At 41.5% G+C, this 248,689-nt stretch overlaps 2 protein-coding genes and 1 non-coding gene across 12 annotated transcripts; 2 read left to right on the top strand and 1 right to left on the bottom strand.

Annotated features, from left to right (window-relative positions):
- The first annotated feature begins 49,361 nt into the window (after positions 1-49,361).
- On the top strand, positions 49,362-121,994 carry kn (EBF transcription factor knot). Of its 9 annotated transcripts, none has more exons than XR_010824185.1 (15): positions 49,362-50,491; positions 55,948-56,101; positions 59,627-59,690; positions 63,717-63,772; positions 69,857-69,930; positions 70,584-70,652; positions 111,376-111,457; positions 113,059-113,191; positions 113,394-113,435; positions 116,799-116,953; positions 117,052-117,178; positions 117,344-117,640; positions 117,913-118,155; positions 118,931-119,182; positions 119,660-119,798. XR_010824185.1 is itself a non-coding variant. In XM_066742701.1 (14 exons), exons 1-14 carry the CDS (start codon positions 50,421-50,423, stop codon positions 119,770-119,772), a joined length of 1,680 nt encoding a protein of 559 aa, XP_066598798.1. In that variant the 5' UTR covers positions 49,362-50,420; the 3' UTR covers positions 119,773-121,994. The 9 variants fall into 9 exon arrangements, 4 of the variants coding, with proteins under 4 accessions (XP_066598798.1, XP_066598802.1, XP_066598801.1 ...); XR_010824186.1 differs by having other exon boundaries at positions 118,931-119,186; positions 119,660-119,759; XR_010824187.1 differs by having other exon boundaries at positions 119,646-119,717.
- A 2,308-nt stretch (positions 121,995-124,302) lies between these two features.
- TRNAL-UAA (transfer RNA leucine (anticodon UAA)) lies at positions 124,303-124,386 on the top strand. The gene has a single exon. It is a non-coding gene; the product is annotated as a tRNA-Leu (tRNA).
- Positions 124,387-140,998: 16,612 nt separating this feature from the next.
- Positions 140,999-241,886, bottom strand: ths (thisbe). Of its 2 annotated transcripts, none has more exons than XM_066742522.1 (5): positions 241,382-241,886; positions 157,233-157,278; positions 154,305-154,437; positions 146,639-146,745; positions 140,999-146,523 (listed from the first exon to the last, which is right to left on the bottom strand). In XM_066742522.1, exons 1-5 carry the CDS (start codon positions 241,393-241,395, stop codon positions 146,074-146,076), a joined length of 750 nt encoding a protein of 249 aa, XP_066598619.1. In that variant the 5' UTR covers positions 241,396-241,886; the 3' UTR covers positions 140,999-146,073. The 2 variants fall into 2 exon arrangements, with proteins under 2 accessions (XP_066598619.1, XP_066598617.1); XM_066742520.1 differs by lacking the exon at positions 241,382-241,886 and adding an exon at positions 189,762-191,542.
- Positions 241,887-248,689: the final 6,803 nt, after the last annotated feature.

The raw sequence follows: 248,689 nt of genomic DNA, 5'->3' as shown, positions 1-248,689 counted from the left end.
TGCAAATAACTTTATCATACAGTATATCGTAGCGCAAAAATGTTACAAAGCGTTTATTATATTTGTTTGAAAATTGTCATATAGCATATAAGCTGGCATCTGACTTAGGAACAATACGTCGCAGGTCCTGGTAGCCGGACGGAATACGTCACTCGTAATATAACATGATTGCATCGTGTACGTTTAGTTGTGCGATTAATATGCTGCTTGACGCATGCATTACGCATTTGCGAAATGAACACGCTTTCCTCATAGGTGAATATAGTATTCTGCTCCACATGCCTATATCTATATTTACTATGTATACGTTGAACAGGGGGTAGAATGATGGTGCTCGATCTCGTGTAACTAATCAAGCGGCTGTCGAGCGAAATCGCTCGTTCGCGCAATTCTCACTGCTATTTCACTCCATCGCGAACTGAACATTAATTTATGTACTCCATACCAAATTTTATATATACTTATATTTCTGCTTCAAGTACCCTTTCTACTTCGATAGATACATGGAAAATTTTAAACTTGTAATTTTTCTTTTATTTTGAATAATAAATGAAAAGAAAATACTAATTAATTAGTATAGCTAATATCAAACGTTACTGCTATACACGTGTCTAAATAATAATTTTTCTATGAATCTTTTTAATTAGTTATTTGTACGAAGAGGAAAGGTAAGAATTTTCGAATTTGATTTGAAAAAGTTTTATTGCTCACGGCAATACATATATCTGGCGCTTAAACGTATGTGTTTTCGATCACGGTTTGCTCGAACCATCGGAAAAAGGCATAAATTTAAAAGCCCGATAGGATTTTTTCGCGCGTTCGCGAACGACGTGATCTACGCGCTCGATTACGCTGTGCAGCCGTAATTTTTTCCTCAAATAATAAAATATTCGTCCGAAAATAAAGTGTAGCGTAAAATGCATTGTTGCGATAAAATATTGGAACGATTGGAATCCTAGGCGAAAAAACTATAATTATTTGGGATTTTTAACATAAATCGTGCGTAAAAATCTTGAAACGTATTTCGTTAATGAGGCGAAAATTGAGACTGCTTTATTAAGCCGAGCGAAGTTGCCCCGATTAAGTTACTACTCAACCCCTCGAGCGGCCACCAAAGTCACCCTTCGCTGCTAATTTTATTTATTACGCAATTTAAAAATCGATGCGACGATACGAACCGATAAACGAACCGCATATAATTCCTTCCATTCCAATGTGTTTTTGCTCTTCTGAAAATTGAATAAATTCGTCATTTAATACACGTATCATATTATTCAGTTAACTCTATACCAATTGCAGTTATATACAAGAGAGTAGAGAACCGAATTTATAATATATATATAAATGTTTATATTATCGCAATCCGTAAATTAAGTTCAATTAATACTGCATGCAATGTGCAAACTTGTCGAGATGAGAATGATCGTCAATGAAAAAGACCTGATTTCGCATAACAAGTCGCTAACTACGGGAGCATAACAAGAGAGCGCGCTAACCGAGTTAATCTAACCTGATTAACCGAAGACTAAGGGCTTACTTGACTCGAGGGGCGAATGCGGGAAGGGGCGGTAAATAGCTACGCTGTCAGCCTTCTCATTTTTAATTAATTAACGGTCAATTTGCACGCGAAACGTGCTGTCGGAATTTCAACGCAAGTTCGCTCGGCGTGCTTTGCGAAAAAAAATCTGGCGAATACAGGGGAGAGCGCAAATAACGAAGACGGATATCCTAATCAGCAATCAAGTGTGCCAATAATGTCAAACGATAACTCAGGGAGCTGTCAACTTCCAATTAATTTATTTTTTCGGATTAAACTTTTATCATCAAAATATAATAATGTCAAATTGTCTATACCTTTAATGTTAAATTGGAAAAAATTACTGCTAAATTTCGAAGGTATTTACTTACATATACATGTATACTATCCCCTAAATTTTAGGTATATACTCGGTAGGGAGCGATTATAGTTGGGTTTGGACGATTGGATTTTAAAAATATGATAGACCTATTAATAACGTATGTCGAGCACGTTGGATAAACTCTGTGAAAGTTATGAAGCGTTACTACGATGGGCAGCAAAGATGGCAGAGAAGATTGGATCCTCGATTTAGTGAGCAGTTAGCAGATAGTGCGAGCTTGGATTACGGAATTAGCCGAAACACTAACGTCATCCGCAGCACGTTCTGGGAGTACACGATCCCCTCAAGTGCTACCATCCTCGTACGTCCTGACAGGCCATGGACCAAGGCATACGATTTTACCGGCCACTTGCCTCCTAATTAGTCAATCTCAATTTCAAACACTACAATTTTCCCCTCAAGATTCCAACAATCACACTCTTGTTACGAGTCAAATCTTATTAATTTTAACAATTTTTAAGCATAGAAAAACAAGAAGTATTTTTAGTCAGATATTATAATTAGAAATTACAATTTTAGCCAATAACGTATACCAAAATATTCTTTCTTTCTTAAATTATTCGAGTTGAGCTTTCAAGTATCATTCGAGGCTTATTTCCTGTCTACAAAATATTGTACTGTGAAAGAGCTAATCTTTCAGAAATCAAAAGAACTATTCTGAATATATTTAAGAAGTCGAGTGACGGAAAGGGAAGGATTGTTAAATTTAAACCAAATAGGATTAGAATGGAAAAAGGTTAAAAGTAAAAAGTAGGTCAGATAATTTTTTCGTAAGCGCCAGTTATGAGTGGTAGCCGTAACAATACACACGTAGAGATATCCATGTGGGCTTTCGAGATACACAGGGCTACTACGTCAGGGTAATAAAACATTTCGCGTGCGAGGGTATAATTGTCGGGGTCGGGCCCATGCGCGGTTTATACGCTTCTGCTTCTGGTGCTGGTGCTGGCTATAGTACATACTGGTGTTGATGTTGGTGTGTCAAGGGATGCTTCGGTGTGCGTAGTCTAGGTTTAGGGGCCCCGGGAGGGCACCGCGCCCCCTTTTTCATCCTGTAGTTATTTATCGCCCTGTTTCCCGCTTTCTCTACCTACCCCTCCCACCCACCCCCCATCTCCCTCTTTCAATCGTACTCTCTATCTCACCTGCTATCCCACACATTGTGCCAATTTTCTCTTTCTTCGTCCAATAGTCATCTACCAACCTCTGTTTCTCTCTCTCTCTCTCTCTCTCTCTCTCTCTCTGCTTCTACTTCTCGCACAAACGCCGAGTGCCTATACATATTATCCTCTCGTTTCACCACGCTCTTTCTCTATATTATTTCATTCGTTTTACTCATAGACTCGTCAGTAACGTCGCTCACTTGTTTTTCAAACTGTTCTCCGCCTGGCAATTTTCATCGCAATTTACTAGACTCGAAATCAAGACAGCAGCATGAACAGACTCGTTTTTGTCGTGTTCCATGAGGCTCGGCCAGCATCTCTGCTTCGCTACCCCTCGTATACCTTTTATTCATCAACTTTAATGCGAGTTCTAACGTAGTTTTGCGCTTGGACGGTCTGCTCCTCGATTCAAGCGTATAAAGGGAAAAGCAAGGGTATAGCACCGAAAAACACTGCAGCTTTTCAAGCCCCTTCAATAATATATGGAGCATTTTTCATCCCCATGATTTTATCGTAGAGAAGAATGCAGGAGTTTGTTGATGTGATTTGGTCGTGGGTCGTCCTGACGTTAATTGGCACACGTTCGAGGGACGTTTGTTCGCCAATGGAGACTATTTTCATTAACGTTAAACGTTATGCATGGAGATCGGTAATTTTCCGGTTAATCGGACGAATAGCGATACATAGAGTCATAGATTAATGGCATGGCATGGCAAATGACCAAAGTCTCCTCGGATCTCGTTAAAAGGCACAGGGGTCTAGCGTTTCGCTAGTCGCGAAGCTGAATAGAACGAAACAGAACGTTCGAGACAGGAAACTGACAGAAGCTGTAGGTATCGAGGGGAAACGCGCTCAGCAGCGGCAATACCCTGTTGGGAGGGTCTGGTATTCCTGCAACGTAAGTGACACATTGACGGGAGCTGACCGCTGGTTGGCAGCACTGACCGTCTCCCCAGAGTGGCTAGTTACCGCATGATTGGCCCTCCATTACCATATAACGTGCACGCTAATGTGCGTGCGGTCCTCTACGAGCCTTCCACGTTCCAGCACCTTCGGGTCAGCCCCAACACTGGATTTCCACGTCGAAAAGATTTCCGAAACGCTTGGAAGACGCTTCGAGCTTTCCTCCCCTGGGAACCACCACCGCCGATCCCTCCCATTCGCGCTCCACTTGGAATACAGTCGATTCGGCAATTCTCCAGCATCGACTTTGGAATGACGATTATCACCCGAACCGCTGCTTCCTTTACTCTCTTACGAATCAAAAAAAAAAAGAAAAATTACAAAAAAAAACAGTTATATCGCCTAACTCGCGGAGAATAATACTTAATAAACCACGTAAAAAATCAAGAAAGACGAAAAAAAATGGGGGAAAATTAGTGTTTGTTGTGGGAAAAGATGAGAGAGGAGGATTTTTACACAGTGTGAGACGAGAGAAGAAGGTTGTATGAACGAGGTCATGCCGAGGTTTCAAGGGTTTTTGCAGCCTTATCATCCGACGACCCTTGGCCAGGAATGATTCGACGAAGAGAACAACCCTGGCAGCGGTTAGATGGATAGAGGCGATGCGAGCGTACGTAGACATGTGAGGGTGCACTCGCTTAATTACACCGGGGGCCTCGTGGGATGTCGGAGGCTGGAGCGACCTTACTTCTCTCTCTCTCTCTCTCACTCTCTCTCTCCTCCCTCCCCCTCCCCTTCACTAACCTTCCACCATGATCCCGCCTTCCATATACCTTATAGCTATACTATATAGCTCTGTATCTATATCGTTCTTCTCTCTCCGTTCTGTAGCAATCTTCTCTTTCCTTCGCTTTTCGCATCTGCAATGTACCAGTAACGTACCATACCCTTCTCAGACATACGTATGTATCGCATCTCCGCGGTGAGATTTCCAAAGCGGTGCGGCGCGCGTATCTAAGCCGGAGCTGCGGCCTCCTGGGAACGTCGTGGCCGGTTGCAGTCGAATGCACTGTCTGCATCGCTGACGAAGAAGGAGCCCCTCAGCTACCGAACCGCAGCTCTTAATAGTGTCGGAGTAATCCCCGTATCCCTCTCCCCCAACCCATCCCTCCTGTCACTCCACCCCCTCAAATCTAAGCGTATGAGTACCTGCCATTTATATATCGACAAAAATATCTCATCCATGCTGACAGATTCGACAAATCACTTTTAAAACTCGTCCATTTATTCTTCGTTTGTTTTGCACGGAAAAAAATGTTATCTAATAAATTTGAATCGAAAGACAAGCAGTCATGCTTCCTGTAATTATTATTACCGTGGATAGGAGATAAAATTTGCGTGTTAATGCGAAGTTTGTAATAGAGGAAATAGAGGTGCTGGAGAACAGTAAGTTTGGGTGTGAATGCCATCTGACTCGAAACACCTGGACGTGTCGACAAACAAGGACTTCCCTTCGGAGTTTTAGGTAATAAAAAAACCCTCGTTAGAGAACAACCGAATTAACGTCAGTAGCCTAGCTCTCTCTCTCTCTCTCTCTCTCTCTCTCGTAGGTTTTGTATTAAAAGAAAATAGTAATAATTTTTCTTAAGTAGATTGGCATAATTAAATAGTCAATGAGTAGGGAGTAAATTGAGTTGGTCACCCGAGTTTCTTCTTCCATCGAGCGAGGGTTATTCGTCATTGCTGCCTCTGTTAGTAGGAGTTTCGTAGCAGCATGGTCTAATCTCGAGGCCATAAATAAGATAACAATTTTTCATCCCACCCTACGTGACCTCGTGGGAGGGGCGCGGTCATGAGACGAAGGCGAGAAAGAAGAGTCAGGAGAAGGATGTCGGTAAGACGAAAGAGCATTGGTGAGTAAGAAAAGGATAGTCGAAGCAGAGAGAAAACGGGAAAGTTTGTAGCCCTCGTTACTGGATATCGAGTTCCAATTAGATGACGATCGCATTTCTAGTCACTGGTAGATCTTTTTGCCTGAGTTTCAGACCGAAGGACTTACCTTACCTCCTTACTATACCTCCTCCCCGGAGTAAATCAAACTGATACTAATTTTCGACGTTTTGGGAATTATCTGATTCAGAGATCGTTATATTACATACCTAATCTGATTTGCAATCATTTATATTGCTCTTTCTTATATATGCAGCGTCAGGATATTTATCCCTATTCACACCGATTTACTTGAATTTCATTATTTCACTAATCTCAACTTTTATATATTCAAATTATTTCAAATAAATCACAAGCAGTCGAACAACTGGTAAGAATTAATTAAATAAATAGATTTAAAACATGAAAGTAAGGTACTTTATCCGAAATGCGATGGCTACGAACTAAGTCACGCAAACCACATTAGACCGATTATAGTAGGCCTAATCCTCTATTCAAATGGGTACTAACGGTGTGAGAACCTTTAAGCGTTATCTCTGATTAGGATAAGGGCTGCTATACGAAAGTTACCACGCACGAAAATCTGCCGTACGCTGTCCTTAGAAAGTCGTTTTAAACAAATCGGGGTATATAATTAACATTTTATGCACGATTGTTCAAATTGTTTCACGTAAAAAATAAATAACCAAATTTTTTTTTAATACCAAGTTTGCGATGCCTTTGGAGAGAATTTGAAAGCCACGGTATGCATGGGTACTGCTTGACACCGAGAGAAAGAAGATTCTGACGTTAGTATTGAGAAAAGTGCACTAGAAGGCAAGCAGGAGGGTGGAAGTTAGGAGAAAAGGGGTAAGACGATAGGAGAGGTAAAGGGTGGAGGGTTGCAGGATGGAGACGTAGGTGGAGGATGCACTCCAATGGGTCTCGCGACAAAGAGCAAGATCAGTGTGACTCTCAGCAATCCCCTGGGCCCTGGGTAAGGTTCCCACATGTGGTTCTCACCTTCTGCACGGCGCAGCATGCTCGCGACTGCCAATCCGAAACGTGTCTGCCCCGAGAGAGCCTGGACTCGCTCCTAGAGTCTTTCTATTCTCGTTCCTTCTACTCTTCTATCCCCTTTCTTCGCGATACACCTGCATAAGGATACTAGGAATAATCGATGAACCATTTCCCACCTCTCTCCGAGCCAATAAAATTTTATTTTAAGAATTCATATATACATATATATATGCTTTTGCCCAAATATGTCCAAAATAACCAATTTTCTAAAAATTATTGCACACAGATGTATAAAATAGGAGCAAGCTGTTTACTCGGTTTTCACAATGTGAATGAAATAATAAGGAGTAAGTGAAAAAGCAGAAAAGCACGAGGTACGAAGGAAAGTAGTGATATTTGGATAGTTGTCATAAGAGACGACACATTGGTGCATGGTGGCTTTCTTGCGCAGAAGTCTGCAGAAGCTAGTATTGACAGTCACTGGGGGCTGGAATAAGTGGTGCTCTCGGTGGCTGACTTCGGCCGACGGGGGTGCGACTGAGGAGAGTTTACGTCGACAGCGCACGGTAAACCCCCGGAATTGTAGCTCCCCTTGCGCCTCCAGAGACCCAGGGTCGGGTATTGAAAATTACATCTTACTCTGGTGTGAGCCACCCGCTTGCACCCCTCCGAATCAACCTACTACCCCTGCGCTATACCCTTTATAACCTACACCCCCCCCCCTCTTCTAACCCTTGGACGACCGTCGTCCCGATGCGTTTGTAATCGGCCAGCATCGAAAACGATGCGAGTTCACGTGCGATACACATTTCCTTTTTCGTTGTAGTATAACCGTCTCGTCTGCTATCGCTCTCCGTCGCTTCCTGTGTGCTTTCAATATCGAGTCCACCAACGGAAGCATCCTACACCGACTCGTCAATTTGAGCAGCGTTCGTACTCCATTCGTCATGGAACGATCGATTCTCTTTTTGTCAATTTTTTTCATAATACAAAAGTTACTACACCTAAATTATATTAAATAGCTATAAAATATTTAATAAAACTGTCGTGATGTTAGAACTGTGAGCTCCAGCGTAAGAGTCGTATCTAGAGTCAGTTTGACAAATAATAAACTATTTCTGTAAATCTATTTTTTTTTTACTGGTATCACTTTGTCTTCGTGTAAATAGCATGTTTCTCTTAAATTTGATTCATGCCGCTGGTATAATCAAGGAGCAGGATATGTTGCATGTGTAAGATATTCATTGACGCATATGAAATAGGATAATATAAGGTAAAATCATTGCTTATTTTATTAATAGCAGCAAAAATTCAACGTTACTTTTAGCCTGATGCAGGAGAATAATATCAGGGAATAATGGGTAAGACCGATGCAAGAGAATGCGAGATTGTGCCAGGTCGTTCAAAAGTAGAAGCGAATAACACCTGGGAATTCAGTGAGAGAGGAAATACCTATGTCTCAGCATCGAATCCGGTCATACATGCATAATTCTTGCTACATTTCGTGCCACGAAATTCAAAGTCATGCGTGTGAGGACATCAAAGGTGATGCATACGTGCACCAAATAAAACTTCAACCTCGTTAAAGTGGTATAAGAAACATAAGGAATATGAAAGAAAAACGTATTTAAAATTTGGAGTAGTGTACTATATAATATATAACAGTGTGATGGAATATAACAGTTATTTTTATTACGTAACTGACGAAAAGCCAATTTACGAATGCTTAGTAATGACAAACAGAGTTATTAATGAGAATCGTGCAATAAGAAAGGATGATGAAGAATGAAAGAGTGAATGGTATTGCGGCGAAGGGATCGAAAATATTGAGAAGCGAGGAATGTGAGAGTCGTTTGGAGAAGACGTCAGGGTGGAAGAGGAACGTCGAGGATGACTAGGATGGGCAAGAACGATTCAGCAGGAGGACCGAAGTAAGGGAAAAGTATAAACATTTAAACAAGTTTAAGGCCCGAACTTTTTTCTCGTCGAAGGAAAGTGAACGGAAGATCCTGACATTTCCCAGACTTCAATATTTGTTAAACTCACCTCTTCGCGGAATGCCATCAGCCAGCAGCCCCATCCTTCTCCAATCCCATTTTCCTTCCTTATAACGCATAAACTCTTCGATATATACTATATAGAAGCGTACACGCGTGACATATAGATTTTATATACGATTACCTTTGCCGAATGTATCACTTCCTATTTCTGTTTCAATAAACCTAAGTGATTTCCCAACCATATTTTCATGTATACTGAAATTTGGCAAACTCGTGTCAGTGTTCCCCTGGCTCCCATTTTATAACAATTGAAATTAATGTTTTCATTTCGCGTTGCATACAGCACATTAGCCTCATTTATTTATCACACCCAATTATTTCATTCTACTCTTTCGCTTCTTTGAAATTCTCTTTTTACTTTCGTATCTTGAAAAGCTAGATTCGATCAACCCGTTGTATAATAGACTTCCAATTATAAACGCTATCCAAGCAAATGAGATATGATTAACGTAATAAGCCATTATAGAGAATGTATTACTCGGTATTCGGTTTAAAAGGTAAACGTTGTAAATGTCATACATTTCTAAGCTCCATTTATGGGCGTGGTTGCACGCAATATCGTGCTAGTCATATATGTAACATTAGCCATAATATCTCATAGTGATATAATTATCAAAGAGTGAGAATGCAGGTAACTCCTATATTTTATTATATACATATAATATACGATAAGCTACAGGTTACGAACTTTGATCCATCTGCCTCATCGATTCTCTATAACGCGTCGTATAAGATATCAATATAAGGAAAGCATTCACACGCGAAGCGGAGATTGCCAAAAGCAAAAGAAAATACCATGGCAGCAGGCAGAATGCGAAAATAATACTATGGTTAATACGGTGGTGCTGAGATTAAGTTTTATCGTGTTCGCTTCAGGCTGACAAACGTTACTCCTAGCGCATGACGAAGAGTGGCGAGTGAGCCGGTATAACTGGAACAGTCTAAAAGTGGCTGGAATCCATCCACGAAGTCCGAAGTGAGCGAGCGAGAGGGTCGTAGAGTTGGTAATTGGCAATATGAGTGGCTGGATCCTGCAGGATGTCGGGTCAGTCGCGCGCCCATGGGAGCACCCCCTTTTCTGGGGTGGAGGCTGCCGACCATTCCCCCTTACCCCCTTTCACCCTCACCAACCAACCAAGCCGGGGAACCAGGAATCAAATTGAGTTTCATACTCGGAGGGACTCTCACGTTCTCTACTGCCCGTAAGCATTCTACATTCGTGCAAGCTGTAGTGATTTTAGCTCTGCCTAACTCCTGCCTATACTTATCATTATCCATAATCGTTTTTAATCATTATTATCCGTTACTATAATAATTTCTATAATTTCAAATCTATTCTCCGTGTAACATCATGCAGCCCAGGGACAATCGATATTGATTTAATTTTTAGACTTTTATATAAATCTCACCTATACATACGAGCTAACATACGAAAAGTCTTATTGAGTCAACTCAACAACGTGCTGATAACAGTATAGAATTATCTATAACTCGTTCTCCTTTCATTTCAGTGTTACAGAGATACGAGGCTTTTAAACGGAAAGTGTACGCGTCACATTGATATTTTCCTCTCCGAAGGCACAACGGTAACGAGTAACACGCTTCGCTATGATTTAAAGAGATACGGGCGTATGAAATAAAGCAAAAGAAAGCGAGAGATAAATTTCATTGTGATTGTTGATAGTCTGCTTTCGTCGGTATTGTGGGCAAATAAACTGAAATGGCGGGTGGTAGTTGTCAAGAAGGGTGCAGCGAGTGTACGAAGTTGAGAGCGTTGGAAGGAGGAGAAGAAGGATGAGGAGATTGAGGTGAAAGAGGGGTAGGAGGTGGAGGGGGAGGGGGAGGGTGGTGGTGGTTATGCGGCGTCTGGACCAGGGATAATAGGAAGCTGCCCGGGTATCTCTGCTAATCACGTTAAGTCCGGCAGACCGCTTTGTGCCCCGCGATCGAGCCACCGAAATTCCCAAGTCCGAAACTCACGAGCAACACAGAACGCAATCCTGCCAGTTTCTCCTCATTCCATTCTCTTGTTCACCGCATCGGCATCGTCGCGCGAACCACTCTATACATATATACATATATATACAGCAAAACTGAAATTCGACCCTCTACCTCTCACACCCTTTCGTTCTCGAAGACCGCTATATATAAACATCTCTTGCTATGCAGTCAAAATTTACCGACTCCTATACTGGTGTCGAGTGACAAACTTCATACATGTAAAAATTATTGAATCAATGAGAAGGCTATTTTTTTATAGAATTTGTGAAGTTGGTATATGTATGCATGCTATATATAGAAGCAAATGCTGAAGGATTTTTCTGATATTGGTTTGAACGAAGTCCGAGGAAAAACCAGCAGGTAAAATTCATATGATTTGCTGGGATGCATGGAATGATGAACGATACGAGAAATCCATCCTACAAGGTCTAGCTCTAGTGAGCGTGTCATCACTTCAGACGGGCTTTCCGACTTGTGAATCTCATTAAAATCATTGGTGCGTGCTTTTCGGTTTCCGTCGTTCGTGTCGGGCGAACGACGACTCTATTAAGATGACCATGTCCCCGTGATATTGCTCAGACGTGGAGTCCTACCATCGCACTCTACTCCTTCCCTTTCTCTCCTCGTTGACCAATAACCTAGCTCCTTTTCGTTATATATCAGACAATTTTTGGAATTATACGTATCTTTGTATATTTATATAGTGGTTGTTTCTACAAAGCAAGGCAATATCTCGAATTATTAGTGTCAAAAATTCCGAACGCTTATGGATAAAATTTTTCGACTTTGCGAAGCTTGCTATTAAAATATATACAAGATTTGACATGAAATATTGATTCATTCTAAATCCTCAATGTATATATCCGTTTTATTCTTTCATTCTCCCTCGCATCGGAGAAACACCTTGCAAACGTCCCCAGCGCCTTAAATTGAGTGGAGTAGAGTTTTGTTCGAAGACTATCTCGTCAGTTAACTTGTTCCGTCTTCGCTCACTCTTAATCTTTTCTGATTTTACGCAAGGTAAATTTGAATAATGTCTTTTATCTACAGACGCCCCTCTTGTTATCCAAGCCGTAGACGAGGAAGCACGTGTGCGTATTTATCGTAAATATTCCAAGTGGTTTAACCCCCGCGGGAATCCGTATCGTCGTCGCGAACCAGCGCCGTAAAGAACATGACTCGCCAAAGTTTTTGATACGTTTACAGCAGGAACATGCGATTAAAAAGTTTGCGGGAAATTTTCTTTCGGCGCGCGCCAAGTGAATGCTGGAAATTGCCTGTACAAATATTTCATCATATTCGCGAGGATTAATATTTCTTCGACAGTTTTTCGTCGTTTCAGGTATTCTTTGTTGGCCTATAGCGGTGTACTGCTTTATACGTTATTGTATCAAGAAGTCAAATGGTAGAAGGGAAAAGCGAATGGATTGGTGTAATACGAGAGAGACTATGTGTAGTCGTTCTTCGACTTACCAAGAACCGCTTAGGTGCCCATCTTTTTTCCACCGGGTCGATTAAACTCTTTCGCGGTCGACGTAGGATTGGGCGTGGGTAATTTGTAGAAGAAGAACCGACAAAAAGGGTTGGTACTAAGGGGATGAGGATAATGCGACCCCTGAGATGTAGACCGCAGAGTGATCTACGGTAGCCTATCACAACCTCTGTGCACTTATACTGGTATTGGACCGTTCACTATGGTCAGTTCGCTGGCTTTCAGAAAGGAAGAAACACTGTGACTTTACTTAAGCTTACCTTTCACGAATTTCGTGAACTCACGAAATACCAGAGATAGCTATAATTTTTTGAGCAAAGCTTTTCAACATGAAACATATACATATATAACAGCATCGATCTTACATGTATACGATAGACTTTTAAACTATTTTATATGAAATTAATGCAAACTGATGCTATAAATAGCTTTCTAAATACATTATGGTTTATCCAATTCAGTGGCGCTAGCAAGTGGGAAATAAAAAAGTCAAATTTCCATGGAGTGTTGAAATTAACCCACCGCGAAAAGTATGCAAATTCGGGCAAAAACCGAATCGACGCACTCTGTGTTCGTTCATTCATCTGCACCGTTTTACATCCGACCAGCCAGCCACCCCAACCTCGTTACATCCCTGGCTCTGCTGGACCGCCAGACCGAAAACTCATTAACGAATGCAAACGAGGTAACGTTGTGGACAAATTTAATAAAATCGTGCACGCGCAATTAGTTTCACCGGGAGTAAACACGTTCGGGTGCACCTGACGGCCCACCGCGCGTAAAATTCCACAACTTCTCACCCTATTGCTAAATATTATACACAATTACATTCCCAAAGTTTTTCTACCTGTTCATCCTCCATTTGCCGCAAGATCTTCTTCACTTAAAAATTTATTCATCAACATTATGGTATGCGTAAAATGGTTCTCCATAAACACCATGATTAAAAGATAAAGTCGAAAAAGAGGAACAAACAAATAGAGGATCAATATTTAAACGAGCAGAAGTAAGGAATGGGGAGGAGATTGAAATAAATAATTAAGAAGATCATTGCATACGAATTATAACAATTCACCCTAAGGAACGGTTTGAGTTATACGAGTTTCTTATAGGCTGTACATTTTGTATGCGCGCCAATGTTCACCAACCCCTAAGATTATTTTCATCCCCTTCTGACACCTCCTACAAGAGAAAACCTTTGGACGTTGATTTATATATAAATATACAAAGAGAGAAAAAATCTAATTTCCTGGATGCGGTCAGTGTTTGACGAATGTTGCACTCTCTCTCTTAAAACTCCAATGCACATAATACGTCGTATCATAAGCTTTTCAATGAGAAAGAAAAACCGCCCTAAAATTTCAAGAGACCGTAAAAAAGATTTCCACGAAGAGCTTTATTTTCCTCGGCTCGTATTAAAATTATTCTCATATTTTTTAAAATGATTGAATAAAGCTTGGAGTAATATCGATCGTAATAATGAAACGAGTAAAGTAAGAGTTATGTTCCTTTTCCGGGAATTATTTAAAAGATGAGAAAGAGAGGAGGAGAGAGAAAAGATAGGTAGAGCGTAGACGCGAAGTAAGTTTTACGCGCGTCTTCTTTTTCACCAAGATACACCACGGCTCATCCCATGCGTTGGTGCTGCAAATTGAATCTTCCCGGACGACAGGCTGCTTCATTATTTAGCAGCGGCTTCCGTAGGCTATTTGCAAAATTATTGTTACGGAATTGGGACGAGGGCAAGGGCGATGGCGAGGGCGAGGACGAGAACAAGGGTGAGGGCGAAGGAAGTGCGCCGGTTACTTCGAGGTCGGTAAAGAAGCAAATTCACGTTCTTTCCTTTCTCCCCCCTCCCTCCATTTACTTTATCTCGTAAAGAACTAAAACATACGTTTGGCTTGGAACTGTGCAATTCTTTCTTTCGACTTGCACCAACCTTACGAGAATCGTCTCGGAAAAGTATATTCTTATGAAAGATTCAGGAAATTATTTCTACTTGACAAAAACAGTAAACATATCCGGAGGATAAAAGTTTTCGATGAAATGCATGTATATACATGTACAATAAATGTATATACTTATATCGACAACCAAAGTTAAGAGTCCCATCGGTAGATTTTCCACTGGCAGCGCGCGTTACAGATTTGATTGTATGTGCAGGCGACTTTTCATATAAATGTTTCGTCCGAGAGACGAATCGTCAGATTCAAGTGGTCTGAGAAGAATCGGGCAGTGAGGATGAGGGAGCCGATGGAGGAGAATAGAACCGATGATATATTTTGCCATTGCCTGGTCACGGAGAGGATAGTGGTAAAACAGGGGGTACGTGGGGTGGAAGCAGGAGAGATGGAGTAGGAAAAAGCTGGTAGCTTTGAGCGTTGTCGAGCCTGTCGACCGGAGAGGAATAAAACATTGCGGCACGCCCCCCGCGAGACATTGGCGGATGATTTGTGAGTGGAAACAATAAGCGCCCCTTGCAATATTCATCACGATGCCCCACGTGTTCGTCTTCGTCTTCGTCTTCCTTGGACTTCGGCATGTCCGATTCTGGCAGCGCACGTTTATTCGAGAGAAAGGGGAAAAGAGAGAGAGAGAGAGGAAGAGACGAGCGAAAGGTGGAAGAAGAGAGGAGGATGAAGAAGAAGGAGAAAAAGAAGAGCGACTAGCCTGCCACCACCCTATTTTACTCCTTACCACCCCCTGCCACCCCTCAGCAGCCATCATCCCCGGCTGAAGCCGATGTCCGGCTAAAAGTTTGATGGGTTACCGCGGGCTCTGGGGAAAATGGTCGCAAGGCGCATTGCTAGGCACCTCGCGTGGCCCCGTCGCACGACCTGAAGGATTTTGGGATTCTATCAAACTGGACAATGCAATAATGCGCGGACCTGCCGCGCCTCTGCCACCAGCCGCTTCTAGACTACAGTTGCCAGCGTGAAAAATAGGCGTGCCGCCACCTTTCCCTCGGGAACATATGCGGAACGAACGCGTAATGTCTTACGATTCCCATTCTGATCGAACCCACCACTTTTTCCTCGCAGCAACTCCTATATATACAGAAAAGAAAACAATATCCTGATTGAAGCAAAGATTACTTCGAGCCTGTACGATTATTATTCGTTCGATATCGAACAGAGCTTGTGCGAATTTTCAATAAATCTTGCAAATAATCTGTGTGATGCATATATATATATATATATATATAGATGCTGTACGTAAATGCTATCGATTACCAATGTTAATATAAATTCTGATAGTATATATACGTATTCGTCTGTTGGACGTACGTGTAAACGGAAGCTGTCTCTATATGTAAGTACTTTCGCAAGAACAAGGCACTCTTGCATTGAGAGCCCATGGGGCTAGCCATATACTGGTTCTTCCATTCTGAGTTCGCGGGAACGAACCGCCGTACAAATACGCCTCGACCACGGGCAAATAGGGATCTTAGATACTCCAGGACATTTTAAATTGGCCATTATACTATTTAACCTGAGGGACCGTCGGCGCATACCGAACCTCCGAGAAGGTCACGTAGAGGGAAGACCTCAGCCGCGCTACTTCAGTTGCACACATGTGACTTTCCATTCAAACCAGAGCAAACAGCGTTAACAGTATTTACCTACGCTGATCCCCACTGATCTAATGTTTCTTCTCGTTCGTTTTACGCTACCGAAACCTTGACGCGCACCTAAAAACACTTCGACTTTTACTTCAAACTCTCTACTTACCTCGCAGCTTGCACTTTCTTCGCCACAATCCAGCGCAATAATTATTAATCCAATTCAGTCCCATTGGACGCAATTTTCTACAAACGTATTTTACCGCAAGAGATCCTCGTTGATTTTGGCAAATCCACCGAGAGTTCGATCCAATTTTCAAAGAGAATTTATAATTATCCTTTGCGGACTTGGCCGAACCTTTCCGAACCCTTTGATGCATGTAGTGGCCTGGTCTCTCTCCTCCTGACGTTGCGCATTACATTCTTACGACCTTTGCTCGCCGATTAGATATATCTATATACTATATAGTTATTGCACGTGTGCACCAGTTAGGTATATATATATATATATGCTAAATTCTGATCTTAATAATTTAAAAGACTTGTTTCTCGAGTACTGGATTAATGAAGTTTTTAAACGCGTAGCTTGACAGTGGTACATATGGTTTTATGAATTTTAACGAGAGCCGGCAATGGAGGAAATTGGACGGAGAGTATCATGCACCTAGGGCAAACAAAAGACAATGAGTCGAGATTTTTAATCAAGTCTCCTGCTCCCTGCAGCGGAATTAAGTCAAATTATGCCGCGCAGGGCCTAGTCCCCGCTTGGATTTACAATTCATGCAGTCTTTTCAGAATCTCCATTGTCCATGGCTATGCCATAAGAGAAGAGCTTGATAACGAGCGCGTGATCATACGTCGTTCAAACTTACTTCCCGGATCCTCTTAATTATTCCAATGGGGCAATTTTAAGTATATACGCGCAGTCTCCAAAGCTGCTTCCACCATCTTTTTGATTTACACTTTTGAATAGCTAATTATGTGCCTCATCGGGGCCCCATTAGACCATAAGGCTTTTAGTCGGAGCTATTTGTTACTTTATGTAAATTGGCCAACTATTAACACCCAGTGTGTGGTACAGCTATATAAATAATAAAATTCATTTCTATACAATATATTAATCGGAGAGATTTTAATGGATAAAATAATATTGTCCTATAGAGACAGAGCTGCGCCAGTATTTCTGGAGTAAAGCTGCTCTCCTCTTTTTCTATAGGAAACTTGCGAGAAAACTCGAAAATTCTGATTGAATGGAACGGTTATTGTGACCGATTCGACTGATACGTAGAGTTTTTCAGATAAACTGCAAACATAAATATCTCGAAAACGCCGAGAAGAAAAGAGCAAAGAAGAGTTAGCGAGCCAGCTTTCATGGGAGCGAGAAATAAAAATGACTCTGTCGCTTCCCATATTAAGTGTAGGCAGCTACCGTCCAGGACACCCATGGGGCTCCGAGAGCGGAGTCGCAGCGACGTATTTAAATAAAACATTGGATCGCACTGCAATTCACCCCTTACCCTATCTCCTTTCGCTGTCCCCTCCCCCTTCCATCTAGCGCAGATAAACAAATTAAGCTGCAGTGGACGTGACACGTACGCTACAGGCTCGATTTCACCGTTTAACAAACGCCCCAGTCCTCGCAGCTTCCGACACTCGATTTAATCTTCGAGTTACCGCTCCAACTTATCATGCGCAAAGTACAATTTCATTTATCTTACTCTTTCACTCTCGTGTCTTCCTCGACCCTGCTCGGTCTGTACACACGCTAGATACATATTAACAAAAATTGTTTTATCCTTTGTACATATGACAATTAACGTGTTCCGTTCAGGTTAGCCAAAGTGCAGCATTGTCGGTAAAAGGTAGTTCCTGGAATGTACGTGGATCGAAAAGTAACTGGAAAGAGGCGTGTTACGGAAAACGCCATGCTCGAAAGAACGAAAGGGCAGGGTGGTAGTAACGGTAAACGAAAAATAGTCGGCACGAAACGCCATTCGCAACGACAAAGAAGCCGCTCGATGCGTCTTTGTGGTCTCTCGGGATGAAGCAAAACGATTAATCAGTTGTTGGCAAGGCGAACGATCATGTCCCAAGAGTAAGGGGAAAGGTGGTGGTGTATACGTATAATGTTCCTCCTCTTGCTTTCTGCGTTCAGTGGTTTTTGGCCAATGTGAGGCGTAACGCGTGAAAACCGCCGATTTTCCCGTGGAAACCCGTGCGTGTGGCCCGCGATGACTCGACGAGCCGTCCAAATATTTGACTTCCAAAGATTCCCATCGGTCCCCGAAGGAGCACCAAACCGGACTCTGCTACACTGCAGGTACAGTGTACACGCCTGCTCATGGTAATTCTCTGGAGTCTCGGGCACAAGTACACTGGTTTCTTCTTAAATCCTTTTACACCTGGTTTATACCATTTCTCAGAGTTTTTCATTCAATTCGCATTGTTAGATATTTCACCAGCAATTTTAGTATATTTTTCTATATTTTCGTATTATTTACCATTCAACTCTTACACAGAAAATGTTCTTCTTCCTCGTTTTGTTAAAAATTTATATTCCTCGTCTTTTTCATTCTGAACGCAATATTGAATCGGAGCACATAATTTTTTATTATATATGTTGAACATATAAGGAAAAACTGTTGGTTGTTACTGTAGATAAACGAGTGCGAGTAATGTTAGTGTGAAAGTGCAAAGTATGGTAGGCATATATAGATGCGCAGTTGTGTTAAAGGAAGGCGCGAGATGCTGAGATTTACGCGGGTTTTACATTCCTTGCTACGACTGAAACGATCCATCATTTACCCATGTCCGACTCACGAAAGTATCATCCCCTATCCGACGGTAATCCCGCAGCGTCCCGTATCTCCAACCTACCGCCAAACTTCAGTGAAAAACTCAAGTTTTTTTTATACCTCCTTCAAATACATATAGGTGCTCATCTCTCACACGCTTCTCCAAAAACTTGGCGCTTCCTTTTCCTTTCACGCACATTTTCATTGCATTTACCCTTATCCCTTATCTCTTATACTTCTTTCGAATCAATAATTTAATATCCCAAAAATCACAGCCTATATATTTATTGATCTATATCCTCAACTTCATACTATTGGTCCAGTAATCGTCAATCTGAGAAGAGAAACGCGATTATTATTGGTATGTCTATTTTTATTTTTCCTTTTCATCGAATATTTTATGCTAATATATAATATATTAAAATAGTAGCTACCTAAGAATACCTGTTTGAAAAATAAGGTTTAAATAGTAAATTGAGCAATTTGTTCAACTAAAGCGGTGATTAAAAGTTTATGCAAGAGATTTCGATCTATAATTATCGGTTTTGCTCTAGAGACCTAAATTGGTTGGCCTCCCCGAAAGCGGTAAGATCCCCTAAAGCCAACTGGGTCCCCGAGGCGGGCACGAGCCTCGAGAACTACGGAGTTTCATGCAGCAGCACCAAAAGCCACGATGAATATTTCTCTGGTTTTGCGAATTATCATACAAAATGAGATTGCTAATGCATTATTGATAAAGCGCCGTTCGACCGATGCAGCGGCTTCTCAAACTTACGCTTCAAGCCGTGAAACGCGATTCTTCTTATCCACTTGAAATATCAAGAATGCGTACCGTAATTTTACTTACCAAACACACCCACGTACACTAAAATACAAACATATATACTCCATCAACATGTGCAGCAATCTAGAATTGGTAAGGGAGATTCATCTATTAAATGAGACAAATGGCAAAGTATTTCGACCAGTTGAATAATTTTGCCATGTTGTTTTTTAGGGATGAAAGTTTTCCAGAGAGTTTCTAGATACGAAAGGGGGTGAATCCTTCGATGGGATCAGCGGAGTCATATATAGATGTGCGAATGCTCCAACGTCATTTGTCCACCATGCATCCTGCATTCTGCACCCCAAATAATCACGAATGCTCTCTTTCTCTCGACGCGTCAAGCTCCACGAACAAATTGCAGTCCGATTCTCCAGGGAATCGTTCAACTTATGACCAAGCCTGACGACTTTTCGACTGCTGTAATTATCGCTTCGTCTCGCGTCTCGTCTCGGCCCGAAAGGACCGAACCCCGATGATATTGCCAAGTTAAAGGTATACACGCGCGTCCCTATTACATTAAACTGCGCCTCTGTAAAAGCTCATACCGACGATCCGATTGATTTACAAAGCGAGGAATTATGGTTTGTTTGCCAAAGTCTCGTGCAATCGGCGATTAATAGCGGAGCATTGCAGCAACGCGTCAGAAAAATTAGTTTACCAAGCGATAAATGAAATCTCCCGATTCGAACGTGTACGCCAGCTGAAAATCGTGTTTCAGTTGCCATCGTTTGTACAATGAGACAGCTCTATCTTCGTCCTTGGATTAATGGCGGCGAGCGTAAAATAGAAATATCTCTCTCTCTCTCTCCCTCTCTCTCTCTCTCTATATATATATATATTTAGAATATTATAGATACGTAGAGATAGTGTACACATGGTATTTGCGCTATGGTCGTTGGCTAAGAGAATGTATAGGAGAGGAGAAAGAGGGGTGTAAAACGGAAGATGGTTGGATGGGTGCGGCCTAGTGGTTGCAACCGCGACGAGTTTCGCGCAGTTCGCGCCGATCCTCGCTCGTCTTGCAAGTGCAAGGGGGTGGAGAGCGAATGGGTGCCGTAGAATAGAGAGAGCGCTAGGCTGTACTAGGTTTCCAAAGGTATACCTGCTATATAGGTGGAATATTGCCAGGAAAGGCGCACGGTGGTTGCGCGCACGGCCACCAGGGGCGTGTCCGGTGCCGCCTTCGCAGCTGGCACCCCCGCGAAAACCAACCAACCCCTGCTACTTCCACCCACACAACCTACCCCTATCCACCTATGCACCTTAACTCTTAATTTGCAGAGAACTCGTTCTTAATTGTGGACCACGGCTCTTGCCTGCCCTGCCCTACCCTGCCCCTTCTATACTATATCTGCTCACCAGAGTCGACGACAGTTTCTCTCCTCAAACTCGCTCGTTCGCTCTCTCTCTCTCTCTCTCTCTCTTTCTTCTTACTTTCCTTCGAAAAATTCACTTATTTTCCAGACCCCCTCCTTCATATACAGACACTTTTATAATCTTCCCGGGCAATCTCACTCTGGCTCACCGTCTCAAATTAATCTTCCATTGGCTTGAGTCGATCGAAACAACAAAATTTCTCTATATCGTTATAGGAGTTTTATACAACCTTTTTTCCTTAATCGAGATTTATAGGTTTAGTCTTTAAATAACCTAAATCTATGAGAGCAAATAAAAAATGCTTCGTATGCCGTTTATTCGTTGTACGAAGAAAACTTTCTTTGATATAGAATGTCTAGACAGTTCGAGTAATTATCATGGTATGGATTGATTGATGAAAATTATGTTATTAAATGCGTTTGTTTCAATCTCCAGGATAAATATTATACTGTACTCATAATCAATGTGTGTTTGTATGATCAATTTATATTTAACGTTCAACTGTCGAACTATCCAGGGGAATTCCTGTGGGCCTCCATTATTGTCGCTCAGTTGAACCTGAAATAGGACAAGCGTCACTCGATTGGTGGCCATTCCATGATACTGCCAGCTCTGCTACGTCTGCACGAGAGAGGTAAGCCACTATTTTAGTCATGAAATGCACTCAGGCCACGTCTCATATGGCAATTTTGAAGAATCTCAGTAATAATGCTGATCCGGCTTGGGGGAATTGGATCAATAATACGTCTATTTTTCAATCCTTCCTAAATATTTAACTAGGTAGGTAGTTTTCTATTCAGCGTGGAAAAATATTTGCAGTAATAATCGTCTTAAGAATGTATTCAGACAGTCTGAACGAACCAGCTAGATTATTGCTACACATTTTCATGCTGATGAAGAAATATCTTTCACTGCATTAGGAATGAGCAGTGAAAATGACAATCGCTTCTTGAGAAAGTTATCCACTACGCCACAAGTACCATAGAAAAATAGGCTCGTATATTATTTAGGGTCGTCTCGCGTGATACGTCGACAAGGTGAGAGAGCCAACATCGCACAGTCTTCCATCTATCCATCTGCATATGCTTTGAAGCGCAAAGTGCGCAAAGAAAATATACGCCGTCGTAGGTACAGGAATCCGATTTCTATACGCCTTCTAATGGTACAGTTTTACATAGGGAAGCAGAAGAATCTCAAAGTAAACTAAAAAGTTTCCCTTGACATTTCTTTTATATATACATAATAAAAAATAAAACCAAAACTCCTTTGAAGGATAAAAAAGTGTCTCGTTCTCTTATATATTGCCTGATATTTATATTACTAATACCACTATGTTAGCATGATATATAATTCTACGGTGTGTATAATATATCATTCGATTTTTATATTTGCTTTTTATTTATACGACTACAATTAAATCGCGAAAATGTTTTCAAGTACGGAGTTCCGAAGTAAAATTTCTAGTTTTTGACGTAAAGGTTATAATTGGATTTGCGGTGGAATTGAGCCAAACAATGTGTTATTATTCGTTATTAATATAAAATTGGAAATGAGGGATAAAATGACCAGCGAGATGATCGTGGTAAAAATGGTTTCTTCATATATTAACGTCTGTCACCTTCCTGATGGCAATCAATCAATTTCAGTGGCATGAAATTAATGATTGATTGGTAGAAGCCTGTATTATTCTGTTCTATCTCCTCACTCGACATCATTGAGTTATCTGAGAAATTAGGTGGCGATGCTCGCAGCTTCCATTTTCTTGAGAAAAGCGAAATGTTATAAGGGCTACTCTGTAGGATTAATAGGATAGCGAGACCAATCAAAGTCTGCCGGAAGTGAGAAGGCAAAGCGGTTAACCCCGCGTAATAGAGGTCAGCTCCTTCGGGGCTCAACTCGGACTTTGGAAACTGGTCTACCCTTACAAAGAGTCTGCTCTAACTTGGAACTGTCGTAGTGTGGACTGTCACTTTGATTTCTCCAGAAGCAATTTAATCATTCTAGAGTAAGAACGATTGCCTATATATATATATATATAGTATAGATATAATATAACAATATCTTGAAGAAATTTACTAATTTGAAAAGTCGTGTATTATCGTGTACCGAGAAGCCTTAAATTTCTCGCAGCTATCTCTTCGATTCTACTTTATAGTTCTTGGTGTAAAAGTTTGATCTATTATTTCTTTAGTTCGAAGTAATAACTTTTATCATAAAAGTACTGCATCGCTCCATTCTGCCTCAGTGTTAAGCGCAAGAATTGGAAACCCGTGGATAAAAACAAAAGGACTATAAAATTTGAAGTTGTAAAAATATTTTTATACCATGTATCGTATATGTAAAAAAATTATACGAAAAAGGCGTGGTATCATAATGTTTTCAGATTTTGAATACGGAACGTGCACGAAAGCTTTAATGATTTATGGAAAATGCGATCAAGCGAGTATAATCTCGTATGCGGGACCATCGAGTAAGAAGCTGCTCCCTCAGGGCTGAGAATTTTGGATGGAAAGCATGGGGAGGGGGCAGGGGGTTGGGTCTAAGAGCCCTTTTCAGTTGTTTCAGAATAATTATATGGCGTGAAAAATGTTAAAAACTTATGAGGAGAAAGAAGTTAATAAATGCAAAGCGAGGAGATAAAGGATATAAAACGTTTAGTTAAGAAAAGAAGATCATTGGGGATATGGAAAGAGGTTTAAAAGTGTTTGCAAAGGTGAAGTTGCATGGGCTGGAGAAGTGATTTAAGAGGGGAGTTGGAAACGTGCAAAGAGGGTTTAATGATTTAGGAAAGTGCGATCGAGCGAGCGTGATCCGATGCGGGCCAAGAGTCGAGGGATTCGTCGATCCCGCGGGACGGTGAAATTTGGAGGAGAACAGCACGAAAAGGGGTATGGTCGAACTGGCACGAGCTGCTAATGTAACTTCCAAGCTGCAGGTATCGCAGCACATGGCTCCTTCGCGAAACATCCCGGAATAGTCGAATTTTCACGTGCGCTTATAGTCACTCTTGCCAACTCTATTTATCAAATGTACATTTAATTTTTTTCTGCGCAAAGTCATACATCATCCTCCGGGCGTGATCCGTTTGGTATGGGCTTTGCTTCCGTGTGAACGTGGCAGGATTACCAGCCAAGAAATTCAACGAGAAAATTTCACCGAAAATAAGCGTCTTTCCTATACGGCCGTTGCCTTCGGAGAATTGCCATTGATAGATTGAATTGGTAGTCACTTGGCATGACTGTAGCATTAACGTATAAGCAGTATGCTGCAGTTTTATAATGGATTAAATACCAAAATTTCTTATCTCTTTCCTCCCTCCCCCTTCACTCTCTCTCTCTCTCTCTCTCTCTCTGTTTTATTAAAGATCGTTGGACGCGTAATGACAGGTCCGGCACGATACTGAAAATTTTTTAAATTTGAATTTTTCATATTGGAGTTTTCTTCTCATATCAGATTCCACTTATTTACGAAATCTGTAAGGATGCGATTCTCAACCATAGCTATATAAAAAGATTGAAATACGTTATTCTCATTTATCCTTTCCAAAGTAGCATCAGTTTCACTTTACACTACTGTCATCATTTTTTGGTTCTCCAAACTTGACTCTATCCTTGAAAACAAATAATAATATTATTACAATATCGTCATTATTTTATCTTGCTAATATCGTAGGCGAACTAACATTAATACACTATTTTAGTATATTTTATTCCAAAAGAATGTAAGAATATAGATGTTGTGTTGAAGCTTATCGTTGACATTATGAAAGATTTTTTGAATATCGAATTGCATATTTGTGTATAATATTAAAAATCAAAAGGAAGGTAGGAAGAAGCAAGTACGTAAAGAAGGAAGGAAGGAAGGAAGGAAGGAAGGAAGGAAGGAAGGAAAGGAAGGTTGCGACTGACAGAAGCCACGGTGGCTGCGGCTCAGCCCCGAGAAATTATGGCTCTTGTCACGGCTGTTCATTTGTAGATGGAGTTTTTGCTCCCCGAGGAGGCTGCCCCAATCACGAGCCGCGGAAATTGCACCCCCTCCCCCTCCCCCACTACCGTTCCCCCGCTACATCCCCTTCACGTTTTCCACTTCGCCTTCCCATTCCCCGCGCAAAGCTCGAGAACACCCCTCGCCCTCATCCTCCTCCACTTCAACCCGCATCTATATATATATATATACTTCTGCATCCCACCACTACACGGCCATCTCTTCTCCTCGTCCTCACTCCTCACCCCATAACCTGGCCGATTCAACTTGCGCCTTATCGCTGTGGATCTATCGACGCTCCGCGCGGTCTTCTCCGGATGATTTATCGAAAATTGGAAAGCCATGATGATTGTCGATCGTCACCCCTTCAACCGACGAACACGCTCGAACGAATTGTGCCGAGGGCCACAACCAACACCCCGATGCGATGCTACCACACACGTGTATTTAACGTGACGTACTGCCTATCCGATCCACTCTATACCTCCACCAAAATACCCTCGCAAGCTTTTTATTTCATCATCGCGAATCGACGCAGTATACCTCGTATTCCCGCTCCAAATTTAATAAGTTCCTCAAGTATGCTTCAACGGAAGCTGCTTCCGTAATTGCGATATGATGTATTTGTTAGAAAAACCAGCGCTTCATTTTCGTCAACATCAGAGAGCGGTTTCTTACACATAATCAATGTCGAAAATACGAGCTTTCGGAGTCGAGGAGGGGGAAGTGTGAATCCATCACGATGCAGTAACGAAGGCATCAGCTGATGACACATTTTAATATCTTAAAACCAACGAAGAGCAGTAGCATCAGCAGCAAGCTTTCACTTGCTCCCCTTGTCCCCCGTCCATCCGGCGTTCACCAGTCTCTGTCACAGCAACAAAAGAGCGCCTCATGCATTATCCTCTGGTTTTCCAGCTTTCGTCGAAGCCCAAGAAAGAAAGCCCGATGTTCTCCACTCTCGCAGCTGCAAAAAGGGGGTGAGAGGAGCAAGAGGCGACAAGCCAAGTCCCCAGGTGCCAGGAGAGCTATGATTAAGCCCGCATTTTAATCAAAGGCCCGAAGTGAAAAGTCTTGTAGCATTCCGATGATAGGATTTCCCTTTTGATAAATCAAATCGCTTCTTACCCGTCTTTACGCTATAATATTATATTTCTTATCCATATACACTATATATAGCATACCTTCATCACTCGAGCTACTCGAAGCAAGTGCCATCGCTTTTCCCTTTCTACCGTGCTGTGTCTATATATAGTAGCTTATTCCTATATACACCGATCGCTCTCGAAGCATTTGACACTTGGAAGAAAAAATCTACGATTTAAGGATGTAACATATTCATCGTGAATATAACATTAACAAATGAATGCTTCGCTTGTTAGGGTATAGAGGAGAATCAAAGGAATTACTGCAGCGTTGCTGCCGTAAAAATTGTATGTGGAAAATGCAAGCTCCCTCGACGCTGGCTCTCATCCGCAGCAGCGGAAGGTTGAAGCCAGCGAACGGCACTTTCTCATTTCTAACATCTCGAACTCTCGGCAACAAGGTTATACCTGGCGATATGAAAACAAATTTCACGAAGTAAATTATTATAGCGGACGGCAGGCGGCGTGCGTTCGTGGCTTTACGAGTCCCAGCATTCTCGTATAGTCCCGTTAGTCCCGCGTTAGCTCCTCCGGATCCTGTCGTTGGATCCTCCCTGAGCAGGAGGACTCCGCGTCTGCAGGCGCAAGACGCGTCGTCGTTTCCCATACATTATGCAAGGACTAATGCTGTTTTTATTCAACGACACTGGCGCCATTCGCAGCACGCTAACCCCCCGAGCATCCGCCTGCTTTACGGTGATATAATTTAATTTTTCAGATTTAAAGACTCCGACCCATCCAGCACTGCGACGACCCTCCCACAAAGCTCTAAAAGATTCTCGCACACCTTTCGCTTACTATATAGTATATATACTTTATCCTACTTACACTCTTCAAAATCTTTCAAATATCATTTGATAAAATCTAAAACGAGCTATTTTCAAATTGTTAGAATAAATTATTGATTAGTCTATTTTTTCGTACTGATTTTTCTGTTTGTCTCCGTACTCTTGGAGAGAGCCTTTACTTTTAGAAATCCGCGTCAAGCTGGTTCTAAAGGGATTGAAATTGAAAATTTGAATGACACTGTGCACTTTCTTCGGAGGACGTACGTCAGGAAGAGATATGCAGGAACATGGGGAACGAAAGCAGGATCCGGAAGAGAGATGAGAAGAGTGCTGAGAGGAATGAGGAGGGGGAGGGGGAGGGAGAGAGAGAGAGAGAGAGTGAGGGGCTGCAGGGAGAGGAGAGGAAAAAGGGAGCGAAAGAAGCTGCATTCTCAGAGGGGACATAGCGTGTATGATATTTTATTCTTGGTGCTGAACCTCCGACCTCTTCCAGATCTTCCCACTCCAGCTGGTTCCGTTCTCACCGCACCACCGTAAGTAGCGCCGGCAAACGGAGCTAGAGGCCTGGTCTGATGGATTTCACGACTCCGTAGGGTCTCCTCAATCCAGACTCCTCTTCCCTCACTTCTGACCTTACGGTCGCCCGCGTGTCCTTCATGCGTTTCTACACACGTCTTTACATATAGCTACATTAACTCCCCTCCCCCTTTATTACCCCTGTCCAACACCACACATTTCACTTTTCTAGTCGCCTTCTAATATATATGTCCTACGTAACGAAACCATCGAAATATTCCATTTCCCCTTTATTCACATTTTCATGAATTTACGATGAATGCTGCTCAAAAGTATTAGCTCCAAAAAGTCATCAAATTATTGATAAAGGAAAAAAGTTCAAGGTTAGATTTTTTTTGTGCAATGTGTACTCAAACTCTTTGGAAAGCTTAAAGATATGCGTTTAGTGAATAAAATGTGGTACATAAACGCGAAATGACGAAGCGCGAAAGAAAAATGATGGGGATGTGCGAAGGAAGGCGTAAAACCTTCCTTGGCGACAAATCCATTGGTCGTATTCCATGGAATTTTCAATTATCGGTTAAATAAAATATGATAGGACCGGGAACACATTGGTAACGGGAAGCTTGGCGGTACGATATGACGTAAAACCACCCTTCGACGTTTCCGACTGAATTGTGCATGCCTCAGAAGCACTCTTACGATCGCTCCCTCATCTCGAGGAAAAAGCGGGCATACGACTCGTAAAATTACCGGGTCGCGATAAACGCAGAATGAGAGTGCGAAATGACCGTATTAAATTCCAATAAATTCGCACTTGTAGCTATGACTTTTAAAGTATAAAATGTTTTTCATCCTGAGTTATGTACTATGACAACTATACGTATATACATATACGAGAGAGGGTGCATGTGGGTAGGGTATATTAACCGTTTCAAAAATAAGCAGAATCCAATGGAGGTAGCGTAGATTTATTTGTTGGAAAAAGTTTGAGGAAACTGGGGAAAGCATCGGCGCGAGATTCGCGGACGGAAGAGATGGGGTAGCTGGGGAGACGAAGAGTGGTGCTCGTATATTATCATCCCCGTCTCAAGTATGCGTCTCTAGACGTCGTTATTTCTCATTCGGCGGACCGGTCAGGTGGGCGACGTTGAAGTTTTTAATATTCCCCGTAAACAGGCGGCATCTACCTCTGGGACGAAGTTTGAATTAGCAGAGACATATTCATACGAGGAGTTTGCATCGAGGGTCGCTCCTCGGAGGGCACTCCGTCATCTCACTGCTTCTCGCTCGCTTCGTCTCTGCGCCTGTTCCCCGCGTCTCTACGCTGTCCCATGGACGCCCTCGGGGAAAGCCGGTCATTAATTAAGTCTTTTTGCAGACTGACCCGCACAAGTGGCAACGAAAGCTTAAAAAGCCTCGCGACCTCTAACCCAACCACCCACCTACTACCCTTTACCGTCTCCTATACCTTCTCATCTCGTCCCCCGTCCTACACTCCACATTATTAACCAGACCATATTTGTTTTTTCCTTTTCACCATTTTTCCACCATAATTTCTTCCCTCTTCAGAAATCTCGAAATTCTTCAAATTTTTACTTCTATACGAAACACGCTACTGATTACTTTTACACTGGAATTTTGTTATTAAGTTTTATTAGGCTCCACTAATTCTTTTTACTAAAAAAAAGAAATAACCCTGCTTCTAGCTTTCTCTAATTAACTTATTACAATAGGAACGGCAAAAGATGTTGGGTGATTTCTATTCATGGGTTTAATGAACAATTTGTTCTTCAACTGGCGTTAGGGAGCTAAAACTTTTGAAGAGATGTGTATATCAGTCTGCCATCGTAGAATGGCCGCGAATAGATCTCCTCGGCACATGTTAGCTGCAAATTGTTAAGGGATAGGGAATTCCATGTACACTGGCATGACATTGGTGCCGAGCAGAATCTCCAGGCTCTAATGTACCTACGTCGTTTACTCACGTATGCAAATAAGTTCTGGACCAGTTCAGCGGACCTTGATGAGCACTGTGAAATACGAATATGCGAAGATTACAAGAGAGTTAAGAAAATAAATCTATTGGGAATAATTAAAATTATTTTCTTCGGTGATGGAAAAAAATCAACGAGAAAGATTCAAATATATTTCTATAAATCTGACCATTTATCAAAGATTAAAATATCGTGGCAGTACATTTTCGCTCAAACTTACACATTTTATGGAAGGTGTAAACTGGGAAATTACCCAGTGGGAATATGAAATAAATTATTTGAATGTTTTTTCGACTAACGATCGAACAATTGGCAAAGTGTGGTCGAAAAGTGCGAAAAGGACGGAACTCTCGCGATGAGATAGCTTTTCTCTCCGTCTCTCTCTCTCTCTATCTCTCTTTTACGATCATACAAGCAACATATACATACACCATGCATACACCCCCTCCCCCCTCTCCCTCTCTTTCTCTCACTCGCGCTATCACCACGATCCAAACGAAACAAACAATATGTTAGCAACCCTCGACGATATTTCGAATTTGAATTTAAATAACTTGGCAGGATCGGCTCGGGGACTCTGGGACTACGCACGAACGTTCCTTCTCTCGTCGCTCTTTCTACTTGTTTCTCTCTTCTACCCAAATGCTGCCCTGTCCCCTCCCTCAGCCCCTCAATCACCAAACACCTTTTTCACCTTTCTCTCTCCTTCAGCTGCGGCCTTCTTCAGCTTTGTTACTTGCCGCGACAAGTGCGGAGGTACCAATCGTACAGTAAATAGTTATATTCTCGAATCTCTCCCCTTCCCCTCCCACTCCTCATTCTGATTCACCCTCTCTCCCCTCCGAAAGTCGCATGATCAAGCCGAGGCTGGGGACTTTGCTGGCGATCGTTTGTTAATTTTTAATTGATCTAACATTTAGAAAATCGAGGAACGTAGTCCGCGCGAGATTTCCCCAGGTGATCAGGTCACAGGCTTGCGGTGTCCGCAGAGGCTGTGATAGTATTGAAAAATATCGTTGGGTCGTCGAAATGTTTGTGCTCTTTTGCCTTTTCACTGTTCCACCGTTACTACGACTCCTCTATCGTTTTCTGTCCGACCGAGCCGAGGCTTGATTAAAGTTTACTCCCCGTACGTCGACAAACACTCGCCCCCTGCCAAGTAATTCCGTCGTTCGATTCGCGCTCTCCTCATCGTAACTAGACGACCACAAAGCACCAAGCTGAACAAAGCCTAGTAATAATGCAGCTTCTGCAGCGGGAAGATAGTTTTTTTCTTACTGTGTAGTGCACGGTAGCATCGATCAATGATAATTGGATGTTTCATGACTGACGGGAAGCATGATTTAAACAAAGCCCGCCTATACGAGGCGTTCGTGACGAGCTAATTAATTGGAATATGCTCCGGCTCCAATTAACCGCGCGTTGACAAGGTTTACTGGACGGAAGCAATGGCATTCCAGGGCTTCTGCATTATTTTGCGACTGGCTAGATGGATTCGTCTTTCAAAGCGGATAGCCTTGAGTAAGGACTATCCGAGTAGGCCGGTGCTAGCGTGAACGTTAATATTTGAGAATCCGGTTACCGCGTGCTTAATATGCAAGGGTTAATATGAAGGCGCCCCCCAGGAGTCGTAAGGTGGTGACACACGTATATGCTGACTACGTCCACATGACCCTTTACTCGCGCGAGCAAGCTTGGCCCAACGCTCGCTGCATATTTCATATTTATATTAACCTGATTAAGACACGTTGGCTCGCGGCTTAATTCAGATATGTGGACTTTGTTTCTGAACTGCCATTCATTTTAATGGAATTTGTAATTAAATGAACTATATGCTATACTTCCCTCTCGTTTTACCTTCCACCCCAACCCCCCCCCCCCTCCCCCTCCTTCTCTCTCTCTCTCTCTATCTATCTACCTCACGTTCACCAGCTCCACTCCGTTATATTCTTATCCCTATATCTTTCCGTTGCGCGTGCGCCTGTCTCACCCTCCCTCACGCCCTGCTCCATTTTCTCACACTCCCCTATATCTTCGTTCCATTTTTTCCCTGTCATTGTGTCAATTTCCAACTTGCCCACGTCCCATCCAAACGTTTATCATTAAATAACCAAAGGAAATTTTCCAAGAGAGAAAAAAAAAACAGAAAATTTATCCGGAAAGAATAATTGTCATCCACGTATAGAATAAGAGTAAACGGGAGTGAATTTCAGGAGCTGCGATTCTCCCGGCAGAAACTGGTATTCTTTGCACGCGCATTAAACTCGTTTACGGCAAATCACGCTCGGTCTTGTGGCTCATCCCGCCTTCTGATATTTAACGAGTGTCGTTCATAATGGATTCCGTTTGCCGCGTACAGTATACCGAAGTTGCTTGACGTGCGCGAGTGCGCGCGCTTCGTGAATATTGCAGGCAGGAGTGCGCGCAGTATTATTCGGTTACGAGGCGTGATTAGCGTCTCCGTCAACTCGCATCAAACTTTCCCGATTAATCAAGCCCATGCTGGCCTGTGCTATGGCATCACCCCCCTCCCCCTCTACTCCACCTCTCCTCTTCGAGGCCCAACCCCTTCGCGGTAGTGACGATGCCACCGTAATGTAAACTAATTAAACCGGAGGCCAGGCACTAATGTGTCCATTATGTAGTCCTGCCCTCAGCCTCGCACCGGACCCTAGCCTCGACCCACCTTCTACGCTTCTCACCGCCACCACCGAACCCGTCCTTCTCTCTGTACCAGTACTCCTCCCCCTTTCACCCTTTCTCTATCTCTCTCCGAGCTCTCCTTCGTATCCCGCGGCGTCTCAGTATCCCTAATCTACCATCAACCGCAACTCAACAGAAATACTCGCTGACTTCGAATTCCGAGCGATACACATTGTTGCCTTACCCCTTCAACGTGGCACGTATACCTGTGCAACAAAGAGGTATACCAGTTTATTCTTGTGCTACTAAGTTCGTTTACGAGAGTGGAACAGAGATCACATTCGGCATATTTATTCTCAATTTATGTAAATAAATTTTACTAGTACAGTTTAAATGGAGCAGAGAAAATTTGATCTAGAAAATAAAGCGGGAGAACAATGAACCTCGTTAGAACATTCGGTATTATTGTGTAGATATTTTTCTTACCCCTAGAATGAAAAAAATGTTCAAAGTATGACGGTGGACCCCATACACTAGCTAGATCGACGAGGGGGTCAGGACTATCAATTATTAACACTTCCATCTGTTGGTATATCTTGCAGGAGCCTTCCCTCCCCACTTCTACACAATGAGCCACTACATCATATTACACGGTGCACTGACCCTTCTGCCAAGTGCAAAGTGCACTATCTACCTTCTGTATTATATATAAACATTGCATAAGTTATTTAAATAATTTATCCTAAAAATATGGAGAAAACAGATTTTTTTCAAATTTTACCAAGGTCAATAGGTATTATCCCAAGAATTCGTAAAAATACAATTTTGTGCCGATGAGCTGTACGTTGTATGAGTTATAAGGGCTGAGAATAAGGGAGAGGGAAGAGAACAAGTGTATAGACGCGATACATCCAGTGTAAAGTTTTATTGGCAAATACTTTATGGAACGATTCGCTGGGAAAATTAAGCTCTGTGGAGCCATCGTTTTGCAGTCGCCACTTAGAAGTGTTCTATATACGCTGGAGAATGCACCATGGCGTTTTAATCAAGTGCTGTAGCATATTGCGCCTTGGGCTAAACGCGACTCAGTGCCATCCACTCGGCAGGGAGTCCTTTTACAAATTGGTACTAGTCATGGGCCCCCTGTAGCTATGTCAACGATACGTCCGAACTCTCTGAATACGCTACCAATGAATTTGGCACTCGAATATATTGCTTTACTACTAGCCTTTGGAAAGATTCGAAAAAGGGGTGGAGCCAGCTTTACTATTTTTTCTATACGAATAGAAATCTCCTACAATCGGACCAGCCTCAAAATATTGCTTCTCCTATTTCGTCGTGGAGCGACTCGAGTAAAATACAAGAGTTCCACCAGAGGATAATCGTCGACGACTAAAATTTTACTTAAAAGAGTCGTTTAACGCTATTGTTTGAGGTAAATTTGATAAAAATGCAATAGGATGAATAATCGATTTATCCTTGAGGAATCCATGGTCTTTCGATCTACGTTATTCCATTAAGGCCATTTAGCGAATCCAAAGCGAAGTTAGGAAATCGATAGGTTCGCTCATAATATGAATGAAAGGTCGTTATATTTTTACGCGCCAACTGTCGCATCGCAGCAGGTTGTGTTTATAGGCGTAAAACAATTTTCAGCATAGAAAATCACGCGACATAGTTTCGTATTATAGCATAACGGCGTGCTATTCAGCAGACTTCAAGGGGCTAGTGTAGCATTCGTTACGGGAGTATTCATAAACCATCATAACTTTGCTCGCGTGGGCTGTAGGGCTATGTCCCCTTACTTAGCGAAAGTACGTTTAGCGACCTTTCCCTGCAACTGAATGATTGGGATTCAATGGTACTTTTGATGGACCATCAATAACTTTGGACAATTAGGCAAATCCAAGACTCACAGTGATAATTTACAAACATACTTCAAACAATTTTCATGTGTGCCAATGCATGATTTACCTGGCTACTGTTGGGAATGTGCAATTTTAAATGCATTGTGAAACTTCTTTATTAAAGTTCTTTGATTTACCCCGAAAGCATACTTCATAATTAGTATAAATAATTTAATTACAGATACTGGGCTCCGTGTGCCATTACTTTCGTGCTTGCAACTTGCTGATTTATAAATACACGACATCCGTTTTTCCCAAAGGGACCCTTGATCTTTGAATTAACGATTCGGTTAAACGCTAAACAGAACAAAGGAGCGAGAGCTTGCGTGCACAAAGGCAAAATAATATTTGTTTATTAAATTAGTTTAATTAATTACATTTCGTTATCAATTGTTCTATATAGAATTCATATTTTACGTTGAGCACAAAATGAGGAATTACTATTTTAAAGAATAGTAAAAAAAAAAGGAGATAAGGTAAAACAGTTCTCATTGTTCATACAAGTTTACATAAATAGATTAGACTTTGACCTTTCATAAACATTATCAAGAATCCATTTCATCCCGTTTATAAGCGTATAAAGGGGCTTTAAAGGCTATTCATGTTTTCGTAGGTCGTAATACGCTAACGTGCATCTACTTCGCCACTAACCTTAATCAAGTAGGAAGCTGAAATGTCCACTATATACATTTCTACGAGCTCTGCAATATCGGCGAAAGTTTATGATTATCAAATTTAAATGGGGAGCAACAAAAATTTCATCACCAAATATCAGATTAACGAAAGTTTTTCCCTACCAATTTGTATATAGGTATATATGTATATATATATATATATATATATATATGGAGCCTAAAATTTCCGTGATTTTGGGATCGTTAAGAACAGTATATGTATATCCCAGAAGTGATGTGGACAAGAATAATAAAACTCTGCATCTGATGCGAAGTACGTGCAGGAGGAGCAAACATCGGTGAAACTGCGTTGGCCACTATCCACCTCCTATACACGTCTCGAACGATAGTTTGCCAGAGATACGGACGAGTCCTTCAGGGCTCGCAAACCCAACGCAGGCCACAGTGCCCACGGGAGAAACCTCCAGAACTATAGTCGAACAGGAACGCGGGAACTTCCAAATCCGCGAACTGCAACTACCGCAGTTAGCCAGGCCCCGTTGTTTTTGATAAGGATATTAATAAAGTTTAACGTCCATGGCGTACCGTGACTACTGGAATGATCCTAGTACAAAAGGTCACCATTGCGTCGAAAGTAAAAGCCAAGTTTGTAAAGTAAAAATAAGCCAACGTCCAAATGTATTTAATTGTTCCGCATTTATTGATGCAGGTAGACATCTATATATAAGTACAAAATTTCGGTCATCGTTTTAAAGAACCACGGTGGAACCTGGTTATAATTGATTGATAATTGCCGTTATCCGGTAAGAATTTGATGCAATTAGTGTATAATGTTGAGGAGAACGTAGACTTCGGTAACATGGAAGTAGCGTATCAGCTTAAATCGCGGTAATCCTTCGGAGTACCACGGTGTTCCGTCGCGTTTCAGCGATAGAAGGAAGGATCGTCGGTGCTCTTTGGGGAGAGGTTCTCTCTCTCTCTCTCTCTCTCTCTCTCTCTCTCATTCCTTCGTCCAAACCCCACCCCCATTCGTCCCATCGTCAACTACCCCCTCCGCCTTCCCTTCGTCTCTTCATCTCTTCTTATCCCGCAGCAGTAGCTGATCTCGCATCACTGTCCCACGGGTTGTACAGCTTTCAGCAGAGTCGGCAACAGGAGTTCTTGAAGTCGCGACGAAGGCACGGAGGCAGCTAGTGGCCCCCACAGGGGCTGTGCACTGACTTTCGCCCCTATCTACCCTAAACCTCGCTTTGGAAGCTCCTCTTCACCCTCGCAGGAACAGATCGCATCACCAGCCCCGTTCCAAAGTCACCGCTACGTGGACTTTCTTCCACAAGACTTACCTTACCCATTTCCCAACTATTCGTCCAGCACCGTATCATTTACAGCCAACAACATCCACATGCATGCACACATACAATGTCACCACTGTTTCTCCATTTGCAACTCTCACACCCTTTTATACATATTATAATTCTCTCGGAGAGAAGCTTCCCCTTTTCGATCGAAAAATATCTTTGCGTGCTCGTTTTTACACCTTGACTTGTATATGTATATTTTCTTACCTCGTTCATGATGGATCGAGATAAGTTTAAAAACGAAGGTGGGAAGCGGGAAATCTTGAAAGCTCGATTGACATGTAGCGGCGAAGACCTCCCGCTTCCTACTTTCAAACGGAATACTATCAATGTCGATTTGACTTTCTCCTAGGCACGTAGAGCGAAACGAAACAAAGATACCGCTGGGAATGCGAGAGCCATCGGTAGAACCGACTCCACCTCGTAAAAGTCGGCCGTCGCTTTAATTGGCGAAATATGCTAAGAGTCCGGATCGCGATGAGATTTATTCCTACTCTCTCCCACGATCACGAAGACGTGCTTGGAAATTTATCAGAGCCCAAGAGACCACTACAGGAGAGATGCATCACCATTCAACACCGCATGTATCGCTCCGACTGATGCTCGCCAAGCTAAGATTCCTGCTACGCAATAAAATGGGACTTGAGAAATAATACTACCATTCACTACTGCTGCTAGTACTACCAATCCCAAGAAGAAACTTCAATTAACAATATGCAAATTTCTGAAAACCATGCATTTATCGTCCCTTCAATTACATTTAATCGGAAATATAGTTTCGAACATTGTAGACTTTGCCATCTGATTAATTGGAAAATGAATCTACTATTTAATCATTTATGCAATTAATCTGAAATCTCTGTAATATTTTTACAACAGAAATAAACCTTTTTTCCAAGAATAAATTTGTAGAGATTTTGCTGCAAATATATATATATATATATATATATATTTTAATGCTGCTAAACTTTGAGAGGTTAATCCATCAGGACGAAAAAGAAAATTGCCGTGAAAAGGTAGGAGGGCACGTTGCACGAGTCCCTGTATGTACGATTCGTTCCAGTGGCAAACGCGTTTCTTTCTCCGAGAGATGTGAAAGAAAACTGGTTGTAGAACTGTGACAAGCAAACGTTTGTAAATCGACTTTTGCACGGTCGTAAAGGTATTAAGACGCATGATGTGCAAGCATTGTGGGCACAATAACTCGACATTACTTGGCTGTTTGTAGCACCCTGTATACCGTTACCAGATTTATGAGATTCCGGCAGCGCCTCTCTGCGGGTAGGAAAGCAGCAACCACTGTGTCTTCAAACGGACCAGCTTTTCTTCCCAGTGACGGGTTTATGTCTTCCAATTGACTCCGACCTCCTCCAACAAAATTTGTCCAGCCGGAGAGAAACCAGAAATGGGCGGACTCGGCAGACGCGGGCGGAGTCCCAGAACGTTCAACGAAGGATAATCCTCCGAATAGAGGATCATCCAATTACGGCGCAGGTGACCTGAGCGTCATTTGTATTCATTTTGCCTCCGTCTTACCTCCTCATTGCAAGCAATTCAGCACCGTCATGCCAAATCCTTTCGCTCTCTTCCTTCATCTACCTTGTAATCCCCGTACTCTTCCCCGCTGCTACTCTCTCATCCCCTCCATCCCTCGCTAAGAAACCGATTATCGGCGTCAGGGTTAAACAAAGATTTAGCGAGGGCTTGACACGGGATTTCCCCCGGATTAGCCAGTCCACGCGGTTATCAAACAATTAATTTGCTACCGAGAGCTAGTGCTTCATCATCATTTCAGTCAACCCCATAATGTTTGGTTAAAAAATTATACCTATACCATGTAGGTATATACTATAAACTGTAGAGAAAGGAGAACGCATTAAAATCTTTTTGAAACTATCATACGTGTGTGAATGATATTTGTAATGGATAAGGCACATATGATCAAGTCTTCATGGCTCGTTGGCCGCTGAAGTATAAGAGCTCAAAGCACGCTTATAATGGATAGTGCATGCACTTGTCCGAACTGCTGTGGTCTAAAATCTGACGCTCCCTCTGATACATCGATGGCACCCCCGATGGCATCAATGCTCTTCTTGCCATTTCAAAAGCTGTATCTCTCTTCTCTTTATCATAGGGGAGAGGGAGGTTGACGGCGTGTCTGTGGGGGTAGAAATGGAGAATGTAGAGAGGTGAGGAGGGGGAGGGGGGTAATGGGAAGATGAGAAGAGAAGAAGAGAGAATGATAGAAAGTTTGAGCGATCGCTAGAGGGACGGACTCGCGATAGGACAGTCACATCTGTTTGCAATTGAAACAAGTGGTTGGGTTCTCTCAATTTTATACCTAGGTTTTACGGTCACTGTCGAAAATGCTGCTTCAATGACTCTTGAAATTTGATTAAGATTCGGACGATACGTTCTCCGTAATCTTCGATCATCTAAACAATAAATTTGACGAATGAATTTTGTCGAAATAAAGTACAATTTGAAAGTTTGCTCGCATCTATATAAGACTATGCAGATAAAACGAAATAATAATCGCGGTGTAACTGTATGAGAACATATATTTTGCTGAAAAGCAGCTACATCTTGAAACATTAAATTATATTGCTGGTGTATAAACGGGATGAAATAGTCACCTTACGTACCATAGAAACAAAGGATCAACCGTGTATAGTGGTCCGAGGTCATTCAGTTTACGGTTAAATGTCGACGAGGTTACCTATAGGGGTAAACAGAGATGATGTTTCAATAAGAGGTAGCAGTTAGGTGTCTCTAACGTGCATTTTGGTCAGCGACTATTGTCATATTCATATCTGAACGAGCGGTGTACGTATGAATATTGGGTCTACCTTTCTATTCTCCAGACTTTCCATACAAGCAAGATCATTGTCACTTTTATCATAGCTACTTATGGTTATGGTAAATATCTCGTTTTGCAGTGTGCATAACCTGGGTATCTTAATCGTAAGGAGGTAAGGAGGTAAAGCTAAAATGATACAAGAGTCATTACCATAAATTATAAACTACATTGACTTGGCGCCCATTGTATAGCAAACGGAGAACAGGTGCTGATGATCTGGCTGATCTTGTTAGCAGTGGGTACCTTGCGTAAATCATGGCAAGAGGCTTGGTAGGTTCCAACTGGAGAGCTATGCGGTAAGAGGGGTGCTATGGTGTGCACAGGAGAATGGGGTAAAGAGCCTTTGTGCCCTGTTATGGGGTAGACACGTCGAGACGCCTCGTTGGTCATCAAAGGACGATCCGCTCTCTCCGTCTCTCTATCTCTCTTTCCCCTCTCCTCCACTCTCTTCCTCTCAATCTGTCATAGCGGTCGCGAAACCATGGGGCTCTCACTGTACCTCCCTTATTTCTGTTTATAGACACCAATGCAGCTACCAGTCCATAATCCAAACAGAGGGTGCTACACTCACTCACCGTAACCATCCACCATGTGTTCAACCTTCGATAGATACCTACAGCTATATCTCAAAGCATATCCTATTGATTTATCTAATTTCTTACTTGCCTCTTGGGAATTTTAATATATATCAGAAACGAAAAGTGATATGATAAAATCAACAATAATATTATGTATATTTTGTTTATTACTGCAATAGTTATCATTATATAATCTCATTTCTCTTAGCACAGTATAATATTGTGCAACTACTCGAAAATAATCATTCTTGACATTTCTAATCCGGAACCGAAGGGAACTGTATCGATAATCCTAACGAAAACGTATCCCAATGATTAACCGATGTGCTTACAACTACCGATGTATACAAGGTATGTCATGTTTCGACGCAAATCCCTTGTAAAATGTCTCAGGTTACTCAGGGCTTCCTGAAGTCAATGAGAATGATTCACGTGTCTATAACTGTAAGCAGCCGACGCCACATCAATATAATATATAGATTTCATGTAATTATATCAAATTGTAGTATTGGTTTGGCATTAGTAGCATCTTATATGTATATAATAAATAGATAACGAGTTTTGCAATTCAACAAAATATCAATAAGTTATAAATCATTTTGTCTCGCAGAACGTCCCGATGCCATTTGGCGTTTCGAGACACATCTGTACTCGCGCGTTGCATCGATTGCGCAAGAAGAATTTTCTCCCGTACCCCTTTTTCTATCCCCCTAGCAGTCAGGAGTGACTTCAGTCCTCGGTCACGACACTAATTCACGCTCGGTGACACGTCGTTGCCTTCGTAACAAGTTCTATTGTGCGAAGCAACTCGATCAGAGATCCATTTGGAGTCAGCGGGACGATCTATGCCCAAAATGGCACCTGGTCAAAGAATGTTCACTGAGCAATTTCTGCAATTCGTATGGCACGCGATCATGTCTGGTTTGTTTGCCAACAGCAGCTCGGTTCAATTTCGCGCCGGCCTCTTCAGCGGCTCGCCGCTGAATCGATTCGAATCAAACGCTTCAATTATTTTTATCACAATAATAATATTCTCTCCATTTCCATTCTTCCCGATATTTTGCATAATCCTAAAAATGATCGAGCGTTTCACCGGGAAATAGAAGCTCTTCGCTAATCAACCAAATTTGAAGATATTAATTAAAAGGTTGAATAAGCCAAAAGTCATTGCACTGTAAAGGTTTTTCTCTTCTGTGTGTGTTTCCTGCTTCCCATTCGACAATCACAGCTCGCAGATATAATTGGACGCGTTTGGTCTGTGAACAGTTATAGGCGCAAACATTAGTGTGGGCGATCCCCTTGCGTCAATGTTGTCACGATTTAACGTATTTGTATCCGGTTGTGGAATACAAACAAACGGTTTATTATTGCAGGAGCGCGCCACGTCTCGCTCATTTGGCTCTTTTTCTCTCCTTCCCACCCATGTAGTTCTTTCGGTCTATCTGTCTCTCTCGGCTCTCGTATCTTCACCACATTTTCAGCGTTCTTCCTCCTCCGCAGCCAGGCCATGCAGTTTGCCTGCAAATGTATCATATCGCACTGGCCCCCAGGGCTGCATTACAAGCCCGATCATAGTCCGTTTCCGGCTATATTAATACGACTGTAAAAATGCAACCTCTATTTCGCAACTCGGCCGAACTAAACCGTTCCCCTAATTCCATTTGCGAGCAGAGAGGTCGAGGGGGATAGAGGAGGGAGGGGGGGGGGGGGGGTACCTGTGCAGAGGCCGTCAGTTTGCTACGCGGCTACTGCCGTACTCGTACGTAGGTAACCTGCGTATGTACCGCGCACGAACATACTCTCAACTCGCGCTTTACTCGCTGTAACCACGAAGAAGAATTACACGCGTGCCTGCGTGCGCGCACGTGCGATCTTCCGCACACGCATTTCACACCTCACACCTGTATTTGCTGCACTTTTTTCCCACAATCCTCCGTGGACTACCTCCGCTTTTGGTCACCGCCACCGGCTCGTGCCTCGCTTTTCCCTCTTTAGGGGTTATTACACAAAACTGTTTAATGCCGACAAACACTTGATTGCACTTTTTTGCACCATCAGAGAAGCCCCGTAACTTGCTAGAAATCATTTATATGAAACTCTTCCCTATAAATATTTAAAGCGCAATCTTTTCAGACGTATAAGCTCTCTTAACATTGTTTAGCCATTAGAATTTATTTGCATAAACGGAAATCTAATGCATATACATGTACAGTGTATAACGACGTTTGGGAAGTTTGCGCGTGAATTTATTGTTAATTATTTTCTTTGTAGCCCAGATCGTTTTCGTGACTGGGGATGTATAGTCTGGCGAATGAGTAACCGGGGACCACCGAGTGATAATAAAACCTGAACAATCAAGCAGCATGTGTAAGACAGGAAAGGGGCGGCAATAGGACTGCAAGATGGCTGTACGCGTTTGGCAGAGACCATAGCAGGAGGAGAAAAGCGAGAAGCAAGCAAGCAAGCCAGGAAAGAAGGAAAGAAGGCAGGAAGGAAGGAAAGATGTTCTGCTGGATAACTGTACGGGGCAAAGGCGATAAAAAGCAACCTTTACGGCGTGTCGAAATTACTACTATCCGTCGACGAACCACGAAAAAACCTGCGCTTCACCTCCACTCTCCTCTTATTCCACCTTCACCCTTATTCCTACGTGTATAATTGTGCCAGCGCTGAGATTGTCTCGTTACATTTCCGTTAGCGCAAATGTATCTCACCTTCTTATCTTCTTCACGATTCCTTCTCACTGAATTACACTTCAGGATAATCAACATGATACAATTACCCTGTTCCGATAAAATGTCTGTAAATATATACTTTTCTTAGGAAAAAGAGCTAGTTTCACCAACGAGACCAAAATATACAATTGTTCCTCCCTCGTCTATTGGATTTGACTTAAAAATTATTACCAGGTTTTCATCAAAAAGACGATTAAAATATTCCTCGTGTAACAATGGACTCTGTGTGTATTCGGTAGGAAAACAACGAGGATAGAGAGTTTTGGATTAAGCGAGTCGTGAAGCAAACAATGGATATTGCACGCAATGTGTCGTTGCTGGGTCCAGCAGCAGTCCTGTTCAAACACGCTAATGTGCGAAATACACACATCTCGCCTTGGCTAATATTGCGAGAATCCACCGTACAAAGCGACTGACGCATCCTTCTTCCCGAAACGCCACTTTGATTTGCTATTGCAGCCAAATATTTCGTAGACAAAAGTAATTGGTATTTATAAGGTTGTATCAATTTTTTTGTTATTAAAACAAATTGATTGACTTCGTAATTTACCCTTATTTTTATTCATCTGTATTTCAATGCAGAGTTCAAATAAATTTGCACTGTAGTTTGGAATTTGCAAAATTAAATTTTCATTTATTGAAAAATACACGAGCCAAAGTTTCGATAACCTCATTGTTAGTTCGCAAATACAAACGTAATTATCGAATCAATAAAATAATTGGATGGGTGTTATTAACGTTTGGGATTTCGACTTTAAAGCCATTTATGATTATACGTGTGGTCAGTTTCAGATTTTCATTCGAACAAGTGCATATAGTAAGACCGAGTTTCTCTTTATATTTATACTGTAATGAGAAAAATCTTAAAAACAATAAGAAATGATTCTATAGTTTTACTTGCGTGTGAAAGAAATAAATTATTTTTTAAGACCGTGTTCTGCACACAGCTTACTACTGAAGTCAAGGACAGGGTTAAGTAATATTATAATACTGTTATAATAACGACCGATGATTTAGAATGTAAAGCAAAAGGTGTGGTTTTGGTTAGGTCTTAATGAGATCATCAACTATGACGGTTCGGGCAATTATAGGAAAATACGCTAATATTATTGGCTCGCGCCTGCACAGAATACGGGCTGGCTGACCCTTTGCTGCTCATCGGTCCATGCGTCGATGTAGCGGAGCGTTCAAAAATAGGTAATGCATGCGTTATTAGCATTGGCAGTTTTTAGTATTAATTAGCTGGGAGTGTACAACGCGGCATTATTAAAGCTGATAAAATATACTGGCCGAATGACAAAGCTCTCAAAATTAAACGCGTGCTTAACGCTATCGTACAGCTCATTCATTTTTAATTACTTTTCTGTTTGTCTCGTAATCCTATTTCGACCATATTGCTAAAAATACAGATATAATTATAATGATTCATGAGCAAAGAAATTGTTAGTGATTTTTGATTATTAATTTTTCACGAATAGAAGCCGCGTGTTATTTATATGTAAATATATACTATATATAGTTTGTATAAGAGGACAAGAGAGTCGACGCCACAGCAGGAGATAAAATTTAGAATCGATATTGCTGCAGGAAGAGCCTAGCTGGGTAGACTCTGACGTCATCGTTCGTCCAGAAGTTTATGCAAAGGGTTGGCAGGACACTGAGAGTTGGCGTCCAGTTGGTGCCTCCATAGAAGAACAAGATTGCGTCCTCCCTCGAGATTTCTCGAAGGAGACCGCAATCCAATGGATACACGTCTCTTCGTCGACATAGAAAGCCTCTTCCCCTTCGTCTCACTCAGCACAGTTGCGTATACTCTTACAAGCGCATATATGTATACCTCCTATATACTCTATCCGTATTTCGTATAGCAGGCAAACGCACAAATGCGAAGAGTCCACGCGATGCACGCGAGCCGTACGTCTATCGGCATTAATCGTTGATCTGCTAATTCGGTTAGCTCATTTAGTTGATTCAACAGTCACGTGTTGCGAGTACTCTTACTCACTTTTCAATTATTAATACCCAGACTGATTAGTTACACGACTGAAATGTCTCGGAGCTCCGTTCCTCTTTTAATCAATTATGCAAGTGTATATATATATATATATATATATATATATAAGCTTTGGAAAAACAGCAATCTTTTTAACGATAACAATCTTGCAATGTGTCATAATGGATATTGAGCAGGCTTATTTCGATTTTAGAAAAAAGAGTATTTGCTTTTACGATTGACGCAAAATAAGTTAGGTCTTTTTGCGGGATTGAAGTTGTGTTGGATGTTGGTACGGTGTGCTGGAAGGTTCTCGAGGGGGTCCCTATGCCAGTTTCTATGGTCTGCACAAGCTTCGCTATTGCCATCCTCTTCGCGAGAATCATCCTATCGCTTCTTCCGAAACGATCTCTCGGGCAGAATACATCGTTACACTTTGGCTAACTGACCGAATACCCCGTGTCCATTCCCAAAACGATCGACTAACGACCCACAGCATGAACATTGCCGAGCCCCAATGATCCTTCCATGACGCTACTGGTAATTTGTCTCATCGCCGTTACTCGGATAATTCCATCGTCCTCACGATTATTGCCAATCTTCGTTCGTCCTTCGACTTGCAGCTTTCCTTCCTCTTAAATTGTTTGGAATAATTTTTTCGTTAAATTCCTGCAAACACCGGGTAAATGCGTTACAGTGATATAAAGCCTGGTCTCTAGTCTTCGATAAATGACAAATTTTTTCCAAATGGGGGACCCAAAGCTATGCCATTAGATACACACATCTATGTCCGTCCAAGGAAGGGAAACGTGAACAGCAACGAATCGAGTGACCACCCAGGCTTATCATTAATTCAGAAAAACGTAGATCCCTGGATATAGAAATAATTTCGTATATGGGAACAGACGGGTCCTCTCGATCTACATGGATGGGGTCGGACGCACGTAACTTTGACGGTTTTCTCAAATAAATCACAAAAATAATATCTTCGAGATATTCCTCGCGTGAATCTATCAGAGTTTTGCTATATTAGTAATATAGATGAATTTGGTTCAATTATCGTGCCTTATATACATTATAATTTACGAACACCATTTTTTCTGAAAGACTTGATGTTCATGGATATGGCAGAGTGTGCACTATATTGATGTTTAGGTTTAAGACGCGCGTAGAAGACTATAAAGTTATAAACTTTAAAAAGTTATAGGATTTGATATCATCGTCTGCTCTTCTTATTTGTGTTGGTTCCTCATATGTGTGTATGTATATATGTAAGTAAGGTAAGCAGAGGGGCCAATTCAGAGAGGAATACGCAAGGGCTAATGACGTAGACGCAAGCATCGAGATCGACAACCTGTTGTATATGGTGTTTTTGAGAGAAGCGCGCAGAAGAGAGCAGGGTTATTGAGCTAATAAATAGGTCCTGCCAGTGGCGCATCTGCGTAGAAAAAGCTTCGCCCCGAAAAACTTGAGCGCCCCTCAGGGGGCACGCGCCCCTGCACCCCCGCGCTCACCCCTCTCACAAGCGGGGCTTGTATTATCATTATAATTCCACGTCGATGCGCTGATCAGCTGTATTGTCATACCAAATGCTGAATTCTACTGCTGCGGCTCAACCTAGACGATACAATACAATACACTGCGGCTTCTATATTTAATGCAACTTTTTCGCCATTCGGAAATTCGAGCTTTTCATTCTCGTATCAAATTTCGCAGTAGCAGTATATGTATATCTAACTAAATTTTGCTTCACCCTGAATCCATCGAAAGAACTTGGGAGCTATTTAGAAACATATGATAATGTCTTTTGTTGAAAAATTATTATATTATTAAAGGTCTCTAAAGTAAATGAGTAATATACTACATTTTTGTAGAGATTCTAGTGATTTTCCTTTTTCTAGGCGGTAAAGATATATTTTTTTCTTTAAAACAATACAAAGTCTGAAAGTCGAACAAAAATATTGGTTTTTGTATTCTTGACTATTTTCATAACGCAACATTATATTGTTTATGGTTTCATGTATGTAGCACAAGTTTTAAATTTAGATACAAAATACAGTATATAGGACAAAAATTGAAACAAGAGAAAACACCTTTATGAGTTGACGAAGCTTAATAATTTGTTTTATGCTCTCTTTTGCAGATAATTGAATAATTAGCAAAAATGCAATGCTTAATTTATTCAGTGATTCGTACGAATTTATGGCCACAAGTACTTTGATGTTTTTACAACTTCTCGATTTAACGATTGAAAAAAAAATAATCACCGGGCAACTCGAAAGACACTGGGCGCAAGTGCAAACAAACTTGGTCATGTAGGATTGTGGACACTTCTATTCTCCCTGCACATGTTCCGAATTCGTGAACGACAGGGCCATGCCACCCCATCCAAATATCGCATATGTCAGGTCCTCTCTCGACAGAACCCTCTTCCACCATATACCGCGTAATGTTACGGAGCTACGATAGCATACCTACTAGACTCTGCTTCTACTTCTAAAATAGTGTAGTATTAGTGCAAGAAAAATGTACCTATTCTTATTATACTACTTGCAATGCCTTTACTTTGAATTTACGATTATATTTAAATGGATCACAAGTTTGACCTGTTCGTTTAAACAGATAAAATTATAAAGCGTATCAAAACCCTTCGAAATAACATTTATAAGTTACTTGATCGATGAAGAACCTACACAGTAAGTTTTGATAAAAGAACAGAGAGAGCTCGAGTAACCCTTGTTGACAATTTTATCCGCAAATGCGGTACCTAAGCCGGCATATATGTAAGGTAAAATTTTAGGGATAGCAGAACAAATACGAAAAGCTAGCTGAGGATATTATCATAGCAAGCTAATAGGCTTTGAGTGTTTCCGTACACCACAGTGGGGTAGTCGGCAAACGTCCAGCTGCGATAGTATCGAAGTGAGATTCGCGACCCTTTCAATCCAATTGTAATTGGATTTATTCGAATGCTCATTTGACGTTATTGGGACAATTTGGTAAGTCGACACTGCTTTTTATAGAATTAGTGAAATAATTCAAAGATGCAGGAATACAATTTCACATAATTTTCACAAAAAATCATCAAAAGTCACTCAAATTTAAATGAAAGTATGATCTCGGAATAATGTCAATTCGATTTTTTTCATCTAGAACCTTAGCCCCCTCCCCTTTATTATCCTTTAATATCAGCAACCATTATCCGACGATTCGAATGGTAAAATAATTATATCTTTAGTAGACTTTCATTTTTAATTGCATTCCTCGTGCCATTATGTAGAAATATTGAAACTTTGCAAAATAGGTAAAAGTAATTGTTTATTATACATGAAATTTAATTGAATTTCAAGAACACCTTATTTACGCCACTTCCTGCGAATGACTTTAATAGGAATAAGAATAGTTTATAATAGTTTGAATTATCGAATAAGATATAGTTTGAAGTGGGTAGTGAGAAGTGAGGATGAAAAGGTTTTTGCTCCATTTCCGCACGGTCTGGTCTCTGGTATAGCAGAGACCCGCGTCATTGCCATAAGGTGGCAATGTTACAGACCGTTGGGCAGCCAAGAGAGATCTCATGAATCACTGCTCAGCAAGAGCCGAGGTTAAAAAAAAGAAGAGAGGGATGGAAACCGGTTTGGCACGCGCACATCACGAACTGACTAAAATGCCAGCAGTCTCTCATTAAACGTCATTATATCCTCCCATGTGACAAACGTCAAATGCACAACCGTTGCTTTTATAGATCGCTACATATTTTAAAACTGGCAATATTGCATCTCCTGTCATTTTCAATCAGTGGTCTACTTCCAAACAAATAAATAGAATTTTATCGCGAGCATTCAAATTTATATAGTACTATACAGATATATGAGAGATTTTGTTTTAAGCAATGCAGAGTTACCTGTTTTTTATGCAAAATAAGTCGACAGGATGAAGTTTCAAGTTAGATATCAGGAATGTTTACGAATGCAAAACGACCGAAGAAGCAGATCGAAAATGGTTGGGGTGGAAAGAAGGAGAAGAGGCAGCAAATTACCCGGCACAGAACACATTATCTCCACTTGATAGACCTCATACCCTTAAAGCAGCTACCTCTGCAGCGATTCTCCGGTGGAAATTCTTCGCCCAGAGTTTTCGAGTGGCGTGCAGCTTGATCGGCAGCATCTCCACTTGACTGAGAAACGCTGCCTTACCCTCTCTTCTTTTCATCCTAAATTCACGATTGCTACTAGCCCCTCTGTCACATAAATTTATTCAAACAAATTCTATAATTACTTTTTCAGGCGCAGCGCCATTTTACTTAAGATTTATGCTCTTGCCCTCTTCTCTTTGCACTGCTCCACTCGTTTTAATTGTCGGAGAACAGGAATTTTCTTGAAAATTATCACAAATACAAATATATATAATTTTATTTATTTTTCAAGCTCGCGCTGTTTTTACGTATGCTTGTATCAAAGTTATTCAAAGAAGACTTTAAATTTGAATATGGTTTGATAATAAAAAATTTGTATCACTATATAAGTTAGGCGGTGAATTTATCGTTTCTGTGCCAAAAATTTTCAAGTGCGTTTCGCAGGTAACTAGAATAAGTGACGCTCCGTGTACGTGTTGAGGTCTACCTGTTCAATCCTAAAAGGACCAAGAAGCTTTTGGAGCGCACTAGAAAAATTCTTATATTTACCACATTATCTCTTCGTTCATCATCGCTTAATTAGAATATTTATCATCAGAAAATAGAAAAAGCTAGCTTAGAAAAAATCCGAATAAAAATGTTAAAAAATTATATTTCTCGTCCCTCTTAATTACAATATCGTAAATTTCATAAAAAATAATTGAGATACGTGAAGAAAGGAATAGAATAACGTAGAGACGCAGTATCGAATAAGAGCTATATAATTACCGAATGGAAAAAGAATCGAGTTACGTTTTCGAGAAGGTTCGAGAGGAGCGTGACATCGCATGTGAGGCGAAGCGTTGGACGGCTGGCGCCGGAATGATAGCCTCCGAGCGTTGCCGGCGCGGCGCCACCGTGTCCGGCGTTGCGATGGGCGTCGTTAAGCGGGAAATGGAAGAGATCCGATTGGTGGAATAGGTGCATTTTGATTGGCGATGGTGAACGGAGGCTCGTCCGGTTTGCTGGCGTTGGCCGTTGCGCGTGGTGCGCGCGTAGAGTTGGCCGCACCCACCATGGGGGCACCGCGCCCATCCTGGGCACGGGTCGACCCCGTGGGACCCGCTGGCGCGCCGCTCACGCCGGCCCTGACACATTCGACAAGCGGCGCCGTAACGGGAAGCAACGCGCGGCTGGGGACCTCGAAGGACCTCTCTCCCGGTCACGAGACGCCTAGACGCCTCGTGCCTCGTGCCTCGTGCGACCACTTGGAGCACCACCACCATTATACTCACCACGCACTACCATTCTGCTCTCCATATTCCCTCTACCGCACTACTGCAAATCTTCGTGTCTCTCCATCAACATCGCTCCATCAATCTCCGATCGGTTTCGACTAGTGCGATCGCTCTGTGTGTGTGACTGTGATAACGGACAACCATCTCATCATCATCATCATCTTCCCTCCGCTCCGAGGATCGTGCGACCATCTTCCAAATGTGTCCGAGACTCCGAGCTCTCCGCCCGGGCCAGTTTCAAATTTGACAGTCGATCGGAGCGCCATCGGTGAAACTCGGCCACGTGCCACAATCGAGACTAACTCTCTCTCTCCCTCTCCCTCTGTATAGCGTTTCGTATCTTCCTTGAGACTCCGTGCATGTGAGAATCGTGGCGAAAGTGACAGATTTCTTGGGGTGATTAATGTTCGTATTCGAGAAGGACTTTTGCGGTAGCGGATCGAAGTTGGCGGATTGGTCGCTTTGACTGATAACGCTGATAAAAGCGACGGATCGGTGGGTTTGCTCGTAAGAGCGGAGGAGAGTTTTCGCGAAGGGTGGCCAATAGAAGGAGGAAGCCTGTTGCCCCAGGAGAGTCCTTACGGCCTCACCACGCGGTCCGACGAGTGGAGCGTCCTGTCCAGCTCCACTATCGTGGGAGCTGGGGGGTCGCCATGGCCGCTGGGCTTGGGGGCCGGTGGTGGTACCGGCGCCAATACCGGCGCCGGAAGTCCGGTAGACCTCGAAGGTCACTGGGGACGGAAGCTCTATGGAGCGAGTGTACCACCACCCCCACCTCCTCATCATCACCCGAGGGCACCTTTGGTCTTCGCACCCCAAGATATGAGGCAGATACTCAAAGAGGAGCCCGTCCCACGTGCCTGGCCACAACCTGCCATTGCTGACAACGGAACGTAAGTACCAATGACGTCTCTTATCGTTGACATGCAACCATTCCATCTTCTATATTCCTTGTATTCGATTGAAAATTCCCCCTCCCCCACATGCTTGATTGTCGTCCTCCGCCTTCATGGAAACGGGGAAGATTTGGTACGAGCATAATGGTAGAACGCAGTATTACATTCTGTAGTATCTGTAGCGCACTATATACTGTATATATATATAGAAAGAAATAAGGTTTTAGAAAAGATTTTATAAAAGTCTTGAGAGAAGATAATAATAAAGTAACAAGGCAGAAAATTATATATGAAAATCGAGAATACTAATATTACTTGGAGTTTTTAACTCTTGCAATTTTAACAATATGGATGAGACGTAGTTGGAACATGATCGAGGTTTCAGAACGATAAAAGGTGCTTTATCGTTGACTCGCTTAAAGGATTTGCATGACGTGCGAACTAGGGAAGTACAGATATAGATTGTAGCGCATACACGGTGGATAAGGAGGATTCTCGGAGGTAAACCACGCGCTTTAAGCCGTCCTCCTCGTTAATCCAATAGCGTGGATACCTCGAATAATCTCACCCAGTAGCAATTCACAACGTTAGCGAAGCATGGTAGAGGAAAGAGAGCTAACGGACGCGAATGGAGCGAAATTACCGCGTGAAAAAGATTAAATGTCAGCCTGAACGATGCGGGAGAATATACTATCGTTGCGGTTAAACGCCAACGGTACATCATTCGTTGAATCGTCGATGAGACAAGTTTACCCCGTCGTCGTTTAATCTTCGTACAGCGAGACGCCGGAAATTAAATATCACGGCGGTAGAAAAAATTGGAGAATTTGTCAGAAGCCGGTGTAATTTTATTCCCAATAGAAAAAACGTTCGGATGCTCGGGCGGATAGCGTCTTCCCGAGCTATTAAGAAGCAACTTGTTCAGCTGAAAACGCGCAGCACGTCGAGAGAGAATTCGCTTTGAGAAAAGTTTCGTTGAGCCCTGAAGAGCGCTTGTAACGTGGTCGCTTCTTCGCGTGAAACTGTTTTAAAACTCCCGAGAAGCGGACATAAACTCTGGCGCTTTTTAAAAACCCCTAAAAAAAGTTAGCCGTCTAATGAAGCACTAAAGCAGCATGCTCGTAGGAAGGGGGAGGGGGTGTCGTGCGCGCGGAGAATGGAAAGCGATGACTGCACTCTCGCATTTGGCCCGTCTCGAAGCAAACTGTAGAATTATATGGGAAAGCGTTTTACACTTTTGTCTATATATACCTATATATATATATACATATATGATAATATTAAAACGCGAAAAATCCTTGTATTTCATAGGATAGCAAAGCGAATGTTTTAAACCTGCAATAGAGGTTCGAAATAACGCGTAGGAGTAGGAAATTACATTCGGATATATAACAAATTGCTCATTATCTCGGGCTACATTATGAATCATGCTGGGCGCGCGAGCGTAAATAGACTACGCTTCTGTTTCCGCTAACTCGTAATAACTAACGCTCGCCGGTGGTACGCATTAACTGCGGATTTATTGTAATTCTCTGCGATTGCTTTATCCGCGAATTCGTATCTGTACACCCCACGTGCTGTGCTATATTACAGGAAAATTTCGTCTATAATACACGATGTGCAAATAGCATTGGTCGTTCCAGTTCAATAAAATATGTACATGTGTATATATATTATATATAAATATATATATATATATATATATATACGCGTGTGTCATACCTAAACAATTGGCAAAGTTTATTATTGCGCTGGATCTTTCATGCCATAATTCGAGGTTCTGAGCGGTCGGTTTGTTTCTCGATTTGCTCTGTATGCAGGGAGAGTGCGAGCGATGCGTCTTTATCGATCAATCGGGTGCCCTGCAAATCAGTTGAAATAGTCGATTTAGACGAAGCGGAAGAAAGATTGGGCGCTTTCAAATGGCCGCAGGCTCGATTTCCAGCTGTATCGGATATGGCGTTTGCCGTGCGCGATTTGGTGTTATCTCTCACGGAAAGTGTTGCTGGCAAATTGTACGTACGGTTAGCGCGAATGGCTTTGGTAATTATCACCTCCACCTCGGTGCCACACAGTCAAATGACACACGCTCCCGAGTACACCGGATTATACGCAAGTATATCCCAGCATCGATTATTTGCCGAAAACGCCAGATAATACGCGTCACGCTCCGAATTACCGGGAAATTTTCATTTTGCCCGCAAAATCCGTTCTGCAATAACAATAACTGTCCCCTATCTGCTCCCTATACTTCACAATATCAGCAATAACACTTTTGCTTCGGAAACAAACGTGTTTCGTAATTTCAGCAAGCACAAAATATCTAACCACCAGTATTTATCGTTGTGAGAATGCCAGTAAAAGTTTTGACAATTACGATTCTTCCACTTTTTATTCAGTCTTTTATAATTCGATGCATACAAGTATAGGGATTCGCGCGTTTTCGAGTGTGATTTTGTATTTTCCACGTACGTGCGGGCTATATAGTCGCGCAGAGTGCGTTGGAAGTATGAAATGACGCGAAAAATAGCCGCTTAATAGAGGAATATTGGCTGAAAGTACTCTCTGTCCGGGTGATTATAATTATTCCTGGCTGCTAAATTGGCCTTTCTGGACACCGTGCGAGCGCTCCACACTACGCCACATCTCTTTAAACCCCAACACCACTGAATTGCAGGATACCCTATATACTCGACGCACAGCGCTATTCGAGCCGCTAAAAATTTAACCGAGGAGGCAAATTGGCCAGATTTTCAACTTTCCGTTGATAAGATTGAAGCTGTGCGGTTAACGCGGGTTCTACCTACTAAAGTAATATATACTTTAATCCAACAAAATGATTATTAATGAAATTTTACATTGATTAAGAGGAGAGGGGGCAAGGACTAGATATTCGACGCGTTTCCGCAACGGAAAGCAAGTTTGAGGGAAGCAAATTTGAGGAGAGTGAAGCGAGGAAGCTGTAGGGATGATTTCTGGGGAAAATTGGAGGCTCGTTGCAATATTGTAACGGCGTAGAAGCAAGCGGTCGAATACGGCTACGCAGTGTTGTATAGGAATTGGTGCATGGCAAACGGGGCAAAATAATCGGACGTCGAGAGTTATGGGGCGCGAACCGGCGGCCGGTTAATCAGCCACCGATAATTATCGACACGAGCAGTACATCACTCCCCCTCCCTCCCGCGCAGCCAACCCCCTCATTGCCCGGCCCCGCTCTATCCATATAGCCATCCACCAGAGTCCCACGTCCCTCGAAACTGTCGCTTATCCTATTCTATTCCTCCTATCCTACTATTCCTCTCTCGTTGTCTCGTTGTTTCAAGCGTTGTTGCCAGAGCAGTACAGGTACCAGTGTGCACCGCCAGCGGCCTTGTCCCATCGTCCGCCGCCGTGACAAACGCACCGCCGATACCATCATTTATTTCGCAAATGTGCTGCAAAACTGCCGCTATTCATTTTCGGAGCAGCCGATTCAGTTTTCCGCTCCGAGTGTCCTGCACCCAGACTCGCATTCACCCCCTCCCCACATGTGCATCTATATATATATATAGCTTTTTCGCCGAGTCTACTCTTCATCATACGATTTTCGCCTGTCCAATTCAACTGCTTTCTTTTTACATTGAAAATCCCTTTTACACCACTTTTAACGCTACTCCGACCAATCATTTTCATCGATCATTAATACGACTTTTTAAGCAGTGTTAATATAATAATCCTGCAAGTATTTACATTCTGCTTAACCATGGCATTGGACTTTTATTATCGGAATATATCATACATTTGTCACGTAGTATATAAGCGTGAAATATTATCGTGCATATAGATAGTACTCATAAAACTGCGTTAACTGCGTACTTTTAATCATTCGAACGACAACGCGCACGCGGTTACGCGGAACGTACAGTTCGAAAATTCTGTAAATTATTATGATGACAAGACGCGTTAGATGTAGCGTGTAAAGCGAGCAGTGGGAGTGCATGAGTGTATATATCCACTATTTGATAATGTGCCAACGCTAGCATCATTTATTTCACAAACGTGTCGTGTAACTGTCGCTATCCATTTCCGAGTCAGCCGATTGAGTTTTCCGCTTCGAGAGTTGACCCAGGTACCCGCGACGGTTTTATCGTTACCGCCATTCCACGATAATCTGATTTCTCAGTGGAGATTTTCAAACGTTTCCTATATTACGCTCAGTGTCCTCCCTTCTCCTGCGCCAGATAGCACGGTTAATTGAAATATTACAACACAATGCAGCAAAATAAATAAATATATATATGTGTGTGGCATACGAAATAAAATGTATGATAATCGAAGCGTCGGCCACCGAAGACAATCGCGGCAACGAATCAGGATAAACAGTGATGGACATGTAGAGGTCAGACTGAAAATCGAGTGATATGGACTAATCAGTCGAAGGCTGAACGCCAAAGACGATAAACACGACATTCTTCTTTAAGATTCGTTCTCAAAATAATAAATTTTCTTGGAAAATATTGTCATTTTACTCTTCCAAACCTATAGAGTATTCTATAATGATTAGGAAAGCGTATATATCGACGACCAATGTTGTATACGATTGATGCAGAGGAATTTTAGGGAATTTGCTGTTTGGGCTGTCAGAGAACTTTGGCCTGACTTTGTACCCCATGAACAATATTTAACTTTGTTGCAGCAGGAAGTTGGTAGGAAAAGCAACTTCGTTACGATTCTCGGTACGCGGAACTTTGATGTTAGCGTTGCGGAAGGGAGAGAGGGGTTAGGTGGGGACGGCAAGTTTTCGAATAGGCAAAAGAAGGTGGACGTTGCTGCTGAAGTCCGATCGAGATAGAGTGATGTTTTACGGATGAATCCTGTGTTTGTGGCACAGCGCGCGCAGAATCGAGCTCGACTGAACTGAAGTGAGAAAGAGGAAGATAAGAGTAGGGGCAGGAGGAGGAGGAGGAGGAGGAGGAGGAAGAAGAAGAAGAAGAAGAAGAGGAAGAAGAAGAAGAAGAGGGGAGGGACTTTTGTACCATTACTCAAAGATGGCATTGGAGTCCGGCGGCCTAATCTCGGCACATGAGACCTTAATGGGATTTTAAGGCGTCGAGGCCACCTGCGCGCTTCCCCAGCATCCACGGCCGACCTCGTTTGTCTTTCCTCCTCTCCACCTCGACCATTCTTATTGCATTCAAGGACGAGTCGGGTGGGCATACTCTTCGCCTACCCTATACCGTTCCAACGGCTAGCCGTACTTAATCTCACCATTTAGCATCAAACCTACCATCCACAGCCAACTTATGCTTTGTCCACGACGAATCATTAGAATCTTTCATTCGTGCTCTTTGCATAAGACCAATAATCTATCTCATTTTTTCCGTATTTATCATATACTGCGATAATTGTGCACCGTACGACCACATGCTTGGTATTTCTACTTTAACCTGATATGTGTTTCTCTCTGATTACAGGGTTGGCGTTGGCAGGGCACACTTTGAGAAGCAGCCACCGAGTAATTTAAGGAAAAGCAATTTTTTCCATTTTGTAATCGCTCTCTACGATAGACATGGTCAACCTATCGAAATCGAGAGAACGTCCTTCATGGGTTTCGTCGAGAAGGATCAAGTGAGAATCTTTTATATCAAATTTTAATAGAATTAAAAAATTTTTACACGAATCAATTTTTATTCAATGGAATATCGTATCGGTCTGCATCGAAGGAAAATCTTTTTTTACGGGATATTGGTACAGCGTTTGGTAATCGGAGGGAATAAAAAGAAAGTAAAAATTAACGTGGTGTCGAGTGGCAAGTTCGGGCTCTCATTGGTCCCTCGACGTTTTCGGCTATCCAGAGTCCCGGAGGACATTCGGGGAAAAAGGAGAGAGTAAAGGGCTCTTTATAAAACACACACACATACGCACACACACACCTATACAAAATCAGGGAACATCGCGCGAGTTCGCTTATCTCAATAATTGCCGTTTCCATCGGTTCTATGTCAAATATTAAACGGTTCTGGTTGTTGCACGAATACATATCGATGGACTCGATTCGGCTACGGGTTTTCCAGCAATTAACCGGACAGGTGAAAATCCATTGGCCAGCCGAGAAACGAAGGCGAACGGAACGTGGAGAAGCGTCGGTGAGGAAGGTCACGCGAGGCGAACTGCCCTAAATAATTAAGGCCACCCCTCCTGTCTACGTCTGCTTTTTATCATACAAGTATCATTCGTTAATTCATTTTAAAGCTGAACATTTTTCACTTTTGATTATCGTTGATGGAAAGATATTTTCCATCAACCAAAAATATGAAAAAAGTTACATCATTTTTTACTAGCAGAATTATTATTTCGCGTCCCCGAAAGAATACTGTGGAACGGGACGCGATTATCAGCACGTTTATCGTTATAGAGCTCCACTTTCTATTGGTCAATTAGTACAGCTGTTTAAGGAAACTCTATATAGCATCCACTTGATGCAGCGCGAGCGCTACACTTGCGCAAGAGAAATCGCTTCATGTATAGGTATATAAGCTACAAACAAACTGTTGGATTACAGTATATGAAGCGTACATTGCATGCTACATGCACATGACAAATAAAATATTCCTCTCGAGGCAATTATTCGAAAAGACTCTTAAACTCGTTCTTTTCGCGACACTTGCTCTCCTAGTATGGAATAGCAGCAGCTAATTAGAATGAACTTATGTAGCTGGGCGTAATTGGTATACAACATAGTATAAAGTGATTTTGATAATATATCTACTCGAAGGTAATGCATGAAAATGTAAGTGGCAAGAGTAGTGCATTACGTGTTTCTATGCTGTCAGACTTGTATATATATGTGTGTGTGTGTGTATATATGCAGCTACACATTGTGATGGGCATTGATATGTACGTGTCGACAAGTGGTAAATGGTTACGCGGGTCGAGGTAGCAAATCGACACTCGATCGATCGAACGGTACGATCGAAAGTATATGGATGCAGGATGGAAATCTGCAAGTACGGTATATATACCTATCGGTGGAGAACGATCCTTAAGGTCCGTGCGCATATAAATTATCGGAACGTAATCCCGTCCGTAACCTCTGGAATTCCTGCTTCGCCCTCCAGTTCAGTCGCTATATCGACGTTGTACTGTCGGAAATCTCTCCCTCTCTTCCACCGTCCAACCAGCCTACGCCCCAGTGTAACGAGGTACATCCCCTAATAAATCTATCCGCCATAAATCGCAGACTAATTCGACCGGTAGAGTGGACTGAGTGGAGCAGCACGGTCGTCAAAGAGGGATGAGTACCAATCGAAGAATTGTCCTTTGGTTATATATACATAACTCATCGCGAGAATCATCGGCTCGTATTGCCAATCGATCCTTATCAACTCTAGTACCTATTACATGCAAAGAAAATAAAATTTACTTTCTTAGGATTTGCATGGTTCGATCTTGCACAGTGTTTTTATTCTAAATTTAAATTAAGCACGGTACCAATGCTACCGAGGTTTGCCTTGTTCATCCTCGAAATTGGTCAACTCGGTCCAACCTCAAGTGTAGGTGCATAATTCACGTGACCGGACATTCGCATCGCGTGGCTTCCCTATTAATTAGGGTCATGCACCGCGGATATACATCAGCCTCGCGCCGAGTACCGTCCGTACCCCTGTGCATGCCACCTTGTCTCGACCCGAGGTCAGACATTTACATACTTTCGGGAGATTCAATTATTTTAACTGGACACGCGTTGGTCGGTGTTAAAGCGCTAAAAAGTTTACTTAACACGCTTCAACTTTCACATACATCATTCTAATCGAGCATATCGGAGAGTATTTACGTTCCACAGTGCACTTTTTACAAATTTTTACCTTTTAACCGCAATTTCATAATTTCCTCCAATTGATGACTCTTTGCCTTTTTTAGCCAAAACTATTGGCTATAAAACCGAGAGTTCATTTGAACTCTCAATTCTTGATTGGATTGTATATACTCTCCTCTGCTTTTATTCATTCGGCGCACAATCGACTTTTTCTTCTCGTTTAATTAAAAAGTGTATATAGCAAACGGATAAGAAATCGGCTAGACCACGCATATACCTGATTAATTTCGCTCGTGCGCCACTGAATTTCGAGATTAATAGCTCTAGTGATCCAGGGAGTACTAATGGTTAGGACGATGAAAAACTTTCAATCACGGCTTTTATCATCTTTCTTCATTTCGCGTATTATTAAACAAAAAATAATTCTTCCTTATAATTCCTTCGTAAGAATTGAAATACTTGGATAACCATTGTCATCTAATTTTTTCTATATATACGTAAATAATATACACATAGAAGCAGTAGAATTAAAAAAAGCAATATCTTCAATAAATATAATAAATTGTAGTACCTATGTAAATATGTCCAAGATGTTTCTTGAAATAACTGCATATATAGTGTCTGACTTTTTATTATTTGACTTTAGTACTCAGTATTTTATATTTCGTTTAATTTAATATATTAAATACACTGATCGAGATTATAGCGAGGAGGAAATGACATTTAACGTGAACAGTAAAAGTTATTAAATTAAAAGAGTGAAAAATTAGTGTTTAAAGATTTCATTAAACGTGCATGAGAGTAAACCTATAATCAAATAATTCGAATCCTACACGCCGCAGTTATAAAAAAATGTTTGTAGATAATGCTCGCACAGACGTTTCATTAAGATAATGAAGCATCTGAAATCTGATCGGGCACATCGCTGCAGTTTATTGTGAAAGTGGCCAAAAGGTATAGGAGTGCAAGCGGGGGTTGGCTCGCGTTTTTCTTTAGGGTTTGATATTTGTGAATGCATTACCGCGGATGGCATATGGTGTGCCATGCACGCATGACTCGTCGACGGGGTCGGTCGAATGATAATTATGCATCGCATGCCACGCAATGCGTAATGGCGCGGCTCTTACAGGCGCATCAAGAAATTAATAATTAGCGTGAGGTGGGGCACACAGTACCAAGTGTTACGTCACGATGCACTTAATTAAAATGGAGAAACCTATTAGATTCGTGGGGTTGTATCGTAAGACACATTATCCTTGTTAACATATACATGCACATATATATATACTTATTAATAAAATATGTCTCAATAAACTTACGCTTATGTTATGTTTCAGGAGTCGGAGGGACCGAAAACGAATAATGGTATCCAATACAGTCTGCATCTGTTATATTCCAATGGTGAGTAAGAGAATGTTTTTCAAATTAGATGTCTCTCTCTCTCTCTCTCTCTCTCTCTCTATAACTATTCCAGTAATAGACAATTAGAAACCATATGCTAGACAGCAAAACTGGTTTTCTGCAGTAGATACGAACGCATCTAATGTATGTATGTCGATAGCAATTATTGTTGCGTTGACTATTTGAATTTTTTAAAAGCTCATAATTTCGTTGATATAAAAAAGTGTGTTGTAGTATGGAAGGGGGTGTTGTAGTCTGATGAGATAAGAACGAAGTAATGACGTAAGAAAAAGTTAAAGATTCGTACGAAACGAGAGGAAGAGAAAAACGTGACGCGATGCATTTGAAGAGGCGCCCGTGCAGGGAGCAGATCTCGCCACGATCTGCAAACGCGTTTTCTTGGTGGCCCAAAGTGCGTAACAGCCCCATCCGAAGCGTCGATGACGGGTCATCAACATTCCTCGTGGACACCCAGTCTCTTAGGAGCGTGCTAAAAAGCTCAGGAACTTTTCGAGGTCCGACCGCAACAGAGACATATTTTATGTCACTGACTGATCACGCAGGGACAAAAAATGGCAACAGCTACCTCGTAAATAAGCATATAGCATATCGCATATACTCGTAAATATTTGCGTAAATCTGATCTCGAGTGTGCATGTAGAGGCTGTGAATATTTTCGAGCCAATTAAGTGTCACTGTATAGACACTGCTTGTCGATTTGTAAAATATGAGTGAGTATCTAATGGGGTGATTTGGTTTGCTACACTAGCAGAAAGAAACGCAGGTTACTTGAAGATATTTCAAAGGTGGTCCATGATTCGAAAGACTCTTTCTTAATAAGAAGCATATTATTTTCAAGTGAAGAGGCGCTATCCATGGGGCTCCCTCATATTGGTGGTTAGTTTTTTGCCCCACAGGATTCGACTCGGTTGCTTCCTGTCTTTACTCCCTTTTCTTTTCTCCGCCGAACGAATCTTTTCTTCGCATTTCTTACTCTTTCCCTCTCAGCCACGATCAGGTCAAACCAATATCCCCATCCTCTTCTTGCTGCTTACTTTGCAAAGCTCGCATCTTTTTCCTTCTTCTCACTCTCGCCTCTCTGCATCATTCCTCACCTTACGTTCTTCTTTCCACCAGACGATCGCAGTAATGCAGGATTTCTTGTTGATATACTGTTCGGAACCGATCAATCAATGCGATATTTTTGCGTTGGCAGGACTCACTGAAAAGCCGCTCGGCCATCTATGGACAATAAAACGTGTTGCCAACTTCGCGAGCAAGAAGCAACTAACTGCTGCAAACAGAGAAATAATGGCATTTACGTCTAGGATTCGTAATTTCGAGTTTTACTGTAGTCGTTTTAACGATACCAATAGATATAAATCGAGTAAAGTGGAATAAAATAACGTGTTTTCCATTTACCGTAAGATAATGATTCTTGTCTATGTATAAACAAGCACGAATAAAGAAACAAGTACAATTAACGATTTTTTAATTAATACTGCAATGAAACGCTTCGACAAGGGGAGGAAAAAGTGAACGAGTTGCGGAGGGTCAAAAGTTATTATCGACGAATATACGATTATGGTCGAAGACTAGTCGAAATTGAAGCTTGCTACACCGGTTATCTCCTTGCAGTCTTTCAGCGTTGGACTGATTTATGCGAGCGAGCAAGAGGGGGATCGATTCCTTTCGGCTTTATAAAAGTTTCATGCAGGAAACGAATCATTGGCAGTGCGCAGTTCCCATATACTCTACCCAAGACAAATTGGTGCGAACGATTTGGCGAACGTGCGTAATTCGCTACCGGGTCGTATATACGTAGCGTACTCGAGCGTGAGTGTGGACATGGCCGGTCAGGTGTCTCCGCGCACGTTCTGGCGTCACCGATCACTCCATGGAGCAATAAATCTATAATTAAATAATAAATAAGGAGCGTTGCGCAGCGTCCGAGTGACTGGCGATGGTTCGCCATATCGGGTCTTACTCCTTTTTGTCATCGTTCGTCTCTCAGCAGCCGCTCTTCCTCCTTCCACCTCGTTCCTCAGCTCTTCTTCCCCCCCCCTTCCCCTTCCCCCTACTCTCTCTCTCTCTCTCTCTCTCTCTCCTCCTTACTCGTGACTCGATCGCCCCTTTTTTATTAACTTCGTTTTAGCAGTCCTCCCTTCCTATTGCAACAAAAGACCATGCTTAGCCCAAGTTTTCCTATGTGTGCATGTATGTATATGTGTGTGTGTCTGTATGTGAGAGAGAGAGAGAGAGAGAGAGAGAGAGAGAGGTGAACGGAAGAGAGCAGATTGTAGACAAGAAAAAGAGAGACGAGACGAGACGAGACAAGGATACTGAAGCTGCTCGTAATAAAAGTAAGCTCGATTAAGGAACGCTGATTCGCGTTATAGAAATGTGAGGCGGTGTCCGCTTTTTCGAGGTCTCACTCTTGGTCCTTAAACTCGGTCGCCTAGTTATGCTAATCAAAAAGATGGCTTGGCAGTTGGCACGACACAGAGCGCTCAGCGACGGAACGTCCACGGTATGGCGTTTCCTCTTCTTACGCTCAAGCATCTCGGCCCTGGCACGCGATTCGAGTTCTTACCCAACTTCTTGCTCCCTGCTCGCCTTTTAACGGCGACCCTCGATGTACGCGGATAAATAACGCGGAATGTCGCTTTCTGACTTACTATATAGGGCTAAATTCTTCGCATTCAATGCGAGTCATTTATTTAAAATTGCTCACTCTTTTCGTCCGTTCTGCTTACCAATTCTTTTATCTTTTCTCTCATTCCAGTACTTCTTCCTTCCGCACGTGGATCAATGTTGTTGCGAAACGCAATAACGTCGTGATAGTTGATCCACTCAAGTATATATACAGTATTATATGTACATGTATATATATATATATATATATACTCTCGGCTCCAGTATCCATCCTTATGTGAACTCGCGTTGAGATTTATATATTTTTATGAAAACATTTATCAAGTGAGTTCTTTGCGTTTGATTAAATATCTAATGATTCGTTATCGGGAATATCAATAAAGGTATACATCTATACGTAGGGGAAAAAGTTTATTCGGTGGCCAGAAGTGAAACTCGTTCGGTGGATATTTGTCTAGAGCAATTTAACAAGCCAGTGTGCCAAGTTGGTAAGTTCGCATCCTGATAAATCCGAGCAGCTTCAATTAGCAGTTTTGCAATAGCGCACCGTATCCATGCCGTATAAGCGAGTGGATTCATTTCGATCGGTACGTGCTTTGCAGTTTTAATTAGTGGACATGTCAGATCGGAGAGCAAGGATGGTCTTTGCCGTACACTCATCCAGTTGTCAGAACTCGTAAACTTGCTGCGCGTTTGCAAATCCTAGCATATACCGACGTGTTCGGTCCTAGTCGTGCAATGTCCGAGTGTGCGCAGGATAAACTGGCCCTCCAATAACTTCCGGTAAGCCGCGACAGTTTCTCGAGGTAATTTGTGAGTTAGTTTCGAGGGAAGTATCGTAATCCGCAGCAGCGTTATGCCACGCGAGTGTGTCTACCAGCCCCTACCTATACCTACCCGGCTGTGGCAGTCTTATGTCCGGATTACTCGGCTTACCGGACATGCGAGGCCGGAAGCCATAGGATGTCCATCCGAAATACTCCCTAGGATTACACTGGGACACTCCCACTGCCGGAGAAAAAACCTGTCCACGTAAACTTATATTCGATACTCACCGTCTCATCAATCCAAATATATGGCCGGATCTGTAGAGGATAGATATCGCGACAGAAAGTTTATCCTACTTTCAAATACTAATAGATACTAAATTGTGGTGTCAAAAACTCAAATAATGTATATAGGATTAGTGATCATTTTTAACGACGTTGGAGAATGCTCAAAGTCGATCAAATTTGTAGAATGTATACGTAGCCTACGAATGATTGTATTGTTTATGTAAATGGAGCAAGCTTTTACCTTAGTCAATTAGATAGAGACCCAAAAGAATCTGCTTCAACACTGCTCTAAATCCAATATTTTTCCATGTTTCAGGTGTGAGGCAGGTGCAGGATATCTACGTCAGGCTCATAGACTCCGCGACAAAGCAGGTGAGAACTTCTATTTACTGTTTAACTTTGCTTTTGACATTCTCTTGCGCTCTACGCATTACGTCGCTCCAGAAGTTAATTGCTCTAATAATTTCGTGTTTTCTCGCTCGTTAACGTCCGGACTATGCTTGAAAAATTATCCAATACCCAATTTTTTGTGAGATCGTGAATTCGTCTTTGAAACTTTTTCACTCGATACAAACTGATCGTATTTTCATTGTTTTAATTATTTTAAATAGAGAATATATATATATGTGTTATGAATGTGTTGCTGTTTTATTTTTCTTTCAATTACGTAATGGATTTGGCAAAGTAGAGACGAGGGTTGGTAAAATCGTCACAGTGTCGTATGCAAGCGAATTCGTAGGGGCGTTATCATCCGAAGTACAAGCACTTAATTTTCCGGGGGGTTGGTTCCTAGCCCTCCGGGAAAGCGGCACTGCGCGGCTGTCCCATCCCGTTATCTGCGCCACGTGGCGAGTCCTGCGCGTCGCCCGCGAACCACGTGTTTCCTACCTCGTACACGCAGGACCGTAGATCCTGCCACTGAGATAGGCTACAAAGAAGGATCATAACCTTCGAGCAAACGCAAATACGCCAACTGATCACCGACCGGGATAAGAGCTTTATACATTTGAGAGGGGCTCCCCTTTTCAGCTTCGATACTCCTTATTTCTCTCCACAAAAGCATCCGACCACTATTCTCACCTACGGCCTCCTTTGTCAAATGACCAACTTTCCATCAGGAATTATAGCCTTTACACGATCCCAATTCCCTTATTCCTCCAAAAATTATTTTCCACGTTGGATTGTTATATTTGTGTGTACAATATTGTAGAAATTCAAATATCCAATTTATATATATAGGTAAAGAATTAAATTTGCGCCTATATAGGAAAAGAGAATCATTTAGGACCAAAGAAACGAAACTACTTTCTTAAATTATTTTGTATCGCATCGCGAAGTCGGGCTTCTCGTAAGTGCCTATAGGTAAACGTACCATTTTAGCAGATTAAATCATCTTGGGGTCGGTCGGTTGCGGTGGTAAGAAGGAGAGGACTGCAAGTAGGAATATAGTCAAAGCGACCTGGGGAAACAGAGCTGATGTTAGTTTTAGCTGATTAAATTACTAAGTCGTGATGTCTTGCTCCGGCAGCGACCAGTCCTCACCAGTACTCGATTCACCGTTCATTCCTTTTATTAATCGGATCTTATACTTTCAGTCGTCGTTACGGCTTTCTACGGGACTGAAAAAAATCAATTCCAACATTTAAACAAATAATCCCTTTCCGACTTTATAAAATAACTTCATAAAAATTGGAGTCAGTGATTTATGTAATAATAATAGTACATATAGTAATTGTATGATAAAAATGTGCAACGACAATCAAAGTATATAAGCAAAAATTGCTAGGATACGATGAGTCAATTACGAATAGAGAAAAGGTTACTGATAAAAGATTATATACATATATATGGTACTATGTCGTAATAATAAATCAGAAGGTATATAATGTATAGATAATAGCATAATAGGACAATACTTGATAAAATGAAAATTTTACGTCATGAAAATATGAAGTCTACTATTTCACGAGGGAGTTTCTTGGGTAGAGGTTGGTTGGTGGATCGCGACTCGGAAATGCGCCCACCTTTACCAAGACCGAATTAGGTGGTCGGTTATAAATCCGCAATAATTGGCTACGCGGCTCCGACTCGGAGCTCGGAATCGAAACCCTTGAGCAGTCAGGCCATCTCTTTCTGTACCACCCCTATCAGCCACCACCCTACTCCCCTCCGCCCCCTAAGCTTTTCCTCAATTTCTTCGCTTCCCAGTAAGTTTGTGTATAGCGCACTCCCACCCCGAGTTGGTTCGAGAGTTGCGAGAGGCAAAAAGGAAGAAGAGAAGAGGAACTGCGTTGGACCGGCCAAGTTCCCTGTTGAAATTCCCGGAAAAATACGAGCCGTTTGCAGAGAAAGAGAAGAGTTTTTTTTTCGCCTAACACCGCACGTTATAAAACGTTCCAAGAGGAACTTCCGGCGAAGAAGAAGCCCGTCGTCTCCTACGCGTAGGGCCCGAACGCGCGTTTTTTCGCGGTATTAAAAATGCTAAATGGTAATTAGTTCCGGGGATAAAAAGAACATTTACCGTGCCGAGTATGGAGGAAGCGCAGAACCGCGCGGAGCCGTTATTTTAAATGAATGAACAACAGGAAATTGTATCTAACCCCTTTAAACCCCCATTCTCATCCGCCCAGTAGCGTGGAAGCGTCCGTTCGTCAGTATCTTTTTCTCTCCTCTCGTGGCTCTCGTTGCTTTTATCCCCTGGTTTTCCTAAATGAAATGGTTTTAAAATAAACGTGCTGTGATTTAGATCAGAGTTATTATCCTCGGTTAAAGCCTGAATTATTTTAAGCACGCGACAACATATCATAATGAATTCTAAGGGCTTTTTTTTCTAAACCAAAAAAAAATCATATTTTCCATATTACAAGAGAATCCTCGCGCTTTGTAAAATTGTTTACTATCAATTCGAGAGGGTACTGTCTTTAGTGGATGAGAAATTTTCAAAGTTTTTATGCACTATCCGTATTCGAAACGAATCGGCATATAGTGGGAAGGGCGAAAGGGCGAAAGGGTCCACAGTTAATACTGAAATATGAGTATTTAACCATAGATTAAGGAAATAATAAGCTGGAGATAAGTTAATCCCCGATAGATAAGGAAAGAAAAGGAAAGAGTGTGGCAACCCCAAGGATGGTGCGGGAGATGCAAGGGCGAGGGTGACCCTGTGTATGTGTGCATGTATTGGCTGGCGTGTACACTAGAAACGGGGGGGGGGGGGGGGCGGGGGTCGCTCGGCTCGTCGATACTACCCGATTCCCAAGGGACTTTTGGAATCGATTCGGGATGGAAATCATTACGGCAGATTTGAATGACTATCTACGAATTTATCTGCGCCCTTCTGCTGGTGCAACTATACGATCTTTCTCTACGCGAGAAGCACGATGATTTTATCATTCTTGGTAGAAGGCGACCCATCTTCATACCCAGCACTCTACAATTCTCCTTATATCGTTTGCACGATATTACAAATGCTCGCAAAATAAACTGCTGGAACAATAACTCTAACGTCACTACAAGGACAAAATTCTCAAAAAGAAAACGTTAATTTCAAATTTAAACGTTAGAAATCGAGTAGGTGCAATCGTCTATTGTTTTATTTAAAAGAAATGAAAAAAGAAATAGGCGTGATTATTGGATTGGAAGGTGAATTTTTATCAGCGATTCTGAAAGAACCACGCTATTAGTCGTTAGTTGAAAATTCCCGTGGGAATTGGGTGGTAGTTGGGACCTGGATGTTTCCAGTGGGACCTGTAGGAGACGAGAGAGGAAAGGCCCCTCGGGGCTGATGCTGACTGGTCGTACTCTTAGGACGTACGCCGTGTCTGCTGATGTCGCTGGTGCGCCACTGGTACACTTCCACCCTTTGCGCCACTTTCTTCGCCATTCCCCTCCACCCTCCATCTTCAATACCCCCAGGATGCCATCCCAATTCGATGGCCGCAAGAGCAATGTCCCGGAGGAGCTCTATTCGAAACCAGGAATCTACAGTCTACACTGGGTTGAACCCAGGCCAAGGGACACTCTTCGTCTATTCGCTAATTGAGTTCAAGTCCCTTCTGGGACTGCTTCTTCCGTGCATGGTTGACCTTGAACTACTTTAGAATGTAACACTATCTCGCAAGACACTCACTCCAATGTTTAACATGCATATTGATGCTTCCCGATTCCGCCTTACCGTATACATATATTTACGGGAAAATTATATTTTTACATTTATTATATATAAAAGAGCACACAATAATTGGACGTACACACGCGATATAGAGATATTTAGGAAATAGTTTAGCCTAATTTAAAGCTCATACAATTTCAGGGATGATAATAGCGGTTTTACCGCCTACCATATGTATGCTTACTTTACTGTGAAGTATGTAAAAGTAATTGTACGTAAGTACGGAAAGTATATATAGGGAGCATAAATAAGAGATCAGCTAGAGCGTATAATAGTCGTTGAACAAATAATATTGCATGACCCGACGAGTGCGATATCCGACTATCAATATACCTATCCAACCGTCCTTACGTGTTTAACTGGTGATTATTGCGCACAGCCCTTTATACATCTATACCTATGAAAGAACGACGGAACATTCTGCAATTTCCTTTGATTACATGGAACCAGTTTACACACTTTCAACATACACATCTCAACAAATACGTATCCATGTGACAATTATGCTAATAGACGCGCATAATTGTTCGTATAAACATGCGCACTTCTATAGAAAATTCGTTTCTCCGCGATAAAGGGATGATGCTTATCCAACTAATTAACGCAATTTTTCTTGAAAACGTAGAAAATTGCAGCTCGACCGATGAAGGAACATTATGGAGGAAGAGTATAGAGGAGTATATTGAAAAAAGTCATTATAGTTTAATCGTCGTCAGGTATATCTACGTATCACTTGTAACATTTTATTGAAATCTTAATTAAGCGGAATGACTCGAGAGAAATAAGAGTATTTTCTTAAATATATGATTAGATAAGGTTGGTGTGTAAAAAAAGAGGGAAAGTTAATCGGTTAAGTGTAAGGAAACGCGATTGTTATCTATTAACGTGTTTTAATAGAAAGGTAGAGAGCATTTGTGCTAATTATTCATGAAACAAATGAGATTGCATGTTTTTCAACTATTAAGACACTTGACGGCTTAGACGCACGTAACCTTCGAACCGTCTCTGATGTTCGTACGTATACATATAGTCTCCGTGTATTCTGTTGGCCACGGATAGCGGAGCAGGGGTTGTCTAACCTCTTTAACTTTCTCCCGTTTATATACTATATGTACTATTTTTCTACCTCCGCTATCGTCATGTTTCAGCTCCTTTTTACCGATTGATCGTAGATCGATTCACCTCCGAGGCCGCTTCGTTTACGCCCTCAATTCGGTTATTTCAATTGCATAAATATTCGATACTGTTTTCGAAATCGCACCTATACATCGGGACGAAATGCATTTGATATCGTTATCATTGGTGCACACAGTCCCGCTCCTCCGTTGAGCCCGCAATACCTCGACGAATTCCCTGGAACACTGTATTTCAAACTATTTACATTTTATCGCTCCTTCGCGAACTCGGCCAACTTCGATCGTTACGCTTTATACGAATGTGCAATACAATGCGGAATTGTTCGTAAATCATGGATGAAAAATTACAACGACACACTATTACGGTTTGCGATCTTTACATTTATCAGTTTTTCTTTCCTCGCTTTGGAAAGATTGCAATTATTCATCGATGTTTCTGTTTTATTTGCCCTATTTGTACAGCTCAATAAACGTTTCTCTAGTGGAATACATATATATTTTTTATTCAAATAAAGTCCTCGTTATTTCAATGAATTTTACTCGGTGGAGTAGAATAATTAGAGGGATGGAATAAAAAAATACGCTCGAGTCTCTTATTATTATAATTCGAGTACTCGGTTTTAATCCATTGGACAAATTGGAGAACATTCAGCGAATTAATATTTCATGCTATATCTTGAACGATTTTCACAATGAGAGAGGATAACAGATTCTATTCCCAAGTGTTTTCTAGAGCCTCCTACATAAGTGAGAGCGTACAGTAGCTGTCTACGCTCTTTGTTATTCTGCGGCTAATCCGCGGCGCGCTCCCTTCTCCATAAATACACGAATGCAGGGCAGCGATGTGTTGTCATTAAATAAAAATCAATCGGAAGGTCGTGAAGGAGGCTTAGCGGATTTGCTTGTACCGCCCATGGATTAGTAGCCTTGCTCCCGGGGAGACTTGCATACTCCCTATATACCTACTCGCAACTTTCTGCACGACACGAAACAACTTTTTCGCATCTTGTCTTTTTGTAGTATTATCAGCTAAATCGACACATGCAACAGCCAAATGCATTTTCAATGACTTCTTTCGAATTTATCAGTATGATCGATTTGCACAGACAGCAACCCTTATAATTCGCCTTTTTATATCTTCTTTTTCAGGCCATCATGTACGAAGGTCAAGATAAGAACCCTGAAATGTGCCGAGTTCTCTTGACCCACGAAGTCATGTGCAGGTACGTTCATTGATTATTTAAATCGGGGACAATTATATACACTCTACTCAACTAATTATACATCTACGCCTTGAACCATTCAAGTTTCACGTAGACACGTTAAATTCATAATTGAGGCAAAATTATCGCGCGGACTATAGGTTAATATATATTAAAAAAAAGGGGGTCTTTGACGCAGGTAAAGTTTTTTTAGCGGTGTAAGATCTTTTTATGGCAATCCGCGATGATGGACAGTGACTTTTACGATCACGGTATGACCGAACGAGCAATATTTTGCCAACGAGTAAGGTGCACGGATATAGATGTATAGTACATTTATATAAAGTGTAAGCCACAAACTTGGCAGGAGTCTATTCACTCTATGCAAGCAAGCAAGCAGACTTGTAGTATATGTAGCTATACATAGTAAGCTGTAAACGTAACGAGGCATACGAAAGTGCAATCATCCTACGGGGGCAGCTGACTCATTGGCCCATGGGACTTTGCTTCCCCCGAAATCCCATGGGTACCAATACTTTTCTCTCTAGAAGCTTTTGATTCTCATCCATTCACATCTTTCCACTAACAAACCCCTGGCCCGCGAGCAATCAAAAATATTATGAATAAAAGAAAAAGATGTAAAATTAAACCATTCCTCCGTATATGTTTTTCAGCCGGTGTTGCGACAAGAAGAGCTGCGGTAACAGAAATGAAACGCCCAGTGATCCAGTTATCATCGATCGGTAAGTCCTAATAATTTTTTCACCCGACAAAGCGACTCGCACTGCGCAGCGACGTTATATCGCTTATGCTATTTCGAGACTCGAGCAATAACTGGCAAATAAGTCTGGTAGCATCATTGGCACAGTTTTATTGGATTGTCCGCTTGAAAGAATAATAAAAGAGATTCGAGCCGCGGGATGTTTTCTCTTACCACTCTGCCACTTTTTAGTATCACACCGGGTAAGGAGAGGCCTCGCACGTACGACGAAATGACGTATAAAGACAAAAGGCTAGATTTCGTAGGAGAGTCGGCGACGAGTCTAGAATCACGTTGTCAAACCTCGGTTACGAGCTGTAAAATAAGGGTTGGGCTGGGTGGAATGTTGTTCGGTTGTGTGTGGAGATAGCAGCTTTTGAGAGGCGCAGCGCGCTCCACCTCGGCTGTCTCTGACTCGCCACCGTCGGGAATCTACGATCCTAGGATATTTAGGCTTGCAAAATACATTTTGTGGAAGGTGGTTTGGGTATGAAGGAGTTGAGAATGGTGGAAGGAAAAGCTCGCACAGCTAGAAGAGTACTCGAATACGGTGCAGTACAGGCGCTCTGCCTGCCCTTCGACCGACGCTGTTATACATATATATATATATATATATATAGACGCGAGAAACGGGAGCGTGGTCTGTGTCCTTCCAAGGACACCTACTCCTCCTCCTCTCCCTCTCCACATCGCCGAACTCACCTTCTGCTTCTCTCGCCAGCTTGTACATGTATATGTATCCCTCTATCTCATTTACTCCCACCTCCCTCTCTCACACACAGATACTCTCCATTTTGCTCGCTCTTTCTTACGCTCTCTGCATGTTGGCTAAGGTAGTGGAGCAGCAGGGAGAGTCTCGTATCTGAATAGGCTATAGAGTGTCCTGAGATAGGAACGGTAGGAAGGAAGAGGTTTCCCGCGGGACCCAGGCCGAGATAGTCTTCAGGAGGACATCTTGTGCTCAGGGGTGCTCAACACCGGCTTCGATACCTCGACATCTCGAAATCTTCATCCACACATCCGAGGGATACACGCTACTCCCCGAGACAAGTAAAGCCCCGTAGGCTCGCACGTAACTATTTTTCTCAGCTCCACAGGAAGCTTTCTGTCTACTGGATTTAACAAGTCGTCTTTTATCCACCCATTTCTTACCCCCCCCCCCCCCCTGTACATTGCTTTCACCAAATTTCATTTACCTCCTTCGCAACAATCTGTTTCTATCGATCTTACATTATGAAATCAGCATAAATTAAAACTGTCGTTTTACGAGTCCTTTTGTGCTCTGCCTTTTCCGGGAAGAGTCAATTTTTGCATCGCATAAATTTCAGATCAAAGAGAAATTCAGTGACATGTGAATGTTAGCAAGATTACGTATCCTGGCTTCATCTGGTCGGCGATATAAAAATTAATCAGGAGAATGCATGTCAGCGCACGTCGTGCACGCGTCTATATGCATATAACGTAACAAATACGACGTAATTTAAGTGCAGTACGTACGCTCTGGTATGATCGCGTGTCTCAACCAACTCCCTTCGATATAGGCATATTTTGTTTCTCAAATAAATCTTTGGGCAATAATTATATATATAGGATAGATGATCACAGAGATAATTTCTCATGTAAAATGTGTATAATATATATGTCATTATTGATCTTTTACAAAAGCGGTGTAGCTAATAGATTTTCGGTCTCGTAGAAAACCACAATGGAGAGAGCAGAGGGTTTCAATGCTGCGTTGATTGAGGTGGCCCTAGTCGATTGTGACATGCTCACTCAGCTGTGCAGAAAGTACAACGCGACTTCCATCAATTGCGTATATCTCCTGAAAAAAAAAGAGGAGTAAACAATACCTCACCCGCGTACCCTGGCCATTTCAGTTCTGTCCTTCCTACAATGGATATCAGTGTGAATATTTTTGACAAATGTAAATATAACAGCTTTTTTTATCAGTATAAAATAATCTAGTTGAAATACAAGAAAAATCATTTTTTTCATATATATGTATATCTACCAAAGAAACTTTCGTGCAATTTTCAAAAATAATCTTTAACTTTGACGCTAAAAGCATTTTATTTTTATGTCAGTGAGATGAACTCTATATAATATATATACACATGTAACGCTGTCCTTATGGATTTATCCATTCGATTTGAGAGCTACTCGCTTTACATATAAATTGCATAAAAATTTAACGTGTCATTTTAAGAACGATAAAAATGGAATCTTCCATCATTCGTATGGAAGATGACAAATAGTAAATCGAGCATGATCAACGTAGCTGCGGACTCGAGAACGACGAGGCTGACGAGAATAGTCCTAGAGAAGCTGGGTATTACACTGAACTCGAAAACCAATTAACATGCATAATTAAAATGGTATTGTCGTAGTCGGACATCGCCGTTGGCTTTCTCCATTGCTGACGAATCCCGCGAGACTAATAGCATTCCATAATTACGAAAATCCACCCCTTCATCCTCTTTTCACCGTCCGATATCCCTCCCCTATTATTTATTTTCTCCCTTTTTCGCGTCATTTCGTGAAAACTTGGACGGATCCTCTTGACAAAAAATAAACTGCATTGTTAAAGAAATGCCCGGTAGATCACCGATGCTGCAACGGCCGCAAGCTTGTTTTTGGTAAGTGGCTTCGATAGCAGAAGAAAAAATGGTGAAGAAATCGGACAAGTGGATGACACTTAAAGCCATTCAATGTGGGGGAGTTCCACTTCCGGAAATGCCACAGCCAATAACGGTTGGACAGCTCGTTCGGTGGCACGATTGGTTAACTTTATTTTGCTCGTTGGACGAACCCTTAATTTCGGGGCATCGATCATAGTCCTCGTGCACCCTCGGTCACAGCCCTCGTTCTCTCTCTCTCTCTCTCTCTCTCTCTCTCTCTCTCTCTCTCCACTCTCCACTCTCCACTCTCAATCCCTCAGCACCGTGACGAGCCTGCGATGTTCCCTCCGTCAATTTGACGGATTCCATTTCGAGTCTCGCGCGACGATCGTTTTATTCAACCTTGCGCACTCTTGCATAGACGTTCTCAATGGTCCTGCTTTGTTATTTTCCTTTTTATTGAAAAATCGACTGCTCGTACAAACAAATCCAATAAAGCGCACTACCAAAACTTCAATCTCACGCAGCACTGTTGGACATCGAGCTGAAGCATTCATTAATAATTTTTGGATAGATTATGAGAGAAATGGCGGGTCACGTTGTTTCCTTTTCATCGAGTCCAGACGCGTAACAATCAATCGTTACACCTTAATTGATTGCGATTGCTGAAGGGTGCTCGATCGGATTGTCAATCAGCGGCGCTTGTGGCGTTAATGCATGCAAATCTGTCCGATTCGAAGCACGTTGTCATACGCCATGTCAGTTGTCACTCCCATAACTGCAGATTTTCAAAGCAAGACGTTTCTTTGTATATATACACATGCACGAGGGTGAACAATGGAAATGACACAAATATCTTTACTCGTCTCAAAATGAAGAAACTACATTGGCAAAGAACATTGAATGCTGAAAAGTCTGGCGAATGCATGCAACGTATTAGATAAATAGCATCGTCGTCGCAGTGACTGATAATCACCGTAAAATATTGACCGGTGACGCTTGTGCTGGTATAGGCGGACCAAAAAAAGAAAATGCTATATATATATATATATATATATATACACCTAAAAATGAGAGCACATGCAGAATGTTCCGTATAGTCTAATCAAGTTTAAGTGCGGCCAATGAGCAACACATGTTACATTACGGTACGTTAATGATAGCAAGCGTGACAAGTACATATGCGTGTGTGGCTTGGTGCGACGGTACTTTCGATGAAGATGATCGGATCGATCGGCCGAGATAGCCATGGATAATGACAGGTCTCGGCTACCCGCTCTTAGATGACACAGATCGATAACGAAAACTTATTAACTTGATGACGTACTTAATGCATATTGAAGCGTTTCTCCATTGACGACAGACCATTCTTATAAGACGTCGTGAAAAGAAGAATTCTTCTGGAGTAGGAAACAATATTATTGATATGGTAATACTGACCACACAAACCATCGTTTGATTTTTCTCCCTCAAAAACGAATAGTCTCGCTGCATGAATAAACACGAGAAGCATCTATTTTCGACCAAAGCACTCTATCTTAGCGTGCTTTGAAAAGAAATCCTTTAATTAGGATAAAACTATTTCCACTTTTCTTTGTTTCGCTGAAAGACGAGAAACACACACGCTTCTGTTGGATTAGTCAGCATTTTTCCGCTTGCGAAGCACTATTTTCTGACAAGACTATTAGGGAAATCAAAACATACTCAGTGGAAGCACCAGTCCTCCTCGTATGCGGAGCATATGGGACCTTGCTGGACTTGGGGTATCACACCCTCTCTCTCTCGACATACCCCTAAAATAAATGGACGGGTGTGCGCGTGCATGCCACACTATGTCGGTACAGAAACGGGAGCGACTGATCGTTCAAGCGTGAGATCGTTAGACAAATAACCACATATTTGCGTAGCTAATTATTTTTTCGTTCCACCAATCATGAAGCGAATGAGTATACGAAAAAAAATATAATATCGAAGTTTATATATACATATACACAGGAGTAAACGGAAGGCAATGACAAAGTGCGATCGGAAAAGAATATTGACAAAATCCTGGCGAACTTCGGTAAAGGAGCGAATGCTCCGATTCTTAAAATGGACGAGCAACCTCGTAAATTCCTCCAATTAGATGGATGACTAAAAAATTTGCGAGATATTTATTCGCATGGCACCGCCTCTTTAAGCCAAATCGGGAAACGATACCTAAAATACTCGTTTAGCTTTTGAGATGCATTCGGAATGTATATCGAATATTATCAAAAAAAGGCCTATTTCTGCCTATTAATGGAAGACTTATGTTAAACTAGCTCTGACAATCCATTATGTATGTATTGTCGGAATCGGGTCTCAAACTATACTGAACAGACCATTTCATTCGTTTTTCCCCAAGAGTCCTGACAGTTATACGTGCATTTGTACCCTTCGAGCGCGCGTCACAACAATCCATAACGAGCTTCAAAAACGAGCTTTAGAATTATCGGTCGCAATAACTGCAGCGAAGCGACCGAGAGTTATATAAGAAAGGATATAGCATAGGTGGATGGAGAAGGAGAAGGAGGGAGCGCTGAAAATGTAGCGACAACTAAATAGGAGTGCAGATAGAAATCTTTGAAAATGTAGAGAAATCTCATTGTATCGGAGGAGTGAGTTAAAGATATCTAGCCATACAGTGTCGCTGGAAGTTGAGAGTTTGCAAGAAGTAGTCCGAAACAGGTGGACCTCATTGGGGCATCGTGTGCACGAAAACTAGCAAGTGTATCCGGTCTGGTGGAAGATCGTAAGAGGAGCCTAGCCCGATTCGAAAAAGTACCCAAGAGTCTCGTAGCATCGTGGAATCTTAGCGGTGTTCCAGGCTTTGGCTAGATTCCCTTACGGTTATTTCGCCTGCCGAGAATTACCCCGATAGGAGTATCCTTATTTTCGAAGAATATCTTAACAGCTTACCGCCGCGCAACGGCTGCTTCCCATTCCCAATGTCTGTGCAGAGAAAAGGGCCAAAAGGTACGGAGCAGAGAGAAATTTAAGAAAGGAGTGTTTGAATGAAAGTTCGAAGAGAGCAGGACCAAGTGATACAGTCGTGAAACGAGAGGAAAAGTCTAGGAGCTCTCTTCTGTCCTTTGGATCTCTCGCGTTGCATTTCCTTTACCACCCTTCCCCTCGCCCCACCCTCGCACCATCTCACCTCCCTCCTATCTCTCTTTTTCCTTCGTTCCCTGCTTTCCATCCCGTTATCCCGCACCTTCCCTCTCGTTCCTCCATCCACTCTTTGCTACCAGAGGAAGAGAACCCAATAGGGAGAACCGATCAACTTAATGCATATTGATGCGCGCCGAGCTAAGTGAGTGAAAAATCGCCATCGATCTACTTCCTGGATATAGTGGAGCTTTCCCCCTTCCACTTCAATCCTTACGTCTGCCTCGTTTGCTCTATCACTATATTTCTCTTTCGCGCGCGCATTTTCCACCTTCGTCTACCTTTTCGCACAGACCATCGTCATATTTGTGTTTCTTACAGACTTCCTTATTATACCTTCCCTAAGCTGATTTTCTTCCCTCAAAGTACTTTCGCGGAATAATTTGATGCTTTTGATTTAAATTCAGCCCGAGATAATACTCTATTGCTCTCCCAAAGCATCCAATTAGTAGATCTATGGAATTATCCAATTGTCTACCAATGAGTCCGTTGGAAAGCACGAAGGATTTTACAAGATTCGAAACGAAGAGCTTGAATTATTTTCAATATCGGTACAGGGAAAAGAGAATCAAGGGAATAAAGTATCTGCGCGTATTTTGGCAGAGAAATCGATAGTTGCGTCGTTCGATAGGAAATTTGGAAAGAACGGAAGAGGGGAAAATTGGATGGAGCTAAATTGTTTGGAATCACTTAGCATAATGGCAAAGGTTTTCAGCTGATTGTGGGGGTCAAAATGTGGCACGCGTCTTGACGACGATGATTGCGGATTGCGAGTTCCTCCGGTACTTGCGGCGGAGCGTGTATATGCGTGTAAAAATCCGAGGATGCTGTTTCTAGGCAGGATTTGCGGGGGTCTCGGGTCCCAAGTCCCCGGTTCCTGATCCCGGGCCGCAGAACAGATGCCAAGCGTCACGGCTCGCCGATGCCTGGAAGGGTGCCTCTAGATTGAGACACGGTGGATGACTCTAAATGGCATTCGGCCCCACCCCTCTCACTAGCTTTTCTCTTTCTCTCTTTACCAAATCGATCTTCTCTTTTTTTTACTCCATGTTCTCCATTATCTTCTCTATTATCCTTGCGACACAGAGGCACATCTCTCTTTCCTTCTCGCAACTACAATGTCTTGTCATTGTGCTGGTACACTTTCATTATCCAAAACTCTTCTTAAATCTCGTCCATCCTATATAGCATATACATCTTTGAAAAACTCTCCTCGTTTACACGGAAGGATCTCCCTTCGATCGTTACTTCAATTCGCCAAATATATTCAGCCTTATATACCGACCATTACATAGATATATAAATTCTGTAATTTGATCAGCACAATTTGGAGCATCGTAATCGATCGAGTAATTTTAGCGACGCACGTGAATGACACATGTCGATTGTAGGAACTGAGCATAATTAATCGGCTCGGCTGAATCCTATTAGTGAAAAGGAAGACGAGCAAACAGATTCGCATACGGGATTCACGTGCAATCGAATGACAATATCGAGAAGAGGTTTGGTGGCGGTACGCACGATAGGGAGCAGCCAAGAGCGACCAGCGGTGGTCCGTATGTCAGATCGTTCGCACAAAAGGAGTGTGCAATTCTCGAGTGGCCTCGCGTTTGCGTGTGTGTTTTTTTGAACACGCGCGAGAGTGGATGAGTGACGGCGTAGAGCGGGCTCCACTCAAAACAGGTGGTTAGTAGCGAGCAGCGTAAAACCGTGCCGTGAAGGGACCCCACTGTGTGTCAAAATTGGTAGGGGGCCACTTGAAGAGTCGCGTGGCCAACTCAATTACTTTCTAGGGTTCGGAACTGTCTCCGTGCACCAATGCCATGCACCCACTCATCCAAAACATTTATGCACTTAACAAGCGTGTTATTTTCAATCCAGCCTCTTCTTCTCTTAGTACGATCTGTTCCGAATTCCACTATAATCGACGATTGTCAACGATCTTTAATGTGAAACGTTCGATATTTCAACAGTTTGATCGCGAAGTCGTGTAAATTAATCATTAGTTTCAAAGAGAAACAATTCAAGTGTAATCAGATTGATTTCGAAGACTCTGCGATAAGAAAGGGGAATGGGTATAAGGTTAGAGTATTTTGAAAATCTCGGCATTAATCAACGCGAAGTTTTGCGATACCAAGAGGTTGAAAGCACAGGCTGTAACAAAGCTTATCAGTTTATTAATGTGGTCGTAAACGCTCTTGGTTATATATACACGAATCTGTGAATTCCCTGTAATCATTCGTTAGGCAAAAAAAGAGGGGGGAGGACGTTAAGTTTGGAGGGATCAGAATACATACAGCGCTGAAAAACGAGACTATATCAGACTATATGGTCTACGACCGAAAGCCTGCACGGTAGAGTTACGTACTTCCAAAGAGAAATTCGAAAGTTCTTCAGAGACGCTGGAGACCCTCGGTGATTGACAAGTTGGAATCCGCGCGTAGGTTCGATTAGCTGTAATTCCATGCAGAAAAACGGTATAGCGTTATAACGAGGAATCCGCAGAAAGCGGGCTGTTGGGGGAAATTTTAGCCGGAAATCAAGGCGAGGTTAGTCAAGGACTGTAAGACTACTATGGCGTGAAGTAAAGAATCGAAGGTAGTATACCTCATGGGACGCGGCAAACGTGTCGATTGACATCTCGGAATTCGCAGCTACGGTTATCGGGAACGCGCAGACGTCTTCTCACGCATCAGACCACCAAACCGACCGAACCTCCCATCTATCACTGTAAACGTGCGACGCACAAATGCACGCTGTGTGCATAGAAATGCCTTATCAGCCTGTGCCCACAATCAGGCATAACTGAGGAGGCATGCATACAAGTGTCGCTTGATTACACCAGCCCTATACACTAACGCACATTGTTAATTACCGCGCAGTAATTCTGCACCGTAAAATTGATCAAACCAATTTATTTCACTACTATACATATAGTCCAAATTATTTCGGCACGATTTTCAGCCTTCTTCTCAAATATGTAAATATTACACAGGGTAAATTTATCAATACCATTCTTTTCGCAATTTCAATATAAATAATATTTGGATTAAAATTAAATATACATAGAGTGTTAATGATAAGTAGTATATAAATCTTCCTATTCGCACTTGAAAGCCTGTATTTTTATAGGGTATATATACAAGTATAGTGCGTGGAAAGTAGAGGAGACAAATAGTTGGCATAGTTTAACGCCTTGGAGTTATTCATCGAATCACTGCAAGGTTGGCAAGCTACCCCAGCCTCTACTCTCTCTCCCTCCCACCTCTTTCAAGTTAGTTTCTGGCTCGAGGAGAGCACTCGTCGGTCAGAATTCCGTCGTACCGAGAACCAGGAGGCTGGCACATAAGCAGGTCGGCAGGTTTAGGAAAAACGGGAAGTCCTCGCGCACCTGTCAATCAGCCGTCCACGGTTTTGCGCCACCTGGTTAATGATGATCCACTGCTCTATCTCAGCGGGATCGAGCACCTCCTCACTGGCCGAACATTCTTTCATGAAAATGGCACAGCCATTTCTCCTAAGTCTCAAAAACAACCGAGATTCACACACATGGATAGTATAACTATTATAAGAATCCGCTCAGCGACAGATTTGTTTTCTTTCACGGGATTCAAAGGCAATTCCGCTTTTCTTAAATATAATATACTATATATATAACGCGTAATTTGTGGATTTTTCAGATGGAATATTGCAAAAACTATATCCAAAGGTATAATAAATTGAAATTAGCTTTTGACAGAAGGTTGGTGGTATTTTATAGTAGAAAATAAATATTTGATGATAGTGGGGTAAAATGGGAAGACGCGTGTGGTGAAATTATTGTAGGTGGATGTGCGCTACCGAAAGGGACGATCGATGCGTTGAGATTTATGCGATTGATTCGAACGGAGCAGAGTGACAGTACAAGGAAGCGCTCTTAGTCCTGGTGTCTTCACTCCCTTGGGAGTACATCCCCCTCGAAACGCCGGTGTCCGAAGGATCTCTATAAATTTGCATGTAGAATACTCGCGGAGGTTCTCACGACGAAGGACCGCCTTGCCTTACCTCGCCTCGCCTCACCTTGCTTGTCGTATCTGTCGACGCGAGTTTCACGGTCCATCCCAGAAGTGCTTGCGTCTCCTAATTTCATTTTGAGAATAGCCAGAAGCCGGCGTAGACGCATCTTGCATGAAATTTGAGTATGATAGGTAGTATCCTACTCTCTGCCTCTAATAATACCACGTGACAACTATAAATTACATTTACCTATATATTAATCCTTTATTTCACAAAAATAAAGCTTTGAATAATTTCGATTCGAGTATTTATTCTTTTCACGATCCGCCAATTAATTTGAGGTATAAGAGATGGAAGAGGATATGCTATATATTTTGAAACAAGAGGATACGAACGTTTACATAATGTATTCTGCGATGGAAACGTACGAACGGAAATTCACGTGGGGCCTTATTGAAAGACAAGTCAATCGAGTAGTGTCCGGTATGGTGTTTCGGTAGCTGTTAGCATTGTTATCGGAACATAGCTTGTGGCTTTTGCACATACCAAGACTTAAAGGGAAAGAGTGGAGAGTTGGAAGAAGAAAATGTAACAAGGTTATAGAAAGAAGAGGGGACCAATTGAACGTATGGAGTAGCGAGAGAGAGAGAGAGAGAGAGAGAGAGATGCAAAGGATAAAGGAACTGCGTGGACAGTTTCGCAAACAAAGCCTCATGAATATATTTGCCTCCATCAATGGCCCGTCAGTCGAACAGTAATACTGTTTCGCTATTGGGAAAGAGCACGTGAATATTTCTGCGAATCTAAACAAGTCAATGAAAGCTCTTTTACATTTTGGTCCAGTTTTCTTATCAGTTAATTTCCTCGAAAATTTTGATACAATTTTACAAATGCAAAATACTTCGGAGATGGAAAAGCTAAATTTAAATAAAGTTATACTCTATTTGGAATAATATTTAAAATATTAAAAAATTATATTTTAGAATAAAACGTGAGACCTATAATCTCGAATCTTACAGCACGAATCACTGCTTCCTTGGTATCAGTGGATCAGGCTCATGTATCCTCTCAGGTACATATTGGACCAACCACTGGGCCGCTGGGCCACATTCGCGCTCTTCTAGACTAGCAGACTTTGGCTCCGTGGGGGTGGACAAGTCAGGCTGACCGGTTGCTATGGCGACCATATGGATTGATCCGAGCAAATATCATCTCCGAAGACGCCCGAAAGAATCGCCGGATTTCTGAGAATGGCTCCGACGCTGGTCCCTCCCCTCTCCTTCCCTCAACCTGCTCGCTCTCACTCACACGAATGTTCTCCTGCAGATCACAAGGGTGGAAAGCTAAATCAACGTAGCCGTTTTCATTGTGTCCACCACCAATCGTTACCCGCAAAAATGCGACATATTCATCGATCCGTTATGCCTATATATATATATATATATATAATCGCAGAAAAGCCCCTAAACAGCACGAGTCGCAATTAAAATTTGCTCCGCCAAATGGCATCAATCGAGATTTCCCGAGTTACTCTCGCACAGCCATATATACTCGAATCATATGAGCAATGTTCGAGTCTGGTCTCAGCTTTAGCAGTGCTTAATGATCTGAAATACCAGAAAGCTAAAAAGCTTCGCAAGAACACACATATTACACATATATGGTAGTTATGATAAGCAGGTTTTTGCCAGGCCATAATTCAGTGGCATCGATTAACGTTCGCGCGGAAACTTGCTCCGGTATACGCTTAGGTTTCGATCAGATAGGATCGGGACTCTCGCAGACCGGGGTCGATAATAAGTTTGCGTGGACAGGGACTAGTGTAGTAAATAATGTAACCTTGTAGAATGCTAGAATGCTAGCTAGCAAGTTAATAGCCGGTGAGTCCCAGGATGAAGCGAGGACGGTACACGTGGAGGAAGACAAAGTTGATGAGTGATTCAGTACGCGTCGCGAACCGATCTCACTCTCCATTGCCTTCCACCCTGTACACTCGCTCCACTCCTTCCTTCCTTCCTTCCTTCCTTCATCCTTCCTTTCGATACGAGGGTTCTCAACAACAACGAGCGGGTTGCCCGAATGAAACCAGGATAACGCCTTGCCAGACATCCCGCGGAGGACCACCCACGGGGTTACGTTCCATATAAAGCTTCCGTCCGTCATTCGCAATTCTGCCATTTGCCGTACACCATCCGCCGTTGACCGTTCGCCACTCGTATTATTGTCAAACCAAGCCGCTCTCTCTCTCTCTCTCTCTCTCTCTCTCTCTCTCTCTCTCTCTCTCTCTCTCTCTCTCCCTCCCTCCCTCTTCCCTCACGCGCTCTTCTTCCACTCTGATATCGACAACGCCAGCACCAGCGTCGGCATTCCCCCATTTAAAACTTCTTTCCACCAACTTCTTCTTTACCCTCCCACCCCCCTTTTTCTTCTTCCTCTTCTTCTAGGGCCCTACATACTCCTCAACCTCTTATTCCTTTCTTCCACCGTACTCTCTCTCTCTCTCCCTATAGTCTGCCGATTTTTGTGGATACTCCAATCTCACTCACTCCAACTAAAGTCCATTTTAAGGTAACTTCGCTCTTGTTCCCCATTTCTTTGTGCCGTGAGAATTATAAATTAAGCTATTAAATGTGTGTTGGACGTTTCTTGCTGGGACCGGCAGGTTTTCACGGAGATTTCAGGGCCGTTGTATCTTCGTGCGTTTGAGAGTGTACATGTGTGCGTGGTTGCAATCCTTATCGGGACCATTTAAGGTCGATAAACAAGTAACTCGTCTTTCATGGGGCAGTTTTGTATACAGAGGATACTTCGACGTAGGGGATCGACACCTGGATTTCCATTTATCTACTTTTTGCCACGAAGCAAAGGACATTCGCGCCTGTGGTCGCTCCAGAGATCGTAAAGTATTTGCTGTGCTTCGTTGGTGGTACTAATTAAACTTTTCACCGTGGGAGAGACTCAATTATACCAAGCAGCAGCTGCTGCTTGTCTTCTCACCTCACCTCATTTTCATTTATTATGTATTTCCTTTTTTTCACTAATACTTTTTAATAAATTCGATTTAAATAATGACAAAGAACAATCGCGTATAGATAAAAACTGATATACTATATATTTTAAAGGGGGTAAATTTCATTGATTATCTATATTATTTTTTCTGGTGACTGTATAATCATTAAACCTTTATAGAGGACGATCCAGGTACAAGAGGGACTCGTTGAACGTAGTCGGGGCTTCGTTACAAAGTACAAATCGACTGATGGAGTATGCCTATCGGTAAGCCATTACCGTGTTTCTCGTAAAGGAGGGAGAGAAAGGGGGGAAGGAAGGAAGAAACTAGGGAGGGGTAGGACTTATTTTCCTGAAAGGTCCAAGTCGTTCCAAGGACTTAACTCTCCCGACTTGAATTCGCCAGGCCTCCTGGCGGTAGCGGTGGTCGGCCTGAGGACGGTAACTTCCGGTTAAGTCAAATACGGCGTAAAGTCGCGCGAACTTCGGACTTGGCAAGTCCCAATGAGGCGTGTAATGCCATTAAAGAGAATCTTATTATGCGACGGTGCCCTAACACGTCTCCGTCTGGGGCCTTCGAATCGCCTTCGCTTCGCTGCAACAAGTACCCCCCACCCCCTCCCCCTGCTGTAATTAAGTCCCGATTAACCCTCCGCTCACTATACTTACCAAATAATCCAACCGACTTATTACTTCGAAGCTTCCAAACTCAATGTCTAATATTTTCTTAAAATTAAACCAGTCCTCTGTAGTTTCATTAAGGATTTTTTCAGGATTGAAGGACAAGTGCGAAAAAATGAACAAAATAATAAGGGACGGAGTTAAAGCAATAGAGCGTTAGAAACGCAATCTCCTTGTTCCGCCGGGTCAAACTTGCGAAGCGAGGGTAAAGGGTGATTCCATGATTAATGCTACAAACAACGATATAACTAACACACCGTCCACCCCCGAGTGGTGCTACTCGCCTCGAGGCATACCCTGCAACTGCTCGGCTAAAGTAGCTCAACTCGACACAGCGTTACCCACCCGCGCACCGAGTCTACTATACCGCAAGAACTTTTCTTCCCGCGCTCTCTGCTTCCTGCTCCGTAATACTTGGCGTCAAGCGTTACTCCAATCCCTATCCTTTCGACTTTTCACTCGCAAAATCCATCCAATTCATTCTCACCTTTTTATCAAGCTTTAATTGCTCGACTTTCCTTGGTCGCTCTGCATCCACCTGGCTTATAGCGGTAAAACGCTTGCGATTTCCCAAAACCCGGCAGTAAATCACGACAAACTCGAAAATAACTTCGCAGTAACTCATCCGCGCCTGGTGTGTATACCCCATCCCTAACACGCTACTGCCTGGTGAGAAATTAAAATAAATCAAACTTATCTGTTGCTCGAGCCACTTGCCGGTGATCTGGTGGCTGTGTACGGGTCTAAATAGTGGTCGATAGAGCCCGTCCTTGTGCAGATACTTCCTTTGGTATCTGTCATAGCTGTCCTACCGTTATTAAATAACGGTCTGTACCGTGACTTGGCGGCCTTCGACTACCCAGGGACCTCCGCTTTCCAAATCCCTTGCTAGCTTTATCATATTGCTAACATATATATATATATACTTTAATATAATACCTATTATTATTCTTGAAAAATATATCTGCATCCTATATAGCTGTCTATACGTACATGATTGTCGTCATGAGAATGTCGAGTATTATCATTATATAATCGTGTTATTTTCAATTTGATCCTTACGACCGAATCACCTATTTTATACTCTTTGCTGTACATATGTCATGAAATCCTTATCTGTAAGGTGTTTGTGGAAGAAGAAACGGCGACTTATCCACCGGCGTGGTAGCTCGGTATATTTAGGCACCCCGTGAATAAATACGGTTAGTGGCCAGCCGAGCCCAAGGCCCCTTAGATCCCTTTGACCGGGATGGGGCGTCGCAGGGTGGTAGCTGGTAAGTGCCTGGGGCGACCATCTGTGCCCGTCTGCGCCTATGCAGCCACGTGGATTGCACTATCATTTATGCGGCATTTGTTGTAGCTGCACGCATACATTACTGCTAATGTGCCTCTGTTCAACGCAACTATACCTTCCACCAGATACTCGTGCCTCCTTCGCTATTATACTGGATACGCACTCAGCGCCTCCAACCGGCATAAATATATATATATACGTATATGACTCTGACATTGTCACTCGTTATGCTAATCGCAACTCCAGATTACACCATATTTCCATCATGGAAAGAAAATGCCAAATCGATAACTTTATAGTCTCCTTTTTCCATCAATCAAGAATATAAGTACCATCAAACGATGTATATGTATAGATGTAGCATATTGCATTTATTCTTATCGCGTCATTATTATTTTTAGAAAAATATATAGATGTATGTATATATATATATATATATATAGTTAACGGAAGAAAGTTGGATGGATAAAATTTTATAAAGCTTTTTCCATTACCTCGGTATATGGTACGATTGGTATCTATAGAGTAGCAGGCCGTAAGTTAGGTGGACACCGATCGTGACTAATTAAACACCCCTAGGAGAGATATCGATCGGTCTCCGTGGGCGCTTCTGGAGAAAACAATGGCGCGCGTCGGAAGAATCGCGGCCGATCTTGCAGACCGATAAGGCATGGAGAGGAGCTAGGCCAGCAGTGAGAAGTACGCCAGATAATTTCGCAACGCTCGTTACGATGGCTCTACATTTTATTTATCGCTAATGCGTCTCGTCGTCCCGTGTCGAATGCTCACTCGTTTGGTTGCTTGCCCATAGCCAGATACGAGCTTCGAGCAACGAGCTACGAGCTTGGCCTGGTAGCGATAATGCTTTGAACGGCGTGTGCGAGGGGGGCGTATACCCTTGAGTGTCAAGTTACACCACTACATGGCCTGCCTGCCTGACACTACAATCGTCCTGTCACCCCCCGCTGTGCCCCTCCACTCAGCCCAACTCTCCCGACCACTGCTATGCTATCTCCTGCACCCCGATTCTACCAGTTCTAGATTTTCGCCTGATAAACGATCAAAAATTTTCTTTTCCCAAAAATTTCTCTATCCTCGTCAATTACCACTAATCTCACTTGCATGCAATTTTATATATTAAATTTGTAGATATTTTCTTATCAACAGTTTTCATTATGTAAAATTATAGAAAAATGTAGCTATACCTATACGGTCACTGATCGATATCTCTTTCCTCTGCTTCAAATTATTTGTCTGTCATTAATTTCTCGTGTGTCATCAAATCTTCTACTCTCAACACTGGGAACATCACTGACAGTAGTAGAACCCCTATTTCGAAGACCCTTCTTTTTTCCAGTGGAAATTGCCAATTTTATCGATAATACCTATCTCGTAATTTGATAGAGATATAATGCAAATGCAGTTAATTGTTCCTTCCTAGCTAAAGGCGAAGGGTCGGGGATGTACCCGCTCAGTCCCTTTGTTACTAGCCGAATAACGGCATGCAGGATATCTTATTCCAAGATAAAATTTCCTTTTCCATGCGGTATCGTCGCTCGATGAAGCTTATACCATTGACAGCCAAGCCAACCACGTATTTTTCAACAGATGGCTCGGGGATTTATCAGTCTCATTGTTCTTGTTTATCCCATTATAAAATTAATAGAGGAGCTTGGTCATGTATAATGGAAAAATCCATTAAATTCATAAAGAAACGGATATTAGCTGGAATAACTAGTTGGAAAAGTAAGCAACGAAAAGATCCGATTCGTCTAATGAAAAATGCATATTCTTTAAAAAACTTGTGCCGTATAGTATATCATAATTGACTCGTTCCGACAAACTAGTCGCTGCTCTCTATTTACCGCTTATATCACCAGTTGTTTTCTTATTACATGAAAAAAGGCTTTTGCTATAATAAAACCTCCAGATTTTTCTTATTATATTGGCAATCATTAACAAATGGTAATTATAGATTTTCATCTACAGCCAGTCATTGGTATTCTGTGTGTACAAGAATAGATTTTCGTAGCAACGATATATTTCCAGTAGAATCCTTTTCAACTACGAAATGACCAATATTTCAAGTAATCGTTTACCTTTAAAGGTCTGATGTTCCAATTAGCATGTTAATCGTAAAGTCTGTCGGAGTTTTTGGTCATGGCAAGCGAGACCTCACGAGTACATAGAAGAGGCGAGAACGACTCAATGCAGCGATGGCTACTATGGTTGGCTTAGTTGGCTAGCTCGTGTTTGGTTGTTGCATGTAGTACAAGCCACGATACCGAGATAAGAAGCTAATTGCGCGCGACCACTCATTCTCGCCACACCCGTGTAAACGAACGTGCGAGTCGCGTGACGCGCACGCTTTCACAAGCCCACCACATCCTTCTACACTATTATATTTATGTTGTGTGCGTATATGTATGATGCTTACTCCTCTTTCTCATTACGCACTGTCCACGAAATTCAGCTCGCAATATTTTAATTCGCTGGATAGACGGAAAATTATAAAATCCATCTGGCCTCACACGAACAATTTTAATTAACTTTCAACACAGATTTGCTCTTCGTTATATTCTGTCTTGGTCTGCGAGGTTCCTTGGCACTTCATCGAGTTAGCTTGAAATGGTCGTACAAACTTAAAAGGAACCGTTTAATTATATAATTAATAGAAAGGAACGTCGATGCACGTCGCAGCTAGGACGATGATGATTTTTGGAAAAGACTTTGCGCAAAGGGGATTTTTTCCAAACGGAAACTTCATCAGCGGTATCCGATTCCAGCCGGCAATCGTTTCGGCAGAGCTCTCGGAACATTCGATTCCGTATCGCGTTAGCGACGGCGCAAATCTAATAGAGTGCCTGAAGCATCAAATGTCACTGCTAGTTGTGGAGGGGACGTAGTATTGTAGTTTTTGATTGGCTAATCCACCCTAATCTAATCGAGCTCTCCCTGGTTCCACAGCCACTCTGTAACCTTCCTACTACTACACTTCATCGTTCGGACGGACGGGCTGAGATTCGATTACGCGCTACGATCTTATGATTACCCTTTCATAAGCTCGTTTATAAAGACTAAAAAAATAACTTTAACTTTTAAGCTTTTCCAAATTGCGATGTTCAGCAGCCATTGAATAATGGGCCTGCTTACAGATATAATCCATTAACTTGGGCAACAAAAATATAGCAAATTACATCTGACAGTTTAGCTCGAGTCAGATTTACGAAGTCCCCAATTCACCGGGGAGTTATTATAAATGTCTGCTTCATTTTCTCCCAGTCTTTAAAGTCCACGTTAAATCAATATAAATATATAAGCCAAGGACTGTATACGGGACATGACGCGCACTGTTCAGTCACTAACTCACTAAAAGACTGCTTTTCAACCAATCAATCAACTGGTAGTGATGAGCAGCATCCATAATACTCGCGTCGAAAAAATAACGCAGAAACCATACGTGCATGAAAACCGGTTTCTCTTGCATGAAATCTTTCGGTCGAAACTGTGTGGTTTTCGCGATAGCTCAAGCTCGCAGAAATATAAGACAATAATAATGTACAAAACTCCCTCGCTGTTTCCAAACGTCAGAATAATGGGTTTATGGTTTGCAAGTGTTTAATTTGTAAGTTTTTGAGAGTGCTAAAAAGGGAAAGCGTGGTGGAATAGTTGGTGAAACGGAGGGGGAGGGGAGTGGAGTATATGGAAGAAAAATGTGGTGGAGGCTCGAATAGAGACATTCGACACACCCTATAAGAAGGAGATATCCGGGTATGGCGGTGCATGCGAGGGTGCATACATTGTATCGGGCTTCCCCTTACGGCTACGACGCCAATGTAACACCCCCAAGAGCCAATAATACCGCTGGTACTAGCAAGCTATACTACGATGGCTTATTATTTTCGTACGGCTCATCGAACCCAGTGTGCCGCTATCAATTACAGGACATTCCGCGTCGTCCCCTTCGAAGACTTAGAAGGATCAGCCTAACCAGAATCCCATCTGCTAAACTTTGCGTTACTTCCATTTGCGGAACGCGCGCGCGTTAATCGCTGAATTCGCCGTGGATGGAAGAAGGGTATAAGCTGATCGACTAACGTGCTAAACGCAACGCACGTATCATTTGAGCCGCAATGACCACACAGAAGCACCATTCAAGACAATCACCCCATCAAAGTACGTGTAATGGAAGGAAAGGATTAATGTCGCAATAATACACAAATGTCAACGAGAGTTTAATTGGATACGCTTCCAATATCTTAAAAACATCTGGCGGACGTCTTTGCTTTTTGCCACAGACAGATTTGCACTTGTAAACTATACCTTTGCCCAGTCATTCGAAGAGAGTTCAAGAATTAAAGATGATACTTGACAACATGTTGATAAGAATTTCGATTGCCTTGATGAAATATTTACTAGTCACTGGATTCCAGGGCCATGGGACAGTAGACCTGGCACGATTAGAATATTGAATAAACATGAATGTTGAAGAGGAGAAAGGGGGAGATGAGGAAGAAGAAGCAGGAGGAGGAGAAGGGAAAAACGATGAGAAGAAGTCGAAGAAGTAGTAGTATTGGTATAAAGAGCAGCAGAGTATGGGGGAATGAGTAAAGCGATCATAAAATACCGTTCAGTAGATATTCGACGCACATCTATATATATATATATATATATATATATCCATAGATAGCCATATGAAAACTGACTGACTGATTGTGAGAGGAAAAGGACGAATTCGGGCGTTTATATGTAAATCGAAATAACATTATCCGTTGCTCTTGTGGCGGACCAAAAAAGGTTATCAAGCGGAAGAAGAGAGGCGGAGAGCGTACAAGAGAGCGAAATTCAGGGGCGGATAAAGCACATTTCGCCTATCACCCTTGTCGCCTAGGGCGACTGCACGTCGCAGAGCAAACGCGGCTCCTACGACATATGGCCACGTTTGCTGCTCTTACCTATATTTTTCCTATGCCATATGATCGTGAATATAAGCCCACATCTTTCCTCATTATTCCAATAAAAACTTTATACCAGTGCTCAGTAGTGTTGACACACTCTAGTCTTGATTTTAAACAGTGAATACTCCTATTCATTTTTAAAAACTTGCAAAGTGCTGTTGCAGTGAGGGGTGGAGTTTTCATATCTATAGGTATAGAATACTTTCAAAGTTAATATACAATACAATAATTATCATTGGTTGAATTTGTATGAAGAAGCAGGAGAAGGATTTTAAATGTTTTAACAAAAAGTAAATTAAGTACACGTCTTTACTCAACTGTTATTATGCAATAATTAAATACCAATAACGATCAGTCGTTTAAAGTCAATCGAAGTAAAAGATAAATTGTTAAAGAGATAAGAGATCGCACGAGTAATTGCAATAATAGACACAATAATTTGTAATAGCGATTATAGAGCAATCACTCGTTCCGTGTGTGATGTATGTATACTGGATAGAGTCTCCCTCTACCCAACAAATAAATAATTTGGTGTAACACCTATGTAGAGTGGGGATAATGAGAGGAGAGGACAGTCGTCGGGAGGGCCTTAAGGAATAAAGACCGTATCCAAGTAGAATGTGTTCTTCTTTATATAATGCTAATCAGGATTCTGGGAAAATGTATCGAAGCCACTAAAGAGGGATCTTATACGTAATAATATAAGTTGCAGTAAAGTAGCAAACGCGAGCGTCTAGCGCGCAAGCGAAAGTGGCTTCTTCGACGAAAGGACCCTTCCATCGAGTGGTCCTTCGCGGAAGGAATCCTGATCGTAGGAAAGGACGTGTCATAACGCAGAACAGTCTGTGTGTGGCCGGGCAATGGACGCTGAGGTGAGCTCCGGCTCGCTAAGTTGTCACTCGTTGCGAGCGACTCCTTTTTGCTGAACGGGAACCAACGGGAGAGGCTCAGAAGCCTCTCGCAGATATCTTACACCCCCCGCCCTCCTCCGGCTCTCTCCTCTCTCCACCGCCTTACCACCTTAAACCTCAACAACCTCGCTTCTCTGGACCGTCTCTACATCTTCGGACTTCAAGTTTTTCTTGCGACAGTACGCAACAACCAACCAGCTCTTGATCTAACAGCTCGTCTCATCCTTTTCTCATCCGTATCTCCATTATATTCCCCTCTTTCCTTCATTATTCCACATCGTATTACATTATTCTTTATTTGACGTTCCCCTTATTCACCATAGAGTTTGTGTATATAAACTGTTGATTTCCTCTCGATTCACCAATTCGAAACCTTTAAACCAATAATAGACAACGGACTTTAATTCTTACAATCTTTATATATATATATATATATATACCCTCCCTCTTTGTCTTTCCTTACAACTTTTCTTCTCTTCTTCTTGCTCCTCTCTTTATATCGTCTGGTGTTCACTCTGTCCCCGACTTCCTTTCGTCGTTCTTTCCTTCGATAGAGCTCTAAAAGCTAACTCTGTGATCTCAGACTGTGGATCGATCGATCTAATGAGGGTAATTCCTGCATCAATTGCCGAGAATCGAATGCTACAACCGGTGCCTAACTGGTAGCTTTCGGATTATTGACTGACTGGCTACCGACGGTAAATCATTCTTAATTAAACGATAGATATTTAATTAGGAAGCCTTGGATTGAGTTAGTTATGAGGCATTTAACCATCGCCGTTATCGCAGTGGGCGATTCGGACCTGGCATCTGGCAAAGATCTGTTCACTCGCTGCCAGAACACTTTTCATCCGGGATGTAAAGGAAATAAGAGAGAGTGAGAGAGGTATTAAGAGTGGTATGAATAATTGTAAAGGAGAGGAGAAGAAGTGACGAAAAAAGTAAGTGATCAATGAGGCGATTTGAAGTGACGAAAGATAGCAGTACACTGAAAATTGTTTTGCCACTTCCAGTCGAAACAAATTTAAAAATTTTATACGTTTTCGTCAACTGTTAAAATAGCACGCATTGAGTGATAGTTCTTGTTATTAAATGTGCACTCGTAAAAAATGACTGCTTTCAATGAAAGAAACAAATTAGGTATTAGGAAAGCAAGCTTTTTTTCAGTGTAGATGGAGGCGTTGATCCATACACTCCGATGACAGCTGAAAATTGATGATACCAAGGCATATGTTTGGATCAGCTTTCCGTGTAATGTTGAAAGACCGCAGAAGCCTTGAGATTTTCTCGCTTCCTAGGTCGCCACGTGACTTTGGATCCTCTCGTGTTTTCACACCGGATATATAAAACACTTAACGGCTAATTTCCTCGCAAGTGTCGAGATTTACGCACACACAGGCCACTCGAGGTATCTTTACAATTCTTGGGAAAAAAAGAAGAGGGAGAAAGGCAATGAAAGAAGAAGAAGGTTTTGACGGGTGTTTGACAAATGCAGCTTCTCGCCTAGCCAGGGTCAGCGGGTCAGGCAAACGCCAGGCGCCCGGCCACTCGTCCCCGTGATCTGCTTTTCGTTCCGCTCTCAAAAGCTGTTTCCTTTTAAAAGAAAACCGTACGCTACGTACTCGTTTCCTTTAACGAATGAACCGGATTATCTCCATCCCTCTCTGCTTCACCCAATTACCCTATTCTTCTAACCCATTAAACATTCACTGTACATGTATATACTCCCGTTTCTTCACGCATATTCCTCCACACACATTTTCTATCGGAGCTTCGGAATTTTCTCTTATATAACCCTTATTACAGGGTCTCTTCCATCCTTGTCGCTGATACGTGGGATAAACCTTCTTGGCCCACTTCCTCTTCTCGTTGGATCTCCTCGACTCGCCTGCAGTCCCTCTCCATCCCTTCCTGTCTTGCCATGCTTCTCGACTTACAAATTATGCCGGCAATTAACGACAAGCTCCGCAGGCTTGCTTGTACATACGGGGGCCTTCCAAAGCGAACACCGCTATGCTATACATAAGAGATCCTTCGCAGTCCGCTTGTCTAGAAGGAAATAACATACCTTGCCGATCCGCGTTTTGAAGGAGAAACGATTTTTTTCGAAAGTAACCGGCTGCCCTTTAAGCGAGTCTGCTCGTTCGCTCCGTTCACGTCTCGGCTCGACTCGACTCGACTCGGTAAAGTCGCGATGCGATGCGAGGCGAGGCGATGCTCTTTCTCTACCTCCCTCGAATGGTATCTCATGGAAAATGGAAAAGTACGATTGTGTCTCGAAAATTACAGCGCGTCTCAGAGTAAAATGGCTTGGCAAAAAACCGCGCAAACCTTGCCGAGACTATCGTCGAAATTCAAGTACTGAATTACGTAGTAGGTTAGGTTTATGCACGAACACCTTGTACTTTCTTTTCCCAAAACTACGTCAATTACCAACAGCAATTTCATTTACATAAATTCAATTCCATTTCTTTTTCATTCCTCTGGCATATCCTATAGTAAAGTGTATGGAACGTTGTTGTTTTATTTTGCAAATATCGATCGTATAAATTTTTCGTCTCTTATAGAAACTGAATAATTTCTCAATGATAATTTCAACATCATTTTCTACAAGGCGCTGCGGAATGATTATCAACGAGGTGCGAAGAAATTGGTTATCGTATTTTTGGCGAAAGGCACGAAGCCAGCAATGACGGGGCGAAAATTTAGAGATACCAGACGAGAGATTCGTGCCAGTTTCATGCACACGCAAACATGCACACACTTAAACACACGCTTCTCCCAGTCAACCTATCGTGCTCGCTCGAACATTCAATTAACCGACGAGTTTTACGGTGGCTGTAAATACGTCGATGTTTTCGCATCGTTTCCTTTCAAAGATCGCCGTATATACGAACATTCCAAACTTGAACACACTGCACGAAGATCCATAATAATTGCTATTTTTCAATCGCTCCTCCACCTATTCTACCTTTAATCGATTTTTATAGACGAATTAACAATTCAATGCGATTCTCATTTGTCAACACACGACTTTGTATTACTTCGGAGAAAGTTGTACCATTGTAGAAGTTTAGTTGGGAAAGAAACAGGCAAGAATCGCACACGCTATCTATTTTCATCTGGAACTAAGAAGATCCGGAGCTGGGGGACAAAACTCAGAAAACTGCTTCGGCGCAGCGTGTACTATCGAAAATAGGCATCGTGCAAAACTAACTTTGTCTACGCTCCTATTGTTACATATATGTATATATATCGAGCCACCAGCTTGACCTTGGGGGAAATAAGAAAGCAGAGGAAAATCATTTTAAGTGAGCGCGTATAATCATAGCACAAATATATATATATATATATATATATATATATATATATATGTACGTGTATTTCGTAAGCGGACGTTGAGGAGTAGGAGAGAGAGAGAGAGAGAGAAAAGAAGGAAGAGGACGGTAGAGAGATAAAATACGAAGTTACTATTTCCTTTTATACGAAACACTTGAAGCTTTACCTTCACCCTGACGGCGCGAATATTAAAGTCCCCATATCTGCAAGGTGGATCGTGTCATAGAAGGCCTTGCGCGAGTCAAGCTAAGCGGCATTTTACCTAGAGTATTACATTTATTTAATATTATTTACGGCAGGCTTTACGACGCCAATGATACGTATACGGAGTCTATCCAATATCAAATATAACGTCGTAACCCGGGATAGGGGGGAGGGAGAGTAGCGGAGGCAATAAATGTACGGGAAACGGCTCCTTCCGATCGAGCGAGGCACCCTTACGTACAAACCTGTACGGTCCCACCAATATAGCTACCAATCGAACGCCACCACTACCACATCTACACACCAGTCCTCGAAAAAGGAATCAGCCCAAACCTTTTCCATCTCTGGTGTGCTTCTTGTCTACTAAACTTCCTATTCTTTCCTTTTCTCCACCTCTTCCTCCTCTTCCTCCCTTCCACACATCTTCCCTCATAGATTTCTCTCTCCTATCCTTTCTCCGAGCAGCATAGCAAAACGAGCCGATTATTCAATTCGGAAACTTTTTGCATAAATTTTAGTCTTCGAGACTGGCGAGCCGTAACGGCGTAACCCTCCCCTTTATATAGCAACGAGCGTTTGCACAATGACACTATTCTTTTTCACGGTTCTCCTCCAATTAATATAGGATTTTATAGATCCCTAATTTTATGATTTCGTTAGATGCGATTTTACGAAAATTCGAGGAAAATTTGCTTGAGAGAAGAGCAGGTGTAACAATAGCTATACTGAAAATTTCAAGGTAAAACGAAAGAAAGAGAGAGGGAGAAGGTTTAGAAAAACAGGAGGATCACGTATATGCAGCATCCATGTAAATCCAACTACCCGAATCGTATGGAATTCAATTCGAGTCTCCCGTCTGCTGGCGAAGGACAAAGAGAGGGCGGTAAGAAGGGGAGAAGAAAGAAGGAACGAACTGAAATGGCTAAATAGAAAACGCAAACGACATCCGACTTTATGGCCACTCACTCGTTTTCCAGAGTCGCGTCTCTTCTTTTCTCTTTATTCTTGCTAGTACGATTCTAGCTGACTGTCTCGCAGCTACAAACAGCAGTCAGTTATTTCTCTTGAAATTATAATACATATTTTTATTTTTATCCAATGATTCGTGTTTCGTACGTATGACGAATATAATATATAAATACGTATATCATTTTATATATAGAGAGAAAGGAGAATTCCTCAAACTAGACCACGATCCTTGCTTCGAGACGCAAAGACTATATAAAATAATCGCGATATGGAAAAGTAAATTAATTTCTGGTAGGAGGATTGAGCAGGCGGAATACAGCGATGGTGGTGGTGTTGGTGGCTGAGGGGAATGAAGAAATTGAGAACAAAAGCAGGCTCTCGGCTCTTGCTTGGTGGGATAACGGCTTTGGGCGTACGAGATATATAAGCCCGCGTAGCCATCTCCCGACCCTTCCCCTCCCATTGAATATTTTATGCAGACAATTCGCCGGTGCAGTTATTTCATGTTGGCTTCTCGAAAAAGATTTCGCATTCGTGGCACGTTTCACGCTCGCTCTCGATGCCTCGATTGTCGGTCACGGCAATCGTATATCTACCAAGTTCTTGCAAGAGTGGAGTAGCATCGATGAAAATACGCTGGTTTTCTTCGAGAGAACGGGCAGTCTTCTCTCGCATCTGCCAGCCAGTTCAATGCTACCAGGAACAGATTCTACGATTTCCCCATCCTCCCTAACTTCCCCATATACATTTTCATAACAACGTATACGAACGCGTCATCCAGAGATTCCGCCATATTTTTCCTAATACACTTGTTACCTTTATTGAAAACTTAATTGCTATCAGTTTTACCATCTTATGGCGCGGCTCTGTACCGTCGTAAAACAATGAGGCAGTTTTTGCCCAATAGTCAGCTATAACTGTGGAATGTCGTAGGATTGAAAAAAGGGTTGAAAGTCCTGTCACGTTCTCGAGCGTACTCGCGCTCGGTACGTCAATTGTCGATCTTAGGCTGCGGAAGCGGATGAAAACCCCGACAGCGAGCACTGTGGAAACTAGTCATTTTTCTTACGAGAAAGATTCTAGAAAGAGAAACGGATTGCAAGCACCATTAAGGGTGATGTTGCACGTCGTGGCAGCCAGTATTCAGCCGGCGATAACGACAGATACCGAAGAGGTAGTAAAACGTTAAGTGGCTCCGGGAAACGGTACATTGTTGCTCGCCATGTATATGGTATACATATAAGTGCATACATATACTACCAGGTATACCTGCATGTGCACGCGCCTGTATATATTATACATATATATGTATATATTATTTGCTTAAGTCGCGCGTTCCGAGGGGGGCAGGTACACACGCGCGCTCGCGCTTCTCTAATATATCGGCCAAAATGTGACTGTGCGATGTGAGATACGTGCGGCGCAACACCTACACACCTTTTAGCAATGTATACTGCAGCATCAAAAGTTCATTTTTACACGCGTTGCGTTAAATACCTTTGGTAAAAAAAGTACAGTTCTCTCGAGCGAATCAAATTTATTTCAGTCATGTTACATAATCCAGTTAGATTTGTTTAACGAAGAATTATGTTCACTCTTCTTCAAGTTCCTTCATTTTCATCTTTCTGGCCTGGTTTTGGCATGTGATCCCCGATTCAGCAATAATCTACCGAGGGTTTCGGAGAAAATCGTCGCGAGACTTTTGTCTGTATATATATATATATATATTGCTCGTTGCTTAAGTACCTCGACCAGTCGCTCTGCTATATAGTGTACAGTATACATATACATATAGTAAGCCAGCAAGCAAGCAAAGCAAGTAAGGTAGAAAGCTAGGTAGCAGACAGGAAGACAAGGAGGCAAGTGCTATAATGCCACGTTGTGCACGTGGTGTTATCGCTGAACCAGCGGCGATACACCACTACAAATACGTGTGTATACCTATAGAGTTGCTTGGTAAAACGACATACATATATATATATATATATATATATACACACGTATCGCGCACCGGAGCCAAGTAACATTTGCATGAATTTGTTGGTCCGATATCTCCGACGAAAATCGCACTTTAAGCCGAAGGAGTCAAGCGAGTCCCGCTTCTCGCTTGCTCCACTGTACACAGAGATGGCCTCCTTTAAGGACAGAGGAAAAGCTGACTTTTTTCAATTTGTTAATTCAGGGTAATCTTGAGGGTGGCTAATTTCGACCCAACCTCGTCAGTCCCCCATCCCGTTAACTCTCGCACTTTCTCGCCGCTGTGGACTTTCTTCTCGCGACTTTTAATCTTTGCTACTTCCTTTGTTCCCATTTGAAAATTTCCGACTCCCCTTTCAACGCTGGCCCACGTTAACTGCTTCCAAAGCTTAATGCTACTAGTGTCTGAGCAATAAACTTTTTTATTTCCACCTCGGTCCCCTTCCTATCGAGTATGAGAGTTGGAGGGGGGAGGGGCAAGATGGGGGGGGGGGTGGAATATTGTTTTAAATCAAAATTATAAATAGGAATTTTTTCAAGACGGATACCGTCGAAGGAGAGAAGATTGGAGCGATATTTGATTTGCTGCTGGCTGATAAAAGTATATAAGAATAAGAGAGGGGAGGAAGGAAGCTAATGAATTTGTAGGGAATAAAATGGGTATCTGGAGGATCCGAGGTAACGTAAGCAAGCAAGGCTGGCGGCGCGGTACGATCACGCGCGGTCTTTGAACATTCTTGGGAGGAGGGTGGCCGAGCGAGCAGGGCTAGTGCACACATAGGGTCGGTAGTAGGATGACGGGCGTCGGCCATGTTGTCTTGACATTCTCCCTCGGGGATTGTCGGGGGTGGATATATTTAGCCTGCCGCCTCCAGGGACCCTCGCCACCCCGACTGTCTCCCTTCCTCCTCCAAAACCCTCCAACCACTCTCGGCTTATGATGCCGTTGTCCAACCAGCTCCCCTCCCCCCTCCCCCCCTCCCAACTTTTCATTGCTCCTTGCGTCTATCAGCCTTACGCACAATGCATTACCGAATAAAGAATATATCATACTCGCGCGATAGACCAAAACACTACCTTCCAGAATCCTATCAAATTTTACATTTTACTTAATGGATAAAAGTTAACAAGCAGAAATAAATGTGTCACAGTGTTGCGAACGAAATTACATATCCTTGATGGGATAATTTTTTAGAGACTGTACGGAGGTACTTTAACATCAACATAGAGTGATGCTTTTTGGGGATGCCAGAACTGGTGCGGAGGTTTTTTATTGCGCGCGCGCGCGCGTGTGTTTGTGTGTGTGTATTTCGTGTTCAACGCGTTTCTCCTGCCAGGCTTTCTTCCCTCACCCCTCCTCCCCTTTCCCTTTCGACGTCGAAAGAAGTCATCAATATCGCGCGGCTTTTCGCTTCTGGGCATCGCGGGGGCGACAAAACTTTTGCTCATGGACGGGGGCGGAGCCACGTCTAATCCCCAGAGTCAAAATGGAAGTCTCAAGAGAGCCACCGACAAAATTTCGTCTTACTGGACTTGCCATTCGACTACCACCCCTTTCCCCTATCGTTAACTATACCATATTATCAAGAGGTTGTAAGGGAAGATTTTCAGCGAATTTTTAAGCTCGCACATGCTGTGGCGTTCGGCTACCACATAGATGCATCAAGGTATTAGCGTATTATACCAATTTTTCATTCACTTTCACCCCATCGGATTCATCCCCTCTTAATGGCTGTCTATATAAGCGATTGATACTAACAATCATGCTTCTATATGTCCATGCAGATAATATTGCCTAATTGTATTTGTAATAAATAATAATTAATGAAAATAATTTATATATGTCACCGGTTACAGCAAGTACAGCTATTAGGTTGCTTGTTGAAAATTGTTGTATATTTGTTAAAAGAAATGGATAGGCAAAAATCGTGAGAGGTCGTTGGGCAACCTCTCCAATCCACCATCTCCAAACCCTCCTCGCGTTGAATGAGGGAGATCCGAGACGGCGAGACTTCTTTCCCTTTCTTTCTTCTAGCAGCCACACAGCTACGTGCGCATACCAATACTGTTACAATCTTTCCCCATACGTGGAAACTACCCTCTGGATATCTTTCGATTTTAACGCGAAGAAAAAACGCAGAAAACTGCGTATGGCCACTGTCAGATAACCGTGCATTGTCAATGGAAACGTGTTAGGAATTTGGGGACACTCCATTACGAATGCTTTTGCCAATATTGATTGATCAGATTGAATACTGGCTCATTCTCGAATATAATTTCTATATACAGTGCTTATAATTATAGATAGTAGGTTTTTAAATTTTTCTCAAGACACTCGTTTAGATGGTAGCAGATAATTTCTTAAAGTGTTTTCTTAAAGATTCTGAACTAAGTCAGTGTTACGTGATCAAGTAGAAACTGAACGAGTCCACTCGATTATTTAAAAAGTCGTGGCGTTTCATTCCCCAGGGCGTATATACATATATACATATAATACTGAATAACGTTTTAAGATTCACTTTCGCTTTCCGTCTCGGCACGAGGATCTCAAATTTACCTCGTGGAGAGGAAACACGGGAATCCGTGGAAGTCAGAAAAAATGGGGCTTGTAAGCTGAGCGAATAATTTCTGAAAGTGAAGGTGGGGAGCGCCGGGCAAGCAATCTTTTGTCGGAGAATGCGCGAAGGAAACTTGTCTTTGCCAAGGAGGAGGGTGTATTTGACTTTGAAACGGGAAGTAAAAAAAAGTTTAAATTACAAAACAAAGTAAAAAACAAGTAGCCTACCTTGGGTAATTTAAACAAAAGGGACTACTCTGTCAATTTAATATTTTATTCAACCATAACTTTTTATACGGGTATAAAAAATTAGAGCAATCTCCCTCAAGTTGCAATTCTTAAAAATGTAATATTTCGCGATGTTATCCTTGTATTATCCTTATTATTGTATTTTATTCACGCAGCCATTTCTTTAACGATGATTTAAATTAAAGCTTTAACAGTAAAATGAATTAAATCTTCACCATTCAATATTTTCATCATCGATTGATACAGTTATTACAATTAACCTGTAGGTACAGCCTTTTTATCAGCCAATGCATGACTTTTTTATCGTTCTTTCATTCTTTTACTTGTTCTATTAAGTGACCCAGCTACTTTACTATTTACCACCTCGAAACTAGCTTGACTCGCGAAAGTCTGTCGTATAGATACGACAGAAGAAGGAGAGAGGGAGGTAGTGTGCGTAAAGAAGCGAAAAACGGAGAAGAAGAGGAGGAGAGAGAAAGATAGAAAAGAGAGGGCGTGCGATGCGCGAGAAAGGTCAGAGAAAGAGAGTCGAAATTCGCGGGATAGTGAAAGAGAGGGCGAATCCCGCGGGACTATCGACTGCCGAGTCCCGTGGGGCAAGTCGATACTCCAGGGACAGGCCGTCCTCCTCCTTTCGAGCAGTCCACCGCTTCCACCGCTTCTACCTCACCTCCTCACCTCCTCGTCACCTCTTTCCACCAGCTATAGCTTTCGAGTACTAAACACTCCGCGCAAGCGCTACTACGCAGTTTCACCCCTAACTTTTCATTTCCCACCAAAATACCACTGAACGTTCTTGTATCTTTTCATGCAAAACAACCAGAAATTATAATATCGCAAAGCATGCTATGATACATTAATCAATCTTATGGAAAGTATATTATTTGGCTAAAAAATTATTTATCCATTATTCGGGTAACTGCATTTTAATAATAATATACAATAGGATTAAATTATTATGTGCTCTCGAGGGAACAATAATCGTGCTTTTATTGCTAAAAAACAGCTGGCAGATTTTAATAACAAATTTCGCGGTGTTATAATTGACGGATATTACAGTCGGTCATGAGTGTATGGAGAGTAGTAATAATGTGCGGTTGAGCTGTCAGCAGCGTTCAGTTATTTAGCGGTTGAAGCCGTAGCAGCCGGCAATGTTGTCTAATTGTAACGACACCTCGGGGACCGGTATCAATCCTCGCACCAAGCAGCCATCCCGTCTCTTGCAGTACACACGCTGAAACGCCCAGGTACTTGCTTCTCTCTCAAGTATCCGCGGCAAACCTTTAGACGCTGTAAACCAAAAATACGACGACACTTTGTCGGTGCAGTCGCCTCTCGTACGTCTTCTTCTCCTCCTCTGGAACGAGGGAAAACTCAAGGAAGGAATAAAAAATTATAAGACGCTCCAACGCGTCCCCCAGTCACGTTTCCTCTTCAATCGAAAGCCCTATCGACTATTTTCCTATTTCGACCATTCTGCCGGGACTCTTAATCTTTTTGAAAGATACTTTCCCATCTCTCAACTGCTTTATTCTATTTCTTTCCAATAAACGAAATTTGACAGAATCACATAAAAAATGTACATACCCATTAGTCTGATACGATATGAATTCGAAACTTTTCTATAACCTGCATTATTCTTTTATAGCAGTTTGCTAATGTAAAGTGTTTCGCGAGAAAATTCTGCAATAAGTTTTCACATAATTCGATACAAATTTTATCTAATTCGATCGAGACGCGATGGGTAGGATCGTGCGTGTTACGTAATGTTGAAAAAGCATATTGGCCTAGTTGTAAGTTTATCGATGGCGGAGCAGGAGTGGAGGAATTGCAGCGCGGAGAAACCGAGCAAGTTGGCAGCGAGAATGCACATTTGTTTCATTGGCGAAGCTTCTGATATCGCTGTGGTTCTCGCAGCAACATCGGTAGAAAGGCAGGCAGGCGGGCAGGCAGCATTATCTTTCAGTGAGGGTGAGAGAGGGCGAATGCCCTCCCCATGAGATCACCATGGCAACCCCTACACGGCCCGCCACGGCGTCGTGTCCTGCGTGCTCCCGTGTCCTGCCAGCATGGCGACTGCTAACCTCCCAAACTCCAACATCAACAACGATAACCAACCATTTCTACCATTCTCTTACCTATTCTCCTTTTCTTCGCTTCTTACCCCGCTCTTCATTTCTCTCGTCCTTTCCATCTTTCTCCCCCAACCCCCACCCCCTCTCCTCTCTATTCAACTTGGCGCAATCTTCTCTCACATTTGCAATACCGCTGCATATCATTGGCCGTCAATAATAGCTAGCAATTATCGTCAAATGATTTTTCCGATGACTGATTGACTATAAAAATCAGCCATTTTTTTTTCTCAATAAATTTCACTTTGACAAAGCATACGAAAGAAAATTTTGCACAATAGAAAGAATGACATTAATTGTGCAGAGTGGAAGAATATGTACATACGTTCGCTCAGTTGCGCACTCCCCCATTCATCGGTGCCGAAGAACGTCCACAGGGAGGAATTAAAAACATAGCCCGAAGGAAAATTAAGACATATTTTTTAATAAAGCGCGATAACGATCTCGTTCATGTGGTAACTTTGTTCACGAAGGAACTTTTGCGGTTCTCGTCCGTATAATTGCCCAGTCTAATGCATTGGCTGACAGTAATGCCGGAAAACTTTAGGAATTGCCTGCAGGCAATTCTTCTCGCCATCAAGGTGAAAAAATTAGTTTTCTTTCTTTATTAACGTCAATTAGCAGTTTTCAGAGAGATTCTCCGTTGTTCTTTATCGGACCGCGACTCGTGTGAAAACATATACATATATATATATGTATATACAATAGCTACAGATATGTAATCTGTTAAATGCATAAAAAGCAAAAGCATTTAAGATAGCGAGGAGGGAAAATGGAAAGGGAGTCGCGGAGGGGTAGGGCTCTCGAGCGTGCCAGAGTTACGGATTTTACGGAGTTTCAAACTAGGCGCACTTCTGAAAGCTGACTAGGGCTTCCCCTGTTAACGGTAGGTGCCGCCGACGCACGCCGTCGCTGCTCGCTGAAGGAGAGGTACGTTAGGAGTCCCTCTCGGTAAGCCTGTTACGAAGACTCGCGAGTTTCCTCAAAGGAGCCGCGAATATTAAAATCACATTTTAGCCTCCCCAGTTCGACGAGAAACTTCCGTGACCGGCCAATGAAGTTATCCGAGATTAAACGAGCCTCTCTATTGGCAACCAACACCGCTACACTATTTAATGCATTCGTGTGCTTATAGCGATAAAACAGTTCTCGACTCCAACAGAATTTTCTCTCTATTGCATTGATTAATAAATTATAATCCGCTTTCGCTAACTTTTCCACCTCTTAAAACAATTATTTTCATATTCCACGGGGCTTATGCATATAATATAAATTCATTTTGATTAATGGTCAATTATCCATCAATTGCATCTCGCGTGGTCTACATCTCGTAGCTTTAATTTTTAAAGAAATCTCGTTTTGGAACAATTAATCGCGAGTGCAAATCAATAAATCGATTAAAGAGAAAGAAAGTTTTTCACGAGGAATTATATGATATTTCATTTATCCGCGGTAAATAAAAGAATTGGAAGCTCGAGAAGGAAAAACCTAAAATAGGCCACAGGACAACATGGCATTCGCAGGGATAATATGTATACCTTAGGTATGTAGTGTATGTTCCATTGTACATGTGTACGATGCTCTCCCCTAAAAGCCGGCGAGAGCATGCGCGCGACTTACAGTGGTTTTTGTCGATATTTGACAGCATTCAAAAGGTAACTTGAGAAGCTCCTAACCATTTTGGACGAAGCCCTGGGTCTCCTAGTATCTAAATGCTCGCATTAATAAATCGCGCGCTTATACGCGCATAAATACGAAAGCTCCGTTTCGCCTTTTTATTCTTGCTAACTTAGTTTACACCACCGGCAACTCTGATGCGTTTATGAAAATGGTACGCGCCTTGTCCAAGCGCGGCGTGCGCCCAAGGCACTCTGAGGGATAATTTCGCAATTTACCGGAGCGCCGCGTCACATTTCAGATATCCGGACATTCTAGAAATGTGGATTTTAATCTCCTCTCCCTCTTCCTACACTCTTGTTATACATCATTACACGAATACCAACGCGAACATTCAACTGCCACGCTACATTACCGCATTAGATTTTTACCAAAAATCTTCACAATATGATTGTGATACGATATACTATTGTCATCATCTTTATTTATAAATCATATACTATTTCTAGCATATAAGCTCTTTCGATATACCTTTCAAAACACGCAATGTTTATTTAATCCGTATCGGTCCAAGAGGACACAAATTTTATTATTTGTCAGAACAAAATTAATAGCAACTGCCAACTATAATACTATATTGCGATACATGGTAAATCGTAGCTTGATGCGTCGTACGTGGAGGACAAATCCAGTTACGGCTGCCGGCCTCTCAAGCCGTCTTGTCGCTAATATGATAGACTGCTATTAGGGGTATCTCGCTATCGTATAGGGATGGCATGGCTGTAAGTAGGTAAGGGAGGGAGGGAGGGAGGGAGGGAGGGAGGGAGAGAGAGAGAGAGAGAGAGAGAGAGAGGAAGGATGGATTGGCTATACAAGGCACGGAGGCCACGACAAGGTGCGTTAGTTTGGACCAAGCTAGTAGCTAGTAAGACGTATTACTTAGGTATAAATTATGCAGTGTTTCGGTAGTACTTGTACCCGAATAGCCTCAACTCCTCCATCCTGCCTTAGAACTTTGGCAAATGCTTCTCTACTCGGCTCAAACTTGATTAACTTACCGCTTTTACACACAGTCGAGCGTTTGATTTCTCTTGTAAACAGTGAGGCATGTACTTAGATAATCCCAAATATTGGCGACTGTAAATAATAACTCGTGGACCAGTAAAGTAATTATTATTTTTTGAAGAATAGCAAACTAGCTATTGGGTACTCGGGGAATTCATCAGAGTCTCCAAGTAAGAGGAAAGTAAGGAAGACTAAACCTATAGATATAGGTAAAATTTGTGAAGCATCAGTGGGTCAGGTGCACAAAGTTAATCTTTGCGAATTTTAAGTTAAACGTAATATTATATACATCGGATGGATTTCCTTCTCTAGTTAAAAGCTTTATATCCTTGTGGAATGATTTCCTGAATTAGCCGATAGCTAGATGCGATCCTTCTTAGCCGTTTCCTATCTATAATACTTCCTGAGGGAGCTGGAGGAACCGAAGCAATGAGTTGGAGGATGCTGGATGACGACGGTGCAGGCAGCAAGGCAAGAAGCAGGCAGGTATAGGCAGGGGACAGGAGGTGGTGGTAAGGCTGGTGCAGGGGGCGTAATGGAGGCTGGTTAAACATTAAGCATCCCCTGATACCTTGCTAACCCCTTACTAACCCCAGTTAAGGTGTATGCAAGGTATACAGCTCTAGGTGGTTTCCTATACTTTACGGACCTCCGTATACATTCTTACTAATTGACATCCCGCGAGTCTGCATTATGCACCCACGGTTACTCCCAAATGTTTTCTTACATATGCATATGCATGCATCCCCATAGCAGATTGCTGAATTTCGATAGGGATGCAGATTTAACGTTAACCCATCATATTCTCATATGGATGGATGTGGCTAAATTTATCCATTCCCCCGTAATAGTAGCTCCGCGCAGGGCTCCACCTTCGTTAAAAGCTGCACGAGGAATCCATAAAGAGCTAATTCGTTTGACAGTCACGGATGGTAATAGGAATAGTACCCCAAAGGGTACTTTCTCAGCCACACGGTCAATAGGGCTTTCTAGCACGGGTCGGTCGTATTAATAGGTGATTAGTACATCGTGGAATACGCCCCACGTTCTGCTGAGTACTCGAGATCCCCGGAATCTCGCTTCCTCGAGGTTTCCTTCTCCTGCTGCTGCTTTGTGGAAACGAGGAGAGGGCCTTCGCCAAAGGGGCAGTCCCTAATGAATCTTGTAGAAACTAAGGATCACCTTTCCCAAGCAGTATATGTAGCGATCCGTGCGGTATCATGGGATCTCGCTGATAATTGTCCGGAATGCCTGCCAGGTTCCCTTTATATACATATATTATACATACCTATAGACAATGGACAAATATCAGCGGTCAATTCAAAGAAACGAGAAACAGGTGATGCGAGCTGATGAGTTATCGATCGAGTCGAGTCAAGGATATACTACACGTGCATGCGTGCATGCCTTTTCACTTGTGGATAAATGAGAATGTAACGATGCCAGTGAAAGAAAGGAGATACGCGCAATCCGAAAGTCTTTCTGCCGAATTTACGCCACGTTATATCCGCTCTTTTATGGTGAAGTCGATAGGGGACGCGTACACCAGGAGCTGAAAACATGATTAAAGATTCCCCGACGTGGGAGAAAATGGATTTCTGATACGCGTAATGCCACCCTATTTGGAACTATTACGCCTAAGTCCCCGAATAAGCTCCCTATATCCATTCAACCCCTGCTGAAAATATATTTACTAGATCAGCGCGAGTGGAGTGGGGGTGCTGCGGAATACTTATGGCCCACGCTCCTACGGACTATCGGCTATCGCGTAAACAGTCAGCTGCTGCCGGGATCGAGTCTTCGAGAAAGATTTTCCACGATGGCAACGCGATACTTGCATGCATGCTTGCGGCTCGCGGCGCTTCGGAAATCAATAAATCGAGTACGTTTCGTAGGTTCGCTAAAGCAATTAGCGAAAACAGACGATCCTTGAAATGTGTTCCATTTTAAATTGGCATTACGGGGAGCGTAAGTGAAGCCACGCAGTTTGGCGAGAAAAATCGCTAATTGGTACATGCGGGGAACAAATAACTGCTACGCTAGTGCCGATGATTTATTGCAAGGTTTGATTGAATTCATCGACTTTGTTTGCACGAGCTTTACCAGAGTGCTCCCTCTTTTCTCCACTCTGACTCTATATTTTTCTTTCTTCTTTTTTTCCACTCTACCTATTACTTGGTCGGCATGTTCATTCTCCGTACAGTATATGGTAAAGTGACCCACTGCAAAACTGAAAATTCCGAACAGTCTATACCGAACGCGCTCCCTCTGTATATATACCCGCGCGCTTATAACGCTATACACTTTCGCTCTTTCCCTCTGGCTTATTCTGCTTCGGTTTAGCCCTTCTCGCTCTTTCGTTGATTCGATTCATCGCATTTTATCCAAGCTAATGAAAAAAGGCATGTCGGCTGGAAACTGAATTTCGGATGATATTTATTCTGTGTCAATTCGTTAGTGGACGAACAGCAGCTTTCGCATTAATACCATCGGATAGGGATAATATATATAGATGTACGCATTGAAAACCCGATGTAGTTGTTTCATTTTTTCGATGCTTGTACATGATATGGATATTTTGAATATCGCAACAAATAGCACTCTCAATTATAAACTATTTCTAAAATTTGATAAAAGTCGTATAGATATAGCAGTTTTTATTTTCGTGTTATTCGATCGAATCTAAGATAGTTGGAGTATTAAACTTTTGAAGAAAATTCAATTGCGATTGCAAGGGACAGCTATTACATAGAGCCAGTATGGGAATCTAACGGATGCTACTGTCTACTATTGAGAATAAATTCGAGTCGTTGAAACTGGCGCGAATTCGCTCGCGGGGACTATAGCCGAGGAAGAAAAATCTAATAGACGCTTGAAATCGAGTTTGAGTCCCCGTAAGAAAGTACTAGGCGTTACGCGCCCGCTACACCCTCTCTCGATACCGGGTTGACGCCCCATCAGACCAACTCGGAGAGTGAAATCTCCAGTTCGCATTTGAATCAGTCGCTAACACAATCCATTAGCCTCTAACAGCCAATACTTTGAAGACGATATGGAGGAAAACGACTTAGCGAAAAAAAGACGCCGACGTAGAAACGTGAAAACATGCCGGGGTTCCGATACAACCTAGTACACGGTGTCGCGAATGATTAATGTTATCATGTGTAAGCTTTTCGTCGTAAAAGCAGCAGGGATTTTAAATGCTATAATGCGACCTCTTTATAGCGTACCTTTTTTTCGTCGACACAGCTGGTCCTCTTATCCTATGCGAACTTTCAATCAATCTTTCTCACTTATTTTCCCTTTTCTCCTCAACTTTCGCGAAATATAATTTTCAACCAGCAAAATTCGACGTTACGTAGATTGATAAAAATTGATTGGGGTAAAAGTTTGAATTTGTTCGATTAGAAAACGGAAGTAAAGTGAAATAACAGTGGCGGTGTAGCGAGCGAGAACGGTTACCGCGTCGTTTCCGTTGTCGTTGGCATCGTTAAAGGACCGTTTTACGTTCACAGTGGCGCAGGAAGGGAGAGTACAGCGTAACCCGTACAGTGGTGCTATGTAACAGTGGCCGTATAGAGCCGTACAGAAAGGAGCGAGGGAGAGAGGGAGAGAGGGAGAGAGAGAGAGAGAGAGAGAGAGAGAGAGTTGGCTAAAGTGCAGAGTGCGGAGGGTCGATTGCGTTCGTATTTGCGAGAAACTCGATGGTGGTGGCGTCATCGTCGCCACCGACGACGACGATGACGACGAAGATGTTGTTGGTGGTGGTAGGAATAGCAGTGGAGGTGCGCCTCCAGCGAAGCAGAGACATCGTCGTCGTGTTTAGAGAAAGATTCACGACGCTGATAAGCTCTACTACAATGCTTTGAATACCTATCCAGCATTCCGATACAATCTTACCGCTCTCTAAGAGTAAACGAAATTAAATTCTCTGCAGCCTATACCCAATACACCTACCAGCTGACTATTCTATCCACCCCCCCCCCCCACTCCGCTATCTTCGTCCTATCGCGAATAACCCGCCGACTATCTTACGCTTTAGATGAATGTGAGCTCGCGCAATCGAAATTGATCCAACTTTTTTCTATTCGCTTCCTGCACCTCTGCTCGATTCACCTCTCCCTCCGATTTTTCTTTTGCGCCTCTTTTCCTTATTTTAAACCTCCAAAATCGCATTTGCTACCTTTTTTTGTTGCTTTGCTTGTACAGCTATCGTATACTCTATTTTTTCATATGGAAACTTTGAATAGTTAATCGATAAGCGTAGCGCACTTGAAAGATGAGATAATCTTCCGTAATATCCGTGTTGCGCAATTAACAGATTTGGCCAGCTGGACTACTGCAGGTTCTGCGATTACTGGGTGTAAAGCAAAGGGGATTAACGAATCCGATAATGGGAGTGGGAAATGTTTGCTCGAGTTTGCCGAGGGACGTTGTCTTTGTGGAATGAATAAAGCAAGTAAAGAGCAAATTTTGTCCTATACATATGTGTGTGTGTATGGTTGTAACGCGTGAAATATAAGAAAGATGAAAGAAAATCATTTTTAAATCTAGGGAGAATAAAGATGAAGGTAGGTGGTGGAGAGGAGGGGGAAGGGGGGGGGAGGATGTAGATGTATGATTGTACGGTGAATATAGTAACGAGTTAAACGCGGTTGACACGATTGAAGAAATAACAGGAAGGGCTCCCGGTTGATTTCTTTGCGTGAAAAGGGAGGCAAGAAAGTGCACTCAAAGTATACGTTTGATTTTTCCTTGGAGTAGCAGCTCCCTGCGCTTCGCAAGGATATGACAATGGCTTCCCAAGGGAGGGAAGGCCTACCAGCCACCCAGAAAACCTTTCTTTCCTTCCTTCTTATTCGAGCGACTTGCCGCGCCGCACCGCCACAGCGCCGTCTCGGCCCTCCTGATTGTTTCCTACGCGTCTACCGCTTCCCCTCTCCCCCTGCACATCCCTCTCGCTCCCTATCCTCACCACCACACCCTCTTACCCAACACTTCCTATACCATCGACCACCCCTTTCTTCTCTCCGCACTCCCGTGCAAGCCAAAGCTAGAGCCCCGCGCCGAAAAATTTTCCCCGAATTCAATATCACTCGATATTCTACATAATTCATGAAAATTGAGCCGTCGGCTTTTTGCCCGGATCCCTCCGACCACCCACCGACCCCCCCCCCCCCCCTCCCTCCAGCTTCTCACCGCCCCTCGCACAACTTTCTTTCCTCCATCGCAATGTTGTATATACCGTCTCGCCTGAAACTTGAGCACACGTACACCTCAATCCAACTGTCTTCAGACATTTCTTCTCCTCTTTCCTTTTTGTCCTACTCCACATACGACCATCTATCGACGTCAACGCGTTCAAGGACCCGCTGACTCTTGTCTATCCTGCAAACTCTCTCTCCAATATACTGAAAGCTCCCTAAAAATACTTCGACTTACACGTCGAGCCGTATATCTACCTATTGCGAGTTCCAAGACAAATTGTTCGGAATACCTGTGCACGTGCATATATAGTACACATACTCGAGTTTACTGATTCTGAGAAAATCTATATGTAGCGAAGCACAATGGGCGTTGGTGATTTTGGTTCTTCGGCCCTCATCCGACCATGTATAACGTCACTGACTTATCGTCTTCGCGTGTATAGAAAAACGAATCGTGTGACATTTCGGTCAAGCCGAGTAAAAATAACCGCGTACGTTTTCTCAAACAGAGGTAATAACTATAGGTGGGTCCTAAAGGTCGAGTAGCACGTACTTGAGAGTTTAATCTAGAGAAATGGTGAATAATAGATGATACTAGTGCGGGCCCACGATTGGCTTATACACTATTCAGACATGCTTTCCGGCCAAGTTCGCGTTCTAATTAAGTTCTCGGCGTTGAAGAGCGTTAAGCACCTTGTCAAGCGTTTAACCCCCGGTCCCTTTTCTGTTTTCAGCTTCTTCCTCAAGTTCTTCCTAAAGTGCAACCAAAACTGTCTTAAGAATGCTGGCAACCCACGGGACATGAGACGCTTTCAGGTGAGTTCAAAGTACCACTTTAATAAAAATTATATAGGTTTAAGTAGAAGGTGGTTTTACAACAGCTGCGCTTATTGCTCGTTTAAGGGTGATTAATTTAGGAGTTGGCGTTGAATGTGTAATCTGCACGGTGAAATGCATCGGTGGGGGTCGATTATGATTGTCAGCGATACCGCTCAATAATTTCGCGTGAAAAAATATAGTCTTCCTGCTGCTATAGGGCTTCGAGTAAAATAATTTTTGCGTAATGTCAAAAAGTAGCTGTCTCGACTGTTCTACTCACGTAAAACTTCTTGCCTAGTCGAGTCACGAATAGCAAAATTATGGAAGCGAAGAGGAGAATGCCAAGAATTCTGCACTTCGTCATAGGAGGAGGAGTAGGGGGAGCTTGTGACGTCAGTTATTCTGAAGAAAACAGTTATTTTTTCATTTGTGTAAAGCAGCTATTTCTTGATGGGCATCGGGCGACGTTGAAAATTGAGAGTCGAATCCAGGAGACTTGTAATTCAAGGGGCTGGCAATTAGCTCTCCGTGCTATCAGTCACCCCCTTTTACCCTTTATCCGGTATAACAGCCCCTACCATTATTTCGTCGACCGTATCTCGTGTTCTACGGCCTCATCTGGCCAGAGACAAAAGACAGAATTAAAAAATAAATTGCCAGAAACTACGTCGCGCCTCTCCTTCTAAATTCGATCTTTTCAGTTTCACTTTTCATTTTCCTATATATATATATATATTAATATTCACCTTCTCACCTATACTCTTTGTGGTACAATCAGAAAGAAAAGACAATTTGTCAAATAAAGCGTATATTTACCTCTTACATCTTATTTGTTCGAGCTCCGAGTAAACGTAATTAAAGGTAAATTAAAGGACTTGGATATTTAATCCTTGGCTCCGGATTCAGCTTTTCTTTCTCTCCATTATTAGTTTGAGTATTTTCCTCTAGCAGTGCCATTTTCACGCACACCGTGCAGAGGCGCTGGAACCAAAATTAAAATACTTATTGGAGTTCCAAATTTCTTTCGGAATAGCTTATTGCCAAAAGTTGCGAATTAAAATTTCAACAGACCGCCCACACGAAAATTTCTCTTCGCTTTATTGAGAGGCGAAGGCGGTCGCTTCGCAACTTGCCGGAAGGTTACTCGTTCAAGTAACGTGCCAAGTGGTCATAGCAGTCAACTGAGAAACTTTCAACAAAGGGAGAAAAGTCTACTGAAAAATTTCTATTTTGTGATCAGGCTCGTCAATTCTTTTTTATTTCTGAGAGAACTTTTAGCATAGGCCGTCTCGCTCGCGCGAAGCTCGTAAGAGAGATAAACTGTAAGAGCGAAGCACGCAGTTTTTGATTTGATATTCTTGGAATTAAAAAGCGTAGATTACGGAGGTGATAAGACAGCTTCATCCGGCAAAGTTTTATATACGTGGGATGAAAATTTGGTGAATGCTCGATAAAAGAGAGGGGAGGGGAGGGAGTGGGACTTGGGGACTGCATTCATCGTGCAGAAACTACTTTTAACGCAACAAGTGCCCTTGCAGCAAGGTCGTCGATGTTCGTAACAGTGTCTCACGCCGGCCAATTTCAATCTTCTCTAACAGGTGGTCATTTCCACGCAAGTCGGGGTGGAGGGGCCATTACTGGCCGTCTCGGACAACATGTTCGTCCACAACAACAGCAAGCATGGCCGTAGAGCGAAGCGATTGGACTCCAACGATCCCAGCGAGTACAATGGTGAGTATGATCGAACAAACCATCAAACGACCGACTAACGTTAAGCGCTGGCTTTCACAAAACTACCTTCCTCTCAACTTTCGCTTCTCACAATTATTACGTCATCATATCGCGTCACACAGTTCATTCTTCATATCCGCTTAGACTGGTTATCTCGATGTTCGCTGATAGCTAAAGCCAAAACTCTTCGCTATGTTCACAGAAGCAATGTACCGCAACGCGGATGGAACGATACTTTACAGAGGTGATTATAATCATAATGCAAGATTAAATCAGCCTAACTCGGGTAATCGAGTTTAAGCGGTCTTCTCCTTGCTCGACTCCCTCTCTCCTCTATTTATATATACCCTACAATTATTTACTATCTCAATCCCCATTAAAACACTCCATTCAAACCGACAAGATTTGCACTTATCAATGAACAAACTCGACTAGAAATTTGATAAGAAATGCTCGTGGGGCTCATGCAGCAGTGCTTATTGGCTGGTATATTAAAATTGTGGCGAAAATCTCTTGAAGCGTTATTTAATCAATTCGCGTTATTTGTATCGGAGGAAAATTGATTTTTACTCAAAACAGAAGAAGGAGATACTGCGCGAGGTGAAACGTAGAATCTTGAAGAAAAAAGTGTGGGTTTTTCTTGTAGATGGGTATAACGACTGGAGGGTCGTAGGAGGGCTGGGATCGTAAGGGGGCGTAGAGGACTGGGAAGGGAGGATAGGATATAAGGAGTCATAGGGCAATTCAGCAAAGTTTGGCTTCGGCCGCGCATACAAACGGCTGATATCTCGCTAGCACCCCTCGACTGCGCTTCCCCCTTACTTCTTTTTCTCCCTTTTCTTTTTCCATCCTCTATTTTTGCTTCCTACAATTCCTCCCTCTAACTGCGAGCAGGATGTAAATCAATGGAGTGCGGAAAAACGAAAGCTTCCTACTTCATTTTCTTTTGGCTTCGACTTTCACAAGACTTCTTCCACTTTCATGCTTTATCTCCCATTCCGTCTCCATTATTCCAATCTTTTCTACTTCCCACTTCTCTCGTCTCATCGAAACTCCAATTTTTACTCCATTATAACTCTCTTATCATTTCGTCCTTCACTGACCCCGCAAATGCATAGCTGCATGGAAAGTGCAATAGATTGCTCTCTGCTATATTTTTCTTTCTTTCCCAAACTCTCTATCTCTCACTGTCCTCTCTCTCTCTCTCTCTCTCTCTCGTAGCTATCCTTGCCCATTTTCCCCGTGGCTGCCGCAGCACTCTGGTTTGTGAATGCTAAGTTTAAGCTATCTCGCGCCCTGCTACCAACCTGGCAAGTCCGTAACGCCATCCCACACCAACACCAACACCGACGCCAACGCCGGTGCCAACACATCCACTCTTTCCAAACTACCAGGGAACACCCCTCTCCGAACGAACTACCCCGAAACGCTGGAACGAGCATACCAATGAGACAAGAGCGACGTTTCGTTGTTTTTGCTGCCATTGTGATCGGATCCCTCCCGTCCGTTCCGCCAGTCAGACTGATAGTCGATAAAATCTCAGAACTCCTGTAGCGCTCTTCTTCTCCAGAAAAAGAAAATCCTTCATGATTTTTTAAAGTACACTCTTTAACAGCTTGGAAGTAATTTTTTTATCACTCGACAATCAAGCAAGAAATCGAACGAGACTACTATATATATATAGCTCGATCTTCTTATATTTTATAATAGAGATTAGAGATTTAATTTTAAATAAAGGAGATTGAAACGTAGAAAGGGAGACTTTGGATTTGGGTATATATATATATATATATATATATATATGTTTGATAATTATATTTATTGGCGAAAGAATCGATTTAAGGGGAAGAAAGGAGATCGAAGGAGAAATAATCCAAAGGATAGGAAATTATTTGCTGCCGCAATCTGCAGGAGCGTGCGTCGTTTGTCGCGTTTCAACGGAAGAAAGAACTTGATTGCAGGGGACGGGCGTGACTATGTCATTTATGGCCAGTCGCTTTTTCCCGGAGAATTTCTCAAGTCTTTACCGAAAGAAATGAAGTTACGGTGCGATCGCGCAGTGATCAGAGAGAATCGGGCCGAACGTGTCTGAGTGCGATTCCTCGGGTTCGACGATGTCTCGACTGTGGTAAAGTTAGGGTATAAGGGAGAGGAGAGAGCGAGAAGAGGAGTAAGAGGGTGGCGCTGGAGAGGATGGGGGACGCGTCTCGGGAAGGGGTAGCGGCGCCCCTTAGCACTCAGTAGCGCGGGGATTTTATTTATTCCGGGTTGGTACGCTTGTTCCGGCCTTCTCTCCACCGAATCCCTCTTTCTAGCCCTCTTGCTCCTTCCTTCCTTCCTTCCTTTCTTCCTTCCTTCTCCGCGGAGCTTCGCCCACCTCTTTCCGCAGCTTCACCCACACCATCCCGCTCGACAATTCCCTTTTAGGGTGGTTGCCAACGCGCTCGATTCTGTTTAACGACTTTCTTCTGCCTCCGCTGCAATAAATACCACAGTCCCATTCAAGAATCTACATCGATTGAGAGAGGCTGCCTGTGTAACTCATTAATACCTCTCGCTACTCTCCACAATGCTCCTTCGATTTGTTCAGTCACTCGCGATAAACACCAAGTCCTCCCTTTTCAAGAATCCCCATTACACATTCAAAACGTACATCAAAGAGGAGATAATTTTTATAAACGTATCGCTGGATTCCTCTGGAAATTCCCTTTCTTCCCTTCCGCTATACACACGTCAGTTTATTCGTATACATAAAAAATCTGGGAATAGATTGGAAGTTATTAGGGCGTCATTAGATAAGTAGTACTCACACCTGTACCATTATGGAAAGAATCACGGACCCTTAAAAATAATATCCTCGTGTAACGTATATTCCAAGTCCTTTAAGCACACGAGATTTATCGTAGTGACTGCGCATAAGCATCTGAAGTGGAAAGTGTTTGAGCGTCACTGGGAGCAATATACCATGATGTCAGCCACTCTGCCGTGGCTCCTCTCTGGCAGGGTCGGTACCGGGGGTTGCTTGGCTTCGCTGGGGTACAAAATGATATCATTGGGTTATAAATTCCAAGCAGAGACACCAGCGGCCCGATCGTACCCACACCATTCTCCTCCTCTTCCTTCTTGTTACAACCCTTCTCCAGCCTGAAACAGCCCTCGTCCCTTTTCATTTCTCCCTATCTCACTCTTTCTATCACGTCCATGACTAGAGCGTGTGTCCCTCTCTTTATTTTTTCCTCCCTTTCTTCTCTACACTCCCTATCCTACATAGGTTACCTTCATCTCTCTCCTCACTCTAGCTGCTATACACGCTTGAAAGCTCTCCTGACACGCTAGAAAATATATCTGCCACTCGACCCCGACCGAATAAACAGAATATTCGGATAATTTTCCATATCCCGAGGATCGACTCACACTTGTACTCCTGCGTGTCTCTCTCTCTCTCTCTCTCTCTCTCTCTCTCTCTCCTTCTACGTTCACCTCCAAGTTTTTTTTTCTCTTTTCCTTTCTTATATTACCTCATCCACTTTCCCTCTTTCATTAACGTCTTGTTCGCGTTCTTAATTACACGATTAACGCTCGCTAATCGATTCGTTTTATCTCGAAGGACTTTACCCACCGATTCCACTCCAAACACCTTGCATAAAGGCAATATCACCGAACGAGGGTTGGACATCGGGTGGATCAACGGTAATAATTATTGGAGAAAACTTCTTCGATGGTCTTCAAGTAGTTTTTGGGTCAATGTTAGTGTGGAGCGAGGTGAGCTATTCAATTCAGTCGATTATTTCTATCGCCCCTTAAAACCGATCTCTCTCCCTCTCTCACTCTCTTAACATTCCACCGTACTCTGTTTACAGCTAATAACTCCAAGCGCTATTAAGGTGCAAACGCCACCACGGCAAATACCGGGTGTCGTCGAAGTCACGCTGTCTTACAAAAGTAAACAGTTCTGCAAAGGTGCTCCAGGCAGATTCGTTTATGTTTGTAAGTAATTAGTAATTGGTCTACTTTGCACGATATTTAAACGACACTTATCGAAAAACATTGACTGTATATACCGCGATGAGCGGTTTAACGAGATGCCGAAGAAAGTTACGGTTATTCGTAAAAATATTTCAACTAGTAAAGAATCGCTATTGATTTTTTCAGCGTTAACGGAACCTACGATCGACTATGGCTTCCAAAGGTTACAGAAACTTGTTCCACGGTACACGGGCGATCCGGAAAAGCTTCCGAAAGAGATCATATTGAAAAGAGCTGCGGATCTAGCAGAAGCCCTGATGCCCAGAAGTGGGAACATAGCAATAACAGGAGCACCTAGGAGTCCTGGGTCAGGGCACCCACCCGCGCCGCCAACTTCCACTTCCGCCACTGCGTTTAACTCGTACACGGGTCAACTTGCGGTGACGGTGCAGGAAAATGGTAGCGCGGCCAAATGGACGGACGGTAAGTACCTACTCGAAGAAAAGAAAACAAGATTAGAAGCGTTTAGTATATTACACTGCTAAAAGTAACGAAAGAAAGAAAATGATGAGAAGCAATAATGTCATTGGTTTTTTCAAACGTTTGAACGAAATAAAGCATTTATATATATATATATATAATTGAGTAAAATTGATTTGGAATAAATATAAGTGTTACGTTAGGCATGATTCATAACGAACTGACCGATCAAAAATACTGACGAGTTCGTCTGACGGGCAGGTTTCTATTTCTAGACGGTAGTTCCGTGACGACAGAAGCCGGTGCTGGGAGCGGTGGGGGGAGAGGCGGGGGTGGCGGTGGCAGCGTTGGGACCAACGTTGACGCCTACAGACAAAGCAGCAGTGCCAGTCCACGTGGGATCGTAACCAGTGGTGGTTACTGCGGTAGCTCGGCCAGCACGCCTCACAGTCACAGCACAAACGGAAGTTACTCTGTGGCCAACCCTTACGCCGGAAGTCCCACCCTCTACACCTCGCGTAAGTTTCAAAAGCACATATTCCCCTACCAATGTCTTCGTCTCTCTTCTTTCACGCATTCTCCCTGGATCCTATATACCAAAACTCTGCCTCCACTTCCACTTTTTCCTCATCCTCGCGGCTCGCGGCCTTTCCAAGAAAATTTTTCCACGAATTTCTCAAAAAACCAAGAGCCGCGCGTCGATGGCGAATTGTTCTCAGCGTGAGACGCGTTCTCCCTTGAATTATTCATCCCGCAGCTTCTCCGACGATCGCCAGTATTTACACGAAGCGCTATAGTAATCAAGTGATTACCAACGTCAGTCGGTTAAATTCTTTATATCACGCCTTTTTCTCATCAGCAATTTTCTTTTTAACTGTAATACACTCGGCTATCGATTCTCCTTGTATTTTATGTATTTCTAAATTTGCGTAAAGCGTTTTTTTTTTTTTTTAAGAATAATAATCCACCGAGCTTTAAGATATTTCTCCACTTTGTATTCTTCGCAGAGTCCCTATATGCAATTTCGCAGTTCTCTCATATAAATCGCTGACCATAATCGTTGCTCTTCGTCGAAACTCGTGAAATATCGGGGACGCGTGCACTTGGACGCCATCGACGCACTTATATTTTACGCATGATCGCAATAAGTGAGAAAGAGAGGATGTGTGTGTGTGTGTGTGTGTGAGAAAGAGAGATAGAGATACGCATGTGCTTACGTTTATATAATATTTTCAACACACTCGTTCGCTATGCACGCATTTATAGTTTTTCCCATGTGGATTTTCGTTTTAGCGCACGAACATTATGGCATTTTCTATTCGTCCGGCGACGGGAGTGCATTCGCTCCCGTAGTACGACCACCGACCACCTCAGTCCCACCGCACTGGCCCACACAGCACCACCTCGCCACAGCCGCCCAGTAACCGCTAACCGTCCACCATCACCAACACTACCACCAACACCACTACCAACACCACCAAAACCATCCTATGCACTTCGATTAAAGTGTTATCAGACAATGCACGACAGCTCAGTCTCGAAAATGTAGGTACGCCTAATTTTTATATATATTTTTTCTATTCAACTCTTTCAATTGTTTTCACTTTATTTTTGGCTGCGCATCGCAACGCACGTTATACTTTTTAAACTTTCATTCAAATTGTCGAAACAACACAATTAAGAAATTATTCAATCGTATAAGACAAAACGTTAATTGCAAATTTGTGAATGGCTAATCGTTAGGGAATTGTAATTACACGTGTTTGTTTCACTGGTATAGCTTTCTTCTTTACTTTAGCTTGGTCCAAGTCACGTCTTCTCCCTACCGTGCTTATATTATAGGTACGCTATACACAGACGTGTTTTGAATTATCGATACGCTTAAAGTACACGTGCTACTGTTTAATAGAGTACAGGAAGATCGAATATTTGATTTTAGAAATAATAATAATAACAATGAAACAAATAGACGTAGAGGTGCAATGAGTTACTAATGTATAACCGACAGTGGGTATGTTGCAGGATTAGGAGAAGTGGTCGGCCCACCGTTCAACATGAACCCGTTCATGTTGCCCACCTGCAGCCAGGGTTACACTACCTCCGCCAGTCCGTTACTCTCGACAAATGGCAAATAGTGTTACGAGATGTAAGCTCCGACCGGAATGAGAGCCATTCTACTTGTGCAAGGGAAACTTTCCATCGCCCAGAAGATATTGGGATTTTTGCAGTATCATGCGGCTGAGAACCTCTTTCTCCAACGGGTTTTCCCTACTACCACTTTTGCGCTCTCTACTCGCTCTTCTTCTCTATATATTCTCTCGCTTCTAACATTTACCCTTTATTCAGCAATGAGAAACAAGAACAATGGAATTTCCAGGAGACAAGCCTAAATTGGTTTCTTTGACATTACAATCTGCATCTCTCAAGTTAAATCTACAAATATTCTTTCACTTATTTTTCTGTTAAACTATATATATATATATATATATATATATATATATATATATGTTTTGTTCCATATTAATATAGAAGAGGAGTGAGAGAGAGAGAGAGAGAGAGAGAAAGGAGAAAGGTAGATATTATAGAGTATATCCAATCGGAGCTAAAGTCCTTATTACAGACTATTGCAAAGATAGTGCAAATACCGATAAAGATTTTCTTCTTACGATTTATTAAGAAGATTCAGAATATTAAGGAATTATACATATCGAACAATGTAATACGGAGGACTTCCAGTGGAATGTTTATGATGATCGTTTGTTATGTTGTAAAAAACAGGTGATAATAGTCGTAGAACTGTCATTAAAAAATTTCATAAATTCCAAAGTTGTTTTGCTAACAGTCGGTAAAATAGGGAAGAAAGTGATGATGATTTTATCTTAGAGAAATTTTGGTTAACGCGAATGATTCTCGATCGTCGTAATTTGTAACGAGAGAGACAAACGATCATGTCGAGCCTGTACACTTGTAGCAATTATTCCTCGATAGATATCTAATTGTTAAATGTGCACGGACGAATGGAGGAAGATCGTGCATGTAAGATTGGAATATCTTCGTTGCCCTGACGCAGAAGAGTGTTGTAGGACGTATTACATTAGTCTTGACAGGCTGCTTCGAAGCGTTTTTCTTCGATCACCGAATGAAGGAACTCGATCACACCTTGCTGAACTTTGGCGTGGGCGTGACGTGTCAAACGGAGACACGCGAAGCGTTGAATATTTTATATATAATATATATCAGAGAGACGCGCGGTTCTACGCTAGCGAATATCGAACGAAAGGGAAACCACTAGACGGACATATCGCTTATCACCCAATAACAGACTTGATAGTTTTAGAACAAACATTTTCAATCCCAAAAATTTAATCTTCCTATTCCCTGAACTACCATTAATTAAGTGACTAACCAATATCGCCTAGGTAGCGTAACCTGTATAACTTGTACTTTGTAAATTATCTGTAAATATTGTTGCGATGTACAAAGCGAATGAAATTATTTCCCAAAGCGCAACGAAATGATGATATTATCGTGATTGTAGAACGAGAATCATTATAAATAAGTGTAAATAATCGTAGATCGTATTTAGTTTATTTGTATTATTGTATTTGCGTCGTCCAATTTTTTAAACAGTTTTTATCTAAGCATATCTCATATGTATATGATATTTACTCGATGATTTTCAATCACTTTCATATCAAAGAGAGAGAGAGAAAGAGAGAGAGAGAGAGAATAGGAGGAGTGTGCGTGTGTATGCCCGCGTATATGTGAAAGATAGAGAGAGAGAGAGAGAGAGAGAGAAACCCCCGACAATTATACCTAGCCCTCATGGAAGTAAGCACGAGTGTAGCAGCAGTGTCCAAATGATATAGAAAGAAATTGAAGCGTTAAAAAATTGGATCGAGCGCGACTTGTAAAAAAAGGTGAAGTTTATTTAAATGATTCGATAAGCAAGTCCGATGCGAAATCTCACACAATTGACACGAAAGTATACGAAGAATATTACCGAAAAGACAAAGCCCTCTTGTAAAACGAAGAATTGCAGTATTTAGATACGTAATCGTATCGTTTCGATTAGTGAAATGTTCAAAAGTCTCATCAGTTGATAATTAGTCTATTAAGAGTTCCTTTTTGCATATCGACATAGCGCGTAGTTTTTACACGTAGCTGAAACTACTTGCTGCGTCTTGGAGCCACGCTCTATCATCTTGTGATCCTGTATCGATTGTAATTTTGATTCGATCACGTAATGCCACTATTCGCAAGACGTACCGTTTTCGCACGTTCGTACATTTTCGCGCAAAATACGTGCGTGCGCAAAAACGCTCGTCTATGTATATTGAAATAAATTAAACTTACATTTTTGAGAACTAATACAAACAATTTTCTTATCACCTCTAATTCTCATCCTATCCACTATCATACTTGTTTTCTGAATAAGGGAACTTGAAACCATGTATAAAGATCGTTATTCATCATAGGAATGGAATTGTAAACTATCATTTATATTAGTGCACCTGAAACTTATTTATATTACTATTATTAAGGAGAGACCCCCCCCCCTTCTCGGGATAAGTCGTCTTTATGGTAGTCATCACACTTGGAAGTAAAACACAGCCTTGTCAATAACTTTATTAAAATGTTTTGATTAGTAGATATTACTAAAGAAATTTAACTTGGATTAAACTAGCGTCGTTATTTTGGCATAATAAATAGTTTTTTATTAATTACATTATAGAACCTGCATACGAAAGAAAGGGTTGACTCAGATTCAGACTCGTTTATCGTTATTATAATTATTGAAATTGAATAATAATGCTGTTGTCATTTATATAAAAAAAAGTTACTGAAAATTGAGGCTTAATCCTTTGCACTCGAGAGAGAGGTGACTCTCAGTTATCATTAATCGGAGGATAACTAATTTATCTCGAGAACAAAAGGTTAATATAATTTATTTCTAGTATTATTTTTAATTATAGAAAGTTATCTTTTTACGAATGATTACAATTTTGCCGAAAGCAAAAATGAAACTAAACGAATAAACAGAGAAATATGAAGGGTCTGTGTGTGTGTGTAGTTTCTAATAGTCTAGATAAATAATTAATCCACACACACGCGTCCGGCTAGGTCTTTATTATGGCCCAAGAGAGGAAACATTGAGTTCAACAAATAGCGAAACAGGATCTGGAGAACCACTTCGGAACGATTAGTTCACATGGTATCGTATTACCTCCGGCCACCAAACGGCGGCCTATGTGATGCACGTTATTGTGAAGCTGTTTGTGTTATTAGATTTAGATTGGCTGACACGTGGCATGTACAACGGCTGGGGGCTGGCACGTGTCTCATTGCAAACGTTACAACGTGGGTATTATACGAAATCGTTCCTTTCATATTAGTGTAACTTTTTTGCGGCCTGCTGAACTGAACGATCGATTTCTCTCCTCACGCCTTGTGTTGCTAATTCACAACAATGCGTATGCTATATATATATATATATATATATATATATATATATATATAATTCAACAATAAAAATAAATTCTACAAATTATAATAAAATGTTATTTCCAGTAATTTCTATACCGATATTAATTAACATCGTATTTATTTTTCATAAAATTGCTTGTTTAATGCAATGTATCTTATGATATAGCATCAGTATATATGTATATGCTTTATACTTATTTTAATGTTTTTAACTCGAAATAAATATCGTACATAAAAACTGCTACAGTAACGAGGCTGTCCACTAAAACACATTGTCAATCTCATGAGGGACTCGAACATTAGCTCCCTGACTAATTTTTGGCACGTGGCTGTTTGCGTACCCTTGTTATAAGTCCATCACCTTCACAAGCACAAATAAATTGCTACAAATTTAAATGCACAGAAATAAAATGCAGTCGAAATTAGTTCTGCTTATTATTAGAAACGAAAAAAATAAAATAGATAGAGTATATATAATAATGAAGGTGGGATGAGTAGTGTTGTATTTGGGTTATGCGCAAAGGGGAGGATGAACACCAGGACCGGTGGCTGTGATAGGAGCAATCTAGTGATGTACCCCTGACAGTTTGCTGCGATAAGATCTGTTCTTTCGTAGATTTGCCTCCATTTGAATTCTGTTTGTGAGTGCTCCAACGCAGCCCTTTAAGCCTATTGTGCTTTTAGCGACGTGAAAGAACATTACCATCTGCTGATTGCTGTAATCTTTATTCAGCAGTATCCGATTTCGACGTTGTTGCTCTCTTTATGAAACAGCATCAAATAAAGATTCATAGTTGTGAATCATTGATGCACATATACCTACATAAAACAGCGCGTGAGAGCGTGTACGTATCTTAATGGATTTTAAATAAATTATAATTAATAAGTATTCGACATTCTTTTCAAAAAATTACATCATATTATATACGGGAGAGAGTACAGTGTTAGAAAATTAATGATGAATAATTTGAAGATTTCATATAAAATTATACAGCCTATGACAGGAATTGAATTTTTCATACTAAGATCGTGGTAAAGTACATCCGCTAGGGCCACAGTCTTGATAGTCGGATTGTTTTTTAAAGAAATAAATTACACAAAATAGTACTATTACAAAAATTAATAAAAGCCAAAGTGACATGACAACTTATCATGTATTAAAAGCACGACGATATACAGCCAGGTTGGCCGAGCGGTCTAAGGCGCCAGATTTAAGCTCTGGTTCTCGTAAGGGAGCGTGGGTTCGAACCCCACACCTGGCAAACTTTTTTTCTATAGAAAATTTTTCTAAAATTAAAATCATTAATTCTATTTATCTTATCAACACTTTTTATGGTTAACAAACTTTTTTGTTTAAACTTTTATCATTTAAAACTTACCTTTCTAATGATATATTGCTTTTAAAATTTTTGCTCAAGTTGTACTTATTTTTCACAGGTTTTTGGATTTAAAATCTAATATAATAACGTAATTTTTTTATATATCTTTGCTTGACGTTAACCAAATTACTGTTAATTTATTGAAGTAACTAGAATTACGAAAATCATCATTTGTTTCATAAGTGCGTAGTAACGCGCTCTCTTCCCAATGGTATTGGAAGCTGCATATTCTCTCTGTTATCTACCAACCCTGTACAGTTGATAAAGTAGATTTCTAATTCTTTTCATAATCGTTGATCGATAAAACAGATTATGGGTAATGTCGGTTGCTGTAATTTAGAGAATATTCTCTTTTCGTTGTGGTCCTGGCTTAGAATTGAGCAAATATGCAATAGATGTCATTAGGTTGGTAGAAGTAATAACTTTTTGATAAAGTAAAGCCTAATATCCTATATTACAATAAAACTGTAAATTCAAACTTTTATAATCCAAAGTAATGAGCAAGCCTTTAATTCTTGGATAATTTTGAAAGATAATAAATTATGCTTTGCAATATTTGTTTTAAATGCAATTAATATTGACGTTTATGTAATTTTGACAATGAGGCTTATACCCTCATACATAATAACTATACTTTAGCCACAAAAGCTAATTAAAATATATGTTTAGCTACTAAATGTTGAAAACTATCATGAGTTAATTAAAGTGTTTAAATATTTAAACATTTGTAACAAAATATAAATGTAAAGAAAGTTTTAACATAAATCTCGAAGCGTAAAATGTAATTGCAGTACGAATGTGCCGAAATAATGCAGAGAAAAAATGAGGCTTTAATCGAGGATTCTTTATGTCCGGGCGTAAATTATATCCACCCGCCAGAATCGAACACGCAGCCACTCTCGATAGCAATCATAGCGGATTATCCGTGAAATGGCCTGCTAATAAGAGAACGAGAGAGAAAAAGAAATAGAGAAGAGTGGGGAGAGGACTCTTCTACAACAATGTGTGCGAAGCACGCGTGTGACCCTTATATATACTCAAGGGTATTCATCCGAAAATTTCATCAGGCGCGTATCATTTACAACTATGACCACTATAAACACTATTTACAATTTCAACGAGCGTGTAATATTTATATGTAATAAATGAGTACCGAAGTCGTGATATTCATCGACTGACAGTAGTAATTAACATCCTGGTGCTTGCTACACGTTCCCAAAGGAACTACAATTTCCAACCTTCGGTTCTTACCTCCTCCTTTTTTTCGACCACTCGGTACACGCTCGAAAAATCCTTTTCCACCAGTTTACATTCAGGTATTCCTTGATTGTCTCGCGACGCCAATCAGTACCCATTCACCGATGCAAATGCATTTCTTACATGCAATCTTGTTTTGTATTTATCATCGTCACTGATTCTAACACGTTCTTGTATCATTTGTATTTCGAGATGCTCCCTACCATTATTCGACTTCTTAATGTTCGCAAAAGCAATGTTTGCTCGAAGATCCATGGTAAAAACTCAGCTGTTATTTTTGAAAGGTATGCAAATCCGCAGAGCCTGAAGTGTGTTGTAAGATGAGAATACGAACCAACGCTTTTATCCTTCTCCCCCCCCCCCCCCCCCCCTCTCCTCAAAATCCTTGCGTGGTATCGTTAAGAAAACTTTGCCAGAAATAAACAATATAATTTGGAGAATTTGGGATTCCTCGTAAATAAGTTTCGTGAGAATGAATATTATAGGTAGATGGACGAAGAAACCACCGTTACCAGCAGCAGCAGCAGCAGCAACGACAACAACAACAACAGAAACACAAGAGGCACGGGAGAGAGAGAGTGTCTGGAATTCATTGGCTAATTAGGTTTTACGTTGCAGAGCGATCGCGTAGCAGGATATGGTAACGCTATACGGATTTAAGCGGCACTTCAATCCAAAACAAAGCGTCGCGCGGGAACGGTGATTCTTGCGTGTGGGTGTGAGGGACCGCACACATCGCCACACACTTTCTTTTCACTCCTTCTCCGAGTAAACTGGTCCAGGAGGCGACGACATCCACATTTATTATCCGAATTATGTGAAAATGCAAGCAACTTTACTGAATAACTAATAAGTAACAACACTATTACACGGCTATTACTTGATTAACGCTACTCGCGCTAAAGACTCAACCGTTAAAACCTATAAATTATTCTGTGAAAGTATGGTAATTACTATCGGTAAGTGGCAGCTTAAAATGAAGCAGAAAAAAATGTTTGAGCTGTTTGATTACCGTTTGCACGGCCTCGCTGGCTACCTTGAATTGAAAAACGATTAACTTTCCGATTATCCCGTGCTTTTCTCTCTCCTCTTGTTCTTCTCCTTCTTCTTCTTCTTCTTCCGACTGTTCCAACGTGTTGACAAGAGCGCAAAAGACTCCATAGATGCGTCGATTATTCATTATTGCACTAAAAGGGTGTGTATAACTATTGTAAACAAGCATTAACTTCATAGCTTTAATTAAATATTACATACTCACCAATTACCGCTGATCCTTCTAAACGTTTCACCGATAATTTATCGCGGGAAAAGGAATATTCCATGCTCGGATAATAATCATGGACAGTTTAAATGGCAAGTTGAAAAGTAAATTGCGGTAACGTCATTTAAGATTGTCAGGATAAAAACTCTGGATCCAATCTCTTCCGTTTATTAAGTCGTGCTAACGACCCTTTAGATTAGAAATCGTGAAATACAAGTTGCCGGACGAAGGAAACGTTTCTAAACGCAAGCACGAGTGCTTACTTTTTATTAAGCTCGATCATCGCCGCCTCGCATCGTATGCAAAAGTATACATTTCATCTTGCAACGATTACAAGCGTAGTCCAATATTGATTAGCTCGTATCGTTCGAGCGATTCTTCTATATATATCTCAAACGAGCGACTAACGGCAATTTCAACAGGCGAATTATTATTTCTCTTTATAATTGCGTTAGAGTGACCGTAGGATGTAAACAAGTTGAGAGTTCGAAGTTCAAATGACCGTGCAATGTCTCGAGCGTGTATCTTGTATATATATATATATATATATATATATATAGCTATAGCATGCAGCGCGCATCGCGATATATTCTAGACGCTTCACGCACGTGTCTAATCCTGCTATAATCCCGCCACTCTCGAGCACTATGACGAATTGGCTCCTGCGGCAGCTCTGACCAGAGTTCTTCTACTTAATACGACTGCTGCAGTTGATATTCATCTCATCACTGCGTGCGAACAAATATTTATTTCAAAATCACTTTAAACAGTGCTACTTATAAATTGCTTCTCAATAATGCGCTCGCGACCACTCGTAAAATTCACGATTGAGAAAAATGCGAGTGACTTAATCGCGATCTTTCTTTTCGGTATATATAGAAATCGATCTACGCCTTTTAATCACTATTCTCGTCCGTGGACCACGGAGAAATTATACGAACAGATCCACTGCTGGATCACTTCTGCCGTATGAAACTTCAACATAAATCAAATTATCTAATATTTCAACCTTTTAGTGAGAACAGGTTTAAATTCTACATTAAAGACCGGTTTCGAATACCGAGTATCTGAATTTTTTATGCTAAGTACTCTTATCTCTTTCTCTCTTTGATCTTTTATTTCTTCCACAGTGAGCGAAACATTTCAAAATGAACTGTAGGCTAATTATGAGAATTTAGTAGCAAACGATTAATAGTCTTTTAACGCGCTTCGCCAGAAAACCTGTGACAAGTCCTGATATAATATACCTTTGAAGGTTTATTTTCCAATAACTATAGATTATACGAGTTTGTTTCTTCGATGCTTGATATTATCCGTAATGCTGATGCGCGAGGTGACCCTACGCCGCCGTCTGTATAGTACCGATCACCAGATACTTTTATCGATAAGATCGCAAAAAATAAAGTACTATATGTACGGTATCGTGGGCTGTGCGAGTTTCTCTCTGCGTACCTACGTATGTACGAGTGTGCACAATACTGTAACGCGTAGTACTTTGAGTGGGATGAAAGGGAAACAAGCGAAGTAATTGGCGGCAGAATCGATCGGTTCGCCGAAATAAATCGGAACGTATATATATATATATATAGCTATACGCGTTACTTTGACGTCCTACTTTCTTCTTTGACCCTTTAAACTTCCTAGAATTTTCGAATTTCAGCAGAACTCCTAATTTTATTACTGTAATTTCTAGAATGTCTCATTATTCATTGTGTAACATTCGCTAGACCAATAGCTAATTTAAGAAAATCGTCCCAAATTCAGAGAAAATACTCCATATTGCCTTCCTTCCTCGAAATATCGATATTGTTTCATGGAAAGTGAAATTTTCTACGGAGAAAAACGAATGCCACGTTTTCGATTCGGTTGATAAGCGTAAATTGCTAGGAGAATGGGAATATCCTTTCTGCAGCGTTTCAAGCGAGATTATACATTTGCCATAACGTATAATATGCTCGTACTATTGTGATTCTTAAAATTGATCCTGCCCGTTAATATTAATTAAATATGGTAAATTCCCAAGGATAGGAATAAATTAAATTAATAAATATATCTCAATCACGATTGGTCATTATTTATTGCTGAATTATAAAGAGTAAGAATTTCAGGTAAGAAAGTGGGCAGATTACACGTATATTGGAAGGCGGGAGATTACTACCTTGTGTGCCGCGAAGCCCAGCCGTCTAATTACGGCCTTGCCTTTCATAATATGGCCTCTTGCTTCCATCATATCACAGCCGGACAAATTTTTCACCATCGATCCATCTGCCGATCGGGCCTTTACCTCTCCAGCCCCGGAAATAGCACAATTCGCATAATTTTTCTCTCTCAATTTAACAACTCGTTGTGCCAAATCGATTGAAATTCATGATTTACGAATACATGCGAAATAAGTTTTTGTATAATTTTTAATCGATAATTGTTTTTACAAAGTCGATAATTGCGTAATTAGCTATACGTGTATTTTAATATTAAAGTGAGGGGTATGGTATAGTGGTTCTCATTTATGTAGGAAGGGGAGGATAGTTGTTACCAGAGAGACAAAGGCGAAGAGAATCGGTGCGCAATGAAAAGAGGGGTTAGCGCGAATGGATCCATCGAAAGGGCCCGTAGGGCTTTACGATCGTGTGCGGCGCCACAGGTTAATCATTCGCGTCTGCTATACTCTCGCCCTTAACCGAGCTTAGCATCGGCTCAGCTTCGGAGAGGCTTGTCCTCCCTCGCTCCAGCTCGAGCTCGACTCGTCCCTCAGCTTCTGTAATTTGTCTGCCTCCGCTCTCGCACGCTTCTGCCCATTTCGCTTCTGTCTTCCTTTCTCTACGTGTCCATACACCTATATATGTATAGATATACACTATACGTACACACGTAACATACCCTCTCGCACTGCTCATATCCTCCTCTTTCTCTCCTACCTATACTTCAATGTGTTCACCAATAGCTTTTCAGCAGGCTCTCAAAGCATTCGGTGGTCGCTACTGCTGTCTCTGATAATTTAAGAGCCAAAGTAATATCCTCCCTTTATCATTACCATCTTTTACTTCACAGTTTATGGGTTAACTGTATCATTTGTCTAACCTTTTTTCCTCACCAAGATTTAATAGCTTCATCGAGAACAAAGCAAAAGCTATTAAAAACAAATACAATCTTCTAGTAGATATCTTCTTTTTTTTCATCAATTTTATTTGCTGGAACTTGAAAAGTTAAATTTGCGTTGGTGCAAGCTGGAATCGATCAAGGAGCGATAGTCTCTTTGTAACAATGAAAAGCTAGTATAATCATAGAGCATCTAATGGTATTTCTCAAATTATTAATATAATTGAGGAAAAAATGTGATAAATAAACGAATGTAGAGTACACATGCATGCATTTACCTACTATCTGAGTTAAAGTATACGAGGTGTTAATTCATGTTTGCGCAATATATCGACGCAAAGATGTTTCGTTTGCATAGTGTCATTCCTAGAATAATTAAGTTTCGGCTGTGTCTTCAAGGCGAGGATTCTAGCCAGAGAAAGTTATATATATGGTTGGGCAAAAGTACTCTAAAAGGTAAAAGTATTCGTCTGTTACATAGCAACAGCATTTTAGTCAAATACGGATCAGATTCTGATTTTCCTTGTTAAATGATTGTAAAAACTTGGTCTACGGTCAGAGAAGTTCGCAAAAATCTTTAACAGAAATTGATAAATCAATCTCATTGACCTCATTAATTCTCATTGAATGAAAAAAAACTTGGGAAAATCTCTGATTTCTCCGTATAGCCAATAAGCGATGGTCGAGAGGCAGTTGCGCGCGGGAGGAACGGGGAAGTGCAAATTGATTTGCGGTTTGCAGTATGCCGATATGCGGTCCTGGCGCCACAGCGGCATTCCAGCATTTCCGGAATGGAATAACAGCCGCTTGTACCTGTCCAGCTTCGCGTTAACACGGCTCTTTCAGCAAGAAAGGAAAATCAAGTAAAGCCAATTCGAAATCAGAGTTTGGACTTAGAGAATATCGCATTTTGTAAATTTGCTTGACATTTGCTTTTAATTGTTACTCACTTGCGTGTCACTTTGTTCAAAGCATTTGCAGCTTCGATTGGGTCCAACATACATTAATTGCCAGATGTGGTGTTCAGAATTTTATTGATGCATTTAGGAACAGTCCTCGGTCACCATATAGAAGTTCATTCAGCTCATCCTCTGTTTTTCGTTGGGAAATGATGCGGTATTTGAGATTATGGTTAATGCAGCTTTCTTTCAGATTTACAGCTGTCAAAACTTTCAACTTATTTTTTTTTAATTTTATTCTTGCTGGAATATAAAATGTCAAAATCTCTGAACGCTCAAGATGGTTGAATCAGCATATGTTTTTTTTTCGAGAATGCAATAGCTCCTCGTTCAAAAAGGATACTAGCAGCTTCCTTTCACATTTGCAGTTCAGAAATTGTTGACTTTCTTTTTAAATTATGCCGTTGCATCAATATTTAAAATCACTAGGCTTGTTTCGCATCACTCTTTATTTTCTGGATGGATCCAACAAACCATCCATTCATTAATCGACAGAATTGCTGAGCGCTCGAGTTTCGAGTTACTTAGCAGATTTTCGATTTTTTATTGTATAGTACAAAAATGTTTCACGCGTTAGTCCATTCAGCTTCCTTTCAGATTTGCAGCTCACAGCTACTTTCTTACCACGCTTACCTTTCACCTCAGAAATCTTTGATTTTTACTGCAGAAGGAATCGAGAGATTTAATAACCCAGCGTTCGATTCATCATACATGCACGCCGAATGAACTAATTAAATTCTGCATAGTGAGATACCGTTCCTAAATGCATCTATAAAATTCTGGGCGCTATATATGTCGGTCACTGAACACACACATACGACGCTCTATACTACACTATATTATACTATAGCAACGTTGTTTATTGCCTGTAAAGAAATCTAGTTTTTGCTGTTATCCTTAAGAGTAAAGTGAAACTACCAGTACGAGTGTGTCAGGAATTTTAGAATAATGAGGCAATTTCGTTGTGAAGGAGCAAGTGTGTAAAACTGCGGGTGGTTATCAAGTCTGGAAGGTGCCGTTTGCACCCGGTATGGCGAATAGACGCTGGCCGGTTACGGCCGAAAAATAATCTGGTGGGAACCGGGACCAGCGCGGTACAATGGCGGACTTATTAAAATTCCAGGCTGTATTTTATGCCGCGAGACGGTGGTCGGTGTGGAACACGAGGGAGATAGAGGGTAGGACTAAGAAGGAGGGAGAGAAAAAGAGGGAGAGGGAGAGAGAGAGAGAGAGAGAACCTGTGCGGTTTACAGTGGAATGAGAGATGCTGAGGAAAGAAACCAAGTGGGGGAAGAGGAACGAGGAGGGGGGGAGGGCCACGCGACTCTCCATCCCAGCGTAATCTTCCCGCATCTACACCTACGCTTACCTTACTAACCGACGCTATATACGTAAGATCACCACTGGACTTTGCAGAGAATTCACCGTGACCGGTCTTCTTGCTTTAATCCTCATCCTCATCCTCTTCTTCCTTTTACATTTTATCTACTTTTATATTTAAATTTTCTGACCTACGATTTTATTCTTTGTCATCAGAGTCATGTCTGCCATTTTGAAAACAAAATGTTTATTTCTGATCTGCACGATTTGATTGTCACAAGTTTGTAATATTTCAATTGAAAGGTATTAACTTGTAAAAGAGTCTTGTAAGATTTGTATATCAGTCGGCGTAATTCATGAGCTTTTACAGCAGCGAGTTAACTCGAGTAGGTTGGCCAACGTAAAACGGTTACTCCAATAATGTATTATATACTTTGCAGTTATGCGAGTGGCAGTTTGTATGCATGCGGAGTACATTACCCTCGAGCGTATTGCTCGACCTTATCGCGCGACGACCGCTTATCAAGCGCCAGTCTGCCAGACTCCGTGCGCGTGCAGGTGAATACATCTCACTGTACCTGCTGTCTACCTCTGCTTATGTACCAGTCTTCATCCCACTTGAGAGGAGAAAGAGACAGTGTTCTTCTTGTTTCACCTGCTTCATTCTTATCTCTCTTTCACTCCCTTATCGCAAATTCCGGACCCTCGTGCTTCCATTCTCCACCGTACACAGATCCGGACTATAATTGATTTTTCGATACGTTACATCAGCATCCCAAAAGCTTTTCAACACTTCATGAATTTCGCTGTATCAACCTTAATTCGAAACAAACGATGGGCAAAAGAAAACATTAAATGATTAATATTGAAAATATTTCTTGAAAGGAAAGCTTGAATAATATTGTGATATTTCGATCATTGGTTTGCATATTACGCGATTGAGATCCGTGATAATTGAACGTTTGCTGAGTGTTATTCGTGTATCTATAGTACAGTTTTTGAGCCTGAACGCGAGAGCTAGAGCACAATTTTTCGTAGGAGGACTCCCATCCGGCTGGCGTATTCCCAAGAAGAAATTAACCTAACGAGGATAAAAGATAGAGTTTTCAGCGGAAATCGCGCGACACGGGTGTTGAAGTAGAGGAGTAACAGACTAACATAATAAGCAAAGTAAAGGAAAAAGATCTCGCTGCCAATATGGCACGATGCACAGCTTCTTCGAAGAATCCTCCACACCCACGAATGGACACAAATGGATTCAACCTAGAGCTGAAAACTTGGACCGCCTTGGAATTCAATGGAACACCATTGATATTTATCTCTCTAGGCGTGACTGGTGTCTGGCCCGGGTCCAGCAACCCACGTGAATGCAATTATTTATAAAATCATTACTAAATAGAGTTTCGTGCTGGGCGTTAACGCAACCCAACGTTCTGCAATTGGAAAAGGAAATCTTTCACGTGAGAGACAAATCAAGAAATTTAGCCAGTAAACCGTGTAATAGGTGCAACAACCAAGCTATAAAATTTCTATCAACGACACTTCGCGTGTGTATGTCTATATATATATATATATATATATATACGAATTCTTCGACGATCAGATAATGGAGACAAAATGCGAAGCGAATTTTTGTTGAAGTATCGCAGCCTATCGCGAGAGTGCGTTATAAACACCTTCTTCCCATATTACTATAAATGCCTGTGCGTATCGCAGCAACAGATTATTTTGCTTCGAAATAAAGCATCTTGCGTAAGATTGCCGTAATATCGATATTTCAATCGGTGGCTTTATTCTGTAGTATATTGGGGTGAAACGCGGGGAGATGAGTGAAAGAGAAAGAAAGGGAGAATGGACCGGGGGCTAGAAATGGGGGGGGGGGGGGGGAGCATATCGCTGATTTGTAGTCGAACAAGAAATGCGAGCGATGAACCAACCAGTGGTGGATATTACTTGAATTATTCATTGAAAAAATATGGCACCGGTGGGTAGGGTGGAAAGACAAGCAATAGGTTGCAGGAGCATTAAAGCCGCCAATAGAGCTCGCGCATGCACGGAATACTAATAAATTATATATCCCCGATACACACACACACACACACACATGGCCCTTGAGGAACTAGCTGCGGCTATTGTCGAGCGTGAAAACGAGACGGAACATAGAAGTTCGGTGGAAAATGTGGCGAGATGAAGAAAGACGCGCGGATAACGAGTTTACGTCTTAATCACTCGTTATCAAGCTTAATCGATGAATCTTCTTTTCCCATAAATTTAATCCGATCGTCGGCCTCTTCCTCGCGATCACGGAGGTCTTCTGCATATACGATAGACCCTCGTAATTTCTTCCTTCATTGATATACGTATATGCATGAATGTTATAGTTACCTACCCCACTCCCGCAGTATGCCCTTTATTACGAAAAGAGCCGTGTATTGACTTTCAATTACGTCGAGAAAGTGAAAATCAAAAACCTGATCATTTACGACGACCTTCGCTATTAATAGTTCATTAAACGCACTATTATCATGCACTTTTGCAATAACGTATTAATATATGCAAATATAATCATCTATAATCAACAGGGCAACGTATATATAGTTCAAGAATATCCTTAACATATACTTTTTAATCATAGTATATATATATATATATATAATTAAAGTGTTGATTACTATTATAATATAATAATGAATAATTAGTACATACGTATAAGTACTGTGCTTTGACAAGGAAATGCGTCTAGTAAACTACTATATAATGATTCAATCAGAGTTATTTTGTTTGTTTGGTTGCAGAAGCAAGTTTTCGAGGAACGTTACAGTTTCGGTAAAGTTATTAAGAGTTTTTAGAGGAAGAGTGAAGTGGGGGGAAAGAAAAGCGGAATATGAGGATCAGAATGAAAAAAGTTCTAACGATGTAGTTGGGAAGGAATTTCGTGGGCCAACACAATTCGGCACTACGTTTAAAGATTTACACTGGTTTTACGGTCTGAGCGTGTAATTGAGTTACGTTTATTTTATGGCCTCGCACCCCATTTCTCTACCCTCCTGTGACCCTCCATCCAGTTATAACGCCACCTCGGAGGCCGGCCTCGCCCGAAAAGTCGGAAAAAGTTGAAAAGTGCTGTCGGCCCTGTGATACTTTCGGGAGAGAGTAGGTACATTACCTGTTCCCATACACATATATAGTTATATAGCTGAAAATATTCTTTAATAAAATTCTACCGCGTTGATCGTGAAAGGACTACACTCTCGACAATTACATGCTTCCTCTGAAAGCGAGTGATCGAGAAACGCAAAAGAAGCCGAGAGTACAGATAAGAATCGGAATGATCGCGTGATTACCAGTGCTGCAGTGGGAATCCTTTCGAGTCGATCTACTTTGCTCTGTTTCTTCCCTTCGGATGGATGACTAGCGAAATCTTCTTTGCTCTCTTCCACTCGATCCATGGTTTTCGGGCTGTGCAAGCCTAGCCCGTACTCGATCATCAGGAAATTTCAAGCTGCTCATCGAATTTCCTATAGTCTGCCACGGTTCCGTCTCGACCGTTTATCTTTCGGTGCAAGGAAGCTATATGCTTCGCTTCCACGGAGTCACCGTTACGCGCTAAATAAAATCTATAGCAAAGACAGCCAGCCAGGCCCATTATCCGTTGGACTCGAGCAATAATTTACTAGATATATCCAAGATTTCGAGTCAAGTGTGTAAATAGGGCTGTACGATCGAACGATACTTTATTCCTTAATGTCGTTTGCGTCTATTTGCTTTGCCAGTGTTCACGGGTGCAGAGCATACGTCAGCATATATAGGCGCATGGCATATATTGCCGAAGCGGGCGGCAAAGGTGTAAAACCGTCGAATGCATATATCATAGAGGCGTAATGTAAGATCGTACACGAGGACTGCCGAGCCAAAGCCTTTACGCTGAACACTCGCTATAGTGGTGTAAGTATAAGTAATGCCTCTTATTTGCCGGGTATTAGTTTTTGCCAGGGTCTAACTTATCGTCCTCGTAAACTCGCTCACAATTATCTGTCTCCGCCGTGCAAATAGCACGCGTAAAGAGAAGCGAGACAATTCGCTCATCGTCTCTTCCCTAACCTTTCCCTCCACATTATACCTGCTCGCCCATAAAATCCAAATAATGATCCAACCCATTGGACGATAACTCTACTTTTATATACTGCGCGCTCTAATACTTGCTCGCTTTGTTTCATTTTGATGCATTTTTCTCTTTATTTCTATGTTTATTTTCCATCCGTTTTAGAGATCGTTCTAATCAATCCTGCGTATCATAGCAATAATTTGCAAAACATTGTAGTATTTATGCGAATCGCACGGCAGTTAAAGAAGAGTGCGTTGAAGTTATCGAATTAACGAAGCGTTCTTTTCGGAAATCGACCTCTTCGCCAGTGGTCTTTGTTCGGAATCGCAAGAAAGCGGCTCGTTCTCCGTGTAACCATCGAGAATGGACGATATTTCCGATTGCGGAGTAGCCGCCATTATCTATAACGACCAGATAAGGAAGATCGTCGAGACGTAAGCAAGATCGTCTCATCCAATTAAAATAAACCTGCTATCCTCTACGAATGCCAGTTTCCAATGCATTTTGCAGATTTCGGTCTATCCTCGAACAAATACAATCATATTTCTTAAGATTTTTTTTCCTCTTCTTCTTCCCTTCCACCGGTAGACATCCAAACACTCGAAATGTCCCATAAACCCTGAAGTAGTGGACGCGCAAAAAAAATTTAAGTTTCGAAAAGAATTTTTTTTTTAACTGTAAATATTGGGCTTCTTGAACACTCGGCTACTGTATATATTCTTTCATCTTTTTTTTAACTTTCTACGAAAGCCGACAGTAAAAGTCGGCGCTTTGAGGCCATTTCCGTGGAACTGCCACAATCGAAGGTTGCTCGCTTAACTAGTAAGGATCGAATTGGGAGTGCTAGGGTGAAAACAGAGGTGAAAGCACACCTGGTGCTTCCGTTCAGTGACGAAGGGGACGGATGCTATGCGCCAAAAACGTCGGCATTTCTTCCATTTTTTGGTTGGCTTGCCGAATTTGCTACCGACCACCCGGAAAACCGTCACATAAATTTACTCAAGGTGTTAACTATTACAATTAAAAGAGAAAGAGAGAGGGAGAAACGCTTTACAACGTTACCTTTTACTGAATATTTACCGCAAAGTCTGTCCTTAGCTCTTTGTCAGAATGGGCCTGACATCCTGTGATCATTCATGAATTTAAAAAAAGAAGATTCCAGACTCCAACTTCCCTAACTCTTATTAGGTTCCAAACATGTCTTCGTGACGATACTGCACTCGTTGAATCGCTACTTCAAATTATGCCATTATAATAACTGATAATTAATCATGGAAGATTGTAAAAAGATTAACTTCCTGAATTTTCTCTCTTCGATTTTCTTCTTTCATCTTTATGTGCCATACCAGCTTCTTGACTTATCCCTCCCATGCCCATTGAACATCCTGTCCAATTTTCAAATTTCAAAGAGGCAGGGACTGCTTTCCATCCTTTTGTCATTTGGAATAACAGCTTGAGGGCAGATTTTCGGGTGCCAGGGGACATCATTGGAGTGAAAAATTTCTTGAATAACCATTGCTAAACCGTGTCAAATTCAGGCACAATCGGTTATATTTTGCTATTCTGAATAGAGCAGCAAGTAGGCGCGAGGAAAATCCTTTTTAACGTGACTTTAAGTGTCGGTCAATTTTATAATAATTAAGATAAATATAAGTAAAAACGTTTTAAACCTATTGGCTTTCTTCACCGATTGAGACTATAATCCGTCGTTCTCGTTTTATAATTAAAAAACAAAAACGGAAAATAAAAACTGAGTGAAGTAAGATGATCATTAGACCTACTTTACTGGATAGGTAAGCTATTCGAACAGAGAAATGTGTACCAAACAAATAAATCTTGAGTGTGTAAAATAGCTAACAGGTAGCCGCCGAGAAAGAAAGAAATATCTAATTACGTAGGAGTGTTGTTAACCATTTGAGTGCCAGGCCGCACGATAGCGCTCTTCCTATACTTAATGCTTAAAAATACTAGCTACCCAATATAGCGTTACTTAGCACTTTTATAAACTTTAAGATGAGAATTTTCCAAGGTACAATGGCACTCTACTACAAATCAGTTGTGTAATAAAGCTTTTCGCTCTCGATACCTAATAAAGTCAATATTATAATTAATGTAATTAATAAACTGTAATATATTCTCATATATTCTAATTAATATTTATCTGCTGATAGTGGTTTTTGCGAAATGATTGCAGGTGGTCGCAATGATCGCGTGTGGCAAAGAAGGAAAACGAAATCTTCTCTAATGAACACTGGGTTAATATGCTGTTTACGACGGGCGAGGTTGGTGGCGGTGGCGGTTTTGCTATAGACGCCACAGAACGCGCATTTATGCAGGGGAAACCAAGCTTGAGAAATAGACCGTCCCACCAAACAGAGAAACATAACCAGTCCAGAAGACCTGCAGATAAGCAACAGAACGATAAGATACGCTAATTGAGAGATCTTAATTGGAGCCTGTAGACCTCTTCTCGGATATCCTTTCCTCACCTAAAATTAACAAGCTTTTCCAATAAAGTCCATTCGTGACTACCTTCAATATTTGCCCATTCTGGAACATTGACGCTTCTAACTAACATATAGTATAGAATTATAACAATCTTTTCTTTTTACAATAATATTAATATACAAAATAACAAGTATGCCAATGTAAATAAAAATTTTATTTAAATAAAGAATTTCCAATCTACACAGTAAACGATGACTCTAGAATTTCTTGTAATCAAAATAAAAGAAAATATCTCGACTTATAATATAGACTTGCCCGATTGCCATATCAAATGCTATTATTTGTCTCGCCATGCAATTATACTCATATATAATAAGCGATGAAAAGGTTTTGTCCATATGATTAAATAATGTAAAGTTTATCTTGAACGATTGAGAACTCTTTTATGGAATGTTAATAGAATAAAACAAAATGGCTGGTTTGTAATACCAAAACGAGTCGAGGGGAAGTATACTGGGCGATATAGTTTCCCCTTCTTTTAAAAGCGGTTGGTTAAGACAGTAATCTTGGAATCTCGATTGAGAAAAGAAGGCACATATAGCTGGGAGTTGGGACCGCTTTCAACCTGGTGCCGCGTCGGTACTCACTAGGGTGGATAGTGAAGAGAGGGGGAGATAGGAGAACGAAAGGGGGTGCGGTGAGGTGAAGCGAGGCAAACCATGGACAAGAAGAGACGCAGCAATATACAAGGGGAATAGAAACTTAACGGCTTCGTCGAGACCCAAGTGCGTGATTTCTAGACCAAACACTCGAGAATGCTTGAGAGAAGTTCGCTGGAGAGGGATGTGTGTGCTCCAGTCGCTCTCTCTCTCTCTCTCTCTCTCTCTCTATGAATGGAGGGTGTCAACGAGGGATCTAAAATTTGGGGGACCATTCTCTTTCTTATATCTAAATTTTTTCGTCACCCTTTTTTCAACTTCCTCGATTACACCTAAAAACTCCCCATGGAATTTCATTCTATTTCTTTCTTCTCTCATCAATAAACATCGATGTAATACGATATTTTTCAAGCTAACCGTGATGCAATACAATTATTAGCTCGGTGTAAAATCTCGCTGACACCAGGCCAAGCATAATTTCTTCAATATTCACAAAAAAAAAATGTTGCTTCGACTACCCCATCAATTTGTTGTCTTTGTACCAACCCAATGTATCTTGTTTCATGCAATTACTATTATAAATATATGTATATAAGCAAACATGCAACGGCTACGTGGAAGCAGCGCAGCTCCGCACAGCATTTCGATTATTTTTTCCAGGTCTTTTGTTCACTTTACAGTATCTCTCCCATTGATAGGCGAGGGCTTTTTGACATTATTTGGGGAGCCCTCGAGTGTGCTTACTCCTGTTGAAATCAACCGTTCGAATTGAAGTGTACTACGAAAGAGGAAAGGCGGTAGCGCGCGGTTACTTTTCTGATTCTCTCTTACCTTCCTTATATTTCTTCCGCCCTTTTCTTCGGGATTGCGTAGAGGCCGAGGCTCCGTTAGTAGCTCGCAACATGGCACACATAAGGCATAATGCGTCGGTTGAAGCAGCGCAGCAAATAACAAACCCTATATAGAGACCCAGACATTTCTTACCGTGTGTTTGATTTTAACTTTCGGCATATCGCCCAAGCGGATTTACGCTTCGATGAGTAGTTTTGCCCTGCACTCCAGTAAATCGATTCTCGATGGACCACGCAATGTTTGCCAAGGCCCTTTCAGAGGCTTCGATTCGTTTTGAAATATCACTGGCGTGACCGGCCTATTTCAAAGTTCAACGACCGGAAATATTTCAACGCTTCCGGATCAAATTACGACTTTCTGTTATCTATACCTATATACTCTACGGATTGTCCGCGTTTTCGTGTCCCACGTAGAAACCTTTCGAAGGGGGTGGTAACCTCATTAACGACTGAAAACAAATTGTTAGAATAAGTTTGGAGTAAAATGCATTATGAACATAATGCAATGATTAAAACGTAAAATCTTTTCTATCGTTTATTATCAATTAATTTTATTCTTATTGTTGTAAGAAATTTCATCTTAATAGTAAAATAATAACTTAAGCAATAAAATATATACATTTAGACATATCTAATAGATTTGAAAGATGCATAATGAAAATTATAAGACGTTCAGCAAGAAGTCAGGGTAATGAAATAAATACAATGAAAGGTAGCAGTGTATGAGCGTGTATTTGACAGTGTTTTTCTTTCTTGTACGGCGGCACACGTATTAGTACTCGCAGTATGTATGCGATTTACGTTGGAATGTTATATTATTGCTATTTGCGGCCGGGCATGCTATACTCGTTGATAGGCTGAACGTGAACGAGTGGGATTTCCCATTTAGCTACAATTTACAATAAGTTAAATGGCGTTATCGTAAGTATCGCTGGCTAAATGAGATAGTGTCATTCTTTTACGATAAAAATTTCGGCAATCGTTCAATCGATCCCATCGACGTTCAGCTCCAGGAACCGAATATTTAACATTTTCAGAATTTTTAATAGCAAAACACGAGTAGAGCGTGCTCGGGTACATCGAAACATCGATTTAGTATGTAACGGGTGGGCCTCTATAATACAACGCGAATTATAATTGTATACTCATTTTCGTCGTCATTTATTCTCTTATACATCGTCGTAATAATTATTATCAATTGTCATCATTATCATTACCGCTTGAATCGTTCGTCGCTCGGTCGACTTTAATCGAGGTGTGCCTAACACAATTAATCGGTATTAAATATCTTACAGTACACATCGTCTTTCATATATTTATTTATATATATATATTTATATTTTTTGTTTGTATATATATATAATATTTATATTTTACCTTTCTTCTTATTTATTATGTATATTATATATCTATAGGATAGTCAGATTCATCGTCTCTTGTGTGTTCTAATCGCTTTTCCTGCTGTTTCGAAATTCGTCTGCGGTGAAAATACATCAACAAAAAATAGAAATGATTGTATATTGGGAGGTTAGTGCAAAATCGAGGCCGAGTGCAATGGGGGTTGCGATTTTGGTCATAAAATTTTATCAGGTTTTACGTTGCTTCATTGATTGGTTGTTTTGTTGTTTCACTGATAACTCGGCCACGCGCAAACTAATCAGTTCATGGAAATCGCGCTTGGCAAAGATCATCGTTCGAAAATTTCCAAAAATGGAAAAACTTTTGCTTTTCATGCCGAGCTGCGACGATTCTCCACTATTTAGCTCGAGATGACGCTACGCTTACACATACAAAAACGAGTAGGTTAATTTTTAAGGATGGTGTTACAATACCATAATACGATACAATACATTACACATTACATTAGTTGTCTGTTATTAAATTATAAGCGTCGGATTTACGTTTTGATGGCCAGCTGCTTTATGTAGCTTTCGTTTCACGCACATTGCAAAACATTTTGGTTCTTAGTATATTGACAATCCTATATTGCTAAAAGAAACCAACCGTTTTCTCTGTTGACGAATAAATAATGTATATTTATAAATACATCGAAATATTAATAATCGAAAAAGAAAGCTTCTCGTTCTATTATTAAAATAAAATTGCTTTATCGCCTGTGACATTGAAAATATGATAAAATGTTAAAATTGAAAAAACACAATCTTTTGCCTTAGCCCATCGTGGTTTCGTTTAGCAGTACGCAGTCTTTTTACACGATTTGCGCTACTTAAATCGGCTATGGCGCATATTGCATCGTTTGGTACTGCAATGGAGGCCTTTGCATTTAAAATATAATAGCGCGCGCGGTAAGGAATTAATTGTTTATTGAGTATTCTCAGACTTCGATCGGATGTGTAAAAGCGTGAAAATCAACAGAGTAAAAGAGCATGGAATGTAGTATGTCAGATAGTGAGACTTTTACGTAGTACCACAAGTACCTTTGTGCGAGAAGTGCGAAATTTATTAACAGCTTTCCAAAACTGAGTTACATTAACTAGGAAACGTTGATTTATAAAAAAAATATTTACAAACAAATATAGGACAATAAACACATAAATGGGGCCTAGGAAATATTATATCGAAAACTTTATAATTTATCATCCAATAATTTATACGTGGGTCTTCAGTAACGCAAGACAAAAAGACAGAAAGTAAAGATTTCGGATCATCGAGATTTTATCATAATTGTTCTATTACGAAAAGGAAAAATACAATTTTCTCCCAAATTATCTCTCTATTCCTCGAGTAGTATAATTTCAATGAGCTCTGAGATCGTACGTAAGTTATAAAATTCTGATAGAGTTGCGAAGTGAAGTTGGATCGGAAGAAGAGGAAGGAAGGTAAAAGGGGGAGGAAATAGAGGGGAGGAGTGGGGGGGGGGGGGAGATATGAGCGAGAAAATAGGCGAATAAAGAAATGGGATCGAGCGAGAGAGAAAGAGAGAGCAGCGTTTTAATAGACGTATAAGAAAAAAGGAAGTTTTCGGGCAATTCGGCCTTCGTAAAGTCTAAGCATGATTTCAATAAATAAGCTACCTAGGGAGCTAGTTCTTTAGGGAAAGAAAGACCAGGCGCTCCTTACGTGGCGAACGCATGAAACGCAATGGACGAGCAGCTCCTGGATTTGGTCTGGGCAGCATCGACTCTCCACAACGAAGCAATGTATAGTCAAACCTGGATTCTATCTTGACATATACGAATCCCATCCAGAAGCTCTTCGTCTAATCGCCACTGCGTCAAATATTTGTGTACCTAACCTAATAATACAGTCTGCGATAGCATTCTACATTTAAGTTCATTAATGATAATGTATTATATATTACACGCACTCACACGCTTCCAAAAGCAGATACGCACGTACATACGCACTCACGCTACACAGTTCAATCGTCCGGCCAATTGTCGTCAGGAGGCTTTTGGTTACGCGATATAGTTTGTCAAACGAAACGAGATTTAAGAAAGAGAGAGAGAGAGAGGGGGGCAGGGGGCAGACCTTTTAAAGAAATGATCTCATTAATAAATACGCGTAATCTTTGCAAACGCTTAATACTGTTCTAAATACACGTGTTTGCTTCTTCTCAGGGTTAATGTAGTTGGATCTGCGAAGTCTTATCGAAAATATCGTTCCCTTTTGTATTTATAAACAAGATGAGGTAGTATTCTTTATAGTTCGAACGAAACCAGAAACACCCAAAGGGGCGCGTTCGAAAAAAACTGAAGTAATAAGAATAAGGCCAGTTCGATGGAAACTGCGTATGTACGGCGAGCACGCACACTCGATTCACACAGACCTATTATTTGTCACTATACATGGGCTTAACACACAGGAGGGGGAAGGCAGGCAAGCAGGCATGTTTGCAGGCTGTTCGGTGCGCGTAATTAGCGCAGCGAGCAACAGTAAACTCTTTTGCGCAAGCGCAACGCGTAGATTACCGACTCAATTGTAAAGAGCGTGCATAGCGAGACAAATGTGTTCTTGTGGCAGCATCTGCCCTTTTCGCCTCGTGCAGTCAAATACACTGACAATTAAATGAGAATGTGTAACTGTATTCGTATAGGAAAAACGTTCACCGAAAATGACAAAAGGTGGGGATATATATAACGTTAGTGTTATACGTATACAGTGCTACATAGTCGCACCTCAATGTTAAGGCGTTTGACTGCACGCAATGTATTGGAATCGTTTATATACCAGCAAAGTAGTTTGTTCAAAATCGCTGCAATATGTACCAAACTGGTGCAATTGGTTGAAATGAGAAAAGTATGTTTTCTCATTCCTACTTGTTACACTAGCATAACATTGTAAAGAAAGAAAAGGAATCTCAAAGTAACATTAGTGAAAATGTGTAGTGATGCGTTGTATACATATTATCGGTAAATTTTGTAATTTTTGTTGATTTCTTACATATACGACACTACTACAAATTGGCACTTCATTGTCACTGCGTTGTTATAGAGGTTTCCAATAACGCGATGCTCATAAGGCGTTGCAGGAACAAGAAAACATTTGATCGGCTCAATTGAGGTGAAACGTGCCCTTTTTTGCGATATTATTGCAGTACGTAGATGAGGATATAAGCGCGCGTTAGCCAAATTTGTCGTTATTACAGCGCAACGAGTATGTAGTACTAATAAGAACACATTGTGCTTCGTGATGTTCCATATGACCGAAGTTTTCGGATCAACCGAAAAGCTGTCACGTTCGCACACCTTTGTACATCTTATCTTTTCAATGGAGTCGTAAGAAAAGAAAAGGAGGGCAAATTTAATGCAGAGATAGTATCGTGGGCGAAACTGTAACCTGACCGTGAGACAAATGATGCGACGTTGCGCGGTATAAATGTTCGTTTGATACTTGCCTGGATAAGGATCAGTCGGGGCAAGTAGTATTACACGACGATTTGAAGGCCGTTAAGTGACCATTAAGCATCGCTTCACGACAACAATGCCTCACTTATACAGAATTTTTATACGTAAGCCTACACAAACGACTACTCCCTTTCAAAGCTTTCTCTTAATCGGAGAGAGTCGAAGTATATGTATAGCCATGCCGCAATGAACGTTTGATTTGCACGAATAAAGTAAGCTGAACTACTGGTGCTCCTCCCCCCAAAAACTATCTCTCTCTCTCTTTCTTTCTTTCTTCAAAAATCTTTACAATTCTCAAAGCTCGACTCTATAAAAAATTTTACAATTAAACAAGGTAATTTCAAGTATTCCATACAATAGGTGTCTTTCCAATCGTTGAGTCGATAATAACGCAGCTTACTTTACCTGGCGAAAGTACGCGCAGATCGAATAGCACTTGGATCGGAAAGCGTGAAATTATCATATCCCCCGGTGACCTTGGGACCCTTACCCTTACCGAAAAGGTCCTGGCAATTGGACAGATCGACAAAACGTCTCTCCTGACAGTCTTGTCTCGCAGGATTTTCTCGGGAATGCAGCGGCGCGATGTGTGGACAGGCGGAAGGGTGGGGGGGGGGGGGGGTTAGAAAAAGATAGGAATGTTTCGTAAAGCTGACGAGGGGTAGGGAGGGATGGGGAGGGGGGAAGCGGAAAAAGGCAGTCTTGATCGGCGAGCCTACTTTGGGCTTTCGACGGGTTCGCAATGCTCAATAATTGCTGGCAGCTATGAGCAGTCGGCTGCCCCCGTGACGTCTTCGGGGGCCAACCGAGTCCAGCTCGTCCTGCCTGAATTTCCAACGATTCGAGTGCCGATGACGATGCGACGTCGAGTGCGCAAATTCCCTTGCGCTGTCGGCCTGCAGCAGGGAATTCTTCGTGGCTCTCATCGGCGAAGGCTTCCTTGACACTACGTAAGGCTCCCGCGGCAACAGGCCTCCAACGTCCGCGCTAACCAGAATATTGTGGTGGTTGATGTCCGCGTGAGGGTTGTACTTTATGAAGTTGAAGCATTCTTGCCTGCCGTGCGGGCTCTTCATCGGTTTGCCAACTTTGTTGAAGCCCAGATACCGCGAGCTATCTGCCACACTCCTGTACCTCAGATACGATCCGTTGTACTCCTCGTAGAACTGGCACATTGGCCCCTTCTGCTTCTTCGGCTGTTGAAACGATCAAATAAAACACGAGTCATAGCTTTGATCCATTTTCCTACACCTCTTCCTCTCTTCAAAAATCATTTTATTTTAATAGATATAATTCTGTTTATATACTCACCAAACCGACGAGTCTCCATCGCTTGTTGAAGCAAATGTATCGCTGGCTCCTCTCCGCGAAGATGTAGAGTTTCCTACTGAAATCTTCGGACTGCGTTGTGAGTTTCTCTGTAACACCAGAAAGAGGAAGAGATTTCGTTAGTTTTTTCTTATAATAGTTTCGATATGTTTATTATACTATATAGTAAGCAGCGTGAAATAATCGCGAGTGTTGTGGCGAGTCTTGTACGGGGGGCATTGAACGAAGGTAGCAAAAGGGGAATACGTCAAAGTAAATTGAAACGTCAAGGCACAAGAGCTATATCAGCGGGGCTTTTCCTGTATATATATATATATACATACGTACGTGGGATTCCTTTGGCATGGATGTTTGTGGGAGAAAGGGATGAAGGAAGCAGCGTGTATAGGAGTTTACGGTGGGGGATACGGAGGACGTTTTGTAGCTCGGTATGCGTACTGCCATATTTCTCAGAAGAGAGTGAGAGGGCTCTGGTCAGGGTTTATGGCGCGATGTTGTACCTACATCGACGACGCCAGGCTCTCTTCTTCCAACAGGCACTCATCGGCTGAGAAAGAAGAAAGACTGGCTAGGTGCCGCCGCGCTCAGGCTAGTTGGTGCTAATGAAGGAGGTACAGACAGCCCGGTGTGTGCTTTGCCACTTAGCGGCGGCCCTGCCCCGAGCCTCGACCCCAACGACCCAGCACCATGTGCATATAACGCTCTCGTACCGTCTTCCCTCTCTCTCTCTCTCTCTCTCTCTCTCTCTCTCTCTCTCTCTATGTCCTCCTCTTTGTCCATTTTTCCTTCGGAACCATTGTCCCTTTGGCATCGTTGCTTATACAAGATCATTTCGAATCGAAATTTTCCCTTATATGAGGCAAATGGCAAATTACGATGTTGACAGAATTATTGTATTTATTATATATATATATATATATATATATATATATATATACGTGTAAGCTATAATATTGCTTTTGTGATAGAGCTCTCCCGCATTGGATTGGTGGACCACACGAACGCAAACGGATCAAGCGTCAAGAGTATAGGGAAAAGGAAGGAGCGAGTCTGCAGGGTGGCCCATTTGCTGGAGCCTCGTTAAATTCAAGTGGTTCCCGCCGGGTGCCTTTCCAACATCGAAATCAAGAATGTCCCCGAACTGCCTCGTAAAGCCTCCTTTATCTTTCTCTCATTCCCCTTGCCTCTTTCTCTCTCACACTCATTATCCGACTTCTCTATTCTTCCACCTCGTCTTTTTTTCCCTTTAACCCCTTTCATCTATGTGCAACTCCCTCTGCGCGATGGAAAAGGTTCAAGGAGAGAGGGGGGGGGGGGGGAGAACACGAAAAAGTCTTAATAATCTGTGGCTGCCGTCCCCGAGTCTTGAATTTCCGTGCGTGCCAATTAATTTTAGTACTTTGCTTAATTAATTGAACCTACTTTGCGATGGGACGCCGATTGTAAAGGAATTCCCGCTTGGCGACGAGCAATTTGCTTGTCTACCTGGGCTCCCCAAACTGTTTGCTTCGGGTGCGAGAAAATTTCAACGAGCAAAGATTTTGCGTAAAACAAGTTTCTCTCTCCTACTATCATTAAACTTTTAATTTATTTCTCGTGATAAATAAGCATTTTTACACTCTCTATTAAGCATTGTAACACGGCAGTAAGTAATCAATAATTTTATATTTTTATCCAACAATTATACTTTTCGTAAATTCTACTGTAGACTGTGTTTATTCTCTTTTTTTTTAGTAAATATTGAGCTAAATGAGTAATTATTTAAAAGATATTCTAGAAAACTTTGGATTCTCTTCTTCCATCATGGAATATATTGAAAGTTCTCACGTGTCACTAAACCCGATGCAGCGTCCGTCGCGTTATTTACCCACCATCGAACTCCAAAACTTTTAACATCCAACGCATGGCGCCCTAAGAAAACTTTCATTTCTGGGATAGGAGCCGTTAAGGAAGACAATGCAAAAGTGCAGTAACCATGCAGGATAATAAGAATTGCAATCGGATTATCTAAAGGTGCATCATTATCGCGGCAATAAAAAAGAAAGGAATCGAGAGATAGTGTTTTAATTTAAAGGATCAACAAAAGCGGGGAGGGGGGGGGTGCGTTTTCCCCGAATACATAAATAAAATCGGCGTAAAATAACATCGAAGATATGAAGAAGTAAATCAGTCTTGTTAAAGAGAAGGCGAGCGCAATGATGTATAAGGTAGCAAAGTGGCGCGGAGGAATTTATTCATGAAGTACTGATGGCAAAGGTGGCAGATCAGAATGAAGAGGGAGAAGAAGAAGACGAAGACGAAGATGAAGAAGCTGGGCAAAGTATTCGCTCGGAATTCCTTGTTTACCCCCTCTTTCCGACCTATTCTCCCACTCTCCCATTTATTCTTTCTTTCTTCCTTCCTCCCTTAACGGCGTGCTCGTGCGCGAGCGGCCTTTTCCTCTGATCGTAGCCGCCACGAGATTAGAGGCTGCCAAATGAATTAAAAGGCAATTTTAATCAAAAGCGGGTACCGGCTTTTAGGCACGATTACCTCCGATAATAACTGGCGCGGCGGAAGGGGCAGTCAAGAGAGGGGAGCTTCAAGAACGAGGATCCCTCAAGATTGAGAGAGGAGAGAGAGAGAGAGAGAGAGAGAGAGAGAGAGAGAAGAATGGATCCCATATATTATTATATTACTTATACGTGCTCCTTGCAATATAGGAATCGATTTCCGTTGCATCGAGCTGCCAACTAAATATCTCTCCTCGCGGACAGGATCAAATGTTTCCTGCTGAAAATGCCCTTATATGGCTCTAAATAAATCCACCTTTCATCGCTGGAAAGTCTCGATAACTGTAAATAATAATCGTTTCGAAAAATTGAAGAAAAAAGAAAGAAGAAAATAGAGCAATTAGGAACAAGGAAGACTTATAATTTACAAAGGTTACGGATCAAAAATTGTGCTTTTGGTTAATGGGGTTTATAAGATGAGAACCACTAGATACAATTTTGCGGTGTCGGCGTTATGAAAGCTATAATACAACGAGTGAGCGTGTAAGCGTTTCTAAAAGGAGAAGCGGAGGATGAAAAGAAGAAGAAGGACTGAGGAATAAGACGCGCGTAGAGAGAGTGAGAGAGAACTCTCGTTATGAGCGTGCACGTATATAAAGACCCTATCATTAACACCTAAACGCACGATTGGCTGGTGTATGCCGCGCTCCTCATTCTCAGAAGCATTTGGAAGCGATTGAAGAGGGAAAAAGCAGCGCGCTATCAAAGCTGCGACAGCTCGAGCACGCCTGATTTAACCGCCTGACAAGCAGCAATCACTGCCTCTGCTGTAGTAACTAGAATAATTAAATTCCTTCGTAAACGATCGCTCAGACCCTGCCAACTTTCATTTCATAATTTCTTTTCCCTCCTTATCAACTTATTTATTTGTGTCAGCTGATGCCTACATTCCTCAATTACCCTTTCCCTTTAATACATTTCCATTTTTTTCATAATATTTTAACTTTTATAATTCCTTTGTTCGACTCATCTACGATATATCCAATTGACCGGATTACGCTTCAACTCGACTCCCGAATTACTTCATTACGTCTATTGCCAATGGATGGAAACATTCCTATTGAAAAGTGAATATCGAGAATATTATTCGTTTTACTATCAATTAGCACGTACCAAAAGAAACTAATGTGAGACAGCATTTTTATGTTTAAAGACTTAGCTCACGCGTGTGTACAATTATATTCACATCTCTGATGCACGAAAGGTAATTATTAAATGAAATATTCTGTAAACACGTGCAGGAGCTAATTAAACAATATAGTACAACTATCGACGTTACTCGTTAATTTTTCTAAAGAAGAGCACAAGGAGTTTTCGGCACAAAAATGGAGCTTGACTTAAATTGATTTTGGTATGTACTTTTAAGGCGAGTTTCAGCAACACAGACTGTCGAACGTCGGTGTGAGTGGCTCGAGACATCGGCGAGACGATTAAGGTCACTTTGCCGGATAAAAATGTCGCTGGACAGTAATTATAACTATTGCTTATGCGTATATAGCCCGGATCAAGGGAGCCGCTTTCTCAATGTACGTTGAAACGGTCGCTGACGTCCAGCTTGCTGGTATAATTGTTGTTTACCGTGGCACTCGATGATAGTGATTATCGGCTTATCTCTCGTGACCATGAATGACTTATTAGTTTCTTTATTCCCCCATGTACTGGACTATCACCCTTCACTACTTATTCACTTGTCCTTCACCCTTCTCCAATTAATTTTATTAATTAACTCAAGACTGCGATACTTGTGCTCTCTTCAAGCTTATTTGGATATAAAAATTAATGTCTCTATCTGGCGAGTTTTGTGCCAATAGCCGAGAGAGAAATGTAGATATAAAGCTGTCTATACAGGGTGTATAAATAATTTTGGAGTCGCGTTATCGCAACCATCTGACGTTCGATGGTAGCGCTAGATAAGATTAATACATTCTCGAGATTTCATTAAATAGCTGGTATCCAACCCTTTGCCAGCTCGAGTTTCGAGGACGAGCAGTAAGGATCAATTAGTGTTTCTATTTCTTCCGAAGGCTAAAATGAGTTTGTTGGGCAGAGCTTAATTACGGTACCTGCCGTAGCTTCTCGATCTGGGCGTGGACCTACCTGGGCGTTACTCGCGGAGAATACGACACTCTTGGCTGGATCTTCCGCTTTATGATCTATCTTACCAGTCCAATAAAGATTTACACTCCCCGTGAACTTCTGATTTGTTAAATAGCTTCAATTTAGTTAAGCTATCTTCACTGCGTTATACAATCTCTCCTTTAATACCGTCTACATTGAAAGAATTATCTTTCTTCCAGGTTTGCCCAGCGAATAAAGATTATTAAATTAATAATCAAGAGGATCGTGATTTTTTCTTATCTTTGGTAATAGCGTAAAATAGATAAGGAGGAAAAAATCGGTTAGTTATTGACCTATCGACTCGATTAGGGTCGCTGGCGCCAGAATATTAAAATCACGGTGGAATAATTCTCAAAGTGGAATTCGCCAAGCAGGCCGGAGCGGCAGGAATGAACAAAAAAAGGGTAGATGAGGAGAGGGAGCGAACCGTTTACGCCCTCTGATTAGCATAGAAACGCGATCGTAAAAACCGCGGGACCGGCACCTACTCTTACGACGCGGTAAACGACCGCGGAAACAACACACGAGAAACCGCAGCCATGCGTCGCTTTCCAATCGCCACAAAGCAAAGTGGAGAACGCACCTCTCTGCGCGGCCTCCATTTCCACTATACTCGCACACTCTCCGCGCGTATCAAACATATGCGCGTGTACAACAGCCTATATCCTCATAAAACGGAACTCTCCGCGCGAAATCGATCTTCACCAATCTGTATCAATTTTCCAGCTGCTTTTCCAGTTCCACCACTTTCCAATTTCAGCACAACCAGCAGCATTAATATCATTGTACTGAAATTAGCTGGTAAATGTGCATATGGTGCTATTGATTTATCGACCAAAGCTGATGGAAAATTATTGCAGGCCGAGTGATACTTCTGAAGATGATATTTTATTTATTAATAATTCATAGAAAAGGACATCGAAATGCAAGAGTAGCGGTCATCGCAATCGCGCGCTGGACTCTCTTCTATAGCGATTTGTATATTTAAAGAAAAAAGGAAGAGACGTTCCTCGGCTGGGCGGTAAACATGAGGTCATTAGGCGTGTCCTAGTGTATGCGCATAAGTTTACCGCAATTTATGAAAATATTTATTTAAATGAGCACTATAGGTTTGATAACGTCAGCAGCAGTCTGTTACGAGTGTTGATTCATATCGTAATTTGCATTATGCAGAAATTCTTAATCTCTTTCTTATAGCAGCGTGCCTTCGCTATTTCTTATGTATATGTATATATACGAGATGTAATTACGTTCGATCGAAAGAAATCTGTCAGCCATGGCGTACTATATATAAGTACCAGTGATAAATCTCACGCGAAACATTTGACACTGCCCTTGCCCGCCATATACTCTTGAACTTTTAGCGTCTTGCTGTGGAATCCTGTATAAAATCGCAATCCTTGTGAATATTGTTGATTTTACGGGCTTTCCGGGTGATCCGTTCGTTTTCCTTAAGTACGCGTATGGTATTATGGTGTACGAAATTCGAAGGACAATTCTTGGTATATATCGATTTAATCTGACGAGAACGATAAAGTAATAACAACAGCGATAAGATTTAAAAGTTTTTAGGAGATTTTCGCAAAACCGTCGAAAGATGAACCGTTCAACAATGTAGAAGCAATATCTTTGAGATGAAGGACGAAGAGGAAGGTAGGAAGATGAAAAGGAAGGGCAGGAGGAAGAGGAAGAAAAAGTATATATTGAAAGAAGAAATCTCAAAAGAGACAGGCACGAGTACACGAGAAGCTGATGGATTCAGTGGGAGGTGTAGACGTGCCGCGTGCTACAGTGTGAAAACTGGCTTCTCTGTTTACAAAAGTATGCTCTTCTCCTTCCTCCTCTACTTCTTCATCCTCTTATCCAATGCTGGTTCTTCATCGGCTTTCTTCTGCTCGGTTTAATTTCAACGAAAGCCGCCCAGCTTTTAGCCTCCCTCAATTCCAGTGGAAGGCGGACAGCTCGTTTCGCGAAAGAATTTCAGGCTGCTAGGAAGAAACTGAGGTAATTGCATAAGGATCACGCCAAAATGTTAACCCTAATGTGGCGAGAGTCGGTACACACGAATGAACCGTGAAGGCTTGTAGCGCTTAAGGTCCGAAAATAAATCCTTAATTTAATAACTCCCGAGCCGTTACATCGTTTTATACTTATTCGTCATCTCAATGGAATCTTTTAAGATAAATTATATTGCATTTTTTTTCTAGAGGGGAGAGAGAAGAGGAGTGAATTTTCTATAGGATTTTTCCAAGGGTAGTGCGAGTTTATGTATAGGGGGGAGGGGGGGGGGGTAGTATATCGCAACAGAAGCATTATTTCCTCGATGGAAAATAAGAGGTCGTAACATTAGTCTTTTACGCGTAATGGCAATTCGTCGTATATAGATCGCTGGGTAATATCGAGACATCGAGGTCTTGCATTGGAATTCCTAATAAGGGAAGGACCGTGAAATCGGTACGGAGAGCGGGCGCGACGACGACGACGACTCCGCCAATAAATAAGAGGGAAACATGCATGCACCAGCCAGAGAACTGCAGCAGAATAAACAGTGTCTAGTCGAAAACAATTGCGACGAGACGAAGGAACGAGGCGTCGTTATTCATAGAATCTGCTTGGACCCTTTTTCTCCTTTACTCCGACGCTGCTTCTTCCTCCCTTTCAGCTTCATTCCATTCTCAAGACGGCCACATTTCATATAGATGGATCTAGTGAAAGCCGAGCTGATTTGTAAAAGAAACTTATAGCCTAAACTACTCGGATTCACAGGTTTTAACGGTACATCGCTGAAATTGGTAGCTCCGTGTAGCAGGAGAGACCGACGGTGATAAATGGTCGATGAACTATTTAAGATGCGTTTGCTATATTCGTTGCATGTTTCTTTCCTGAGAGTAGGATGCTAATTGGTTTTATCGTCCCTTTTAATTACATCATATACAGGGGGGAAATCCTCGGGGTCTAGAAGATAATATCTTACTTACGGTAAGGTGCATTATGGTCGTCGCGTCCTACAGCTTTGATCGAACGGCCAATTACGGTAACATTGCCGCTGCTGCAAGTCGAGTAGAGGCTCACGGAGCGCACCATTGCCGGCACCGCCCCGCACATCACCACCTGCAATAATAACAAAAATCCATTTTCTACAAGAGCCAGCAAAACTTTTGCATCATATCCTGCATCGGGAGTAAATGCAAGGGCAGGCAAACTCTCCGAAGGTAAAGGACGAAAGCAAAACGGAAGAAAAGAAGAAGAAAAAAGTGGGATATCGTTTATCTCCAGTTCGTCGACCGGGCGTCGGAACCCAGTTGAGAGGCATTAAATTGAAGACGACGTACTTTCTGTCCTCTCCCTAAAATCATTAAGTTAATCGCATCCCTCTAACGACGTTTACGGTCAATTCGCATATCGCGTTCAACGTCGGCTTCGCTTGACAAGGATTCGCGCGCAGGCGTGTAAAAATGTTCTCCCGGGACCAAAGTATTCTGGAGGATATGCTCGAACGAGGAACAGAACCGACACGTCAACAGTCGCCAAGTCCTCTGTGGACCCGTTAACGAGCGAACACGAGCTCTGCATTAAAACTCGTCGAATTCCCTTTCTCTTTTATTTTCCTTGGCGTCATCATAATCTTCAAAACTGTGCCGCGTGCGCGCTCGCTCTCGTGTCTTTCTTCGCCATCAAATTAACGAAATGCCTGCCATTTATAACAGGCAGAAACTAGTATTCTACGTCCGAGACACCTGTATTGCAGGGCTCGGAAATTTTTGCACTTTTCAAATGCTTTGCTGTAGTCTGCAGTAATAGGGAGCCCCTGTTATTAGTGATTATATGGTAAGCAGTTGAAAAGTACAAAAATCTCCGAGCCCTGACCTTTACAAAAATACAATAATATTGCTTGAAATTTGAATTTTTTGGTTGAATTGTCATTTAAAAATCATGGACGCGCGGTTCAGTGGTATTTTATAAATCAAAGCCATCCGAGATCGACTGATTTAAAATTGGAAGTTTCTAACGCGTTTCTATTGAAGGTGTTATTGAAGCTAACACGAAATATACGTCAGTGGCTAAACATAAATACATGCTTCGCAGCGTATTATCACATTGTACCTGAATAACACAATGATATATATACATATATGTTAGGATAGTCGGTTACTCAAAACATTCTACATTCCTGCCATTTATTTTATAATGTTGATTATTGTGCTAATGTTAATTGATTATTATGAAATGAAGTGCTTGTAAATAAGTAAAAACGATATATATTGCTGGATTTTCTACGCAAAAATGTCACTTTTCCAAAATATAAAGAGATAGATCGATGAATTAATTAACCTTTTAAAATTCATAAAACAGCAATAATATCGATGGGGCTAGAATGATAGTTGTCTCTTATTGGTTAAACGATCGTGATTAATGCTAAATTATCCAGAACTGTAAAGCAATAATTTATCCAATAAAGAAAGAGGTGTTCTTTCAATGAAGTAAATTAAAGAAGTTGCTGCGTTTTAAATTTATTGCGTGAGAGTTTCAGCAAAACGTAATTTCATCCCGTGGCAAATGTTTCGGGAAATGTTATTACTACTGAGAAATGAAATTTTACGAGAATGTTTATTCATTCTTAGTGTTAAATTCAACACTCTTATCTATTCGACCCGCTCGTTAAATAGTGGATACACAAAGAAGATGCGGAAATCTTACGTGGTCAACCTTATGGACGCACTTTAATGCTGCACGGTAATTTGGTTGGCTGTTAAAATAGGTCGTATTACTAACAATAAAAGAGATGCGTTATTAAAAACGTGCAATAGTTATAAAAATGAGAGTTAAGCAACTAAGAGAAAAATTAACTATAAAATATCTATTGGAATCTCTCAACAATTTCAATTTATGGTAATTAATCGAATGAACTTTATTACCGGTTATATTGTTATTCGCGTAGTATGTTACTCAACTTATAGTATACTATGCCCTGTCATTAATCAGAGATACGGACGCTCTTCCTCATTTTTTTTTTTTTTTTTTGTAACGCATCAAAACTAGCTGAATTCTTGCAAAATATTTCCGAAGGACAAACAAATTGCAAGCACAAAAAATGATGATTGATTATTAGAGCACAGATATATAGAGTTTATTGAATTAAGCTAATAAAATCTTTAGAGCGCAGAGAAAAAAGTAATCGATTATATATTAGAAGCAGGTGAAACTATAATAATACCAATATAAGCCGGTAATTTGATTAATAGCCAAGATGAACCGAAATTTATTTTAAGCTCTTTGCGCCTGATTACGTAAATGTAAAAGATCTCCTTAATGAATTACATTGTAGTCACGGGCTCAATTACAAATGATTAATCACAGCATTTATCGCACGATTAGATGAAAAATCATTACTGCACCGTAGAGCGGTAAGAAGGTAAATATGCAGGAAGTTTCTATATCATAGGGTAAAGATTGACAGAAGCAAATATGACATTTTAAACGTGGAAGCGCTAGAAGTTGTTGGTTAAAGATGCTTAAATGGAGAGACCATGGCATAAATCGAGCGCGTGGAAATGGAAGCACCGATCGTTAATCTGTAGCAGGTAAGTTTACGCGGTGTAATCGTCGATTTACCAAGTCCTGAGGATGGCTTCGAGCACGCGATCCTACCGGGTCAAGACCTTCTCGCGCACGAGCTGCCTTCCTATCTCCCATCTGACCAGGTCAGTTTACTACAGCATTTACTAACACGTGTATACTGTATCCAATACTCTACTGCAGCATTTAGCCTCGTTACATTACAAAACCCTAATTTCTTATTTCAAGGGCTTAAAAGTTCACCAAATTTTCTCCCTTGAAATCTTGATGCACTAATCAACTGTTATCGAAGAGAATTGATTTAAACTGATGTTCTGAAGTATATTTACCATCAGGAGGCACAAAATCTTCGCTAAAACGGCAAGCTGTGGTAACCTGCAACAGAGAGAAAATCTCGATTAGTCCAGTTTGTTGAATCGATCAATTTGGATGAGATAATTATTTAGGTAATCTTTAATCGTGAATGATTGAGCGGACTTCGGTAATTAATTATATGATAATAATGTTCCGTGTGTGTGAAAAATCTTTGAGATAAAATGAAGAAATCAAAGGGGTGTGAAATTGAAGAAGAAATCAAGAATATACCGTGATACTAAAAAGAACAAATTGTAAGTAATAAGGCAGTTGTTAGTACTACGACGAGCTGTGCATGAGGAGGTTGCTGCCACTGCCACAACCGGTTGCACAATACGAATGCGTCTCATGTTACAGAGCACAGGTGAATATCAGCAAGGCCTACCATAGCGAGGTGGTCATTGCACATTTCATTTAAATGAATTGCACTGGGCTATTCGCTTGCTTCGTGTTCCGCACACCAGTCAACTAATTCCATTTTTTCTATATCAATATACCCATCATAATTAATTTTTTAGCACTTGATCGAATTCCTTTCTACAGCTATCACCTTTAGCGTAACTTTTCTCACGTTTTAATAAAATTTTGGAGTTTCAAAAATGGAATCAAGTATAAATTTTTTTTTATTTTACTGACAAGTGGACGTACATCGAGTCGTATTAAGCAGCTTGGCAGAACGAGCACACAGTCAATGACCCGGCGTCGAATTCTAATATACAATATTAATGTAGCTGCAATTTCAGCGTGTCTTCCTTAATATTCTTTTTTCAAGTGTCTTATTTCTTCGATGATATCGTACTATTTTTTGTTAAAGGTTTTGTAATCAAAACTGTTTTTATTTCTCGTTTAAAAGTAAACACTAAACTAACCCTGCCGGTGACTTTGATCAAAAAAGTTGATCGATCATTTCGCACGTTAAACTGGAGGTCCAAACAACGTTGGGCTTTTCAATTTCCGCATCTTCAGGTGAGTATCTCGCGCCAAGGTGTACGGGTTTTCGCTCTGGCGAGATGAGGCCGCTTTACATAATTGCAAAATTAGTCACAACGACGTCCCGCTGACAACCTTCGCGAGCCACCTCATTAACGACTGAGGAGCAACGATAGGAATAAATGTATTTGCCTACATCCTCTAACCGACCAGATAACTGATTTGACTACTCGTTTATAGTATACAGCATGAGAATACTATTCTTGGAAAAAACCAAGGAGCCTAAAATAAAGCAAATCGAACAAAATACCATAGTCCATCCAAGGCCTATATTTATCAAATAGGAAATTATTTGAAAAAGTTGATTATCAAATTATTTCCTCATTACGATAAAATCCAGCAGCCTATAGATTAAATCTTTTACTTTTCACTACAATCTTAAAAATAGTATATATAGATGAGACCTCAAACTAAATGTTAGTCAGTGATACTTTTGGAATTAATAGTTTAAGAATTAAACTTTGCCTTTTGCGTATTGATCAATTTTCCTAAGTGTTTACATTAATAATATAATATGAGTGTTACATGGGAAGTGCTATATATTAACAGTTAAATTTCTTGAATAGTTACGTAACGACGAAAATCTTGAAACTTGTATTTCAGGCGCATGAGAAGCAGGATAGGCTAGAAATGTGTTAGAAATGAAAGGTACGCGAGCATCGACGACGATGCGAGATGATTCTAGCTACCAATTTATTAGTCATCTTTATAATGTTACAGACCAGCAGGCTCCGGAGAAATAAATTTGCACAAATTTCCAATTTCGATATTCCCTTACAATAAACTGAAAAAAATTCGAATAAACATATTATCACGCGTTACAATTAATGTAATTCTGAAAAATGCTAAGCACAAAGCATCTTATCCATTGCTCCACTTGAATTTCAATTTGTAATATTTCATAACTGAATATATACCAAGTTTGAAACGAATTTGTTTAATAGACACGTTAACAGGCGTTACGATAGAAGTCGTTAATTCATATATTTAATCGTATCAGGATACTTGGATAATTCTATACTAAAGTGCTTTCTACCTGGGGGAGCTGAGCTGATATGGGTTAATACGATACGCCGATAATTGCTCAGAACATAAATTCATCCGGCGTGTCGCAATCGCTCCTACAAAACACTTAACTAAAGTGCACAATAATTAGATAAGATTCGTCAACGTGTATTCGTCTAAAGAAAACGAATGAAAAATATATTATATTTCGAGTGTTGCCGCACTTTTACATTTGCACCATAAAAAGTAATTAAAAATTATATAATAATAAAATATAGACAAGCATAAATATATAACTAAGACCAATCAGACAATAAGGCACCGGGAATATAATCATTCAAGGAGACTCGATGAAAAATATCTAGTATTACCAGTATTTCTAGTATACGATACTTCTCCACACCAGGTGGATCTTTGGAGCTTCTCAAGGAGATGCACGAAGGTCGTATGTGACGTCGTGCTCGGCAAACATAACTGCATAGAAGAGTTCTCATACTAAGGATTCAGTGGAAGCACGTGCGCACGAGCCATTCCACAGACAAATGCATCTTTCCAGCTCTTTTGCATCGAGATATATTATGTCAAAATCGTATAAGATATATGCTCGATAAGGATGGAGAAACTTACCGAATAAACGGTCCAATCATATCTGCAGTCCTACTACCATCTCACCTTTTTCATCTTTCATTCGCTAATTGCAGACTGTAATTGCAGCAATTCAAAAGTTGGCAATGGATCACTTTTACAATTATCCGCAGATGGAGCTGGAGAGACAGAGAAAGAGATAAAAATAAAAAGAAAGAGAGAGAGAGAGAGAGAGGTAGACAGCCAAAGGAGAAATTGACTCACGACTGCCACTCCTACAGGTCTTTTTGTCGATTAATTTTTCTTCTCATCAAAGCGTATCGAGTTCGATCAATTCTGGATAACGTGGATTAAGATATGCTATGATGAACTCGTATAAGAGACGATGACGCAACTGAATTTTCGTACACGCACCAAGGAGGCTGAGTCAATCGACTTGAATCACGCGTGCCAAAAATCCCACCATAAATAACGTCGTAGCGCCAAGACCACAGTTTGAACTTGAAGAATCAGCCAGGGGCGTTCGTGCAAAGAAATTTGACAAGTCGCTCGATAAACTCGTTGAACTTTCGACAAATATTTAAGGTGACTTTTGGTATTTGCGTGGCTCTTTTTCGAAATGAGCGAACGTGGTCGAATATAATAAACTTGGGCGAACGACGAAGGGAGGTAAAATTAAACGTGGTTACCGGCGCGAGATCGGCCAACCGAATGCACTGGGATGACATCCTCAGCCACGTGGAGACTCATCTAAAAGGGATTTAGTGGGGAGGATATTGTCGGCAGCTTGCGTGAAAAACTGCCAACACTTGAATAGGGCCTGGGACAAAACGATGAAAAACGCGGCTACCGCCCGATGCCTCTCAGCTGGACACCGACTGCCGCCCCGACGCCGCCAACGCGAGCCGGAGCCCGTCATCGTTTCGCGAATCACAGTTGCGGATCGCTCCAGCATTTCAAACCATTCCTCCGCAATTCTCATTTTCAATCGAATCCATCACCCCTCGCTCCTTCCATGAATCCTACGGAAGAAATAAAAAACAATAGATAAATAGACACGTGCATTGTGCAGCGGATAGATAAGCTGAATCATCTAACGAATCGCTAACTTTTTATATGTTGATTGCTTCAATAACAAACGATGCTTTAGCTACATGGGCGAAATAAACATTTTTAGAGCAACGATATGATTCACGCCTCTCGCGAATATGACGATGCGTGTATCTTTTGGATTAGAAATATGATTTCACCATATGTAAGCTGATGAAGAAGAGAGGAAGATGATTGAATTAAATGTCAGTTTGTGGGGATAAGTGTGTTTGTTTCGGTGATTCAGGGAAGTTCTGCGTGTGGCATCAAGTGTTGGGTTATGGCGTTAATTGACAGGATAGTGAGGCTAATCCACGTTATACTACCTAATAAAGCGGCGCTATAACGTACTCGAAAGAGATCGCTGTGTATCGATCGTCTGTCACCACTTGTCATAGAGATTTAATTTATGTTTGCGAGTAGCACCTAGAATGTTTATCTTGGAAGAATATACCTGTTTACAATATATAGACAATTTTATTACCCGACGGGCTAGAAAAAAGTGCCGAACCGACAATCTCGGCAGCCGTAAAGCTGCGGAGCAAAAGGACACGTCTTTATTCATGAAAACCAAGAAATTTACTGCTTTTATGATAATACAGGGGCACGAGCCCATCAATACAAGCGGCTTCCACTGCGGTACCAGGGCACAAGGAAGTCACCTGGTGTTACACGAACAATGTAAGACCCAAAAATCTTTCCTAAATAGCTATAACGAATTGCGACAAATCACTGACGTCAATAGACTTTGGCTGACCGAGCTAAATCGTCCATGTCAAAATTATTGTGGCTAACAAATTCCGACTTCTTGTGGCATCGATCAACCTAAAATCCTTGATAAAAATAACAAATCTTTGATACATCTTGCGGACAGTGACGAAATGTCTAGCATCCATCAACTTTGTGAACTATGCGTGCTGACGTCTTATTCTATCGTAAGAGAGGTTATTGATCCTTCATTTCCTCTTCGGTACAATTATGCATAGATATAATAGGGTGTATTTCGATAATTGAAATGTACATTTAATTAATTGGCAGAAAGGACGACGAGATCTCTCACTAATTCTCATAGCAAGATCTTAGAGTCCTGTTTATAAGCTTTGTCGGCATACACGGTCCCAAAGTACAAAGGTGATCGTACGTCAACGGAGTGAAACTTTATCGCGACAGCTTGTCATCGTAGTCGTAAAACCCTAATCTCAATCGGCTTAAAGGGACTGTAGATCATGCGAGCCACGATCTACCCCGTGCTCCTCCTTCATCAACAATTCCATCTCTCTACTATAAGCTATGTAGAATTGAATTCGACCAATAATTGGAAGTACATATATTGCAATAATATATTCCAGACATTCTCCTTGTATTTACGGGAGAATAAAAAATAAATCAATAATAATTAATAATATTTCCACAAATAAATTAATTAAATGACACTATTTTATTAACGGTTAGTATATTGTGCAAAGTGCATGCATCAAATACGTTGAAGCACATTTTAACCATTGTAACTAGCTTTAACTCCTTCATCCTTCGGATCGGTAAATAAATTATGAGCAGGCACGTCCACGCATACGTATACGTGAGAGTATTGAACTACGCTATATCAAACTAACCGACTGCAGAGCGGTATGCAAATTATCTCGTTGATTGGACTGAATTTTTTTTGCAGCGACGATGAGTACTCTCGTGTCTCCAGTCTGCTGCCACGTGAAGTGGCAGATAGACGCCAACGTTGCGTATGCATATACGGGGAGAATGTTAAGGGAGGAGCATTGGAGGGCCTAGGCATTACACGCTAGACTCAATATTTATCATTACGACCGGTGAAAGGCTTCTGACTGAAGCTACCAATTGCAATCTATTATATTACGGCGAACAAAAAATCCCCTAATAATGTCAATAATAATTAAATATCATTTCACGCTTTTATCGCGTACGATTCCTAATATATATAATCACACAGTATGATATATATAGATTCTAGCAGATTTTTTACACGGCTCTTTCGACCGATTTGCCTCTGACGCAAATTGGATTGGAGGGACAGACTGGCAAAAACTAATGCTCCACACGACTCTTTTGAACCTTTCGAAATCATTTTGATCGAGTCCCTATGATTTTTCGTGGTGTTAAAGTAGAAGACTATCGCTGAAGTGAAGTGTTCGATAGCTCTGGGGTGATGCCTGTGCACATTCACAGTTAACGAAGAGCCAAGAGACCAAGCAACTAACGCGTCACTGATTATACGAGTCTCGCCTAAACGTTCTATGGATGACTGTCGAGCATCAAGTGTTCCAAAGTCGAAATCATCCGAAGCTTTGAGAAGGAGTAGGTGCACGGCGAGTAAAAGAGAAAGAGAAAGGCAAGAGAGTGGGAAGAGAAACGACGGAGTGGAGTGGAGGGGGAATATGAAAGAAAAGAAGGTGAAGTGGGGAGAAGGGCCACGCGAAAAGAGGAATACACGAAGGAGACGGAGTTTTTGCTGGAAAGCCGCGACGTTTGCTGGCGTCACATTCATTCTGACACGCTTCCCGTTATCCCCCGGTGTGAAAAACGTCCATGAAGTGGCGTGCGGCACCACGGAGGGCTGCCCGCTGCGTTGCAGACATGGATCGTCCTCGGTACATTTCATCGTCGTCAATTTTCAAGGACTGTCAACCCAATTTTCATATATATATATATATATGTATACATTTATATCCGGGCTTAAAACACTACCTATATATCTATTTGTGCACTCACCACTCGAATGATCCGTGTATCACGAATTTCGTACGATCTCCTAATATAGTGTTTATACTCGTAGATGCGTGTATTTGGACTCGAAACTGTTAGTTTAGTCGCTACTATACCATTGCTCGTGGATGAAAAGCAGTAACGATTAATCACGTTGAGACGGATCTTCCGGGCCAACGATCAAGCACTATCGACCGATCCCTGCATTCCTAGCGTTTTACTTATACTCTTAGACTCTGTTAAAAGGGTTGGATAGCTCTTAGGGAGAATATCGGGACCGGGTGGGTGAATGGCCACTACGGGTTTTCGATCGAAATCGAGCACGAACCGAGCGAGTCCTGCGGGCTCATTCATTATTTGTCTCATCTCCCCCCTCCCCTCCCGGATCCTCTCTCTCTCTCTCTTCTCTCTTCTCTCGTCGTCATCTCATCCAACAAGAACACCGCTTTAAACGGAACACGCTTAATTGAGTTTTAGGAATTCATTTTCTCGCAGATAACCGTGGCTGTGCTCGTTGAGAATTTCCATCTCCATGAAAAAGACACCGACTCTGAGGTCCCTTATTTTCTCCCAACCAGAGGTTATCGAACGTATACGAAATATTCTGTATGATCGCACTGTGCAAGAATTTCTATGAGGATGAAAATTAAAGGTCTCCTTCGGTGTTTTAGCGGAGTGTTCGCTGATTAGAAAAAGTGGAGCCATAAATTGCGGTATGGTATCCTATTACTATATGCAAACCACAAAGCTAATACGGTCCGATGAGTTAGTCACAGCCGGTATACATAATCACGATTCGTTGAAAAAGTAGAGCAATTCATGCAACGCGCGCCATTTAAAGTTGTTAGCTCGTTGCGGGGAGAATGATTCATTTACGATCTTGAAGAAAGGGCAGAGAACGCTGTACGATCGTCCACGGAGTAAATCAGTAGTGGTGTAAACGTGATGGTCGAGCGAACATCGCTGTGACGTTGAGAACGATCGCGGGGTTAATCGAATGGCCCTAATCGACACGATGTATTGCACAAATACTATACATATACGCATGAAGAGTCTTACAATACGTATTAAAGCCGAACCCTAAACGCTACTGAAGCAAGATCGACGGTTCATTCATCCCCTGGATATTAAAGAAAAAATAAAACAAATTATGTGATAAACAGAGTATATAATTATGTTAGACTGTATATTCGCTATGTTGTTTTTGGGAACAACATTCTTGAAAGGAGTGAAAGAGAATTTTATTTTGAACCTCTTGATTCATTTCTTTCTCGTAGACATTTGATGTTGTTCCACGGTAATCTCTAATGGATCCTATGAGAATTTAAATAACCATCTCGCCCACCCACCAACACTTATTTGTCCGCTTCTTTTTCTTCGAACTCGCTACGGCCATTCGAGATACTCCAGCTCGCTGCTTGCTGACTTTCCATTTTTTTACCGTTATACCGAGCCGAGGCCGGGGTTACCATTATTTGGTTACATATAGTAAAGGTGTCGCGAGCGCGAAGGCGCCGCGTTAATGATATATCAGGCTCGCATGAAACCAAAGATCCCTGATAGTAAAAATATTCGACAAATTTCACTCGGGAATCATAAAACTTGGGCAATCCTTCAGAAATTCGTGGTATACGGAAAATGTTCTTTATCAATTAGCAAAGTAGTTTTTATTAATTTTTAGTGGTATATGGATAATAGAGTCGATAGAGGTGCTGAAAATATTGTTGCGTATAGAGTTTTTGTCGCGTTGCTTGGTAAAAAATGACGCAGGAGTCGATGAGTCAGGGCAGAGTTAGTCACACGTAACTAAAGTAAGAGTTACCGACGAATCCGCACAAGAGCGAGACACTTTTAGGGCACTCTTCTAACTGCAACTCGAGCCAGACGAGAAAGAAGAGCGAGTGTAGTTTCACGATCGATCGACCGGATGACGACCCGTCAGATTATATTCTACCGATTCCGTCTGGCTAATCAAAGCCTTAAATAACGAATAACGCGAGGAAAAAAAAATCAATCAAATTATAATAATATCAATATAATTACCAAATCATTTTCTAACAGCATCAGAGATAGATAATAAACGATCGTGTTACATTCGATGTAAAATACTTTAGCACGCGAATCCTGAAAATCACGAAACAATTCGGTTGTCTCGAGGAATGCATCCATATTTGCATGTAAAGTCACGTGTAGCTCTACACTTGCTACTCTCTTAACATTCTCGAGTATAAATGAGGGTCTGACAACTGGCTGATAAGGGCAGCGCGGGTGTAGTACGTATAAAGATAAGACTGGCAAAGTCAACGAGGAATTTGTGTAATCGCGTGTGGAATTTCGTGGAATCGGCAATCGATCCAAAATACAAGAGCTACGTCAATGGTTGGTCTTGCAATAGCGACAATGAGATAGTCAGCTACTACTCTCCTCCGATGATCCATATGATTGTTTGTTTACCCCAGAAAAGGGTTGCGATACCAACTCGTTATCAGTCGTCCGTATTGATGAAGCTTAAGCTATCTTTGATACCGGAGTAAAATTTACCCCGATAGGAGAATTTACGTGAAACAATAGAGAGTTAGAGTGCTTTGTCTTACCTATACATACATATATAAATATATATATATACGAAAAAGAACTTGAAAAATCTTTGATAGGAAGAAAAAAATGAGAAAGATTTTGAGGGATCCACACACGAAACGCTCGGCGATCTTTTACAGGGGTAATTAAAATGTTGTTAGATAGTATAGCAACGTCTCGTCGGCATGATATGGGACAAAGCTATCAGCGAGCAGAGTCGCTGAATGTTGCTACGAATCGAGTAGCAAAAGACAAACGGCGACAAGCAGGCTTTCTACGATAACGCGAGCGTATATGGTTAAGCACAATTAGCGATGATATCAATCGTTGCGGACGGTCCGATCATCAATATGCGTAATCGCACGAGCACCATTAGCCGCGCTCTCGCCCGTACGTGTACTCTCTATATTCGTGCCTTTTAATCGTGTGAGTTATTAATATACCTGATGACTCTCACTATACCGATAGAAATACTTTCCAAGTATGCAAAAATTTCTTTTCTCTGTAGAGCGAACGTCATACGCTTGTTCGATTGTTTTGTATGCGTGAATCATTTTAGATGTAATTGGCTAGTAATTTGCACCGATATATCCTGTGGCATGAGGGATTTATAGTGTGTTGTGTGTGTATGCGCGTATTAATCGTGGGAAGAAAAAGGTGGCGGTGTAGAAGGGGCAAAGAGTTTCTGGTCCGGAGCGAAACCAGTAAGAGGCAGCGCGTAATTTCTTGACTCGCGGGTGGGACTCGTCATGGTTGAGTGATATCCAATCGGCAGGTAATATATAGTAGAGGCCAGGTATAGCGCGGTGTCCAATCGGTCGTGCGCTAATTATCCTCGATACATTCCAAGGATGATCAAACTTAAACTCACAGGTGGCCGTCCGATGTAAAAATATATATCCTTATAATTTATTTACCATGTACACTATTTGTCCTTAAACGATTATTCAATCTGGTTAATTTGATTCAAAGCTCAAACTCGTCGGGAGAGAGTTAAGGAATAAAAAAATACACAGATTAATTGCAATGAAGAACCGAACGAGGCTTGTTTGTGATTTAAATGTACGAGGAAGAGGTCTAAGAATCAAATTGAAAGGAATTTTGTGCATGGAATTAAGGTCGTTTCGATGCCAAAGCCATGTTCACCATCAATTATTATTAATGAAGCAAGCCCATTGGCCGAATGAAAGAGAGTCGTTAGAACAGTCGGCCTGCACGAAATCTACTTCTCTAGATTTGAGATTTTAACAATCTACATTGAAATGTGACTTTCGATCTGGTTATGTATATACATATACATTGGAAATCGATCGGTCGCTGCCGGTGGTCCAACTTATTTCTTAATTAGCGTTACTAGCTTTAAAAGAAGAAAAAGAATAAGGAGGAGGAGGAGAATGAAAAGCTGAAGAAAGAAAGAAGGAGAGAGAAAGAGTCATGGGCGCGGCAAAAGAGAGGCCACACGTTTCATCTTTCTCTTAGCCAAGAGAATCGTGCAACCACCGTTACTCCTTAGCAAAACGAAAGGGGATTGCTCCTCCCACTAACGAGTATCGTCGTTGTCATCGTTGTCCTTATCCTCCTCCCCCTCCTCTTCTTCTTCATCTTTATTATATACCAGCCAATTCACTCTTTTCCAAGTTTTGCTTCTCCCCCAGTGTTCTACTTTCTTTGCTTATTTTATTTCCCTTTTTGCCTCTTCTTTATTCTCTAAGGTAAAACTATCTTCTACATTTCTATTCTTCACCATACACCTCCAATCGTTCTTCCTCTTGGTTTCCTCCAACTCCCTCTTCCACGCTTCCACGCGCGCAACTCTCCACTCTGCAATTCCAATTTCTGTTTGCACTCGCTATTTTGACGACGTGCTAAAACATTCGCGGCTTTGATCGGCTCTTGATTCATCCTTGCCTTCGGTGACGCTAAATGAATCCCGTTCGAGGGAAAATAGACATCCGCTAATTGCGGAACACGTGCTAAAAAATCTCCGTCTTTTTTAGGGAAGTCCCTACACGAATGATTTTACGAACGTTTCTCGGAAGGACACACGGAAAGACTCTCGCTCAAAAATAACTCAAATTAGCACCTAATAAGTGCTTTGAAAATAGTTTCAATATTTTGAAACTCTTCCGAGTCTCTCGTGGCTTCCATTTTCATTGCGTCAGAAAGCGCGGCGAATTATTATATGTTTAACTTGACAATGGAATCCTATAGGGGCTGCTGCACAAAAAGTTACACTCGCTTCTTTCACCGGATAACGAGGAGTCTAGCCAGACAAGCAAGCTCATCCGTTCATTCCTGCTAACAGCTGAAATCTGCCATAAGTAAAATAATTATCATATTGAATATTCAAATGCAATTTACTCGGTGCACGTTCCATATCTTTCATCTAACACGTCTTTAAAGCGTATATATATATATATATATACGCAGGCTTTTTGTAAAGGAAGAGTTTTGACGATCCTATCGAGAAAGGAAAGCGTATTTTTATGTTGCTAGCTTGTCACGTAAGAGATGACCCGCGGGAGTATCTTTCAGCGCTTGATAGACGTTCAGAGGCCAGTGTGTGCGAACGCCCACGCTGCAAGAGATATCGTGCTGTGCTGGCCGCTGGGAATATCTGCTATAAGCGTATATCGGAAGCCGCTGGATCGAGATACTTTTGTCTTTACAGCTTTACGAGACATATCTCCGTATCGTCGATTGGTCCGTTTGTTCAGGTTCAACGATCGGCACCCGGAATTTAGTGGTGGTTCGGTGCTCATACACGAATCCCCGCTAACCCCGTGAATCCTCGCAACCCCTGCATTTGCTTCGGCTTTCAAAGCCACTATGTCACGCACTCTCCCATATTATAGCTTCTTGCTCGCAAAGAGGAGAAACTTCAACCATTAAACGTCCCGATTCTTTCTCGAAAGCTCACTCCATCTCAACCCTTCCTCCTAACTATATTCACGCAATGTCTCCAGCAACGGTCAATGAACCCAGTAATTTAACGAATTAAACTAATTACTTATAAACACTGCAAATCTTTAATTGCTTTTAACAGGGATTGATATAGATCATATTTTGTCAATTCGATAAACTATATTATATAGGTTTTTACTTTAATCGTAACTATATAGTGGAATGTCGATGTAAAATCAGACAGTGATATAAACGTATGCATATGAGAATATATGATAAAGAGTGTATGGTTCAACGTATTTGATTAAAGGAGAGTTCAGGTATTTAGATAAATTGCAAAGTTTTACATGTGAAATAATTAAGGATGGACATATTAGCAGTGGCTCTTAATTGCTTTCGCATGGTTACTAATTGTAAGTATAAGCGAGCGTTTAAGATGTGAATAATATTAAGTGAAACGGTTTGTAAGCAATTTGTACCGATGACCATTAAAGGTAGATCGATATTCGCATGCATTCAGTCATTCTGACACGTGTCTCGGACATAGCGAGCGTCACTTTGTCGTTGCAAAGTAACGACACGTAACACGCATGTACATGTATCATGCTGGTGCTATTACCACTGGCAATATTGTATCTCTAAGTAGCCAAGAAATCAATTCACCGAATTTCGTATGAGTCATTGATACTTTCTGCTGTTAAATCATTCTGACGTAACGTGAGATATTCTTATTTATTTTCAAAAACAGCCTTTCAAAATAAATACGAGATACAATGAAATGGAACTTGATTTTAATTACCGCATGTACATTTTTCATATTCTTTTATTCAGCCAATATTATCAATTACGGAGAAAATACTGCAAATACACTTTTCGAGAGTGGTTTAATTTAACATTATTTAGTGCATGTAGAGTATATAGTTTTTACAAGTATTAGAACATGCAAATTTTTGCAGGAAACTTTCTGTTACATTTATAAAAGCACGAGCATGCTATTTCATGTACTGTAAGTATAGACGACGTCGATGAATTATACATAGCGAATGTTTTCGGGCTTCCAATTTGCATTGGCTACTGTCTGCTGCCTCTTAGATACTCTAACCACCAGTTTCTCTTTACTTTTTCTCCTTTTTTTTCCTTCACGATAAGCAGCAGTCGGGAACAAGATGTACGAGCTTAAAACCAGACTTTTTTCAGTGTACGAGATTCTGATAAAACTCCGAATTAATTACAACGCGTCTATGAAAATTAACAACCTCAATTTTTCAGAGATTAGTTCAGCTGTTTTTTAAAGAAAGACAGACTTTGCATGCTTTCCAAAAACCATTAATGTAACTCACTGAAATGAAAGTGATCTATGGATTTTCTTGCTCGGCATGCAACTAAATGGTACGGAAGCATTGAATGAGATTTAATATTATATAGAAATTTAATTATCGCGATTAATGCTAAGAAAACAGTGGCTAATAAGAAGACATTTAGTCAGGACGGAATGAAATACAACAACGAAGGATAAGCGTTGAAGGTTGCGAAAAGTGGTTTGCACGCGAGTGAAGACGCCTTGTATTCTTATAAGAAAGGGTGGAGCGTTCTTGTCAAGTTAGGGCTCTTATCGCGAGAGACGCGCGATAATAAACGTCTGTTTTACGAGCCCGGAAAGTACTTCTGGCTAAGTAAGAGTCAGAAAGGGCCATGTTGCGGTACAAAAGGGAAATGCAGGGAAAACAAGATAAGAGAAAAATATCGCAAGATGCATGTGAACGTAGGGAAAGTGGGGAAATTACAAATGTATAAGCAAGGTGAAACAGCCGAAACACGAAATTGTAAAAAATGACATAATGGAGAAAATGAAAGAGTAAAAGAAGATGGAAAAATAGAGATTGCAAATGAAGTTGGGCAAACAAGATTCCATAAAGGACGAGGTAAAGTATGATAAGAGGAAGGACATTTGAAAACCGGTAAGAGAATAATAAAAATTGAAACGTAGATAAAGAAATGTCTAAAAAAATGTTATAAATTGTGGAGGAACGAGCTGTTTGTTTTGCGAGGGTCCTAGGTGGGGTGAATGAGAAAGAGAGGGGGGATAGAAAGGCAACGTTCGGGTAAAAAGCAGAGTTATATATACGGCTGGCCTTTAAGATGAGCTTAAAGAGAGATTGCCACCGTTCTGGTAAACGTTCGTCGCTGCGATCGATATCGCATTAATTGCGCGTCTTAACAACTGTACGCTTCTGCTTCGTTTGATCGTCACATATATAACAAATAACAATATATACAAACACTAAAATTTATATCCATGCTCTCTCAGAATATCGAACTATATAGTACTGATAGGTCATTTGTTTAGCCAGTAAAACTTTTAATAGTATACAGTTCCATCGAAACTGATTCTACGAGTCGTTGGGCTTACAAACCATTTCGTTTCCCTGGCATCTATATATAACGATTATAAATATAACGAAATATCGATATATTTCCCAGCTACCACCATTAATATTAATATACCATTAGAATGTGACTGAGGGGGAAAATAAACGAGCATGATTGATACAACGAATGCATGGAAGGCAATCATGAATGTGAATGAAAGTTTGGTGATTATCGACGGTGGTGGAGCAAATGTCGTATTTACGCCGGCAAATTTCGGTTAATAAAGGGACGAAAGGGGAGGGGGGAGCTCGGGTAAAAAGGAGAATGCAGAGAGAGCGAAGAAGAACGTGTGTCAGACATGCAATAGCGACGCCCCTGTTGTAAATTACAGCACGAAAGGTTAACACAACAGAGATAGGCGCAGATAACGCGTGAAAAAGAGTAGAAAAGAAATTTTCGAAAGAGCGCGAGAATAATGGGAGCCAGTCCTGGGGGGGGGGGGGGGGGAGGAAAAGAAAAACTCAGGGTCAGGAAAGTAAAACGTAAAATGGTACGTGCTATATACCCATTGAAGCCAAGGCTTGTTTCTCGGGCCGGTTAATTAAGAGCTCAAGCTAATTCAATTATAATTTATACCTCGCTGCCTTACCCACACACGGTTAATATTTTTCAGTCTCCGGATTTCTAGGCATGGCAATCAATTACCAAGGTTAAAAGCCACATGTCCAAGCGCAATATAATTTACTACGCGCTTTTCGACCTACCCTCTTGCGAAACGCACGAACCTTCTGCTGCGACGATCATCGGTCGATGACAGCTAGAGGATTGATCGGTCTGTCGTATAATATTTGTCTTTCATCTAAATTTTCATTTTTGTCTAAACTCTTTCAACTCGAGGAATAGTTAGGAGATGTATATAAGAAAAGAAGGTTTCGCGACTACGAGAGTACGCGTATCGCGGCCAGGTATTATATATTGTATATATAGGTATATAGGGGGAATAAGAAAAGAGTCAGTAATCGTTTGGTCAAGGCATAATAAGCAGAGGGCGGAGGAAAGTTGTCTGTTTGACGATGAGATTGAAACGTCCTAGGTTATGTGTTTAGAGGTCCGCGCGCTTCTCATCTCCGCCCAGCTTGTTTTGGAATCTTCAGAGTTAGCTCCGCTGTCTCGCGTTTCCTCATCCTTTCACCTGGAACGTAGCCCGACGATGAGGCTCGAGTCAATCTCCCTTCCTCCATTTCTCATGGCGAGCCGCGAAACTCGCCCCGAAGCTCTACTGGACTCTTTTGAAAACTTTCTACGCGGTAGCATATCGCGTGGGTGGTAACGTAACGACTGGCTCTTCGTGGTATCCTGGCGCGCGGACCAGAGTAACCTGTCATCGAGTGAAATATCTCCGATGTTCCACGGTACCACAACGGCGTCATAAGCAAAGACATTCCTGTGTCGACGCGCGGCGTTCATCTTCCGAAGAAATGTAAAATTTCATTATGCGAAAACCTGTCACTTCTTTTTCTATACTTACTCCCGATGGAAAAAATACAAGAACCTGTTCACTCTTTATCCCCCTTATTATCATCGTCCATCGCATTTATCTCAAAAGACCACTGGGTATTTTCATGAATTATCATCTTTATATTATGGTAAATAGTTTCCTATTAGCATATACGATCATAAAACGCCATCGACGCATCGTAAACAGTGAACCAATCAAAATTAACAGAATCGTACAAATTAATTATGGTGCTGATTTGTTCAACGTGTCTAATAAACTAATGGCTTATTTCTGATGTACTTTGGTTTGGTATTAGGCTGTTTATACTGACCGCAGTATCATTCGCTTGTTCTTATATTGATCAAGGATTTATTATTTCAAAAAACAGAAAAAAGTGTTCCAGCAATCGTTTCCAAGATAAACGTGGCATATCGCGCGAGATTATTTTAGGGCAGGAAAAAATAAGAGAATCGTGTATGAAATACAGTAGAGAACACGGTTAAGCTTACGATTCTCAAGTGAGAATTTGCGATTCGATCGGTCGACGCGAGCGACAGTGGCGTAAATGGTCAGTGACGAAGTTGGGGCGAGACTCGTACACGATTGGTAGAAAAGTAAAAATAAAGCAAGTAAACGTTCCGCGTTCCCTCTATAAATACATTTACCTTGTTTGCAGAGCACTTGTACTTTGCTGCTAGTACCTATATATTTGTGGAATGCGCTTCCCCATCGTATATTATTTCGATCGGTTTCTTCGACTCACCGCGCGGACGGTCGAGCAGCTCTCCACGCAAAAATTCCATGAAAAACTTGAAGATTGCAAGACAACGACAAATATTGCATTGAAAGCACGATATACAATGTATACAGAGTTATACTTATACAATTGATATTTACCGACTATGATGTATGTTACAAATGACAGATTAGATTAACAAAGAATTTACATTATGCAACTTCTTGCTTATAATGTTATTGTTTATGATTTGATCTATTATATTAATCATGCGAGCAATTATCTTTTAATATAGTTGACAGATATGTGAAGCTACCGAGTAGGTATTCCGATAAAAAAAAGCGATGATAATTTGTACTCCGGGGAGATAGTCTTTTTTGCTGGAAAGAAGATGGAGAGGTTAGAATAAAAAGGAAATAAAGGAATTTCGACCTGTTTGTCATATGTAATCGATTCGGCGAGATTTCTTAAAGGAACACAACGCTACTATTGATGGACGTATCTTTATGGTCCCCGAGTATAAGTATAAGTACTCGATGCGTCGATGCTCCCATCGAATTAAACTGATCACGAAGCTATGGAGCAACTTTCGCAATGTAATTTTCAAAGCATCTCCGCGCTTCAATCTCCCAGCTATCCCAGCGGCCGACAATTAAGCCGTAAGTTACTAATTAAATCGTTGCTCCAGTCTCGGTTGTAGCCTGTAATTACATACTATAGATAGATAAGGGGGATTAAATGGATTATACATTCTCAACTATACATATGACGTGCTGCAACATTTAACATCCAAAGGCGCCAATTATTCTAACAATTAACAACTTTCGTACCATCAGTCGTACTTTAAAATCACTTTATACTCCAACTGTGTTTTATCCGCTCATTACGTCCAGTCGCCTCTAAACTACGAAATAAAATACATTTCTGCATTTTCACGTCTCATTCGTACTGCTATGAACACAATCATTGGGTGCTTGCACGCACCTTGTTTAGTAATTACGCCGGACGTTGAATAGTTCTCGGTAATACAGTGTAAATCAGCATGGACACGTTTTGCGAGAATTACGGTGATTCGCGCGTTGCCAGCAGTGCTCGTCGAACGGCAAATATTTTTGGCGCCAGGTTTTCCGCAAAAGTCTGTTAGCATTGGCGAGGGAGGTCGTTCTTTCTTTCTTATATAAATTAAGATGGAGAGAAAGAGAGTCTGGGGGAATGAAAAAAAAAAGGAACGAAAGAAGATCGTACGCGTGTGCGTGAGGCCAACCGATTGTTGACCAAAGGTATTATCGCAGACAAATGTAAAAACTGACGAGCCGACCGCCCCGTGATCTATCCAAGTAGCCGCTTTTCCCTTCCCCCTCACTCCGGGGGGATCCCATCGCTTCTTCTTTCTTCCCCCACCCTTTACTCAAATTCTTCTCAATAATCCAAAACACGGCTTCTCGTTAACTTTAACCGCTGGTATTGCGTGCACACGCGAGGAAACTGCTCCGTGTGGACTCGCATCATATATTCAACCTCCGAACATTATACACGAAAATAAACAGCCAATACGATGAAATACTTCTTAATCTCTTTCGATTATTTTTTCAAACGATTCTTTATTTTTAGTCCTGTTTTTATCAACGGTTTATAATAATTTGGTAAGTATATATATATATATATATATATATATAAAGGTATGAATATTATTATTCAGAATCAAAGAAACCTTCGGACAATCTTTTTACAGTGCTGTTCGTGCTTGTCACGAGGAGGGTCAAAGACTTATCGTTATTTGCCGATCGTGTCTATTGATTAGAAAACTTCCATTCTTTTCTGTCGATCGATTCGATTAGATGCGAAATGAATCTATATACAATAAGAGAGTTATACCACTACACGCTACGAATCTGTAATTAATCTTCGCTCGACGCTGTAAAAGATACTGTAGCAGTCTCATTTAAGTTGGTAGATTTCCAAGCTGTGTGCTTTTTACACTTTTCGCATTGGAATTTTATCGGTTTTCATATATATATATATTTATATATATAGTATCTAGAGGCTTGAGACTGCTTATTATGTAAGATTAGATTAACTATATTAATACGATCATATGACTCGTGTATATATAGAGAAAGGATGTTGCATTTTTAGACAAGATTGAGTCGCACAATTCTCTTATCGATTAAGAATTTTAAATTATGAAGAAATCAGAAGAAACGTGATCAAAGCTTTTTCTAATCAATGAAAGTCGGCGAGAGATATACAATAGCCAAGAAACTTTCCGCAATTTCCTCGAACGATTTAACAAGTGACGTTTTTTTCACGGTATCCAACTATATTTGGCGTTATTATGGTATTTGCTTCCTGTATAATCTAATCTATCGATAATACACATTTGTATTAACGCCATACGAATCGAAGCACACTAAATCAGTTAGTTGTCAAAATAGAAATGTTTATGATTAGTCTCACGCGTGATCCAAAGGGAATCCAAATGATCGGTACAACTTAGTGGCAATGAGCAATAATCAGCTTAAAAGCTAAAAAATAGTCCGACGATGGATTCGATAGGTTGTGCCCTAGCATATAGTGTATGTTACATAAGCATAGTGAATCTGCCAAACACGAGTGTTTCTTAAAATTGATGAATAAGCTGAAATTTGTGCAAAAAAGAAATTGATCGGCTAAACCCAGCAGAAGTGATTTATAGCCTATCATAGTGGCATTAGCAAATTTCCAAGTCACGAGGGAAAGCAACGAGGGATTCTTACCCTTTTTGACAAACCTCTTTTATTTTGACATAAAATCTTAGTGAGATGAAAAATAAAGCATAATTTAAGTAACGAACGTATTCTTATTTAAGTATTGAAATAATTTTCATTTATAATTCGCGTTTCACTTGGATCGATTTTGGGGGAAAAATGAAGATATAAATACGCAAGAGGCAATTTCTTAATGGATAAAGTACAAGCAATAATTTATTTATTTCGTCATTTTAATTCCTGTCCCATAAATATTTCAGAGAGATGTTTCACGTGAAAGCGATAACTCTCAATTGATGCACTTAGGGGAACGAGAGACGAACAGTAGTTGGAACGAAAGCAAACATCGTGACGCGTTGGCGTTCGACCCTCCACGAAGAGAAATCTTCTCGACGTTTCAAATTTAATTGCTCGTATGTCTAAAATTGGCTCTCTATCTTGAGTGGCAATTATTATCGATTTTTCGACCTTACATTGCTTTTGATAAGTAATTCTCTTTCGATATTGAAACCCATTCGTCCAAATAAGTCAGCGTGCACTTGTAAACTTGTACCTGCGTTCGTATTTATATAAATATGTACTCGTACATTCATATATCAACAGCTTGCTTTATCGGGGCCATTAAGAAGACATTAAGATGCTATGCCAAGAGAAGCAGCTTGTCCAAAAGGGTAAAAATCCCTCGTTGGTTTCGCTTGTGACTTGGAAATTTGCTAATGTTCCTACGATAGGCGACAAATCACTTTGGCTCGCCTCCGCCACTGCGAGACCAATTTCTTTCTTGCACGAACCAACGGAATTATCGCTTTATTTATACGAGTGGTACGAGACTGGTACGTTTAAATTGTTACTTGAATTTCGAAAAAGGTAAACAAATGTTTGCTCCGAAGCAAGTTGGTATAACTACATATTTTTAAATTCGGTATTACACGCCTACACCAAAATGAAAATGAAGGAAACTGAATTTTTTAAAACCTATACGCGTAAAGGATCATAAATCTTGCCTCTGTTTACTAATATTTGGAGAAATTTTGACAGAAATTATGATCAATGAAAAGAAATCGGCTAGGATGAAATGAAAGGGAGGAACCAAGATCACATTAACATTCCAAACATGATTCGTACATAAATATCGGCTTGTAAGATATGCAAAGTGCGCGATCAGCAGAAAATATCTGGTAATTATAATTACATTGGACATCAATCTGCTTCCCACTTTTAGCAATTTGAATTTTCTATAATATAAACGACACACGATGAGAATACTTTGAAACATATTTCGTAAGTTGCGTGCAAAGTAGTAGTAGCGTGGTATTAAAGAGAATAATAAACGTTTACAATCTTGGCTGGTTAAAGGAAGGAAGGAGTGGATCGGGTTACGCGTTGGTTAAAAATGGAAATTAATAAAGCTCTTAGCTCTTCATTTTTGACGTCCAATGATTTCGAGACACGTCGTGCGCAAGATAAGTGTACCGTAATCAAAGTAGTTGATTGATCGAGTTATGTTCATCCATTCGTAACCGTAAACAGAGAGCCGGTAATACGTTATAATTCCATGTCATCTTGCAACGCCTTGTTATTCGTGTGCGAGATTGCACTCGTCTTTGCTTCATTTGGCATAGATAATTGCAAAAATCTGCAATTTCGTAAAATAATTATCAACGAGTTATACGTATGATCTGGGCCAGACTTATCGTGGCACAAACAAAGCAACAATATCTGACCCACATCAAAGCTATAAAACAAAGCAGCAACCAGTCATAACATCGTTACACCATACGAGGCAACGTACTATGCCCGTTTAATGTTCTTTGTCCAGTAGTCGTGTAAATGACAAAACTTACATAGTCTCTTGCTAATTCCAATTACTACAATAATCAACAACAGAAATAAACTAATGAAAGAGATTAATGAAAAGGAGAATTTTACGAGAAGAATCGATGTTAATTTATGAGAAACTTTATCAGAAACAGGAAGGCAAAACTAGCTACAATAATTTTCCAAGCAGCAAACTTCTGATTATCAGTTGGGTCCCTGATATATTGCTGCTGCGGTGGAATGATTATTCTCTTCTGATTGAATGTATAATTGCGCAGGCGCGGTAGAAAATAACGGGCCATTAGACTGAACTGCGCGCGAATAGGAGGCGCGAGATTTCTTTTTTCCAGGTCCTAATCGATCGGGCTATTAGACCTGCCGAACAACAGCCACTCGAATATAATAGTTCGAAACCTGAAATTATGCCAACACTCGGTCTTCTTTAGCTGCGAGTCCTACATGATGATAACGACGCATTAATAAGATATAGCTTATAAATGAGATCCTGCAACACCAACTTCCTACACGCAGCCTTCGGAAATGCTTCGCAGCTTCCGTTGCGTATCAATATTCTGCTTTCGGCTGATAAATTGATACGTTTTAATGGATGAGATAGGTTGAAAAATCTTGCGAGGTAATTTGAGCTCAGTGGCACGAGCAGGTAAAGGTTTTGCGTGAGTTTTGTCGAGCGCTACACCACACGGAGTCAAAGAGAGAGAATACTTCGCGAGCACTCTATAACTACTGAAGGTTCGGGCCGCCCGCGTCGTATGTTTCAGGATGTTTGTTTGGTTTTCCCACGAAGAATGCCGTGAAGGATGCTCGAAAGGCAGCCAGTCGTGCGTGTCGAGTGCCAAGAGTTTCCGAGACTCTCGCTGTTTCTTTCTTCTGTCGTCGCGGTGCTCGTCATCATCGACTCCACGAGCCGCACAGCCTCTGACAGCGATGCTGAAGCTAAAGTTTTTCCCTCGTCTCCTTGCGCGCATACTGCGCGTGTCCTGAAATTCAGGCATCAACCATTTGGGGCACAGAGTCTCGTCTTGCGCAACCCAAGCGTGGCCACTCGAGACTTCCTACTAGCATCCACTTCTTGGTACACGCTATAATTTCTCATACTTCTTTTCCCTTTTTCTTCCAGTGCTATATATATATACTATATCTTATAAAAAGCATAAATTTTCTCAAACAAATGTGGAAATATCTGTAAAAATATATATACTTGCAATTTCTGCATTGCTCTCGTTGCTGAAAATCTTCGACAGCGATAAAGATAATAATAACTATATATATAGAAATATATTTTATACTGACAATGAGTATTATCGGGATTATTAATCCCACTCTCGCACCAACGCGACGTTAGCAATGTCCAGCGAGATAAATAAGCACTTGCAACGCGTCGCTATACTTCTGCGCGTGTGCATCCGTAGATTCTCGAACGATGGATATTTATGGCTTGAGCTGAATCATAGTAAGTTTGGTCCATAACTGGGTTAACAAATCCTTTGTTCTCGCGTCGTCATCAACGGCCTGGTATTTTTCAACCTTCGCGTGAAAACCTATGTGGGTACAGTCAAAAGCTGTCTGGAACTAGGTAGGATTGTCTCTATTCGTTGGCGTAATATTTGTCCAAGCGACTATCGGTAAGCAATATAGTTGGGTGAAAAATGCGTTCATTTTGTATAATTGCGCATTTGTGTAAATTAACATTGTTCTTGCAATTTTCTCTAACTCGACAAGATTTTGGCGCTCAAATTGGATCTGCCAGCATTTCTGCCATGAGATATAAAAGTAGCAGACGCAATCGTGGATCTGTGAATAGCTCGGTGCTTAAAGAAAAGTGCCAGTCAGTAGAATCGATGCGACGTTATGAATTCTTTAGCAGTTTGTACGGGGTCGTCGCCACAGGAAGTCAATATCTCAGGCTGGAATGCACTGTTTGGTCTCGACTTCGATCTGTTTCTCTTGGTAGCAGCAAAGCTCCTAAAGCCTCTGATATAAGTATAGCATGTATACCGTTGAACTAGTCAGCCTCAACCGCACTTTACAAGGATCACTGTAAATATTCCGTGATGCACCTGTACAATTTACATCGACTCGATAACATTGAGTATCTCGCAAAGTTAATAAAAAGGGCTCTCTATATTTTATTTTGAAGGAAGAAAAAACAAACGTTGGTCCAATTCTAAGAAAAGATATGAAATTTGATCATTATCGAGCAAATTAAGACTTATCGTATTACCATTCATTCCTGGTTATTATTTGCTCAGCAACGAACGTACGAGTTGGTAAATAGTACCGAGTCTTACGTTACCAGCTTATACGCACGCTCCGTTGTTCGTTGTACGAGTGTGCGCCGAGTTCTTGGTAAAACCGATCGTTTCAATCGTCCTCTGAACATTCGAGTCTAAACACACTGTTGGTCGATCACTGACCTGGACCAACGCTAATCAAGTTCCGAAGGCCCATTGTGGCCCAGTCACGTGATCCTACATAGTAAGATCAACTCGATGCAGCTGACCAATGCAACGGCTTAACAAACGATAACAAATCGCTCCTCTTATCGTTCTCGTATCGTCTTTCGAGCTTGGACAATTTGCGATATTGCCACGTATATTCTCGATGTACGATTTGTGCACCGTTTCGATCCATTTCTTTTTTAGCCCCACTCTTATCGCGATTTCAATTGCATCCAATCACAATTTCAATTAAATAAATCCAATTTGTAAAAACAGGAAAGTCGACGGAACTTTACGCCTAATAAAGTGACCCACTTCAAGCCTATTTGTTCCACGCAAGAGCTTTTCAAAATTGATAAAACAATTGACCTTCGGTAAGATTCGCATGATAATTTATCAGTCGACTTCAAATAACAAACGAAATTCGGATCAAGCTGGTTCCAATTGCAGGATTTCTGTCAGATACGAGTGTTCTTACAATTTACATAGTTTACGTGTATAAGCATTACAAAAATATATAATATCCTTATTATTCAAAGACACCAAAAACTGCACGCTTCGCAAATGTTTTTTATGCTCAGTATCAAATTAATGCCTGAAATCAAAACACCGTGATAATCAATCTCGCACGATGACGTCTATATCTGGCAATAATGAAAATAGATATAGCCACGTGAAATTTGCGGAATAATCAGCCTCGTTCCCAGCAGGAAATATATATAGGCCTCCTATTTTGTCCATTTACAAAATTATACAAAATAGGAAGAAATGTGTGGCGTTTACAAATATGGATAAAATGAGAGAACGCGATACGAATCTTAAAATCTTCATGGTTTCTTTATTTTCTTTCGTGTATCTAGATAAAACCATATTTGCGGACGATCAAGATAATCTTACGTGGCGCAATCTAATTATTGTCAAATTTCAAATGATCTTTCTTCCCTAGTAGCGTAAAAATAGAGAGTATAGGAAAGGGGGGGGGGTGAGGGTGGAGGACTTATCTTGATTTCCCGTAAAACCGAATGATACTTATACGAGAGAGTGCTGCATATAGCTGTAAAAATCTTTTTGATCGATCAAATGAAATTGCATATCGAAAGGCCATGAATCACGTGGAGATTTCATCAGGAAGAAAAAGCAGAGAGAAAGGAGAAGGAGAGAAAGAGTGCGCAGTAGTAGGAAGAGCGGAGCAAAGAGTGAGTTCGATGGCCGGGTAAGGGGCGAGTGATCCAGGGACAAAACAAGATTCGCACTTGCTGCGCGCGACAAGTCAGCAGAATAAAGTTTTCCCGACGCTGGGGCGTCCGAAAACTTGCTAGAACTGGAAGTATTCGTTGTGGAGGATCCGTAGGTTGGGGATATGGATTGAGCGAAAGAGAGGAGAAAGGAGAAAGAAGAGAGGGGGGTGGAGGAGGGGGGGGGGGTGCTCGGCCCCGCGGCAATACTCTAAACTAAACTAAAGTCGATGACCGGTGGCGGTGGGGGCCGATGCGCCCGATCGACTCACTGACTGAGTTCAATTTGTAAACAGGACTCTCAATAATGGAAGACCCTTGCACACCCTCTCGAGAACAACTTCCGGTTGTCCTATGTGAATCGCGTAACTGATGCTACGACCAACTTTTAACGCCTCGCGAGTCGGTGTATAACAACCGCGCGGTACACACACACACACGTATACGCCGATATAAAGACGTTGCTTGAAAAATATGGATCGGTCGGGGGGAGAAGTGCAGTTTGTGCAAAAAACGAGTGATTGGTATTATAAAGAAGTTGGTATAAATCGAGGTGATCGAGAGTCACGCGCGAAGCGTGCCGTTGAAGAGGGGAGGGCTCGAGAAGCTTCGCGTGTCCCACCAACCGACACTCGCGCCTCACGATCCAATCGTCTTTCTCTGTTCGCGACAGGATTGCATCGTTGCGAGGATCGAGCGACGCAGGAGAGCAGAAAACTGATCGGAAAGCGGAGTGCTGCGGCCTGATTGACTTTTTAATCGAACCACTTGGTCCAGCAATTATCCTCCTTCTGGCCCTCTCCCGAGCATGTTTTACACCCGTAAATATCCAACGAGCGCGAAAGTAGATTTCTGTGCGTGTACAGGATAACCGCACCCGCCCACCGATTCCGTTTGACGTCACCATAATACCTCCCTCTACCCTAACTCTCCTCTCCAATCACCTCTCCGATTACCCAACGGGACTTTGCGCTTCTCCCAGGAATTTTAATTCGACTTATATATATTTCTCTCGATTTATCTCGTATCTTCGATTCTCGTAACACGTATACGTTTTTAGCGAACCTCTGCGTGTATCCTCTCCCGAAACGAACGCGCTTCGGGCTTTCGTCTCTATTCCACGTGTCACATGGTATACGCATGTACAAATGTTCGTTATAGGTTTATTACCAAATCTTTGTCATTTCGTGGTTCCAGCGTGGCCTGGCTCGAGAGGCTGAAAATCCGACGAGAATTGGGATTTGGTGGGTTTTTTTGGAAAGTGGGTTATACACGCTAATTGCACGCTTAGAATGTTTTATACGTTCGATGGAGGTAATTGCGAGGTAGAAAGGGACTGATGTAAAACCGTCAATCAGTCGATCCTTCCTAGAAAAGATGACGCTATATCTCTCTGACAGCCTCTTGGCCTATTAACTTCTTTAATGAAGCATTTATTGCATCGGGAATCGCGTAAAATCGTACAAGAAATGATTTACCGGAGCAGTTTCTTCCTTTCCCAGCTGCTTTTACTATTAGCAAGGATCTTAACAACTCTGGCACCTAATTCTTTCGTAACATCGATTATAATCGTTCAGCAAACATCAGCCGTTTGCCCCGATGTGGCCATTACAAAAACTCTAAATAAATAAATCCTTCTTATTAGATTAATACGAGATAAACATTTCGTCAGATCAGCTCGATCGCGGTTGGTTCCTCGGAAGAGTGGGTAATGCGTGCGAGAATATGATTGAAGGGTAAAATAAGAGTCCCATATGCTTCTTGTGTCGAAATCTTGGAAATTTACCAGGAAGGAGACATTAAAAGTGTAATAGCCAGATCTGAATGTAGCTCGGTTGTTCGGCTAACGGCCCTCCACAATGAGACTTTTGGCTCGATCTCGATGCTAAAGTCAATAAAAAAAGAACTGCGTACGTGAGCCAATAGCGATAGGCGCTTATCGAATCAAGTTGTCGCTCAAGAATAACTTGCCCTCGATTTTTCAACACAAATCTTCTCACATATTTACTGACATATTTTCAAAACAATTCCACATGAACTGCCATGCCGGCTATAGGTTTTGTATTTCATCCAAACTACCTTTGCTCGATCAGAACTAGCAAAGCGAACTTATATCGAAACTAAATTTCCCATACAGTCCATTATCCTCCCTATATTTTCCTCAACAGATTGAATGTATCTCTTCCACTAAAAAGTAACTTTGTGGGGTGAACGCGATGCGACTAAATAGCAACCGATGTTAAGACATTGTTTTCGTATGATAATACTTCACCCGGTTACGTTCGTTTTCCATGAAACACTCGCTTTCGATACGCAGAACTGAAAAGTCCCGTAAAAAGGGAGCTCGTTGAAATATCGTTGAAAAGTTAGGATTCTGTAGGGGCATAAAGTGTATGTAGTACATCAAGAAACTGGAACGAACCATATGCAGTACACAGAGATCAGTGGTAGAGAATAACCAAGAGAATGATGTAGGTACTGTGTGCTCGAGGGTCAGAAATCACTTTACGAATAGCGCGAGGGATATATATAATACAAGGCTAAGGTTTGAATTTGCTTGAATTTTCTTCTTGATATATTCAAGCTTTGTGCTGCATTTGCTGCGGGGAACAAAACACGCGGGGGCGGCACGAGGTCAAAACTGAATCTGATTCGATAAGCTGCTGCTGCTGCTGCTGCTGCTGCTGCTGCTGGTGTTGACCGCCACGGGCAACTTGACTCTGGGGGTTCCACCACTCTATACTTTTTACACGCTTTTTTGCTCCACTTCACTCCTCTGCTCGCTACTGCAGCTCCCATATAATTTGTAGACGCGTGTCTAACTGTATCATTTAATCCCTTCGAATTAAGCGCTACTTCTGTTCCTTAAATATTACCTATAGTATATTAATTACACGCAATATATTTTATCACGTTTCAAACTTCTTCCTTAATTTTATTTAATTAAAAAATCCCTATTTTTTAATGATATCATGTGTTTGCTGGCTCTACATACCATCTCAGTCTCGTTGTATTAGATATATGTTATTTCGTTTGGACAATTTATCTACATAATCAGCTTTATGCTTGAACTTGCAACGTAGTAAGTGCACCGTGCATACACGTCATATCGTTATAGCTGGTTACTCCGCGATAGAAAATCTACTTGCTGCTGGTCAAGACCGCTCTCACAGTCGGTGGCCAGTTTCTTCACGTATTGCGGGAGTAAGTACTCGCATGTTGCAGGGAGAACAAGTATCGCAGTCCGGTACATGACACGCGAGGCGTTAAATTACATCTACACCATATTTGCTTCAGCTCAAAACTCATCGGGTTTGGTTCGGAAACTTAAGGATACAACTTTAAAACTGTATGCTCAGCCAACTATATATAGCTACTCCATCAAGTTATTATCCAACACTTATTTCTCGTTGATTTCGGAATCTTTTCTACTAACGATCAACAGAATCTATATTCGTCCATACGTGGAGCACTTTTATCTGCCGGATAAATTAGCAGCACGAATGACTTCCACGTGTCCCTTTTAATATACCTTCGTTAAAGAGATTGAACGAAACGTTAAAATGATAGGCAAGTGTTAGAAACTTGGAATAATTTTCTAATTTTTCAAGTGTTTTTTGATAAATAGTCTAAAGTGTTTCGGGTAAAGGGCGAAGAAGTCACGGACGGATATTTAGTGTCCCAAGACAGATAGAAGTGGACGGAGCAGGAGAGGAGTGTTTGACCGTGATACTGGTGAAAATAGGAGAGCCAGTCAGCAGCTTCTCTCCGGTTTATTTCCACGGTACCCTCACTTAAAGCCTTAAAGCGTTATCGAGCTTAGTAATTGACCAAATTACCGATATGGAATTGCTCGGCGATCGCTGGGAAAGCCCCGAGAGAAGGTGAAGGGAACGATAAAGGTAATGGATTTTCGTCCAAGAGCCGAAAAGGGACGTTAGCCCTGCTTCACACTCGTGCGACTAATCTAATATACGAGGAAGAACACTCACGGGAGATATTTCAAGTGAAACTCAAAGGCGTTACACGCTTCGGAGCGCGTGCTTCGGCTTTCCGCTAGATTTTCCTAAACCTAAAACATACAGGTACATTCCCATTGAAAAACTTGTCGGTTTGCTGAGGAAACGAAATCTTGCGTAGAGAAGACGGTCTCTGCGTATAAGAGGAGCTAAAAGTCTGGTTTAGTGCTATTGTATAGATGTATATTGTGTACAGAGTGTATATATAGTTGTGCGATATCAATCTGTGACACAAGCCGGAAAATATCATTACCGCGACCTTGTTTCTTCTGATTGGATTGGATATCCTCGCTATATACTCCACACGCACGAACATCGATAAAGGTCATGTGTACGCCACGCAATATACCGGAAAGCGAAAACGATTCGTGACCGCGAAATACACACGCGTGTATCATTGGACTCTCGCATTCCACTGTTTTCTATGAGCAACTTTGGCTCTTGCGCAACGAGAAATATACTGTAATTGTATATCTTTCGTTATTTGTAAGTAGCAATCAAGTCATAATAATAAATCTTTATTCCATTCAATTAAAGCTAGCAAACTGTAAACATGGGTTTAGATTAATGGCTCCGGTCAATTATTATCAAGTTATATAGTTTAACCCAATTTATTAGCTTTATCTATATCTATCGCAGTGTAGCTTTATAATTTCGTTTCAAGATTGTATACGTTGTACAATTGTTATCCACATCCCATTTCTACCGAATGTTTTAACATAAAAATGACGGGTTTCATTGACAATCCTCGATCGACAATAAGGGAGTGTCGATAGATATAGTTATAGTGCAGAATGTCAAGTTGGAAATGTACAGAAATTTATTGGTTCAGTGGAGCGATACGTCACAGAGCGAATAAGGAACAAATCGTACAAGTGTGCCACGAATGCTATTATTAAATAATTTAGCAGTAAGCTTGTGATTTGATTCGATCAATGGTAGTTGTCATCGAAACGTATAACGAGTTCGTGTTTAGTCAGTGTTTAACGCGCGGAGCAGCTGCCAACCAAGCGTTATAAGCGCGTTATACGTCCACTGGCAGCGGGAAGTATGCGCAAAGTATAATCACTCGATCGAGAATAATTGGTACGTCTAATCCGCAAGCTATTACACATTGTACAGGAGTTTATCCGGTGTGCATGGGCTGTGGTACACGGATATAACAGTCTACCACTACTATTGCCATTAGCATTAGAAAATATGGTCGAACGCAGCGACACGTGAAAGGCTTCGATTCTGCGTCGAGCGAATTCAATGCTGTCGCTCGGTAAGCGAAGGACCAGCAAAGCTTGTTCCATACAATTCCAGCAAGTGATTTCAATATGAGAATAGAAATGATTGAGCGACCATTGCTATATGGTTGCGATGAAAACTCACCGTACGTGCGCGAGTTTCTTCGTTCGTATATGTATACGTATATGTAAGCTGTACAGATACACGAGTTAAATAAGGTATAGAAGAAGGAAAGACGGAAAGAAAGACCGATACAATTTCAAGTAGAAAGCTGTGGTATCGGGAAGCTGATGATAAATCTGCGCTATACGAAAGAAAACCAGCATAGCCAGCTTTGGTAGTCGATCGTCGATTCGTCATTCGATAAAAAAGACTTTAATCGATCGGTTCCGATTTATTGAGTGCAAGTTCCACTGAATGGATGGGATAGGGAAAACGGAAATGGGGAAAATGTTAATTACCCGACTGAAGAGGAAGCGTTCGAAAAGAGGAGCAAGGGACGTGGGGGAGGGAATGGGGAGGTAGAAAAAGGATAAATTTACTGGTTTTGATGGAAAGAAGTGGTAAAAAACGAATGAGAGGAGAAAAATAGGAGGTGGGGATGGTTGCTTAATCGAGTAGAGCTCATCCAAAAGGTATTTTAATTGCGCATTCCGCTTATCTAAAATATGCCTCGTTATCATCCACGTATCATTAGATTTTCCGTCTGACAATCCGCTGCCACCGATGATAAATGTACACTCACGGTATTTCATATTCGACGATTTGTCTACTTGCGAATGAATGATACTCGCCTTACGAATTAATTCTCACGCCCTCCAATCAGCAAACACACGCTACACGATCCATCGCTATTGTTATATACAATATATATATATATATATATGCATTTTACAATAATACTTATTACGAATAGAAAGTTTCGTTTCAACAACCAGAATGAAAAATTTTACAGACGACGATCGACGCGAAACAATGTATTTTATCATTTGAAAGCTTTCGATGTACGTTTTTACGTGTATTGACTGGTGTATCGATAACGAAGATTATACAATAATGAGTTTCTCTAACACGATATTAACCACACACACGTATCGTATCTCAGCATTAATACAAGATAACTCCATAGAGTATACTGCAAATTTCGTTGTCGAAAATACAAAGAGAAATGATTAATGAGCACGAAAATGTAAAAATTAATGAATTTGGAACGTATGTACGCCTGTGGCTGATAATTAATCTCCGATAGAGTATCTTATTAATAGCGTATCGAGAAATCAAAGGTCCATTGGGTTTTTTTTTTTTGGCCATTCGAGAGTACGTATATAGAATTATAAAAACTAGCGTAAGAGCAATAGTTTGGACTTTCGGAATAATTATTGATCGAGCGTAGCGGGAGAGGGAAGAGCTGGAGTGCGAGTGGGGGGCACGGAAAGCTAGAACGAATAGCGAGGAGTAAAATTAGCGTGTGTACAATGGGAGAGAATGTGAGAAATGAGACATTTATAAAGAGATTTGGAAGCGCGCGTGGTGAATGTGATTGTATAACGACGTTTCCCATGAAAGCCGTTCAGAGTCAGGTAACAAAGGGCTCGTGTGGCTTGGACGGAGAGGTGGCACATACGTGGAAGACACGACGCGCGTATATATGTACGTATACTATATCTCGATCAGGTATAATGCTATTCAGGTACACAGTGCGAAGCAAGTGGGGATGAAATCATGATGAATGCGGGGAGAGCAAAGGGTGATATAGTGGCTCGGCACGGCGCCATGAAATACACGCCGTGAAATCACGCATAAATCCCCTACTACCTCAAGCTCCGTAACCGTTGCCCGTTGCTTGGATTAAGACGGGGTAGATTCTTTTTGTCGAGTCGCTGCAAAATCGCGGCCAAGGCCCTTCCTTCGTGCCCGTTCAAACGAATACGATTCTCTCTCTCTCAAACTCACGCACACACGCACATGCGGGTACGCGCGCACGCGTTCTATGTCTCCCTCTCTCCCTATGCTCGCCGCCGCGCGCGGTTCCCTTGGGGTGAAGTATCGTTTCCTCGTGCCGAAGGAGCTAATCGAGCACCACTGCTCCCGCTGCTAGCCGTGCACCGTTATATGCAAACCATGGGAGTTTCGGCCGAGGAAAATCGCACTTTTCACTCAATCGATTATCGACTCTCCGCTCGAATGGACAATTTTTCCAGCGCACCGTGAAAGTGCTGTTTGTTCGCACGCCAGTTCATCGTAAACATTCCATTTGCGTTAAAAATCTCGCTCCCGTAGCTGGCACGCATTTTTCCACGGGGACAAACAGAGATGTATTCTTTATTTATCGGCAATAAGCTTTTCCAACAAATAGGCTCATCGGCAGCGCGATTTCTCTAGCGATCGATGGAAATATTTATAGCGTCCCGAGGCTCGGGCGAAATCGACGGATTTTCTTTGTTTTTTTGCGAGTGCGGAAAAAGGAGGCTCGCCGATTGAAGAGAGAAATGAGAGAACTCACGTGCTTAGAGTGAGACGCATCCAGGCGCGTTGCGTCAGCAGCGTCGACGCATTGCGTCGGGCTGGCCTTCGGAGCTGCTTTCAAAATCCTTGCATCTAACAATTACGACCCCGCTCTTCCTCGTGCCACTTTTTTCCCCGTCAAATTCACCAGCTAATCCACCCACCGTGTACGTCGTCGACTCACCACTCCTCACTTTGTGTCACTCTTTCCAACACACAGATCTACGACTGTTCCTCCGTACGAGAAAATGATTTTCGAAAAAAGACAAATTGGGGGAGAGAGAATGAACGAGTGATAAGGTCTCAGGCTGGAGCACTGTCACTTTATATCGGAGGAAGTAGAAAGTAGAAGAAGAAGAAGAGGAGTCGAGTGGAGTCGAGGTAAGGCAGGGATACACTAGGCCCGAGGGGAGCATCGGCACGTCCGTCCACCTTCGATCGGGCCGGCACACTGCAAGGCGTGCGACTTGCAAGCCAGTCACACGCAGGCACACCCCCGATAGAAGAGCTGCACGCTCCACACTCCCAAACCGTACAGCTCTACGGGGCTGAAAGATTGCTCTGCGAGGTAGATTCTCCTCCAGTCGGCCAAACCTAACCGCACGCTTCTCCGAACTGGGCCAGAAGAGGACGGATCAGGATAGAAGAATGGAACACTCGAAACCGCCTCTAACGCTGACGCTGCTGCTGCTCTTACAATTTTCAATTATGGAAGAATCTCTCTCGAATCCAGTTTCAGCTATCGAATACTCCAATGGTAAACTCGTTTGGTGGTCGCACGTGATCCTGTGCAGCACCGTCCTGGTAATACGAAATGGTGTCCGCCAGGGGTTGCTGGAAGTTGGCCAGCATCATCCTCGAAGCAGCCTCAGCCAAGTGGAGCGGACAAACGTCGCAGCTACGCGATCCCTGGCGGCTGACCAAAGTGGCGTGTCGTCGCGAGTGCAGAAAAAAATCTAACCTGCGCGAGATGAACCCTTTGGCGATCCGCCAGCGCGGCCCGAATCCACGCGTCCACCTAGCAGCTCCTATCGGCGGAAAGCGCTCGAACGATTCGAGCAAATCCGCCCCTGCACCTTATAAACTCCTTTCTCTTCCGAATCGACTGGGCGACTCTCGGTTTCGTCGATCGATCCTACAACCACGGTTCATCCGTGCGGCTCGAGCGAGCTTCGCGTCGAGCGCTAAATTAGCTCGTTCGATATCGATTTATCGCTAAATTTATAGGGTCGGTTCGGTGCAGGCCAACTGCGCGCCAATTGCACCAAGCAAGCTACCCACAAAGCGATATACGGCGCGTAACCAGAAACGACACACAGCACGACACAAGGCACGTCAACACTGATAGGAACCGTGGATCTCGTGACACGCGAGGCAGCGAGCAGCGCGTAAAACAGGGACAACGCAAAATCGCAGTCCGTCCGCGTCCGGTGGTGCAGCAGGGAGGAGCGGGACTGCAGTGTGTATACGATGTGTGTTGCTATATATATACTTTTGAATTTTCCTCGAGAGAATTTCTGCCGGTGGACAGTCCCGTCCCGTGGAGCGTATGCTTTTGCGTCTCGTCGCGGGAGGACGATACACGGGAGAGAGAGAGAGAGACACTGGCGAACGATCGAGTCCCCCGAGGCTCGGAGGCGCGCGCGAGAGTTTCTCGTTTACCTGGGCGCGCACCGTGCCGTGCCGTGCCGAGCTGCGCTGCCGTCGTCGGCCACCGCACCGCGCCGCTTCGTTCATACACTCGCCTAGAGCAACTATACATCCCCCCCACTTCACGCGTGCTCCATCCCTCCACTCGTATCGTCCACGCGGTCGCCCCTCCACCCCCCTGCCCCTACCACGCTACATCTCTCTCTCTCTCTCTCTCTCTCTTTGCCCGTATATCTGTATCTCTCACTCCTCCCCCCCCCCCCCTATTCAACTCTTTACAACGACAACATCCCTACCTCCTTCTCTTCCCTTCCCTTCCTTTCTTGCCCACCTTTTGCACGCCCCCGCCACCCTGCACCTCTCGCTCCGCACCGTACAATCTCTACACCTCAACCGACTCGGAAAACCACACAGATTTTTACCTCGAAATTCTCTTGAAAAACTCCTACCACCACGAAATTCCCACTTTTACCAACCAAGCTGTAGCTCTCCCTCCTCTCTCGTCTCTTCATTGATGTAAGGGTATACCATAATCTTTATATGGAGCCGCGGAAAGATCGTTCCAAGTAGTTCTCTCGTTACTTTTTGTTTTTCCTATAGATATTCTTCGATTCGGTAGCGTTACGTTCAACATTTATCCTCCTTTTCTCTTCAATCGAATAATTATATTGTCGGAATCATCAGAAACGAACGCAAAGTTCAATTTAGTATACTTGGTAAAGACAGACGATAAGAGGATTTTGTATACAAAAAATATCATTAAAAACAAAGCAAATGTTTTCTTAAAATTTAATGACAATAAACCGATAAGAAGTGATTGCTTTTCTACCGATCAGAAGGAAGTTTATTAATGCTTCCCGAGTACACGAACAAATGGATTTCTAAAAATTTCTTTCGAGTTCTCGTAAAGCGAGTGATAAGACCTGGAGATTCTTCAAAAACTATCGATAGTAGGAGGGATCGAGATATTGCAAGATCGATAAATTATTGGATATTTATTCCAAATTGAATCAATTTTCACATTTGATAAAACAATTTTGAACATTCTACAATCACGAAAATGAATGATTATCTCTTCTTCTGTGTCCGATTCCCTTTTATTGTTTTCGTTGTTATTTCGAGAAAGCATGATAGTAAGAGGCGCACTGTAAATTTCAATTTCTGCAATTTCTTCGTTTCAGCTCTGCGCGCGATGACAATGATGAGTCATTTCATTTGATTCGCAGGGCAACAGTAGAGTAGAATTGCCTTTAACGCGCATAGCACATACGAATGCCTCGTCCACTCGATTCTGTGAGAATCAACTCCACAGGCGAGATTTATCAAACAATATTAATTCCATTGACTATTTAAAATCACTTGAGAGAAGTTGCGAGTACTGTGCGCCACTACGATCTCAACGGGTTTCCTCGGAACGACGCAACTTATACGGACACTGTGCACTGCCTATTGGAGGATTTATAAACACAAATAGAAATAATTCTTTTGCCGCGCAGCAAAGAATAAATAAGCCGAGTTTTCAAAGGAAATATTGATAGTATAAAGTTCGCGGTAAAACAGTTAAACCTGGCTGACAAGTGAGAAAAAGAAAAAACTACACTAATGTCGAGAGATAGTCGTCGCAGTCACGCAATGGCCAGATAATTAATTATCGTAATTAATGCTGCTCCGACCGAGACTCGTGACACACACGAAGCGCCTCGTGCGCGAATGGGACCGAATAACTCGCGAACGAGAGCTTGTGCATTCGATGAGAAAATTAGCACTGGTAATTTCAACGACGCACGCGATCTTTCTTTTACATTGTGTCAGCAAGTATTCGAATCTGCTGTCGTAAGCTTTACGCGCCAACTGCGTGCTTCTCCCAGCGTTTGCGCTTCAATTTCAATAAAGGTCAGCTACTGTAAACTATATAGCATATATATATATATATATATCCCACAGTTGTCCTCTTCCTTCTCACTCTGGAGTGTGGGGGACCCAGGTACCGTTTACATCGGGGAAACATTTCAATTTGAAAAACGTCTCGTCCGTAAAAGTAGCGCGGTGCTTTTCATCATGGTTCGATCGTCACGTTCTGTCTGTTGAGCTTAGCTACTCGAGCATCGCTGACGACTAGCTTCCTCGGTTGTAGCATCATTTTCGAGCAATCTAAAAGGGACGAGGAGAAGCAAGAAGTTTATTGCTCGAAGAGAAACGACTAGGGTGCCATATTCTCCGGAGGTCAAGGGATTGGGGTGCGCGCTTAATTACGGAAGGTGACAAGTGCCTGCGCCCTTCAACAGGTACAAGTTAAACCTGAAGAAATACCTGCCGCTTCGCCGACGATTTTCAAAGCTAAGCTTCTTAAACGTTGGAAAAAATGCTGGAAGGATTTTCCTACCTTAAGCATCGTAATCCTATTATTATCTTACCGTATTGAAGCTACCAGAATATTACATTTAATATAATAAGCAGCGTATCTAAATAAATAAATGGAAGAGAATTGGCCGAAAAATTCCAGAATCAAGGGGAAGGTTTGAAATTAATTCCTATGCGTCGTTTCAAAGTCCGGAAACATAAATCTGAAAAGGACGAGGATCTTTTGTAAGAATGGGCAATTTAGCCGAAATGTGTAGCTACCATTTTTCCAGGAGATCGGGGAGCTACTTTCGTTTCCGAGTTGCAGCACATCCCGATCTCTGTGATGTAGGTTGAGATAATTGGAGAACACGGAACTACTTATCGCTGATGGTAGCTGATACGACGAGAGTTGACCTGCGGAGTGCGACAGTTTGAAAGGAGAGCTATGAAAAGTAGACGATCGCCAGACGACGATAAAGCAAACTGGCTCTAGCAGAAACAAATTGAGGCGAAACGAGTCGAGTCGAGTCGAGTCGGTTCGGTCCGAATCGAAGAAAGCCGAGCGCATTTTTAGGAGCCCCGATGCCTGCATAAGAGCACGAGTCGCGCGCGCAGATTAATAACCGCTCCGCACTTGAACGATGACGAATCGCTCGCATCCTCCCTCCACAAACGTTCAGCGCTTAATAACCGATGACACGATCTCAAATTCGACTATATACCCTTATCTTTTATTTCTCCTATTCTTCGACCATTTCTCCCAACATGCATGTAGATATATATACCGCGGCGACTCTCAACAACGTCCCTTATTAACATGCCTTAATTCGAACGCCATGCAACCACGATTGATGCGACCCTTGATGCATTCTGCGAATAAACTTTAATAAACAACGACAGCTGTGCTCGTTTCTTCAGTTTTTCCTTTATCGCGTTTGAGGGAGAACAATTAAAAGTCCGCGTATAAAATATTGACCATGCAACACGAAGAATTACCATACCTCGAATACCAAAAGTATTTTCTAACATGGTTCGACTACTAATTACCTGTACAATCTCGCGATATTCGAATTATTGCGATATCTCGAACGGAGAAATTCCGCTCTGATTGCATTTAAAAGCGGCGTAACTCCCCCACCGTATTCCAATGACTGTATATAGCGCATAGATTGTAGCTCACATACCGATCTGTCACTCGGGGATCAACAAAAAAGTCGTTAATCCGCCGATCGAAGATTTCGCATAGCTTATTTCCGTTAATGCATCGAAAATCCAACTCTTTTAACAACGCCGACTAAAACATTCCACTTCCGGATGTAGGAGGCGATTACCTCTATTATCAGAGCGCTGTCTACGTGTGAACGAGTCACTCGTATGTTATATACAAAGGAGAAATATAAGAACCATCCTTTTTATCGTCGATACGAAACGTACAGAATGCGATCGATCGATCAGCATATCTATTTATTTATTGCTGAAATATTTATTTCTTTATTATACGAACGAGTGTGTTTAAAGCGAGACGCGCGATGGCTCGTCTGTATCGGTCACAACGGTCGCAGATTGCAGACCGTGGCCTAATCGGTCGTTCGCCTACAACAACGCATAACTGCGTGTGCATTCGCGAAAAATATCGCTCTAATCGATCGACGGTAGACTACTGTGCTCTTGTAAATCACGTTGAATCATGACAAAGTAGTGTGCATTAACGTAAGAGCTGCATCAAAAAGACATCCATCCACTTGGCATGTCCATATACATAAGTGATTTCTCAATTGAGTTTTCAATCAACGATATCAGTCTGATAATAAAGCCATTGGGAGTATAACTTTTCAAGGTCATTACTTTAATGAAAAATTAAGAGTCCTTGATAGAAAGGAGCGTATTTGGAGATTTTGCGCATTAATCGTGTTACGAACGCTGAAAATATCGATCACAGCCGAGCAATTTGCTATTTATCTCGCAATCAGCGACCATTGACGCTCGAATTCCTGTGGTGACTCACGCGGCGACTTAAATCATACCAAGACTATCAATGAATTTCTCAAACCCTGCAAATGAAACAAAAAGCTAATTAAATTCGGCTCGTACATGTCACCGTTTATATCGGCCAGTATCGATCCATCTCTCGATGGTTTTTCCAGTTGGACCATGCATACATCGCAAGGTTCGGTAAGAAAAAAATACGAGACACATGAGTCATAGGAAATTGAATCACGTTACGATTACGGTGCGAAGTCTCCAGCGACGCAACATTACGAGAAAATTCTTTGCGCGTAACTTATACTCACGATTACTTTTATGTTACTCAACGAGTCAATTCATATATATCATTTGAATAAATTTACCTTTGCACAAAAGTCGTATGAAACATCTTGTGAATCGACTAATTGAAGCGTACAGAGAACTTGTTTAGAAATTTGTTTTGAAACAACAGGGTCTATACATGTGCACACACGCGCACCGCAATAATGCGGTCAATGCACATAATTTTCAGTCGTAAAGGCAAGCTAACAGTTTTCCAGAATACTTTAATCAGGCCGATCATGACCTCGGTTAAATTGTCATAAACAAATTTAAAATGAACTGTGGTAAGGAGCATCGCGAAGATTAAGACGGAGCGCATTTAGTCTCTTCTCTTCTGGCCAAGTGCACTGCAATAATTCTATATATCGGTGCACTTGACCCAACAGCCATCACTTACTCCAGTTAGTATGCAAAGCATCCGCTTCTACTCAATCGTGCTATTTGTCATGCTATCTCGCTTAAACATGTCTTCTACCAAACTTGCCACACATATATACATCTCATTAATTAATAAGCAAGGAATTAGCGAACTATCAATATATAAAATACGTTCTGAGGAAAAAGTATAAGAAAAACACGATGATAAAGAAGTTATCAATGAGCTTATTAAACGCTTGAAGTAGCATAATCGCTGCGTTAACTGTTTATTTGGAGACTGTCGGTTTTTGCTTGAAACATAAACATACTTGTAATGCAGATATAATTGATAAAAATAGATATTTTTTATATAATATTCTGATTAGAGAATAGCAGAGACTATATAGAATGGTAGATTTTTGGAATGCTAGGTTGCAGCAAGTAGCGTATAAACAAAATTAGTAATAGTAACAGCGGTGTCTATGATGTAGGAGTATATATATATATATATATATAGAGAGAGAGAGCAGAGAGATTTGAAAGAAATATTGCTAAGAGGGTATAAAGTGCTGCGTATCGAGCACAGAGAGTTGAGAATGCGGGCGACGCTTGCGGTGTGCGCTTTTTCTGTCCGAGGGTAAAGTAAAGATAGATAGAGAGAGAGGGAAGTGGGAGGAGGGGAGGGGGATAGGGTGTGAGTAGCATTAACTTTCAGGCAAGCCAATGCAGTCGGTGCAGTCGGTACAGACCGCATTTAATCAGTTTGCGGTTGCGGCCCGTTCTCTTACACCCTTTAATGCCTTTTCCCTTCTCTTCACACTTCCCTTTGGAACGCGCGTAAGCATGCACACACACACACACACACACACGCACGCTGTCTTTCTCTTTCACCCGCGACACCGCGACGTAACTCAACTCCCGCATAATACCACCCGTTTCCCCCTTCTCTCTACACTGCTATATGCGCAATAGCGGCTCTCGCTTTCTCGACGATGGATGAACGTCGAGGTTACGCTACAGTCCCCCGTGGGATCGCTCGCTATTGCTTCTTTTGTCCCTTTACCTTCTGCTACGCTCTGACACTCCTTTGCTCCTCTATTTTATACTCTTACCCCACCACAACTTAAAATTCGATTTGTTACAAGCACCTCGCTCCTAATAAATTCAAAGAGCCGCCGGATACTTCGCACTCTTCCATAATATTCTCCTCTGTCTCACCCCACCAGCTCGATCACTTCGTTACAATTGCGTAAAATACTGCAGAGTGTACACCGGACAAGATGTAATTGATATTCGCCTGATTTATTTCCTATGTATCGAACTTATTATTATGCTCCTGGGCTATTCTCGAGAAATTATTTCTCTTTCTTCTTCGGACTCCCCTATAATTGAATTGTATTATTATGCCACCGTTAATTATTCGATCTCTCGTACACGCACCTTTATTCTATATACGTTGCTGTGTCTAGGAATTTAATTATTGTGTAAATATGTAGCATTTTTTTTTTTTTTTTTTTTTAAGTAAAAATTAAAACACTTGGGAATGAAATTGGTGAAATCGTTAAAATGTAAATTATATCCATTTTTCTCTAGCAAACTTTTTATGCAAATTAAGTTTTTAATGACTCTATCAAAGATAATATGTGACTATATATTAAATGAGAAATGCTATAAAAAATAGACATAAATTGAAATAGTTAACGCTACAATAAATTCACCTATCCTAACGATCCACGTTTAAACGCGGGTCAACACTGCAGTGCATTGATTTCCTGCTGATATTAAATATCACAAATAGTACGACAAAAACCACGAAGAGCGACATTGCAATAAGAAATATTTAGAAACTTTGTAATTAAAAGCTAGACGAGATAGAGTTTCCTCGTCTTATTTTCTTTCGACTGCTATCGCTTCACTTTTTCGTGGAATTCGAAGATATAAAAAGGCTTGTCATGGATTTTACTGGTTTGCGAGCGTTTGTTTTCAGGACTCGTTGGCTAATTTAACGCAATTAAATAATACCAGCTACACCCCATTAACCAAACAAAATACTGTCACCCAGTCGGATTTCAGAGAGATTTTGTGACCGCGAAAGCATGCGCGTCCACGTTTTATTTCATCGTGTACGCCAAAATTTACAATCTCCAAATCACTTTTTTAGACTTGCATGATATTACCGCTTTTATAACGCTAAACTAAGTTTTTATAATACATCTCTGAAATTCCAACGATTAAATTCACTAAATGGTTTATGATCTACACAAAATCCACTTGAGATATAATTGTTCAATTGGACATGGTCGGTCTATGAAATTGATTTCCAACCACTTACAAAGAGAAGTATCAATAATTACTGTAATATTGATTACAGGGGATCTGGTGAGCAACAACATGTTCGTTCAATTCAATACACCCTCGTGTGTACGCTCGAAGATTAGCTTGCACGAATAAAGTAACACTTGGAGTATATACATATATAGTGCAATAAGCAAAACGAAAGCTTATACCAAATCTAATGATTGGTAGAAGAAAAGGAAAATTTAACGATTGAAACAAAGCGACACATCTACGTATCATAAAAGTTTTTACGCAATTCAAAGAGCATATATCACCGAAGGAACTGTCAGCATTTACGAGAAGACAATATCTCCGGCATTGATAGAAACACGAATTCCACGACGTTCGCGTATAAATTGAGACGTCCCGGAGTCCCTGAGTAATTACTCGTTGTGCGGTTTAGTGGTCGTTATAACGTGCTATAAGATTCATCGGCGTAGCGCACCGACGTAAAGTCAACGTGTTTGCCGAGCCGTGGTAATAAAGTTTCGTGCCGGTCTCTCCATTAGGGGCACTCGCTCGCTCTTCCTTCCAAGAAGCGACCGATCGCAAAACACCGGCAGGCTAGAAGCATTCCGAAAAACACGAAAGATTTTTCGCAAAAATTAAGCCGTCCTCATATAAATGACAATGAAACGCGAGAAGAGCGCCCAATTCTCTCAGACCTCTCTCCCTCTTTCAATCTTCGAATTGTATATATCGCTGAACTATGCACTTTTCTCTCTCGGAATTCGTGAAGGTATATATATATATATATATATATGTATAACCTGTCGCGTTGCCTTGAAAGAGAAGCTCCCACCCCCCCCCCCCCTCAGACCATCGTAGATCATAAACGTTATTGTATCTTAATATTTGAACGTAAACATTGTATCTCTCTTAATTAAAGGAAGGCTCTCGAATGAGAGACGAGGGACAGTAAAATGATAATTTTTCAGGATTCGAGTAAGAGAAAAGAAGAAGGAGACATTAGTATGACGAGAGTGGAGAGAATCACCGCTTTATTAATTCGAGTGAAATTCGAGCTCCTCATCTCGTAAGGGTGACTATAGTCGGACGTTTATTGCGTTCTCACGGGGAATTTACGGACGGTCGTGGAAGCAACTGGTTTTTCCCAGCACGCGAAAAAGCCCAGCCGACCGGCGACGACACGGATCAAGACTCAACGCCACGCCGCGCCGCGCCGCGAGTTTGCAATACGTAGCTCTCTGCAGCAGCAAGCTGCAGGCAAGAGCGGGACCCGCGAGATCTCGCGCGCGCCTCTATTCAGACCCACCACAGCTTTGTGACACCACAACTTTCCGTTGCAATAACATTCGCGCCTTTGCAACAACAGTTGGTCTCAACCGGGACGAGAGATCCACTCTGCAACAATAACATACCGCATGTGTGTGGCCTCTTTCAGCGATCCTCACCTTCTTATTTTCAGGCTGCAACCTCCGCTAGCCAAGTCCACTGCTAATAAGTTATAGCGAGAGAGCCACTGGCTCTACTCGCGATTCATAAAAGCGCCATTCTAAAATCCGTTCGACTCGTGCTGCATTCGATCGCAGATGGGTGGTCCAAAATCCCAATCCTATCCACCTACTACCTACGTTATTTCTTTCGCCTACTCGAAACTCCGGATAATGGAAAAGCACCTATAGCGAGATGTATATATATATATATATTCTGGCAGTAAAAAATGAGCGCGAGAATATAAGGAGTCAATTGAAAAGAATGTCGGATAAATCGATGCTAGGAAGATTTCGAGTGGTCACGACGATGACGACGACGACAAGTGCAGGCTGTTTGGTCCAAACAACTCTGGAGATCTCGAGAGCTTCGTGAAAACGTCCTAACTTAAGTAGGTAATATTTGCAAGCAGGTAATAGAAGCGTTAGGACTACGACGCGGCGCGGCGCCTCTATAAGTGGTGGACTGTTCCCTGCTGTTTAAACGAACAAGCACGTGTGAATGGATTTTCTGTTCGCAGAAAGTCCAGAGATGAGTTCCACAAGATTTCCATTCACGGCTTAATCTTCGCTGTCGTCTCGTTTGACTTTAACGAAGAAAGAAAGGCCCTGCTTGTAAAGAGCATTCTTATCCAATTTTTATCAACTCCGTTTGCAAAGTAGATATATTATTCGCAAATCGTTTCAAAAACCTAAATATTGCAAACTGTGCCTACATCTAAGTCCTACGTGCGTTTGTGTGTGTGTGTGTATTACTCTACTCGACCTTATTCGTCAAGTGCTCGCATAGCTGTATTATCGTAACGTGATCGTGGCAATGTTAAGTACCGAAGGATCTACTTGGCACAAATTCATCAACATTGCGATTAAGAGAGTCCCGTCTCTCTCTCTCTCTCTCTCTCTCTCGCGTATTATAGCGTTCGAAAACAGCCAACGAAATTCCAGCGTAATAACTTGACTCAATACTACCAACAATGATAAACTAGATATTCCTATGTGGAAAACATACTATTCCCCTTTATTTTATAAATCTTAATAACATAACATACTTAGTAAAAAACACGTACAAGTAGTTTGCTTAATAAGCAAAGGACCCCGTATAGTGGAGCGAGAAACCGATAAGGCAGACGACACATATTAAGCAAACTAAGAAAACAAAAAGTTAACAAAAGGTCTGGATGCACATGTCTCGAGAACTATGCAATTTAGATAAAAAACTGTTAGACATCTAAAAAGTATTTGTCAAATATTATCAGATGGTTTATTTGGTTTAACCTTGACTAGAGTTTTGAAGGTTATTCGAAGGCTACGGTGACTGTTTTCGACGTGAGCTTACATTGTTCATTTTAAATTCTGGTAGCTACTTTCCAGAGCTTTCTGAGATACTATGGTACTATATTTAATCTAAATGTTTAAATTACAATTGAATTTCATGTAATGGAATATTAGTCTTTGCGTATAAGCTATGAGAGCTTTTGATCGGAAAGACAAAAAAAAGTTTTTCACAATTTTTGATAAATCCACACCGAGACCCCAATAATTCCATGAGGTTTGTACAGGATCCTTTGCTGCATCAGTGTACTATTCCTTAAGATTGGTACACATGTAGCTGTGCTGGGTTCTATATAGCGTATTGTCTAGAGCTTATAATTATAACCAAATTCGCTGTAAAAATGTTAAAATCTTAATTCGCAGTAGTGCAATCCTTTCTCTTATAGTTTTATAAAATTTAAAGTCATTCATATTTAAAATTTCTTAATAACTATCGATAGAGTATATATACGGCTTGTTGTAAGTGCGATGCAAGTATAATTAGCAATTTTTGACAAATAAGTTTTTTCTCAGAATATCGCAAGGTGGACGTGAAAAAACAGCACGTGGCGTAAGAAAGGAAGTTTTCAGGGTCCACGTGTTTAGTAGTTGTAGCCCACGTGTGCTCTTGCGCGAGTGCGTGCGCGTCTCTTCGAACTCTTTTATAGACGCCGTTTTACGCAAGCGCAACGTACAGATATTTCTGGTGTGCCTGCGACGCAAAGTCGATTAAGCGCGTTTGCACCGAACAGTCGCACCTACTAATACAACAGTAATTTAACCGAGGATCAACCTAACCTTTAATATCCATAAAACTCAACACGCTAACTAACTTAAGCCCTACTCATCCCAAGTGAATGAGACAAATCAGCTCATTCATGAGGTTTCATACCTTCAACGATGACACTTGAAATTGTATACAGAAACGACCGCTCATATTCGCAACTTAATTCTAACTTCTGTTATACACCTCGTGATCGCCATTGTTTACCGACTTGTACGAACTTGCATTTAATAATTTTTATCGTCATTCGGTTAAATATTTGAACTCAGGAGGAAAACAAAGCTCGAAGTTATCGTATAAATCGTCTATTTTATTTTAGACAAATAAACAACTTCTAAAAATACATGAAATATTCGCATACTTGGTTTGTGATCTATATATACCTGTAAATAAATAAATACCATTATGAACGGATAATTATTACATTTATACTGCAGCGTCATTAATATTACCAGGTTAATCTAGTTTGCTTGCTGAAAATAATATATATAGTGTATATTTTTAATCACAACAGGAAATGCCCTGCACTGGTTACATAATGGCTTCCGGTAAAGATGAAATGAAGATTAAATCTCAAACATTTATATCGGTAAAATCAATTGTGGAGATAATAACTCATTTTTAAATTCCTGGTAAGTGAGAATATACAATATTATTCGCCGCAAGAAATAAGAAATCAAGGCTTGTTCGATGCGCAGCAGACAGACAAGTTTAGTGCTTATATAGACGATACATAGCTAGACTAATCTAGAATGTCAACTATCAGCTGCTAGAATAAGCCTGATCGGCCGTGATGAGATTCTCAGAAGAATTATTAATAAATTACTTATTATAACGGGCGACAGTAGTTGATTATCAGCAAAGACACTTTATCATTTGTTAATCACAATATAGTTCTATATTTTCACCACTGCACTTGCGTCGAGACTTGATTAAAAATGTCTCAACAATTAATAGAACAGAGAGTCGACGCTTTAGATTTTCGCAAATCATTCGGAATCTGTTTTTCAATCGTATGTGGAACTTTTATCGGATAGTAATCTGAGGTCGTTTAGATTTTTCGTTCAAAAATATGATAATATTATAAAGTTATGAAGTGCCTGGAATTTCTAGTGGATATCAGCAAAATAATAGACAAGTGTGGATTCTATGGAGCTTGCGTAAATAGATAACATTTTGTACGTGTTACTTTCTAATTCGATTTTGTCAAATTATTATAGATTGTGCGAGAATATAAGATGTAGTTTATAGTAGCATCGCCCGTGTAATTCCTCGAAGCGACAGTACAATATTTCGCTTTATCGGTAAGCTCTTTGCTAGTCCAATATCTACCATGGCTAACTAAGATTAAACTCCTTATCATCGATGTCACTCCAAATTAATCCCTAATGTAGTGTACAAGAGAATACGTTTCATCGCCATTTAATAGGAAATTAATAAATCATGAGTAGAAACTTCCTGCTAATTATAGAGAATAATTTATGAAGCAGATTTAACGTATATAGCGTTGGAATATTTCATAGCAACATTAGATTACTGTTTTTAAGAATTATATTTATTCTTCTACTATGAAATGAACGTTATGCAGATGTGTCTGGTAAAAGTGCACAACTGAACAAATGACATTCCAGTCTGATTAGCCGAGATCAACTCGTGGCTATTTCTTAATTGCGTGGTATATATAAGGGTGAGATATGTTTGCGAGTTAATTGGCCACACAAAAATCGTATACGAATGATTTCTACAGAAATTAGTCAGGAGGACTGTCACTCTGTCTGCACGATGACGAAGGCCGAAGGCTTTGACGGTAACTATTATATCCATTAAATTCGTAGGATGCCTGGCACAGCAGATGCTGTTTTGTTGCTTCGATCAAATTGTTGAAACTGCATCAGCAAGGGTGAGTTTGATTGAGTAGCATCACTTTCCACGTATATGCTCAAACGGTTAAATTGACACGATTCGCCAAAGAGACATTGACAAATCTCAGTGATTTTCTTACTTTCAGATTTCCACGCACTTCCGCTTGTATAAAAACATCTGCCATACAGATAATTACATAGCTTTCTTAGCCTCCCACATTATCTCTTTAAACTTTCCTCTCGCAGTTTCATTTTCTATTTACAAAATGAGCTTTATCAAAAATGTAATCCATATAAACCTTGCGTCAAACGAAATGTGCAATAAATAAAAGAGAATCTTGTTATTAATAACCATTCGTTCTGCTCTTTACAAAATTTCATGTGCTACGGAAAAACTGAATTTCATAATAACCAAGTATAATATAGATATTCTGGGAAGCATGGATTCGAAAGGTGTTCCAAGTTTTCTAATAAACAAGTAGAGTTTTACAGGCGTTTATCAACAGTGTTTAATAAGTGACACGGGGCACAGAGAATTTTAATCTTTAAATACTTTGCACCTTGTTGTTAATGTAACGAGAGGAGCCGAGAAATTCGTGGGGCTCTTGTACGTGGCTACAGTAGAGGGAAGACGAGCGACAGTGGAATGCATCGGGCAAACATTGGCGTAGGCAAACACAACGACGACGACGACGACGACAACGAGAACGACAACGACAAGGAAGAAGAGGAGGAGGAGGAGGAGGAGGAGGAAGAAGAAGAAGCGTGCGACTGCGAGCAAAGTGGTAGGATGGTGGGAAGCGAAGAGTTTTCGCTCAAAGGTGGACTGAAACCGACGAGGACGAGACTCGTCGCATCCGAGGATCCGCAGCTAAAAGTGTTTGCACAAGAGTCCCGTGCAACTTCTTCCCAATAGTCTTCGTCTCGTTCTGCTATCAGAAGCCATTCGAGAAGGTCAACGTATATAGTTGGCCGATTCTACGAAACTCTAACCTGCACGATATTTACCTCGCATCGCATTAACAATCGCTATATTATTACTCTTTTTTATACATCAGAAGAGTATTTTAAATAAAAATTACTACGAATTTTATTGTTTCAATTGTTTGCCTATTTGTCGATCTACAATTAGATGTTACAGTGAATATCAGTTATTGTTTTTTTTTTCACGGTTAAATCTAATTATGAAGCAGTAAATAATCAAGAAACTAGTAATATGTTCTAAGGGGGTTACTATAATTTAGGGTAATTTTTACTGAAAAATTCTTGCCGTCTAACTGTACGATTAGAATATTATAAATAATAGAGGAAGAAGAAGCAAGTAAATGTTATTTCCCAAAGCGATTTCCGGTGGCAACAATGACATTCCATTCTTTCACCTTGTTGAGAAAAATGCACATTGATATTTGCCAATGAGAGATAGCCGGTGTAATCGTCGCGACAACAATAAAGGACTAATCCCTGAGTAGAGTTATTCGATAAACCTGAGCAAAACTTGTCTCGGGGCTCGCTGTAGCAGTAAGAATGTCGTTCGACAACGGAGAGACGGTCTCGACGAAACGATTTTTTCCACTCCTTCGTTTAAAACCTTGAAAAGCCAATTTGATTTAAGATATTATTTGCGAAGAATGTGAGTTCTTCGAGCGCCCCGGTATGTCCGTGCATTTGAATTTTTATACGGCCATATTTTAAGGCCAGCTCCATTCACAACTCTATACTCTCTCAATATTCCCAATAAATACCCCAGTCTGCTTCGTACACCCAAATGTAACTGCGCCGTTAAATCCCAAGATTACGCTTAGAGTGCAGCGAATTTAGAAAGGCAGATTAAGATTTGTAAATCGATCGGCGATAAAATCTGACGTATAACTGCGAATATACGCGAGCACTGGCATCCAATGGAATCGTTTGTGGAAAAGCGACAAAATAAAATGAAATCGCGGATCGATAGATTCTTGACCCGCGCGCACCGTTCGTTCCCCGGCTAAAGCCAACTTACTGTTTTTCCACTCGTCGCTATCGTATCACCATCAGTCGCTCGCTATAGGATGGAGAAAAAAATTCAAATTCTTTATTTATCGAGCATAGATGCTTCACGGTGCATGCTTTACGAGACTCTCTTCGCCATGGAGCTATATTTATACGTCCTGAAAAACTTATCTCACGCGGGATACTCGATATTCTTTATTTCCTTGGGTTTCTGCTTAAATCACAGATATATGCACGAGTGTAATGACGGAGAACAGGATTACTGTGTGAAATTGGTCGATGGTGAATCGATCGGGGTTCAAAGTGCGACGATAACGATCGATCGAAGCTATAGGAAAAATGGCAATTAAACTAATAAGTGGGAGAGGATCGATAGATCGATTGTCGGTTTCTCGCAAAGGTGGCCGCATTCCCGTTTCCGATGCTTGGCGCCGCGTGGCCGCCGCGTACCGAGTCCGGTAAACACGGACCAGAGTCAATAAGTCATAAAATCCAACACCTAGGCATCAGCCATTCGCGTATCTGCGCGTCTCTCCAATCGATTCTTGTTACACACTGACAAAGCGTATCTCCCTGTAGTATTTATTACGCGTGGAGTTATCCCCTCCTCCACTACCACCACTCTGTGTCTCTCTGCAGACTTTCGAGAAATTTCAAAATCGTCCGATGGAGCCTGCGAGGGCTGACGACGCTCGTCCGGCGGGAGAGACGTCAACCGGAAGTACACGATCCATCGTGGAAAAATGAACGTACGCTGCGTCGTTGGATAGCTCTGGACGAAACCAAATACTTTAATCCGAGGGATAAAGGACCGGCCACTTCCGAAAACTCCTGGCCTCACACGTAGACTGTAAAATTAGCTGATATCTCACCCAAGGGAAATATTTGAGCCCCTTCAAATATGTGTATTATTTCAGTTGACCTTCTCTCGCACTGGGGGAAAAAGCGCAAACTCATTTTCCAACCAGTCATGATTTATTCTTTTCGAAGAACCTCTTCGAATTCATATCCCACTGGGGAAAAAGCTTTCTCGTTTGTTGGCACAATTGACGATGCCCTGGCGGATGTAATTCCTCCTTTTTTTGGTCGATGAAACGCATGATTTGTACGAGTACTGCCAATTTTGAATGGGAAAATATTTTCACTGGAAATTTTTAAGTGAAAAATTTCACCACTGCTGTAATAGTTATGCCGAGTTTGACGGGCATATATCCATTTGTAGAAATATTACATGTATAGTATATATATATATATATATATATATATAGGGCACGTTTACCCAGCGAAAGGGATGGGATTGCAAGGCGAATGTGGGAGAAAATTCGCGTTACAAAATTTGTCGAACGTATAGTACATGAACCGTGTCGTGGAATGAACAACACATTAGTCAAAGGCAGTTTACGTGGCCGAAAAGTGCACGCGGACTCGATGTAGCGGTATTTGTGAACTGTCTACCAATTTATTTCAAGCTTTGACAAATGCATTCGGGATCAGAACGAGCAAGTAGTTCACCGAACTTGTTCGATAGTTGTACGAAACGTTACAAATAGAACGAGATAGTTATATACCGTCGTCGGTGTGCGATCTTTTTATAAATACCATTTTTCTGTCCTTATGCGTATTCCTGACATTGCTGTGTCAGTGAGGTTGAATGGTAAAAGAATAGAATCAGTAGTCAATTTTTTTTTTTTCAGCATACAAGCCTCGAAACGTCTAATGGCTAAGAAATGGCGAGGTTCGGTGTGCAAGGGTATTAGTTGAGGGTTATTATAGTCATTGTGCTCTTGTGTGTGGGATGAACGACTGGTATTAGTGCCGGTTGGTAAGCTGCCTGTCCGATTTGGGTTACTAAACTGTAAACAAATCCCTACTTTTTGCCCAATCGATTATCGATCGGAGCCCCGAGTGCAGAGACCTCGGTATGGTCGGTACGTCGCTTCTATGAATAATACGTCGACGATGCATCCTACACAACGGGTGGTCTGACATTCCTTGGAATCTGCAAATCTGTTTGTGCCCAATTTCCAAATTAAATTCCAATCCCTTTCAATAATAATATCCTATTGGTATCGGAATGATTCAATATCAAAGCCACTTTAAACATTCCGTTGTATTATTCTATATATTTATTTTGTCATATTGAGATTATAGTGACCCGTGCAACAGTAGTGACCAGCAGTTCGCATTGAAAACACTCTGAAAGATATATACAGCAGTTTTCATGTTTCTTTTTACGTAAGTCGTTCCATCCAGAAACTAACATCGTAAAGTTTTAACAATTTTCCTGTTGGAGATATCTTCCATTAGGTTATCGAATATCTTGCTTAGCACAGGGATTGTCCTGACCGTCAATTTTCAACGTACACAAACCGGAAGAGTTCTACGGCTAGACTGTAATTAGCACTGAAAGCGAAAAATTATGGCAATTCTATTCGAAGAAATATTAAGTACTGCTTAACTTTGGAAAAGTAATCTTGGCTGGAATTATACGTAAATTGGAAGAATTTAGTGGGCGAGAGTTTTGGTGAATTCATTTTTAGGGAGTTGCGCAATGGCGAATCGTCAATGGCTTGTCGACACGGGCAAATACCCCATGGCAGTAGCGTTCGCGATAAATATAAAAATGCAAATACGAGCGTCGGAGGCTGCGCGCGATCGTAAACCGGCGCGACGTTTGTGAGATGCCGAGTGAAAGAGGAAGAGGACGAGGAGAGACGCGCGAGGGAGAGAGAGGGAGAGAGAGAGAGAGAGAGAGAGAGAGAGAGAGAGAGAGCTCGTAATAGGTATGGATTGCAATGAGGAAATCGAACTTTTCCACCAGTCGCGTACTTTTTCCCCATACACTTTTCATCTCGTTTTTCGAACGTTTGAAAATTTTCTTGAAAAATTAACGAATCGGCCCGCGATCGAGACATGTGAATACGAGGAGAGAAATAGGAAATGGTAGATTAAGAAATGCAATTTGAAGACGACTCGTGACAGGAGAACTGAAACCGGATCGAAAGATTGAATAACGCATCGTAATATAGCGTGGCGACCCCACGCCGAGAAAAGCTCGTATCTTAATAGCGCGCAGGAAGGCCCGATACCGGCTCGCAATTTGTCCCACACCTCTATAGAGTAACCAGTTGCAGTCTTCTCGAGGGCTTCCAGGTTCCTTAATTATTGGGTTCCGTTAATGGGCATCTGGTCACGCGTTAACGAGCAACCGGTCAAAAGTCGCCAGATGCCAATTTGCCCACTTTGGCAGAGGCATCTCTCCCCCCTCTGCATTTCTGTCTCTCTCTCTCTCTCTCTCTCACTCTCCTGAGTATTTTTATGTACAATCTTTCAACCACCAAAGTTGAGCTCAGATACTGAACGGAGGGACATCGAAAACTCATAATGGAATATAATATATATGACCGGGGGTACCAACTCGCGTCAAGATTCTCTCGATGCTGCCGCGTCTCGACAAGTTCAATTACCAATATCACATGACTCATGGAATTCAATGTCTTTTTAGAACTTTCTTGGAAAATATATATCAGCAATTGCACACCGTTCCATTATCGGTACCTCTCTCAACTTCCATATCACGCACGATAGCGGCGCCTGAATTCTTCTACGATCCAGCCGGATACTTATCTGAGTTCCAGTTGCATAAAACATTGCATTCTCAACGATTGTAGAGATATATAATTCAGGACTCAGAAGGTATTGAAACTTTTACCTATTCTTTTCACTCTCTTTCATAGCTTAACCCTTCCGCGAGTCTCTTAACGACGGGATGTCCAAACCGACTATTCAAACGACACTTTACAGCCAGTAGATCTGGCATTTCTTTCCTATTGGCTAGCTCAAATAGTGAAGTTCAGCCGGATTAGAGTCCCCCCAAGAGTCTTTCCGAGTAAGCCAAGCTACTAAAGAATATATAATCGTCGTCAGTCCTTCCATTCCAGAATTGTGAAAGAACTATGTATATTATATATATATATATATATATATATATTGATCCTTGCACTCTAAATCAATTATCATGAACCGATCATTAATCTTTCAAGAATACATCAGCTTGCAATTATTCTTTTAAGCAAAGATCATTCGTTAATAGTAATAATAACCATTGTTAAGCGAATCCGAGCAATTTTATAATAGGTTATCATTTTTCTATGGGTTATTCTCGCCAGACAGGATGAAATGAATTTGATCAATTGTGCACATTTTTCGCGTGCACATTTATACACATACAGTCTGCGAGCATTTGAAAGAATAAAGCGTTAGGAAGAGTTATAAAGCAAAGCTCCCATTAATGCTAAACCCGTAACAAACAGTTATTGTCAAGGATTTTCTATGGGCAGAATTGTGCGAGAACGAAGAGCGCCTCGCGCGCCACCAAAGAGGAAGCGATTTCGTTGCTCTAAGCTGATTAACTCGACCGCCGTTTAGCTGCCACTATAGCGACTGTGAGACTCCTTATGTCGCTAAGGATATCCTCGCGGACACATAAAGGACCTTTTAGCACAAAGTTTGCTCAGCTGTACACGACTTCTTTACGCTTGATAGTCCTCTCACCTTCTTTTACTGTCTTTCAAAATTAGCATTGCTTTTAGTATCCTTAATCCTTCTGCACACATTTCACGCGAAATAATAGAACCCAATTTCGCTCGATAATTACTCGTGATTCGCCCTTTCTAGAAAGCGAGCTCCAATGAAGCAGGTATAACAAAAGCAACGAAACGTTTAACAACAATGTAATTTTCTACTGTTAGTCGAGCAATCTATTCTCGTAAGATTGAGGAGTAGCAAGCAACCTGCCATTAGAATTCATTACTGTCGTGAATTTACGAGATACCTATACGCGTAACATACCGAGCCGGGCCTCCTCCTGGAAGGCGAAACGTACTCATTAATACGCATCACTCTTTTCTGCAAGCAGCATTTTTCAACGGACATAGATTTATGGAAGTATTCGCAAAGTTACGTAATAGCCATTCGAAAAGTACGATGACCGCTCCTCTTACATTAGTGACAATTCCCTGCAATCATTACATCATTAAATTCCTTCCACGCGTGCCTTTCGTCCATCTGTTTAAACAATTTCCAAACTCGATAATAACAGGATAGGAGCTTTCGTCGGGTTACGAATTTCAACGTTCCAATGAATTTTGGAGCAAAATAAAATGGTTGATTTACCGTATCGCATGGGTCAAATTGTGTAAGAGTATTTCTCGGTCTCTTTTATGTTTCTCTGGTAGGGCTATAACTTGTAGACTAGAAGCTCGGCTGTTAGTTGATGCGAGCCGAGAAACGTATTGAGTGGCGCGTAAAATAACTCACGACGCGGGTAGAGCTCTCGAAAACAATTGGGTCTGCTGGGCGGTCGAGGTAGAGTTGCGCGCTGCACCTTCGTCAGAAGCTCGCTATTACCACGCTAATGAGAAGCCTGCGCAAATTTATGCCATGCCCACGGTGGAATCACGAGGAGCAAACAACCGCTTCAAATTTCTACTTTTTTCCTTCTCCTCATAATGCACTAGCTCATATAATATACATTCCTAAATTAACTAATGAGCTTCGACAGAAAACCTTCTCGTTATTTAATTTCAGTAAAAGTTTCATTGATTTTTTTTTTGCATCACGATTGCTACACCAATCTTCCTTTAATAGGTGAAGTCAATGAATTATTTTTTCTCATCGGTATAATTAAACATGATAAAAAAAGTGGCACAGGTTGCATAAGTGTGAGGGTCGAGATAAATTACTGTTAAAATGATACGTTATCGCAGAAGAGATAGTATTTGAAAGGGAGGATAGTCCCTTTTGAGGTCTTTATAATTTGGTGCTGAGCGGGTAAAAGCTGCAGCAAAGAAGTACAAGCGTATAAAAGGGCGGCAGTACTTGGTGACGCTCTTTCGCTCACTCGGCAAGACTAATGGTCGCGCGGTTGGGTTTTGCAGCTGAAAAGAAAGGATGCAGGTGATTCGAGGAGCAGCTCGTCCGTGTAAATTGCCTACTTTGGACGTGAATCCAAACGAGAGTCCTCGTTTCTTCAACTAAATAGTAACCAGTCAGGAGCACGAAACAACAAGCACCGCGTGGCAGCCTATTAAACTCTACCCTGCCTATGGTGACTCTTACTTTATTTTTAATTCTATCAAAGAACCTTTCCCCATTTCCTGTTCCTTTCAGACGAAGCCACTGATCTTTTCAGCCTTTCGGAGCACGGATCTTCTTTAATCCTCTATCCGATAAAGAATTAATTAAATCTATATTATAACTACTATAGACTGGAAAGGATTTCTTTGTGAAGTAGTTTTACGTGTTTGCATTAATTAAAAGTTTCTAAAACCTAAAAGAGCAGTCGATTCTTCGACGAAGAAAAAAATATTTTCAAGACGAAGCAATAGGAGAAATTTAGTTTATGAGTCGAGTCTTTAAAATACTAAGAACCGTAGGAAATAGGTGAGAATGGGGGTTCTGCAAAACGAACAAATAGTTCAATAGTTATCGGAGATCGAAATGGTATGGTCGAAAACGTGTAGTAACTTGATGGATAAAACACACGAGCAAATAAAAAAGGGCGCGCAGAGCTAGGAAGGGTAATGGTATAGCTAATAATACGTGACATGGGCAAGTAAATACGTGCATAAGTGTGCGAATAGCGAATTGTATAGAGAAGCTTGCCATGCCAGGGCAATTTGTGGCACGCGAGGTTTGCATCGGCCTCGGGCCCTCCGCGCCACGCGCCACTCCATTTTCTCTTTACATCGTAACACCGCCACATAACCGCTTTTAGCCCCTATCTTACAAGCCTGCGTACAAAGACCTGCTACAATTTTATGTTTCCTACGAGAAATCAAGCAAAGTCAGTCGGAACCAAATGGAATAATGACTAATGACACGTATGTGCCTAAAAATACATCAAAGCGTATTATACGTCTATTATTATTACAAAATAATATAGTATAGTATTAATCAGCATCACATTGCTCGCAAATTATAGCATTTATCAATATATCTATGTACGAATTGCATGTTAGCTTTTGTTTTGATTAAAAACAAAAAGAAAGGGAATACAACTGTTTCAGCGTTTTGGGGGAGGGAAAAGGGTATGCGAGAGGGTGCTAGACTGGTCCATTACCGTGCTCGTCCTACCGGAGAAAATGCGATAAATTTCCCGTGATTCTGGCCACAAATGTAATTTGTTATGTTTGCGTCCTATTCCAATATGTACCTACAGAAGTATTTATGGCGAGTCAATTTTCGTACCACCTCGGTACGCACGAAATCTCTCTGTCCAGTTATTGTCGGGGCATCGAACACACTGTACAGTGAGGCTAGGGGTTGCCAAACGTATCAATATGAATTTCAGTCTTTCGAAAAGAGAGAGAGAGAAAGAGAGAGAGAGACCGTGGCACCACCGGACAGCATTTTGACACGCGGTACTTTCCAGTGTAAACAGTTTGACAGAACGCCATAGAATTTCTACGAGCTAGCTTGGACAGCCAAAAACTCCCGAGCTCATAAATATGGAAGAGACGAGTACGCACGTACTACGTTCACCGGAAAGGGTAAACTCTTTGAAGCTTTCTTCGTGCCGCAGCAAACAAATCTTGTACATCGATCAATCCTGTCCACACGTACCACAATACAAATCTCGTATTTTCAGTTTCTACCCATATATTTGACAAACGCATTTTAAACGGACTTTTCCTGCAGCCTAGCCATTCAACTCTACCTTTATAGTGTATCCATAGTATCGGACCACTCACAAAGAAACACTGCAAATATTTTTATACTATAGATAAGTTTGGTAAAGAAAAAGCTATATTAGTATGAGAGCTACTGTATGCAGGGTAAAGTTTTGCGAGTCGCGTGGTCGTGGAAGATAACCAAGAGCTTAATTGTTTCTGGTCTGGCAACTCTCTATACGGTCTGCACTACGCGCGGCAGCCAAGGTGAGCCTTTGTGCTTCGAATTGAAATCGAAATTCACGCAATTCACAATCCAACATTGATCGTCCGATGAAACAACAAATTTACTCTAACAAATAATGTGAAACTGATTAATGCTTGAAAAATGATTTATTTCTTTATCAATGAAAGCTGTGGTAGGTAGTTGATAATAGAAACACCCCAGTATTTCATAAATGAATAGGAAAATAATAGATGCATTTTTATTGCTTCAACAATAACTCATTGCATATTGCAATAAGTATCGTTCAGATAAATTCAATATTCAAATGTTACAAGAAATACAGTTATATCGTAAATTAAAAGTAAATTTTATTCCATAACGTATATTAACTTTTAGGTAACATACTCGCTGTACCAAAGAATTTTCAAATACTTTTATATCCTGCATATCCACAATAGTAATTACAGCTATTATGTTACAATTGCAAATCTATGAGTTACAATGAAACCTAGATGGTGTCGGTTGTAACAAATGACATGTGGCACTATATCAGTCGTTTGCGTATCGAGTAATTAAAATATCACTTCAATAAACTTAAATTTGCATTCTGAACGTGTACGTATATGCATGCAGTAACTATCACCGTCTTTTTGAAATTTTTAACATCAGTAGTATCCTTGGAGAAAAAGAAGACTTTCATTTTATTACAAACGATTCCGGTCTCCCCTAGCTATTATTATTCAATGGCGAATAAAATTCTATAAAGCTGCGACATATGTATTACATGTTGATTTCTCAACTGTTACAGCTTTGCAATAGCTGTGATTGTTCTCAAGCTCTTCGTGTCGTAAAAGCACGGAGTAAAGACTAGAAAATATACGTGTAACGTAATTTGGAATCGATCGACCCGGATTTAAGAGAATCAGTGCCGGTCGTTCTTTGAAAAATCTGATTCGTCTTCGGGTTGGAATCATTTATCATTACTTTAGCGAATCTTCGTTCTTCAGCATTCGAATTGAAAGCTAGCACGGCAACAGATTTCTTGGGTGCATTCTTGAAATTTGTAAATAGTCCTTTCATCAATCTTACATTAGTTGTAGCCGAGGGCAAGCGAAAAGGAAAGAGATCGTTTGGACGTTGGCCAAAAAAATCTACGCGCAAAGTATCCCGAATCCTGTGGGAGGATTTAATTATCAAATTCGAATGAATTTCTGCATCTCTCTTGCTTGCTACCCTCTCTATCCCTCCCATATCTTTTTCTTCCTCTTGTTATCCGTATCGTTCGTGATTTTTTATCTCTGGCATTTCTAATATATTTTTTAGCTAAATCTCGTTTAAACCTGTAATACGTGATAAGAGCGAGGAAGACGAGGAGTTATCGCAAGCCGAGGTGGTGCATTCCCGGACGTTGAACGTCGATGACTTCCGGTTATTACCGAGCCACGCAATGCTTTAACGTTGATCGAGTGTCTCCACACGAGTGTAGCCTTCCGACCCGTTGCCTCGAGCTACGCATGACGAAATTACTGCTCTGTGAACGGAAGCTGATGGCATTGCATCTGAATTAACCACGAGACGAATATATTTCTGTAATTGAAACGGATTTTAAGAGCAATAGTGGGTATGAATTTCTAATGCAATTATATAGAAAATTAATATTGTTACACGAATATGGAATATAGAGAAAATATTTTGTGACGATTAAAAAATTCCGAGGTTCTAGTAAAAATTTTGTTAAATTGTAAAAGATGCATTGGGAGGAATTAGGAAGGTCTATTATGAATCTTGGCAGATCTTATGGTCGATGATTATGAGCGAGACTAAAGCAGGCTGAGCTCGAACATTGTGATTAGCCCATGATATATAATAGAGACGTTGAGTAGTGCATTATCTGACCCGGTGGGCTGCGAATTTCGGCCTAATTACTATATAAAACGCTAAAGCGCGATTATTATGTCCGAGCGATAAAACTCAAGCGGACGGATCAAAAGATGCATGGCGCCTATATCTTTCTTCTTAAGAGAATATAAACTTTTTTCACTGTGTACCCTGTCTAGATCGTAAATTAAAAATACATTCCTTAATATTCATCAAGCTAACAATCCGGCCAAGTATGCAAAAAGCGACTGTAAATCTTGCTAAAAACCAATAACCTCGGGTTTGTAGGAGTGACGCAATTTTATTATTTCACTTTCGTAATTTTCATTATCTCGTACACAGTTAAACAGACGCGTTAAAACTTGTGATCTCTCCGTTTTGCTTTCCGGCTAATCTGATCGACTGCCCGATAAGGAATGAATAAGCGATATACAGCAGAAATATGCAGAATGCAAACACACGGTCTTATAGAAAGAATTATTCAGCAATTCTATAATAAATTTCTTAACGCTTGTTTACGAAATCGTAAAAGCGATTATCACCTTTTTATCTCGGTGAGGAAAAAGGCCGATGTCGGAGAAAGTTGGGAAGATAGGTACAATTTAATATACGATAGGATGCTTTACGAGTTTTGTATGTATATACATGTGCATTTAACTGCGTGTACGGGGTGTATAAATGCGAAGCTTATTTAGTGGCGCGTCGGCGTCTTTTTCCCGGAGGGGTCCGAAAGGGTCGTGGGGTCACTTGGGCGGGAATTAAAAGCCGCTGCCTGCTCCTCTGGATCTTCGCGAAATTCACACAATAACGCGTCTTTTTCCTCCAATCGCTTTCACATCTCCCTGACCACTATATATATATATACTCCGTCAAATAGCAAGCCATTATAAGAAGTATGTTCGTAACGACCAATAATTAGGACTGCTATATAGGTTCGAGAAGTATAATAGAAGAAAGTTGGAAGACGCATGCATGTATGAAATTGCGTACCCATGAAGATATTCATACTACATACATATATCTGTATACATATACGTAAATCATAGAAACGTTACGTGGTGGATCGCAGGAGCCAGATAGCCGATTAGGTTTGACAATAAATTGGAAAATTTACAAGCGATAAAAGTGGACGAGGCGCGCGAACGGAGAGTAAAATCTGGTGGACGAGTCGGGGCGCGGATTATTATATATATGACGCACGTGGGATCGTGGAAGGAGAGGAGCGAGTTAAAGTTGGCGTGCGCGTCTTGGAGGAAAGACGTGGCGCGGCGGCTCTTCTTAGCGGAGCCATAACTAACGAACGCCATGCGAGCGCCTCATCTTTGCCTCCTACCATACAGTGCGAGAGCTGTAAACATTTTGGCACCGTGCTACAAGAACCATAAATTAGCAAACGCTAAGCCGTGTGAACTCTTATCCGACCTTCGTCCACCACTCATCCCTCAGTACGCGCAAGATAATTCTCTAAAAATTACAACATTCGTGCATGCACCTGCACCTTTGCCATTTTTTCAACTAGAACGAGTGAAACGTTATTTCATTATCGAGCAACGTTGACATTCGTTCCCATCGGGAGATTGTTCCCTTTCTCTCAGCGGGAAGGCGTAAGCAGATATATTCATGCTGCCCAATAATTAGCAGTAAATCATGCGCGGTACGGTACGATGCGCTCGGTAAAGAGCAAGGATGGCGAATTTATAATAATCGGTCCTCTACTACAAGGGGAAAAAATTCAACTCCAGTATTTGCATGTTTTCCTTTCTCTCGTCGAATCTCCGTGCTTTTTCGTAAAATTTTGCACGAGAGTGAAGGAGCGAGCGAAGGAAATAAATGGAACGTGAATTGTGTGTGTGTGTGTGTGTGTGTGTGTGTGCGAAAATCAGAGCAAAGTTCTACGAGTGAATCAGCGTTAATGTGGTGTGGCATAGTGCGTACCCATATGTATAGTACTATATACATATGAGAAGTATATATATAGGAAAAGGTAATCTTTGGTCGATGTCGATCAAGTCGATCGTATCGGATATCAGTGGTGCCGCAGAATATCTGCGTCGTGCCAAGGTACTTGTAGTCCGCGACCTCTAAACACGCTGTACAAAGGAGAATAACATACACCTCGAAGACTGGTAACACATAGGGGTTAACCTTACATCGATATACATTACGAGCAGAGTGGACCTCTACGGTCTTAGGTTCGCCGATAAATACAATAAACTCTTGATCGAATCTGCCACGTTCCAAAAAAGGGCCACTTGGCGAACATGTTATCGGATCAAGCCCGGCGTGGCAGCGAGTCGGGGCTTCCGACGTTTTACGGCGAGTCAATGTCGTCGAAATTTCGAAACTTGTAAGGCACCAGCATCCCACACGATTTTCAGACAAAGGATTGCCCGATTTAAAGCGGCCACGATCGTAACTCAAGCATACTGGAACTTCCAGCAATTCAATCAACCCGCAGAAGGACAAATGGAACGCCGAGCCATATGACCGTTCCGTCTCACTAGCTATACGACTGAACGAGGTAGATTACGAATGTGTGACGCCATAAAATTCAACATTAACGCCACAGTTACCAGCAGGATTTCATTAAATAATTTGGCAAATTTACGATTACCAGTCGGTATAATGATATGCCGCCAGCGATAAATCACCGGGAAACAGTTATATAGGAGAGCTCGCGAGGCACCGCAAGCAGGGCTTCACTTGAGCGTGACAGGGACATCTTTCACGGATTTAATTAATCCGAGGGTGGACATTGAAGTTAATTGCGCAACACTGCCCCAACCGCAAAGTAGATTACGAGAACGGTGAAGGTTTCAAGGAACCACAAGGACTCTCTAGGGCTTGTATACTTGTTACGTTATTCTTACCATGTATTATATACCGCGTGGATAGGCCAGTCACGTCGCATTATTATTAGTCGAAGAGTGGTCAAATTGAATTTTTATATAGGGTCGTCGGTGTGTATTGGTGGGAGGTTCGGGGGTTCTCAACTATATATATACAGGATGAAGCGCAATAAGGCCCACAGGGTAACCCCATTTGGGCCAGTTAGCATATGAATGGTAGGGTGGCAGCACGAAATATAACCAATAAAAGAGAAGCTCCAAAGGTGCACCACCTCTCAATGGATCGGTTTCGTATAATAAGCCCTTCGATCCTCCTGAAGGGTGTTAACGTCCGCACAAAAAAGGGTTCAACCTACCTTCCGCCTTGAAATCCAATACGAGGGATACAGCCAACCAACAAATTGCTTCCAAGATCCGATCCACTACCGAGAGACGATATTTTAGTCGCGCACATACAAATACGTGTACATTATTGTTAGAGAATTAATTAACAGTCTTAATGTTATTATATAGACGAGGTACTGTACTGTTAAGAACTCTGAAGAACGAAGAGCATCGAATACGAGCAACTACCACAGCTTTTACACGAGAAATAGCCCAATGCCCCAGGCCAAGACACCCAACTCTATCTACGACTGTGGGCGTCCTTTAATTTGACCATACGAAAGATTGATTCAAAGAATGACCTTATGCTTGAATTACTCGACCAATGTCAGAGTTCGCGATGCCTAAATTTAATGATCGAATCACTTAACCTTGAAAATTTCACTGCTAGTATTTAAGCAAATGTTGGTATTTATGTCCACCCCCATTCACTTTTACCATACAATATAAAAACAAATTATAGAGATTTACCACTGATTCCCATAAAATATGGGAAATTCATTATTCGATCTATTGGATCATTTCGATTCAACGCTACAATCACGTTGTCTTCTGATCCACCCTACGATTAATATCACAATTCGGTATTCCCTATTTTCCTTCACTTCGTTTCCACAGGGAACGATCGACTCTCGGTGCTTTTGATACGCTCGTAAAAATACTTTTGACGACTCCCACGTGAAAACGAACGAGGAGCGGACTAAAAGAGACTTTGGGAAGAAACATATTTTTCGTATCGTGTGCTACGTTCTATATTGCTCAAAGTACTCGGAAAGTATCGGAAAGCTACAGCCTAGTTATAATTGTTGATTAAAGGTGTAACAAACCTGATGAATTCTTCTAAATAATTCGTGGTACTCGTGGTCGAACGAGGAACATGCATATAGAGATGGAGGTTTTGTTTGACATCCTCGTAAAAATGCAGATCCCCTAGCTCCGCTAAATGTTTAGCGACTATGGCGAACGCTCTACGGGGTGCTCCCAATCGTGGAATGGTATCAGGATCGAGGCAGTGGGGCATCCAGGCGCCGTTTTCTCCCACGAAGCTCCATCAGTTCCGAAGATTCGTCCAACGTACGCATCATCGCAACCAAGCCTCGTTTTTACGACTCGCCAAACAAATATTTTATGCTCCCTTCCGATGGCCTCTTTCTTTCAGAGTCTCGCACCCTTTGACTCGATCAGGGTGAGAGAACATTTGCTCACCCTTTATTCTTGGCTCGCCGATGACTGCCATACCTCTCCCCCGTTCCTTTCGACGCCTCGAAGACTGTAAAAAAGCTACGGGAGCGGAGCATAACAAACTAAAATTTATAGTTCCAGACCTATTATATATCATCCAAAGGATTCGTATATATTTTATTGTTATTCAATAGAGGTCGAATATTGAATCTCGAGCTAGAAGAGGAGAGCCGGTGGTGGCACGGCTTAAGGAGATGTTTATAGTATCTTTCGAAAGTTTCCTTTACTACTATTTGAAATTATATTGCTATATAAAAGAGAATATCGTGCCATTGAAAGATCTCCCCCAATAAGAATATTGAGACGAATGTTTCGTTTTCTTCCATGAAAATATAAACGGCTGGTATTTATTTACAAGCTATATAGAGGAGTCGTTTGATGTTTCTCGCCAAAACAGTTTGTATTAGAGAAACGATTAATTATAGCGTCGAGTTATCGAGCGAAAGATTCGTAGGCAGCCAGGATAGGATGACACGGTTTGAGAGGTCGATGCGGCGTATTGAAATACGTGCATTAAGTCAACACCGGCCAATTAAGTGGAGCGAGCCGGTTCGATACAAGAGGAGATACAATCCTTATAGTGAAAGAAGAGGCGAGAGGAATATTTTCAAAGTCTGTCCAGGTGAGATGGGTGCCATTGTCCCGAGTCACCGTGCCTCGGCAGCGGCCTATAATTTCGAACGAGATGCCCGATAAAGCTGATGTAGTGCCAAAGCACCGATTGAGATCGATACTTCTACCTCCGTGAACCTACGAGTACTGACAGCTCGACCAGCTGCTACCTATCAGCGAATTAGCTGAGGTCAAGATCCTCCGGATAAACCTTTAGCCTTTTTTATAAACCATCTATAGCTCAGTTTATTTCACTCTGCTGCAGCTATACTCGATACAATCGATGCAACCCAGCTCTATAATAGCTAAACAATGGTGGTACGTGCTATATATATGATGCACCGCTTCCAAATAGGAATTTTCACTTTCTCTCTACATCTTGTCCCGAGGAAGAAATGCATTTTTAAATTTCTTCGACGTATTTAGCGTTTCGTATTCCTTTCATCTTCATATGTCTCTGTCTATTATGTATGCTATATAGCGAGGCTTGCTTGGAACACAATATGGATGGTATTCTTATGAGACCATATATATATATATACATAAGCGAGAAAGCAATTGCCGAAAGTACGTATGGTCAGAGTCGAAGGAAGCAGAGGACCATCGTGGAATGTCTAAATGAACGATGAAGACGTTGAGCATTCGGCTCGGTCATTGGCTGGATTTCCATCGGTGCTCTATTGACACGCCAGACCGCTATAGAGTAATGCGCGCCATCTCGGCCAGCTTGTTATAATGTTCGCTTACATCTGCCTTGCGGTGCACCAATACATATACAGCAGCTGACCGGTTGGAGGATTTGAGGCAAACCCGCAGCTTCCTAGAAGCTCTGCCACCTATTCTCCACATGGAGCATTTGCCACGAATGATCAATGTTGTCACGCGCATACCTGAAATATTTGCCATGATCGATCCTCTTGGCATGTGTTACTCCCCCCCCCCCCCCCCCTCCTTCATACTCCTATATCTCTCTAACACACATACACACTCTTTTTCCATGTCTCAAAAAAGTCAATCACCGAACAATTTCTATACCTTTTCCTCCATTCGACAATTCTTCTTCATTCGCCTGAACACTATATGTACAGCTATACAAGTATAATAATATTACTTGTTTTTATTATTCATTAATGATATAATAAGAGAGAAATAAATTCATCAGTTTCAATATGATTTATCGTTCGGTGTGGCGCATCACTGCTATTAATTATTAATTTATTATTGTCTGTATCGTATTTAACGGTCGATGGAGGATGATATTGTTGAAGAGTAATGATGAAAGAGGCCCGATGTAAAATTACCAGAGACAGCGTGTTTATCGAGCGGGAACGAGTAGAAGAAACAGGATCGTGTCTCCAGGATGACCGTATATATATATTATACATTTCGTTATCTCGCGACGCCCTCTATTAATCAAAGTGCGATGACGGGTCCCCCTTTCTCTCTTCGTCACTCCCTCTTCTTCTTCTTCTCTCAACTACTGACGTTTGGTTCGTGAAACTTGCGCCCTGTAAATTCCTGTATCTATTGGTAGGCTTATCGCGGAGCGCTGGACTACTTCTTGGACCTTCTTTGATTCAACGGCGCGCTATTACTTAGAAATCTCTAACGAGGCAAGGCGTCGAACTGCCGATCGGGACATGATACTGTATAATGACACGAAATATTCCTCGTGAAATCCTGCCCTTTTAATGTCAACACCGACTCGATTCGACGGATCGACCGCAGCTATGTTGATTGGTTTCGAATGCCAATCAATTATGATCGTCTCTGACGCGGGCTATACCGAAACACTCTTTAATTAAGCTGGGCTGTACTGGCGAATCGTCTAATTTCAACGATTATATTTCTCGAAATAATTGTTTTTCTTGTGTGTATAGCTATATATATAAATATATATATATATATATATATATATATATATATACATGTAAGATTGTTGCGAGGAGCGTTGAAGGAAAGAAGGAATTTAATTTTGAATTTCAGAAGTGCTTTATAGAAGTGGCTGTCAAAATTTGGTCGAGGAGGTATACGGAGAGGCTCGCTGGAAAGCTACCCCCGTCCGACACGCGTGCGACCGCCTACGATACAGCCCTGAGGTATTCGTAGTTTGCCAAAGGGCCAGTACACGCATATTCCATTGCCTGACAGACGTGGGATTCTTTCCTGTCTTCGAATTAAATTTCACAGCTTATGAGCGCCCGTCAGCTTTGCTCGACCAACTAGACGCCGCCGACAACTCTTTCTCTATGCTCGTTATAGGAACACTGGCCCTTCCTCCTTCCAAATACAAATCTGCATTTTAGATTGAAAAGGCCCGTCCAAACCAATTAACTAATTCATTTATTTTCTTCCCTCCCGCTTCGCAGTTGCGTTAATTGAAATCTAGCTGAATCTCTATAATTAATTGGACGAGAAGAAGAAGAAGAAGAAGGAAGGGATAAGGTAAAGTAGAATATTTCCCGAGGCTGAAAAAGAATTGGCTAATTATACTTCTGATCCTTTTGCATTTCCAAATAATGCAGCCTTGCGCGTTATAGCTATCGGATGATTTTTATGAAGGATTCCGCAATAGGGATTGACGAGAGAATTTTTGCAATATTTGTTATATACGAGGAATGAAGGGGAAGGTTAGCCTTTGGTCGGGCGTCAGGGTTTTAAGGGAAATTTCATTTCAGCGATTTGAAATAAGTTGCGGCGAATCCCAGAAGGGCAGATCGAGCGGAGACCTTTTGGGCAAACGAGCAGCTCATTACGTTGTCTTAAGTTTCAAGCTGCACGAAGAGCCCTCGGACAGGAGGTGGGCACTCTCGCGATGAATATGACGAGGGTAAGAGGGCACGGCACGTACGATGCCAAGAGGACGCGAGATCTTTCGTGGGAGGGAGCTCCCGACCCTTGGATAACCCCCTCCCCCTCCCACTCCCTTCCTCCACCATATTATTTCGGCTTTGCATACGTTTCGTGTTTCAAGCCATTATACTCGCGAGCTGTGCACTCTCTCATCGCCAAAGTAATCTCGTGTCTCGACGAGTATAATATGCACTCCGCTGTGTGTATCTTGCGAGAAATCCAAACGAATTAAGATTCTAATGATCCCTTATCATTATCGTTTTACAGAAATATTTTTTCTCCAATTTTGCATTGTAAATTGCCAAGTGACAGAAATCGCAGGGTGAGACGAGCTTCGCAGGGTATAAAGGGGGAAGAATCAAGCAGAGTAGTGACACTGTTACACGCTAACACGATTACCAATGCTGGACATTTCAGAGGCCAGTCTCTTTCCCTCCCCCTCTCTCTCTCTCTCTCTCTCTCTCTCTCTCTCTCTCGTATAACATATTGGCCTCCGAAATCGCCGTCTACGTCCAGGGTACGGAATGACGTAGGGTTATTGCCAGCATACCGACTACCATCAGCCTTCAGAAATCGCCTCATAATTGTTACAAATCGTCCAGCAGCATCGCCAGCATTGATCCAGAGCTCGCGTTCTCCGTTCTTGACTTTACTCGCGAAAATTTGAATTTATGGAAGGGGAGTTTTAAACGGTACTCAGATCCACCAGAAGCACGCTGCGTTTGACAATTGAGAAGTTTGTCATATTGAAAAACAAAATCATTTTCGATATGATCCAAGTTGTGGACCGCAGTTTCAATGTTCGCTTCATAAACCTAAATTTTAGGTTATCCTATATGAACGTGTACGAGTCGACTCTGAAAAATATTTCCCCCTGCTCCAAACTTTTCATGCAAATGTATGAGAAATTTTATGGTTATTTTCGACGTAAATTTTAAATTCTTCTTTTAGCATTGGAGGTCCATTTATGTACTATGTGCGAACGTAGTGAACTAAAAAACGAGAGGGAGAGAATCGTTGGAACCGACACTCCTGCATCCTTGTTATTTCGTGGAAATAAATCAGTGACCTAATTCATACGTGTGCAAATTCGTCTAGCGCTTCTTATTAACCTAGCGAGCTGGCAATACTATCAGCTCGATAATTAATCGATGATAGCCAGGGCATACATTCGCATAGCCATCATCGGGTAGCACTTGCGTTTGCGTGTAAATGCTTCCGAGACTCGCCGAGCGAAACTTATTAAAACGACTGGCAAAAGCGCGAAGCAGGCCGAACCTATTACCCTGGCGTAGCAATAAAGAGGTGCCATGTCGTCGTGGCCGTTATTACCCCGTAACACGAAAGTACCGTGCACAGTCGAAACAGCTACACCGATGAGCGTGGGACCAGCCCGTATAGGGAAGAAAATGCTGAAAATCGAGAAAAAACAAATGCAACCGAAATAGAAAGAAAATAAGAGGGAAGACCAAAATCAGCCTATTGGAATAATCGCGAATTTACATACCAGGGAGGAAGCTAATTCCATTACCACGCGCGAGCTAGTAATAAAGATTCGACGTTACTGTTATTATAATAAACGTTACTGCGGCAGCCGCTAATAAAGATGCGTTATTGTTATTATCATTGGTTCTGTTGAGGGATCTATGCACGATCAACAGCGGAGCCCATTAACGCTTCTCGCACGAAATTCCCTCATCTATTTTGCCAGCTTTAAGAAAATCTCATTAAAATAGCGTCCTTCGCAAAATGAATTTGGAGAAATTCGATGGATTTTGCGTTTATCGCAGCGATGCGCTACAACGGTTATAAATCATAATAATAGTGGTAATTAATGGAGTAGTAAAATGTCCGAGGATTGACAAACAAGCGAGTTTTCATGCAATCGATATATACTCGTAGGCATCCGTGCGCCTGGAAAGCGCGAGGGGAAATTATTGAGAGATAATGGTGATGAGAGTGATAATCGAATGACGAAAATGGCGCGTAAAGCTCAGGGTGATTGGTCGTACAATAAAGCAAATCCATGATCGTTATTGAAGTTTAGTAGCTTATATAATGCATGGCGGCTGCAGTGAGGTTTGGCAAAGGCCTCTACGATCGGTCTCTAGCGAATACGTTATTGACACATCGACTTAATTGTTCGCTCGTTTCGCTCCTGCTTTACTTAATTCACTTAAGCGGTGAAAGAACGACGCGTAAATAACGCAGCAGTAAAGCTGCTGAGTGCTCGGCTCGTTAAGCGCCGTTAACGTCTGCTTATCCCGTGGGTGCAAATAACAGCAAAACGTGTCCCTCTCGAAAACCTACTGGTCCGTCTTGTATTAAGCGAAGCCGTTAGCGAACTATATATATATATATATATATAGGCCTCCGGATCAATATTCTAATAGAAAAAGACCTGGACGACAATTAAGATAATTATTCGTCTTGTCCAATTAAAAAGGCAAAGGATTTCTCGTAGTTTATTCTATATCATTAAAATCAAGATGGAAGATTAAATTAAAGCGATAAACAATATTTTATCTGCACTCGCTTGTCGCAGAAAATTGATTTAACTGCAACAGATATAATAGATGATAGAGTGCGATAGAGTTCGATACTGGATTGATTCGATTAGCTTTGCGTGATATGCCGATTTAATTTTATTCATCGTAATTACATCCAGCGAATTTAATTAAACGTTATTGATGATAATGATGAGCTACGATAATTGATTAAATTCACGGTAGTCTATTTGTAAATTGATGGAAATTTTTGGAGAGAGAAGTCTTGTGAAATATATAGACGGATAGATATATATATTTATTAAGGTAGAAAACAGTAAATCCTTCATGGACCGGTGGTTGACGTAGCTTCCGCGCTGGAAGGCTAAGTAAATAAGGCAGCCGTAAATCCAGTCCGTATCCGCCTCGTTGACCACTGCGTTAACGTCTCTTTACGCTTCGTGTAAATTGCGAACTCCCCGAACACGCTTGCCTGCTTCGCACCCATCCACGGTGCTGGTGAGCTGCCTGCGCCTTGCTCGCCGTCTCCCTGCCTCTGCCTCTGCCTATACAGCTAGCTCGCTTGTTCGCGCACGGCGCTCGGTGCGAAGCAAATGGCCCGAGACATCTTCGGTAGGTGAGAGAAACGCTGATCGAGGATGACGTTACATGACTCGTCGACGGGACCGAGGCGTTAATTCCATCCCTCCGCTCAATTTGGACAATTAATTAGCTCGACGTGGGGGAGCATCGCCCTGCCCTTTTAACTCCGGGCAAACCTATTCTTTATGTGTATATGTATGTGTGTAGAGAATTCCTATATAGTATATATAATACCTTGGATATTTTACCAACATAAATATTTCCCATGCTTTGACAAGACCAGTTGTTAACCTCTAGCACTTATCTCCCTTTAAGTCCCTACTGTATTCTTCAAGCTCTCTGCCTCTCTCTCTCTCTCTCTCTCTCCACATATATATATATATAGGTACAGTTTATGATCGAACGATCGATGCCGAAGTGATTTTTAATTAGGACGTGCATCGGTATGTCAGGCAAGAGAGCGAACATCCTTGGTGCATCTGATAAACGTATACGCTCCAGGTAAATGACTATTTTGCTCGTTTGTACATCCTTTTGAGAGCGACTACCGATAATTGCTGAGAAATTTAATTAAGACACGCTCTCGGGTAATTTGGAATATCGCGGGCACTCTGAAACCCGTCCTCGTTGCGAAAGCAAGCGACGAGCGTGTGTGAGTGTGCGCGCAGGCGATACTAAATTGTCGCCAAGTTCTAAGCAAGGTCACTATATAGGCATATATATATACTAGAGTGGCGCGTGGCTTTGAAATGGGTAACAACATTGTGGGTAATTCGATAAAATTATGCAAAAGAGCCCCTGCAACTATACACCGTCTCTAATTCTTACGGCGAAGCCCAGTTCAAAGGTTCGTCAAAAGAACTGATGCATTTTTAATGCTCTTTTTCGCCTTTTTGTAATTTTCATTAAACTCGCGTCAGACTGCTAACGAGATTCGACACTTTCGGAAGCTCCGAAAGATTTCACTTACGCACGAAAAGTAGGAAAAGATCTTGTAGAATTCCCCATATGTATGTATATTCGAATCGTAAAATTCCTACGGACTAATTTGGTTGAAAGTCAATGGCTAAAAGATCCTGAGAAACGTTACGAGGCAACGAAAATATTACCAAAGTTATCCATGTCTTTAAAACGGTACACGAAAAAAAATTTCGAAACCCGCGCGATGCAAGATTATTGATATTAATTTGAATATTTCGTACCCACGTTATACGGTTAGTGTACGTGTTCTCGCGTTGTGACATCCACACCAGCACGCGCTCCTCCGCACTTTCCGAATATTTTGTGGAATTTCAAAGCTGATATTCGACGCCTCGCTTACCAAACTCAGCTCATCACCGCTGGGAACCACTGATCGAGTGCTGCGAGCAACGCCCACGCGCCGATTCTCCGATGCATATGCGCCTTTAACTTTCTTCCCTTTCTTTACTTTCATTTAATTCCTTTCATCCTCCATTTTTCCTCAATCACGAGAATCACGCTCTTCAAACGAGACACCACTTCGAATGCAGAGTTTTGTACCATATAACTTATTCGATCCCCTCCTACCGCGACTGCGTTACTTTTTAATTGAGAGAGTGCAAAAGAAAACACTAATCTTCAATTTAAAAGAGATATGCCTCTACAGATTGTGTACCGACGCATCTCCAGACATATCTATGCATGTATATGTATGCAAAGGACAGGAGATTACAGTGACAGTTTATGTGACGAAAAAAGAGGAAAAATCGAACGATCGAGAAGCTGGTTGGAAAAATTTCGAGACGACTGGTTGTATTTATAATTACAAGCATAAAGGTTGAAAAAGGTGTGAACGGAATGTCCAGGCGTTGCTCATTAGCCATCGAGCAGCCTCAATCAGATTATCGAAGCAGACCCTGACAAGCTGGTTACCAATCACCAGCTCGTTGATTGGCACTTGTAAGCTTTCATTCTCATTGCCAATCGCAGTCTCCTTCTTCCAAGCTTTCATCCAGATCTAATTAATTCCTTTGAATCGTACGTGAATAATTTATTTTTCTCGTTCAACGGCACTCTTAATGTCACATCCACTTCTTCATTATTTTATACGAGACTTTTCATATCAAATCTGATCAAATCTTCTGTAATGGATAATTTCGAATTTGTAACATGCTATACATTTTATCAATTAAAATTATACTGTAAATACTGCATTTGAAACGTAAACGATGGCTAATTGATTTATTAACAATTTCAAGATTATAGCGTTACGTTATAATTAATATTTTCGCATGCAGATAGTATTTCCAAATATTTTGTCTACCCAGTAAAACCTATCTCGCGGCGCCCAGATAATTTTATCGTCCGGCGCCCGACAAGTCAACGACGTCGCAGTGGTTCTCACATTTTTCAATGGCTGTCTAGTCGATTGATAATGTAGCGCAAATACTCTAACAACGTGAGCCTAAAATTTTGTCTGCCTATCTAACTGGAATCTGTGTTTCGCATATCATGGCATATCAGCAGAAGATAACTTGACTTTTAACAATCCTTTGCACAATATAGCGTTCGACCTATGAAAATAGTTTGAACAGAAGGGACCGGTCGTGAGGATTATCAGAGCACCCCTGATTCGACCTAAAAACCCTTCTTAACTGTAAAAACCTCACACCCCTTTACCTCTTATCATAAAAATCCCATAATACTTACGCTTCCCTCTATTTCCTGCATGATAAATCCAATAATCATGCGCGATTACACGAAAACATACACCAATTGATAATTCGGAAAAAGAAATTGCACAGGGGAGTATATACCCATTTTCAGTCCCTTATCCCTTCAATATAATTCGCAGTTTAATCGGATAATCCTCGTGACTACACGTATTTTTCAGTTACTGTACGTACCTGCGTATTTTAGATATACGATTATAGCTGGAATATTTGAATGCGAGGCACGCGAGAGACTCAAATAAGCTTTTGATGGGTGATATAATCCACTAAAGGTGGACTCTTCATGATAAGCAATAAAGTAGTAAAATTCAATATTCAACCAGTTTATATTTCCGGTGCCTTAATTTCTACAACACGTGTCATATTTATTTTCATAATAATTATTTAAGCCTATTTTATTCATTTGTTCTCTTTGACCTACGTCTACAAATAATTTCTATCCACAATCTCAATTATTATAAGAAGAACTAATGTAAACCATATTGATTCTGTTGGGTATAGTTTGAACTCATTTGATTATATTATTAAAGTGAGGCAGCGGAGGCAGGCAGAGAGAATAAAAAGATAGTGAAATAATAGAGTAGAAGATGAGAAAGGGAGGATTTTGACGTTGCAATGGAGCGAAACTTGATGAAGGGAGGAGATGTGACGATAGGGAAAATAGAGTAAATAAGGAGTTGATCGAGAGAGGGGAGAGAAGAAAGATTAGGTGGCACAATGGGAGAAAGTTGGCGATGAGAGAAGGATCGATCAATTGAAGTGGAGTGACGGACGATCGTTGGTATCACCAGTGCATCGACGCAGGACGACAAGTGGCTTGCAGAGCGTTACGGGTTGGCTGGCTTTGGCCACATACGAATGTTACGAGGATCGCGTGGTTCCCGTGGTGCATCAGCCTATCTCCGATATGACGTAGGTATACAGTCACATCGACAAGGTTCGATCGAAGCCCACCACCGTTCGAGGACGACGACGACCAGCGAAGCAAGTGCAACGATCCGTGGAATGTGGCGTTACGTGGCACTGCGTGGCGTGGCATGGCGTGGCGTAGCGTGGCGTAGCGTGGCGTAGCGTGGCGTGGCAGCTCTTGGCTCCATCAAGAGAAATTCGAGAACTCGCTGCGGATCACCAACCACTACGACAACGAAGACGACGACTCCACCAAATTGATAATGGACTCTGCTGCATTCGATGATCGAGCATCTCCGCTATACGATGTTTATCCCCACACATGATTTATCTGCTTTTTATACCGTCTATATTTATTACTTTATTATTAGCTCTGTATTATTTATCTGTTTACCTTAACTTTATCAAGTATTAGTACTTTACCCTTATTTCTGTCCTAACAGTGCACTCTTTTCGTCCGTGTCGACGTGAAGCCAAATCACGAGTTATTCCATGATTTTCCATTTTCGTATAATTAAAATTGAGTGTATATATATATATAAATATATATAACTTTGTAATAGTGTGTTATGACGAATAAGGAAACTATTAAAGATGTAGCAGTATGCGTAGAAATAATCGTCGTGTTTTATGAGGAAAGGTAATCGTAAGTTTAATACCTTCAGTTGAATTAATATAAAAGTGAGCATAATCTTAACAAAGCGAATCACTCTTGAGATATAGTAACGCTTCACGGGTGGTTAAGCTCCTGCTGGCCACGAGTTGTAAGAAATTTTTAGGAGAAAGAGAGCAAATAAGAGACAGAAAGCGGGAGAGATTAAGATTTTCATATAGGAATAAGGATGAAGAAGAAAAAGAGAAAGGTTGGTGAAAAAAGGGTTGTAAGTAAGACAAAGGAATAATGCTCCCAGGTTAAAATGGGAGCAGCTTGTGTCGTTCTACGCTGTTCTTGGAGTAATGTCTCGTAAGCTTTGCTAATAATCTTAGCAGTCTCATCGCTGCTGATTTATTGAGGTGTTTTCTCTGCCTTTGCTGATTTTAGCGGCTGTCCTTAAAGATTCTGCGATCGTCTTCCTATATATAGGTACTAACTACCTATCCCAATTGCGATCTGAAACATCACACGACACACGATCCCATTTCAATTGAATTTTTCTCGAGATGAAAATCTCATTAAGAGAGACGATAATTTATTATCCAAGAAAAAATGGAAGAAGGACTATTTGAAGATGGGTTAAAATGCATCATTAAGGTTAAGCGGTGCATTCTTTGACTCGGCCAGGTTTTACAGGGGTAGCATAATGGCGAGAAAAGTGACTCGGCCATGACGAATCGCCGTGGGCATGCCTAAATTTTCTGAAGAGAGACATCAGGTCGAGTCTGACAGGGACTCGGCTAGCTGGTGAGAAAAAAATTCTCGCTTTTCAGCTGACGAGCATCGATGGCCTAATTACGGCACTTTTACGGACAGACACCGAGGGACTTTGACGAGTCAGTTTTAAAAGCATCGTCGGAGGAAGAATCAAGAGAGGAGGAAAGAACAACAATAAGCTGTGCAGGGATGGGAGATCGCGATTTTTAGCTCGGAGGTGAAACTCGGTGCTTTTTTCAGGGTAAGAATAATATTTTCTTACGTAGCCGGATAGAGTCGGTGCACTGGTGGAAGTGAAGACACGGGTAAGGGGTGGGAGGGGGCGATCAATGGGGATCCGCCTCCGCGTCTCCGCGACGCGATGAATTTTTCCGCGGCACGCACCGGCGAGCACGGGATTTAATGGCAGTACATTGCACCCTGAACATAAATTCTACGATCAAAGTGCATCGCGTCGTAGCGACGAACTTTAAGGATTTTATGTGATTAAGTTCCAGCGAGTCCATCTCGTTCCCCGCCTCCTCGCCACTCCTTGCGCTTCTCCATCGTGCCTCTGACCGTGCCCAAAGCATTTCCACATTTTCTCTTTTCCAGTTGTCCACTCTTCTCCATGCACGTTCCACGATTTATAAGTTTCTCTATATTTCTCCCTTCTTGTCGGTTTTCTGTCTCCGATACCAAGCCTCGTTATCCTTTCTGCACTTTACGCGCCACCCCTACACTCTCCTCTCCACTCAATTCGCCTTCCCTTTTACGCGTATATGTCGTATGTAACTTTTTCCACCCTATCCCGCAAGCCCTTATTCCTTCTTCTTTTCTCTTCCCTCGTCTCTGCTCTTCTACTTGTACCATCTCCCATCATTCTTTTACTAAATCGATAAGACGACGCAACCTATACTATGTATACACCATATATGTATATACAGTCACATGTGTTATCTATCGCATTCCACTCTCCCCCGTAAAGGATAAATTTTAGAAATTACACGTATCTCTCCGAATCGAAAAAAATGTCGACTAGAAAGAAACTTCCCCCTTCTGCCAAAACCATTTATTTCCCTTATCTCGTTGCAAATAAAAAATTCATGTTTATAATCGTTAAATACGATTTACGGGCTCCTTCGACGCTGATTGTCTCGAAGTCAAAAATCTTGCGCCATATAGGGTGCTTCAGTAAGCACGTTCGTCTTAAAGCATGACTATTTCTATCAATGGTGGACAAAAATATTACAGGATAATCTGAAACCCCCTCTGGAAAAGCGCTCATAGAGAGGCGTAAAAACAGTATATATACTCAAGGGTACTGTTTCTTATATATATTACAAGATCATTGATATTTTTTTAAGTGGAGCTCTTTATATTTCATTTCATATTCTTGTAGCTTATCAGAAAAGCTTTTCAGAAAACTATACTAATGTATAATCTTTATTACAGCGGTTTATGAGATATTTGGACTGGAGAGAGTTCCCGCTAACGCCATTTCCGTCCAAATTCAGTCCGAATATCTTATATAGGTCTGAATTGACTAGTATATTAATATATGGCTTTAAAAAACGATTGAAATAAGCTGCAATAGTATATGTTATTAAAAAGATACCATTCTATTCAGAGAAAAAAACAAAGTGACCTTTACATATCCTCCAAAAAAAATTTTATAAGGTAAAGCTTACGAAATTGATAGCTAGATTAATTAAAGGTCTAGAACTTTTGGGAGAAAAATGTTTTTTAATAAAACTTCAAATTATTTCGGATTTTTGAACACCCTGTATATATAGTATATTTAAGGCCCACTTTATCGAATTCGACTGATAGCAGCGAACGACAAATCGTCAAAGTTTTAAGTATTTTGGAAAAGAATCTATCTTGCGAAAATATCCCGCGTCCGCGCAGCAAAGCATGAGTGGTGTACGGGAAAGCGGAAAAACGGGAAAAGGGGACAGAAAAGCGAGGGCCGAACGTACCGGCTATAAAATACGTGTGCATAGATGCATTTACGAACTTGGGTCCATAGCGAGCGGTGCTGCCAGTTGTTTTCCCGTGGGTCAAATTTATAACACGTCTCCCGAGAAGTTCGAAAATCGAAAGCAAAAGTTTCGCATCACTTTGGAAATTGTGTCGACCCACCGACATCGTTATCAAAGCATTTCGAATTCTCTCTCTCTCTCTCTCTCTCTCTCTCCATTCTTCTATCATTTTTTTGCTCTCGGAAAAATCAGCGAAAACCTAGAACGTAGTTTTTCACACGACTCAAATATGCATGAGTCATCATTGAAGAATGACAGAAAATAAAGGAAACCCTGAAAATTGGTCTTGAGGGACAACCAGTAAAGTATCCAAACATTTTGAAACCTGGAACCGTGGGATTTGTGAGAATGGTGCTAATTTTGAATTGTGTTGCTTCTATACCTTTAACCGCTTATTTAAAACACGCCATAATTCAAATTTCCCAATCTTGAAAGAAACAAAACAAAGGTAAAATGTTTAAAATATATAATTTGATACTCGTTCGCTTGGATTATAGTCGGAAATGTATATTTTGCCGGATAGTCATAACACGACAAAGTCCTCAAGCTCTCGAACAAGTCTGTAAGAGATTCAGCGTTCCCAACATTTTCAAGTATATAAGGAAACGCCAAGTTTCGCCTCTTATAGATAATAAGAAACACGTAGGTTTTTAAAAGGCCCAAGTACAAGGAAGGAATTCCCTGATTTGAGAAGATTACGAGTGCTAAAACTACGTGTGTGGCAAGGAACGCGCGATAGCTATGTCAAAATGAGGATAAACACGTTTTCTCTTCTATATAGTTCTTGAGAATCGGCCTATGAAAGGGCGATGCAGACTATTTGCGTTAGCGAGTGTGACTAACGCGTTATTAGAGTTTCATATATAGCTAGAGAGCGTTAAAGAGATAATAAAGGATGAGAAGAAGAGATAAGACAGCTTTGAGGATGGCTTACTTATGGTTATATTACTCGGGCAAAGAAACGCAACATCTTCAAACGATTTTCTCACGTTCGAGCATGACGCGAGTTTATTTGGCTTTTGAGAGTAAAAGCCGAAAATTATCCTAATCCCTTTAAAGTGAGTCAGTGTTGGTTGGACGAGTGGATCGAAGCAAAGCTGCGTCGCGTCGCGTCGCGCGGTGGCACGCCGTCAGGAATAAGCAACACGCACAACAGGTAGGTAGCAGCGTAGAGCTGTGGAGGTTGTGTGTGTGTGTGTGTAAGTGTAAAGGCAACAACAACGGCGAGAGCCTAGCACGCCACTAGGAGAGCAGTAGGTGAAAGAACAAAAGCAGCTGACAACGGACTACGCAGGAACGCAGGTGCATGCCGCTCTCGTGAGAAGCTTTCCGACCGTTTGGTTAACTATGGACGAGTCGCCAAGGCATTAGAACAAACACTGAACAGAAACGGACCAACTTTCTAACGCCACGTTGACGCCGCACCGCGTCGCTCCGCGCGCCGCGCCGGTGGCCGTAGCCACGCCGCTCGTCACGTTGCTGGATCGTTGCCGGCGTCTCTCGTGCTATACTCTACCTACCCATGCACGACTATATATGTATATATATATATGTGCTAAGACTACCAAAGCCTATATATAGTACAAACAGTTACAGTCAACTACCACCAACATACAGCCTCGGTCCCTTTAAGGCCAAAATACTCTTGCTAACCTATACCTGCCACCAAATGCCTCTAATCTAAAAATAAGCACTGCTAGGAAAATTCAATATATACCCGAAAATAACCTCCTACTTTTTCTCTCGTAAAACAAAAATCAATATGTAAACGTTTTCCCAAAACACGAGGTCAAGTTTTCACCAACTGGTATATGTAGTATATAGAGATTTTTCTTTAAACAGAAATAACCGTATAAGACGCGAGGCAAGGATTTCCCCAATGGGGAGCGATCGCGTTCGATTGCAACAGTCGCGCGTAAAAGTCAGCTTCGAGTTATAGTACAACAATAGGAAAGCATCCACATAAAGTGCTGTACAGTGCCAGAGGGTGGGGAGAGAGAAAGACAGAAAGAGTAATAGAGAAATCTTTTTGCAACGACTCGATTTATAGCGGCATTACGGCATTTCTGATTAATCCTGAACTTCTCTACGGTTTCATAACATGTAATAAAGATAGCCAGCCTCGCCGCTAGCTGGGTCATTTTTATGTGGTCGCGCGGGCCCTTTTGTATTTAAAATTTTAGTATCCAAGTTCTCTCTTTATCGTGCGACACTTTTTACTGTCACCTATACTAGTTTACGTATTCCTCGTATGATTGCATCGGCGATCGGCGCCAAAAAATTACGCTTCGATTTGTACATTTTAGAGTCTCTCTCCCTCTCTCTAGCATTCTATTAAGAGATCGGCCCAGGGCCACCATGAAAACAGGGCAACTCGACTAGATTCCAGAGCACCGGTTGGACTAAACGAGCGCCAGGCTATATCCGCGGAATCTGTAAAAAGGGTAAGAAGGAGGAGGAGCAAGCCAGTTTTACGATCAACGTGAAGCACGAATCAACAATCGGAAGACGATAGTCGTCTCAATGAGTCGCAGTAAACCGACTTTATTGTGAGATCCAAAGTGCGGAATATCCGGTCGCTTGGCGAAATAGTGCGAATACGCGCGCTCCACCCGAATGGCACCTGTCTACATCCACCAATGTCCATCTGCATGTAAAATAACCAAACAATCGGTCTTTTCAAACCCCTCTACGTTGATTTACAACGGGCAATTTATACTTTCTCTGGACTTCCAAGGTGAAAGTGATACCACGCGGTGTCTTTTAGGCTGCAGTTAAACTTTTATTCCTCGATAGATTTTTCTCTTTACCGAATCTCAAGGTCACCCTGAGAAATTAACGGGAACGAAAGAACGAGGATACAGGTCTAAGCTTCGTGCCAATAATAATTGTGTGAGATAAATAAAAACTATTTCGACAATAATAAAGCTACGCCGATCTCGGCGAACTATAAATTCGGCGAGCTTTTGCCACGCGAGATGCGAGGCATCGACTAATTTTTCATACGTGCCATACGTCGATTAATTTGGGGGGAGGACCCGAGAATAAAAATCGATAAACCGATCATCCGTGTGTTGGGAGCCGAGTCGCGGAACCGTGTCCGGGGATAAACATAAGCTGGTGTTATTCGGTCAAAACTATCGACGATACATCGATAACGCATTGTATTTTTCCACCGATATTAACTACGTTGCCCCGGCTTATTCTACTTTGGAAGTTGCGATTTGCCAGATGACGTGGAAGCCATATTTTTGCCTCCGAAAAAAGTGCAGTGGGTTATCGTCGAAAGTATCGCCGATTTGGGACGAACCATCGTGGAATTTCGCGTTTCCCGGATTAATCATTGCACGAATTTGTTTTCGGTCCATCGACGTTCCAATGAATCACGTCCACGTTGAAAGTTTCAGCACCGCCGTCGCCAGATTCGTAATACCACGGTTTATGTCTCCTCTCTACCCCCCCCCCCCCCTCCCACCTCCTCTCCTTCTCTATTTCAAACTTTTCAACCCGATCCCGCTTTCCTCTCTCTCTCTTCAGGTTCTACCACTACTTTAAACCCGAGGAGCTTATACCACACCGTCTCGATCCCAAATACTCCGTATGTACGTGTACATATAAACGTTGGAACGCAATGCACACCCGCTTTACATCATTCGACGATTTTTACGAGTCACCGCTTCGCTCTTGTAAGAAATCAATAAGCCGCTTTTCGCGTGCCCAGCGCAACATCCACGCTATAACGAAGAGGGAAACAATGCTTTAAGAACACACTGAGCGACTGGCGAAACAATCAAGGAACGTATTAGAAATATCGAGTAAATATTTTGGAAATTCGATAATTGTATATATAATAACTTTGCAGATATTGTCGTGCACTTTGATGAAATTGAATGAAAACCTTGAGATGTGCAATAAGTACTGTGCGCAATTGGCAAAAGCAAAAAGCGAACGACGCGGGCTCGGAAGAATTAAACTTGTTGACATCACTACCACTGATTGCACGCACAAATAGCAAAGTTGCTGCATTACATTCCTTGTTGATTTTTATGACCAACCGAGCGACCGAGTGTAGTAAAAATCAATAAGGCGCGATTCTTTTATGGCAGGAAAGTCCATGAAAGAGAAGTTCTGCGCGTCATTCTTGAAATTTAAGCTTTGCCAAAACAGACAGAAAATTATAAGCGTCGAGAAAATTCAGTTGAAAATTATTTTCTTTTAGGACACGAACGATATATGCCATATTGATGGAAAAAGTGGGGGAGGGGTTGATTTGAGAGAAAAAAAGAAATGCATTTGGTGCTAAGCCTCCTCGGTCACAGCAGCGTAACGACATTGAAGGGAGAATGGCATATGCACACCATCGGCACTATCCATCAATAAATTTCATCTTCCTTTATGGAATGTTTTCGTATACATATACATAGACGCCATTACACATTCTCACTGAGCTGTTATTGGGTTGGTTGGTAAGGAGGCTCCTTACATAATCGCATACACGAATTTGTCAGGTGAGGATAAATCTCGGCAAGTCGATATATTAAAGTTCGGTACGAGAAGTACGTTTGGATAAATAACGAACTAAAAGACGCGCGCATAAATGTCAATCTCCATAAAAATGCGAGTTGTAGTGGTTTGCGATCCCGCGCAGAGCAACATTTCGGCAAAGCTCTTTAGACGAGCGGCGTCGTGTTATTCACGGCGATTATCGTGCCAGTATTTACGGCGCGAACTAAAAGTCCGGGCAACGGGGACAATACCTCCTCGCAACCTGCATGCAACCTGTCTCCCTCTATACCAATCGCCAAATCGTACGAGCGTTAAATCCATCGAGAAACTTTCTCACCTCCACGCATCTCATCGTTCCTTCAAAATTCAATTTACAAAGCAAATCCAGAACCGTGAAACTGGGCGTTAACTTATTGTATGCTCTATTAACACGTAATATCGGTAATTTAATTATTTACGAGTCGCGTGAATTAATTGAAATGAAAATGAGTTGATTCAGCGCGGTAATTTTATAGCGCAATTAATAGTTTTCCTTGACACGGAACTATGAAGGTGGCTTGCAAACCGCTGAGAGTAGCATTGGAAGGTTGAGAATGAAGTGAAGTGGAGTGAAGTGAGTGTGGATCTTAGAACGAGAGAGAGAGAGAGAGAGAGAGAGAGAGAGAGGTGAGAGTATAAGAGTAAGAAAGGCTAGGTGGTTGCAAGTATAGCGAGAAGTGGGCCGTTTGTAGCAGCACGAACCACGAACCTGGTGTCACTCGAAGCTTCAGGGTGACCAAGCCAAGGCTCAACCACTTCTGGTTGCTGCCTGCGGCATTTCGCGACACACTTTTGCCTATCCTTTCGAGATTCGTGCATGGATGAGAAACAAAATAGATATGGAGTGATGGGGGGGGGGGGAGGAAGGAAAAAACATGAGCTGGTAGGTAATCGTGGCATCGCGATTGGATCCTGGCCAACATCTCCCTCCCCCCCCCCCCCTTGCCCTCTTCCTCCCCCAGCCCACCCTCTCACAGCTTCTCGCAGATTCCGAATTCAACGTAATGAAAGCTTTATCCTTTACCCTTTTCTCCCACCCACTCTTTCTTTTCCATCTTTCCATCGTTTCCTCCCCTCCTTCGACTCGCCGAACTAGACCGAATGCTGTAATATACGCCTACGACGCCACGTATATAGCTGCGCTTCGGGTTCGCTAACCTAGAAACCGGAAGCACTGGCAACCATTCAAGTTTGGCAGCTTTGAAATCCTTTTGATTTGGATCGAACTTTTAATCGGACAAAGTATCTCGCCTAATTTCACTAATGGCCTCTTCTCAACCTGACTCAATTTTCACAGATGGTTCATTGCCGTATCAGCAATGGGCAAAATCGCGAAAGATGCGACCGAATCAAGTTACGCGATTGATGTATTTTAGAATATATAAGTGTACGCACGGTGAAAATGCGAGTCGATATAAAAAGGGACAATAGAGATTCGAGAAGACTATCTGCGGTTTGTATATTTACGTATATATATAGATATATAGGAGAGGGTATCTGGTGAAAGGATCGAAGCAGGAAAAAAAGGAGAGAAAAGGAACGCGAAACGGAACGGAAGCAGATTGATGCGAAATGGGGCGATGACGTGCGGCGAGGATCGCAGCTTCCTTTGGTAGATGCGTTCTTCGCAATCTCGCGGCCGATGTATGGTCCTTTGTGCGAATGGGGACAACGGAATGAGGGGTAAGCAGAGAGCATCGTTGACTCGAAAATATCGCGGAGGGTCTCGCTTTTGACGAGGCTTCACGAGCCATGCTAAGTGCCATCACCAAGCTCTCTCGTATACACGCGCCAAACCCCAGGATATTATACCACCATAGCACGCCACTGCAGCTATACGATGCCCATATAACTACACAAGGATCCACCACCAGAGGGATCCGATCACACTTGACACTTTCTACGATTTCATGAGCTTCCATTGTGCTTTGCGGACACCACGTCTACGAGTACACCTCATCTTCGCATTAGACAGCTCAATTAAGCTCTTTCAATCTCAAATATATGTAATCCTGCACCCTCCCTCTTTTCTCCCCTTTCTTTCACTCGCTTGAATTATTTGCAATACTTCCATCACCACTTTTGTCCGATTAGAATGGTGATTTTCCACAATTCTCAGATGCTATTTAGGTAAATAACAATTAACACTGGATTTAATTGATTCGAATGCGGGTGAAGAGGTCGCTCGGTCAAAATTGCAAATAAACGCAGAAAAGAGCTTTGTTATTTTAGGGCAATTATGCCAAATTGCAATTTCACCAAGAGAACCAAAAGTAGCTTTGCCAAAGTGCACCATTGCAGAATGCTTATCGCGTTGCTGCGTCCATAAAAATAATTTTCTTTGCATCACGCCGAAACTACTCGTCTCGGAGTGCTCTGAAAGTTTACAATGGCTCGTTGACTGAAAAGCAAAGAAGCATTTGTTGGAAGATATACAGAGTAAAGACTTGGTTCCATCGCTATACGACGCACTAACGAAACGAGCAATCTCTTTAATTTTGCTTTATTTGAGACTCCAGTATTAAGTAGTCTCAACTTGTCGACCAAATGACCCTGCTTTGCACCCCCATGTATTTATTACCCCTCTAATACACATAGTGCTGCGCGCGAAACAACAGTACGACTTCCGTTCGCAACAAAGACTCTACTCATCCACAAAAACAATATATTGATTGAAATTTAACAATACTCGTATGAAATTCCCAAGTGTTGGTTTCGTGCAGAAGAAGAAAATCCTAGTATTGCATAACACCACTAGGACAGTTGGTAGGGGAAAACGTATGGAATAAACGATACTATCATTAATCGACTGCTTCGTCGTTTCAAAGAACTCTAAATGAAGAAGAGATAAATGTAGTAGCAGAGGTTGACTGACCTTATAACGAACATGTGTGTCCCGTGGTCCCTGGATGGACAGTCATTGGGTCTACCACGGTGGTGGCTGGTTCTCCAAGTACTTAGACGTGTCGAAAAGCTCGATCATTAACACACTCAGGATCACGTTCACGTTCACGTTCACCGCTGTCACGCACTCACGTAGGCCGCGTGCAAAGGGGGCAGAGATGCGCACACGCGAGATCGGAGACACGTAGCTATCAGCTCCGTATACCTCGTGGCGCCGCCGGGCTGATGCTGTCGTCGCCGGCCGGTTCGTGTGCACACGACAGACCTCTCCCCTTATACTTTATAACCCGACAGTTTCATCGAAGAAACTTTAACCGCAGCATCAGCAACTTCGGCCCTGTTCTCTTCCGGTACCGTCTAGATCTTCGCGAACATTCGACAATATTCGATCGCTTCGCGTACTTGCACGCTGCTCGCAAAAGCCTTCCTCCCCTTAGAGGACCGATCCCATCTCTGTCGGGCCTCGTTCCGTACTCGTCGAGCGATGATTCTCCTCACCCGAGAGATTATTAGTCCGAACGTAGGAGAGAGATCGACACTGTTCGAGGCAGGGGATCGATCGACGATGGATCGACGATCGATGCATGTATATATATATATATATATATATATATATATATATATATGTAGGTATGGCAAAAGAAGAAGATTTCGCACAGGTTGGAAGACGCTCGGCTCGGCTCGGTACGACTCGACTCGACTCGACTCGTTATCCTCGACGACGATGAGAAGAAAAACAAGTGTGACGATGGCAACGACGAATTTGGCGAGGACGACGAGGGTGTCCCGTCGCGGTGGTCGATAGCGCGGCGCTCTACTGACGTCGCGACGCCTCGTTGTGTCGTGGCTCGCGACTCCCCCACCCCTGACGCGCGCCACCGATTCGCCCTCACTCACTCCGGAACAACCCGGAAACTGACGAACCTCCCCTCTCTCGCTCCCTCTCTCTCGCTCTTCTTTCCCAACCTCCCTCGGCTTCCTCGCGAACTACCCTTATTTTCTACCCCCACCAACGGATCAGGCAACTCCATCTCTCAACCCGCAACCCACCATCACCCACCCCACCCAGTACTACCGACCAGACGACGGCTAGCCGACAGACTCCACCAGAATACGATCGACACACCTCTCTCTCTCTCTCTCTCTCTCTCTCTCTCTCTCTCTCTCTCTCTCTCGTGTATATACCCTATATATACTCTATTATACTCTTGTTCCATCTTAGCGATGAGACTAGAAACTTCATCTCCCCTTTTTCTTCACCTTCGGCAGAAACAGAAATCGCGCTCTTTACAATTTTTACCCTTTCGTCACACTTTTACCTATTCCAGCGGTCCTCCTCGCGATTATCGCTTGAATTTGTTAGAAAAACTGAATATATAGATAATGCTGAAGTATTCGATAAGTAGAAAGGAATGAAAAGTCGATGGCATTTCAATGATATCGTGTCATATGCCACGGAACATTGTTTCCGTATTTATCCATGTGTATGTAGGATATAGGTATATGTATATATACTATGGCGTATCGTTGAGTATCGTTCATCCATAATTTTTCTTATCGCGAAAGAGCTGTTCTCTGTGGATGTCCGTATGAAAGAAAAGCAAGCGCAAAGCATGAATTAGCCATTGCCCGTTCAAATCGATCGACTTTAGTACGCTATAGTTATCAGTAGTAGGTACACATAATAGTCTTAAAGTATAGTTATGGTAGTATCGCCGGAAATAAAATATGAAACGACAGATATGCCATTCAACAAGAAGCAATATTACTGTGGCGCACTTACCGGTCGACGACCACTGGCAGCTCGTGCCAGATTGTCTTCAGGATTTATTCCGGAGACATTCATAACTGGCGGTTTTACATTGTAAGTTTTATTTCTTCTGGCACATTAATGGCTTTCGAGATTTTTTATGACTAACCGAAAGGAGCAAGAAATAATGAGGAACATCTTGCTAAAGATGAAAGGGACCAATTGCGAAGTAAGAAATATGCTCAATATCAAATTCTCTCTCAACTATCATTAATAAGAAATTCGGTGTACAGTATATATTAGGTATATTTATATATAGGGAATATAAACAATTACGATGGAGGAGCAGCGATACTTAAACGGTATATTTTATTCTGACATAGGGCTGCAATAAATTTTAAATTAAGTGGAGAAAATAAATAGCGTAAGTAATTATAGTTTAGAGGGTTGAGTTTAATTTCAAATGCGATCGTCTTTGTTAGGAGATCACGCAAGTCATACATGTAAGAAGAGCGGTAAAGGGAAGGTCGTAGGAAGAGTAGAAAGAGACAGGCAGAAATACCCGCGGACCACGTGGGTGCCGTCGGCCCCTTTTCTCCGCGTATATGGCCACGTGCCAAATAACTCACTTGGCACGCGTAAACAATTACTTCGAGAGAAACTCGTGTTATCGCGCTACATTACGCGTATATATCTCACGCAGCCTGTCCTCAACTTCTTTCCTATCGAGGCGTCACTCTCTGCAGCCTACGACTTGGTCGTTCCTGCGTTACCTCCAACGAAGCTTTCTCCCTCATTACGAAAAAATCAATCTTCCGTTTAATTCCAATTCCTTGACAAATATGGTATTAGGAGTTAAACTAATTAATTATAATTATGCATACAACATACTTAAATTGAAAATTGATTTATTAGCCTGCAATTATTTATACTGCAGTTATAAATTAAGAAAATCAATATTTAATTATTTTTGCTATATTATGTTTGAATTCCTATAAGTATTTATTACCATCATTGATTTGACCTCAGAAAACTCATTTTAAATTCGAGTGTTACACCGTATCTTTGACTCTGGTTGGACTCCTGCCAAATTCAATTCATGATATGGAGGGTCAAGATTCGAAGATTCACCTGACGGAAACAAAATTTTAAACTCTCGAGAGATAGATTAATTAATCTCTTAAGATGCACATTCTTATTTGAAGAGATTTTCGAAAAATTATAATAACAATCTCTGTGGAATGCAGTGAATTCAGTAGACTCTCGCTTCGTTCGATAGAATAAATTATAATAGTGCATACCGGAAGGCATGCTTTCTAACTAGTAGTTGAGTGCAGAATAGCGTGTACGTGTTGAATATAGGCTCGTGTCGTAAAGAAATAAACGAAGTTGTAACAAACGAGGCCGATGAGAAGGGATTGAAATAAAAACGTTTCATGGTCTCTCACCTGGGTTCGTTAGAGAGATACACTAACTCAGAGTTATAGGGGCCTCCTATATATGCTTAGTCAGTTTATGAGTATACGGGGAAACCTGGCTATGGATGATTCCTAGTCGAGCGTTTGGAGGATCCAGTCGTTAAAATGTACATTGATTGCTCGTGTTGCTAGAGAACAGGGCTTTTTCGAGCGAGACGTATAATTCACGTGTATATCACTGACAACTCAATCGAGTTTCTTTGACGGCGAGTCCGTAATGCAAATTTCTAGCTGCCGACCTGCCTTCTTTACCAAGCTTTACGACTCGAAAGCCTTTTCGCGTTTCTATATTTCGATCGTTCCACTGACCTCGGTTCATACTCTTTTTCTCAATATAACCCGTTATACAAATTGAAAAACAATCACATTAACCCGTTTCCATTGCTCCCGCAAAAACTTATACATGCCAACAATTTCACATTGAAAATAATTCTTAGCCCTCGGGAAATTCTTTAATATACGCAGGCGGTTACATTGGTTGGGCATCGTGCACAATTAAAGAATAAATTTCTTCTTCGTCCTGTTGACTGTACGACGTAAAATTACGCGTTTGACGTCACGATTTATCGGTGACGCAGGTGCAGCAGTGGCGTTTCAATCGATAAAGATCAAAATTGGTCGTGAAATTGCAATTTTTCTATTTGTCTATTGCGACCGCGTAAGAAAAACATTTACGAGTCATTGGGTTTATCGTAAGAATGAGAAGCAGGCCGGTCAGTGCAGTAGCAAACGGGGTAGGACGAATAAGTGCTGTTGGAATGTTTGCACGTGGTACCGTTGCAGTGTATTTAGAATAATCCAGCTGATGCGCAGGAGCTTGAAGACCCCATCGGCGCCATCTCGATATTTATTTAAGGGGATTCCCTTTGCATTGGGATTTGCGTGAAAACTTCTTGAATTATGACCCTTGGCTATTATTATCATCGTTGCGCTGTTTTAATAACTCGAGCAAATTCGCAAGTCGTTCGTCAAAGTCCGCACATTCGAGTTATTTACTGGCGCAGCTTCCACGTACTTACTCGCGTCCTTTCATCTTTTCGGTTTGACCTTCGACCTTCAACACTTTCCTCGTAGCTCCGCGCTTAAAGCTCGAGAATATCTACGGAATATAAGTCACATCTCGTATATTATAATCCATTACAATAAATACTATAGACTATCTGACAAGGTGAAGCACCACATATATTTATGTGCGAGCTTTATTTGTCAAGTGATAATATTGATTTTTGCCCATGAACTACAAAACAATCTTATAGATCTATTTATTATCGTGCTACGTACGTGTGATATAAACATTGAGGGGAGCAGGACTCGTTGACAGTTCTCCAAAATGGCGCATCGGAAGCGTGTATTTTATTGCATCAAAATTTCAAAAATTTTTAGACAATTTGGTTGATATCGCGTGCGAACGCTTTGGCCATTTTAAATGGAAAAATTTCAACGTCGGTGGTATCCAAAGATATATTTCTTACACGTTGCAGACTTTTCCTTTTTCAATTGGCGGACGATTCTCCGTTTAACCTTTAACCTTCAGGTTTAGTGGCGGTTTTCTGGAAGTAGTTGAGGGTTTTCAAGGAACGAAAGAAACGTTCAATGGCTGCCGACGATATCGAAAAACCACCCAGACGGTATGTATTCCTATCGCCGTATTCCCATCATCGGCTCGACAATGCAAAAGGTTATCGACAATGGCGCAAAGCCAGGACCGACAGACGGTGCATTGTGTTTAGTCGCCTATAGGATATCCGCTGGGACACGTTTGGCATACCAAAAATAGTCGTATAACCTAAATCACCACTATCTTTTTACGTCACTTTTTTCTTATTCTGTATTTTTTCATCTCATATCCACTAATACTTAAAAATATATACAGTAAACAAGCTTTTATAATCACAACAACAAATACATTGTAATTAAGCTGTTATTCGAACGATTCGATAATAATGAAACGGCAATGAAAGCTTCGACGACTTCCGTTTGCGCATTTCTCGACGAGTAAGAGGACTGTTACAAGGTCGATATATGTATGTAGATTATGCAAGGTGGTAAGTGATAGAATTCAGTGCTTCTTATAGGTTGAAAGCAGCTTGCGAGCTTGCAACTTCTCGTTCAATAATGTGATAAAAACAACATAAGGACTAATTTTGTCTATTATTTGCCTGATTCTATGAACTACCCAAAATCTTTGATATTTGTTTCGGGAAAAGAATGAGAGTTCAATGTTGCATCATTTTTAATATTTTAAAAGTAGCTGAGAGTTGCGTCATTTTATATATTTTCGCATATCTCGTAAAATATTTAAAATATTATATTCTCGATGAAGCTTGAATTATTCGACTTACGGTAGCTCCACAGATTTCCTCGTAACTATCCGACGGGCGTCGTGTCGTATTTGGTAGGCTGCTTCGTCATGGGGAAACTGAAAGTCTCTTGATACTCCAATTCCGTCCGATGTGTAAGTACTATTCCAATTTTGCATTCCACTCCGCGAAAACGAGAAGAACCACATGCGTAATGAAACTACCACAAAAGCTTGCTCGTTGCTTTGAGTGATTCTAAAAGCGCACTATGAAAAAGCAGCATTTCTCGATAAATCATATTTCACTCGTACATTGAACAGTACATAGATATACATAGTACAATAGCAAGAACATAATGGGTCAAGTTTCGTCGTACTTTTGACGTTACAAGTATAATGATTCGACTTTGATTAATGAAAGATTCGTACTCTTCGCGGTTGGTTCTTCGACAAGCATGTAGCCTCGGTTAATTTTCGCACTTTTAATTAATATCAGCGAGGACACGCGAGCACAACTATTTATTAGAACACGGTCGAAGCGCGAATGGAAGGCTATATGCACTTGGAAGGAAGACTCGGAAGTTCAGTTTCTCTCTTTTTCTCCCTTGCTCATACGGAAGCTTTGGTTGGCGCCCCGAGCAGCCACGTGGGCAATGGGATTTCGCGGCGCTTGCTCGTTCCGTTCTCCAGTGCTGCATAAAAAGGGTTCTCTCTCTCTCTCTCTCTCTCTCTCTCACTCCCTCTGTTCTCATATACCCCCACTCTTCAAGAATCAGTGAATGAACCAATCCAATTTGTTCCATTTCACTTTTTTCCAAGTGTAAAAAAAATCTAAAAGGAGAGAAAACTAATCCTTCGATATTTCATGCCAATATTATTAATTAATAATATATGGCTTCCAATCTTACTTAGTTTCGAGAGGTCGGATTGTACAGCACAGAAGAGGGTTTTTGTTTTTTTTTAGAGAAAGAGAGTCAGTGGTCTATGTAGGAAGGTTATATATTCGGTGGAGGATCTCCCATGAATCCGATCGTTCAATTAAGATGAGGATTTGCTAGGGTAGAAAAAAGTCTGAGATTGGCAAGGAAAAGAGAAAAGGGGTGTCGTACGCCCACTCTTATGAATCAGTGGATGAATGAATCGACTTTGTCCCAGTTTTGGGTGCGTGGGCGTCCTCGTAACTGTGGCCCGGCTGACATTTTCGCAGCCCCGAACGAACGTCCGGCGCGACGTCGACGTCGTGGGCGTCGGGTGGCGGACTCCAAACCACCCACGCAGTGGACGCCAGTCTGCGAGTCACCACGCGAAAATCCATTTCCCGATCGCGTCTCTGGTGGCGTCGCGCCCTGGAAAAACACAAAGATGCGCGTGATCAATCCGACCGAGCGTCATCCTTCCGATTTCCCACTTTTCCAAATCTAATAACCTTTCCCTCATACCTCCTTCTATACGAGGGCCAAATTTTTAACTTGTGTATAGATATAAGCGCACTTATAAGTCATAACGTTAAGGGTCAAATAGTATATAAATATATAGATACAGTATAGATCTGGTCACGATATCCAGAAAGTGTCTTACTTATAGAAATAATAAAATAATTTTTCATTAGACGATCGTTTCGTACCGTTGGCTGCACTCGAAGCTTCATCGTGCATTTTCCGAAAGTATGAGAAGAGAATTTATCGAATATTTCCGTGAGGAAATGAAAACTTGTCACGTGGAAATGAAGGGTAATGGTGAAAATGCTACATT

Source organism: Prorops nasuta, unplaced genomic scaffold (genome assembly GCF_024137725.1).
Source record: "Prorops nasuta isolate Cenicafe-Biocafe unplaced genomic scaffold, Cenicafe_Pnas_1.2 PNAS00030, whole genome shotgun sequence".
NCBI classification, from domain to species: domain Eukaryota; kingdom Metazoa; phylum Arthropoda; class Insecta; order Hymenoptera; family Bethylidae; genus Prorops; species Prorops nasuta.
Note: the sequence above shows the minus strand (reverse complement) of the source record. Positions and strands in the feature narration are given on the sequence as shown.

What these genes read in the sequence shown, in the direction of transcription:
- kn (XM_066742701.1), top strand. Translation starts at nt 50,421, where the DNA reads ATGAGGCAGATACTCAAAGAGGAGCCCGTCCCACGTGCCTGGCCACAA. An exon ending in GCCATTGCTGACAACGGAAC is followed by an intron (nt 50,492 to 55,947) that starts GTAAGTACCAAT and finishes CTCTGATTACAG; the next exon opens with GGTTGGCGTTGGCAGGGCAC. An exon ending in ACCCACGAAGTCATGTGCAG is followed by an intron (nt 69,931 to 70,583) that starts GTACGTTCATTG and finishes TATGTTTTTCAG; the next exon opens with CCGGTGTTGCGACAAGAAGA.
- ths (XM_066742520.1), bottom strand. Translation starts at nt 189,781, where the DNA reads ATGCGTCTCACTCTAAGCAC. An exon ending in ATGCGTCTCACTCTAAGCAC is followed by an intron (nt 157,279 to 189,761) that starts GTGAGTTCTCTC and finishes TCTCTGTTGCAG; the next exon opens with GTTACCACAGCTTGCCGTTT. An exon ending in GATGGAGACTCGTCGGTTTG is followed by an intron (nt 146,524 to 146,638) that starts GTGAGTATATAA and finishes TCGTTTCAACAG; the next exon opens with CCGAAGAAGCAGAAGGGGCC.